The 237,260-nt window shown below is 36.0% G+C and overlaps 8 protein-coding genes across 9 annotated transcripts; 3 read left to right on the top strand and 5 right to left on the bottom strand.

The window, feature by feature from the left end:
* Positions 1-11,306: 11,306 nt before the first annotated feature.
* Positions 11,307-60,842, bottom strand: LOC128991885 (GRB10-interacting GYF protein 2). Its single transcript, XM_054415142.1, has 26 exons — positions 60,751-60,842; positions 53,711-53,759; positions 42,207-42,417; positions 41,390-41,614; positions 40,418-40,574; positions 39,382-39,596; positions 39,020-39,155; positions 38,773-38,913; positions 38,015-38,149; positions 37,501-37,725; positions 36,532-36,704; positions 36,271-36,386; positions 36,046-36,121; positions 35,607-35,786; positions 34,257-34,496; positions 31,614-31,751; positions 28,712-28,755; positions 27,952-28,099; positions 27,346-27,503; positions 26,513-26,765; positions 24,432-24,638; positions 17,451-17,598; positions 16,414-16,647; positions 15,679-15,899; positions 12,795-12,950; positions 11,307-11,571 (listed from the first exon to the last, which is right to left on the bottom strand). Exons 2-25 carry the CDS (start codon positions 53,743-53,745, stop codon positions 12,825-12,827), a joined length of 3,942 nt encoding a protein of 1,313 aa, XP_054271117.1. The 5' UTR covers positions 53,746-53,759; positions 60,751-60,842; the 3' UTR covers positions 11,307-11,571; positions 12,795-12,824.
* Positions 60,843-65,574: 4,732 nt separating this feature from the next.
* On the bottom strand, positions 65,575-85,871 carry LOC128992267 (transcription initiation factor TFIID subunit 10-like). Of its 2 annotated transcripts, none has more exons than XM_054415753.1 (4): positions 85,807-85,871; positions 77,419-77,558; positions 76,402-76,466; positions 65,575-65,857 (listed from the first exon to the last, which is right to left on the bottom strand). In XM_054415753.1, exons 2-4 carry the CDS (start codon positions 77,554-77,556, stop codon positions 65,656-65,658), a joined length of 405 nt encoding a protein of 134 aa, XP_054271728.1. In that variant the 5' UTR covers positions 77,557-77,558; positions 85,807-85,871; the 3' UTR covers positions 65,575-65,655. The 2 variants fall into 2 exon arrangements, with proteins under 2 accessions (XP_054271728.1, XP_054271727.1); XM_054415752.1 differs by lacking the exon at positions 85,807-85,871 and adding an exon at positions 85,681-85,800.
* Positions 79,188-85,590, bottom strand: LOC128992266 (chloride intracellular channel exl-1-like). The gene is made up of 3 exons (XM_054415751.1): positions 84,807-85,590; positions 82,768-82,988; positions 79,188-81,348 (listed from the first exon to the last, which is right to left on the bottom strand). Exons 1-3 carry the CDS (start codon positions 85,178-85,180, stop codon positions 81,104-81,106), a joined length of 840 nt encoding a protein of 279 aa, XP_054271726.1. The 5' UTR covers positions 85,181-85,590; the 3' UTR covers positions 79,188-81,103.
* Positions 85,872-91,642: 5,771 nt separating the features above from the next.
* On the bottom strand, positions 91,643-132,671 carry LOC128991520 (sorting nexin-13). Its single transcript, XM_054414470.1, has 20 exons — positions 132,546-132,671; positions 130,738-130,850; positions 129,599-129,692; positions 128,712-128,839; positions 127,785-127,868; positions 126,875-127,140; positions 121,290-121,462; positions 120,207-120,320; positions 119,833-119,930; positions 114,985-115,181; positions 108,147-108,331; positions 106,921-107,043; positions 106,258-106,450; positions 104,994-105,137; positions 104,019-104,161; positions 103,132-103,353; positions 101,519-101,716; positions 100,499-100,713; positions 99,804-99,916; positions 91,643-97,670 (listed from the first exon to the last, which is right to left on the bottom strand). Exons 2-20 carry the CDS (start codon positions 130,848-130,850, stop codon positions 97,438-97,440), a joined length of 3,036 nt encoding a protein of 1,011 aa, XP_054270445.1. The 5' UTR covers positions 132,546-132,671; the 3' UTR covers positions 91,643-97,437.
* Positions 132,672-135,222: 2,551 nt separating this feature from the next.
* LOC128991491 (BTB/POZ domain-containing protein 7) lies at positions 135,223-159,501 on the top strand. The gene is made up of 15 exons (XM_054414413.1): positions 135,223-135,548; positions 137,850-138,041; positions 138,756-138,888; positions 141,424-141,659; positions 142,452-142,694; positions 143,365-143,547; positions 144,163-144,298; positions 145,568-145,765; positions 146,117-146,300; positions 146,766-147,082; positions 147,981-148,128; positions 149,372-149,550; positions 152,137-152,325; positions 152,996-153,239; positions 154,249-159,501. The coding sequence occupies exons 2-14, from the start codon at positions 137,869-137,871 to the stop codon at positions 153,206-153,208; spliced, it is 2,532 nt and encodes an 843-aa protein (XP_054270388.1). The 5' UTR covers positions 135,223-135,548; positions 137,850-137,868; the 3' UTR covers positions 153,209-153,239; positions 154,249-159,501.
* Positions 159,502-163,693: 4,192 nt separating this feature from the next.
* On the top strand, positions 163,694-201,153 carry LOC128993349 (glutamate receptor ionotropic, kainate 2-like). The gene is made up of 17 exons (XM_054417193.1): positions 163,694-164,052; positions 166,676-166,831; positions 174,379-174,563; positions 175,127-175,284; positions 175,851-175,992; positions 176,463-176,639; positions 178,677-178,829; positions 180,634-180,861; positions 182,749-182,955; positions 183,431-183,515; positions 183,934-184,072; positions 184,977-185,114; positions 192,004-192,208; positions 194,408-194,636; positions 194,933-195,048; positions 199,333-199,476; positions 199,975-201,153. Exons 1-17 carry the CDS (start codon positions 163,974-163,976, stop codon positions 200,143-200,145), a joined length of 2,712 nt encoding a protein of 903 aa, XP_054273168.1. The 5' UTR covers positions 163,694-163,973; the 3' UTR covers positions 200,146-201,153.
* Positions 198,800-206,039, bottom strand: LOC128993351 (cAMP-dependent protein kinase catalytic subunit gamma-like). The gene is made up of 2 exons (XM_054417195.1): positions 204,870-206,039; positions 198,800-198,965 (listed from the first exon to the last, which is right to left on the bottom strand). The coding sequence occupies exons 1-2, from the start codon at positions 205,966-205,968 to the stop codon at positions 198,961-198,963; spliced, it is 1,104 nt and encodes a 367-aa protein (XP_054273170.1). The 5' UTR covers positions 205,969-206,039; the 3' UTR covers positions 198,800-198,960.
* A 204-nt stretch (positions 206,040-206,243) lies between these two features.
* LOC128993350 (cAMP-dependent protein kinase catalytic subunit alpha-like) lies at positions 206,244-208,281 on the top strand. Its single transcript, XM_054417194.1, has one exon. The coding sequence runs from the start codon at positions 206,373-206,375 to the stop codon at positions 208,233-208,235; it is 1,863 nt and encodes a 620-aa protein (XP_054273169.1). The 5' UTR covers positions 206,244-206,372; the 3' UTR covers positions 208,236-208,281.
* The last annotated feature ends 28,979 nt before the right edge of the window (positions 208,282-237,260 follow it).

Here is a 237,260-nt window from a genome sequence, read left to right as displayed (position 1 = left end):
ATCAATTACTCCTTATAAAGTTAGTATTGATTTATTTTCAGAGTTTCTTATTCATCACTGGGTTGAAAACCACCCCGTTGAAATAGTAATTAGTTTAAGCTCTTCTAAATGGTTTGGAGAGAAATTGGGAAATTTTGTGTTTTGAGAGTCAAAAATGAGAAAAACAATTCTTACACCATAAACCCCCCGTAAAACCCCGGTCCCATGGTCCGATCATGATGGTTCGCGAACTCATTCAAGTTTATCCTTTTATACCTTCAAACCAAATTTAATCAAAATCGGAAAAATTTACTCAATTTACCGCGTTCACGGAGACACACATAAAATATAATAACACATAAAATAGGTACTGTATATATATACCATTTTGAACGGATGGTATTTTTGGCCTCTGGGAACATCAAAATGAAAAAGTAAATCGGTCCTGGGCCTAGGTCTTACCGCACCACCTACGGTAATAACTACTTCCCAATAGGGAAATTCGCTAATACAGGGTGACACAAAGGAACCGGACGTTTTTCAAACAGCTGTTCCATTGTTGTTGCACGTGGTAGGAAGATTGAAGTTATGTCATTACCTTCAGTGAGGCTTGCCATTTTTGTTGAAATGGCTCAGTGGACCCTAGACCTTCGCGTTTTCGTATACAATACTTTGGTACGAAATGGCGAATCCGTCGTCAAATCCAGTGGGAATTCAGTCGACATTTTAATATTGAACGCCATGAAACGGTTCCATGCCGAAATACGCTATTAAGATGGGTTTCAGGGTTCCGAACAACTGGGAATATAACAAGAAAGCAACCACTAGGCCTTGTTAGAACTTCAAAAACACCCGAAAACATCGCCAGAGTGAGAGCAGTATTGAATGAATGTTTCCTAACAAGGTGATTTCTCGCTTTGGTGACATGCCGTGGCCGCCAAGATCATCTGGCTTGTCCACTAGTGATTATATCATTTGGGGTTTCTTAAGGAGCGTGTTCATGCTCACAAACCACGCACTCTAGAGGATTTGAAGTTTGCAATCACAGAAGATATCAATGTCATTGAACCTCCTGACTCAAGTTTCAGAGGATTTTCAGACCAGAATGAACATTTGTAGATAAGTACATGGCCACCGTATGCATGACGTCATTTTAAAAAAATGACGGTTTTGTAACTAATGGCAAATGTTTACCTCATTATGTACAGTATTAAAACCAGTTTATTCCTTTTAACTACTGTGTACTACTTATTTAAAAAACGTCCGGTTCCTTTGTGTCACCCTGTATATAGACGAATAATTTAGGCATACACAAAATCAAATATTATATGAAAGAGGTACGTCTCTGAACTACCAGTGTTGAAAAGCCTCTTATGCTTGAAGTACAGAACCTTACTTCTATTGTTTTTTTTCTTCAATATTCTACGAAAGTACTACAATACGCCTACCTATCAGTGTCCTTATCTTTGTAGGAGGCCTATGTTTTTACGCTGCTGTTACCCTATGATTATTGTTAACAAGGAAGTGGCAAAGAAGTTCTTTGTTACTAGTTTCCCGTTACTTTTATTGTTACTTCAAACAAAGTCAACACAACAGTTGTATTACTGTACTACTGTAACTAACGCGAATTCGTCATAAACACAACCATAACAATATTGCCTAGTGAAGAGAATCATATAGGTCCACACTGCCACTGTATTAGTGGTTGGATTTCATGATAAACGTCCTTCCTATTAATAAACTTCAAAATACATTACTTAAAATACATACTGTAATATTGTACTGCTTAGGAAGGGGTGCCAAAGAACAGGTTTTATTGGGATTTAAAGCTTGCACAACATGTCAAGTAAAGAGTCTTTGAAAGTTAAAACTGACCAAAGTAAAGCAAATCTGCAAGCTTTATATTTGAGGAGTTGTAAAAGCTAAATCTTCTCTTTGGATAGAAAAAGTTGCTAGAGCTTACTGTATTGTGTAACTTTTAAGTGGGGTAAAACATACATAACTAGCGAGGTAATTATTGTTCACCTGCGAAATGAACTGAATTCAAGTGAAAGTAATTTCCTTTGGTACCTAAGAAGCTGGTTACAAAACTAATTACTTCTGAAAGTTGGAAGTCAAATCTTGAAATTTCGCTGGTCTACAAACTTTCCTTCCGTTTTAGAGAATTCAAATTTGTGTGTGGAAAATATGTTATAACAAATTGAAACTGTGGAGAGGTTTGCAGTTTTATGATAAATATTAAGCTAACTAAACTAAGTTAAATGTTAGTGAAGTTATATGTTAACTAGTGGCAAGTGATGATTAATGATAATGATGAGTTATTACTCTGTATAAGTAAAAAAGCTTCATATAATATCAATATAATTGAAAAATGCATTTGTGTACCTATCTTTTATTTGTGAACCAAAATAAGCAGCACGTCTCTGTTTTATCACGGATTTCCAGGAAAATGCACGTAAGAAAATAAAACCATTTTGTTGATAATATAAAATCGCTTCCACTCTAGTCAAAGATTTTTATTAGATTTACTCCACAGATACAGAGATTTCCGCAGCTAAAGAATTCTTTTCAAAACTATATGTTAATCCACACGACAGGAGCAGACTCAAGAAACATATCCCACACGGGAACCGGAGTTTTGCCAACGGGTGTCAGGTAGATGGGGCGGATGCCTTCGGCCACCTCTTGGTGCGGAGATTTGCCAACGGTGGTGGTGGGAGAAAGAGTGTGACGGAGGGAAGGAGAGCGATTGTCAGGGTTGTCTACGCTTGGCAGTTATGCGCTTGTCGCAGTGGGTTAGGTTAGGTTAGGTTAGGTTAGGTTAGGTTAGATTAGGTTAGGTTAGATTAAAAATTCAATACATATCCTTTCACAGTCAGAAGTGCATAACTCCATTACTTTGAACACAGTCAGCATCCTGCCTGGTTTGTCCACCCTTAGCGGAAGCCACCCTCACGGTCACGTGTAATCTCTCTCTCTCCCCGTCAACCTCTCGCGCAACCCACAACCGTTGGCAAAACTCCGCAGTATGTGGAATTCATGGATGGGAATTAAGGCTTTCTACCTGATACCCGTTGGCAAAACTCCTACACTCATCCCACACCGTTCTAATAATCCCTGACCAGTGGTTGTCAGTAGACCGAAGGTGTAAGGTTACCGGAGTCCAAAGGGTCCACGAACGGAAGGAAGTCCAGCTGATCGGGCAAGTCCTGAGCAGGACTTCATCCTACACCTGGACATTTGGGAGCAGGGCTTCGCCCCGACAAATACTGCACAAAGACCCCATAACTATCAAGGAGATCGAACCTGTGGTTGCGTTTGCGATCACTACCATAAAATGTGTGTTGATATTTTTACAGGAGAGAATGATGCGATATTGGTTTGTAATATAGATTTAAGTTCGTGGTTTTTCTGAATTTGTCATAATATTTATTCGTAAAATGACTATAGGAATATATAATTTTAAAAATCTTCATAACCACGATACATTGTACACAACAGCATTCACGACGTAATGTCTGTATTTTATAACGGTTTGCAAATACTACGCCAAACAAGGTTAAACGGAGGTGAAAGTGTAAATTGGCATAATTGGCATATCCCGTCACCCGGACTCTGACAAGGGGGGTGAGGGGGGTGAGGGGGGTCTTCCGTGTGGCAGATCCGCGATGACGAGGAAGTGGCAATTGTGGCAAATACCGTTAGTTTAGACAAAACACTGTAAACCTGTGCTGTAGAGTTGATAGTGCACAGCATGAGCATGGTCCAGCGCTACGATACCTTGGATCTAGGCTTCCTGTACTGCGAGTTTAAGTATAATGATACGCCGCACTACATACTATATACTTCCTTGTCAGTCCCTACCGCGGGCATTTTAACTGTTAACTCAACCATAAGTATTTAGCGTTTGAGGCAATTTTAAAGACATGCCTTTAACTAAGGATAAGTCAAGTTCAAGTAAGCATTCAATTCCCTGATTAAAGTAGAGTTGTAAGCAGAAAAAACTCATATTAAAACAACGTCGAGAATGATGGTGTAAAATTCGGTTTACTTTTTAGCAACAACTTGTTAACTATGTTAAGGAAAAAGGGTAGGTAAGGGTTTTCTGCAAATAATATGCCTATTTTACAGCATATATTGCCATAATATATTTAATTCAACCAATAGCATTACCAAAAAGCCTCCTTATCCTGTACAGGTATTCAAGCAACTTATAGCATTCGCTAATCAAGTGTCCACCCATCTTGGAAATGCTATCTTGAAAGTTAAAAGAGAAATCAGAACATTAGTCTATAGGAGCATTGATGAGTGTATAAATAGTGGACGATATGAGGTACATTAACTGCGCCAACTGACTTAGTCAGGTAGTCGGGTATTCCTGGGTTGCGCCTACTACTCCCGGGAGCCTCCCGATACGTTCCTTGACTGCACCAAGGGGCGGCCCTCTATGACTGTATAATTTAGTTGTTGACGAGTAACTAGAACAATCCTTCTGCCGGCAACTCACCTCTACCTGGCTGGGGCTGGGGCGCAACTAAGGAACATTTTTGGGGACCCTTTGAGGGCTTGACGCAATTAAGGAACTCTTTGGCGCAATTAATGCACGACCATGAGGTTGATTCACGAGGTCTGAGTTGTATTATTTTTTGTAAAGCAGGTAAAGCAGAACCACATGCCCTAATGAATGTTTTAGCACAAATCTGCTGTTTGTACTGTTGCATTGTTGTAGAACAGTAGTTTTGCTATACAGTGGTAGCATTGTGTTAGTTAACATCTCACCTATATGGACCATTGTACCAAACGCAATCTGTGATATAACTACACAGATTAACTCTTTCAGCAAGGATAACCCAAGTAAACACCTGCGGTCCCCAATATACGTCCCACGTTTGCGCCTACACTACAAGTCAAAAACACCTCAAGGTCAAACTCAAACAACAAGTGGTCCAAACAAGGAACATTGAGAAACTACTTTTTGTTACTCTAATGGCATCTCTCGCAATTCAGGCTTGATTGGGGTTTTTACAATCCACTTTTTACGACGCTAATTCGCGTCTGGTGCGAAAGTTGTATTGCGCAGATGAGAGGTTAAGCTTAATGGGGTCGGTAATCTCAAATCTGTAGAAAGTTTGTTAGGCTCCCACTATAAATCAAGTATTTTTATGATTTTAATGAAATTCGGCTTAAAGGTGTAGGGCGAAATAACATTGAATGGAATGAGTTCGCAAACCAGCATGATCGGACCATGGGAACGGGGTTTTATGGGATAAATATTGGGTTTTCTAATTTTTGACTCTCAAAAAACACAAAATGCCCCAATTTCCTTTTAGACCACTTTGAAGAGCTCAAACAAATATAATTTAGTATGTTAAAGTTTATTTTTGTACGCTTATTGGTTACGGAGAAAATTCAAAAAATTGTAAATTGTTAAATTCCCATGTTATTCTGGAGAATATTGTTTACTGTTTGCTTGTTGTGTTTGTTAGTTTGCTTGTTTATGGATATATTTTGATCAAACTTGGTAAATTAAATGTATTTATTTTATACTAAGCTATTAATAATCTACAAAAACCCCCACTTTATTACCCTCATGTAGCAGTAAACCTACTCCTAAAACCTAATGTTATTTTTAAATATAATTAATTTAAAATCAAATCAGGCAAATGGCAATTCGTTTAGTCTGCAGGTTTGCTGCGGTGCTGGTATTTAGTTACAGAATAATAGTTTTCATAAGTTTACATTTAATATATATAATTAAGTTCAAGCACATAATTCAAAGCTAATCTTCTTCTGTTTTTATATCGAAGGGTTGGAAAAGCGTCAACTACTAACCAAATCACTTTATAAATCTGAAGCCATAGATTTGATCTTACACAACTGTAAGCTCTTGTTTTCGCGTAGGAATCGTCCATACCCCTATAACAGTTTGTTTATGTAGGAAAATAACAGATTATAAAAATATCTGGGATTCCAACTAAAGCTGGATGTTTTTACGACATAATCTACTGCTATTGCTGGGGAATTACCTAACGCTGTGCAAGTATTTTACGAGCAAATATCAACAATCTGTCAACAATGAAGGAAACAGCTGATTTCACAAATGTAACGTCTACTGGAATAAGCTTTGTCTATATTAGGCACTGAGTTTGTAGATAATGGTTATCTTTATCTACAAAATAACACATAAAAATGGAAGTGGTGTACAAAAAATACCCAGCACTGCCATAGATACAATCTAGTACATAAAACCAATTGTATACACTGAGCCTGCAAATGGAAATTGGATTTACGAAAATGTACATATTGTCGTATTAAAAAATCAATAATAATGGGTTACCATAATATAGTAGTTATAAGCATACACGAAGCAAAGAGAACTCTAAAAATACAAGTTCAATAGTTTACAAAGAGGGTTTATTATTCTGAAATCGTTTGCTATCGTTCGTAAATAACGGTTTCGGTTGTGGGAACAATATCTCTAAATATTTTAAAACATTAATATTCACGTCCTTTCGGTATTAACCCAAAGGATTTCTAAACAAAATTGTAAATCTTAATTACTTGACCAACGACTATAACACAAAACGTTCATCAATTAATTTCTCCTTGCAGATTAGCCACATCGACGGGCATGTTCTAATCATGGAAGCAACTTCGTCAATTTGTTAATCATCAGTTTAATTTACTACATCCAGTAATTAAGAGGTCTTGCACAGCATCACCGGGGGGTCAGGGGAGTACGGAATACCCCCCAGTGAAAGGGGGGTCCGGGATATGTATTTGAGCTCTAAAATATGCTCATAAAATATTTCGGGAGGGGGAGTATATTCCTCCCACCCCCCTTGTATAATGAGTTAATTTTTACGATGAAAATACAAATTTAATTTTGAATGTCTCCTATTTCATGCCCAGGGTGTCAGAATAAGCACAATGCTCCAGACAATAAACTGAAGTAAGCATCTATAAAATGAAAACAATGTAACAGCTGATCTACAGGTTCATGTAGAACAATAGGTTCGAGGACTTTGCTTGAATTACACAGCGAATATAATTTAAAATAATTTAGTCTAAAAACAATTTAGTTTAAAGTAGGCCAACTGATCACTGAAGTTAAAATACAACACAAATTATTCCAGTTTAGACTGGAAATTATGATGTATAGTAGATTTTGATGATTTCCTTAGATTGTAAGCCTACAATAGATTTTAATATTTAATTCTTATTTCCTTTACTCCACTAATCTAGGCTATGGGAGATTATACTGTCTGTCGATTGAAACCACATAATAATTATGTAATACGCGTAATTAATAGACTTAAATAGGTAAAAAAAATCATCCTTTGGAAATCTACGAACCACTTGGAACAAGCAATTAAAATGATTCCCCATTATATATGTTATTTTGATTACGTATATGCTACTTTAACTATGTAGGCTAAATAAGCTAGTATACAATCGTAAAACATTTTTTTTATGGTTTTATTTATTTCTAAACGAGGAATGAAAATTTGCATAATAAAGTTGTATAATTTTTCCAAACCATACAAGATCAAATTTAAATCACTTAGCCAGCAAATGAAGATTGTCCTAAAACCGAAATTAATTTTCGTTACCCTTGGCCTACGTAACAATTTGCCCGAACATAAACGTTTTAAAACCGTCTTGAACTACCAGTTCAGCGAATTGTGTCACCCAGGCACAGACAGACCGCACTATCACGGTAATTGTTGGCAAAACTGTGGTGTGAGTGAAATTGGGACATCTTGCACTAATCATAGAGCAGACAGTCCCTCGCTGAATGAAACACTCATTTGTTCAATTAAAGGCTTTGCCACAATTATTTTATTTCAACCCCCCAAGATTTGAATCGATATTTTGAACGATGTGTGGCGTCAAAACTTATTTTATCATGTGCTGGAGCTAGAAAAAAATAAAAGAATACTTAAAACTAAGTGACTTTGTATTAGAGTTTCTTTAAAGGAGTATTTGTTATTAATGGATCCACTGTTTTCAAAGGATTTCGGCAATCAAAGAAAAAAGACTTGTGAAAGGGTAATGTTTAGTTTTTCTCTTTAGGCAGATTTTTTGTGTGTGATAGGTATATAGGTGGACAACTGCGGGTGTTTCAAGCTAAGTAAACTAGCGGGAGTTAAAAATCAAATCAAACTCCTGTATTCGTGTTATACAATTTAAGTAACTTTGTACAGTACTAGTACTGTAGTGCAGGTACAACATGGAAATTCTGTCAATAGAGTACACACGATTTCATTCATGCGATAGGGTGGTGACTTTAACGGTCGTGTAACTGGAAAAAATATTTGCTATTCCAGTTTCATGAACTTTAATCATATTACATTTGCTTATTTGTTGTTGTTGCTACTAAAAAACTCACTCAGTCAAATTTAAAAAAAAATTACCACAAGCCATAATTACATAGAATGGATACTTATGTATTTTAATAGGTACCACATATGGGCACGAACATTCAATTGTCAAGACTGAAATAATTTTATAAAGAGATTGTTCACATTTTTCTTATATTAACTAACCAAATAAACCCATTAAAATAATAACTTGGCAATGATTATCAATGTCTTCTCTACTTGTTGACAGTGCAATTCATCAACCGTAGTCTAAACAAAAGTAAAATTAACTGTTTCAACACACACACAAAAATTATAATAATTTTAAATCATCGCCATGATAACTAGTAAAGTACGAAATAAATAAATGACTATAAACTCACCGAAAATGTATCCTTAAATAGCGACGTCATCCTTTAAATTTTAACGGGAACGCGCACATAACATGTTGCACTACACACACTACCGGCGCAACTGAACCGAACACCTGATCAACAATAAAAACACCTGTTTGGAGGTCGCGGGAATGTCACCAGCTGATAGTGGCTAACATAACATAACCTCACTTTTAGCGATAACGCGAACACTGGAGCAGTACGGACGGCGCGAACGGTGGGTATTTGGGAAGTGGCGCATTCGAAACTGGTCATGTATGAAAGTAGGCTGCGCCTAGTGGGGGGAGACCGGTTAACTACGAAAAACTGATGATGCCTGTTTTTGCCACATCATTTTAATGAATGAGTCAATGCTAACATACTGATAACTATGGAATGTCTTTAGTAAACAGACTAGGGAAATATTTAATATGCTACCAGGTCTGTTTACTGTACTGAAACCATTCCAAACATGGCAACTTATATGTTAGAGTTAATTCATGTATTAAAATTGTGGCACATATTTGATTAACTTACTTAAATTTCATGTACCTACCCATACATTTTTGTCAACACATTTAAGTGGGAATAGGTTTAAACTTTAAACATTAAATTGAGTTGTATTACATGGTTCTGATCTTAAATAAGCAACCCTATTTGTGCAACCAATTGGTTTACTGATTGTTTGCGACTGATTACTTTTTAAATGCAAGATAACAGTCATCTGAACATTGACTGACCTGGGTTGGGTCATCAGTTTTTATTGTTTCAAATTAAACATTCGTTATCGTAAAATAACAGTAAGGTGTTATTCAATAGCAAAACTTAGTGTACCGGTAGGGACTTCTAACATCAATAACTTTGAGAAAACTCTTAAACAAAACTACTTAACTTTGATTTTGTAGACAACAATTTTTGTGCTGTCTTGCATTTGGCAACTTACCTGTGCAGTCATTATTAGAGGTGATCAATGCTTAATATACTTTATCAACACCCCAATAAGGAAGGTAGCTATTTTCGATAACAGCTTATATCAAAGAAATAAATTGCTTCCCAAGCTCTAATTCAAAGCAAGGGAATCTCGATCAGCTGATTATACACAACTAATTTCTATTATTGAAATCAGCTGTTTTTACTGTTTAACAATACAAATTAGAACATAAATATGTATGTTAGTTGTTTTTGCTGTGTTTTAAGCTTGTATATTTATTTGCAAAATTATGTAACGGTGCAAGTTGCAGTAATCACGGCAGACAAAAACCTGCGTCACAGAGACTGCAAGACATTTTCACAGCTTTTGCCGTGATTGCGGGAGAAGATGACCAGTGTCGCCAAGACCAATCCTCCCGATATCCGACCTTTTGACCATGTCTCGTCATAGTTGGAGGGATTCTACTGTACCTATTTTTGCGTCTAGATATACCAAAAGTGAATTTCTGGCACTTGCTCAAATTATTACCAGCTTCGGCTTCGCCTCGAACATGGAAATACTCTCACATGCTCGGCTTTGCCTCATTTAGGTGTTCCTGTTTGCACATGAAATTTGAGTGTGCACCAGAAAATGCCACGTTTAGTACTCGTAATGATATATAGTATTTTATTTTTCCTTTATTATTTTTGTTTTAGTATTTTTTGTTTTATTTTATTAATCTAAATAGAAACAGGATTCATTCCAAGACTTTCCTGATTACATAAGAGTACTGCATGTAAAGCTAGAAGTGGTCCGAGATTTAACTGCTTAAAAATGCTCAATAACTATTTTTTTTCATTTACATACTTTTTTAGGAACACAATTTTTTTCGGTCCTACACTATCAGAAATACAAGTTTGTCTGCCGTTAAACGGTTACCTAAGTTAATGTTCACGAAAGCTCCAAATGTAGTTTAAATTAATTCGTTTTTTTTTCAAACAAAAAAACTTCATACTATAATGGTTACCTAGACAGATTTTAGTGGTTGCAAATGACATTATTTAAAGTGCTAACCCTACACCTGACCCGTGAGGTTCTATCCCTTTCTTTTCAAAAAATCAGAATTTATAATAGTATCTTAAACGGTTAACGTATGTTAAAATTAAATAGTTAACTTATTGTCTTAATCTTTAATTTTAATCCTACTTATCATCCAAGACATTAACAATTGCAACTTTAATTGAACTGATTTATAAAAAATTGAACTTGACCTTGTAGCACATGGTGAGTTCTAACATAGTCAATTGAGAAGCGTCACAAATACAATTTCAAGCATGATTCAACAACAGATTTAGGTTTAATAATTAGAAGAAAAAGTATGAGAATCAAAAGTAGATAAAATGGGAGAGTAGGATTGGAGTGGAATAAACTGTATAATTTTAAACAACAGGAATATTAGGTGAAACAAATATGAGGACAGGAGGAACAGCAAAATTATGGTGATGACCAATAGGACGACTGGAAGACAAGATAGATGATAGATCAAAGGAACAATATTATGCATGATAGGGTGGCACTGGCAAATAGTTATTTTTGACAACACAGTAGAGGAGAGGGTGATTAAAACAACAGGACTGGTTGTGGCAACAAGAGGATAGGAACTAAAGTAGAAAATATGAATTATGTATGAATAATTTATTTTCCAACAGGCACGCGTGTACAACAGCCGCCATCATGCACAATGGCGACTACAAACACTCGTTCTTTTTATACTATATATAAAACAAAACAAAGAGTCAACAAATATATCTTATCTTTACTTGTTTTTAGTTACAAAATATTTGTTAAAAAAACAAATATATGCCTTTCTTCAGGAAGATTGGTTTATTTTGTTTGTATCAGTTGTTTCTTCAACTTCATTCCTGTATTTGTATTTTTCTTCCATCTGAAAAAGAAGTATTGTCTCATAATTTATTTATTCCTGTTATAAAAAAAAACCACCAAATTTCTGTCAAGGAGGGGGTTGCTTTCTCTCTGTTTGACAGGGCTAAGAGCATTTGCTCCAATCAGGATGAGTTAGAGGATGAAATAAAGAAAGTAGAACAGGATTTGGCTAGTAACGGATACCCTCGATCCATTATAAACAAATGCAAGAAAGATAGGGCTACGCGTGAACCTTCACAAAATCGCAAGGAAAAGCTCGTCCACATGTCAATCCCGTGTGTGTCAGGGCTGTCGGAAAAATTCAGAAGGGTTGCTAGGAAACAGCGTTTAGGACACAAAACACACTTAGGCAGAGTCTCGTCAAAACAAAACCCAAAAATGACACTCAGGATACTAAAAACTGTGTTTACATAATAAATTGTAATGATTGTTCCAGGCCTTACTATGGCGAGACAAAAAGACCGTTGAACATTAGAATCAAAGAACACAGAGAAAACACCAAAAAAGGTTTAGTGGAAAAATCTAAGATCGCGCATCATTGCTGGTCTGGAAATCATCATACGAATTTTGAAGAGGCAAAAATTGCCCATAAGGAACCTCATTTTTTCAAGCGTAACCTCATTGAAGCCTCATACATTAAATTAGCAGACCAACCAATCAGTCAGTCTTCGGTTGAAATCAGGCCAATTGGCTACCCATTTTGAACAAGGAACTAAAGGATAGGGAACTTAATTGTTCAATAGAGAAATAACGAGTTCGCCTAAAAATTTGCACGTTTTGTTAACTCGTAGTAAAACTCGAGATAGGAACAAACAAAATTAACACCCATCTTGGGGCATTGTACATCACCTTATGGACCAGCCTTATGCATCAGCTGAGGACAATTTTATTGTTAGTTCCCTCCAGTGCCACTGTAGATGTAGTGTTTAGTTTAAAATTTGTTTCTTGTTATTTCATTCTTTAAAAACATTGTTTAACCAAATAAAACTATCTAATCATAAACAATAACTCATCCTCTAGTTATATAACTTAAACAGTAAAGCACAAATCATTAAATTAATCCTTAAGTAATAAAAACAAAATATCGTCGACAGCGATCAGAGTCACAGGACATGAAGTAGGCACAAAAAGTGAGCTCTAAAATTTACAATAGTCTACTTGTGTTGGTTAGTTTATGATATTGGTATTACTGAATAAAAACATTTTAAATTTAACTAAACGCACCATTAGTCTGAATATTCTCTCGTCCTCTCACTAAATATTCTCTCCGTAGTCACGGTCGCCGACGTTGATGCGATCGGGGGCGGCCGTGACGTTGAACCCGAGAATGCGACTGTCAACCTTGGTCATCTTGGTCTTCTTCACCTTCTTGTTTTTGCCCTGTAAAAAACTTAAATTAGTCAAAAAACTCTCCATGAAGCATATAAAAATTGAATAGGAAATTGTGCACAGGTATAATTTACTTCTAGCAGATATGTTATGGAAAGGTTAAGTATTAAGTGTTGTGGTCTGTGTGTTAGGTCTACGAGTTTTGTTTTCATCAGATCCCCCTTCCTTAAATGGTTGACAAGTCTATAAATAGTTGATTATTATAAGGTCAATCACACCTGGAAACATAATTTCAAACCGTTCTTGGGATAAAACCAATGATTTACTCTTCATATTCTTCTACAATACATTGCAAAAACACTATGTGTATTTACAGAACCCTAAACATCATAGAAGACTAGGCAACAATGCATCTGATCTACAATGAAGTAAGGAAAACAGAGATAACACTATGTGATCTTCTGAAGGGAACTTGTAATTTGGGTTGTTTTATAAAAAAATTCAACCGCTGCAGCAAACCTGCAGACTAAGCGAATTTATATTTGTCTGGTTGGATTTCCACTGAAATATTTCCTTTAAATTGTCACATTTGTTTCCAATATAAATAACATTAATTAAGAATATCATGGGAGTTTTAAATTTACCATTTTTTTAAATTTTCTTCGTAACTATTAGGCACATAACAACGCTTCAATATACTAAAATATTTGTTTTTCAAGCTCTACTAAATAGTTTGGAAATAAATTGCAAAAAATTATGTTTTTAGGGTAAAAATGGGAAAACCAAATTTTTACCCCACAAACTCCCGTTCCCATAGTTGGATCATGATGGTTCGCAAACTGGTTCGAAGAGATGTAGGTTTACACGTTTTGTACCGATTCGTCGTATAAAACAACAAATTAACGTGTAGCAGACGCAACAAATAGTCAGCTGATCAGATACCCACAATTCTATCTAACCACACAAGTGGAAGGGGTAAGAACCCAGCCGCCAGCAACGAGTCTGTCTGTCTATCCCGTGCCTCCCTTGTAGCGTAGCTAGTCAGTAAAGTTTCGGATCGTGCAAATTAAATTCATTTTGCGGTGTTGGTCGGACAATCTTTATTTTCTTAAAATCGTTTAGCCTATATATTGAAGGGATATAATTGCAACGCGAGTGGAAAATAGAATCAGTTTTTTTGCAAAACATGTGTTAAAAGTTCGTTTTTACCGATCAACACAATCCGCCATTTGAAAATTTCACGTTCGTCACACGAGTTCAAATCGATCGTGTTTTTATCGGAAAACCGTCTAGTTACAATTCCCCATCCCTATCCCTGTATTTGTGTCAGTGTTTTTGTGGACGTCCAAAATTGAAAGTAATTTGTGTTATTTATTGTTATATATTAGAATTCAGTGAGTCGCACATGTGGTAAATTTTTCCTGTTATATTTTGTTAGTTCATGTTATATAAGCACATGTTTCCAGGATCGAGCTCAATTTGGTGATTTTTATATCCATTTATAGCGTAACAATCTGTATTATTTATTAAGCTGTGATAATCTAATAGTATTAAAGATGAATAGATGAAAATGTTTTTGTAGGGTAATTCAGAGTTACTTTATAAGATTTTTATAGTATTGGAATTTATTACAGAGTCGTTATTGGATTTCATTATTGAGTATTAAGGGATAATACATTTAAGAGTGCCACAGTCAGTATTTTATTTGGGGGAAATTAAGTAATATCAAAGGTGGGAGCAGGTAGCTGGTTCGACTAGATACGGAGGTGTTATCGGAGGTTGTGACAGTTTATAAATAGATGAACCGCCAAAGTACCAAATTAGCCATAAAATAATATGCAACATTCAAATATATACTACTACGATTAAGCACAATATTGTTTAATCAGTTGGACTGCGAGACTCGACCTTCGTTTTTAATTCGTTGGCCAACGAACAGGATTTGCTTGGTACTGGTCATCTCAAACATTAAATTAAATATCACTCTTCCATTGACACGTTCGCGATCAGTGTGTAACCGCACCGCATCTTCCCTTTTGATAAATCCATTTGACATTCTCAAACAAAAGACTTCAAATTGATTGTAGCACTCAAGGTCATTCAGTATTACATAAACATAACAAGCAATTGTCAGGTAAAATCGATTGTATAATTCATTAATACTGTACAATAAATCAAATTGTTACTCACTTTTTAGTTCTCAATAACCTTGGTAATTCATTATTAGCAATATTATTTACCTAGTGAAATAATAGTATTTGTTACCGTAAGTTTCTCACAAGAAGTCCCATACCAGTAGTAGACCTACATGTTGTTTTGTTACCGTAAGTTTCTCACAAGAAGTCCCATACCAGTACTAGACCTAAATGTAGTTTTGTTACCCTAAGTTTCTCACATCTCTTTGCAAATTGAAAAAAAGAAACAACCACAGGGGCTGTTAAGGTTTATTGTAAGGTCTATTAATATTTTCAATTTACCAACAGCTTAGAAAACTGGAATAATCTTAGTGGAGTTTTTGGGGTGATTTATGTTTTTACTTTTTAGACGGCAACAAAATTTTCATAGATTGAAATTCCCTCGTTCATATCAGCTTTAACTACTTCACAAGATGGACCATTGGGCGATGCAAGAATGAACACACATTAAGGCATTGTACTAAGAAACTGAGTGATGGATCTAAAACCATGGACACAAACCGATTTGTGATATTATGGTGTCTGTTAGTTAACAAATCACAAGAATTCGTTTCAAATAAATATATATTTACAAAACTGCAAACCTTGACTTCTTGGAAGTTATTATTGGAAGGCTGCGCCGAGGAGGGAGCGGTCTCCTGGCGCATCTCAGACTGAGAGCTGTTGTTGAGCAGCCGTCTGCGCCGGTTCATGTACTTGGAAGCAAATTGCAACGCCATGCTCGCTTCCTTCAAATAAACCTGGCAGAACTCCACGATGTCATCTTGTGACTCCAATGTCCACAAGAAGTCTATTATAGTGGGAACTGCGGGAAAATGTCTTTGTTAAAGAAATCATGGATTTTCTTTTTATAGCTTTACCGTAATCAAAAGTCCTTCAAGGCTCATAAAACATAACACTTTTTCAAACCTAATACTGTTTAAAAGTTGATTCTCTAAAGCAAAAATTAAATTACATCTTAATGTGATATCGCTGAGGCTCAGAACAAATCCCATCCCCAGGAAAGGCTGAATTAATTGTAATCTTGTTCTGAAGCTTGAGAATGTATTTTTATCTAAAATTCCGAGATCAGTCAACCCCTACTAAAAAGGTAGTTGAATCAAAGTGCATTTCATTTTTCCCTAAAAATTCTGCTTATCCCTGTGAATCAAGAAATCTTTCAGAGGCTTGGAAAAAATTAAATAGCAATAGACATTAATTATTAAGAGCTTATTTATTACTATACATTTATATATCAAATTTATATATCATCGTACTGACGGATATATGGTATTCCAACAAATAGTGGGTGATGATGACATGTTGACTTTTCAACTTACCATCACACTCCCCTTTAAGCACTTCATGTAGAGCTTGGTTGCACCACTTGTTAAACTCTTCGGCCTTGGCATCCTTAGGGATGTGTTTCTCAAACAGTTGTTTGACCACAGCCTCCTCTTTCTTGGCCTTGGTCTTGGTCTGTGGTTTGGCTTGAGGCTTGGTCTGTGGCTGGGGCTTGGCCGCAGCTTTGTTGCGATCATCGTCGAAAAACCGGGCACCAGCACCGCTCGCAGCTGAACAACAATTTGTTAGTTTTGTTCAAGAAAAGGTTCTAAGGAAGGATTTTAAATCGTAGAATAAAAGGATAGCAGCTAGCTTACCTAAGAAGAAATACAGGTAGGCTATAGAACACACAGAACACAAAGAAGACACAAAAACACACAACATTTCGTCCCCGTAGAGAAAGAGAGTTCACAAAATGGCTGTTGCCACTTCTCACTAGTTTACTCACAAAAACGATGTACAAAACATAAGCTAGCTGCTATCCCCCAATTAATTCTACAATTCTATATTATTTGTTAGCTATTCAAAACATTCTGTTAAGTTAACAAAATCAAAATAAGCACAATAAAAAAAATAAAACAAAAGGAATTACTGATAGGGATGACTGTGAACAGCTCATTCCTTAGTAAAGTCTTAAGTCTAATCTTAGCAATTTAAAATAATTTGTATAATTTCACCATAAACTCATTCACACTAGATAGAACAGAACCCTGAGAAGTTCCACAGTCGAACCCGATAAGATGAAGCTCTTTCACAACAATTCACAAGTACTGATATAACCAATTTAAGCGCTGTATGTCTGTGCAGTGAGTTGTCATTGTTGGATAAATAGTTTAACAATGTATTTATATGTATAACAAAACAATTATTTATAGGATTCAATTTCCCTTTTAATTTTCTACTCTTTCTCCAGCTAACATGTATTTTTGTTATCTCAGATTGGCCACAGTTCTGGAAGTGCCAACTTTATTAGGTTGTACTGTATGTATTGTAGGAAACCTCTACAAGTATACTGTGTTGTCAGACTACTTACAGTTGTTAGGCATCGGTCCCCCCCACACGGACGAGGTCGGCTCTGACCAAGACAGACTCTGACTGGCAGTTTGCCAGATGGAGTTAGCCTGAGGAATTGTAACCTCCTTGCTGGCGGCCATCCTTTCTGCCTTCTCCCTCTCTGATTGCTGTTGAACCAAGGATATGACATAAGACACTAGGACTAGAGATTAAGATTGTTATTAGGATAACAGGCTTTCCCATGGTTTAAGGTTCACCATGGCACAAGATATTCATTTTACAATATACTCAAAAGATTAAAATATTTTAGTCACTGACTGCATTTAAACCCAGTGTTTGGGAGAAGATAGCCCAGGGACTTCTAATGACATTCTCTGCCTAACTCAGACCATTCCTGGTTACAATGCTTTTGATGACAATGAAATATTCTAATTAGTATTTTTATGTATAGTGTAAGGGATTAGTGTTACTTATTCCAGGGTGGACTCTTCCCCATTTAGGTAAGCCTGCTATCCTCTTAAGTCATATATACAGGGTGGAAGAAAAGTCTCTTTACACAATAATGCAGTATGTAGGACACTGTTGTTATAAACTTGACTGATCAGCAAATATTAGTACATGAGTGGTGAGGGAACAGTAGGGGGAGAGAATGAAGCCTTATTCTCCCTTCCCCTACCACCGCTTCGGCCCTAGAACACTAATTAAATTATCTTTTTTGTAAAGGGACTTTTCAGCCACCCTGTACTAGATGGAGTTGCTCAGGAGGACACAATGGCTTCCTTGCTGGTGGCTATCCCATCTAAATTATGTTTGAAGTTTCTAACGATGAAAACAAAATTACTTAAAATGCCCTTTTTGTTCTGAGTTTGTACTTGGTCTGTGTAAATGATTCCACTTTATCAGACTGATTACATAACAGGACTCGCCTTTGGCTCGCTGGGGGCTCCGCCCCCAGGCCCCCTAGCTGTTAGTCGTCATTAGTATACAGCTAATCCAGCTAGCTGTTAGTCGTCGTTAGTAGATTAGAGTTAAGTTGTAACAAAGCAAGAAGTGAAACCGTCAATATTAAGTTATATAAGTTAACTTCGAGCTCGACCTTAAGGAACACCTCACAAAAAAATCATTTTTAAAGTTGCGGTAAGAGAGTATGTTAGTTAAGTATTTAAACAACTGAGTTGTTGGTCGAGCGAAGTACAAATATAAGAAGAGTAGGGTTCGTTATAGTGAAAATCGACATTAAAGTAATAACGATTTCATGAATATATAAGAGGAGATTGATAAGTTAATAAGTTGATAATAGTTAAGTATTATATGAAGTAAATAGATTGTAGTAGATCGGAGGCCAGGAAACGTCGGAACCCTATTTGCAATTATTTAAAAATGTACAAGTTAGTAAACTTCTGTATAAGATAAGTACATTGATGTTGATTGATAAGTTAATAAGTTGATAATAGTAAAGTGTTATATGAAGTAAATAGACTGTAGTAGATATTCATGTATATATTTATGAAAATAGATTAAGTAATGTTTGTTTCCCTGTCGGTTAGCCATAAACTTTTTGGCATATCCAGTTCCGCCACGAGGAGGCCAGGAAACGTCGGAACCATATTTGCAATTATTTAAAAAATATACAAGTTAGTAAACTTTTGTTTAAGATAAGTAGATTGATGTAGATTGAAAAGTTAATAAGTTGATAATAGTAAAGTATTATATGAAGTAAATAGATTATAGTAGATATTCATGTATATATTTATTAAAATAGATGTATATATTTATTAAAATAGATGAAGTAGTGTTTGTTTCCCTGTCGGTTAGCCATCAACTTTATGGCATATCCAGTTCCGCCACGAGGAGGCCAGGAAACGTCGGAACCATATTTACAAATATTTACAAATGGAAAAGTTAGTAAACTTTACTAACTACTCAAAGGAAATATATACAAAAACTAAACTAACTACTAAAAAAAGAAAAAATATACAACAACGGGGACTTTTGACAAGTCAGGCCCGCTATCGTATTGTCAAACTAGAATACTAAACACACAAAACAACGACTTATTTCTAAAAAAAAAATAACTAAAAGGAAATATGTACAACAACGGGGACTTTTGGTAAGGCAGGCCCCCTATGTACAACTGCCGGTGTTGTCAAGTCACGACGGGGAGTTTTGATGAAGCAGATCCCCTAGCCTACTGCTGGTGTCAAGTCCGGTTTAGAGAAGGAGATCGCCATACACGATGTTCTTTGCGTATGCGATTCCATCTCGGACACGTTCGGGATGGACGAGAACGACAATATGGTCGGGATGTCTGACCCTACTGAGCAAGACGTACAGTTGCCCGTGCGTGAAGCAATCGGTCCGTAAATCAACACCGACTGAATCTATTGTCTGACCTTGGCTTTTGTGTCCGGTCATGCAATAGGCCAACATCAGTGGGAACTGACGTCGACGAACACGTAACGGCGAACCCTCGACAAACGCGAACGTAAACGTAATTTGGGGAATTCCGATAGGTTGCGTCTGTCCGGGAAGTCTCACTGTAATCAGCCGGTTGGTGATGCCGATTACGATGACTTTAGTGCCGTTGACGAGTCCTTCAGCGATGTTGAGATTCCTCATAATAAGGCAAACAGAGCCGATCTTCAGCCGCAGAACATGGTCTGGTACGCCCTTGCCAGTAGCCGTGTTCAGGAGTTGTACGTCGACATCCAGGCCATCGTCGTTTTCTCTGTCCACTGTGTCGGCGCTCCTCAGCTCGTACAGATGACCGTCAAGGGAGTTCAAGATGTGGTCGTTGATCTCCTTGACGTTCACTATCAGAGTCGAGAGGATTGCGCGTCGCGAACACAGATCAGAGTCGAGTAGGACGTTCGCAGGAAAGACGGAATCGACCAAATCAGTCAAAGACGTCACTTGTCTAATTCCGAGCAACGGAATTAGACTTTGTTCGTTCCGTCCCTCCAAGAAAGTTGTCGAACTAACAGTACCGTTGCCTACCCCGAGAAGGAAATCTGAATAGGCCGTGGAACTACTAGTTCGGTGAGCTGTGGTCAGGGCAAAGATTTTGAAGTGCTGCCAGAGATGGGAGGCCCGAAGTGAAACGCAAACAATATCAGATGGCGTTCGAGCGTTCACGACGACGGGTGCGATCTGGCGGAAGTCACCACAGCAGAGGAAGATTTTACCACCGAATAGCTCACTGGAACGCATGAGGTCTCGCAGGGATCTGTCGAGAACCTCGAAAACGAACCGATGTGCCATCGGTGCCTCATCGAAGACAATAAGCCTTGCGGCTCTGATGAGCTCTGCTCGCTGGGAGCCGTTGGTAATGTTCCAAAAGTCGGTGCCGTCACCGAAGTCGAGCGGCAACCGGAACATGCTGTGAGCTGTAGTCCCACCAGGCATGTTACCCGCGGCGATTCCAGAGCTGGCGACTGCCAGTGCAACCTGACGACAACCTCTCACGTATGCGAGAATGACACGAATAAGAGTGGTCTTTCCGTAGCCACCCGGACCGTCAAGGAAAATGATTTTCGACGACGTTCCGCTGGCTGGGGCATTGAGAACGGAGGTAACGTACTCAAATACACGGTGTTGGTCTTCAGAGAGCTTTGGCACCCACTCCTCCACAAACGCTCTCTGTTGATTTTCGCCGTGTAAGAGCAGTTCTCTGCCCAACTCCGTCGTGTCATCGTGTACATCGGGGAGGCCGTGATCTGCGACGCAAGAGCCCTGCCGACGGAGACTACGATCAATCTCGATGAGACTTAGCTTGTAGACCAGTTCAACATCGAGAGGATTACGCTCTATGTGGTCCTCGCAGATAGAATCACGGAAAGCATCCCACAGGAGAGCTGCAGGAGCCCCCATGTTGCAGAGGATCACAAAGAAAGAACGAAGTCTCGGGCCAGTCATGAAAGTGGCGGCCTCGCGCAGTGCGTAGTGGTACTCCTGTTCGTCTTGCACCAAGCCAAGATGCCGCGCGACCCCTTGAAAAGTGCGGCAGTTGGGTCCACCGCGGGACAGGAGGTCGGCATAACCACGGCAAGATACAGTCATAAGCAGGATACGCAGGTAGTACTGTTCTGTCCTGCTCGGAGAGACCCAAAACAGTCTGCACACCTTCTCCCCACGCTGTCGGGCAGTGATATAATGGACGCCGTCTGGGTGCTCGTATATCTCCGCAGTTTTTGGGCGCTTGACATGAACCACAAACTTTTCATAGAAACCCTGATATGTCACGTCGTCAAACAGTGAAATACGAGGCCGGTCAAAGTAGATGGTGAGTTTGGAGCTGTTCCTAGCGGCTGCCTCTGCCAGTTGGCCAGGTCTAAACAGGACGGACTGCTTGCCTTCCAGATGGACGGGAAGACATTCAACAGCCGGCTCAGATTCTGATACTGGAAAGTTTAATAAGCGCCAGCACGCGTCACTGGCACCCACCATTCTCTTCGTCACGTAATGCTGCACCTCATCATCTTGCTTACTGAAGGGAGTAACTGTGACGTTCTGGAGAGATCCTCCCTTCATAAGATATTTGAAGAGGTACTTAATCACGCGGCGAGTAGACGCCAGCTCCAAATTGATGTGGGCCTCGTATTTCAACATCAGTGCGGGATTATAAGGCACAACCCAACCGTCATGTACGATAATGTTCTTATTGCGTGATACAATTGTCCCCTGATTGGTGTAATCACGTCGGTACTGGACGAATCCCCTCTCGTCGACGTGGGTGGTTTCACAGCAGGGCTTGGGGAAGAATTTGGTGCAGTAACCCTTTGCAGAGTCCCAACAGAGGAAGTCAGTCCTGTGATCATTACCACATGGACCGTGAATCATGTGTTTTAGGACCAACTTCCTCAGTCGGCCTCCGGCCTCTTCTTCCGAGGGAATATCCGCGCGGATGATGGAGTCAATTTCGGACGCCTGAACTGGTCCGTCGCCGTCAATCTTGAAAACAATGTGGGCGTGAGGAAGACCCCTCATTTGCATCTCGATGACGTAGACGATGTAGACAGACCGTCCGAACATTGATCCGCTGCGTAGGTCTCGGAGAAGTTCCAGGAGTTTAAGTCTGAAAACTCTGCAAGCAGTGCTAGGGTCACTGCGACTTCCTCCACGAGGGCAAGCTTTCTTGTTCTCTTCCCAAGTGGCGTTATACGTGAACGTCAAAAAGAAAGTGGGGGAACCTAGTCGCGATACGATTGCCATGGCGTCCTCATATTTGACCTTCATGTACCTGGGCCCCCCGGTGAACGAACTTGGGAGGTAGACTTTTCCTGCCTGCACCCCACCCTCGCCTTGGACGGTTTCATCACGAGCGATGTCGTTCAAGACCTGCTGTGCATTCCGAATCTCGTCAACCGGCCCCACCCGCAAGGCACTATCGGTGTTTTTCAGCTGCGTGAACTTAATATAACGCAGTTTCTCCTCCTCGTACCTCGCGAACATCTCAACCTGCCAAGCTTGTGAGAGACGGCCTAGGTGAGAGAAGCGAGGTTCCGAAAGTAGGAGGCACCGCGAGTACTTAAATTGAGTCAGCTTAGCACCCTTGTTGTCAAGACGACCAACGTGCCATCCCACAGTGCCTTGCGGGTAGAGTAGGGGATATTGGAAAGGTTCCATCAGGGGGTGTAAAAGATCTATAAATGTAGGTCTGTCAGAACCGGATTTCCATATTGTCAGTCTCCGGGGCTCAGTGTCGTTCTCGTCATTGCTGAGCACGGCGTGCACTTCAACGCCTGTCTGCCGATCGCCGAGAACAGGGCCATCGGTAGACCTGCTTGTTATCTCAAATGCCAAGTGAGCATTTACAGAAGGCTCGTTGCTCAATCGACGGTAATGCTCAATGTAAGGATTTTCCCTTGACAGGAAATCGGCAATACCATCGATGATCTCGGCATCAAGCGATCTACCCATCGCAATGTTACGGCGCTCTTCGCCATCGTCAATATACAGGCGGGACCGATTCACAAACTGAACGTTCCCAGAACGAGTGGTGAACTTTTGTCCTGGGGCGTCCAGATTTTAGACCTGGTGGTACATTCTTCCCTCGATCTTGAAAAAAGAAAGACCACTGGGATGACGATACCCGCCTGACACTTCGAGCGCGCAGAAAGCAAACATATCGTTGTATGCACGGGCTCTTTCCAGGAAGAGACGGTCAGAATAAAAGCGTAATTCCTGTTCCTGGATATACTTTCAAATCTTTGCTAGCTCTTACCGTTTTCGAGCTACATCCGGTTGAAAAAAAAGTGTTTTTTCGTTTTCAGAGGTCCGCCATTTTGGATTTTGGGGGGGGGGTTAAAATTTGAAAATGGGACTTTTGCAAATTCCACCGGTATTGTAAGACCTCACACTACAATACTACGCAAATTTGAAGTCTCTACCACGTTTCTAAGTGGTTCAGATGAGCTTGCCAAAGTCGGCAATTTTCAATGCTATTTCCCATAAGAATAACATGGGGGGGAAACCCTTAATTTCGGGGGGGTTAAAATTTAAAAATGGCACTTTTTGGAATTTTCCCGGGGGTTTGGGCACTAGACCTACAAAACACCGAAAATTTCAAGTCTCTAGCTCATCTAGAAGTGGTCTAGAATTTGTATCCCCCAGTGAGTTACATATGCGGCTGTATATAATTTAGATTCTTGATTCCTTTAGAGGGCAAATTGAAAAAACAGATTGATATCTGATCTGTTTACAAAAAGTACGTCATTATTTTGAGGGGGTTGTCTATCTTTAATGGGGGGTCTTCTTACAAAAGTATAAGTTATATTTCTAAGCTTAAAGTTCTATTTTATTAAAAATTCTTGATAACCTGTTTAAATTTCATTATAAGTGTTTGTAAAACGTTGTTTAAGGACATTAGTTTTTAATAGAAAATTTCTGCAATAATCTCTTAACCAAAATGATGGTTCAGTGAGGCTCAGGAGGATGTCCTACAACAGCCCCAGTAGGCTCATCACCCAATGAAATGTCACGATCATGTCCCGTCACATACCTTGGCCAATCTCTCCTGCTCCTCTGCCTGTATCTCCGCCAGACTCTTGACCCGTGGCGGGGCAGAGTTGGGGACGTCCGCCCACTTGAGGCTGCCCAGCAGTCCGGAGGCGCTCTTGGAGTTCTTCAGCTGCTGTTGTTGCAAAGCTTGTTGTTGTTTCTCCAAAGCTCTCTTCTCCTTCTCCTGTTGTTCCTTCAGCTGTTGTTGCTGTAACCAAAGCTACTCGTTGAGCCGTCTGAACTCGACTAAACTATTTGTGTGTTGTAAACTTTGAACAAGGGAAATAGTTTTAGTTGTGCAACTAGTAAGCAAAGTGTCACTTTCTTTAATCAAGAGAAAAATATTGACACACGGCTTGGTCGTGTATAAATTTTATCGAGTTTAAAAAAGGGCACTTTGAACGTGAGTTGGACATATTTTATCTACATAATTTTGGTATGTCGCAACTAAAAAATAATTATAGACTCAAACAAATGTACTTACAACATTGAGGTTAGAACTTTTGTAGCTGGGCTGCAATATTGTAGCAATGGGATTAACAATATATTTGGTAACATTCAGCAAATGAAAAATACTCTTCATTTACAAACTGTTAACAATCTCATTAATTAATAATTGCTTTATATTTAATGCCATTTTAAATGTAATAAATTAATATAACTGCATACTGCCCTTTTTCTTTATTATTTTGTTATTATTAAATAAAAAAAACTGAACCAAAATTCTAATTTTGTTCAGTTGTCAATGGAGTGAACAAAGATAGTGAGCAAGTAAAATTGTTAACTTTACTCGTTCCTACTCCGATTGACAACTGGACAAAATCAAATTGCCAGAAAAGAGAACATATAAAAAAAAGGTAACAATCTTGAGAAATCGGCTATTTTATTTTTCAAACTTAAGTTGTAAAATGTCACTTTCTATGACAACTGTAAACAAATCATACATTTCATACAGTATACAGGGTGTCATAGACCACCCGGCCGGCTTCTATAGCTCCAATATGAAAGCAAATAGAAACCTAACTACAACTGGAACACCCTATTTTGACCCCAAGGAATTCAGCTAAATTATTTTTAAATACACCTTGTATACTCAATTTCACATTCATTGAGCAGGATGGGAGAGGAAGATAGATGTGAATATTAACGATGCTGGAAACATTATGTTCATTGTCATGTAGGTTGACTATCCTCAGACCCTCATGATGAGGATAAAGTAATGTTTACTTACGAGACATGTTTGTTTTTTAAGTAAGTACCGTTTTTAAACTTCTCCGTTCCAGCGCTGCGATTGGCATTTTGGACATTTGCACTGTATATATGCATCTATTGGCAAGCCCTAGCCGGAAATTCGACAACAATCGGCCGTGTTTACATCCGGTATCGAGCATTCAAAATGGTGCCGCCAATTAAGACTGCCGCCGACTGTGAAGTGGGCGCTTTAATTAGATTTTTAAGTGCTAAAGGTGTGAAAGCCATTGAAATTTATCGACAGATTAGTGAGGTGTATGGCGAGAACATTTATGAGTGACGGAATGGTACGCAAGTGGGTAAGGGCATCTAAAGACGGCCCCACCAACGTCCATTATGAGCAACGCACTGGGTACTGGGGACAGTGACGCACTGCAACGGAGAAATTTAAAAACGGTACTTACTTAAAAAACATGCCTCGTATTTTGTTGATTTTACATTATGAGTACTTTTGAGATACATTTTGATTTAGATTTTATAATTTATATTTTCATTTTATGTAGCCACAATTTTATCCTGATTGTAACATTTGTATATGTACATTTACATTTATATAGTCCCAAAAACGACCAAACGAAGTAGTGTGTCATTGGTCCTGATTTTTCTAGGACGCTGAAGCTGAAGCTTTGGTATCGCTGAAGCTGCGGTTATTTTACTCATTAACGTATCAATATACATTTGCTGTTCATTGTTCAGTAAAGTTTAATCTATACAATGAAATAGTTTCTATATGTCTCTAGTTGGTTCGTTCGTATATGACTGCTTAATCAACTAAAACAACAACAAACCACAACTAACCTATCCAATCTAATCAAATCAGATGAATCTTACCAATCGGAAGGAATTTTCTTGGAGGATAAGTTTTTCAAGGAGGGAGTTGGGAGGGATGCGGAGAACACAACCGTTAGACAGTAGTACCTGTTTGCGCTCCGTCTTTTGTATATCCACGAGACTAGGCCCTGTGGCGTCTGGAGGGGTCCAAGGTGCAGGGGTGGGTGTTACCTTGGCAGCCCTAACTTGTGCCTGCTGTTGCTCCTGCATCCGCTTCAACGCTTCATTCTGTCGCTTGGCCATTTGCTCCTGTCTGCAAGATACAATTTTTATTACCTAATGCTTAATTTAATGTAATCCCTAGGGATGTACAGCTGGATCGAAATGCGTAGTAATGTTGGGTTTGAAGATCGGCTATGGCACAACTATAACGTGGATTGGAAGGCTCCGCAGATTTTTTGTAGCTAGGCTAGTAAAAGTGAATAGTTAAGCTCTTTTAAGAGCAAGGAAAAAACAACCCATTGGCCATTGACAGTGCAGATATTCTATGACTAGGCTTATATTGCCTGGTTAGCCATATGATAATAGGACTCACCTTCAAATATGAAAGTTACTGGTTCAAACCCGCATCTGTCATTGGACTACTAATTACGATACTTTCTAACAAACGGTTGTCATTAGACAATGTAAGACCAGGGTTTGGACCATCCACATAGTAAAAACATAAAAAAAGAAATGTTAGAGAAAAACTGCAAAATGAAATAAATAACAAAGATTCTCCCTTGGATTGGAAACAAACTAACTACCATAACGAAGGTAATCATTTCTTCTCATAGCTTAAATCTAAAATTTGCCATCACATTCTGAAGTCACTAAGAAAAATTAAAACCTACTTCTTTTTCTCCTCTTCTTGTCTCTTGCGCTCTTCTTCTGCCTTTCTCTTCTCTTCTTCCTGCTTTCTCTTTTCTTCTTCTTTTCTACGCTTTTCTTCTTCTTTCCTCTTCTTTTCTTCTTCTTTTTTTAACCTATCTTGTTCTTTCTTAGCTGCCGCCTGAAAAACATAAACCAAATTTGAAAAAGTGGGTTTATATAACTGCCACATAGCTATGTAAATAATGATTAGAATAGCAGCTTCCACCCTGTTGGACGTTGCTCTGCCCATGCTTTGCAGTGGGGAGACAACACAGAGAAGATGGTGTGGTACTTGATTGCTTTGTGTCCATGTCATAAGAAATGATTCTCTACAAATGAGTTTTTCACAAATGGATTTTTAGTTGGAACACATAAGGCTCCCCACTCCATCCAAACTAAATGGTTGTTGTGTCACTTAATCATTCAAAACATTTGTGTCAAGATTGAAAATCAGACACAAATCATCCTACATACATACACAGGGTAGTTACCCAAAATGTCGTGATGATCAGATAAACGGTTTGGTAGCGCATAAAGGACAGACAGACATGGAATTATATATATATGTATGTGTGAAGCCTCATTACCTCTTTTTTCATTTTCTCTTCTGCTTCCAGTGCCCTCTTTCTTTCTCTCTCCTCCTCTTCTTGTCGCTGCCTTTCCATTTCTTCTTCTTCTTTAATCCTCCTCAGTCGCTCACGCTCTTCCTCCTTTAACCGGAGCTCTTCTTGTTTCCTAAAATAGGATAGTATTATTTCTGCAGTTTTGATTGTTGTTACAAGTGACAAAAAACTTTGAGTCCCAGCATCACGTAAAGAAAAGGCTAAGTAAATAAAGATGATATGGTTATTTATACATAATAACCTAACAACCTAAGAAAGTGTATAGGAAACTTATCAATATTTATGTCTGTCTGTGTGTATATTAGTGACACCCAAGATGGCAGTAACTCTAAGAAAACTAATGTAGCCTAAAGTATTTGCGTTCCAAAATCTTTCTCTCTAGACAAACCTTTTATGTTCCTATCAATTGGTTTCTTTATAGCTTTTACTTTTGCTACAGCACAAATATCTATTGAGGGCAGAGAATAAAAAGGACGATATAGGATGGAAGTGTACTTAAAATTATAGACATCAAGCACAATACATTTAATTTTGCAGTTGAATTGACACATTTTTTGGACACATTTTTCGAATCAAGGCTCCATCAAAATAACAAAGAACTCAAAAAAAATAAATAAACCCTAAAAATATAGTAATTTAAACAATATTTCACAAGCTAATAATATTAATGAGTAGGAGATAAGAAAATAGGATAGTCACTTGCCACAACAAACAATAAACTAACCTCAATTCCTCTTTTTTCTTTTCTTCCACTCTCCGTTGTTCTTCCTACAACAGAAAAAAGCAGTGGTTAATTTTCAGCAATACCATTTTAGCAAATTCCCCATACAGGGAATAAGCTATTACCGTTGGTCTAATGGTAAGACCTAGACCTAGGACCGATTTACTTTTTCGTTTTGAGGTTTCCAGAGGTCAAAAACAACCTCCGTTCAGATTCATATATATACAGGGTGAGTTTCTACTAAGCGTGTTAATTTTTACCAGTTATTCTACTCACTAAAAGGAACAAAAAATGACAAACAAAAATTTTCCAATCCCACTCGTTAGGCTGCAATGGCCGATTATGTGAATTTTTAAAATTACCTGTAGTAGCTTCACTAAAAGAGCATAGAAATTAAGCCAATACACGTACAGCATAATAACTTATACTAATGTAAAGAGCATTAAATTTCCTACAAAACCATTGCAACATCCTTGACATACAACCATATTTTCACCGTTGTATGTCTCACATAACATAAATAAAGAAATTTTTAAATTATTTCTTTACAACTTCAAAGTGTTACAACTATTTACACTAATGTGATATTTTTGTCAAATTACGTAAAAAACTTTCGCATTTCATGCCCTTTAAAATGATGTAACCCATAAGGTTATTGCTGTATTAAAAGTTCGAATAAATAGGTCAATACTGCGTCAAGGTCTGAGTTTTTGGAATCAAAACATTGAACCAAATGTAAAACAGTATCTGTTAATTTCTTAGCTATCTTTAACTCAGCTTAAATCTGATCAGCTGTTAAACTTTGTTTACAGAACCAGCTGATTTTAATTGTTGGCTTGTTAACACTCAAATTATTAACTTCCCAAAAACTCTGACCTTGACGCAGTTTTGACCTAATTTTTCGGACTTTTAATACAGCAATAACCTTATGCGTTACATAATTTTAAAGGGCATGAAATACAAAAGTTTTTTTACGTAATTTGACAAAACATCACATTAGTGTTATTAGTTGTAACACCACTTTGAAGTTGTAAAGAAGTAATTTACAAACTTCTTCATTTATGATATGTGAGACATACAATGGTGAAAATATGGTTGTATGTCAAGGATGTTGCAATGGTTTTGTAGGAAATTTAACGCTCTTTTCATTAGTATATGTTATTATGCTGTACGTGTATTGGCTTAATTTATATGCTCTTTTAGTGAAGCTACTACAGGAAATTTTAAAAATTCACATAATCGGCCATTGCAGCCTAACGGGTGGGGTTGGAAAATTTTTGTTTGGCATTTTTTGTTCCTTTTTAGTGAGTAGAATATCTGGTAAAAATTAACACGCTTAGTAGAAACTCATCCTGTATATGTATATACAAACGTTAGCGTGATAATTAAAGCAAAAATGATCCTATTTTGATGAAATTTGGTACAAACGTGTAAACCTACGTTTATTCGAACGAGTTCACCAAATAGAATGATCGAACTAAGGCATCCGGGGTTTATGGGGGTTTTATGAAGTATAAATTAATTTTCCCATTTTTGACACTAAAAACACTAAAGTTTCACAATTTCTTTCCAAACCATTATATAAAGCTAAAAAAATAAATCATTTTGTATATTGAAGCCTAATGTATGCCTAAAGGTTACGGAGATAATTCAGAAAAATTTTAAATTAAAAATTCCCATGTTGAATAAAAAAACTGTTATAGTTTGTTTGTTTATGGATATATTTTAAACTAATTTGGCAATTTTTTTTATTTCATTCTAAGCTATCAACATTTTAATAAAAAACACTTCAATACCTTCCCTGTAGCAGCAAACCTAAGTACTCACTAAAATTAATGTAATTTAAATAGAAAATAAATCTGACAACTTAAAGGGAATATTTCAGTAGAAATCCAGCCCGGTAAATGGAAATTCGCTTAGTCAACAGGTTTGCTGCGGTGGGGGTATTCATTTTCAATACCGTTAATTTGAGGAGGACAATTACCACTTGGGGTATCAGTGGCTACAGCATTTTTAAAATTTTAAAAGCGATTCCAAAAACAATAAATTGATAGGGCAAATTAAGATACAAAAATGTATAGGATCAACAATCATGTACCTTAATTTGTAACATGTTCACCTCTTTATTAGGGGTTATTCTTTACTCCCCCCAGACCCCTCGGTCACCCCTAATGAAAAAGTTGGATGGGCTTAAAGATTCAACAAACTAATGCCCCAAGCCATGCTTGGGCTTGGGTTTTAAAGTTTACTAGAGGTCTTCCAGTGGTCGAAAACTCAACCAAAAATATGTAATGTAGAGACTACTCTATTTCCACCCCAAGCTGTAAATGAAACATGTGATTGGAATTTCTTCCATTTGTTTTGATTTTCTGTTTATATTTCGTTGTTATTTCGTCACTAGCATAGCAATCCTATTGGGCCCATGTTAATTTGTTCAAATTTTTAATTCATTTTTTGTGCTTATTTTTGAGCCTATTTTAATTTAGGAAAGGGATTCTGCATTTCTGCAGGAAAACATCTTATCTCTCTTTCAGTATGCTTAGTCCCTGTGATGCACAAGAGCTGAGAAAAAAGGTTTTAAAGAAACACGCTTGCCTATTAATATATAGATAACAACCGTAAAGCTATCACAAAATTTACATTTGTACTCAAAAGTGAATATGGGAGTTTAAAAGGAAAATCCATATTGAATGGGCTAATAATCATAAAAACATTATACAATTTTTGGGAGATAAATTTAAATGGTATCAATCATAGTTTAAAAAAATTTCAGTCAATATCTGGACAATTTGAAAATTTAGTTATCCGAGCAAACTAAATCCGTAATTGTTTTTGGTAATTGACTCTGTATCGTAAATCATATTAATATTCTTTTACAAATAACAATGCTTTTATATCCACTTACTAAGATATCTTTCTCAGTTTTTATTCCTTTGGAGATAGGGTCAGCCCACAGACTCTGCGGAGGGTTGGCAGTGGCGGGGGCATGACCAGGAGGCACGGACCAGCTAGGGAATGCGGGGGCACCCCACACTGACTCCATCTACGGAACACACTGAGATCACCACTAGCAGACGACGTAACATAACAAACAGTTGATCAGTTAATATGTGTATATACAAAATAACTAAGTATGCTAAATTAGTATTAATAAGTTTGATCTTGTTTTGGGTAAGAGTCGGCTTACCTGGTTTGTGTGTGTGTGTTTATTCATGTGTTACATTTGACAAGTTCCCCCAATGTTAAGGTTAGCCTGCTCTTAATTTTCTAAACAAAGTCAAAGCTATTATGGCCTAGAGCTTTCTAACAAGCTATTAAGATGGTAAGTTAGTTTTGTTAGCATTAATAGTTACAATCACTTTTAAGGCGTTTATGTTTACCTGGACTCTTCAAAAACTCTATTTATAAATTAATAATAATTCTTACATAATTCCCAGGTACTAGTTAATACAAAATTTTAAAAATAGTCCCACAATGTCCAATAAATTTTCACTGTTTTTCATTCAATTATTTTATTTATGAAATTAACAGAGATAGGCTAAGTAAAAACGGTAAAAGCATTTTGAAGTTGCATAACAATGGTGCAAGAAGAACACAATCAAAATTAAGTATCTGTCTTATCAAATAGTCAAAGTAGAAAAAAGATAGAATACAATCATTACGAAAAACTAGGAGTCTGCGGCTCACTTCCCCGAGAAGTCACTTCGGGCCTAGCTGAGCTTTTAACTTTGTGATTGCAGATATCATCTATAAGGATGTAGGGTCAAAAATTGAAGATTTTGTCGCAATTGCTGGTGATGTTCAGTTATGTCCCAACCAGAGAACCAATGATATCACAGAAGACGTTCATGATTTCACAGTGTCTGTAAAATATGTTCTTGATTTTGTTGTCACTGCGGAAGATGTTTATGATTTCACACAATATGGGGGAGATCAAGAACAATATGGCCTAATGTAAAACCTTATTGCAGTATTACAATTTCAAAAGCAACCCACTTTGGCACAACCCAGCCAGGGCTTGAGTAATTCACCAGACTCACATTTTTTACCCGTAAAAAACTCAGGCCCGCACCCCGCAGACCCCTACTACAACAGCCCTTTACATATATTTTAGTAATTAAGAAACTCATCTTTTATATTTTTTTTATATTTTATTTGTAGCCTGGTATTCCTAAACTATGCATTGCCAGCTTCAAAAATTGCTAAAAATTATAATAACCAAACCTTACCAGCCAACTTTGGCCATAATGCAACAGTGCTGAGCTATTGGTCCTAGTGCGAGACATTTGATTTTGAGAATTGTGACAAAGCTTGTATTTCAAAAGTTTAAATGACCATGTTCATAAGGTCCCTTGTAAACTTGTATTAGCTTATTGTTAGATTTTTTGCAGATGAGATATTATCTTTATATTATTAAGACAGTTGAACTAAAAAGAGTTAATGAATCAACTGGTAAAAACGTTAAGATGTTTTTGTTGTACATCAAACTTAAACTTGCTCAAACTTGTCCATGTATTCTACAGTATAGTAATATTTTTGTTTGATTTTGAATGCTAATGAAATGATGCTGGAATAATTCACACTTAGGCCTGTGGTCAACTAGAGCCAACATTTCACAAGCTAATATCACTAATACTACTGAAATTAAATCAGGAAAAAGTGAAACTAGAAGAATTATAGGATTTGTCAAATTCAAATTGTGAATCAGGCAAAATCGGAAGTACAGAAAATGGTACGGAAAGTAAAATGGTAGTAAAAGAAAATGGTAAAGGATTAAATTTGCTACACATTCTAAAACAAGGGAAATTTCCTTTTATTTAAGACCTTTTCACTTTCATTAATAAAACACTTTACATTTTATCACTTTATTATTTATTAGCATATATTCACAGTACAAATTGAACTATCAGGAATGTCAAAGGTTCATTGTGGAGGACCCCTCACAAACTAGGCACAATGATTTAAAATGAGTTTTAAAAATGTCATATTCTATTAGAGATGAAACTTTTGTTCTATTTGCGTCAAATGAGCCTCGCTCTTAACGTCATTAGTTCAAGTGTGCATCATATGAGAATTGTTCTTCATGTCTTCAATTCAACTTAAACTATACCATATTAACAACACTCTCAATAAAAGCATGCTAAATGACACGTTAAAATTACAAAACATTCGTAGAATCTAACGTTTTACAACTTCACTTTGACCCGCAATTACATCACTTAAACGGCTGAGCCTGCCCTTGGATTTCCAGTAAGAGATTTTTAATGGGACAAAAATTAGCTTAAGAAAATAAAATAAAATAGTACTTTAGAGGGTTTTAACATTCACGCTAGGTTATATTTTAGCTTGTAAGGTACGTTTTTCACTTATAAAAATATAAGGTACGTTTTCACTTATAAAAATATAGTTATTAAAATTTAAACATTTAAAGTTGTCAAACCATGAAAATTGTTGAGGTTGGTAGGGATTAGGTCTCACTACGATTACTGTTAGGCCCCTCAACTCAGTCTAATTGTACTATTCTGCATGCATTACTCCTGGCTCGTACCACGGGCGGTGCTTGTGGCTGGGTGGGGGGTGGGGGCACTGCTGCGGCTTGTCTCTGACGGAAGGAGTTGAGGAACTCGTGGAAGCTTTGTTGATTATCTGGTGTCGTCTGCGGTGTGGCAGGGGGAGCAGCAGTCCTGGTGGGGCCATGCAGTCCTATCTGAGACATGATCTGCTGTAGCGGGTCCAGTGTTGGCTCAGCTGGGGTAGACAAGACCGGCACCGCTCCTGCTCCCAACCTCTGCAACAAAACCACTTTGTCAGAGGATTTGTTTTACTTACTCTCAATTTTTTAAAATTTATTTCCAAATGATACAAATTAACAAAAGTCATACAATTTAGCTACAAAAGCCATTTATGGCACTGACTGGGTGTTGTTGCATGTGTGGCAGCATCATGCCTCCTTGTAGCGGCTCCAGATCAATTACTATAATTTTTTTATTATTATAATTATAAATGTATCTTGAAATGTTCTTTACAGAAATCTATCTAATCTAATCTAGCTGGCAGTACATTAAATCCTTTGCCATTTTAAATTTTAACGAATGTCGTTCAATGAATAATATTTTATTTACTATTAAAGACAGCCTACAACAAAAAACACATAGCAGTTTTAGTGGAATAGAGAACATGTTAAACAATTTAGGTGGGATTCCTTAAGCAGTTAATTAAGAATAAAACAATTTAATTGCCCCCAAATTCTTATCCATAAAGAAATATAGTTCCAAGTTTCACCTCAAGTACAAAACTCCATTAGAGTAAAACCACTTTCAACTGAGCTCTGTTAAACTAAAACCCAGGTTAACTGAAACCACGATGAAAAATACAAATTGATTGGAAAATTAGTTAGGTAATGGTCATTGTCTGTCGTGACTCAGACAGTTAGCCTGGTTTGGCCAACAGAAAGTATGGAGCGGAAGACGGCAGTCGTCTCTCTAAGCGGTATAGAGACAAATTCAGAAAGCAAATAACAATTATTTTAAGATGTAGACACTGTCAACAATTGTCCAATGTTAAGATGAATTTAATTAAAACAACGTAAAAACTACTATAGAAGATCTTTTTGAACCAAAAGAACCTTCAAAATCACACCATTGATGAGATGCACAGTAAGCTTTGGTTGATGTGTACGGACTCTCAAGTTAACCCCTCACAGCCGGGACACTTGAGTTAGCCCCTCACTCAATACATCTACAAAATGCACTCTTTAACTCCGTTACTCAGAGTTTTACTGCACATACAAATCAAACCCACAACAAAATTCTATCATTAACAGAGTTAATGTCTCTAGACGATTAAATCTGCAAACTTATATCTATCGTGGACCCATTTCATTGAGACAGTGACTGACCTGCTGCTGCAGTTGTTGCTGTTGCTGTTGTTGCTGAGCAGCCAACACTTGCAGCATGGCAATCACGTTGCTGTTGGTCGTCGGGTTAGCAGCACTGACTGGGTGTTGTTGCATGTGTGGCAGCATCATGCCTCCTTGTAGCGGCTCCAGACCTGCCAGACTCGTCTGCTGTGCCAACACCTATCAACAACCACTCTGTGTAACAGCTGATTTATCTGTGTTGAAACAACAGCTGATTCAAAGTTTAATTTATGTACAGGCTATACAAATTTTATATTAGCAGTATAGCATTGTAAAAATTTATTACTATTATAACTTACACAATATTGTGTCTACCATTCTTAAAACATTTTATCTGCACCTTAAAAAGAGCTTTTTGGTTCCTGCTTCCACCATGGAATTTTCATATCCTTAAATAGTAAATTTCTCATTTTCTCACCTGACGCTGCTCCAGATCACTTAGTTTGTTGAACTGTTCCGACTGCCTTAGTCTGGCAAAGATAGCGGCTTGTTGTCTGCAACAAAAGAAGAATTGTTATATTCCAATGGGCAAATAAAGCCGAGTTGTGACTTTGAATACATTTTAAGATATAAAGAGATGTTTAGAACAGCAACATCAGTATAATGTTGTATAATATTACTTCAGTAAGTCATTTAATGTTACCTTTGGTGCAGCATTTGCTGATGTATCTGGTACTGCAGCAGCATCGCATCGTCCAGAGCCGGGGCGGGAGGAGCGGCAGGCAGTGTCTGAGGTATCAATGGGTGTGGTTGGTTCTTCTGCAAAAATTAAAAAAAAATTAATCTTTTCAAAAGTTTATCTTAAATAATTCCAAGTGGTGATAAAATTTGTTAACATTCAAGGTGTGTGCCAGAGTAAAAGCACACAAAAAGAGCGCTCCAACAGTATTCCCGTGATTCTTACCTTGATGGGAGGTAATGTGTGATAGTCTACTTCAAAAGGTTTGTCTGGCTTCCAGAACTTCTTCATCTCACTGATCGGCAAGAATATTTCATCGCAAGTTCTTCGGACAAGTAAACTAGACGAGAAATACCCCAGGACATACCAATCAGCCATCTCAGTAGGGAGGAAATTCCCTAGAACATTAAAAATATGAGGTTAGAAACTGCTAGGATTAGAAGTTTAGCTCAAACATATATAAGAACTTGTAAATAAATCCATACAAAATAAATATCTCAAAAGTAATACTGTGCTAGGCAGTCGGAAGCACTAGGATTCTAGCAACTAATAGAAAGTAGTATTTTACTTCTTCATCTTGACCGGATTCTTACAATATCCAAATGATTTTCAAAATAAAATATTCAAAAGGTAATGCATTGAAACAGAAATAACTATGCAACACCTTCACATAGATTAAGATTTTTGAAAAAAAAAACCAATGTATATGGGTATAAAATGTTACAATGCTCTTCCAACAAAACTAAAGGACTATACAAGGACTACAAAATTTAAAAATAATCTAAAAATGTACTTTTTAACCAATCCCCTGTACTCAAAGAATGAATACTTCCTCCTACATAATATATTAGAATAAGAACTTTTTCAATAGTGATTATATCTTGTACTTTTTAAGGATTAAGCGTTATGATTTTGATCCAATGTAATGACGCCATTCGTGCACATGTTTACAAAGTATGAATAAAGTTGATTTCATTTCATTTCAATGTAAGAATATTTTATATCAATAATTTTGATTAACATTAATATTTCAATAGTTTTACTCTAGAAGACCTACATATTATTAGATACAACAAGAAGATATTAGCATATCCAGTGTGATCAGCCCCCCTTCCACCTCGATCTCTAAGGGGCACAACACTTTTTGAAGTAGCCACTTTGGTCTGTCTCATGGGGATTTTTTGGACAAGTTACCTTGTATCTCGCCTTGAGGGTCCTGATACACCCAGCTGATGTCTTTGTTGGAGTTGGGTAGTGGCGACTGTGTGCTGGCGTGATGGTGGGAGGGTGATGTGTTGGAGGGGGAGGGGATAGCCTCTCCATCCTCCTCCATCAGTCGAGAGACAAACACGTCCGCATCGTTCAGTAACCTCTGCTCCATCTCGTCTTCGTGATTTGGTTTCTGAGGTGGTTTCGGTTCTGAAAGCAAACATTAGTGTAATTATGCGACAGTGGGATAGTTGGAATTAGCCGGATCACTAAAATGAGAGAGTTTATGGATGCTGAACTTACTACACCATAGCTCTTTCAACTGTCAAGAACCACAAATTTGAACCATTAAGCACTAAAACAAATCCTGTGCTCGTAATGCAAACATGCAATGCATGAGACTTTAATTTTAAAGTAATGTAATGCTCTGCAGTTATTATAGTGCAGGTTTTCATTACAAGTCTAGAAATTTACTGTACAATAACTACAAAATATTTACCTTCAACCGGTTTGGGAGGTACATAGTTTGTGAAGGCCGAGTGTTGCTCCAGAGGCGATGTGGCAGGTTTTCTCACGGGTTGCTCTCTCTGTGGTTTGCTTTCACCGGAAGAGAGGGAAGGATGGCTATTTACACCTGAAAAAAGCTCAACTATCAAAACTCACCCAAACTACCTTGAAATTTACTTATGAAAAGAGCAAAACAACCAAGATACATCAAAATTAATAAAAGGTTAAATACCTGTAGTACTTGTCCGTGATCCTGTGTTTTAGGTCAGCGACCCAGGTTTCGAACCTAAAGGTTCATTTTCAAGCTGATACCACATGGTTAAACTCCTTCTAAACACATAAATCCTCTTCATAACTGTGAAGAGTCGTTGAAGACACGAACACGAACACGAAAACACAAACATTTAACAAAATTGGCCAACTGGTACGGTAGCGCGCGTGGTGTACACCACACAGTATTATTTTAATTGGCCAATTTTGTTAAATGTTTGTGTTTTCGTGTTCGTGTTCGTGTCTTCAACGACTCTTCACAGTTATGAAGAGGATTTATGTGTTTAGAAGGAGTTTAACCATGGTATCAGCTTGAAAATGAACCTTTAGGTTCGAAACCTGGGTCGCTGACCTAAAACACAGGATCACGGACAAGTACTACAGGTATTTAACCTTTTATTAGTAAATTACGTGATTCAGAGGCTTAACATGTTAAACATCCAAATTACTTTTGAAACAAGAATATTTGTTTATACTCACCAGAAAAGGAAGCAGAGGTACTAAGTGGGTGAGGCAGTGGATTCACTGCCTGAACAGGAGGTCGTCGCTCACTGTTCAGATTGGTGGCACTTTGGGAGAGTCTTAGAGGAGCTGCTTTAGTACTAACAGTGTCAGCAGCACCTGTACATAACACAACATTACATAATGTAACTGTCATGAAAATATTGTAAAATAATCTCATACCCATCCTAAAATAAGAGAAAAACTACTGCTAAAAGTTGAATACCTTGGTCTTGTGAAGGGGATGTTCCATTTGTGATGTTGGGGGGTTCTTTCTTTGTCTGCGATGTTGGCCTGGGTTGGGAAGTGTTGGTCTTGCTTTGCTCTGATTTTGTCCTTCCTCTTTGCTGGTTAGTGGCCCCCTGAAATACATGTGAACCATTAAATAGTGAAATACAACTTGATATGTTCCAATGACCAATACTGAGAGATTTATCCAAAAAAATTATTTTACTTTTACCATTTGGAGGATTAAAGATGGCGCTTCTAAAACTGGAAAGTTTGCATAATCCTCAAAACGTGCACATAACTTGCAATCAGCAGTTCATCAACAAAACCAGACAAGTCAATAAAATTTACTCTACTTACTTCTTCCTCGTCCGAACAAACTGGTCCACCATGAAACGCTCCGGAGGCATCAAAACTGCCCCCACTTTCACTTGGATTTTCCATCGCCCACTCGGGCAGGTTGGACTCCTCTTCCCAGTGTTTGCGAGGTGGAGGGTGTGAGTTGTTTGTCTCCTCCCAAGGGCGTGATCTGTCCCAGCCTTCACCCTCTCTCCAGCTGTTACTGTTACCTCTCCCTACAACCAACGTAATGCAAAACTATTTACAACTTGCCAATGGCATAATGAGAATACTTTCAACCAAATAACTCACAATTCATGTTATTGTACAAAGTTACCCTGTGAATTATAAGATCTGGGAAACCATAAAAAATACAATTTTTTTTAAATACCTACTTAGACCAAAGTCTAGCTAATCTGAATTGTGATCGGACTTGGTTTGGATTCACAAATTGTTTGAACTAGCCGGTAATTCTGTAAAATTGCATAAAAAATCAAGGCAATGTATTTTTATGACTGTAAATGGCCATATATATATTGTTTCTGCATTTACAAACAACACCGTTTTGGCCTCCCAAAATATTGTGATTGTCAGTCATGAACACGACCAACATCATGATATTTCTCAACATCACAGAAATATCCCTGATTTACTGTGATTGTGATAACACCCATGTTATTATCTCCTGCCATCCCTAACTTCTTGCTACACGTAGAACTTAATATAGAACCAAAAGAACAAAGTTAATGAATGAACCAGCCTTTTGGGCTATTGGTGAAATTTCTAATTTCTAGTTCAAAAATTCATACACAAATTATGGACTTTTTCCCGATCATTGAAATTTAAAAGTTTTTCAAGTAGTTTACAATTTTAAGTTTTCTTAGGCAAGGACACACCTGCTGGGACAATCTACTTAAGATAAAGAATGTTCAGTGACTTGCAGTTGGTTGGTATTTGTACATTATTTAAAAAAGCAGATTTGATAAGTGGTTCTGTAAAAGCTAAATGCATAGAAAAAACTTTTTTTAGGAGTTCCTCCTGCTTGGTGACCACTTACCCCACTTGTCCGAGGGCCTAGACGCCCGCCAGCCATCATCCTCCTCCCCTCCACCACTCAACCGATGTCTCCTCCAGTTGGTGTCGCGAGACCCAAAATCTTTCCGAGGACTGTCGCCTGTATCCCCTCCATTCCTCTCTCCCCATCCCCCACCACTCTATGGAAAAGAAGAAACACTTACGTTTACCAAATGCAGGTTATAAAGATACCTATAAAACCTATTGGTTAGTTTTCTATAGAAACTAGGCCAAGTCGACCCAAGCTTTGAAGCTTTTATTACCGATAACATGTCTACAAGATTATTTTTGCCACAATTGCAGAGGACTAGGACAATGATGAATTTGTCGCGAGAGACGTTCAAGGTTTTGCCACAATAAAAGATGATGTTTCCGTGATTGCCAGAGACAGTGGTGATGTCCACAACCCCGCGGGATATGTTCAGGATTTTGCTGCAACTAGTAGATAATGATGATGTCTCTGTGAGTGTGGGAGACAATGATGATGACAACACAAGCACATATAGGATTTTAGGATATTTAGGATTTTGGCAGGAGCTTGGCTTCTACCTTCTTTTATAACCTGTTTAGTAACTTCTTACTACTGCAGTTTTAACTTTTTAAAGTTCTTCCAGAAAACGATTAAAATGGTTGAAGATCTACTGTATTATACATGCTAAATTAATTAAATTTTAAAATTCATAGGTTCACAAAAGAATCACCTATAGAAGACCAAATATATGGATTTTTTAAGTTTTGTTTGACAAATATTGCATTAAAATTAATTTGAAAAGATGTTTGTGTTAATTTATCCAATATCTAAGAAGTCCTGTAAATTTTGTTAAAAGCTTGTTATTATATTCAATTTGTTCAGTTGAGTTTTTAAAACTTTACCTACATTTCTAAACAGTAGTTCCAAAAGCATTTCAAAGCAAATTGAAGGGTTTGTGATTTATGGTTATGTTTTATTTCTCACCTGAGATCTGTCGTAGTTGTTTCTCCCACGAGGATATCCGTTGGTGTTCTCTGACTCGTCGTAGCTCAGTCCCCGACTATAGTGATAGGAGCCGCGCCCCCGCCCTCTTCCCCTGTCCACCGAGCCCCCCCGACCCCCCATCGCACCTCTCGGCCCCCCCGGCCCCATGCCAGGCTTGGACAGTCGCAGGGCTCCTTCACTATTGATGCCCCGGTTCCACTGAGTCTACAAACATAGTGTTGTTTTACCACCAAAAACATTCTAAAACTTTTTCAGCAACAAATCTCAAAAAGAGAACATTTTAAGTTTAGTCTAGAGCTAGTAAAATAGTTAATGACAAATAAATAAAAAGTTTAAGTACCTTTTGTACTATAGATTTGGTTTTCCTCATTCGACAAAATTTGAACGATAACACTCACCATGCTTAAAAATCAATCTTTAGGTTTGAAAACTTTGTTGTCTTACAAAAACCGGATCATAGACTTTGTTGTCTTACAAAAACCGGATCATAGCAGTAAAACAGATATTCAACCATCTTACTTGTATAAACGTGATCCGGAGGCTAATAATGTTTGTAGCTTAGTTTTACTTTCATGAAGGCTTTAAATGGTGATTTTTTTACCAATTGTTATACTAAGATTCAAAAACCAATTGAAAATGGCACCTCTTTTATCTTTTTACCTTGATTCTGAAATATACATCAACCAAGTGATAAATATTGCCAAACATTTCTTAAGAACCTTACTGTGGTATAACTTTTATGGTATAAGTTACATAGAATTAGCTACTCCTATTTAAATGTATTGTGTAAGCTCACAATTTCCTCCTGAGTCTGAGGTATAAGAGCGAGCGGGAGCTGCATTTCCTTGACGTACAGCCCCTGCAGCTGCTTGATATCGTCAGGTGGTTGGACGTTGCGATTAAACAACGCCAGCATCTCCTCCCGACCGTAGCGGTGGTCTGCCATTCTGATAGGTGCTGTCTGAGCTGCACCTCCACTGGAATCCCCGCTCTTCATGTTGCGTAACCTGACAAACAAGAAATGACAACATCAGCCAAAGTTCCGTCAGGTAGAATAGTCTACCATCTGTTGTGACGACCACATCATGGGCAAGCGTGTATACAAGTCACCTAAGGAGGTTGTCAAGAGCTCCGAGACGATCACCGATTTATATTGTGAGGTCCTAGGATATAGGCAAAATAAATTTAGTCAGTCAATAATTTAAAGGGAAAGGGTGATGGAGTAGGAAGGGCTATTTTTGCTGATTTATAAATGTTAGTTAGAAATAGTTTGAAAACTGATGTATTTTTACTGTAATGATTTACACTATGTATATGTACTAATATGCAAATAAAGAACTATTGATTTGATTTATCAAAATGACTGTGATGGCTCTCAAAATACAGCTTTCAACCAATAAACCTCTTTATGATAGTCAACTTTAATTTCCTAGTGAGGTAAAAAGGTAAAACAAATAACTGATTTCCCCGTCTCCTTTCATTTTATTGCAAATACAGTATACTCCCTTTTATCCGGACTCCTCGGACAGTCCGGATAACGGTTTTTCCGGTTAAACTGACGTTCCCAAAAACTTGTTAAAACTGACCGTTTATATGCATACTGTATACAGTATTTGACTTAAATTTAGGAGAGCATTGTATTTAGACACGTGATCACTGGTCTCAAATATTTCCCACAAGAACAGTCGTTTCAGTACCACCCAATTCCTGCCAATCTAGTACGGTTAAACCGATGTGCTGATAAAAATATTCCGGTTAAAGAGATGTCATTTCAGCCAAGTGTAGTCCGGTTAAAAGGTGTTCGGATAAGAGGGAGTCTACTGTACTAGGTTTCTGTAAAACTAGATGGAAATGGTATCAATTGATTTAAGATCAAGACATACCAACACACACTAATACAAGTCCAGCTATGACTGAGGATGATGCTGAATCAATTGTCAGCAGTCAGAAGGTTGCCATATTTTTAGGCCTAGTCCTAGCTGAGCAACAAAACAAGCACAACCGACACTGCCTATGTGACACTAGCGACAGAAAAAATTACAAATTAATACATGTAGTGACATGAGCTATGAGCCGCCGCAGTGCCGTGCAACCGAAATTGTCTTTGGTCGCGAGATAGGTAACTTTTTTGAAGTCACTTGAGAGCAATCCTAGAATGTGAACAAACGTATCTATTGACATTCTTGTATAATTTTGGACAGTTTTTTTTCGTTATTTTTCATATAGGTAATGAAATTTGCCATTCCAAACTCATGCCTTTCTAAAGGATATCAGGTGCCCAGGTATCTACGTGCATAGATTTTCTTTATAAATACTTACTGTAAGTGATAGTAGAGATACCGAGCAACAACAACTTGCGCTTTTCCCTATAAAAACAGGTTGACTAATGCACAGTTCACTGCTGACTGACGTCTGCCTATCATCGCTGCTGTCGCGTAATCAATATGGAAATTCGACCATCACTGGAAAGACAGACGACCATGTCGGCCGCACTTTATCCAGCCACTCAACAAGGACTAGGCCATTGTTTTCATAGGCTATATATTTTTTTTATATGCAGGCTAGTTTTATGATATTTTTGCACTTTATTCAAAAGAAATTTGAAGTACCAACAAAAATGTTTTAACAGCTATCAAAGTAAAATACTTGAATTGAAATAAGCAATTAAAAAAAAATTGTCTGCAAAATAATCTGAATTAAAGTTTTAAAAATACAAAGTCCTTGTTAAAACTATGTACAGTCCTCACCAACTCGACAGCCTGTGTATATTGATAGTCCGCAACAGCAAACAGGGTGCACGCAAAAAGAGATTTTTTTCAGAACATTCAGTTTCATAATTATTGAATATTCAATATATTTTTTAACGTTCTTTACTTAACGTGTCAAAATTTAGGTCCTATGTAAAAATTAGTAGGTTGTGTATTCATTTATTGAAACCCATTAGAAATGTCAATACAGGATAACTTAACAATCCCCAAACTAGACAACTCTGGATACAGAAAATCTTGAGTTAGTGAGGTTTTACTGAACTGTAAATAATAGTAATATAAACACTGGTTTCTCTACTGTACCACATTTTTACCAATCATAATATTTTTAAAATAAAAATGTAAGTTACTTCAAACAGGTTAAATACAGACTACATTTAAATTACTCTCCAGTGAATAGAGGGTGTTCTTTCAATTTACAATGTAAAGGTCAGGTGATGCTGCATTCATTGTATGAGAGGGTTTAAAAAATGAATTTCTTATGAAAAAGTGATATGACCACCACTTTGACTTCAACCCTAAAGATGTGTGTTTACATGAGGCCAGTAGACAGGCAATTTCTACTAAAATAAAATAAAAAAGATTCTTTATTTTTTTGTTAATTTTTAATTTATATTTTTTTCTATTAACAGTTGGGCAAAACATCTATAATCTGATAGATTTAATTTCTGAACTTAATATTCCATTTACCTGGCTGTATTTCTTCTAAAATATTCCTTTAAAATTGTCAAATTTTTATTTCCTATTTATATAACATTAATTTTAGTGAGTACCTACTAAGGTTTCCTGCTACAGGGAAGGTGTGTTTTTTTTTATTATTGAAATGTTGATAGCTTAGTATGAAATGAAATGAACAAAATTGCCAAATTTGAATAAAATATATTCATTAACTAGCTAACTACAACAGTTTATTTATTTTATTCTCTATAAGAATAACATGGAAATTTTAACGCTTGGATATACAAAATTATATCTTTTTTAAGCTCTATAAAGTTGTTTGGAAAGGAATATAATGAAATTCTGTTTTAGGGTTTTACCACATAAAACCACCAATAAACCCCCATTTTTCCCATAGTCCAATTAGGTATGCTGAATCGCGAACTCTTTTGAATAAAATTATGTTCACACAATTGTACCAAGTTTCATCAAAATCCGATCATTTTTGCACGAGTTATTGCGCTAATGAAAAAATATATATACAGTGTATGAATTTGAACGGTGGGTATTTTTGGGCTCTGGGGGCCTCAAAATATAAAAGGAAATCGGTCTCGGGTCTAGGTCTTACCGTGAGTCCTATGGTAATAGCTTATTCCCTACACGGGAAATTCATTAAAAAGACAATATGAATATAGCATAAGAGATATTGAACAAAACAGAAAACACACAGTTAATTATAACATTTGCTAACTGGTATGCTTGTAAACAGTTTTCGTAGGGGTATCTTAATTCAGTAAACATTTTTAGGCAGGCCTATGGTTTAAGTTAATTTTATTTTGTTAATTTACAATCTTAAAACAAAAATTTACTTCCCAACCCCACCCAATTTTCAAGATTCCTAATATTTTAATGTTTTCTACTCGAGCTTGTGATTTTTAAACTGCCTATTGTTGTGTAGACAAAACAAAAAGTAGGTTAACGCCGGGGTCATTTGTTCATTATTACCGTGGGTCTATTTTTGAGCCTAACTGCATCTCGCAACATTAATTGTTTGGCCTGCTAATTTTTTGTTAGTTAATGTCCCCCCTTGCATTGGTTGGGGGACAAACATTATGTTATTATTAACTCGTTAACATATGCTCTAGCCTTTGCCGGCTTCAAACTCTTAAAAAACTAAAACTTGATTTTTAGACAAATATTTGGCGACATCTTTTAACAGAACCCCCACCCCCCCCTGATTTTGGTAAAAACTCACCTAAGCATCTCATTGTTCGGACAAAAAGGAGATTTTAAGATATATATTTTTTATATTATTTACAGCAATAGCTGATTATTATTTACAAAACAATTTTTAATACATCTACTCCTAAATATATATGAATATTATTCAAAGAATAGGCTATATACTTTTGACAATCCTCCCTGCAAAAGTGTATCAAAATTTATAAAAACTTATATATTTATTGTTTTGTCAAACGAGTAGAGGCCTATATGAACACATCCCTATAAAAAGACTAATGGCATTTCAATAAATGAAACTGTACTTTTAATAAAAGACCTAGGGTAAAACGATATGATAAAACCTACAGCTGGTTTGAAGTAAACAATAACATGTGCTCCTCGCAAACGGCACTTAACAGTCTGATGTCAGAGCCTTACGTGGCCGAGCTGGTTTAGTCAATGATAAACTGCATGTGAAACGACACTCACACACCAGCTGCACCCATCTGATCCCTCAGGAATGCAACAATTTTGGGCTCAAAAATATTCTCATCAAACACATACTTTGTCTCTTTTGTGTGTGCTTTAAAAAAAAACAGTGGAATTAACCAGGGAATCAAAACTATTATTAAAGTTAATATGATTGTTTTCTTACTCAGTATTACAGTAAAACCTACTTGACAATTTGTGGAACCTGAGTTTGTAGAGTTTGGGGGTTGCCAAGTTATCCAGAACATTGAAATTTTTAATGGATAAAAAAAAAATGAATAAATAATTTTTACATACATTTCTTACTTAGCCTACATAAGTATTTCTGCATATTGAGAAAATAATCTTTAAAGAAATTTTGAATATTCAACAATTAAAACTAGAAAAATTAACACAATAGCAAGAAAAAGCCAGCTAGATGTGCTGTAAAAAAGCAGCTAGGCTGCTGATGACTGTCCAGTTTCAAGGACTGTCGAGTTACTGGGTGTTGAGTTTGATTTTACTGTTATACAATAATGTTTAACAGACAGTTATGACCCAGATTAAACATAGCTTATATAGGAAATTCGCTAATACTCTCTTGGCAATCATTCTTATGGCCCAGCTGAAGAAATTTATTGTTAAACAAATAAAAAGTGTCCAATATAAAATGCATTCTGAAATAGAATTGAAATTAATTCAGGATTCAAATGTCATTAGCATGAGGAGTCTATTTGCAGTGCCTTTTTGAGTTGATAGTTATATTAAATTCTAATAAATTTGTAATCCTCACTTTTATAGGTGTAAAGGTAGGCCTATTGAGATTTTCTTTGTAATAAAAATTTTACAAGTACTAGATCTTACTGAAGCCTAAGAATTTTTAGGGCAACTTATAATTATAGGTCAATAATTACTTGATAATCCCGCCGCCGCAGCAAACCTACTGTCTAAGCGAATTTCCATTTGTCTGAATCGATTTTCAATTAAATCTATTTAAATAACATTAGGTTTAATGAGTACCTAGGTTTGCTGCTACAGGGGAAACAAATAATATGTGTGTTTTTTTAGTAAAATATAAATAATAATTAAATTGCTTAGTATAAATAATAAATAAATAATAGCTAAGTACAAAATAAATAAATTTGTCAAGTTTGATCAAAATATATCCATAAACAAGCAAACTACAACATTTTATAACATTCTCCATAAGCATAACATGAAATTTTTAATTTAATTTTCTAGACTAACTGTACAAAAACACTTTGATATAGGTACTGAATTATTTGTTTCTTAAGCTCTTTAAAAAGGTCTAGAAAGAATTTTTGGGAAGTTTTGTGTTTTGAGGGTCTAAAATGAGAAAACCCAATTTTATCCCATAAAACACCCCGTAAACCCCCGTTCCCATGGTCCGATCATGCTGATTCACAAACCCATCCAAGTTTATCCCGCCTTCCACGTTCAAACCAAATTTCATTAAAAACGGGCAAAAATTACTCAAGTTATGGCGTTCAGGGACACATACAGGGTGAGTTTTAAATGAGTTCCCCCCCTACTTTTCTCTACATTTCTTAAGATATCAACTCCGGACCACGTCAGATCATTGTAGAGTAGTAAGTACTTCATTTTAACTGGGTATAAATTTTTGCCCGCCATCTTGGATACAAAGTTTTTTTTAATATAAAGGTAGGGTTGTGACCCATCGTTTTAAACTACTTTTTTATGCTGAATACAATGCTGCAATCCGTTTTAAAAAATCTTGACCCATTCTAAAGTTATGATAACTTTTTATAACATTATTTTTAGCCCATTTTAACATTGTGCATTTAGAAACTAAGAACATAATCGCAAAATAGTGCTAGATAAAGATTTATGTATATTATGTGGTGTATAATTATCTTTATCTAGCACTATTTTGTGATTATGTTCTTAGTTTCTAAATGCACAATGTTAAAATGGGCTAAAAATAATGTTATAAAAAGTTCTCATAACTTTAGAATGGATCAAGATTTTTAAAAACGAATTGCAGCATCGTATTCAGCATAAAAAAGTAGTTTAAAACAATGGGTCACAACCCTACCTTTACATTTGAAAAAAAGCTTTGTATCCAATATGGCGGATCCAAGATGGCGGCCAAAAATTTATACCCAGTCAAAATGAAGTACTTACTACTCTACAATGATCTGACGTGGTCCGTAGTTGATATCTTAAGAAATGTAGAAAAAAGTAGGTAGGGGGGGAACTCATATAAAACTCACCCTGTAGGTATATAACTATATAGGCTATATATATTTATCTATATATCTATTATCTATATAGATATATTTGAACGAATGGTGTTTTTGGCCTCTTGGGACATCAAAATGAAAAAGTAAATTGGTCCCGTGCCTAGGTCTTAACGTGCCACCTGCGGTAATAGCTACTTCCCTATATGGAAATTCGCCAAAAGCAGAATAAAAACATACACCTTAATAATCATTTTTAACTGATTTTAGAATCCGCAGATAATAGAGATTAAAATAGGCCTACTGTAATACCAAACTTAAAAAACTGTATCAACAAAAATGATACTAGTAAAAATAATAATAAACACATTATAAATATTGCAAAATCATGTTTTTCAGAACGTAGGCCTATGTTGTTTCAGATATTTGTAATCCAATCCAAACAGACAAAAAATGAATAATAACGATGAGTCCTCTACAACGATCAAAAATTTTTTTGATGTAAACAAATTGTATGATAAAATTTGAAAGAGTGGACATCAGTGAAGTAGGCCAGTAAAGCAGGTTAAAATCATTACAGCATTAACACTATCAACAAACTTTCAACGATTATCAATAGGTTTGTAGTTTTAAAATAGCCAATTAGTAGTTCAAATATTGGAAATATCCATCGATAATTGCAGTGAAATTAGATAGAAAAAGATATAAAACTGTTCAAGGTCATCGACCTGCAGGGTCAAGCCTCCCAGCATCTCCCCTCTCTTTCTAGCCACTGTCCAGCTGTTGTGAAGCGTTCCTTGTCTCAGTAATAAACATGCAGCCAAACATCATCTTTGTTTACAAATGACTAGGCCTACGCAAAGTGGACTCTGACTAAATATTCTAAATAAATCTTACCATATTCTCTATTGGTTTTTTATTGGCACTAAATAATGATTAGATTCTTCAATGAAATAAAAGTACCACAATCATTAAACGTATTACACTTAATAATTCTGTTACAATAGTGAATTTACGAATCAACATTGAAACATTGAAATCAATATTTTTGCTGGTGTTTGATTGTTATACCAATGTAATCTGTAAACTAATTTAAAAGCATTTGTGTTGTGTGTAGGTCTATAGTTAGTGCCTAGATAAACCAAAATGGCTGTATAAAGGGGAAACTGTAACTTAAATAATATATGTAAGACTAAATACATAATTTTACAAACTATAGTCTTCATAAAAAAAACTACATGAAAAATATTTTTCAGAGCTGAGAAGAATGGTTATTTGTCAAATCACTTCATAAAAAAATAAATATATAAAATTAGGATGGATTGTTATACACTGTTTCTCAAAAGTTAAAAACTGTTAGAAACTTAACATGTAAGAAACGGTTAGTAAATATGTATAGAACAAAATTAATCGTAGATATTTAATAATTCGTAAGAATAACTCTGAAATGAGGAACCCAGTTTGATCCCATAATAATATTAAAATGATTTGCCCATAAAGAAATAGTTATTTAGGAATCAAACCATATTTTAATCATCAAAGATTATCACATCATACTATTATTATGTTTTAGAGCTTTCCTAAAGTGGAATAATACAACCAACACATCATTGAGACGGAAAATCTACTTTGAAATTATAGTTGAAAAAGGTTGCATTCATGAGATTCATTTCTAGATTCTTTTGTTATCAGTCTGAACCGATTAGAAAGTTAACTATTGCTTATCTCTCAAAAGGATCAGAGATTATTATATTTGGATATGAATTTGTTAGAAGGCCAGAGGATAACAGGCGAAGCAGTTGTTTTAGCACAGAACTGCAAGTGTTCTGTATTTGTGCCAATTTGGACAGGGTGGGTAAGTGCAACAATTTCCTTTTTAAAATATAATATACTTACTGACCACATCATGAGTTGGCAAGAAAATGGTGTTGAAAAATGTTCATATCTTGCACGAATATCATCATTCCACAACTTGAATATACAGGGTGATTGATATAAGTGTGCCAGCCGTTTTATTCGAAAACTATAAGAGATATCAAAAAAAGTTAAACGGTAAGTGCCTTGGATTTTTTATTTAAAAAATTATAGTCTAGTCAAAAAAATTATTTTAGCCGCCATTTTTCCAATATGGCCGCCAACTTTGATTTTTCTTAAGGAACACCCTGTATTTTATGATGTATTCTGGTAGAAAAAGTAATTTTAAGACAATTTTATTCTTGTAATTTTTTTCATAAACCTAACCGTTTCAAAGATAATAATGGTTTAAGTTGTGAAATTTTGAATGGTTTTCGAACCAAACAGCTGGCATGCTTGCTTAGGCCTTTATCGAAACTCTTTCTCATGCAGAAATTTCAAAACTTTAACCATTATTATCTTTGAAACGGTTAGGTTTATGAAAAAAATCATAAGAATAAAATCGTCTTAAAATTACTTTTTCTACCAGAATGCATCATAAAATACAGGGTGTTCCATAAGAAAAATCAAAGTTGGCGGCCATATTGGAAAAATGGCGGCTAAAATAATTTTTTGGACTTGACCACAATTTTTTAAATAAAAAATCCAAGGCACTTACCATTTAACTTTTTTTGATATCTATTATAGTTTTCGAATAAAACGGCTGGCACACTTATATCAATCACCCTGTATAGGCCCCCCATAATGAGACATTGTCAAAAGTTAGTAGTAAACCGGTAATCTACATTTAAGAACAAATACAATACTGGATAGGGCCTACCAGTCAGTACAAAATGAAGTCAAGGCTTTTACATTACAGCATGTTGTATTGTGTTATTATCATGATCATTTTATGTACACCATTGATTAAACCTACTAATTTCCCTAAGCTTAATTGACTTTAAAAATAATGCTAACATTTTCAGTTGAGAAGACTAATGAAGATGTTTGTAATGTAACTAGTACTAAACAAAAGTTTTGAGACTAAAACTAGTACAAATCATTGTAGCAGCACAAAGCTACGACCTTGAAACTGTGTTCGACCAGGCATATCCTACACTTGACTGACATATATAACCTATATTGCAGTGAAGGAAAACTAACCTTACTCAAGCTCATAGTCTCACACTGAGGAAAAACCAGAAGTAAATGCATATCCTCCAAGTGTGAGATATTGTTAATCAAATTCTAATTAAGTTAATATAACTTAGAGTTGAAAACCAGTCAACAATGGATAGTTTTATCAAAACGTGTTCAGGAAATTATTACAAAATAAACTACGTTTTTAATATGATTGGGAGTTTTAAAAATAATTCTTCTGACAAAAAAAGTTAACTCTAATAATAAAAATGATAATGTTTTACATATAAAGGTATAGTTTTGAGTAATTTGTCACTCTTTAGAGTACGTTGGTTGCTAGCGAATTTAGGATTGGATTTTTACTTAACCGGAAAACCCTAAGATTACCAAATAAGACATACTACAAATATCAATAAAAACAAAGATATTTCTTTGATTGCTATTAACCAGTAATGTAATATTTATTTTATTTTTAATTACTAGCCTATATAGGCAACAAAGAAAATAAAGAAGTCTACTCATTGATATTTATTTTATTTTACAACATAGCATACTCTATGGTTCATCATGGTCAGCCACTCGATTGCCTTGCCGCAGTAACGATTCTTTTTTAGCTAGTCATATTTTATTTCCAGCCAAGGCTTTTTATGCCCAAAAAGAAAATACCTGAATGGTAGGAGTCTTGATAAGATGAACATCAACAATTTTTTTTAGTACAGAGGAGACGACCGCTGTTTGGAACGGATGTCACACTCTATATTTTCTTGAAAAACATAAAAAGTTCAGCAAGAGCGTTTATCAACCGGAAATAATGAAGAATATTTATTAAACGTGTGAAAAAAACTGCTTTTGAAGGTTTTACTTAGAGTAATAGATGAACTCCAATACTTTTACTTCACCTACCGGTACGCTTATCAAACGCATTATTAAAGTGATACAATCAAATTTTATGTAAACGGTTAAGGCCATTTACCAAATAAAAATATAGGCATATGGCATACCAAAATGAAGCTTAAGAGTGTGTAGATTTGCTGAAAATTATTGATATGGACGAACTCCCTAAGGGCTCTGCCCCACAGGCTGATTTCCAAAGGGCTACGCCTTGCATGTTTTGGAGTTAACGCTATTTGAATAATTTAGTGAACAACAGCTGGCCAATGCAATTGACAATATAGTTTGTTTATTTACATTTTTGTTTACTTATTTTATTATTTACTTTTATGTCCTTAAAAGAGGTGCGGTGAATTAACAGTGAAGCTATTTCTAACGGTTTGATACAAGTGAGTGATTAAAGGTTTTCGAAACACGGTGAATATGAGACTAACAAACCATGTATGTTGTTCGTTCCAAGAGGTTGTCACCGATCTTTAACAGGTCGCCATTTCATTGAAAAGTATTAAAGACATCGTGAAAGAGAGCGGCGAGTTCAGGTACAACCGTACCCACCTCGGCCACCTTAGGATGTAAGGTATAAAGGTTTCACTGCTTTTAACATCCTTTCAGATGAGAATTCCTCGAACTTGGGCCCTTTAAATGAAATATAAAGTCAAAGTTGATTAAAATAATTTAATGGTGGCTTCTGTACGCCCGTGAATTTGCGGGTAGAACCTCTTGTGTCATATTAAAACAAGTAGAATAAATAGCTCATCTTTTTCACATGAGTATGTAATTTACACTGTTTAGGAAGGCATGAGCACTGTAGGGTTAAACGTAGCCTATAGGTTACGCTTTTAAAGCTTAAGTAAAAGAACTGCAGACGCCTACTCAAGCCACAGTAATCGCTCTACCAAATAACACCAGGCGACTTGCACAGTCGCGGGCGCAAGCCATAAGAGCAGCCAAACATGATGCCCTAGGATTATATAGAAACTCTATGTAAACTTCACAATCTAACATCTAATTTTGTTAAGAGAATTAAGAATGTAACCTACCACTCTGGGCCAAATTTCATGGAATCCATCGCCATTTTCTTCAGAAATCCTGCAACATAGGTTCCACAGTTAGAACTTAATTTTGAAACTTTTTTAAGTATAGCCTAATTTAAAGACTTATTTTTTTAAAGAGCAAAAACTTATACACCTATATAGGCCCTAATCCTAACAAGAGATCTTTTGTCAAAGAGAAGTTTTCTCTTAATACCAAAGTTAGTGTGTGTCTGAACACGTCATTGTATTTGGAATCACCAGCTGGTAGATCAAAGAGAGTCTTTCCGGAAAGACTACCCAATGATATCCCCCGGATTACTTAAATGTTCGCGTTAGCCAAGGGTTCTTTGTCAAGTGTCCCCTGACATCAGTTTTCCTTCATGTTGGTCTATTGTTTGCCCTAAAATCAGAGCCAAGGTCAGACAATATAGGCCTACTCAGTCGATGTTAATTTAAAGAAAGATTTCTCTACCCACAAACTACAGTAGAACCCCTCATATCCGGCCACCACGGGACCAAGCCCCTGGCCGGATAACGATTTGGCCGGATAAACCAACCTACTATGAAAATGACAATTCATACCTAATAATAATAGGTAATCAATATATGCAATCAAAAGTATCATTTAATTGTGTTCTGGGATCATTTTTAGAAAAACAAACATGTCTGTAAAAAGGAAAAAAAATATTTGTAGGTTAAAGTCATTACTGTAAGTAATGAATGTACAAATATTATGATTCCAGGTAACAAAACATATTAAATGGAGGTTAAAATGACAATAAATTGTACTTAAAGATCATTAGGACTTAAATGGTACTTGCATTTCTACTCAACATTCTTAACCATTTTGTGAAATACAAAAATTAATGTACTCGTACTGTACTGTACTAAATCCACTTTGGAAATAATCAGCCAACTGATCAGAGGTTAGGCCTACTAGCTCAACTCAGCAAATAAATGTATAAACAAACAGATAAATAATGAGAACAATTTATTTTATGACTTGAGCAGTCACAAAGACTAGTGCTTGTATCTAAACGTCTGTAAGGTGTGAGAAAAAAATTTTGATATTGGCTTCCTGGAAGGGGCCGGATAAACAGAGGACCGGTAAAACCAAGGCCGGATATGAGGGGTTCTACTGTATTGCACAACCTGCTCAGTAGTATTAGACATCCAGACCATAACTTATAGTGGAATAGATTACAGAATAGGACTGGCCTTTGAAGAGGTAGGGGATGCGACGTTGCCACTTCGTTCTTGGCCGGTGAGCTGACTTTCACCTAGAGCCCGGCACCCCCCTCTATCGTCCCACTTGTAGGGTAGTTCAGTTCAACATTACAAATTAATAATTTATTTGATCTTGGTTGTATTGGTTAGTATTGTTATATTTTTATATCGTATGGAACACAAAATTCATCCCATACATTATTATGGTTTGATTATTTTCTACACAATTGTCTTTAAAATGACTCAAACAGCTACCAGATGCAGTTTTTGAAAAATATATAAACATAAAATTAATAAATTTGACAGTAAATTTATATGACCAAACAATTTGAATAGCAGTTCTAAACATCTTCTAAGATATTGCTCAGCTTATTGTTTGATACATGAAACAAAATCAACATGGAAATGAAGAGGATACAATCTACCATATTAATTATTCATTTGAGTTGGGGACGCCACCTATGGGCGTATTTTAACCTAAATATGAGTGTAGAATGGAGTGAGATGCCTTTTGTAGCTTTGTTACTGGCCTGTTTCGAATTATTAACACACTTTAAGGCAATTTCTTGACCAAACAAGAGGATATGCTCGAAACGCACAGGTCGGCTGTCGGGCAAAGACTAAGTGTGTGGCACAACTTGGCAACAGTGGACAGTTTTCTGAAAGCTTATTGGATACCGCTTACCCTCACCCCACCCGACTCGAACTGGTTCCGGTCCTATTCTGTAATCTATTCCTCTATAGTTGTTCTAGTTCAAACTGGGTCATATGACTTTAGGGAAGTCCCGCTATGTTGTCAGTTTTTCTGCCACATGTCCATTGTCCAATAGGCCTACAATTAATTACAGCAGCAATGCAAGTTTTTTGCAATTGGAGTTTCAAAATAGTGTGAATTGTCCATATTTGAATTCAACTGGCCAATGAGTGGATTTCCTATTATTTCAGTAGGCTATATTGCATTTCCATTAATTATGGTCTTTAGTATTTTTTATAGATAAAACAGTTAGTTTATCTTATGTTTCTAAGAAATGTAGTTTGATTAAAAAAATGCCCATTTTCCAATTTGTAACAGCAAAATTGCCCAGTCATTACTGGACTAGCTAATTGAGTACAACCTAACATTGAGCTCTTTAATCCCCTCATGCTAGGAACGTAGCAGTAGAGGCTAGTTCACACATGGCCATTTCACTCGCTGCGACTAGAGTGGCGGCTACTAATTGCTATGTGAGAACAGGAAGTAGCGGTGACTAGCAACAGATGCAGTGTAAAAACTCATTCAAGCAGAAATTCGGACATGTTCAACATATGTGGCGAGTAGTCACTAGTAGCCATTCTTGAGAGTCATGTGATTCTTGCAGAAATTATATTACCCTATGTAGCCCTCTTAAGGTAGGCCTACAGTATTAGAGTGATTTTAGGGAGTCTCTACTCGCCATACCGGTACCTCAAAGTTATTTCAAGTTTGGTCCGGCATGGAATTACCTAGCCTTCGGTGTGTATTTTTCTTTCTTTTTTAATGGTGATATAGTTTATAATATCCTAACTCCTCAAACTTTGGAAATGTTAATCTCATAATGATTTTCTCTATCCACTCCTGAATCCACTGATGATTTTTATTCCTTAACTTATCTCTTAATTTCTCACAAAGTACCGTACCTAGATACACTAAACACATCTCAAAGTCTCTCACCTTATTCCTAGACGAAATTTTTTACAGCACAAATATTAATTAAGTTAAAACACAAACGAATTGTCAAACTCTTAAGTTACTAGCCACTACCAATCACCATGTTGTCAGATACAAATTTCAGATTTAATTTTGCTGGCGAGTAGTATATGCGACTGATAATAGCTTAGATAATGAACCAGCCTTAGGCCGGCCGCACACTGATGTGACAAAACGTCTTTCGACAGAACGTTTTGTTGAAAGACGTCGGAAGGGAGTGGCCTACCATGCAGTTAAATGGAGGCATCGCACACTGATGCGACAGAGGCTTCAGACGCGTTGTTTTGTCTGAAGACGTTTTTGGGTGTTTTTGTGATCGCCTCCAATATTTTGTCTGAAGCCAAAACGCCATCAGACAAACAGTTCTGCGCAAGCGCGGAGGGCGGATACAGTACAACTTATCTATATATTGTGGTAATTTTTCTTACAGTTAGTAGATGTTCATTTTCAATTTATGCAGAAAATAATAAAAAAAATGTTATTTAAATTTCAAATGTTTCAGCTAATTCCTTATTTTTTAATAATTTTCCTTACAGTTAGTAGTCGTTCATTTTAGATTTATGCAGAAAATACATAAAATTTATGCTCCCTTCCTTCGTTTAGTTTTGCAAGTTGTATAAAGTTCCACAACATAATTGCTACGTCCACTTCCTCATCCATTTTATTAACACCACACAATATCTGGCTTTACACAACACTGGTCTACTGCTGAATGAATTTAGTTTTCCCTCCTGTTTTTGTCTTTTCTCTGAGACAACCGCACACCAATGCGACATTTTTGTTTTCCGACAAGACGTCTACCGACAAAACGTTTTGACAAAAGACGTTTTGTCTGATCAGTGTGCGGCCGGCCTTAAGAAACAAGTGCTGTTTGAACCAGTCACACAAATGCTATGCACAGCATTTTTAAAAGTGTAGTAACTTAAGTTTCTTTCGAGTTTCACTCTGATCATCTTATGGCAATCTTTAAAGTAAAACGTTCGCTAATTTACCAATCTCCACATGTTTGCAACGCTGCGGTCATTGCCACGGCCCAAGGTGTACATTTTAATATTATACATAGACCGGGTGTCACTTAAAGATTAACAGGGTACTCGCAGACCTCGGCAGGGTTGCCACCCGTCCCTATTTTAGGTTCCTTATTTAAGCCTATGTTAATCCAATGCGGAGGGGGCCATGTCCCGATTTTTCCCTAACCTTGATGCAGCCAAGTAAAAATCAGTTTTGCCAATTGACGTCACTAATCATCATATACACATACCAAGTGACAAACTTGTTCAACATACATGCCTGTAGATCACTGCAGAGAATTTAGGGCCTTCAAATAACTTAGACCATTACGAAGATATTTAAGCTTTTTAATAACATTGGACACCAACACAAATATGCGACGTCAGGCATTTAAATGTGAACAGATGTCGCATATATGCGACGGTAGTCCATGGGTAGAAACCGGCCGTTGTATATGTGCTGCGCTGGTCCATATGAATGAAAAATTTAGTACTATTGTGGTTAGTTGGTTAATTAAGTTAAATTCTTAGATCAAACCCTCTTTACGTTATCCTATAAGTTATTAATCTTTTACCTACCTTGACCTAAATTACTAAAGGGTCATTCAATGTCAAAGAGACTGTTTGACAACAAAAGTTAAATTGAAACTATAAACAAGATAAACAATTGTATATTGTTTAAGTTATCTTGCTTATTTATCAACTTATTCTGCAAAAAGTTGGTAACGGTATCTTTATATCGTTGTAGTCTATTGATATTTGCACAAAACCATTTTTTTTGCCGATAGTTCCAGTAGCAGCAAACCTGCATGCTCAGACCCCATGTTATTCTTAAGTTATGAAGAATAAGAAAAGTGTTATCTCCCTTAGCCTAATTATGAACATAAATTATCATAACTTTGGTATGTAGCTTTACCTAGATGAGTTAAGTTATATTGATTGTTTTCTGTAAAATTAATTATCAACGAGTTTTTATACAGATAACACAGTTTTGATTCAACGATGTAACCAGGGTTGCCATCTTAGGTTAGGGAAAAATTGGGACATGGCCCCCCTCCCCACGGATTAACATAGGCTTAAATACGGGCATTAGGAACAGAAATCGGGACTGACCCGGCAAAATCGGGGACGGGTGGCAACCCTGGATGTAACACCCATAACATTTAGTGTAGGCCTAATACGTTTGTAAAAGCCTACAGGAAAACTGTAATTATATTCCATTACTAAAGATAAGCCTAGAAAATTACAATGGACATATTTAAAGTATAACTTGGAGTATTGTTACTCCACAACATTTTTTATACAATAATAAATTAGTTTTATCCTGGTATTCACCGACATCATGGATTTCTCAGCCATATATCAATGGTCCAGTTTAGGTAAGTTAACACCAGTAACGCTACATGTACCTACTTTTAAAATTAATATCCCGAAAAATATCAAATAAACACAAGTTTAAGCATACTCAGCATAATGTAGGCTATTATGCAAGACCTATCTTAACAATTTTGAATGTGTGAATGTAACACCCGTATCCATGGAATCATCCTAAACTATAAAATACCCCTGCAAATACGAGTGTGCATGGACCTTAAATTTAGAAAGGTTGACGGAGCCCTACCGGTAGTAAATTAATAATTTAGGACACTCACTTAACTTAAAGTTTTATTATTCTTTTTTTCATGTAAAAATGGTGCAACCGTTAACAAATAAATAAATAAATAAAAGTTATCATTCCAAGAAAAACTTGGTGAGTAACTTAGCCTAGGCCTAACTTACTTATGTATCTTTTTAATCAAAGGACACATATATCATGACATACGGTACTTAAAATAAAGTATTTTTCTTGGGTAACTTAAAGTAGGCTAAATAGGCCTAGCCTATAAGTTATGTTTTAGGCTATTGTAAATTTCTTTGATGCCATCAATCTATGGCAGTGTCGGTCAAAGATGAAGACTCCAAGTAGGCCTAGGGCTAACTTATTAACTTACAAGTAAGCTACCTAACTAAAAAGAAAACAAGCAACTAAGTCAGGCCTAGGCCGGCTGCACTTTACTTTAGGTCCTACACAAACAACCGGATGAAAATAATCGATATATCGAATGATAGTTTCATTCGAATGAGTGTAGGGCCTAAAGTAAAATGCAGACCCTAGGCCTAGCTAGCCTTCGAATTTCATTTAAAAAAACCCTCATAACTTATGTGCATTTAAGTTAATAATATGTCATAGCTTAGGCTAGACCTATAGGATACACATAGAGTAGTAAGCTTAGGGCCTATTCCTCACAACTCATCTAGGCTAGATTTCTCATTTCATATTTCTCTGTCAACAACTGGGCATAGGTAAGTTTTAGGCCTAACTTAAGTTAGGTAAGTTTTGTCTTAAACATTGTTTAACTTTTAATTGAGATAAGTTAAGTTATACAAATAAACATAGACTAAGCTGTATAACTTAGGCCTAGAATAGGATAGGAAAGTACGCTTTTTTTAGGTAGAGCCAAATGACTTACTGTAAGTTTAATGTTTTTTACAGCGGTCAGCTTCAATACATAGCCCTAGGCTAACTTAAGCTTGGACTGAAGCACAAGATGTGGCATTGTAAACATTTAAACAAATATGGTTTCACAATTATTCAAAATCACAAATTTAGCCTCTGGAGGATATGTTTCTATTTAATGGATTTATTTTCTTTTTGGCTCAATTGACCTATAAGTTAGGCCCTACTCATTGTTCCAGGAGCCCTGTCCTGGAATCCAAGTTGTAAACAAAGAAGAGGACATTCTTTCTTGGCGACAATGTATCAAAGACTTCATTTTTGACACTAAGTTAATACAAGTTGATATTTGAGAAGAACCATTCGTTTGATAATTTAGGACACGTTTTAATTTGGTAATGAACTCTTTAAATCGTGAATGTAGGCACTAAACTGGACAGCCGAGGTGGCAAGGGCCATTTAGGAAGTTGAATACTAAGTAGATATCTTCACTGAACGTATAAGTTAGTGTTTTGAGTTTTATTACGTTGGTCCATTCATATCAATAGGTATTATATTATAATTAATGTCAGTGAAACCTATTACTTACTGAAATAGGTAAGTTAGTCAAATCTTCTTCACTGTTGGATACAATATGGATGACGACGGTGTTAGTGTTGCCAACGCTTGCGCGAAAGGTCACGTGATCAACCAAAGAAGAAACTAAACTATGGCATGCGCACTTGTTTGCTAAAATCAGCTGGCCGATCAAATAACTGTTGCAACCACCCATATATGTTTATCAATGATTATACATGTTATCCTGGTGAGCTATAGTCAACTGTCTACGAAATTATATTTAAAATTTAAGTTACATATATTATTTATTTAACAAGGAGTCAACAAATCACATGAGATGCAAATTAACAGGGCGTAGTGGGGTGACCATCCCGGGCACCACGAGCCACGAGGGTGTCTCGGAAGCGGTGGCTTTCAGAATCAGAATCAATATTTTATTCCATTAGACATGTACATGCATTATGATACGTCAAAAAAGTTGAATACATGCTGCAAAAACACAAGTCAAAGATAAATTACAGTACATAACAAATAAGGCATAAACAAAAAAATCAAATGGGGGGGGCACAGGTGCCTTGGCAAAAGTAGTACAACCACTGAGCTAAAATTATAACTGGAGGTAGCACTGCCATGGCAGAAGTCTGTCAAAAGCGAGTCGCTGATTTTGTTAGGTTGGTATAGCAGTAAGTTTTCTTACCATAGCAATAACATGGCTTCTTATAACTTGGTTGTATAGCAGTGAGTTTTTTTGTCATAGCAATAACATGGCTTCTTATGGACACCCACCTCACGCAAACATGGCGGCTGGCGACACGCATCTTTGACATTCAGTGCTACCTCCAGTTAGAATTATAGCTCAGTGAGTACAACACAGAAGAACAATGAAAGAAACTATGTTAAATCACAGATAATAAACCCCTACTAGGTTTATTATACCCCTAGTAGGGGTTATATTATCTGTGGTTAGATGTACGTAACCATAGATAAAACAACGTGATTGAGCCATGCGAACGAGATCATCTTGAAAATTAAGAAGTTAAACGGGGCAAAGCCCGCGGGATACAGCTAGTAATTTCTAAACAGCTACGGTACAAAAATGCAGTGAGGAAAACGACACTGAGTTGGTTAAAACAAATTCATGATTTTGAAGGTAAAATACGAAATGTGGAAAAGGAAAAAAATCAAGGTACTCTCGAATTGAAACTCTGTTGTCCCAATGAAGAAAGAAGATGACGGAAATGATGGTGTCACTGTTTTAGAGAACAAACTTCTGTACTGATTTCGAATTAAATTAACTTAGAAATAAGTGCCTACAACTAGAGAATGCTATATATTACTTACTACTCCAGGGCGTGTTAATAAATTAAAGAGTGGGCCCAAAGAAAGTTTCTCTGCTAAGACTCAAATACCCCCGTCGCAGCAGACCTGCATACTAAGCGAATTTCCATTTACCCGGCTTGATTTCTACTAAAATATTCCCTATAAATTTTCAGATTTATTTCCTATAACATTAATTTTAGTGAGTAGTTAGGTTTGCTGCTACGGGGAAGATGTTGAGGTGTGTTTTTTCAATTGAAATATTGATAGCTTAGTATGAAATAAACCAAATTGCCAAATTTGATTAAAATATATCCATTAACAAGCAAACTAGAACAGTTTATTTATTCTCCTTAAGAATAACATGGGAATTTTAAATTTACAATTTTTTAAATTTTCTCTGTAGTCAATGAACATTCAAAACACTTCAATATACTAAATTATTTGTTTTTTTAAGCTCTTCAAAATGGTCTAGAGAGAAATTTAGAAATTTAAAGTTTTTAGGGTCAAAAATGAGAAAAACCCATTTTTACCCCATAAAACCCCCCATAAACCCCTGATCCCATGGTCCGATTATGCTGGTTCGCGAACTCGTTCGAATAAATGTAGGTTTACACGTTTGTACCAAATTTCATCAAAATCGGATCAATTTTGCTCGAGTTATCGCGCTAACGGACACATATATAAATCTTACTAATATTATAAATGTGAAAGTTTGTGTGTTTGTTTGTTTGTTTGAAGTTCAATCACGCATAAACCACTGGACGGATTGGGCTGAAATTTGGCATGATGATAGCTTACATTCCCGATTAACATATAGACATATTCTTATCTCAAAAATCCTTTCGGGCTCCGCCCCAGTGGCTCTGTAATTCCCCATGTTAACCTTATGAATATTCATATTTAAAGTGAATTAAAGAATTAAGTCAGCTGTTTCAAATAAAAAGTTGGTTCTATGATATGGAAAAGCATTAAAAAGTTATAAGATTTACCAACAGGGTGCAGCACTATATATTTTTTTGCATTTATGAAAACAGCTAATTTGAACTAAGCAGCAAAAAAAAAAACTGATTCGCAAAGGGAACTGTCAAAGTAGGATTGTTTGTTGTAGGATTGTGACCTCAAAACGAAAAAGTAAATCGGTCCCGGGTCTAGGTCTTACCATGAGACCTACGGTAATAGCTTATTCCCTATATGGGAAATTCGCTAAAAGAAAGCCAACTCCACTTGCTAGTGGTTTAATGCAGCTGAGTTGAACCATTTGTCTATGGTTGAACCCTAAACCTCAACACACGTCTACAACAGTAAATTTTAACAAATCCCCTCCAATATTTACTGCTGTGAGAGGGAAGGAAGAAAGCTTGGAAGGTTTTTTTAACAACCACTATTCCTATTAAGATTTCTATTTCCTATTAAGACAGGACATAGGATCTAGGCTTACACCCAGAATGTGCTAACTCGGATAACACAGACACATTCACGACAGAGAGCCAATATTCTCATCAGCCTCTCGGAAACTTGGAGGAAATTGCTCCTTAGAGAGCTTCGTATTCGATTTCATCTGGGGGATGTTTTTTAGACCGAGGTCAGAGCGGGAAAAGTCGATGGAAGTTTAAAGAACGGTAACTCCACATCAAAACTCGATAACCAACAAGGATAGAAAACTTAAGGTTTTTCATCAAAACGTAGATAGAATCTCCAACTTGAAAGGCTTAATCATCTGCTCCATACTTACTCGCCAGATTTGGTTGTCTTAACTGAACACGGGAAGAACCGGGATGAGATCCTCAACACCAGGCTTATGGGCTACTGCTTAGTATCAGCTTTTGCACACCAAAATCTTCCAAAAGGAGGGGTAACTATTTACAGAAAAAAACTCTAACAGATGTGATGTTTCCTCGAACTCAGTCAAACTGCAAACCGAAGTAGAGGACCCTGTTGAAGTTGCCAATTTGTTTAATCACTACTTCGCAACTCTGGCTGAAGAAACAATAAGGAACAACCAAAATCAGGAAACTGAAAAGCAAAATTGATCGTTCAGAGTTTCTAACACTGACAAACTCAATGTAGCGTTTCCAATGCACAACCTCAAGCCTAAATCATCAACAGGGATAGATGGAGATGCCCTTCTTGAGAGTATTCTCTGCTATGGCATTGTGGTGTGGGGTGGATCACCGGCACAGAACCTTAACAGAGTTCTAATCATGCCAAAAGAGGGCTGTTCGAACCCTGACTGGCATTAAGACAACAGATGATAGTTGCAGACCAGAGTTTAGGAAGTTAAAAATCCTGATGTAGGTAGTCAACCTCTTCATAATACGGACTCTCACCATTGTCGACTCTTCCCGGGCCTGTCGTCACCAGGAAGTGCACTCATACAACACAAGGCGAAGAAATTATTACAACCTTCCTGCTCACAACACAAGGCTCTGTGAAGAGAAACCCTCATACATGCGTGCCAAGTTTTTTAACGCCCTTCCCGTCCACTTGAAGCCTCTTCAGCCCAGAAAACTGAAGAAAGAACTAAAGTGCTGGCTGTTATAGACCATTTTATAGTCTGGATGAATATTTGTCTTGGCAAGAACTTGAATAAATCATGTCTTCACTCTGCAAGGACCCTAATCAGGTTTTTTTTTTTTTAATAACAACTTGTATGCATTACAACTACACAACTTGTATTGACGCCCTTTCAATCTTTAAGATTGCAAATAAAGTATTCGTGTATTGTATTCTTATTTACCATGCTCAGTAGGCTTTATTGGTATAGGCTCTAGCGAAGACAAATAGTTAATCAGAAGCCTTAATTGAAATGATAGCTTATTTTACACCTTGTCATAGTTTATGCCACATCAACTATAACAGGGAAACAAAAATGGTACAAGTATGATAACTATATTGTTATTTGGCATTATCTCATGACCAAATGAATAAAAATAAATAAATGGAATTTAATTTCAGACAGTGACAGTGGCAAAATATGTGAGTGGCTTATTCAACATGACATGTTGTTCTATTTAAATTGAAAATTGGGCAGTTGCCCCAAATACAGAAGATGAAATTCCTACTTTGATAACCAACTAGTCTTTGGCTATTCAAATTGTCAACACTTTTGTGAACACTCACTCAACTTTTGTGTATCTCAACTGCCAAACAGCACAGAATACTAATGGCTCATTTGGGGGCCATTTTAGAAATTTATATAAACTAATTAATAATTCTGGAAAAAAACATTGGCTTTGACCATTGATGCAACTAGACAAAAAGACATCCATGTAGGTCTCAAGCGGTTCCATTGAGATTCTTTACATAATAGAGTATATACAGTTCACATTAATGCTTGTAATGTGTTCATAGTATATTGCTTGTTGTTTAAATGATCAAATTGAATAAAAATTGATGGGGTAGGTATTACCTCGTGCAAGCTCTAACGTTAGAGATAGACAAGAGCACTAGAGTTAAATGTATTACAAGTTATAGGAACAGATTATGAATCTGAAAATACCTTTAGAAATGAAGGTGGAAATCAGGAACTTGCAAATATGACAATTAAATAATTTATTCACAACTTAAAATCAAAGAAATAGATTTTTTACACCTGTATGATAGACATATACACTAGTTAGGGGAAATAATGAGGTTTACGGACGGTGATGCCGTACTCGGCCAGTGCGGGAGTGAGGTCCTCCATGGTCAGGTTGTACCTACGGTCCTTGCCCTTGGTCTTGGAGGCTTGGTTGGAACTACGCACCTTGCAGTGCTGGAGGGCATCATTGGCAATGTCGGATATGAACTTCTGAGCTGCCAGGGAAATTAGACGAACCCTACAAAAAAGAAGCGTAACTAGATAACATGTTTCATAGAAATGAAACTATCATTGGTTAGAAACAGCCTATACGATATTTAGCAGTAAGCTTACAACAATGAGCAAATCTCCAATACATCAAGCACATAGATTATTGTGTTCGGTTTCAACCTGTTTCCAAAACTCATTACCCAAAGTGCTTTTGACTTGCCAAGGCCTATTAACAACAAATGAACAAACTGACGTTTTTATCTGATTCTTAGGGTAAAATTGCTATAAAGATGGGTTTTTGTAAATTTATAACTAACCATCAATCCATAATGAAAAACAGACAGTGTACGTGTTACTAGAACCTTTGACTATTGACAGTGGCGTACTGTCACAGTTGGGGGCCTGGGACGGCTTAGATGAGAGGGCCTTTTTTACATACATATATATACAAGTGAAATAATAAATACCATAGTAGGCCTACCCTGTTTAAAATGATTTTAAACAGGGTACGTTTATTGAAATAGTAACCCTAAACAGTGATTAGAACTAAAAAGAAATATACGCTTTTAATGTATTTTCCTACAGTTACCTAACAATGTAGGCTGACAATGTTAACATTGTCTCACTCTAACTACTTTGTCTCACTCCAGATTTGCAACGTGAAGGCACGAAATAGTGAGCGCGTAGCATGCAGACAAGGTCGTATGCGCGCAAAATACGTTGGCAGCACTGGCTGTAAATCAGCTGGTCAGCTGTTTTACTGTTGTATCATTAAATGTCATATTAAAAGTTCACTTCTGAGTAAAAATATGTTACGTTTCTTTACCAATTTATTTGTTTTATGGTAACTGTAGGGAAAATATAATGTGCAACTCGAGTGCAAAGTGCGATTGCCTCACTCGAGAAACAACATTGTAAGTATTTTTCACTTTGCTCACTAGTTACACAAATAACCAATAAATAATAATAATAAATAATATAAATAAATAATATAAATAAATAATATAATAATATAATAAACTAGCTGTGTGTCCGTTCTACGCACGGGGATCTTATAGTAGTCAGTTGAAACCTTCTTATATTAAGATTAAGAGCAGCAATTAGTTTGCATATTTGCAGATATGCTGGCAAAACTATTATATATAAACCTTCACAAATACAGTATCTGACAGTTCAAGCCAAAATAAATGCTTCGCAATTAAATGTCGCCCGGATCGTGTTGGTCCATATGTCCAATGATTAAACTTAAAAATGTTTTATAGATCCATGAAGCGTAGCCCTAAAGTAGGCCTATAATTGAAAGTTACTTTCCACATCGGTTAACTTAAACGTATTTAAAGTACTACCTCAACCTCACCATTTAACACTTTATTCCGGTTGACATTTTCAGTATCAAAGGTGCTCTTGTCCATTCCGTGAAACACTGAGAAATAAGGACATTAATGCGTTACCAACATACAACAAAACAACACAATACAACAATCCAACAAAGGCCACGAACTATTGATACATAAACAATATAAAGGCGTAAACAATTCATGATGGTTTGCCCAACAAATGTTGAATGAATGAATGAATGAATGAATGAATGAATGAATGAATGAATGAATGTTTTTTATTTCTGAAAAATTACAGTTACAACAATACATAGCACAGTTCTCAGTACACTATCATCAACGTAAAGTATAATATATTACGCTATTATAAGTAATCTTACAAAGGTTTTTACATTAATAACTTGTTAGTAATAATAGCTGAATATACAGGTTATGAAAATCACTATTAAATAAACTTAGAATACAAACCATAATTTAAACTATAAGCCTCAATGTAAAAAAAAGGATCCTGTTCAAAAGTTGAAAGTGATACTTTACTCTAATAACACAAATAAACTAAAAAATTTTACTGTACACACATGTTAAGCAATATTTCAGAAATATCTAGGGCCTCCAAGGCAAAGCCTGTGTGGAGGTTCCATCAATATCAATAAATCTATTTAATGCGCAAATGAGTATCATTCTAAAATAAGTCTTGACTTAAAAAAACGTTGGTCTCCCTTATACCTAATAAATACAAACTAAATCAAAATATTTAAATAAAACATATAGTGTTCTAAACCAAAACAATGTAGAATGAACAATTATTTCTCTATATTTAAAATTGAGTTAATATTTTCATGGCCAAGTAACCAAGCTTTTGTTTTCTTTAAAAATATACACAAGTTTTTAGAATTTGCTATGGCTTCTGGAAGCTTAGTGAAGATTTTTGGACCTAGAAAACAATAACTTTTGACAAAAAATGATAAATTAGGTTTTGGAACGGCTAGCGATTCTTGCTTCCTCAATTTAACTTTATACGGATTCTGTAATTTAGGTATGTTACCACTCATAACATAGAAAATCTTTAAAACTTTAAAAACAAACATGTGTTTCAATGGAAGAATACCTAGATCTAAAAATACAGGCCATGAGGGTTCCATTCGATTTTTACGTTTAATAATCCTTACAAATTTCTTTTGCAAAATATAAATTGGTTTTAAAGTTCTGTCAAAAGCTCCTCCCCAGCAGAATAATCCATAATTTAGCCTACTACTAATCAGTGAAAAATACAAGACTCGTAAAATCTTTTGAGAACACAAATAACGTAAAAAATAAAAATATCGTAATGAATTATTCAATGTTTTCTTCAACAAAAGAATGTGCTTTTTCCAACTAACCTCCTGATCTAGAGTTATACCTAAGTATTTTATACTGTCTGTCTGACGAACAACAGCACAACTTACAGAACACTGAGTTCTATTACATAAACAGTCAATACATGTATAAATGATATTGTCACTAAATTTTATTTCATTTCTTAGGCTAAAATTTATGAACTTAGTTTTTTCAGGACTAAGTAACATGTTGTTATTTGAAAACCACCATTGAAGGGCTTTTAAATCCATCGACATTGCTTGCTCTATATCTATCCAACTATCTTTGACATAACAAAGAGCTGTATCGTCTGCGAATGATGTTATCTCACCAATTAAGTTAGCATTGCATAGGTCATTTATATACACTAAAAATAATATTGCTCCCAAGACAGAGCCCTGCGGTACTCCACTTGTGATTAGACCGAGATTACTATAAGTATTTTTAACTTTAACACATTGCTTTCTATTTTCCAAGTAAGATTTAAACCAAGAATGTACTTTACCCCTAATCCCACAGTTAAAGAGTTTGCTTAAAAGAATTTGGTGATCAACTGTGTCGAATGCTTTTTTGATGTCCAAGAAGATCCCACTTACTTTTTTCCCACAGTTTAATCCAGTGTATATTTTATCCATAAAATTTTTCAGAGCTGTTTCAGTGTTCAACCCCTCTCTAAAGCCAAACTGCCTTTCACTAAAAAACTTTGATTGGTCTAGGAATTTAACAAGTTTCTTTTTCATTAATTTTTCAAATAATTTAGCTAGAGTTGGTAGGAGTGAAATTGGTCTAAAATTATTACAATCATTTACTGCTCCACTCTTATGTAAAGGTATCACTACAGCTATTTTTAAGGCATCAGGAAACACACCTTCTTGAAAACTTAAATTAACTAAATACAATAACACACTAGATATATTAGGAAACATTCTTTTAAATAATGATGAACTTATATTATCAATACCTGGAGAAGTTCCAGGTTTTAATGACTTTACAACATTACTCAAATCCTCTGGCGTTACGTAATCAATAAACATAGAATTACACGTGTTTTTTATTTCAAAGCAATTCTTAAAGTATAATTCACTGAACTCATTTGGCTTAACTTTTTGAATATTCAGTTTATGTACAACAGATAGGAAAAAATCATTAAACTCATTACAAATTGTCTTAGTATCGTTAACTATACAACCATTGATATTCAAACTGCTAATCACAGTACTCTTGCTATTTTGTCCTGTAACATCATTTACTACCTTCCACATTTTTTTGGAGTCGCCATTACATTGATTAAATAGTTTTTCATAATACCCATTTTTCAAATTTCTTATTTCAGCTTGTAATTTGTTTCTAAATTTTTTAAAATGTGATCTTAGTTTATTATTGGTAGGATGAATTTTGATTTTATCGTATAATTTATTTTTCAATTTAATCTTCAAACAAATGTAATCATTCATCCAGGGTTTAATCTTATTTGCCTTCAGATTACTTGTTGTTTCAATTTGGTATTTACTGTCTTGAATAACTAATTGAAGCTTATCATAAAATATGTCAAATGCTTTAGAAGGATTTTGCTCGGAATAAACATTGACCCAGTCTATGTTATCAAGCATAGTAGAAAGTTTTGTGTAATCTACACGATAAGCGGGCAGGGCAGGACAGACGGCAGGTAGAACTGTCCGTCTGTCTGTTCCACCAGCACTCGTGTGCACTTTAACTAATATCATGGAATGATCCGTGATATGGGCATGAATCACCTCTACATTAACTTGAGTCAATTGTTTGCTCGCTAACTTTGCAAATAAATGATCAATACAAGTACTTGAGTCGTCTGTAATTCTTGTTGGCTCACTTAATAAACATTCAAACCCATTTAAAGACAAAATTGAGTTATAAGTATCAACAATTTGATTGCTTTCTAGAATGTTGTAGTTTAAATCCCCTGCGAAAAATATATTTTTCATTGATCTAAAATAATTACGATAATTTTCAAAATAATCACTTATTTCATCCAAAAATAACTCTTTGTGATAACTATGCAATCTATATACAGCTAAAATACAAAAAATGTCCGAGTTGAATTTAAATTCAACTTTCAATATATCAGCTGATTTAATATTTACAGGATTACAAGAAATTAATTCTATGTATGATTTTATATAAACTATTGTACCTCCAGCTCTATTATCGTTATTTGGTTTTATGACACTAATGTAATCAGGAATGCTATATAAATCCAATTCATTTTCGTCTACCCACACTTCAGTTAAAATTATAAATTCAGAAAACAACTGTCTGCCACTTAATTCAGATAATAGGAAATCAAAGTTTTTTCTTATACTGCGTATATTCTGGTGCAATATAGAAAACTGTTCAATATTTCTCTCACTTATATCGATCGCTTCGAAAATGTTTAAAACAATAAAAACATCACTTCTTAACTACAAATTTAACGGAAAAAGCTACTATGTCAACTGAAAGTTACTTGCTTACAACTTATTTTAAGTCATTTTGAGAAGTTATTACCTTGACAGTTTCATTTTCTGATTTCCTTAAGAAGATCTTTCCATTTCGCACCCACAAAAATTGAAAGTTTTTTTCTTTCCTGTAAGTTCTTGCCATTGCGTAGAGCTTCCTCCTAATGTTTTACTCAAATAGGTTGTCATTTTCTTAGCATACCGGGTAAGCTAAGATTTGGAATCCAGGCAGAAAAAGCAAAACTTATACAGAGTTAAGACATCACTTAAATTGAATACGGACGGCTCTAATAAATAAGGTGCAACACCAACGATATCAAATTTGTAAACTACCGGTTCTAAGGAAAAGAACCAGTATCTACGTAAGAACCTACCTAAGAATTACAGTAAATCGGACCAATTAAATACATTAATATCTAGCTTCGAGGTTATTGATCTCTTGCTTTTGGATTTTCTCGTAAAAAGTTATAGCGTAAACTTATCGGTGTCAGTTTGAAAAAAAAGCAACCTTACCCAAACAACTTTTTGTTATTTAATAGATTACGCATTCTCTAAACAATGATTAGTATATCTATTAACATTAGAAGGAAATGTGACGAAAATCACACAATGTTGGGGTTTTGGTCATTTGTAATTTTATTTTTTAAGTAGGTAGGCCATGTATTCTATGGAAAAGTACCGGTATCAAGGATCGTCGTCAAAAAGGTTGTTATGAATAAATATGTAGGCTTACGTACCCAAGATATGAGCTATGGGCCTATTGGCTGTATGGTCCAGCGATTGCATCACACGGTGAGTAGAAACAGAAAGTGACACATTGGAAAAGCGAGTTTAGCACTTCCTCTGTTAAACCTCTGTTACAATCACCCACTGCAGTTGTGATTTTTTACTTTACACTTTACACAATCGCCATTGAAGCGCCGTCAATGAGTGGAAACCTTTTTTGTAAGCTATTGGCGACGATCATTTCAGTGTCACAGCCCTATACAACACTGATTCAAGGTCTTCTTCTTTCTGGTTGTCAAAACTCAAAACTAAAGAAACATTTTATACTCAAAGAATTTCTGGTTCCGATTTGGACGATGTCTAGTTATTTAATTTTATTTACGGTTACACTATTAGACTATATTATTGCACTTGCGATTAATTAAATCCGTTATGTAAGAAAAACGTTTTTAATCTCACTTGGTTGGGATTTGCTTTCAAAACGTGATTCGAAATAGTTGCGGTATTTGTAAACAGCATTTGTAAACATGTCATTGACAGCTAGAAAAAATAATCTTGATCCGAACAGCTGTTCGTTATTTCATAGACGATTCTGTGATAAAAATTGAACGAAAATGTGACAAAAATCGCACAAAACTGCATTTTTGAACGTCCATAATTTTATTTACAAAGTAGTGAGGCTATATTTAAATCACTAAAGACACTCTCGCCAATCCAGTGAATACATTAAAATGGCTTGGATCTTGATATGTACTCTGGTTTTCACGGAGAAGATTGCGTAAAATGCCATCTTGAGTGTTACAGACAAAGGGACAGACAGACAGACAGAAATTGAGATAAGACTCGTTTCTGCTTCTTTAATGTATAAAACGTAAAAATAACCTAAAAGTATATAACTCTGAGCAATGTGCAGACAAAACTCTAATTTTATTTATATAGATAATATAATAATAATAAATAATAATAAATATCCTACTAATATTATTAATGAGAAAGTTTGGATGTATGGATGGATGTATGGATGTATGTTTGTGACAAGTGAACGCGAAAAATACTGGTCGGATTGGGCTGAAATTTGGCATGATGATAGCTCACATTCCCGATTAACATATAGGCGTATTATTATTTCAAAAATCCTTTTGGGCTCCGCCCCAGTGGCTCTGGAGTTTCCCATGTTAACCTTATGAGAAATGGAATTATTGAATCTTAACAGCTGTTTCAATTAAACAAGTTGGTTCTGTTCTATGATGTTCAATAGCATTAAAGTTACAAGGATTACCAACAGGATGCAGCACTATTATTTCTTTTACATTTATGACAACAGCTAATTTGCAACCAAAAGGTGAGTGAGCGTAGCGAACGAGCTCCAACCTAAAGGTGAGTGAGCGTAGCGAACAAACTTCAACCAGGACGTGATTGAGCCATGCGAACGAGATAATCTTGAAAATTAAGAAGTTAAACGGGGCAAAGCCCGCGGGTTACAGCTAGTGTGTTATATTTATGACAGGTTAAGTGTAAGAAAGGGCCATGTGGCCCTAACTTTTGCCTGTATCTTACTAATATTATAAATGTGAAAGTTTGTGTGTTTGTTTGTTTGTTTATTTATTTGTTTGTTTGAAGTTCAATCACGCATAAACTTCTGGACGGATTGGGCTGAAATTTGGCATGATGATAGCTCACATTTCTGATTAACATATAGGCATATTCTTATCTCAAAAATCCTTTTGGGCTCCTCCCCAGTGGCTCTGTAGTTCCCCATGTTAACCTTATGAGTATTCATAATTACAGAGGATTAAAGAATTTAGTCAGCTGTTTTAACTAAAAAAGTTGGTTCTATGATATGCAAAAACATTAAAAAATATAAGATTTACCAACAGGGTGCAGCACTAGGCTATAATTCATTTTGCTTAATATGAAAAAAGCTAATTTGAACCATTGGCTTTTTGAACCAAACATCAAGAAAAAACTGTGATATGCAATGAGAACTGTCAAAGTGGGACTGTTTACAGTTATATTTATGTTTATGTTTTTAATTTCATGAATATTTTGTGATATTTTGCAAATTGTTAATAATTTATCTGTCTTTGTTGTTTAGTTGAAGTGGTAGAACATTATGGCCATGGTAGGTGTGTAATACTATAGAATACCGTAAATTTTATTATAGTAAACAATTGTCTTCAAATGTGTCCTGTCCCATTGCAAATGCAAAGCTTGAGTATAACTGCAATAAGCATTTTATACTTATATGCCAACCCCGTACGAAGGACGGGTACTCTGCTAGTAAATAATAATATTTCATTTCATTTCATTTCAAATAACTATTTCATCACTGATCTGACACTTATTTAAATTTTGTTTATTTAGGAGATAGGCCTACTATTTTTGTATAAAATACATTATATAATTATATTAGCCTATCTTTATATTATACATTATATTTTACTATAATTGGTCCAAACGACTTCTGTGATCAGGGCAAAAAAGAATAATATTGTCCTCGGCGAAGACAAAATCGTGAGCGTCCGTGTTTGTGGGGTAATCTCCGTCTCCCGCGGTCGCGCGGGTTATCTCCGAGACCGCGGAGCAATCGTAAACATGTCCTATGTTTACGGTGGAATAGTGAACATCTTTTGCGGACGCAGGGATATATTCTACATGCCGAAATCGTTAACATTCAATTGTCAACATTATCGTCCCCCCGCAATCGCGGCGAAATCGTGAACACGGAACATATTTGCGGTTGGAAGACCTTATTATCGCCACCCGCGATCGCTGGGAGTCGTTATTTTCGATCGCACAATCTTTGCGGACGCTTCCGGTGATTGTGAGAACAGATTATTATATTCAACATCAAAATTTATTTTCCAATTTTTGAGACCCAAGTAAGGCCCCTTCCTAGGCCAAGAGGCCCTCGGCAATGGCCGTGTTCGAAGTTAGGGGAATACGGCCCTGATTTGGAGGCCTATGTTGGTGTGGGGCCTGGGGCAGACCGCCCCCGCCGCCCCCCCGTCGGTACGCCACTGACTATTGATACAACTAAACATTCCATCCCCATGTAAAAGTTGTCACCATGTAAATCAAAATTATTTAATTGATGCGAGCCACTGACAGGATGTGCTAATCTAAATTAATTATTTCTGTTGGATAAAAAACATATTTACCAAGTCAAACTAATGGAATGGCTTATTGTGAGCTATAGCAACTGTAAGCCCACCTAATGAACATAGTCAGCAATAAAAATAAGGTAGATAAGATAATATAATTTTGGACACTAGCACACTGTGACTTGCTCACACAACTTTGATCTTTTGTCATAAAAAAAAAAAACAAGTGACAGCTGGTCCCATAGATGATCTGTCCACTTTAGTATCCAATAGTCAATGCTAGAACTGTTCGTAAATTACAGTCTACATCAAACTCCTGTTAAGGCCCACTGAACCAGTCCAAATCTAATAATAGTGTGTTTTCTATTTCATACACTGCTATTTCCACCTCCATGCGACAATTGGTCTCGTATGCCTATTAGCATTGACTATTGGATACTTAAGTAGACATTCCATCTATAAGGACCAGATGTCACCTATTTTTTATTTAAAAAAGAACATAGTTGTTTCAGCCAGACATAGAATGTGCTAGTGTCTAAAATTCAATTTTCTACTTTATATTTTGTTGCTGACATGATTGATGGGCCCAGTTCATATAACTCACAAAAAGTTTGACATGGTACAATAGTTCTTGTATTCAACAGAAATTAGTAATTTAGATCAGCACAATCTGTCGGTGGCTCACATCAACTACGATTTTGATAAAAACAATCAACAACTTTAACATGGGGATAGAATGTCTTGTTGTATCAATAGTCAAAGCTATTAGTCAAAAACAATGTGAGAAAAAATCAATGTTCAGCCAAGTATGAATAGTAATTTGTGATTAAGTTTCTGCAGAAAGAGGTCAACCTCATTTTGAAATTCGTTAACAGTTTTATCTGATGGTATGCAGAAAAATGAACATAAGTGGCTTAGGAAGTTTGCAGAAGCCCATTCATATTAGCATGAAGCCAGTGAAGAAAGTTTAGTTTATTTTGAGACAGTGACTGAGAAGAATTAGTAACTTGGTTTGCTGGTTGGGGTAATTAAGATAACCAGGGCTTGATGCTGTCCTTAGTAGTCTTATAGAGACAGTCCAAATTAGTTCATCAATCTCTCACTCAGTCATTCTGCCATCGTTTTATGAAAAAAATACACTAACTTTGCTGGCTGCCTCTAACTATACTGAACTGATGAATGACAGCATCCGGCCTTCACCAGACTAAACATTTTAAGCATCTTACAAATATTTACTACCTTCACTACTTAAACCCACTTTCTACCTACAAATACTTTATTATTCCACCCATGTCAGTCAACTGACAATAGACTTTGATAACGGTTGACTCCTTAGACCACATCTAATATAAGAATATGATTAATACTTGGTGTGAGCGTTGATTTTCCTACATATCATTTTTGGCTACTATGGCAGTAATCGTCATATAGAATTGGCAACTAGCTAGGATAGTAATGAAATAACATGAAAATTAATTATTGCAACAGGCAAAGTAACCGTCAATAGATAGTAGTGGATGACAGCACTGGTAACGAGTTTTGGTGTGTTCAACCAAGTAGTAGACCTTGACTTACACTCGAGGATCTGACCCTTCAAAGCCAGAAGAGTTGAGAAATGAAGCTGTGACAGCATCTGGCACCTGAAATCATCATTAACTACATGAGAAAAAATTTTAAGCTAGGACAAAAAGTTAAAGTAATATCTAACAGGAAAAGGACACATCCTCAAGACATGAGTTTAAAGTGAAATAACTGAATTGAAAAATTGTTGTCACATAAAAATGTGTATTATTTCATTATTTGTTTGTTTTATCTTAAAGCTGAAAATTCTATTCTGTGTTTTGACACATTATCTCCAGGCCCGTATTCAGACCGGTTTTCTGGACAATTTTACCGGGGCCTGGGACCCCTCACCAAACACATACTTCTAGGAGAGGGGCCCGACCTAATATCTTTACCGGGGCCTGCCAAAGCTGGGTACGACCCTGATTATCCGACCAATTACTGTGGATGTGTAAACTGTGTAGCTCACTGGAAACAAAGGACTCAATACAGTATCACTTCATTTAAAAGCCACAAAAGATCTGCACATTTAATTGGGAGTTTAGCTTTTGGTGTGGGCGTGCTAAAGATCTTTTGTATTTTGTGTACTAGATGGGGACCAGAAGAGTCTCTTCGTATAAGGTACTCTCGATTCTGATCGAACTATGAGGTAAATAAATGGAGCTTATTGTCTTTAACATATAGACAATTCAATTTTAAAACCAGGATACAATGGCCAATACTGTCAAAGGCCTTAGACATAACATAGAACTCATCGTGGTCTTCTATGCTCCAACTTAGGCCTATTTTGGATAGGATAAATACTGTTTAATTCAATAGATAGATTTGTGTATTGTGTCGTCTTAGGTTTTGAATCACCACACATTAACTGTTGAGGCAAATTAATTAATCAGCCTATATAATCAGAAAGATCAATTCTGGCACTGTAATGGATTTATAAACTTTATATGTCTATAATCCAAGTACCATCATTGAACTAGTCGTATTTTATCGTGCTGTTACATTGCCATTATTCTGCTTGATACTCACTGTAGGTACGTAATCCTCCAGTTGCTGCAGGAAGTCAGACAGATTTAGCGGAGTAGAGCTGCCATCACTGTCCGAAGGAGACTGATACCCAGCAATGTTGGGCTTGATATCGGCATTAGAATTCATATTGGGATTCATATCTGAAAAAGTCAGATCCATTGACATTACTAATACACTTTTTAGGTTAAACTGACGTACCACACAAAGAACAGGGCTGGATACATATAAGATGGCGGAATTAATCGTAAGGCTCACTGATGCAGCATTTCACCTGAAGCAAGTATTGCAAGGCAAAATGTTTTTTTGGGTATGAGCACTGTGCATGTATTTCAATGGGAGCCCCAACACTCGTCACGCAAACGTTGGGAGGCACCTCACAACGCCTTGAAACATTTGAGCAGCCGCTAGACGAATGGTTCCGATACAGCGCGATGCTTGATGTTTCAAGGAGAAAAATGGTCTGTGCATGTGCCAAATTCCTTCTAATTAATCACAGCTTAATAATTCAAATAATATGATGTTCTGTTGTTTGAAAAAATGCTACGTCATACTTGAACCTTCCCCACACTGGAGGAGCAAAGAAGCAAAACGCTTGAAGCAATGTTGTACAATATTTTGCTTAAGGGGGAAATGCCGGATCAGTGTACGCCCATCCTAAGGTTTTAAAAATTAATTAGACTTAGTTATTTACTTTATACACAGATGTGTATATTGAGTCTGTAACCTAGTTGTCCCACAACACCGATGACACATACGCTGTCTTAACGGCGAGGACTCTAAGAGTTGGCCCAAATGTGCTTCGATCAAGTGATGACCAGGGCCAATTGAGGGATGACAAGCTGACTTGAACTGGTGGTCTTCAAAATCTACTAGGTCATTATTCTCACTCAAAACAGTCAAAACGTCTCCACATTGATCCTTATGGAATGTCGGGGAAGTCGAGGTTTGGACAAAGGCAGCAGCAAGGGGCTTTACGCTCTAATGTCAATCAGCTATTGGAAGCATATCCAGGCGGTATACAAGGCCTTGAAGGTGGTCAGTCCTCTCAGCAATGCAAAGTTTGTGTAATTTGAAACTTAGGTGGCCCTAGATTGAACAATACATGCTTCAGCATGTCCACTGTAAACTCCATCCTTCTGTACAGCTCAGAAGTCTGAGCAGGTACTATGAGGCGAAATGATACGACAAGCGCAGTCTTGCCATTCAGTGAACCCCCACTTTAAGGTTTGCCTGCACTTGCCAAACTGTGTCCGTTTAGCAGTGTGTAGTGGCTGGGGTAATTCCTCTGAACGTGTTCTCCGTGCTTGATCACCTTATTGTAATCTGGCTTCTTGGATCAAAAACACTCACAGGACAGTCAACATTCCACAGCTGTGTTCTGCAGCTACCACATTAGTTGGACCAGCTGAGATCGCAGCAAATACGACATAGCTTCTTACACGCCGGCGAGTAGCGTGTAAACTCGCCCCGTGTGAACGAGGCTTATCATAATTTAGTGGTGTGTAAAGAAGATTCTAGTATTGAATGTTAATGAGAAAATTTATTGATACGGTAACAGCTTAAAATAGAATAATTATACTAACTTTAAGTCATTCAATTGGTTTATAGCTTTGGTTTCTACCATTTTCTACTAATTTTATACATGATAGGCTAGCCTACATGAATTAAATAGGTATGTGAAAATCTTCTGAAAATTGACTGTAAAAAACTACAGAAACAAATACAGTAATCATAACAGGAAACAAGGGAATATCAAGTAAAAACACATATTTCAAACAACACAATTTATTAAGTTGAATCCAAAACTAAAATACAGGATTATGAAATCACTCAAACATAAATAACACTTTTATAATGTTAGAAAGAGTAGCTTTTATTTTTACTTCCATTCTTTGGCTGTAAAATAATCACTTCCTGTAATGAATTAACTAGTTCTGCTCATTGTCTTCGAAAAATAAAAACTACATTTAAGGAAAGAAGATGGAAGATTCTTTTAAAATACCTAGTACCTGTATTGCAATTTGAATGTATGCTAGTAGCTATGCCTAACTTCTCTATTCATGATGTAGTTACGTAAATCTAAACCAGTCTTTCTACCAACTAAATTAGGTACTACTTTTTCTAAGTTTCTGCTATCATAATACTGACAAAATATCAAAGGATAATGTGACTAGAATTGAATTACAAAAATGTGTACATTTACAATATGTGCTCTCTACACAGCAGTCTTACATTGTCAAAGCCATAACTTTTGTTTCAAACTACTTTAAATTTATTCAGTACGCCAAATAAAATTTATCTGGTTTGCAGACAATTTATTGACCTGCATCAAAAAAAAGAATTTGGACATTTACTAGGCAAATACCAAATTCAATTTGTGCAAAAGGACTTGGTTATTGGAAAAATCTACATTCTGAACAACATCCAACAATATTTGGCATTCCGAGTAAACTAATGTACATACAAACATGAAATGTTATTAGCCTACTTGAAACACAAGTATGTCTACTCACTCTTAGTTCTTAATATATCATTAATGAAAAACAACAAAAATTATATATTCAAATAATATATCCATAACAAGAATATACCTCTACTACAATTAATTAACAATTAAATTGAGTTAATTGACTTGTTTTCACAAACAAAGGGTATTATGTGCTTACATCAAACAACATGGAAATATAACACGTAAAACAAAATTATATTTAACAAACATGAAGAGTGGTTTGTAGTCAAGTAAATCTTTGCTAAGGCCAAAATAAAACGAAAATGCTTCACAAGTGCTACCGGTACATGCAAGTATCAGCACAAAAATCGTTCAAACGATGCTGATTTAAAATGCTAGATTAAAGAGCTATCTGCAATCTTACTAGGCTTTATAGACAAGTTTTTAGCTGCGAAAATATCATCTCCTGATGCAAATAAATTAAATTAGTATGTTGAATTTGCTCCCCTTAAGAGTAAGTTATGGACTTATTCGTCTAGCCCTAGACAATTGAAATGCCGTGCTAACCTGAGATTGTATATAACATATAGCTGTATGTTGTAGATGGATGGGGATGTACAATGTAGTCAAATCGATTAAATTTGTATGATTCATTTAACACATACCATACCGTACCGGAATAATGAATTTTGCCCTTCTTATCAGGCTAAACAAGTTTGTAGACTGTACAAAAAAGTATAGTAATTTAACACTCATAAAACTGGCACAAAGTTTTTTGACTAAGCTCTGAAGACAATAATGCATAACTAAAACTTGTTTGTACCTTTGTTAACATAAATATTATTGTATGCAAGAGAATTGTAGGCCTAATTTTTCTGAGATTACAGCTGCCATTTTATTTGGCTGTCTATCTCTAAATATCCATTTTATTTAGAATTGTACTCAAATGGCACACTAGCACTGGACGCTAAATATAGTTTAAAGTGAACAGGCAGTATAGGTAAACTACAATTTTCAATATATCTCAGATCACTAAGGGAGTCTTTGTTGTAATTGATCAAGAATATAAAAACTCGCTGACACTTTACTATTACACCATAACCAATTGAACTGGTTGATCAAGTTAATTTATAGCAAACATTTTGTTATAATGGATTGTTTTTTAACAAACATAATCTATGGCTCCAATTTACAAAACAACGACTTGAACAACCTAAACCTCATTACACTTCCGTCCTACTCTAGCAATACTTTGGTAGCAGTTGCAGGTACAGAGAAGGAATACTTGGGAGGTTTTCCGCTGGATTCCTTCAACAACTGTTGTTGTCTGGGGGACAGCTTCAGAGTGCCTGGGTGGTCAGTGTCGAGCCAGTGAAGGAGAATCTCTGTGTCCGACGGACAACTAGACACAAACGAAGGCTCGTTGTAAGCGGAGTGTAAGTACCTCCAGAGGTGGGTCAAACTGCGAGGAATCTCATAGCCTGGGGACAACATAATATTATTACAATATAGTACAACATAGTATTATTACAATGTATACCTTGTAAAAAAATTGACTTTCCGTCAATAAATAAATAAATAAACAACAGACAACACATGTTACTGATGAAAAAAATCCTTAGGTAAGTCAAAATATCCAAAAATCTCCAATAAGCCTAGCTATATAGTTTTCTTTATGATAATCATTTAATATTGTGCAAGCGGAACTTGAATTATTTAGTTAAAATCCATGTTTTAGCCCCTGAGCTGTATAATAACTAAGAATAGGCTTTACCTTCGTCAGTGCAGCTCAAATTCTTGTGGTGTAACTACGTTACGGCCGTTTCGGCATTACAATGCCATCGTCAGACTACAAAAACAAAAACTCGGCTGAAGTAGCATCGTTGAAGTTTAAACACGTAACACATACAAACAATACGATACATTTAAAATATTTACAAAAACCGAACAGGCCTGTCGTACTAACAGGTGACATGTTCCCGTTCCGAGCAAAAACCGACTGGAAGATTTTTATGTCGAGCCAGGTGTGGTGGCGTTATCAGTTGAACTTTTTACTCCTGGCTTCTTGTTCCTTTTCTGATTTAAAATGCTTTTGAATATGAAGTGTGACTTGTACTGTAGTTTGTCGTTTAAAATTATAACCCGTTAGTACAACAGGCCTGTTCGGTTTTTGTAAATATTTTAAATGTATCGTATTGTTCGTATGTGTTACGTGTTTAAACTTCAACGACGCTACTTCAGCCGAGTTTTTGTTTTTGTAGTCTGATGGCATTGTAATGCCGAAACGACCGTAACGTAGTTACACCACAAGTATTTGAGCTGCAGTGACGAAGGTAAAGCCTATTTTTACTTGGATTATTATTTGAATTTTAATGCTAAATGTATTTTTATGACATTGTAGTTCAAATGTTTCAATAAGAAAAAATATAAAAAAAAACCCTTGTGTTACTGATTAACAAGAAACTTTATTAAGAAAAGTGAAATTAGCTTTACACATCTAAGTTATTTTAGAAAAGGTTTAAAAGAACAATAGAAAAGATTGAAATGTGAATTAATAACCTAGGCCTAGATATTAGGTGTGCCAAGCTACATAAAACTAATCCCTTCCCCGTCTCATATTACCAAAGTTATATCTTGGTTTTAGTTCCATCTGAATTAATAACAGCTATGAGGTGTGCCAAGTTACACAAACCTAATGCTTTCCGGTCTCATATTACCATTTCTTTTCTTTAGTACCCCTAATTCACTAACGGTTATGTTAGGTCAGGTCTGGTCTTAGGTTAAGCTAAATGGGATACAAAATTGCAAAATTTAAAATAGTGGTGAATAACAGAGTTAAAAAAAGAATATGTGTGTTTTAACAGAAAAGAATCAATAGACATGTAGGTATCAAATGTTACCTTTGACACCCTCAGCTGCTACCCGCACCTGATGTAGCTTGGGCAAAACCTCACAGTCAAGGAGCGCCGGGCGATCTCCGCAAAGAAACAACCATTCAGCCTCAGGACACAGCTCATTGATCGAGCCTAGGTGTGCATCCACCAGCTTCAGCTCTGTCTCTAGCTGACAAGTGTCCTTGGCAACCCCTCGCATCCAGTAGCAGAACTTGGAGAAAAAGTTCCTACAATTTAAACGGCATTTATAAGTGCCTCCAAACTAATTTTTAATTTTGATATCTTACTTTATAGTTTTTACCTCCTGAATCCAAACATAGGTACCATTATTTTTCACCGCTGATGAATATTCCTCAAGATATCGCCGTAAAAATATACAACACTACAATAAACAAGGTAGGACGTGTGACATTTACAAGTGGAATGAACTGTGGGTTAACTAAGCCTACAGCTGATTGTTTTCAACCACACGACAAACAACTGGAAGTAACAACTTTTAAACTTTCTTAACTCACTCTGGCCATAGGCCTAGTGAAGTCACTTTACTTCACTTCAACTAGAACACAAAACAAGAATACTCATACTGTGCTGCCTAGTCCTAGTCTGCTACGCCGTCACAAGCTAAGTGAAGAGAGTAACATGGTTGATGAGAAGAATAACATCTTTGATGAAACAGCATCATTTAATATAGAAACATTTCAAATGATTCCGTAGTCAATAATGTTTTCTATAAAAGGAATTTTGTCACATTATGGAGATATAGATGGGTTGGTGGACTAATTACATGTAGTTCTTATTAAGAGTTAGGCATGTCAGGGTGGTAAACTTAGGTCGTGCTTTATGTGAATTCGTGACTGCATTAAGTGTTTTTAAGTTAGGTTAGATTAGGAAGGTAAAGTTTAGGTTAGGCGAGAGGAGGTTTAGGTTAGGAGGTAGAGGATGAATCGAGATGTAAGTTGATGTCACCTGCAGACTGGTTTTGTAAAATTAAAATCCTGAGAAAAACACTTCAAATTACTATTTCAAAAATGCTTGCTTGAGAAATATTCATCAGCGGTAAAAAATAATAGTATATTTGGATTCAGGAGGTAAAAAAATATAAAGTTAGACATCAAAATTAAAAATTCGTTTGGAGGCACCTATACTAAAAAATTACAAACAAAAAATAATATAAGAACTGAACGGAATCTACTTTTTAAAATGTAAAGCCTCAAACCAATATTTTCTATTAGCCTAGTATGACTTTTTTATAGGCTAAGCTTAGGTTAATTTAGGCCTTTGAATCCAATTTCCTAGCTTGAGTTTATGTACTGTAAATAAATGGTACAGTACCTATCAGAAACCTGACATATATACTTTATCCTATTAGCTTGCCAACAACTATTATCATGGGTGGGAGTAACTTTGACATTTTATAGGGAAAATCACAAAAGTTGCAATAACTATCGAAGCCTAATTTTTACATCAATGGGGGTTGCACAATTTTGTTCACAATTTGAAGGACTATAACATAAACTAAATTGTTATTAAAAATTGTTCGTGCTCGATATATCAATATTTTTGTTTTCCTTTACGATCCATATTCCTTCAGTTTTAATATCTTCAAACGCATTTAAATTAAAAATTTACAACTGATCTTGTTTAGGCTAAAGTATATAAGTACCGGTATATGAAAGTGAAACTGTCCTAACTTAAGCCAACCTAACGTAACTAACCAAACTTGCTGTACCATTTCAAAATTCCGTTTGATTACAGAAAAAATAAAAGTGAAGATTATCAAACAGAATTTTTAAATGTTACAGCAAGTTTGGTTAGTTATGTTAGGTTGGTTTAGAACAGTTTCATTTCAATATAATTTGTTAAAATTACTGTTTGTTGATACTTAACATTAGCCTATATATAGATCGTAGTTGTCAGCTGAGTTTCAATTCGTTAATATCGATATATCGATAATAATGAATGTTCCCTTTAACATGAAAGTACCGAGATAAATAGCTAAAGCTATTATAGGTAGGCCTAAGCTACATGACATATTTTTAACTTACCTTGTGGCATTCTCGGCTTCTGTGTCTAATTCATTCTTGAGTATTCCTCCTTGATATCGTGAGTCGAGTTCAACTATTATGTCATCAGCAATGTCTATAGCATCAAAGTCTTGACCACGGATGTCAAGATATAAGGCTGGCACTCGTAAATGTAAACCAAGTTCTTTGAAAGCTTTTGGGGGCTTAGAAATATTAACTGGTGTTTTTTCAAACAGAGGCATTACTCCCGCTTTAGCCTTTAACTCAGCAAACATCAAAACGCGCTGACTTTGATAGCAAGCCCCCAAACATTCATTGTCATAGCCCGCTTTAAAAAATATTTTTATGGATTTTGTGTCCTTGTCAGTCATCATTGTTGGTTGTAGGCCTATCATTACATTATAGGTTACCTATGTCAAGCTCAAATTAGGTACTTTATAGTTGTTTAAGTAGGCCTACATAAACTTAAATAATGTGAATCCAACAAAACGTTTTACACTTGGATCTCCAACAAACTCATTCTATGTTTATATATTCATGAAAATCTAAGGACGTTTCACTATTGAAAATGTTAAAAATGTAAACCAAGATTTTGAATAAAATTCAGATGGCTAAATTTCAAGTTTGTAAGGCCAAGGTGTTCACTGTGAAAAACTCTTGAAGAGAGGCTGCTCGCAAAGGCAAAATAATATAACTAGTTAGGCTAGGCCTACATATTTTCAGACGATAGGATTCAATTCTATTTTTAAATCAAAACAGACAATCTAAATATAGTTTTTTAAGTTGCAAGAAAAGTGAGGTTAAGTATTCATTCACACAATTTCTCTAAAATTAGGAGGACATTCATTAAAAACATAGTATTCTAATGTAAGGTTTAAGAATAGGAATAGCTTACCTCGGTAAAAATGATACCTTAAACACAGATTACTAGAGCGTGAAACACACAAAACAAACACATACACAACTCAACTCGTCAACTGACACTTTCTAGAACAAGAAGAACTAGAACGCTAGAACTGACCTGTCAGCTGTCTCTGTCACGCTACACACACACACCAGCCAGGGCTAAGAAATAAAGACTGAGACTTCAGAGCAATGGATAGGATAGTAAACAAAAGAAACAGGAAGGGGGGAATAGAAGAATGAAGATAATAAGAGAGTTGGCAGAGTCGCCACAGTCATATACACTTGGAAGATAACAACAAGAACAAAATGAAGATCATAAAGTTTCAGGAAGTTATTTGGTAGCTTTTTTTATCAGTTTTTCAATCAACATGTTGAATGATGTATTTGAGATGACTGAATTATGACCAATTTTAAAATATCCATCCAATTGATTCGTTGTCAAATTTTTCTTTTACCAGGAATGTACAAAGCAATATTTAAGTTAGGGTAGTTAAAATAAAATAAAATAATTAGCTATTATATAATTATCATCATGATTAAAGCCACTCAGATTACTTGGTAACTTCCATTGAATAAAATATCAACCATATATGCTGTAGAACTACACATTCACTTCACCTATCCATCAATTTCTATTCAATATCTAACTATATAAATATTTTTTTCTTTTCTATAAGAAGATATGTTACATATAAACTTATTAATTTATTTATCACTAAAGCACCATCATTGTGGGACACATGTAAAAACAATAATACACTGAAACCATACATGCATTTGCAGCACAATAAAAATGGCAATTAACATTAAAATAAACAACCTTGGTAGTTGGCAGTTGGCACTGTGCTCACTCATCCTTGGCCTTAATGGCATGGGAGGAGAATTAAAGCATACAAAAGTCCCCTTTACTTTCCCATAGTTCAATAAGTTATTTTTTCATTATGTTTATTTTATTCAAGATCGGCCACTCATCCTATACCAGTAGCCTACTCATCTCCATTCTACCATTCATACTTGGCTTTAAATACCTGTTCGTATGGTCGCCATTTCAATGAAAAGTGAAAAGTATTAACCCAAGTAGCACACATATTGTTGGTGCAATGTTGGGAAATAGTCTACACGGTTGGGAAATGGTTGGCAAAAATTTTAACGCCTTGCTAACGATGGCCCAACAGAAACTTGTATTCCTTGGCCCTACAAAATGAAAGAATCATTGGGCCTTTGTTGGATTTATTTAAGTATAAAACATTCTAAAAAAATAATATATTTATAAGAACATAGCTATGACATCAGGATATAAGATGATTTGGAGAAAAATAGATCTATAATAAATGTAGCCAGATGATGTTGTAATTGTTGTGATACTAAAATACCCCCGCTGCAGCAAACCTGCCGACTAAGCAAATTTCCATTTGCCTGGATTGATTTTCAATCAATCTATTAAATTAACATTTTATGTTTAGTACCTAGGTTAGCTGCTACATGGAAACTAATGAAGTATGTTTTTTTTATTAAAATATCAATAGCATAGTATGAAATAAACAAATCTGCCAAGTTTGATCAAAATATATCTATAAACAAGCCAACTACAACATTTTACAATATACTCCATAAGAATAACATGGGAATTTTAAATTAAATTTTTTTTTAATTTTCTCTGTAACCAATCACAGAACAAAAACACTTTGATAATATACTAAATTATTTGTTTTTTAAAGCTCTTTAAAAAGGTCTGGAGAATAATTGATAAATTTTGTGTTTTAAGGATAAATAATGAGGAAAACACATTTTTACCCCATAACCCATTAATCGGTCACAGGCCTAGGTCTTACCATGAGACCTACGGTAATAGCTACTTCCCTATAGGGAAATTCGCTAAAATAATCCGATTTCGATGAAATTTTGTACAAATGTGTAAACCTGCCTTTATTCGATCGAGTTTGCAAACCAGCATGATCAGACCATGGTTTTAACAGGGTTTTACGTTGGGTTTTATGGAGTAAAATTAGACTTTTCTCATTTTTGACATTCAAAACATAAAATTCATCATTTTAAAGATCTTAAAACACAAATAATTTAGAATATTGAAGTGTTTTTGTATGTTTATTGGTTACAGAGAAAATTAAGAAAATTGTAAATTTAAAATTCCCATGTTATTCTTAAGGAGAATAAGTAAACTGTTGTATTTTGCTTGTTTATGGATATTATTTTGATTTAACTTGGAAAATCTATTTATTTTACACTCAGCTATTAATGTTTTGCTAAAAACACACTTTATAACCCTCCCTGAAGCAGCAAACCTAGGTACTCGGTACTCGTTAAACCTTTTGAAATAGATTTAATTGAAATTCAAATCAGGCATATGGGAATTCGCTTAATCCGCGGGCGGGGTATTTTGGACAACTTATGGTGAAATCAAAAAAACCAGCCTGTTTTTGGAGTTTACAAAAGCTGTGTTATCAACAAACAATTTTTGGAACTCCAGTGTAAACTCTGATTAGTTATCTAGTGGATATTTAAAATGGCAGCAAACCTGCAGACTAAACAAATTTCCATTTTTTGCCTTATTATGCCTTCAATAATATATCTCCTTAAAAATGTCATATTCAATCCGTATTTAAACTAGGTGGCGTTCGCAGAGGCATCCACAAAATTGAGCGGAGTCATCAAGGGTTCATATTATATTGTTTTTGTCATACTGCAGTAAAAACAGTCGTCATTGGTGCATGCTTTGCGGGTCTAAAGTAGCATTTTTACTCTTTAGGGAATAAAATTCGTTTTTAGCCTCTATGGAGTAAAACTCAGCTGTTGTCAACTCAGTTGTAAATTTCTATTGTAAACTATTGAATACGTATCGAAATATGTAACGATTCGTGCTTCATAATCATTTTAACCTACAGTCTACAGTCTCATCCCATAGCATTTTAGCATTGCAGATACATTAATCCATTCCCACACTCAACACTGCCCACCTGTGGACCTGTTTCCCTCTCTTCCCATAGCATTTTAGGATTGCAGATACATTAATGTAATTGCTAAATACACTTCCCACACTCTGCACTGCAAGCCTTACTACTTCCTTCACCATTTCCTACGTCATAGACCTGTTTCCATCCCTTCTCATAGCATTTAAGTATTAGATACATTTATCTAACTGCCCAAACGGTTCCCTCACTCTGCACTGCCAGCTTTTACTACTTCCTTCACTACTTCCTACGTCGTGGGGCCTGTTTCCTTCCCTTCTCATAGCATTTTAGGATTGAAGATACATTAGTCTAACTGCCACAGACGGTTCTCACAATATGTTCATACTTTACTACTTCCTAAGCCACTTCCTACATCGTGGACCTGTTTTCATCACTTTCCATAGCATTTTAGTATTTTAGATACGTTAATCTAATTGCCACAAACATTGCCCACATTCCGCACTGCTAGCCTTTACTACTTCTTTCACCATTTTCTATGTCGTGGCCATGCTTCCATCCCTTCTCATAGCATTTCAGCATTGCAGATACATTAATCTAACTGCTACAAACGGTTTCCAGTTCCCAAACTCCGAACTGCTCACGCTCACCTTACTACTTCCTTCACCTCTTCTTACGCCGCAGACCTGTTTCCCTCTCTTCCCATAGAATTTTAAGATTGTAGATACCAAGATACCTTAATCTAATCGTCATAAACAGTTCCCACACTCAGAAAAACTCGCCTTTACTGATTCCTTCATCACTTCCTACGCCACGGACCTGTTTACCTTCCTTCCCTTAGCATTATTAGAATGCAAATACCTTAATCTATTGGTCATAAAGAGATCCCACACTCCGGACACCTCGCCTTGACTACTTCCTTCACCACTTCGTACATCGCGGACCTGTTTTCTCCCGTCCCAAAGCATTTTAGGAATTTTGATACCATAATCTAATAGTCATAAACAGTTTCCACACTCCAGACCTGCCTTGACTATTTCCTTCACCACTTCCTACATCGCTGACCTGTTTTCCTCCCTTCCCATAGCATTTTAGGATTGCAAATACCTTAATCTAATGGTCATAAACAGATCCCATACCCCGAACAGCTCGCCTTTACTACTTCCTTCACCACTTCCTACGTCGTGGACCTGTTTCCTTCCCTTCCAATAGCATTTTAGGATTGCAGATACCTCAATCTAATTGTCATAAACAGTTCCCACACTCCGGACAGCTCGCCTTGACTACTTCCTTCACCACTTCGTACATCGCGGACCTGTTTTCTTCCCGTCCCATAGCATTTTAGGATTGTAGATACCATAATCTAATGGTCATAAACAGTTTCCACACTCCAGACAGCTCGCATTGACTATTTCCTTCACCACTTCCTACGTCGCGGACCTGTTTTCCTCCCTTCCCATAGCATTTTAGGATTGCAAAACCCTTAATCTAATGGTCATAAACAGATCCCATACCCCGAACAGCTCGCCTTTACTACTTCCTTCGCCACTTCCTACGTCGCGGACCTGTTTCCTTCCCTTCCAATAGCATTTTAGGATGCAGATACCTTAATCTAATTGTCATAAACAGTTCCCACACTCCGGACAGCTCGCCTTGACTACTTCCTTCACCACTTCGTACATCGCGGACCTGTTTTCCTCCCGTCCCATAGCATTTTAGGATTGTAGATACCATAATCTAATGGTCATAAACAGTTTCCACACTCCAGACAGCTCGCATTGACTATTTCCTTCACCACTTCCTACGTCGCGGACCTGTTTTCCTCCCTTCCCATAGCATTTTAGGATTGCAAAACCCTTAATCTAATGGTCATAAACAGATCCCATACCCCGAACAGCTCGCCTTTACTACTTCCTTCGCCACTTCCTACGTCGCGGACCTGTTTCCTTCCCTTCCAATAGCATTTTAGGATGCAGATACCTTAATCTAATTGTCATAAATAGTTCCCACACTCCGGACAGCTCGCCTTGACTACTTCCTTCACCACTTCCTATGTCGCGGACCTGTTTCCTCCCTTCCCATAGAATTTTAGGAATGCAGATACCTACCTAAATCTCATCGTCTTAAACAGTTTCCACACTCCAGACTGCTCACCTTTACTACTTCCTTCACCACTTCCTACGTCACGGACCTCAAGCTCGTGTCGTCATTTGATTATATTTATGATCCATACCACCGTTTATGTTCTAATACCTGTGGAATAATGGTAACAGCTATTTATTTATCTACTGCATTCAAAAGTCAACAGCTGATCATATGTCTTTGTTTATGTGTCAAATACTGCTTCCATAAGGATTACATTGAAACTTTTAGACCCAGTGGGGCGGATTCCTGAGAGACTTTTTTAACGCCATATAGATGTTGGCACTCACCGATATGGTCTTTATCACCATGCAAAATTTGAAAACGAATGATTCAGCCGTCTAGGAGGAGTTTGCGTATTACGAAATGCATAAAAGTCGACGTATAAGAGCTTCGCTCGCTCCGCTCAATAATGTTAGTTTAACCCGTACCTAGGTTTGCTGCTACAGGGAAGGTAATGAATTGTTTTTTATAGTGTAGTTAATGCTAATAGTATAGTATGAAATAAATAGATTTTCTAAATTTGATCAAAATATATTTATAAAAAAGAAAACTACAGTTTACTAAATCTCAATAACAATAACAAGGGAAACATAAATTAACAGTGTTTTGGAATTTTCTTCTTAACGACTAAGCGTATGACAAAATTCTTCAATATACAAAATTATTAGTTTTTTTAAGCCCTACAGAATGGTTTGAAAATAAATCGAAAATTTTTTTCGATTCCCCTCCCCCACCATTTCCATGGTCTCATCATGCTGGTTCACACAAAGAGAATGTTGTTGCAATTTCAACAACATAGAGCACATGTCTATTGCAATGGCAAACAATAGTTTAAGGAGATAAATATAAAATAAAATTTGTAAACAAGTTTTAATTAAATAATATTTATTGCTAACCGTAATGAATTTTTACATTTTCACAATGCGTACAATGTACCTTTATAAAGTACAACAGTTAACAACAAGGAAAGCAATATTGACACTTACGATGCGGAAATGTTGGAAAAGAAGAAGACAAACAAGAGTAAAATATACAATTAATACTCGACAATAAAGAATGTACAATTAAAACTATAAAATATCACAATCTGACTATACCGCTTACTGGTATGATTAACAATAATACACAATATTATGATCATTAAATGAAATTCAAAAACCACAAATAAAAAACAATTGAAACTATAGTTATTATATAAAAAAATTCCCAAGATAAAAATATGTGTAAAGCCTCAAAACATTTTTTCGGATTTGGATGTTAATTAATTGTCATCTAAATGTGTTAAGTACCAGCAAGCTTACTGATAAACTAGAGTTATTTTTTACACTGTTATAAACTAATTTAAAAGGTCCATAAACTTAACATAATTAAAGCGTCAGAGTATAAAATACAAATTTATAAAAATAAATATTTGATTGATAATTACCTACAAATAGAGTTGATTAATTTTAAGAAATGTTGGCATAATGTTTTTTTAGATAGTTGAATAAAATTCATTACGAGAATGTAGCTCTTAAAGTTCAATATCTTTTTACAAACAATATATATTACAAATAATAAGTATATGAATTTGCAATGAACTGTTAACTCGTATCACAGACAAAAAAAAATAAATATAGACTGTCATCAGTGCTGCAGTTTGCTTATGTTACGGCACCCACCGCTAGGAGTGCCGTGTAGTTGCTGTGTAGTTACGGTACACACTGCTGCAGCGTCTGCTGGTATAGGTCGACCGCTTAGAAAAGAACCTGCGCGCTAATGCTAATCGACCTATAGCATACGGCTCCTGCGCTCCTTGCCTGCAGCGGTGTGCGCCGTAACCTCACGGGACTTCTAACGGCAAATCGAGGAGCCTTCCTTTGACAGTCTATATTTATTCTATTTTTCTATGCTCGTATAGTTGTGACATTAAACGTTGAATTAAAAATATATGGGAATAATACTTCATTAGCTGTCTTTGAGATGAAAAATTAACAATAACATCACATCAAATACTTCACTTTTCCCTTCCGACAGTAAAAATATAAGTAGAAAGCTAGACTTAATAAACCAAACAAGCACTTTTGATATTAATATTGTAAATGTGGAGCAATGTTAAAATTTAGGTTTCATTAATAGTTTTATATATTAGATGTGGAATGTGTTTACTATTATGTTTTAAACTTCAATTGAGATAAAACTACAAAGAGTATAATCAGAATGCTTTCACAAATTTTCTATTCACTAATTACTATACTGATATAATATGATTTGCATAAAGACCATAAAGAACAAATTTATATTTAATGTTTATTGAATTGAGAAAATAGTAATTCGTGTTTGGTTCATTGCTGAAAATCAAAATACAATTTAGTTACTTTAATTTGCCCATCCAAATGGCCTTAGGCCTGATGGCAAGATACACCGAACCAAGAAACAAGTAAACAAGTCAGTACTGGACTAAAGTTAGGTGTGTTGCTAGCCTAATAGGCTACTTATTGTCTCAGACTTCGGTATGGGAGAGACAGGTCCAATTCTGGAAAATCTATGGCGTAAACACATGCAAAAAAAGTATAGGGTGCTGTTTAGTGATGAATACTAAACATATAAAATAGAATTCAGACTTTTACATTTACAATGCCTCGTTCCAATATAAGTCTTACGTATGGTAATAAATTGTTGATAGAATAGGCTTTACACAATTTGGCATAATCTAGATTGTCATTTATTAAACTACAAGCATCAAGATTGCCTTCACAAAGCTCAATGAATAGTAACCAATGCAGAAAACTTTAATCAACGCCCAAGTTAATCATTTTAACGGAAAAACTCAATAAACTGAAAAATTAAAACAAAATAGGTTTTATAAACTGCCGAATTAAAATAAACTACACAACAAGCACACCATCAGAAATTGATTTTCTTTTTCTAGGTATTAAATACACTGGTACACTACACGGGGACATTAATTTCTTACATTTGTACACTAGAATACACAATATGAACACATACCAGTTACAGTATACCGCATAGTATATACAGAGTAGACGCTTGTTGGCGATTGTATGAACGTTAAACGCTAACCCATTCAGTCTGTGATTGGTCTCGAGATAGGTCCTGTGGACTGTGAAAGAAGGATTGCTTTAAAACTTATTGCTAACTTAATATGCTGGGCTTGTAAAAAACTTAACTGACTACAAACTATAACGGCCTAATAAAATACTTATGTATCAAGAAAAACAAAAATGTACAATAACTAACAAGGACGGAATTTTTTTAATATCAAAAGTATCTGTTTGATAGAACCAGTGATGTTGGATGATTGTTAGCATTCAGCGAGAGTATCTGTATAATGATGTAGCAAACTAGGGGCAAAAATAAGAAAGAAGTTATCTATAACTAAACAAAATAATCTTATCTGTATCTAAATGATTTAAATATTAAAATTAAATCAAAATATTTTCTGTCTATTTATATTACAACAATAATAGTAGTATAATGGAATACACCAACCAAAAAATATAATTATCACAATACAAAGAAACTTTTGACAGTTTTGTGTGTTTTTTTTTTTACAGTTAATCTAATAAATATTGATAAATAAGAACAGAAAATAAATCTAAGAATATATTTAAGTATGAAAATTATTTAAATCCACAAAACTGAAAAATCCAATCCTCTTATCAAAATAAATTAAACATAGAGGGTCATATAAATTTATTGTTGTATCTCTGTCCACAGCTAGGAGGCCTACCATTCATTACTTAATGTGTTCCACACTTTAAGCTAATGCTATTCTGATGTGACAATTTGATTGTAGAAACCTGACTATTGTCTATCACTTGAGTATGGGATGGGGCCATACACATTTTTCTACAAAAGTAAAAAATGTATGATGTAATTTCTTTTATTTTGATTGTGTCACTAAGCAAATAATGTTATCATGACAGAACTGGGCCATGGTCAGATGGCCAAAAGGGCGGATATCAGGAGGAGAAAAAACCTTTGGAGGATATAAGTAAGAAAAAAACCAAGAATTTGGCATAGTGAAATTAACTGGTAAAACCAGTTTTGGTGCCATTAATGTTGTTTGGATTAAGGACAAAAGGGTTTCACAGACAGCCAAGTACTGAATTTAATTGCTCAAACACTCAGAAATCTCCGTTAGCGCATGAAGATACCGACTGTTAAAGCATTGTCTGCGATCGTGAACGATCTCCTACGGCAATTTCAAAATCGAGAACATTTTTTGTGACCACGCCAAATTTGTGAGCATCTTCCATGGCCACAGCAACATCATCGTCAACCTCGATTGCGGCATAACATAAAAATCCCCAACAATCTAAAAAAAATATAAATTTTCAGCATCACAGCAATTAATTTCTGCAATCGATGAAATTAACACTCGGCTTGACTCCTACTAATCATTATTTTTCCGCCCAAATAGATTCTTCGGTACATCTGTTGGCCCGATCCGACCAAAAAATACCAGGGGACTCGCGGAGCATTAGTAAAAGGTACACGTGGTGACCACAAAATCCAGGTTTTGCTGCCGGAAAAATTGTGTGACCACCTTGCGAAGTAGACGGCTGGACACTAGGTCGGATATACTGAGGAGTCAGTTATGCCCAGGTCGGATATGAGGGTTTCTATAGTATTATGAATTTGCTAGAAAATAAATCTTCGACTACAGAGATTTGTTTAAAACCGACAAAAGAAAGTTTTTGTGAGAAAATTAGAAAATAATCAGACAATAAGCAACCAGAACAGAGATCTGAACGAGTCAATGCAGGTTTTTATGATATAGCTTTACTTTGAAGTTTCAAACATTTTATGTGCTACAAACTAGATTCTATGATGATTTTGGACTTCAAGTTAACCATGCCAGTAGCTCACTAAAAAACTTTAAGAATTGAAGAATGTCTATATTCATATATTCAGTACATTGAATTTGAGATGTATTGGTTTTATTTTCTTTAAAATATGATCACAGACATTTTTATGACCTCTGAAAAAAGGGATAAAAAGGAGCAAGAGGTTAGATTCATGACTAATTTTCCCAAATCAATCAATATTCAACAAAATCCTAAGATGGAATGTGACAATAGTAATATTGAATGTTTGATTTATTATAATCGAGAGGGCATACAAAAGCGTTGCAATGTTTATGCATAGAAGTGAAATTAAAATAATGTTTTGTGTATGACCTCAAGAGACAAAAACCAATTGTTAACCTAGCCTAACCCTATCAATACATAGGAAGTCCTTACAAACAAATGACAATAGAACAGTCACAGCACATAGTCTTCGTTGTTTTACTGTTTTGCCAACCAAACTCGTGTTTACAAAACAACATAACCGTAGAAATCATACTTTTTTGAAACTGAAGAATTCTTTAGAGTAAACAAACGTGCATTTAGTTAACTGTAAGCAATATTATTCTATTGCAAATGCAATAAATGTGATATATTTCAACAAAACCTTTTTTTTTATTTTTTTAGGATTTAAAGGCAAATAAGACAAAATAAGTCTAAAACATTATTTAGTAGATTAAATAATTTTCTCATGAAACCGACCCTGACATCAACTGCTATTTGTTCTGCAAAAAATATTAATGTAAAATATATTTGCTCACAAAACATAAAAAATAAAGCTCTGATATTTTGCATTAATATTTTATAATATCTCTTGAGACTGAAATATACTTTACCTAAAGAACGCAATTAATTATAACATAACTAAGATGTTTTGCAGGGTTACATGGTAAAAGTTATTGAAGACAATATTGTAAATTAAATAGAATATATCTGAACTTGTGCTTCATACCAGATCTGAGGAATCTTATTAAGAGGGTAAAGCACTTGTAAATATACCCGAATGTTTGTGATGATTTATGTTGTGGTACAAACAAAAATAAATGAATGAGATTGATTAGGTAAATAAACATTTACATTTTGGTCGAATTACAAAAATATTTGCTGTTCACAAAAGCTGTATGGCGTATGTTGATATAAAAATAAGAATACATTGCAATATTGGTAAAAAATTAACATTACCATTACTGATATGAACATGGCTTGCATATTTGAATGGCGTTTAGTTTGGACTTAGCCTGTTTTAAAATAAAAACAATACAATTCAGGTACCATATGGTAACTCTTAACACATTCACCATGTTTCTTGGAATGTTTAAGTAAAATGCTCAAACTATTAGTGACTATTCACTTTTGAAATACTTCAATTGAATGAAAAAGTAGACCTGTAAATTTTTGAACAAAACAACACTATTCCTAACAAGTTTTTAAACTATTCAAATGCTCCTTAACGAAATCATTATTGTTCAGTTCCCCAAGTACACTTAAAAAAATGTTGACTAATAAAACAACTTATTATAATTAAATAGAAGTAGTTTCTCTTCCAGTTAATTCATAACGATATTTGGTCGTGAATTAATTAAATTTTTAACCACCCCATGAAACTAACACACAGAAGAAGCTTAACGAGTTTTTGTTATCTCCCCTGATAATATCCTAAAACAAGCATATGAGTGGTTTTGCATATGCATTCAAAAAGGTATTTCAATAGTGAATAGCCACCACATACAAATTACTCGCCGAGATATTTTTCACACCTGAAAAATACATAAAAAATATATATGTAGACTATGAAACATGTCCAGCCTAGAGTAGGAACGGTGATCACCGGCGCGCGCCAGCTCGAGCGAGGTTATTCTTGACGACGCGTGGCGACCGGGAGTGGAGCCGTGTGAAGATGGCTTCTAGTGGGTGGTCGTGGGAGAACAGTGTCGTCAGCACACCCTCCAGCAACACATAGAGCAGACGACGGTTGAGCACTCGATGCTGGAACAGCTGGAATACTGAGAGCAGTCCGCGGCGAGACGTCTCACTGCCCAGTATGTGCTTCAGCTCGTCTGGAACAAAAGAACAGCTACATACTTGGATGGGCTGGTATAAATAACTATATTCATATTCTCTACTCAGGCAAGCTGATTCTTGAACTAGGATATAATTATTGAATTAGATTAGATTTACTATCATCCCAACACATCGGAACGCATTGTTTGGGCCAAATAATGAAATGAGATGCCACGTATAGCTTTTTTGCGAATTTCCCATATAGGGATTAAGCTATTACCGTTGGATAGACCCGGGACCAATTTACTTTTTAGTTTTGAGTTCCCCAGAGGCCAAAAACATCCTCCGTTCAAATTCATATATATATATATGTGTCCATTGTCGCGATAAATCGAGCAAAAATGATCTGATTTCGATGAAATTTGGTACAAACGTGTAAACTTACCTTTTTTCGAAAGAGTTCGTGAACCAGCATGATTGGACAATGGTAACAGGGTTTAAGGGGGTTAAAGCCTCGTTCACACGGGGCGAGTTTACAAGCTACTCGCCAGCGTGTAAGGAGCCGGCAAGTTGGAGAGTGCGCTTGTAGTCGTTCAATCGATGCTTTTTCCACTCGCTTAGTAGCTGGCTTGAACTACCATATATTCCATATAATATTCCTCCGAAATATTTGAATAATGCGCACAAGCACAAGCAACTGTGTTCACACTGGGCTACTTTACACGCCTACTCGCTCAAAAGCTGGCGAGTTGGCGTGTAAAGTAGCGGCAGCTTCAACTTTTTCCAGAGCTTTTTTACAAGCAGCTTTTGAGCGAGTACGTCGTTCACACTGAGCTATTTTACTAGCTGCATGTAAAAAATCCGGCTTGTAGCTTGTAAACTCGCCCCGTGTGAGAGGGGCTTAAAATTAGTTTTTCCTATTTTTTACCCTAAAAACACATTATTTCACAATTTCCTTTCAAACTATATTGTAGAGCTTAAAAAAAGAAATAATTTTGAATATTGGAGCGTTGTTGTATGTCTAACAGTTACGGAGATAATTCAAATACCCCCGCCGCAGAAATCCTGCAGACTAAGCGAATTTCCATTTGCCTGAACTGATTTTAAATTAAATCTATTTAAATAACATACCTAAGTACCTAGGTGATGATGCTACAGGGAGGCTAATGTATGTTTTTAATCAAATATTAGTATAAAATAAATACAAACAAAACGAAAGGAGATTAATCTTCTTTGAGAACAAGATATTAAGAAAGACTTTTGGCCCTATAAAAGAAAATGAAATATGGCGGATAAGGAAAAACAGAGAACTACGAGAACTTTACAAAGACCCAGATATAGTAGCTATTGTTAAGAGCCGAAGATTGAGGTGGGCAGGACACATAGCGAGAAGAGAAGAAAACAGTCTCCTGAAGATAGCTACAAATGGACGACAACGAGGGACCCGACCACTAGGAAGACCCAAACTACGATGGGGAGACCAGGTGCGGAAAGACCTTCAGCGCATGGGGACATCAATTGACCAAGCAGCAGACAGAAAACACTGGAGGCAACTTGTTGGCGACATCAAAAACCAACTTAGGTTTGAATGGCCAAGGAGGTAAGGTAAGTATAAAATAAATAAATTTGCCAAGTTTGATTAAAATATTTCCATAAACAAGCAAACTACAACATTTTACATTATTCTCAATAAGAATAAGAATAACATGGGAATTTTAAATTTGCAATTATTTAAATTTTTTCCACAACCAATAATTGTACAAAAAGACTTTGGTATACTAAATTATTTGTTTAAGCTCTTTAAAATAGTCTAGAGATAAATTTGGAAATTTTGCGTTTTGAGGGTCAAAAATTATAAAAACCAATTTTTAACACATAAAAACCCCCTGTAAAACCCTTTTCCCACGGTCCCATCATGTTGGTTTGCAAACTCATACAAGTTTAACTCGCCTTACACCTTCAAACCAAATTTCATCAACATCGGACAAAAATTCTTCAAGTTATTGCTTTCACAAACGTATATAAATCTATATATACAAATTTGAACAAATGGTGTTTTTGGCCTCTAGGGACATCAAAATGAAAAAGTATATCTATTATATAAATATATAGCCCTAATCTTATATATTTTAAAAAAAGGCAAGTGGCCGAATGGGAATGATTTAATTGCAAGTTTTGACTGGACGTACCAGAAAGGCTGGAGAGTAGAGCTATCTTGGCAGCAACTCTCGTCCTAGCTCTGGTCATCTCATCTCTCGGTAGCTTCGGCTCAGCCTTGAGACCATGTGGCCAATAGGAATGTCTGCAACATAACACATTGGGTTGTGCTAGTTAAGTTAAGTATCTACAACAAAGTCAGTATCTAGATTCAAAATCCACTAGAACATTCAAATTTTTTAATGAAAAATATTGTTTAAAAATTGTTTGACTGTGCTTGTAAAAATGTATTGTAGCCCAGGTTCACGTGCTACCAAAGAATTTTATCTAACACACTGTTCACATGAGGGCGTTAGACCAGCCAAACGCGCGTTAGTCAAGTACCCAGGAACAAATGAACAAACCTTGCCAAAATGTGACATTTGTAGTTTTCACTTCAAACGCTACGTTTGCAGTTGCACTGGAGTAGTGACTGGTTCAACTAACGCCGCGTCTACCACTGTCATGTGTATGGTTTCACATTTTGCTAACGTCCGCTCAACGCGGCGTCTAACGTCCTCATAGGAACAAGCTGTAATAGATAGTGCTGTGACCTGTTAGTTCAGAGCTCACTTTACGCTGTAGGTCTACCTATCAATAAAAAAAGAAAAAAAGGCAGGTCTCAAAATGAGAAGAACTGTCTCTTAATTGGAAAACTTCATCCTTAAAAAGCCATTCCACAACTCACTTGAAAGAGCGCAGGTAGTCAGCAACTTGATGAGGACTGGTGAGAGCGAACACGTAGTCCACGATACGTCTGTTGACTATGTCGCCAAACATGGTTCTCACGATCTGCCGCAACAATGTGACAATGCGACGACGCAGCCACTGGTTACGACTCTTCAACTCAAACACTTCCGTCATCATCAGCAACATGATGCGGAGGGGAATGTTGTCGTCAGTCTGGAAAATAACATATTCTATAAAATCTTACGTGTTCCGCTGATTGTTTTTACAATCGGTTTGCTTACTGAAGCAAATTATAACAAAGGGATCAGGTATATTTATTTATTTACTATGCTCAGTGCCTCTATTTAACATATAAGTATTTGACCTATACTAGAACTTATACATTTTAATGATTACAAAATAGTAAGAAATGGATAATTTAATCCTATTAATCAACATTTCTCTTGATGGAATGGCCTTGAGATCGTCTAAATGAAACTAATATAAGTTTATATTACTTGGTTGCTGCCAAAACGATCCTTGGTATTACAAGGCCACAGCTGTTTCATGCTGTCAAAAATGGAGCACAACTTCAGGTCAAGAATGTCTTGCTAATGATCCGTCATATGGAGTTCTATTTGAACTAAACAGAAAATACATTAAGCGATCAAAACACTCAAGACAATACATTTAATGTATTTTCTGTTTGATTAAAATTTTTTGAAGAACTGCACACAAGGGATCATCAGAAAGACATTCGTAGTCTCAAGATGTGCTCCAATTTTTGACAGTACGAAACAGCTGTACTCGATGCACTTCCAGGGATCGTTTTGACAGCAACCAGGTAATCTAAACCTATATTAGTTCAACTTAAGAACAAAATAGAAATAAAGATACTCTAATGAAAATGATAACCCTACGTAACCGGAAATAATCTTAACATTGGACGATGATATTTTTCAAACCATTTAAAAATCCAAAGTGTAAAGGTCAAAATATAAAGGCGACACTGGTTGAAAATGATTTAAAAATCCTCTACCTCAATGTCTAAAGAAGCGCCCACTTTGCAGGACTCTGCGTCAATGCTGTCGTCCCTGGAAGGCTTGACTCCGCTGTACTGCAGCACCTTGCTGAGGCCATCCATCACTCCATCCACAGTGCTGAGGAGATTATCAGGTAGAGTGCGGACAGTCTGGCCAACCACAGCCTTCAATGGGTTCACTAGCAGGTTGTCCAACTGTGCAACAATGTAATAATATCAACTGTAGGGATCTGCGGGTACTCAATATTTTTGGGTAGGGCCAGCAGTGGGGAGACGATGATGGTGATTCTACGACACGACCGCAGAAGCTCTTTTACGTTTCTACCAAGACCCAGTCATTTAACCCTCATTTTAAGTGTTTAGTTTATGTTGGTGACATTAAGCGCTAGTGTCGACAAAACCTTTTTTCTATTATTTAAGGATTAATTTCATGATTTACTTTTTGGTTAAATAACTAGGGAACAAATTATTGCTTATGATTTGATCGTATATTTGGCTAAACAAGGTTCTAATAACTGAAATAACAAGAAAAAAATTGTAAACAAAAACAAGGTCCTAGCAGCACCTTACTAGCTAACAATAAAATTGTCTTTAGCTGATAGTTTTTCAAGATAGTTTTTGTGCCGTGAGATTACAATGAGAGGCTATAAATAATCATCCTGTCTTGTAACAAAATGGTTGCTAGTATCTTTAATTTTGACAAAAAGTTTTGTACTGTATTGCAATAGATTTGGAAAGCACCAACTAATATTACAGTACTAAAGTTATTAAAATAAGAATTTTTATTGACTCTTGCCAACAACTATACCATCCCATGGAAAGTATTTGACTTAATCAAAATTCATGTTTTCGGCCCCTGGACTATATTGTTAAGGTAGTTGATAGGTTTTTTACATACCTCAGTCAAATAGTCCAAAAATGGTATTGCTCAACAGCTTACATGTTTCGTTGCGAAGACAACATTATCAAAGCTTGCAACTCGTCAAAAACACATTTAAAACACGAACACGAACACAGAAGACATTAATACGGTACGAATACACAATTGACATTTAGATAGCGCCTGACCAAATCAGTATTATGATAGCGCTATCTAAATGTCAATTGTGTATTCGTACCGTATTAATGTCTTCTGTGTTCGTGTTTGTGTTTTAAATGTGTTTTTGACGAGTTGCAAGCTTTGATAATGTTGTCTTCGCAACGAAACATGTAAGCTGTTGAGCAATACCATTTTTGGACTATTTGACTGAGGTATGTAAAAAACCTATTATTGTATTTGACTTAACAGTGTTTTGTGTATACTTGTGAACTTTCTACGAATACGAAAAAAGGAGATAAGTGTAGTTATTTTAAAAATAATGCAAGTACGACTTCAAAATAATGATTATATTATTTTAAATTAATAGAAGTTCATTTTGTTGCATTTTTAGGGATTGCCCATTTTAACCAACCTTTTGAGCTATCCGACCTAGGTCCGGTCCCATCAGGGTCGGTTAAGAGGGGGTCTACTGTACTTTTGTTCATAACAAAACCATTCATTCTGTGATCAGTAACTGGGTTTTAAACGCATAAACTACCACTGTGAGACACAACAGTTCGACATAACTTACCGTCTTGACAATCTGGCCGCCTGAGACTCCCTTGTCGTAGTCGCCGGGCTCAAGGAACGTCAACAGCAACGCACGCAGACTCGGGTGCGAGGCTAGAACACTGGAGTGCAGCAGTGTCTGCAAATAGTCATTGAGCATCTTCATCCGGCGTTCCAGCACTCGACGATCCATATTGTGAAATGTCTTTTTGCCAGGGAACTGGAGCTTTCCCAGATCTGCGTACTGCGGGAAACAATATGGGACTGTTACAAAAGAGGTGTATGGATATGTATGGAGCTACACATAAAAAATTAATAGAGGATATTTAATAAATAAAATGAGATAAACATGTTTGTTTTTTACTAATCAATACAAGAAAGTTTGAGGAGTACCCCCCGAGAGAAGAGCCTGGAGCAATAAATCAAGGAAAGAAGCCTTATAACAGTTTGAAAGACTGAATTCATGAAGACCCAAGTTGAAGAGGTAAAGTAAGGTACCACATTTTTCATCTAATGCCATTAAGTATCACTAGTAGGTAGGGAAGTAAGTAACACTATGATTTAACATTTTAAAATTTGTGATGGGATTTAAAAGTAAAGCAGTAATATTACATAATACTTATTCAGTACTTAGATAACATTAATAAAAAAAATTCAACTGTCTATCACACTGTCTTTGCATGCAAAATTAAGAAATGAAAATACCCAATTCAAGATGGTGAATTTTGAGGTGTGAAACATAAATATTTCCTATCCAAAACTAATACCTTTGTTGAAAAATCTAGGATCAATCTGTGACCGGCTAATATTATTTCCTAGCTATTTTGATAAATCCGTTCCGGTAAATGAGAAGTATTTGAATGTTAAGTTTGAGGTAATTTAATTTTCAAGTTAGTTTATCAAACCAACCTTATCTCTGACTTTCTGATGGAGTTCATAGAAGTCTGAGTAGCGTCTGTATATGTGCCAGGTTTCCTTGCTGCCAGAGTCGTATTTCTTGGTGACAGACATCGCATAGATCCCAAACGTCTTCCCCTTTTCATTGACTACCCCTAAAAAAGATTCAAACTTAAATGACCTTAATTGGATTAAATGAAGTTTAAGAGTCAAATGTAAGTAGCCTTAAATAAATCTAACCATGTAAATGTTCCAGCCAATGTGGTTTTTAATAATCAATAAATCTCCTCTAATTTTAAAAACTGTTTATAACCTTTAAAGCAAGACTTAATTCTGGCATTCCTAGTGTACATATTTTCCTGCAGTTTCAGAATCATCAGATCTGGCTAGATGAGTTTCCTGGACCAGATCAAATTTCTTTTCTTACCTAAGAGTCTAAACCAATTTTCGTCAACAATACTGACTAGTTTTTTTGCAAGTGGAACAATTTTAAAGCTAGAAACATGTAAAAGATCAAAACTCTTACACGAAAAAATAAAACAAACATTGATGTCATACTAAATAGTCTTGAGGACAGCTAACCAATTTACCGAAAGTGAAGGTAACAGACTAGAGGCCAGGCTAATAAAATAACTCCATGTCCAGTGAACTGCCACCATTACGATCAGGATCAGATTATTTATTTTGACGTTTTGAATTGTAGCAAGCTTTGATAATGTTGCATTTCCAGTAAAACTATTCGCCATTATTTTTAAAAAGATAGGAACACAGTAGGAAGAAAAAAGCATATTTTGTCATTAGAGGACGCACCCTAGACAATCTGTAAAATGTGATTCTTCACTTTGTTCAACTATACACACTTACAAATCCACCAATTGTACAAGTTGTCTCTAGCCAGTTGTTTGTTCATATCATCAACACAAGCTGCTATTATATCTATCCAGATTCTGTATCTCAAGAAACTGAGTTATATGTGGTGAGACATACCAGTTTCAATAATCTCCGCAGACAGCATGTAAGGACCCTTACAGTCAGTGTTCTGTGTAGTCAGTGCACTGTGGGTGGGACTGGCTGGAGTAACATTGACCACAGCTTGTAGATGGTTGCTGCCTTCAACACTGTCTCCAGAACCTGTCATCACGAGAAAAACCTAATGCTGCTGCAAATTACTCAAAACCCACATTATGCCTGGCAAAAAACATGACTCTCAAATCTTGAAACCTTTAAAATTAATTGTTGATGTGTTAACAAAACAGTTCCGACTTGTACTTACAAACAAAAACTTCTCAGAATGCAAGTTGAAAATCCATCAATCAAGAAGCTTACACTCCAAAGAAATTAGAATTTTGTGGCATCACTCCATATTACTATTGCATTCAATGATAATGATGAAACAATTAGTTGTATCATTGAAAAATAGTAGTAATAGAAGATAAAAAACATGAAACAAATCAAAAGCAAGTAAATGAATCATAAAATTGATAGGGCAATCTATCTACTGGGACGGGTGGCGTCGTCCTGTAATCCAACTACTAGGAGGTCACGAATTGTGGATATTTATAGGGATGCACTGTGGATGAGATACTCCCTGGTGTGGATTAACGTCCGCACTAGTGAGTACTACGACTATCCGCAGTACTATCCTAATAATTAGACCAATTCGTTAATTACAAGGAAAAAATGTGGATCGGATTCCACAATAAACTGTAGGTCCGTTAGTTGCCATTAGCTGTATGGGCTATTAATTAACAGCTGTGTCTAAGGAACATGTTGGCCTTAGTCACTAACAAGACTACAAGATCGCGCCACTCATCCTACACTCATCCTTCACTCATATTTGGGTTAAAATACGCACATAGTGGCGTCCCCATCTTAAATCATTGATAATTGAATTGAATATCACAAGTGCCTAACAGTTATAGTTTCACTGCTCTAACAATTACTACACATCCACGCACCAAACCCAGTACAGCTTAAGATAATTAATGTCATATTAATGTTGTTTTAATTTAGATAAGGTGAGAAATCTCATACTGTAGCTTCATGTGGCAGAGGACCACAATCACAGACAGAGCTCTCCTAACCTAAAAGACCTTTCTTTTTTTCTAGAAAGATGTTTCTACAATGGATTCTGAACCAATCTGGGTTACGGAATTACGACAAAACATATTGTCAAATATCATTGGTGGGATTTTAAAGTCATTTTGGTTTCCAGGACAGCCCCCTTCAACAGATACAAGAAAAGTGGTACCTTCTCTGTGGTCCAAGGTCAGAGTCAGTGAAGACAGACTGGCTGTCTCAGATGTAGAGCCTAGACTGAGCTCGTCTACACTCCCCGTATCCTCATCGTCACTCTTCAGCGGCTCCTTTAGTAGCTCAAGCTCGGCCAATAGCTTCACATACGCTACGTTGTTGCGGAACCCATTCAGAAATTTCTCTTCAGTCTGAGGCACAGAAATAAATACCTTACAAACTGTATGCAAGTATAACATTAATGATTAAAGTTAATTAAACCAATCTCATGTTAAATAATGATTTAATTTGGTAAGTAAAACACAAATGACAATACCCAAACTCATTTAGTACAAGGAGACGTTCTAACATGCTTGAATGGCTCCACCATATGACATTTTAACTGACAGTTTTCTTAAATCAAAGTTTGTGTAGAATAACTTTCTTATTACGCATGGTATATTTTGTTTTGTAAAAGAGTTACGATGGCAGCACTAAATGATGATAAGATGGTCCAAGCGATGTTAAAGTTCCTTGGTTGGCTTCCTGAAACACATCATTGTGGGCAGTTTGCCATTCAATTGTAGAAAATTTGCAGAAAATACAGAAATTTTTATTTTAAAACTTTAATTTTTTCTATAAATTATTTTTTAATTCTTTATCTTAAATGCGCACCACTGACCTGTAATTTCTCGTAAACCGCCGCTTGAACTTCGTCAAACCACGTCTCTACTGGAGTCTCTGTTCTTATCCTTAGCAGTAACCTCTTGACTAGAGACTCTTCTATCCTAAGTCTAGGTGAGGCCTAGGGAGTAAAAAAAAACAAACATAACAACTCGAGGGAAAGAAAAAAATAATATGTTTAAAAAAATATTTGGAAATGTTTTTGTAAAAACTAAAAATATAAGATTTTTAGTAAAACAACATAAAGGTCACACAGCTCACCAACCTTAACTTAGTTCAATTTTGCCAAGATAAAATAAACGACTACATTTTATGAATAATGCACTTTTAAACTGATGATGAGACCAATAAATTTAAATTTAAACATGCCATCACCTAGTTAATGTGACGGAATTACTTTCCTGGCCCACAATTATTCTTCTTTGTCTCATTGAGAAAAGAACCTGATAGTTCTTGTTAAAAAAATAATAAAAGTCGATTCAGACACACCACTTCCGGCACATCACAGTTCAGTCACTTCAGTCAAAAAATGTATTCATTAATGTATTTTCTTTTACCCTTTCTACACTCATCCGACACAGGTCCGTCAGTCGCTCTGCCATCGTCCATTAGTCGATTTCAGATTTCTTCCCACTGATATTTTGGGATTGTTCAGACGCCTTGTTTGTTCACGGTCATGCGATGTATGTGTTAGACATTAAAAATAGTGTTTTTGTTTAAAAAAAAATGTGTTCATATTTCAAGTACTATTTGTAACAATCATCAAGAAGGATGATGAAATATTGTTAGAATATGGAGTTTATAAAAAAATTCTTGACTGTAACATCACTGTAGACGTGACAGAAGGCCGACTAAAAAACAACGGACGGACATTTGACTGAGGAACTGCGGACACAATTGTTACAATTGATTGATTGTTATTATATTTACAGATTTTATTTTTGATCATTGACATGTAAATTGTTAATTTATTTATTTTAGAGTTAATTATGTTAACTGTTGTATTTTAAAGAGTGATTGCTACTCACTTGGTGCATTCTTGCTATTAGGCCTACTCTAACAGGAAATTAACTGTATGTAGTATTAAAAAAAAAAAATTGACGATGTCTATTGTAATACTTGTATTGCTTAGTGACGAATAAAGATCTTGAATCTTGAATCTTGAATACTGAACTGTGACTGGACTGATGTGTGTAAATTGACCTTAATACTAGTGAATTGTACCTTCTCAGACAGATACTGTTCAAAGATGCTGTAAGCTGCCTCTCGTATCCTGTCCAGGACCTGTTGTGGTGTTGATGTGTGCTCCAGGGCGGCCAACACGTCTACACCAACGTCCTGCTCTGACGGAGACCTGAGCTTCTGCAGCGCCAGGTCTGACATCTGCTGTTCCACTGATACTCGCCATCCTGCGTACATGGCAACTCATAGACAGGACAGAACTAGACAGACCATTCCCATGTTAAAGCTGTAGCTAGTTTTAAAATGAAAATGAACATAGTTTAATTGATCTACCGACAAAGTGGTGATTTCAATCACTGATTTATCAAAAACAAAAACGTTTTATTTTAACCAAACCAAATTGAAAGGATAACCTGTTGTAATCTAGAGCATCTATTATGCCACATCAATTGTAAAAGAATACAAATAAACGGTATTAATAGGCTAATATGACGCATACTTTCTCCCATTGGCTTGTATGGGTAAGCGGTAGGAGTAACTATTATAGGGAAAATGTCAACAGTTGCAATATTTTGAATCGTAATTGTTTAGCAATGGGGGTGGCTGCATTATTATGTTTAGAATTATAAGGACCATAACAGACAAATTTTAATCAGATTCAAGTTTTTTCAAAAAATGAATTTTTCCATTTTTTTATTGGTTTTTGCAGGAAAATAACATAAGTTGCAATAACTTTTGAACCGTAATTTTTACAGCAATGCGAGGTTGCACTATTTTGTTAATAATTAAGGGACCATAACTGTACCATATTCTGATAATTTGTACCATAATGTTACAATAGTTTGACACTCATACCATCATGTAACCACAATTTCTGTTTAGGTTGGCAATATGCAAAATCAGGCGATATTTCTAATAAAACAGCTCATGGCTATTTCCCGTGACGTCATATCACGCCACCATCACACCACCTTTCCGAACAAGCCTAAATCCCCTCTCCTCACGTCAGTCCACACCATGTATTAGTCCCGTCAACACCGTATACCCTTTGCGGCCCTCTGAGCCCTTTTAAAATGTAACAAGTTTATTTATTACAACACCCCATCCCTGATCCCAAACGTACAGTACGATGCCGACGTACCGTACAACTGGCGACGAGGAACACGGAATATTATCGCGTTTTAAAACTTAAATTCGCGAACAAAGTGACAGTGCAAGTGAACAAAGTGACAGTGCAAGTGAACAAAGTGACAAGTGAACGTGAAGAAACGGTCGACGAACGTCAAACAACCGCGAATATTGACTCAGACTCATATTCTTGGCGGAAACGTTTTCGTGAGTGTAGAAAGGTACACCTAACATAACGTTATTCTTTGTTTTATGGACGTAATATTAAAGTTAATTAAGTGTAAAAAAGGCACTTATGCCGTTGACTGAAAGTTATTTCGAGCAATTCGGACAGTTAGCGGAAACGTATTTTTCCACCAACATGGCAACAATTGGTAATATCGGTCCTTTTGACAGCGCCGAAGAAACTTGGCAATCGTATACAGAGCGATTTGAACTTTTTGTAGACTGCAACGGGATTAATGCCACAAAGAAAGCGAGCACACTACTAACGGTAATGGGAGTCAGGACGTATAAATTGTTAAAGGACTTAATCACACCTGATAAACCTTCGTCCAAGACGTACGAGGAAATTGTAGACACGGTCGGTAAACATTTACACCCGAAACCGTCGTTTATTACAGAACGTTTTAAATTCAGCCGCAGACATCAGTTAGAACACGAAACAGTGAGTGATTATATCGTACAACTTAAGCAGCTATCGCAACATTGTGAGTTTGGGGACAAGCTTCCAGACCATCTACGCGACAGACTGGTATCAGGCCTCAAGAACCACCACATCCAGAGACGACTGCTGGGGGAGGATAACCTGACCTACGACAAGGCAGTACAGCTGGCAACGTCAATGGAGTTCGCCGAGAAAGGAGCAGCCCAGATGACGCTTAATCCAGGAGGACGACTTCAGCGCCTCAGCCAGACGACAAGGACAGCACCGAGCGGAAGCGGGGGAAAATTCGCAGCCAACAGAGGTTCGGCAACGTCACAGCCCCGGGAGTGCAACTGCTGTGGAAAGAACAATCACAATACTCTGCAATGTCGGTATCGTGAGTACAATTGCAATTTCTGTAAGAAGAAAGGACATCTTGAAAAAGCTTGTAGATCTAAGAGTAGAAGTGCAAATAGGCCCCATTTTAGTAAACAGTATAATGATGTATCTAAGACTAATGGACAGTCTAGGGGAGGAAATAAGTCGTATTTTAATTCAAAGTACAGTAATGCTAATGCTAGGCAACATTATGTAACAGAAAATGTCCCTGAACAAAGTGTAGACGAAGACACGGTATATGACATATCTAACTTATTTCAGGTACAGGGAGTAGAAGTTAGGAAAAAAGTAGAACCAATTAGAGTGCAATTAGAGGTAGAGAGCAAAAAGATCCTATTTGAAATTGATACCGGAGCTTGTGTGTCAGTTATATCTGAAAAAGATTACAAAGTAAAGTTAAGTCACGTAAAGTTACTACCAACAAGCTTAGTTCTTAGTTCGTACACACACGAAAAGATCGTACCTATCGGTAAACTATGTGTAAATGTAAAACATGAAGGTATTTGTAAACAATTAGAGCTGTATGTTGTCCCTAACGGTGCAAACCCATTGTTAGGTAGGGATTGGATGAAAGCACTGCAGCTAGTTGTTAGTATCAAAAACAGTAGTAAAGTAAACAATGTTCAATCATCTGTGGATGACAGCTCAGTTGGTACACCTGTCAGCTGTTCTGCTAGCAGAATGGTCGACACTAGCGCGCCGACTGAGGTGGCCGACACCGCAGTTACCAATGTAAACAAACAAACAAATGTCACAGTACATCAGCAGGGCAAGCAGCTAGTTAAACAGTTGTATGAGGAATTCCCTGATGTTTTCACAGACAAGCTAGGTTGTTTTAAGGGAGAACCAGTCAAACTTAAACTAAAACCTAATGCAACCCCTAAATATCATAAGCCAAGGACCTTACCTTTCACACTTAAAAATAAAGTAGAAGCAGAACTAGCACGTTTAGAAGCTGAGAGTATTATTTCACCAGTAAATTCAAGCCAATGGGCTACCCCTGTAGTACCAGTTTTGAAAACAAATGGTCAGTTAAGATTGTGTGGAGACTATAAAGTAACGCTAAATCCTTTCTTAGAGATAGACAGACACCCTTTACCTAAGATTGAAGAATTGTTCTCCAGTTTGTAAAATGGAGACAGGTTCTCTAAAATAGATTTGTCACAAGCATATCAACAACTAAGACTAGATGATGAAAGTAAAAAGTTATGTACAATTAGCACCCATAAGGGCTTGTTTGAGTACAATAGATTATGTTATGGCATATCATCTGCTCCTGGTATTTTTCAGCGCACAATGGAGCAAACCTTACAAGGAATACCAGGTGTAGCGGTATTTCTAGATGACATTCTTGTAACAGGACAAAATGACTCTGAACATATTAGTAAATTAAAGTTAGTTTGTAAACGACTACAAGACAATGGTTTCACAGTCAGTAAAAGTAAATGTAAATTTTTCTGTGAAAGTTTAGAGTATCTAGGGTTTGTCATAAGCAAACGAGGGTTGGAAACTTCACAAGACAAGGTCAAAGCCATTGTAAACGCCCCAGAACCAAAAGATGTCACCCAATTAAAAGCATTTTTAGGCTTAGTTAACTACTACGCTCGTTTCATACCTAGAATCTCAACCATACTTACCCCTATGTATATGTTATTGAGGAAAGACACTGAATTTGTATGGAATTTAGCGTGTAAGAAAGCTTTTGAAGAAGTTAAGCAAAAACTAGTATCAGCCCAAGTACTAGCTCATTTTGACCCTAAGTTAAAGTTAACGTTAGCATGTGACGCTAGTGCCTATGGTATAGGTGCAGTTCTAAGTCAAATTCAAACAGATGGTACTGAAAGACCTATTGCATTTACAAGTAGAGTGTTAAATGATACTGAAAAGCAGTATTCACAGATTGACAAAGAAGCTCTTAGTATAGTGTATGGAGTAAAGAAATTCAACCAGTACTTGTATGGTAACCATTTTTTGTTAAAAACAGACCACAAACCGCTTGTAGCTATTTTTGGACCTAAACAAGGTTTACCTGCATTTGCAGCTAGTAGGCTCCAACGCTACGCATTGTTTCTATCAGGTTATCAGTACGACATTTCTTATGTTAAATCCGAATGTAACGGAAATGCTGATGGTCTATCACGTTTACCAGTAAGTAATCCTGTGAACGATGAAATCAATGACAATGACTTAAATGTAAATATTGTAGGTACCTATTTATAGTGTTTAATTGAGAGTGAACTTCCTCTAAGTTATGTAGAAGTAAAACGAGAGTCAGCACTAGATCCTATACTAAGTAGAGTGATAGGTTATGTTAGATTTGGATGGCCAAATGACGTAAATGAGAGGGATCCTATGTTAAATCCATTTTTTGTGCGACAGTCACAATTAACTTTTGAACAAGGACTCCTAATGTGGGGTTACAGGATCGTCATCCCAAGCAAGTTTAGAACACATATTTTACAAGAATTACACAATGGCCATGTAGGGATAGTAAGAATGAAGGCGTTGGCAAGATCCTATGTTTGGTGGCCAAATATCGATTTAGATATTGAACAAATTGCTGGTAATTGTACATCATGCTTGAAGGAACGTGTAACTCCGCCCAAGTCGATTTTGCACACTTGGAATGTACCAGATAAGGCGTGGTCCCGGATTCATATTGATTTTTTCGGACCTTTTCAATCAAAGTTATTTTTAGTAATTAAAGATGCTTATTCAAAGTGGCCGGAAGTGTTACCCGTTCCATCAACGCAAGCGAAACACACAATATCTCATCTTAGAGAATTGTTTGCTAGATTTGGCTTAGTAGATCACATTGTCAGTGACAATGGACCACCTTTCACAAGTACAGAATTCCAAACATTTTTGCAAAAAAATGGAATCAAACACACATTTTCTCCACCATACAACCCAAAGACTAATGGCTTAGCCGAGAATGCTGTAAGAACAGTAAAACACAAACTTAGAATAGCACTACAAGACACTTCTGATTTGAACTTAGCATTATCAAATTTTTTGTTTACATACAGAAATACAGTACATTCCACAACCAATCAAACACCAGCAGAGTTAATGTTAGGTAGATCTCTGAAATCAAGGTTAGACTTAATTAGACCTAATGTGAAGGATGTCATTAGTAGTAATCAAAACAGACAAGTTTCAGCTTATGGTGGTGTCACAACTCGTAGATTATTTGTTAATCAACCTGTGTTAGCTAAAGATTACAGGGGAAGGGAGAGATGGATAGAGGCTACAGTTATTGAAAAACTGGGTCCTGTAACTTATTTAGTTGAACTAGAATCAGGCGTTCAGTGGAAGCGTCACATAGACCAGTTGATAGCTTTACAGTCTAAGCTAGGGCAGCAGTCAGATTTAGTAGTAGAATTTCCCAAAAACGATCTGACAACGTCGCTTCCAGACAGACAATCGGCAACATTGCAAAATTCGCCAGACCACACACTGACAGGGAACAGTAGCGAAGGTATGCGAGCTCTTCCGGGCACAGTCGGGCAGAAAACTCCGATATTGACTAGGTCACCTGGCGCAAACCAAAACATTGAGGGAGCGGGGTCATTGGCTTCGCCTCCAAATGTAAACAAATCGCCAAATGTAAACAGACAGACGCCTACTAGACGCTTTCCTGTACGGGAGCGCAAACCTGTAATAAGATTAGACCTTTAATTGAATACCCGGACATGACTTGTATATAGATTTATTTATTATATATCCTTATCAATGATTTTCAAATGTGTTTTTATTGAATTGTGTGTACCATTATGTGTGTTATCAATATTTAATATCATCAAGGTTCAATGTTTAATGCTATTAATGTTTATGATTTTAAGTGTGTATTTCATTTACTTGTGTTTTTAATGTGTGATATTATCTCAATATTTTGACCATATATACATATATATATTTAGAACTGATGATTGATTGATTCTCATTCTCATTTTAATAATAAATTAATAAGATATTCTGATATTGTTATTTGTGATTGTAAGTTTTCAAGATTATAGTAACCGATAGCATCACAAAACTTAAGAGGGGAGGATTGTACCATATTCTGATAATTTGTACCATAATGTTACAATAGTTTGACACTCATACCATCATGTAACCACAATTTCTGTTTAGGTTGGCAATATGCAAAATCAGGCGATATTTCTAATAAAACAGCTCATGGCTATTTCCCGTGACGTCATATCACGCCACCATCACACCACCTTTCCGAACAAGCCTAAATCCCCTCTCCTCACGTCAGTCCACACCATGTATTAGTCCCGTCAACACCGTATACCCTTTGCGGCCCTCTGAGCCCTTTTAAAATGTAACAAGTTTATTTATTACAACACCCCATCCCTGATCCCAAACGTACAGTACGATGCCGACGTACCGTACAATAACATACTAATTTTAACCAAAACTGGGGTTTTTTTCAAAAATCTGTTTTTCTCATAATTTATGGATTTTTTTTGTGGGAAAATAACAAAAGTTTCAACAACTTTTGAACTATAATTTCTACAGGAATGGGAGTTCTTAAAAGTTTAAAAGTAACGTGCAACCTTATGTGTGATACAACGACATAAAACACGACCAAAAATTTTGAAATCAAATTCAAATTCATAAACATAAATTTCAGGGTTGCAATTATGGACGAATTACCTCAATAATTAAATATGGTAAACTGTTAAAAAATTAATTTACCTTCAACATTGAGGTAGAAAAATAGGTAAGCTTGGGCTCCGACTGAGGACATGTAATCAATGAAGTACGAGAGAGCCACGTTGTTCTTGAGGATCACGTCCAACGGCAACATGAAGAGCTTGTGTCCAGCAGAGAGCAGTTTTGAGTAGTCTGTCGTGGGGAGATCAGCAGAATCTGTGTCCGCCCCTTCCTCTAATCTGTCAATCATATGATTGTTTGGAAGATAGACATAAAACTACATAGAATAAGTGATAGGTAACAACGTTAATTAATTTATGTAGATCATTAATTTTACTATCATGTTTTTAGTGGAAAGAGATCTCCAATAAATAGAAGGTAGTCCTCGCCTGAGAGATCCGTTCTTGTTATCTAGGTTGGTGAGGTAAACCTTCGGCTTCAGGTAAACATCAAATTTCCATGTCATGGCATTCTCACATAGATTGGTGATTAGAGAGGTTTGAACCCACACTATCTAGCAAAAATTTATGAGTGATTTCTGCTGTAGTTTTTTTCAAAATACACAAATTTGACCAACCTCAAATTTGTGTCCTCATGTATGTGTAAGAGGGTGCAGTGCAGAGACACCCTGGACTCAAACTAAAAACTTTGAAGAGAGAGTTCAAGAGTACGTGAAACCGTTCAGGGATAAACGGAAAAGACCTTAAATTAATAGCCCAGCCATAACCCGTTAGTCGGGATGGGTAGCAGAAAAATATTTCAGTTCTGGCAGGGATCATGCAACTTGGGGTGGTAAAAATATATAAGACCGAGAATGTAAAACCGCCCAAACACCAATTTTTAAGGACCTCGGTCGTCCCTGAAATTGTCATCAAGATGGAGGCTGTAAGATGATGCTGGACGCCATGATTTGGTTATAACACCCAGGGGCATAAACCGATTTTAATGAAATTTGGTATACAACTGCTTGAATACATTATTTCGGTCTAGGCTGTCAATGGTTGAACACAAAACACTGAAACATTTTTATTATTTTAATTACTAAATTTATTTTGAAACAACTTGATCAAACTCTGTCATTGACAACCTGGGCCGAGATAATGTATCCAAGTACTTGTATGCCAAATTTCATTAACATTGGTTCAGGAATTTGGGTGTTAAAAACCATTCCATGGCAACCCAGCATCCTTTTACAGCCGCCATATTGATGACGTCATTACGGATGACCCCTTAAAAATTGAGGAAACGCAGAGTATTAAAAACATATTGATTTTTCCCACAAAAACTGCCGCCATTTTGAAACCAAATAAGATAATTAATTTCTGTTTCCGCCAAAAATTTTTTCTAACAAATACCTTTAAAATGATTTATAACATGACATACGTTTATATTCGAAAATTCTGAGATTCGAACTAGCGACCCTCAGTTTTTGGCACACCCTGTATCGGGAAAAAGTTAAAAATATTTTACGTCATTCCTTGGGGTCAATTTAGTGGAAAATAATTTTATTTCATCCTTGTACGTTAAGCCGTTTTTCCGTAATCAATTTGAGACACCTTACGTGGGACACCCTGTATAGTTGTGGGATTTTTATTTCAAATTTCTCTTCAAATAAATTTATAGTGAGGAAAGGCCGTTATAACAGAGTATGATTAATCTCTTTGTTCGTTATTTAACACTTTGTGAGGCAGCTTTACAGCACTTAAGGAGGAATATTTTGGTTTTGTAACAGAAAAAGCTTAAGTGGAACAAATAGCTTAACAGTGGAAGAAAATATTTTAAAGGAAGTAATGTTTGCTAAAAGACCTAATAAAACTAATATAAAACAGTGAACAAGACGAACAAGACATCTGAACTCTCAATTACTTGTAATTTAGCTTGATAAGTGCCAAACTTGTATTTGCAACACCTGTTAAAAGTCATTCAACATCTTTAAACCACTGTAAGATCATGTGGTCTTTAAGAGTAGTAACCAAAAAAACATTGTATATTATTATATATATATAGTAATTTGTGTAACTAGAGTGCGGAGTGGCACTTTGCTGCACATGAGAGAAATGTTTGCGCACGAGCCGCAGGCAAGTGTGGAAAGTTTCTCGAGTGCAGCAAAGACACTTTGCGCTCGTGTTACACATTATATTTTTCATTCAGTTACTTTAAAGCATGAGGCAAAAGTAAGTAAATGCAGCAATTAGCTACTTTGCGTGCTATAATGAGTGCAAGGAAACCCACTTTGTCAGGTAACTGTAGGAAAAAGACTTATCACATCGGGATACATTTAGAATATATTAGGACAAAAACAAATAACAGTTGGCGATGCAACAAATTTTGGAACCTTGGCATATGTCCTTGTTTAGAATCCACAAATTGTCCATTGTTAGGAAGTACAGTCCACTCTTGCTAATTCAAACACTTGATAAATCGAAACTTTTGATAATTCGAAACGAAGGCTCAGTCCCTAGAGAATCTCTCAATATTTCGAATTTTTACCATGCATTTTGATACACTCGGTATTTCAAAGTCCAAAAAGAGGGCAGGTCAATTTTGAACACGCAGTAATTCAAAGTTTCGTCGGAAAAACACTCTATAATTCGAAGTAACTCAGTAATTCGAAGTTTCGTCGGAAAACACTCTATAATTCGAAGTCACGCTGTAATTCGAAGTTTCGTCAAAAAAACACTCTATAAATCGAGGTCACGCAGTAATTCGAAGTTTAGTCGGCAAAACACTCTATAATTCGAAGTGATCTCTTCCTGTCATAACAGGAAACTACACAGTACAGTACATCCTGTTCTCACGGTAGTTTTGGACGTTTTGATGTTTGTTTAGTTAGAGCAGTAGTCTGGTTGACTGTGTTTGCTTTTAAACCTGCTATACTTTTGTAGTTTTTTAAGTGTAGTCTTGTGCGTGTGCGGCGTTGTGCATCATGGAACCTAGGAATAAGTACAAATCTCTTTCGATCGAGGAAAAAAAAGAAGTTATCGCGGCAGTAGAAAGTGGTGAAGTGAAGTCCGAAGTTGCCAAAAAGTTTAAAATCCCTCCAAGTACATTGTCTACCATTTTAAAAAATAAGGACAAACTTTGTGGAGTTAATGCGGTTGCGGGGAGGAAAAGAACGACAAGAGGTGAATATCCTAGGCTAGAAGAGTGTTTAGTGACTTGGTTGAGAGAGTGCAGAAATCAAAATGTACCTGTAGGAGGTTTGATTTTGAAAGAAAAGGCCAAAGCGTATGCAAAGGAACTTAACATTCCCAGCTTTGCGGCCAGTGAAGGGTGGTTGACAAATTTTAAAAAAAGGAATGGAATCTTTTTTAAAAAAGTTTGTGGTGAAAGCGCAAGCGTAAATGACAATGTGTGTGCTGATTGGCGAGCTGAGTTGTCTAAACTAACTGAGGGTTATGAGCCTCATGACATTTTTAATACTGATGAAACAGGCCTTTTTTCAAATGCTTGCCTGACAAAACATTCACGTTCAAAGACGAAAAATGTCATGGTGGGGAACATAGCAAAGACAGATTGACGCTTTTGTTAACAGTAAATATGGATGGCTCTGAAAAGTTAAAACCTCTACTCATCGGAAAAGCTGCAAAGCCTAGGTGTTTTAAAGGTATCCAGTCGTTCCCTGTAACCTATCGTTCGAACAAAAAGGCTTGGATGACGACTGAATTGTTTAATGAGTGGTTATCATCATTGAACAATGATATGAAACGCCAAAACCGAAAGATAATCTTGTTTCTTGACAACTGTTCAGTCCATAATAATCCTCCTAAATTGTCCAACGTGAAGCTCCAATTTTTTCCACCCAACACAACATCAAAGCTGCAGCCACTGGACCAAGGCATTATACAAAACTTCAAGACATTTTACCGCCATGAAGTAGTAAAGATTGTTTTAGATGGCATTGAAAACGACGTAAACCCTAACATCTCTATCTTAACTGCTATGTTGATGGTTGAAAAGGCTTGGAAAAGTGTAGTGCCATCTACAGTATCCAACTGCTTTCGGAAATCTGGATTTTCTATCAACACACAAGTGAATGATGAACTTCAACCTGTGCCACCTACACCTTGGGAAAATCATCCAGTGATAGGGGAGGTTCCATTTGAGGAATTCGTCCTAGTCGATGATGAAGTTGCTGTGTTTGGAGCCCTAACTGATTCTGACATCTTGAATTTACAAGAACCTGAAAATCCAACTGACGATGACGACGATCAGGAGTGCGAACCAGTTACGTTGAAGGAAGCCTGTACGGCTCTAGAGAAACTCCGCCATTTTTCGCTCCAGGTACGTACAGTATGTAAGTGTTATACAGTAGGCCTACTGTACATTGTACTGTTTAACTAGAATGGCATTTTACAATAGATTTCTTTCTTTACAGAATCAAGTTGGTCCAGAAGTCTTCGAGTCACTATTCGTCCTTGGGAATGTTATTGACGAAGCAAAAATTAATAGTAAAAAACAAAAAAAAATTACAGATTTCTTTGAAACTACAAATATTGTAACTGAAAAATAAGCCGTAAATAAATATTGTAACGTGCTACTGTACTGTATAACTTTGTGTAATAAACAAATGAACTCTCTGTAATTCGAATGGTCTATTTTTCTCCCGATAAATCGAACTCTTGATAATTCAAAACTCTTGATAATTCAAATTTATATGCTTGGCCCGCCAATTTCAAATTATCAAGAGTCTACTGTATTAGCTCTCCTTTTTGCTTCATTATTCCACCTAAAGGTATGTGCAGTGGCAAATACAAAATGAGAAGAAGCCACAAGGATTTAAAAACTAAACTTGCATGATTGGCATTTCTGAGATGAAAGAGTAATAAAGTAGGATAAGGGAGGTTAGCCTACCGATAAGATATAGTCTAGAGCAAGTGATAATCTGACCTTGCCAGTCGAGACTCTATTATCCGCTGCACGTAGGCGAGGCTACTCAGCTGCTGTTTGACCCAAGTGTCATCATCTCCGCCTGAATCTCGGGACCTCTGTAAAAAAAATTGCTGTCATCGGTAATATACAAATTATCACCTTCTATTCTGACAGTGACAAATAATGCATCTAAAAAATCTTCATTTTCTTTTTGTTTCAAGTGTTTTTAAGAATATATAGCTTTTATTTGTTCAAGTAAAATTCTCTAGGTCTTAAAAGATATTTTAAATTCTATCGTAACAAAATTACTGACAAATGCTAAATGTGATCATCGGATCGCCTGACACTACCGTTCATGTTTATCAGTCAAATCTCTTTGATATTGCACTTACCAGAGTAGACATCTCTTTGACAAGCAGTTCCCTGGTAGCTGACAACTCTTCCATGTTATCTGTCACTCGGAGTGTTGTAAGGAACACCTCACTGGTGACAGGTATGTCCTTGCACTGTAAACAAACACAGACAAATCATGAGTTTATAAGATATATTGAAAAAGAAAATTGATTAGGTGTTTGTTTGCCCTAGTGTAAGTCATAATAGATAATAGCTATATATGTTACATGTAGGTAGGGTGGAGTTCAGGATAAGGATGTTGAAGACTGTTTAACAGGAAGAGCATTCAGAGCCCAGACTAAAATGATAAGGACAAATGGGAAATTAGTATTCCTAGGATGTTAATGATGGTAGAGAGAAGAAGACCTATAGGACGATTTTGAAGATGGAAGTAAAGAGAAATGTTGAGAAGATGAACTGTGGATGTACGGGAGAAAATGGAGGGGCTAAATTGTGTACGTTTGACAAAAGTAAAAGCAAAATACAACTGTAAAGTACTATTTTTTTTTAAAGGGGGATAAAAGTTTTGTATTAAGGAAACTGTTTGATGAAAGTTTTCTAAGGCTGTAACCATAGCCTCCTCTAATCTAATATAAGGCTGCAACGAGAAAAAAGTGGCAACGCCATAGTTCTCCATTCATAAATTAGTGAAACAGCTGTTGCAATAATCTATAATGGAGCGTATGAGCAATGTTTAATGCAAGTTTGTTATTCCTGTTATTATCATGACAATAGCCATCGAGGTACGATACGACTTTGTCACACACCACCTGCGGCCTTTTATTAGAGGAGGCTATGCTGTAACTCAACAAATTATAATTCTGTTGCAGGTCAATTTCTGACTGCAAGACTTAATGGTTGTTTTGAAAAATCCAATATAATGTTTTTTTTTAATCTGCTCCTCTTTTGCTATTAAGGATCTGATTAATAAGGCTCTACTCCATAAATATGATAAATAATAATGCTGGTAACATAATTGTCTTACCATTAGCTTTTAAAATGTACGGCAAAACAAAAAATAAAGTACTTGGATTTGATGTATTTGTTTGCAAGGTAAAGGAACTAACTATTGCATTACTCACCAGCCAGATGATGATCTGGTTGATGTAGTCTGGGTCGGAGACCAGGTCCATGATAGGCACCAGAACCTGGTTGACACATATCTCTCTCACCAGACAGCACAGAGCTCCACAGTGGAAGTCCTCCTCTGTAGTCAGCAGGTAGAGGATCACTTGAGTTAACTCTCGCAGGAAACCTTTCAAAACATAGCAAGATCAAAAGTTTGATTACAATTTGAAACAGAGTGAGAAATCCCAAGTTTTACAATTCTACACATAAACTACTGATAGTAGGTCACTAGTAGGTTCACATCCTGTTTGATAAACCATGCATACCCGTACTAAATTATCATTGGTCTATTAATAAACGGTCCTGGCTAAGTAAACAGCTTGTCTTAGTCAGTAAAAAACTACACAAGAAATCTCCTTCTACATTCATACTTCACTCCACTTTGGGTATAAATACACACAGCTGTGCCACCATCTCAAATGGTTATCCAATATCGTTTGATTTTTTTTGTATGGTGGGTTTACATTGACTAACAGATTATTGTGGATATTTTCTATCAGGATTAGTAAAAACAATATTTTCACAATGTTTCAAAGATCTCGAATCTGACCTTGTCCTTAGGTGCGAAAGTATTAAAAACAATACAAGAATTTTAATTCGACACAGCCCGAGCCGAAACTGGAAAACACAATAACAACCACCCACAGCACAGTATAGCCTAAGCCTAGTAATCTACCTAACACAGATACAATAAAAATAAAAACAAAAAGTCTTTATTAAAACAGAAAAATTGTCTTACTGTCATATTGTTTTATATAAACAGTCATGAGTCAGCGCTCAGAGGGTCAACATCGTTATCAGTCGGTGCGGGCTCCCATTGATAATCAGGTCTTAGCTGGTACTATAATAGTGTTCTTATGAATTAATTGCAGTTAAAACGCGTTTCTTATAGTTAATTATGGCCAATTGTCGTATATGTGTTAAAAATGTAACATCCAAGCAGCTTAAACTAAAGTGCAATGATTGTGAAGGTATTTTCCATGCAGCGTGTTTAAACTTTAGTAAAGCAGACGTCGAGTGTGTAACAACAGATAACCTTGTGTGGCGATGTAACGACTGTTCAGCTACTAGGAGGAAGAGTTTGCGGTTTGAGTCTGAAGCAAGTGGAGGTAAACTATCAATGGAAGATCTAATGAAAGTTGTTATGGAGATAAGGGATAGCCAGAAGGACCAAGAGAAAAGTTTCAACACTGCGTATGAAGCTATGAATTTGCAGCTTGAAGATAATAATAAAGCTCTCAAAGCCCAAAATGAGCAAAATGAAAAACTCTTAAAACTGATTGAAAGCATCACAGCTGAAAATGTAGAGTTGAAGAATAGGGTTAAGTTTTTAGAAGAGCGAGTTGACAATTTAGAACAGCATTCTCGAGTCAATTGTCTAGAGATACAAGGAATTCCTCAAACTCCAACAGAGGATGTGCTGTCCATTGTAAAGGAAATCGGTAAAGCTATTGACATGAAAATAGATGATACCATGGTGGACACTTGTCACAGATTGGGTTCGAGACAGAACGAAAGAAACTCACCCCCGGGAATAATAGTAAAATTTGTGCGCAGGATGGACAAAGAGGAATTTATGAGGAAAAAACGTGTTAAGCGAACCTTGTCAACCAGACACATCGGCAGACCGGATGACCACGCAATCTACATCAATGAGTCATTGTCACCCGCACGGAGGAAGCTCTACGCAATGGCAAGAACTTACAGGAAAGAAAAAAACTTTCAATTTTTGTGGGTGCGAAATGGAAAGATCTTCTTAAGGAAATCAGAAAATGAAACTGTCAAGGTAATAACTTCTCAAAATGACTTAAAATAAGTTGTAAGCAAGTAACTTTCAGTTGACATAGTAGCTTTTTCCGTTAAATTTGTAGTTAAGAAGTGATGTTTTTATTGTTTTAAACATTTTCGAAGCGATCGATATAAATGAGAGAAATATTGAACAGTTTTCTATATTGCACCAGAATATACGCAGTATAAGGAAAAACTTTGATTTCCTATTATCTGAATTAAGTGGCAGACAGTTGTTTTCTGAATTTATAATTTTAACTGAAGTGTGGGTAGACGAAAATGAATTGGATTTATATAGCATTCCTGATTACATTAGTGTCATAAAACCAAATAACGATAATAGAGCTGGAGGTACAATAGTTTATATAAAATCATACATAGAATTAATTTCTTGTAATCCTGTAAATATTAAATCAGCTGATATATTGAAAGTTGAATTTAAATTCAACTCGGACATTTTTTGTATTTTAGCTGTATATAGATTGCATAGTTATCACAAAGAGTTATTTTTGGATGAAATAAGTGATTATTTTGAAAATTATCGTAATTATTTTAGATCAATGAAAAATATATTTTTCGCAGGGGATTTAAACTACAACATTCTAGAAAGCAATCAAATTGTTGATACTTATAACTCAATTTTGTCTTTAAATGGGTTTGAATGTTTATTAAGTGAGCCAACAAGAATTACAGACGACTCAAGTACTTGTATTGATCATTTATTTGCAAAGTTAGCGAGCAAACAATTGACTCAAGTTAATGTAGAGGTGATTCATGCCCATATCACGGATCATTCCATGATATTAGTTAAAGTGCATACGATCGCTGGTGGAACAGACAGACGGACAGTTCTACCTGCCGTCTGTCCTGCCCTGCCCGCTTATCGTGTAGATTACACAAAACTTTCTACTATGCTTGATAACATAGACTGGGTCAATGTTTATTCCGAGCAAAATCCTTCTAAAGCATTTGACATATTTTATGATAAGCTTCAATTAGTTATTCAAGACTGTAAATACCAAATTGAAACAAAAAGTAATCTGAAGGCAAATAAGATTAAACCCTGGATGAATGATTACATTTGTTTGAAGATTAAATTGAAAAATAAATTATACGATAAAATCAAAATTCATCCTACCAATAATAAACTAAGATCACATTTTAAAAAATTTAGAAACAAATTACAAGCTGAAATAAGAAATTTGAAAAATGGGTATTATGAAAAACTATTTAATCAATGTAATGGCGACTCCAAAAAAATATGGAAGGTAGTAAATGATGTTACAGGACAAAATAGCAAGAGTACTGTGATTAGCAGTTTGAATATCAATGGTTGTATAGTTAACGATACTAAGACAATTTGTAATGAGTTTAATGATTTTTTCCTATCTGTTGTACATAAACTGAATATTCAAAAAGTTAAGCCAAATGAGTTCAGTGAATTATACTTTAAGAATTGCTTTGAAATAAAAAACACGTGTAATTCTATGTTTATTGATTACGTAACGCCAGAGGATTTGAGTAATGTTGTAAAGTCATTAAAACCTGGAACTTCTCCTGGTATTGATAATATAAGTTCATCATTATTTAAAAGAATTTTTCCTAATATATCTAGTGTGTTATTGTATTTAGTTAATTTAAGTTTTCATAGCTGTAGTGATACCTTTACATAAGAGTGGAGCAGTAAATGATTGTAATAATTTTAGACCAATTTCACTCCTACCAACTCTAGCTAAATTATTTGAAAAATTAATGAAAAAGAAACTTGTTAAATTCCTAGACCAATCAAAGTTTTTTAGTGAAAGGCAGTTTGGCTTTAGAGAGGGGTTGAACACTGAAACAGCTCTGAAAAATTTTATGGATAAAATATACACTGGATTAAACTGTGGGAAAAAAGTAAGTGGGATCTTCTTGGACATCAAAAAAGCATTCGACACAGTTGATCACCAAATTCTTTTAAGCAAACTCTTTAACTGTGGGATTAGGGGTAAAGTACATTCTTGGTTTAAATCTTACTTGGAAAATAGAAAGCAATGTGTTAAAGTTAAAAATACTTATAGTAATCTCGGTCTAATCACAAGTGGAGTACCGCAGGGCTCTGTCTTGGGAGCAATATTATTTTTAGTGTATATAAATGACCTATGCAATGCTAACTTAATTGGTGAGATAACATCATTCGCAGACGATACAGCTCTTTGTTATGTCAAAGATAGTTGGATAGATATAGAGCAAGCAATGTCGATGGATTTAAAAGCCCTTCAATGGTGGTTTTCAAATAACAACATGTTACTTAGTCCTGAAAAAACTAAGTTCATAAATTTTAGCCTAAGAAATGAAATAAAATTTAGTGACAATATCATTTATACATGTATTGACTGTTTATGTAATAGAACTCAGTGTTCTGTAAGTTGTGCTGTTGTTCGTCAGACAGACAGTATAAAATACTTAGGTATAACTCTAGATCAGGAGGTTAGTTGGAAAAAGCACATTCTTTTGTTGAAGAAAACATTGAATAATTCATTACGATATTTTTATTTTTTACGTTATTTGTGTTCTCAAAAGATTTTACGAGTCTTGTATTTTTCACTGATTAGTAGTAGGCTAAATTATGGATTATTCTGCTGGGGAGGAGCTTTTGACAGAACTTTAAAACCAATTTATATTTTGCAAAAGAAATTTGTAAGGATTATTAAACGTAAAAATCGAATGGAACCCTCATGGCCTGTATTTTTAGATCTAGGTATTCTTCCATTGAAACACATGTTTGTTTTTAAAGTTTTAAAGATTTTCTATGTTATGAGTGGTAACATACCTAAATTACAGAATCCGTATAAAGTTAAATTGAGGAAGCAAGAATCGCTAGCCGTTCCAAAACCTAATTTATCATTTTTTGTCAAAAGTTATTGTTTTCTAGGTCCAAAAATCTTCACTAAGCTTCCAGAAGCCATAGCAAATTCTAAAAACTTGTGTATATTTTTAAAGAAAACAAAAGCTTGGTTACTTGGCCATGAAAATATTAACTCAATTTTAAATATAGAGAAATAATTGTTCATTCTACATTGTTTTGGTTTAGAACACTATATGTTTTATTTAAATATTTTGATTTAGTTTGTATTTATTAGGTATAAGGGAGACCAACGTTTTTTTAAGTCAAGACTTATTTTAGAATGATACTCTTTTGCGCATTGATTAGATTTATTGATATTGATGGAACCTCCACACAGGCTTTGCCTTGGAGGCCCTAGATATTTCTGAAATATTGCTTAACATGTGTGTACAGTAAAAATTTTTAGTTTATTTGTGTTATTAGAGTAAAGTATCACTTTCAACTTTTGAACAGGATCCTTTTTTTTACATTGAGGCTTATAGTTTAAATTATGGTTTGTATTCTAAGTTTATTTAATAGTGATTTTCATAACCTGTATATTCAGCTATTATTACTAACAAGTTATTAATGTAAAAACCTTTGTAAGATTACTTATAATAGCGTAATATATTATACTTTACGTTGATGATAGTGTACTGAGAACTGTGCTATGTATTGTTGTAACTGTAATTTTTCAGAAATAAAAAACATTCATTCATTCATTCATATACAAGGGTTTTTAATTAAGGGCTTTTATGTTGTTTTTACGCTATAATTACTGTCAACTTATTACGGTAAGGTTAAACAAAATAAACTGTGATAGCAAAATAAAAATACTATAGTAACCTTAAGAAGTAAACCGAATCCTAAGATAACAAGACTCACTTTTCTCATTTTCACTGTCCAAGCAGATGTGATCTCTGCAGACGTTGTTTTCTTCCATCGTCAGTTCAAGGTCGAAGAACACAGATTCCAGCGTAGGAGGGGTGATTCCCCCACCACTGGGCATGCGGCCGTGTCCACCTCCCCCCGTACTACTGCTACCCCCTCCCTTCATCTTGGCGCGTGCCTGTCTGAACAGACGCAGATGTGATGCGGCGTCGTCCACGAGCCGCGTTGTCAGGTACGGAATCCAGTCTATTTCCTTCATCCTACAAAAAAACCCACAAGAGCTATGACGTTCATGGTTTGAAGTTCTGGTGAAGGTGTATTTATTTTTTTAAAGAGATTATTGCGGACATTTTCCACAGTGAGTAATAAACATGGTTTTCACAATGTTTTGGGCTTGAAAAATCACCAAAAAAACCCATCTTTGTCTAGACTTATTTAGATTTATGCATTAATCGGTTAGGTTTTAGGTACTATCGCACCAGAGAATAGAGTGGAATTCCATATGCCAAAAGATAGTAAAAATATTGATTTTAATAACCGTGAAGGAAAATGTCCACAAAAGTCCCCTCAATAATATAAATGACTATAACATGTCACATTTTACAGGAAGAAAACTGGGTCTAGTGGTCATTGATGAATGAAATGATATTAGCCTAGGCTATTCATTCTGATAGCACCTGGACTGTGTATAAATAACTTTATAGGCTTACCTCCGTCAGTAGTCCAAAATTGTGTCTAACTTCAAATAATGTACTTCAGTTAGTAGTTCAATTATTGCTTCAGGTAGTAAGTTTGAATGTTGATTTAGGTTGTCACGAGATTCAAAGTTCCTGGATTCAACCATCACTAAAGAGTTATGATGGAGTACACTTCCCATATGAAAGCTATTTTAACATTTACTAACCTGGAGGCGAAGGAAACAATAATCCTCTGAGCTAAGATGCGGATTTGATGTGGGGCTTCTTCATCAGCACTCAGCGGATCATACCTGGGGAAGAAAACAAATTAAATAACTATTCAATTATATGTTATCATTTAATTTTTTGCTACTTTGGCATTATACGGAGGCCACATATTTTACAGCCTACTGCGGCGGTTATGTTAGGTTGGGTTATGATAAATATGTTTGTAGGACATTCCTAGTTTCGTTATGAATCGAACGATACCAGATGAGTCATAGACTCTATTTATGATAACCCAACCAAACACAACTGCTACAGCTCGCTGTATAAAGGTGGCCTCCAAATAGTACCAAAGTACCAATTGTTTTAGTCCCTCCGTACACACTAATTCTGTATGATATAAAAGAATGTAAAGAATCAAAATAAACTAGTTTTAGAGCCGAAAGATCACAGACAAAGGACATCCTTCCAAGAGCATACAAGCCTGATTAAATTTAGCCTGAACAAGAGTCCCAACTTAAATTATTATCAATAATGATTCGTTAACATTTTTAATAATTTACTTTATTAATTTTAGAATTAATTTTCATTAGTTTAGTTTTTATTCTTAAAAAAAAAGAAATGTAAATGCTTTTATTTTCATTCAAAAGTAAATGTTTGTGGTTAAACAAATGTTTAGGTTTAATTTTGTAATGGAGAGACAATTTAACAATTTATTTATTTACCCTGGCCTGGTTTGGACCACCAGACCAGAGAGAGAGTAAGAATTTTGTACACCTTAGAGAGCTTACCTGTCACTAAAAGACATGTATCGTATGCATATAGGCAAACTTTGCAATCTGTTTCTGAAATTCAACTAGTTAGACCCTTTGTACACTAGAAAAATAGAAGAGGTGCTAGGATAGATCCTTGGGGTACTCCGTATTTACCATGGGTAAACGTAGTCTCTGATCAGGTAGGTTAGAATCTCTTGCAGCTGATCATCAATTATCTGTGACCCTGTGAGACGACGATCCGCCTTCAGCTCTCTCGGAGGCTCCTTCATTGCTGAGACAATCTGCAGCAAAAGTAATGATTAAGAAATCGATATGGATACCTTTCTTCAAGGTTTAAAGCTGGGTTCACAGTTTATGTATTTACAATTGAAATTTTTGCTACCCTAGTAAGATTTGTTTTTTTATTATCAATCAAGTGAAATTTAGTCCAGGTAGATCTCCAGATCACCTGACTTATGAAACTCATCTTTTTTGTTTTGTTTTCTGAACGGATAGATCAACATCAGGAAAGTGAATCAACCTATCAGACCACAACATTTGATGGTAAATAGCAATCAGAGATGCGAGATAAAAACTATTCCTTTCCAAGAAAACAAAAGAGAAAAGACCTTAAAAAATAACATAGCATTAAATAGGATGAGATGCTAGACTAATGGTTAGCGTCTCAAACTTTGATGCGAGATAGACGAGTTCGATACCTGCCGTTTCCGACGTATTGAGGGGTTTTCACCATATCCCTTAAGATTTCTTCCATTCAAAATAATGCAAATGGCGTAGACAGTGAAAAACCTTGATTTGTATATTTCTTTGGATCACTTATCCTGTCTACTACAGCAGTTTGATTCTAAACGCAAACTTAGTTCATGTGTTTCAATAAGGTGAAAAAACTAAAACTATATACTTCATTTTAAAGAACCTTAACATAATGTAATCTCAACACTGTAATTATTTCCTTTCATGGTTAGGCCTATTTTCAGATAGCCTTTAAAAATAAGCATTTGTTTATTTCGTAGCACTAGATCAATTTACAATTAACTTACCTTGTATAAGCCAGGGATATCGACTGGGGCTCTCCCATCTCTATACTTGTCCGTCACTGTTTTATCTTGCCGTACAAAAAGTAGAGCTAAACCACTGCAACAAAAAAAAATACTTTAAGCTCGTACTATGTTTTTTATCAATGTTTATTAAATAGGTTTTCTATTACTGACATACATTGTACTAGGTGATTCTATTGATTCTTAGGTGTACTTACCACTGAGATTTTTCTCACCAGGGTATTTTTATTACCGGTAGCCTATTTTATAGTTTTACACAGTTAAATACAGATGGTTCAGTTTTAGCAAATTTTTTAATAGGGAAGTAACTTTTGTCGTGCCCTTCATTGCCAGATACCACAGTACTTCTTTGGCTTGAGGCCCCCAGAAGCCAAAAACCTGTTCATTCTAATTGTTTTATATAGACTACACATTTGTGAATAGGCATACCGGTAGTAATTCTCATACAAATTATCCAATTTTGTTAAAACTTTGATAAAACATGTAAACCAAATTGTATTTGATAAAGTTCGTGAATCAGCCTAGTCTGATCATGGGAAGGGTGGTTTGTACCTATTCCAAAAATCTCTGTTATTGAAGTAATAAATTCAATACGCTCAATTATGTTTTATTAGATGATCTTTTACATGCGAATGACAAAGCCATATCGCGGTAGCTAATTTTTGGAAAAGCGAAGTCTGATTTCCGGACACGGAAAGTAAGTAAAGTAAGTAAGTAAGTATGTTTTATTATCAAATCAAAACAACAATAATGTAAATATTTTGTGATTGAAATGACTTAATCAATAATCATCCACAGGAAGAGTTAGATAACACAAGATTATGAAAAAACCAAAGATTAGATAACCGTGACTCTGTTGAGCTATGTTAAACTAGCTCGAATTACTCATGTTTAAACATGATTGGTTTATAGTTATTTATAATATGTATTTTATAGTTATAATGATTTTTTTTTAATTTGACTTGGTTAATGCATAAGTTTTGTTAATCCAGCCCAATAACTGACTTACCTATATATAATTATTTACTACGGTCACCACCAATCTAACCCAGCACATTGGGATGTAAATTTATAGCATTAACATATAATGTACTTAGTCAAACTTTGTAAAAGAAACTTACCCTATTAAAATAAATATTACAATCAAGGTAGCGGTGAGGCAAAATATAAAACCAAATGTTGTAATGAACAGGACAAGGGTGAGCCCCATCCAGCCCCATAATGTGATGTTCATCTGAAATCAACAGTATTTGGTTAGTAATTATACAACTATTCATACTCTGAAGGAGGCTATGACTAGCAATTGAGCCCTCGATCTTGGCAATCATGGTTGAAGGGAACATGAATTATGGTCACAGAAATATTAAAAATCATTTGCCTTAGAAATATTTCAACCTTTCAACTAAATGCTTTAAGCACCAATTAGGCCTACGGTGGGCTTGTATAAATTCTGGTTATGAAAATCATAGATTATACGATTACATTAGAAAGACATTTGATAGGCCTAACAAAAAATATAGCCTTCACCAAACGAATGGAATTTGCACATGAATAGGCTTAACACTAAATTATGGCATTTTATAAATAAAAAAACTACAGTATAGAGTCAATGTTTTCAAGAGCCAGGTCAAAATGTAATTATCAGGCCACTTTTAGATTAGGTAGTTAAAAAACATATAGGCCTATTGTCACAACAAATTGAATATAATAATGACCTAAACTTAGGCTACCTGGAGGTTTACTCACAGATACTTTGAGTATCATAAACTCAGGAATTAAAATTAGGCCTAAACTCAACACTTGTAACCTACAACACGACTTGTGTACGTATCAACTTAACAATAAAAAGTATAATAAAACCAATCATTGAGTATTCTGGAGCAATGCTAACAATTAAGTGTCAAATTATGAACCCCAATTGTGAAAAAGACTCTAAATTCCCAATTTTAAAACAGCTAACTTAAAGGCTACAATTTTTACTCTTTTTTCAAACTACACTTTTATTGCAACGAGATCTTCTCCTCTCCAACTCAGCACACAACAGCTACACAAAACTGACCATCAGATTCAGTACACCGACCTACATGATGTAGGTACCAGCTTTCTGTAGGTCAGCACAACAAGTTATTGTTTTACAACAAATCCAGCCTACTCACACAACATTGTCAAACACTTCCTGTTTACTATTTGGATCCCTCCTACTATAGTTAAACAAGAAGGTTTCAAGTTGGTAGAACCTGGTCTTTGGGTGACGGCCGACATTTGTGACGCTATTCAGCAGTCCATTCTCAAGGCACTAACACTCATTCACTTTTTAGTAAAAACAGGTTTCAAGCATTAGGTACATTACAGTACACCAATCTGTTTAAATTTCACGTCCAAAACATAAGCAACATCACTGAAGTCCAGGATCTACTAAACTTTAATGAAATCGACCGTGGAAGCCTATCACAAACGAAGAATGTTATATATTTTACTTCTTACTTTTAGAGGCTGGTTTATTAAGTCCAGCCCCAGATAATATCATATCTTGATTCTTTAACTTCAAAAGTATTAAATAGTGTTGAAGGGTATGTTCTTTACAATTTCAATATAGCATAGGTTGAATCAACGTAAAAAGGTTAGTCACTTTATTGGACTAACAAAGAAAACAACCTTGCCCATTAAATGGTAATTTGATTAACCTATTAAATGCACGCTTACTTAAGGCCATGAGACATTCATTATAATGAAAATACATTACCGTACCTTTAATGACAAATATCGTATAGCCTAAAAAAAAACTTGTGAAAGAAGAATTAATTATTAACAGATGAACAGGTTTTTGGTCCAACTTACAAGTTTGACTAGGGCCTGTTTAAAATATGGTACATTTAAAAGTACAAGTAAGGATAGGCTATACAAAAAAAATGTTTAATTCTAAACTTACATTGACCACTACAGCGAGAACACAATGTAATTCATGATTGTGATTATTAAGTTAGATACGAAAACTCTCTTCCATTAAAACCTGGCTATTGAAGTGCCATTTTTCAACATCTCATTGTTTTGCTGTTCACTCAACACTGACTTGACTAGTGACTGACACTGACAGAGACAGACTGACAGACATTAAATTTAGCATACACTAACACTATTTTACATTATCAGCTGAATAGCAGAATGAATATTACAACTCAAAAAGTTGACTATAGTGTCACAGAGTATTTTCTAAAAGATTGACGTTTCAACCATTGATTATAGAGACATTTAATTTCATTTCAAACACAACATTCATTCTTTTTAAAGTGTATACGCCAGTTGCTTTGCTTGTCTTATGAAGGATAAAACACGGATGTTTTCAAGGGGAAGCCAATCAAACACATCGATTTTTTTTATTGATATGACGCCATCAAATCTGTTCCTCTCCATCCAGTCACAGCGAAGTACTGGCTAGTTAGACAACAAAGGCACGCCAATAGTTATTTTGTTTTGTCGAATTACGCACATACCGTTTTTGGATTGACGGTAGAAGAAACATTTTGCGATATTTTACAACAATCTACGTGTGTGCGGCGGACTTGCCGACAGCATTAACCTCAGTATGACTATACCATACCTCCGTAAGGCCAGGCGCACACAGGCGATTTTGAGTTGCGCAACAGTTGCCCGACTAATCGGGGGACTGCTGCGCAACTCTCTCGGAGACTCTGGAGTCTAGCGACAGTTATAGTCCTTGCCTCCCTAAGTTGAGGCAGTCAAAGGCCGCACTAGATATACGCCGTGCGGCCTTGAGCTGCCTCAACTTAGGGTGGCGAGGACTATAGTTGAGCTGGAGTGCGCACACAGGCAACTTTTTAGTCGCGGATCTAGTCTTGAGACGTGTTGGAAATACATTCGTAACAGCGTTCCGAATGGATTTCAATGATACAGCCGTAGTACTGTATGTGCTTTGTTGCTGAAGTTTCGCGCGCGAAAGAAAAAGAGAAGATACTGGGTTAATCCCATATTATCACATATAGTGAGCAACTTGTGAAAGGACAGTTTCAATGACTTTAAATATAGTCGGCCTCTTCTCAAACATCATCATCACGCACACTCATACTTGTAATTTTCTAAAATCTTCACACAACAAGAGAGCAAACACTAGTGACAGTTCTGGCCCCGAGTAGTTGAACTCCTGGGGTGAGACTGAGCGACACAGCGACTATTTAGTTGCATGTGTGCGCATCTACACTAGTTTCAACGGATACCAAACCTGGAGCGACAGTCCCGCAACAATTCAGTCGCAGAGCAGTCGCTGGCAAATTGGGTCCGGGAACATCGGTTGCAACAGTTGCACGACTGTCCCCAGACTGTTTCCTTCGTGTGCGCACTCCAATTTAAAACAATGTTGAACATTTTAGTCGGGCAACTGTTGCGCGACTCAAAATCGCCTGTGTGCGCCTGGCCTAAGAACCGCATCACTGGGTTGGAGCAGAATCAACGCGGTGGCAATATAGTGCTCGTATTGAGAGTGATGGCCTTTCCCTTTCCTTACCGGCCGGTACTTGCTCATGTGCAATGCTCAATGCGCTGTCTAGATGTTGACAAAATATAACTGTTGTGGTGTTGGTGTTAGATGTAATGCCATTTTGGACTTTTCCCGACTCAACCATTTGCTGCCTTCTTTGAAGATAGTTCAGGAACCACCTCAATGCTGGAATCTCTGAAACCCAGCAGACTAATCTTTTCTAGTAGGTCATGACCAAGGCAGTCAAAGACCTTTGGTCATGTCCATAAAGATGCCAGTCGTTGTATCACCTTCATCAATTCGGTCAATATGGTGTATTCAACTACTTCCAACAACACTGATGTCAAGGTGGACTGTATGCTCAAGAGGGAGTGTTGCACGACGTCCAATGATATAAGTCAGTGTCATGACGTCCAAAATATAATTTTTGAGCTGTCTCACGACGTCCGATATAAACTATTCGACTGTTGCACAACAACCAAATCTCATAATGTAATGTCCAAAAAGTACAGTAACTGCAACTGCAAGAAACATAGTCATTCTACAAGCTTTGGACGTCATGGGGTGGGATGTCGTGCAACAGCGCACTTTATACTCTTAAAATCGTAACAGTAGCACCACATCCAAAATCCGCTGGCAGTTGTTTCTTAATCATGGTGGGATTTGGAAGTCTTGCAACAGTAAACTATTTTATATTGGACGTCGTGAAACAGCTCAAAAATTATATTTTAGACGTCGTGACACTGGCATAATTAAACGTCGTGCAATGCATCCGCTCAAAAACCCGTGCTTTTACTGGCAAATAATGTTAATAACCACTCTCCTACTCACATATGCAATCAATCAATCATTGAGATGGGGACGCCACCTAGGTGCGTTTAATATGTCAATCATCACTTGAAATATCAACACAATCCTTATTTTCACAGTTATTAAGTGTAATAGTTCAGATCCTTTTTAAATGAACTAATTCTATGGCTTCATTATATCTGTAAAATTATTTATAAAATCAAGGGAAATTTAGATAGTACCTAGTGCCTGTTTAGCAAGAGAACATTATATTACAAGTTTGGCACTACTGTGAGGAGTAGCTTTCAGGTTCGTTCAGGGCAGATCTCTTGTAACTAACTAGCACTAGCAGAACTTATGTCAGTGAAAATGATTGATTAAGTGCTAATTGTGCGTTGGTATAAAGGATACTGATTCTTTCGTTTTTGTTAGCAAGTCTAGTGTTATTTAACACACCTAGTGTCCATTGAATTATTGAGCAAAATTGAATTTGTCGCTATGTTGGTGCGTTCTACAAAGATCAATTGTATCTAGGAGTAAACATGGCGGTCAACACTAATGGGTGTTTACATGGCTGGTGCGTTTTTCGTAAATTAGAATAGAAAGGCCGATTAGTTGAGTGGATTAGTTAATCGAAAATGGGCCCACCAGGTAAGCAAAACTGTTTATTGTTAGTTAAATTTATATTGTCTTGCTCATAGCGTACGATATCTTCCAAAGAAATTTCAGTAGAACGAAGAAAATTGGCTCCACCAACAGATCTCGTTGCTGCTGATGAATTAATCATTTACAGATTAAAAAGTCTTAAACTAATAGTTTGAGTTAAAGTTTTAAATTTAATTTGGTGGTTACTAATTATAATTTTGAGCATTTTCTTGAACACATTTCCAAGAAGTTTTAACAAAAGTGATCACTTAACTTAGTGTAAACTTAATTTCATAAATAAAAATTTGTTGAGAAGAAGAGTTTTGTGTTCACTTAAGTTATTATTCACTTAGATCTACAATACCCTATTTTAGTTTTAATATACTAGCCTATTGTATAACTGTTCTAGCCTTTGAACTGCTCTTGTAACTTATGTGCTGTGTGGTTTAGTAGGCCTATGACCTATATTTTACTATATACCTATGCAGTGCTCGATTTGTTTAAAATGAGGTGCCGGAACTGTAAGCTCATCTTTATGAATGTGATTTGTACCTATTGTGGCAAATATTTTTATCTTTGCAACAGAGAGGTAGGCCTAGGCTACCAGAACTCTGTTCTGCTGCGTTCCCCACAAATCGAGCACTGGGCGAAGGCTATGTAAGAAAATTAGTCCGACTGGCCATCTATACTATAACTCTATAATGTGTCAAAATCCCCTTTAAATATAAAACATTGTCTACAGAATCACTTGAAATATTTCTTTACGAGTTGTTACCTACTTCCAGTTGCTTGATGAAAACAATCAGCTGTTGGCCTACTTCACCCACCCCACAGTTCATTCCACTTGTAGGTAGCCTATAACTTATATCATTCGTCCCTGAAAAAGAGGTTGCATCTGTCGCGGGTATGACATCACCCGCCGACCCGGTCGGTGCTGCGTTTAATTCACACAGCTGCATCTGTCAAATTCTTTGTTATTGTTGTTTGTTTTTGTGTTAGTTCTGTGTAAATAAATTAATGAAAAACAAACAACAATAACAAAGAATTTGACAGGTGGCAGCTGTGTGATTAAAAAACAGCACCAACTGGCTCGACGGGTGACGTCATATGAGCGACTGAGGCAACCTCTTTTTCAGTAGGCCTACCATAGCCTTGCATCTGTCCTTCTATGTTTATTCAAATGTTGTACATTTGTATTGCAATATTTTGAGTAATTATCAGCAGCGGTGAAAAATTATGGTAGGCCTATATTTGGATTCAGGAGTAAAAAAAAATGTAAGGTAGGCCTACGGTATCTAATTAAAAATTAGTTTGGCGGCACCTATATCAAACAAATAGCCTAACTTACCTTAAGCTCCTCAAAACTAGGTTTGAATATTTTTTTATTTTCCCTGGGCCATTTTAAGATAATTTGTCTAAAGGTAGCCTATTTGAATTATTATAACCTTAATAACTTATAGGTTAATAAGGTTTTAACCGTAAAATTAGGCTATAACGTACCGTTTTGATTTAGTTAAGCAGTCTAACAAAGTCTTTTTACCATCATTTGAACAAAACTTAATATCCTATCTAAAACCTGATTAATGGTGCAGTCCTAATGAAATTTGCTCTTCCTATTAATAATTTTAAAAAAACTGTTAAACAATTTAGGTCCTTAGAGCTAGCAATCATTTGAATGTACCATCTATAAATACCTAAATAATTTATACTTTTTAGTCTTTAATGTGTATAAATATGTTAAAATCTATTTTATGGCTTATTTACACAACCAAACCTTCTGTAATCACATGTTGTTGCTACTATTCTCATAATCATAAAGCTTAAGAATCTCTCGAGAGCAGAACCTGTACCTCTTAAGACTGTACCCTGCAGACTAAGCAAAATTCCATTTAGGTACCTGACAAGATTTTCATTAAAATATTCCAGTAATAATATTGAAATACTCATTTCTGAGGTGACAGGTATCAGAGATTGATGGCTAAAGGAGTGATGTATATCTTTTGCCTTCTTACCCCTTTGCAAAGCATGCATAAATTAAAAAAAATATGTTGTAATGGAATATTGATAGGCTAGGTCTACTGGCCTACAGCAGGTTTTGATCCCCCTGTAGCTACAAGCCAACAGTTTTTGCAATAGTTTAGTGGTAACTATTTAGGGCTTTCTGAGGAGGATGTTGAAGACTGAACCTACAAGGGGCTGAGTTGATGGGCCAAGTACTGACTGGAGTTACTATTATAATTTAATAATAGTGGATAATTTTTATAATAGTGGTTACTTGATTATGTGAGAACATTTGGTATGTTTCAGCGATGCTGGTGAAGTGGTGATGAACATCCTGGGAGCTCTGATTCCGTGCGGACTAGAGCGAGGTTGCTGGTCCAGTGATGAGCGCATGACTGGGAGAATGGGAGCAGCGACTTCCACACCTCCAGGGGACACCCCTGCGCACCCTCCCCTCCACCCCTCCTCCACCTCCGACCAGCTGGCAGTAGTAGTCAGGTGTGTGGTCAAGTAGTACCTTCTGTGATTGGTTCATTCAACGTGGTATTTTTAATAAACAATTGGCTACAGTTGGTAAATAAAAATGGGATCTTTATTTCTGCGTCAAAAAGTCAGTGTTAATGTATATTCTTGTAGATTTACAGGATGTACAAAAAGAATATATTCAACAAAGGCTTAAATATCAAGGGTTAAAAACATGCCTTTTTGTAAATTACCACAAAACCCAACTTAAAAGATTCACTCATGATAGACAACAAATTAAATTATACATCAACTCTTAGGTTACAGTATTGATGATATAACACAACCAAATGTTTAGGTACATTCAAGTTCAAAATATTTTTGAAGTCAGCTGAATATAGGTAGGCCTACTGCAATTTTATGCAAGAAATTAAATATAGGCCTACCTACAATTTCTAGAAATTTTATGAAATTTCTTTATTAGGCGTTATCTTACAAAATGTTACAAACCTAAAAACACTTTGTTTGTCTCTAATATGCAATCTTGCACCAGTGGAGGAAAAAAGAGGAAATAGCTGTCTGCTAGGTAAACTTATTACCGGTCTCACAGACCAAACCATTTCCTGCACTAGTCCTGTACCGGTGCACTGGTTAGTGTTCCCAGGACACGCTCATTAACTTGACTTGACTTTTTTAAAACTTAAAAGCATTTAACATGGTATGATTTGGATAATTTTATTCATTTTCCAGGGACAGAAAAAGGATTAAAGTTGCTGGATTTGCCACTCTCAGAAAAAAGTTTATCAGAAAAAGGCGTTGCTCTAAAGCAATGGACCATGGTCGTGTCATCAGAGAAGTGGTATCAGACTGGAGTCCGCTGCAAGTGAGTTGATCTGAAAACCTTTTGCTACTTATAATGCTATATGTTCAGGATATTTTTACTAGTTACAGTACAATTTCACATTTCAAACTGAATTCATAGGTACATAGTCTTGAATGTCATAAAAATACAGATTTCTCCTCATATTGTTTCATTAAGTTAAAGTATGTAAGCTACATTAATTTTGCAAGCAAGACAAAATAATTTATAACTGAAAGCAATGGTTTAAAACTTTTTTAAATTTCTAATCAGGTATATATATATACAGTAGAACCTCGGTTAACCGAGGTAATTGGGACCGAGGGTACCTCGGATACGGCGAACCTCGGATAACACGGAACGTAACCTAAAAATCGTTACCGGGGCTAAAAATAGCTCAAGATATACTAAAACATGAACAAAAGTTATTAACTGAACTGTTGTTTAGTTTATTAGTACAAGAAATGTTATTAGTACGCAATAAAACGTGAGAGGAAACGGTAACACTCACAATACTAAACACTGTTTTAATATAACACTCAATTTATTGCACAACTGAATACGTATGATATAGGCTACACAATGTACAGAAGTTTAGTTACAGTACAGTATTCCTGTTTACAAAATTAAATCAAAGAAATGAAAATTAATTTACTGTACATTGTACAAAAATAAACAAAGTAAGCTAATCTTTTTTCCCAAAGAAATCAGTTATTGTTTTTTGACTTAGATTAGAGGATCTTAGGCTAGCCGCCCTGTTGCGCCAGCGTCGCAGCCAAACTAAATCGTTTGTTGTTGCGGTTTCTTGTTGTTCAATGTATGCCAGTCACTGAGCTAAAATTATAACTGGAGGTAGCACTGCCATTGCAGAAGTCTGTCAAAAGCGTGTCGCTGATTTTGTTAGGTTGGTATAGCAGCAGGTTTTTTCATCCAATAACATGGCTTCTATAACTAGGTTTGCATAGCAGTGAGTTTTTTCATCCAATAACATGGCTTCATTTTAACTCACACCTCACGCAAACATGGCGGCTGGCGACACGCATCTTTGACATTCAGTGCTACCTCCAGTTAGAATTATAGCTCAGTGATGCCAGTGCTCCCTCGATCATTCTTAGACCTTCTGTATGTGACATTTTCTCAGTCGCCCCATCAGATTCATCGCTGTAAAAAAAACTTTTGTCGAATCGGGGTGGTGGGGAGAGCGAGTGGCTCAGTCGCGTCTCGGCATTGAAACAGTTCGCATTGGTCTGGCGGCGAGCGGTGTCGGGTTACAACACCTGCAGCTGCTCTGGCGAGCGGTGTCGGGTGACAGTGCCGTATGCATTCGGCAAAGATAAGCGCTAAGCTACGCAAATATTTGGCCGAGGAAACACAACAGTTGCCAACATTTTACTGTACAGTAGTTTTAACGCATTGCAGGCTAGCGTGCGTATTGCGATAAAAGGAGCACCCAAACGCTCATTACTGTACGTAGTTTGTGCGTGTTTCTTTTGCTTTTTAAATAAAAAAAATCGTTCGAGGACGGCCTCGGTTAACCCGGAGTCTCGGTTAAGCGAGGCTCGGTTAACCGAGGTTCTACTGTATATATTTATACTTTCCTATATATTTATACTTTCCACCTCTGTACATAGTATATGCAGAAAGTATTGTTTTTTTTTTCGTCAAAATTGGTTAGCGTAGTTGAGTTTTTGGTGAAAATATAGGTCAGTTCAATTCAATTTGTTTATTAACGGCATAAACCAGTTAACAATATAGACTTAAAATAGTACCCACAAGCATTTTACAATTGCCAAGATAACAGTTACCTATACATTTAGCAGCAAGCAGGTCACATTAAAAACAAACAACTCTGACAATTATTGCAGTATTTACAATCTAGAATAAATCTGAGCAACATAGGAAGAGTAATATGAAGGGAGAAAAGAACAAAACTGCCTAAAGTAGTGAGCCAATCTATTCTTGACTAACAATGAAACAAAACAAAAAATCTGTTGGAATTAATAAGACAAGATAATGTGACTAGCAATGACAACACTGAAACAGTGGTGACATATTAAATATTCTCTCTGGACACCAAAATTAGTTTCTGTCTACTTGTCTAGAGCTACCGACTACACCTGGGGTACCATTTTTATGAAATTTGGTATCTGGGAACTAATTTTTTATGATATTTCCAAGCCTTTTCTAGTTTGTTTGGATATTTTTATTTTTAATAATGTTTGGACACATAAAAACTCATTAAATATCAGAAAAATTTGATTTTTACAAAAACGGCTTAAACCTTTATGGAAAAAAATTAGTAGGTAATCTTCTGGCTAACCGCGCTCCCTGAGAAAACAGGGTATAGACAAGTTTTGGACAAACTCTTGTTTGTTTACACTTCACAAAGTCCTCCAGGGGAAAAAATGTTGTGTGTTTTCTAAGTGTACCATGGCCTAACTGAACTTTCTACTGAACTGGTTTTTCTAAGGTAAGGTATTTTCCATCCATCTATTTTTTTAAATCCGAGCCTAGAGCATTTGATTGAAAAAAAAACTAAGAAATGTCCTGTCTGCACAGGTGGCAGCACTGTTGGAGGAGTACGAGGCGTTAGCGAGCCTAAAAGACTTGTCAATGCAGGCAGAGCTAGCACGACCTCCTGCTGCAACCTTCAAGCAAGACCTGTCAACTCTGTTTGACTTCAAGTATTGCACAGACGTGGATCTCATCTTCAGAGGGGCCTGTTTCCCCGTCCATCGCGCAATACTTTCTGCCCGGTGTCCGTACTTCAGGGACCTGTTGGCCGGCTGTCCTGGGTAAATCTTCTAAACTTAACTTGGATAATAACTAGTGATATTGGTTACAAAGTTTTGAGCGAAGTGGTTAGATTCCTTGTATCCTATATGAATGGTACATTAATTGTACCTTTTTCAAGTATTTGTTTATTTTACTTACTTCTGTTAATTACACATCAAATAATGACATTCAATCATTTAATTTAGTTATAGTTATACTGTGTTTAACATAAATCTATCAGAATATTTAATCTACAAATGTCTCGATATGTGTTTTCAGTGATCAAAATATTTTCTATCATTGGTTCAGCTAAAAGCTTCATTTTGGGATTTTTTTTTAAATGATCAAGTTAAGTTAGCTTACCTGAAAAAAAAAAACAAAATAGAGCAAGGGTCATCAACCTATGGCTTGTGACTTGCAAAGAGATCTTGTCCTACCCGCAAAGGGCCTACTGAGAAATATTATTTTATATTTTATAGCGTATAAATTGAAAATCAGCTCCCGCAATCGTGAAACCACTTGTAAACCGATACTGCAATTTGACGATCAATGCATCTGTCACTCACGATCGAGGTTTCGACTTTCACTTCCTCTCAAAATTACCTTTCTTTCGACAGAAAAATCACGAAAATTCATACTGTGGTTGATTTAGAATCTACAAACACAAAAACCTTCCCACCTCTTAATATATAAGATGTGCTTATGCCAAACTGTATTTTAGCCATGGAAAATAAAAAAAGCTTAGCAGTGTAACGATACATCTAACTTTTCCTGCACTTGTATTCCCCCTCTATAACATTGCTGTTGTACAGGTACGGAGCCAGGATATGCCTGGAGCTGCGCACACCAGGAGTGGACGTGGAGATGTTCTCAGCTCTGTTGAGATACCTGTACACGGGGGACATCAGTCCGCGGGATGGCAACATAGATCTGGCACTGCTGCGGAGGCTGGGAGAGGAGTTTGGTACACCCAACCCTCTAGAGGCCGACCTGCGCTACCTGCTGGAGACTGGCGACTACGCGGACGCGGCTCTGGTGTTCACCTCGGACCACGGGTCAGTAATACCGATCAGTCCATCAGCAAGACACTCATTACGCTTATTTCTTTGGTGTTCTAAAGTCTCATTTCCTTTCCTATAATTTCACTGATCCCTGGGCTTGAGCTGGACAGTCCACAAGTGTTGGGAAAATTCTATCTCTGTTGAAGAGAATATGCATAGGTCTGTTTAACTACGTCCTATGGTGCTGCCTTGTAATTTTTCCAGTTTTTTTGCTCCTATATGCTTAGTTTATACTTAATCCATGAGTCTTAAGGTAAAACTGAATATAACTTAACTTGAGTGAGAAAATGTTCCAGTTATAGAAGAAATTCACGCTTTTTAAAGCAAACTTATCTTAATCATCTCAATGCTCTATCTCCTATCTTGACTAGAGATAAGAACATACATTATTAATACATACATTATTATATACATTATTTTAGAATTATAATAGGAACTAGGTATTATTTCTTACTAGGGAATATCTAATTCCTTCGTTCATTAATTTTAATTTCATCACAGTATTTTATTATCATAGTGCATATTTGTAAATTTGGAGAGATGTTCAGTTCTCGTTATAAAATTTTTCATCAGCTTCTGATAAAAAAATAATATATATATTTAAGTAAGGTGAATAAAATTGACATTATTGCAAAATCTTAACATAACCAACCTATCTCAACAGGGGTCACTCAGACTACCACCGGCCAGACTCGGCTAGTTCAGAGTATGGGTTCAGACCCAAGCTAGAGTTACCGTGCCATAAAGCCATTCTGAGTGCCAGGTCTCCGTTCTTCCGCAACCTCATACAGCGACGCACGCGATCTGGCGAGGATCACACTGAACGAGCACTGCACATACCTACCAGGTCAGTGTCATGGTCTAACATTTCACTCTTAAATCTCATAACTTGCTTTACTAATGAGAAAGTGGATTTATCCTGTTAAGTATTTTTGCTGAAATGTTGTTTATGTTAAAAGAAAATATTCTAGGTCAAATAAATGGTTTTTTTTTCTTAGGGAAAACCATTGAAACCATTGGGGGTTGATTGTCTTTGAGAAATATTTATTAAATAATTATTAGTTGTGGTCTACAATTGTTTTATACATGAAATTCTACACGTATGTACCAAGTTTTGTGGCAATCGGTCCAATGGTGTCCGAGTTCATTATGTTCAAACATACAAACTTCCTCTTTTATAAATATAGATTGTACATGTTCCCCCCATAACACAGTGAAATCGTGAACGTCTTCGGCAGTCACGGCAACATCGTGAACACTTTCCGAAGTCTTGTCGAAACAATGAACAGCTTCTGTGGTCACAGCGAAATCGACAATATGTCCTGTGATTGCGGTGAATTGTCAATTTTTGATTGGGCATCTTTGCAGATACTTCTAGTGTGTGTGTGTTTGGCTTGGCCTTGACCCGACCAACAACTATTGTTTGGACAAGTGTAACTCAGCTAGTGTTTTGTGTTGGTAGGATTGTGCTGGATGAGAGTGTGATCCCCAAGAGATACGCCAGAGTGTTGCTACACGCTGTGTACCTGGACACTGTGGACCTGTCACTCATATTGAGAGGCAGCGGATGTGGAACCAGCGCTGGCAGTCTAGGAGAGGTGAGTAGTGGCTGGGCAAACATTGTACTAAAATTGAAACTGTTCGGTTTTTTTATATTTACCAGGGGACCATAGCAGTGATTGCTGCTTTTCAGTTAGGTATACAAATTGAAATTAAATACACACGTTTTTACACATCTAGTCGCGGTCTTTCCCTAACACGATACATGTCAACACTGCATTACCATTCTAACCTAAAAACAGAAAACTAAAATCAATAAACATACAAATACACAATGTTTACATTAGCTGGTATATTTGAAACAGCTTATAGAAACACTGTAGCAGTACTTCCATTAGAAAATTAATAGATCTTTGACGGCCTGTGGGGCAAAGCAGGGGCAATTTTTGACCCTTCTGATATTTTTCCCACCGTCCTTGAACCTTAAACTTTAAAATGAATCCTCAACAGCCATGCTACCTTTTTCCTAGCTTGAGATATTTCTGGGGGACCGATTCGCTTACGGAATTAAATATATAGATTGTGAGAATGGATGAAATTGTATTTAAGTTCAGGAAGAGATTTTTCCCTTCCTGATTTTTGGGACAGTACTATTCTCTGCCATTTACAAAATAGAAAACTTTTGTAAATGGCAATAATGACCAACAGTTTTCAGGCTTTATTACATTGTTCTGTGTCATGACTGTAATCCATTACTGTGGCAGTTATATTATATTTTCCTGCAATCACAGCAACATCATAGAGACAAAATCAGAGAATATCTCCTGCGATCAGAGAGACATAATTTTTGTTAACCACCACAGCAACGAAATCCTGTAATTCTTTCAAGATCAAGAAGACATAATCATTGTCATCCTCAAAACCAAAAAATCTTCAACATTTACATGATCTTGTAGACATTGTGATCATCTGCAATAGGTGTGAAATTGTAATAATTTCTTGTGATAGCAGAGACACCATAATCTTTACAATACTGATGAAACCGCTGACAATTTGGAGAAATTCCATGTCCATAAAATTCCAAATTATATATATGTAACACCACCTGAAGATCGGAAAAATATATTTCTCCTGAATATGTCCTGAAATGTTAGGACCCGCCCATTCCTTATTTATTGAGCTGCTAACACAAATCTTAACCAGAAGACACAGTGGGGTAAGCGTGAAGCCTGGTAATGCATTTTATTTTGAGTAAGGATTGTCATAAAGTTAGAAATCTATGGTATCTCCAAACCGCCGATTGACGATAGAAAGTAATAAGACTAGGTTTTGGACCGTTTATAATCCGCTCATGTATTGTATTCCAGGTGGAAGCACTAACACATACACGGCCCAGTCCCCTGGAGGAGGCCATGGAGCTGTACCAGATAGGCAGGTTTCTGGAGTTGGACATCGTGTCCCAAGGCTGTGAGGACGTCATACTGGAGTGGCTTACTATAGAGTCTCTGCCTGGAGTGTTGAGGTGGGGCTCACAACCACACGGGTCGGCCTGGGTACACCGGCAGGTCAGTCTCTAGCTGTTGTGCTTAGTCCTTTCAAAGAATTAAAAGTACTATTGAGGTGGTGTAGCAATGTAAGTTCAGTAGAATGTCAATAGTTCTACACTGCAACGGGGCGACATATATGAGGCAGGACTTCATTGGTCTAGCATTGTAATTCAGCTTTGTGAACAATTTATCTTTACAATTATTTTTTACTTTTCATTATTTTATTTTTTTATTTACCAATTGTACATACTTTTGCCAACAATTTTTTTGCCGTTGAGCATTCTATTATAAAAAATTGTTAGCAAACAATAGTCTTTGGTCTGGAAGGGTCCTGGTGGTTCAAGATTTATAATAAAGTTTCTGTTTTAGGCCAAGCACTTCCTGAGAGAGGAGTTTACCGCCATCACCCAGTCCCCTGTGCTACACCAGTTGGACAAGGCACATCTCATAGAGGCTCTCAACTCTCACTTCCTACAGGCCAGTGAGCTCGAGGTGCTGCAAGCTGTGCTCAAGTGGGGGGAGCAGGAGTTGGTGAGGCGGATGGAGGATAGAGGTACAAACAATGAGTAATCTTACATGTAATAAAAGATTAATGAATGGAGAATTTCAAACAACAACAAATCTTGACATAAGACACAGAACTGATAAAATTACTACGTTCTTTGTCAATAGAGAACTTTCTAGAGAAAAAATTGACTTGCGAGTAGTTTAAATCAAGGCTGTTGATTGATAACTTGTAAAAATAAAAGAAACATTCTTCAGTAGTAAATCCACACCTCAACTGTATGAATTTAATCTCCACAACAGTGTTATTAACTAGTCTGGCTATGTTGCTTTAATTTCTAATTCAAAGTAAATTTTAGATAAAACAAATCTAGGACCTAGCTTCATATCTTTTCAAAACACATTTAGTTACCGACAATTTTATATATAGATTTTGTTGTACGGTCTTAAATGTGGTTTAGGTCATCATGTTCTTCTCACAATGGTTTAATTTGCATCAATTGAATGTTCTCAGAGCCCAACCTGGTAAGTCACACGGCTCACTCAGTGACCAGGAAGGGAGTGAAGAAACGTGACTTGAGTGATGTGGAGTTGAGAGAGATACTGTCGGAGCTGCTGCCACTGGTGAGGATGGACCATGTAGCTCCTGCCAGCTCAGACTCTCTAGCCCAGGCCATCAGGCGAGGGCTAGTGTCCACACCTCCCACTCACATGATCGGCTCAGACACCAGGGACAGTCTCCGACTCAACGCCTGGGTACGCACCAGCCCCAACAGCAACGGACTGTTTGTGCGGCCACGACTCTTCATGCCTTACTACGAGGAGATCAAGGTAACTAGATTAGTTGTCGGATTAAAAAATGTATACCAAAGTTTGCATAGATTATTGAAAGACTAAATCAGATGTTTTTTAACAGGATTATTCTGAAAGAGTGATCTGAAAACTGGTATATGCCTAACACCTATCACAGGGCTTCAACATTGTTGTACACTTGTTTCAAAGTATTGTATATTACGTTACTAGTCTGGAAAATAGATGTTTACCAGTGCGGTAAACACATTTTGGACGAGTGATGTACATTATTTTTTGCCATACTACTCTTAGCTTACCTAACATTAAAAATTGTAAGAGAGGTTATGATTTTGTTTATAACCTCATTCTCATTGACACTCATTGTGATCCAACGACTTATTGTACCAACCACTCATTGCCCCACTCATTATATAATCAACTGGTAAAAATTTACAGTACATTAGTCCATAATGAAATCCCATTTGATTAAGCAAGCGGCAAACAGCTGTTTTCCGAATAAAATCCTTGCTTCGATAGTCCAATAAAACAGTTCAGTGTGGCAAAAAAGTGTTTATTTTTAACATTCTTGCAAACAATACTGTAATGAGAAATTTGATTACATAAAAAGGTCAACGAACCTTGTCCGTCTTCAGTCAGTTGTGTTGCATCGTATATGTATGACCTGCGTAGCCTGCTTCAAATTTTAAGTGTGGTCACACGTGTGATTTTAATATTTATCATTCGAGTTTTGTGTCGATATATGTGTAATAACAAAGATGTTTGTTGGATATTCATTCTCTTCAAGTAAATGTCGGATTTGATAATGGGTCTTTGACCCGAAACTTGTAATCCACTGACTCCTCGTAAGACTAAAGACAGGCAATGTACGTTAACCTTTTCATGTTTGACTGTTATGACTTAGAACGTGTTTATTTAGGCACTTGTGGAGGACCAGCTGGTACAAGAGGTGGAGCTGTTGAGACTGAGACGGGTCAGGTACATACCAGACATCCCAGACACCCTGTACATGGTGCAGGACAAGCCTAGACCTCTGGGAGTAGACGTGCTGGCAGCGTCTATACCTGGTGAGTGAGGCTATGTCAAGTATGGCTTGGTATCAGTGTTTGCGCAGGATTTTTACCCTGAAAACAGGGTTTTTAGATCATGTACAGGATTACAACAGGATGTAAAATACGATTATAGTGTCTGACACCAGATGGTTTTAATTTTACTCCTTTCAATCAATGTATTGAAAATATTAATATCTAATATATAAAATTCTCGTGTCACAGTGTTTGTCTGCAAACTCCTCCGGAACGACTTCACCGATCGTTATGAAATTTGGTGTGTAAATTCTGTAGGTATGCGAATAGGAAGTAAACTATTTCCCGTTTCGAAATTCTTAAAAGGGCTCCGCCCCAGTGGCTCTGTAGTTTCCCATGTTAACCTTATGAGAAATGGAATTAATGAATCTTAACAGCTGTTTCAATTAAACAAGTTGGTTCTGTTCTATGATGTTAAATAGCATTAAAGTTACAAGGATTACCAACAGGGTGCAGCACTATTATTTCTTTTACATTTATGACAACAGCTAATTTGCAACCAAAAGGTGAGTGAGCGTAGCGAACGAACTTCAACCTGGAGGCGAGTTAGCGTAGCGAACGAGCTAACCTGAAGGCAAGTGAGCGCAGCGAACGAGCTCCAACCCAAAGGTGAGTGAGCGTAGCGAACGAGCTCCAACCCAAAGGTGAGTGAGCGTAGCGAACGAACTTCAACCAGGACGTGATTGAGCGATGCGAACGAGATCATCTTGAAAATTAAACGTAACGGTACTTTCTTTCCATCGGTCTGTCTTAGGGGAAACCTATAACTTAGGCGATACGAAGTTCGCCGGGTCAGCTAGTTGAACTATAAAACGCTATTGAAGCTGTTAGTATTTTAAGGGGAAAATGCAACTTGGCTTTAGAATTTGATAAGGAGAAAGGAAGGATACACAAGAGGTTAATAGAAGACATAAAAGTAACACATTAAACGGATATTTTGCCCCTTTCAGGGGTTAAAGTCCAGGCCATACATCTTTATTTGTCTAAACCTTGTAGTTATAAGGGCAGGGGGTAAAAATCCTGCTTTTATTGCTAATCTGATTTATCATCCTCTGTCTATTTTCAATAAACTCCCAAATCCGTCGGCGTAAAATTCTGCCCACAAAAAAAAAGAGAGTGATCAGATGACTACGTCATAGTGACGTCCGCTCTGCTCAGGGGGTAAAATGCCAGGGGGAAAAAATGTTGTATTGCAGCAAAGCTAACCAGTTTATTTCACTTGCAGTGCCTGACTCAGCCACTATGACTGCCATGCTGAAGAGAGAGCAGAAGTTGCGACAGTCACCGAGCTGTCAGAGAGCTCTTGCCTTGCCGTTGTCTTCCAGACATGAGGTGTTACGTCAGATCAGACTGCGTGTTGTGCGAGAGTTCAACTTGCCCGACCCAGTTGCCGATCTGTTAGAGGCAAGTGACTATCTTGTTAGCTCTTAAACTGCAAGTTTTGGAGGTGAAAACAAGGGGGTTTTTAATTATTGCTGTTGTGAAAATTTTGAATGTAACCTATGATATTTTTTTAATTCCTAATAAATTTGTCAATCATTAAATTGTATTGTAGGCATACAGGTACCTTGCTTATCTTGTAAATTTTATAGTTTGGCAGACTATTTTAACTTTGCATTTTTCACCCGCCTACCCCTTGGGCCCATTTGTGCAACTTATCACGTAATGCAAGGGACAGTTTTTGTGTATGGACTGGACTCAAATCCATGACATTGCTAACCAAGGATTTCAGTACAAACTCACATAAATCTGTCAGCAAAGAACACTCAGTTATATTTACCAAACTTGCAGTTTTTTTATTGTAGAACGTTTTGAGATGAAGACCGTTGAATTTATAAAAAGTTTCTTTCCAACACTTTCCTTGCTTTCCTCAAGAACTGAAATAGTGAATCTTGGTTGTTTGTGTTTCTATATAGTCCCGTTTTTTCAAGCTTAGCCAATTGTAATATCTATATTAGTGATGGTCAAATCCGGATATTTCGAATCTCGAATCCGAATCTTAAAAAAATCGAACCTCGAATCTCAAATCTTTTAGATTTTTTCAAAAATCAAATCTTTTTGTGCACGATTAAGAAAATTATTACAGTTAGGCTACGTTCACTCAATGAAATGTCAAGTATACCAATCTAAATAATAATACCAATAAATAATAAATAATAATACTTAAATAATACCAATCTTGCCAATTCAAATTATGTAAATAATCAAGGTGTAGAAAATTAAACAATGCCAAAAACATAATTTTTAAAAATTGAAATTTAATAGCTGGGTTTACAAGCTGGGGAGACAAATTAAAATTAACAAATGAAAACTTAAACAAAACACAAAATTAACAAATCCTAAGTCCTTAATGAATTCTTTATTTAATTTGTTCAAGGGATAGTTATCTAATTAAGGAAAAATATTCAGCAATTAATAATCAATAACAACTCAACTAAACAAACAAAAGTAGGAACAATACACAATGAAGGAACTTAAACCGTTCAAAACATCCTCTTTGGTCAAGAGTCTAATGTAAAAACTGTAGGCCTATTACTTTTCATGGCATGACACTCAAAAGTTTACAATACTTAAAACATTAACAACATTAAAAAATTCCTTTTAAAATGGATCAATGAACATTAAATTAAAGTACCAGAAATATTGATGAACTTAACAATTTGAGAAAATTATCATAATCTGCGGTAATACCAGCGACCAAAGAATATAATAGACTGGCATCACGTTTAAGTCATCAAAGTAAATAAAAGAGGGTAGTAGGATGTAAACAAACCAAAAACCATTGTTAATGTTTAAAGAAAAAGGCAGAATAATAATACTGGAAAAGCAAAACAATAGAAGGGTGGGAGGGGTTGGACAATGACCTCGAAACGAGCGGCCACAGCGAATTGTGATGGCGTGGGGGGGGGGGAGGGTGCAACCTTGAAGCTATATTTAGACTAGAGGGCTGGCTTGGGGGATTCTAATTAGCAGGACAATGATATGATAAAAGTTTATAAAAGTCTTTTATCATGTAGAAACTTTGAATCATCAAACATATAATTTGAATTAACTACAAATATATTCAAATTAATGCCATGATTTGCATTTATAACATCAAAATACAACATTGCACAATCATGATATTTAGGTTAATGGCCTAAATTTATATTAATTCTTTTGTATGATTTTTTATTGTGATTGTTTTTATTTAGTAAATTGTAATGTTGTTAACAGGTGTAATATATTCAATTGTGTTTTTATTATTATATATTACAAGACAAAATCTGAGACTTAAATTTTATTATTAGATCTTATTTTGAGTTTTAACATTGAAAGGACTTATAAAATCTTATGTTTACGTTCACCACAAATAGTTGGCTGTTTCAAAATATTACGCAATTGCACGGGCAGACGACTGTGTCTCGAACTGACCTTGAACAGTCGTCCCGCCGCGTCGTCGCATCGGCGAATCCGAATATTTCCTAAAGATTCGATGGATTCGAGATTCGGATTCGACACATCACTAATCTATATATTAATAGGCAAGCATGTTTCTTTAAAACCTTTTTTCTCAAATACTGTTAGAAAGATATTTTCCTGTAGATGTGCAGAATCCTTTATAAATTTAAATAGGCAAAAAAAAAACACAAAAATGAATTTAAAAAAAAATCAACATGAGCCTTATGGGTTGCCATGCTGGTGACGAAATAACAACGAAAAATAACAGAATTTTATAAACAGAAAATCAAAACAAATGGAGAAGTTCCAATCAAATGTTTTAATTACAGCATGGGGTGAAAATTTTAAAGTCTGTAGCCTACATTAAATATTTTTAGTCGAGCTTTCAACCATTGGATGACCATAGTTTCTAGTTTGTAAAACCATACCAACTCTTATTTGGTGTTTAAAAAAAGAATATTATAAGTTTGAAATACAATTTAATATCACATCCTACTTGAAGATGATTATACAGTGAGTTCTAACAAAGTATTTGTGTGATTGTTGTAGAACGCCGCGTGTTACTGTACAGAAGAGGAAGAGGAGGAAGCTGTTGGCGGAGGAAATAGTGTAGGTTTAGAGAGGTACGGAGGGGCCAGTCGGGCAATCTCATACGCGAGAGTGGCGGCACCGCCAGGCCCCGGACCCCCACATAGGCCTGACCTGGGTGATCTCTACAGGAACCATCCACCTACACAGGTAAATTGTATAATGAGGAAGGTGTGCCCAATCTAAACAACCATTTCTATTCCATTTAGTGTTAGAAGGAAAGATCACTTGGATAAGGAATGCATGAAGGAAGACAGAACGTATACCCAAGAAAAGAGTTCCATACAGTTGACAGCACTAAATGTTCGTGAAAAAATGTGTTCTTCAACCCCAGCAAAAATTCAGAAGGAAGTAGTAGAAAGAGCTAGAATGTTCTACAACTTCCTTATGAAGATCCCCTCGAACAAGCAAGATGGTTTTCTTTAGCTCTGTTTCTGTTATGAAGGTTCATACAGGGTCTATCTTGAATAATATGTGCTGTCAACTGCCTGGAACTCTTTTTGGGTAAGTTACTTAGTTTTGTATCCATTCCTTCGTCCTTGATTGAACTTAACAGTGAGGCATTGCCAATGTATGTGGAACCAGCTGCAAGTTTTAGATCTTAATTGGGATTTTGTTGAATGAAATGTTTTTTTTATTTGTTATGAAATTATCTTTGAACTACTTCAAATGTAATTTAAATTTAATGTAATTTGAAACTATAATGCTTTTGATATTTTGTAAATTGTTCCTAACCTTTAGTAACACTTTTATTGATACATTACAAATTGTTCATGATTAGTGTTGTTTATTTAGTTGACATGTCATGTTGTGTTGGTAGTGCTGTGATAATGACGGACACCTGTCGGACATCATGCCTGACGTCGCCATGGCAACAGCCTCCCTTAGTCAGCTGACACTACAAGAGGTGGAGTTGGAGCTGGACCTGGGTGACGGGGCTACACACGCCCACCTTCCCCCACCACCACTGAGACGGTACCAGCCTCCGCCGTATCTACGGCCACATCCCCCGCCACCGCACAGGTTCATATAGCAGTGGCACAGCTGCTGACTGCCTCAACAAGGTAAACTCTATATTCATCTATTAGTCAGTGTATGTTGGGGGTTCGCAAGAATCGCAAAAGTGGGGAGGGCAAAAAAGCCATCCTTGCCCTAATTTCAAGTCAAAAGTTGAGGTCGGTAAATTACAAGACGAGACAATATTTTACTGTCCAAGCAAGGTGTCCAAAATTTGGCTGCAGGAGTAGTGTGACACTCTAATATGATGTCTTCGTGAAGATGTTTACGATTTTCAATGTTTACCGATGTAACATTTCCAACCCATCCTATTAAAAAAAATTAAGGAACAAAAAAACTTATTTCCTTTTCTGTCTAATCAAAAGTTAGAATTTCTGTCCCGCAAATCTCTGGCACACACAGTTTGTAAGTAGGCCTAATGTATTTATCTTGAGTTTTTAGTTATTAAATTAAATAAACAAAAACCCGGTACCGAGAAACACGTTACGCACGGAGGGCAGGTCTAGACTCAACTAGAACTAGACAGATAATTAAAATAATCGTTAATGTGTATTTTAGTGAAAATCTTTTTGTTTTATATTTTAACAGTATTTTACTAAGGGCTAAACCAGCACATGTAGATTGTACATTTTTAGGTTTAACTAAGCTTAAACAGTCAATAGGGTAATGCTGATTGGCTGAAATCATAATAATGCTAAATTTTTCAGTAGTGTAAGGGTGTTATCAACTGTTGATGTGTAGCCTCCAAAGCTGGTTTGAGAATTGTGATTAGTTTCCAGTTTTCACAATATCCATGAAAGCTTTTCTAGTTTCAGAAAGTTTTTGTATCGTTGTGGAAGGTTCTACTACATTAACTGCTGTAGCTCTGATGTATTTGTATTTGTGTATTTGTGAAAAGCTGAAAACTGAGATTTTGTAACGTATTGTCAATCGTCATAAACCTTTGAAACGGGCAGAGCTGGAATAACAGTAATCTAGTAGGCATTGATGAAAAACAAAACTTGATTTACTTCAGGTTTTGGTTACCACACTTAAAATGATAACTTTTGATTCCAGGTGAAAGAGCTCCATCAACTGCCAAGGGATGTAGCGCGCTAGTCTTTCAAGTATTGTGCGCGCTAACGTAACGCTCTGCTCTGTACATATATTTATAAATTGTTCTATCGTATATATATGTTGTATAGATCAGATAATATATGCAAGAATGTTACAAGTTGAGACCTTCGTTTCTGTTAAATTCACGATTGATTTTAATTTGTACTCAATTAAATGATTTTTTGGATGATTTTTAATCGAGGTCATCTCTGATCACCAGGTTCACTATCTGTGAATTTGTCCATGGTTGTTAATTTTACAGTTATTGTGTATAGGTCTGGTTCCTCACTCCGACACTCGCCCAACAACTGTACTGCACCAGGCCTGTGGCCTCAGTTACTGTGCTATGATTTGCGTATTGTAGAAAGTATTGTGTATGACCAACATTTCCAAAACCCCTGACACCTGGTATTGGACTTAGTTCTGAGGTCACATTAAATTTGATAAAGGAAGAAAAAAAAATAAATAAATAGCCTAGTTACAAAGATTGTTTTTTAAAATTAAATATTGGCAAAGCTTTGGTAATATAAAGAAATATGATATTTCAGACTGAGAAGTAAAGCAGCTTAAACCTTTGCTAAACTAAGCAGGGTTTCTCAAGGCAGCTATGTAGAGATTGTTCTACACACCTATATCATAGACTAACCGACTCAGACTTCTCATCCCAATGTAAATTTTGAAGCTAGTTTTTTGTGTCTAGTTCATGTTAGTAACACTGATCGCTAGTGTCGACAATTTTTTTTCTATTTTAGGGTTAATATTAAGATTTGTGCTTTACGGTTTGGTCATATAACTAGAGGATGAGTTATTGTTTATTATTAAATGGTTTTATTTGGTTAAACAAGATTTTAAATGACTGAAATAACAAGACACAAATTGTAAACAAAACATGATCCCTACAGTGCACCAGACGGAACTAACAATAAAATTGTCTTCAGCTGATCCATAAGGATGAGAAATCTATTAAGGGAGGATGTTTTTACTATGCCTGTTTGCAGATGATTTTTATTTTTTCAAATTTTACAACGATAATTCTCTATTAGTTTTAGAGATTTTTTGCCATAATTGATCTCCCAAAAACCTTTGCTTGGATTTGCCTGTAATTTCAACCAACTTGATTTTAACCTATTCTCTTGAACAACTTTATTTAGAAAACACCTGAAGGTGTTGAGGGTAACATTGGTTGCTAATAGAAGTTTGCTAACCACATTCATGTTAATAAATGATAAGAATATAGATCGGTTACTATCTCATTTAAGCTCAGTATAACATTCAACTTAATAAATTTTAGTATTAGTATAGTTTATCCCACTATCAAACCGAACATTTTAGCCAATCACCAATGTGACAATGTTGTGACCTGGTTAGTCTGACCCTACCTTACCTATCTAAAATTAAAAAATTATATGCGCTCAATTGAAGGAACTTATCATTTGGAGAACTATTCAAATAAACCATTTAATAATTATTACTGTAGTATTTGGCACCAATTTAATACATACCATAGGCTTCAAGAAATGAACACAAAGGAATTCTAATATGTAATGATGTATTAATGCTAAAATGATATACAACTTGAAAAAATATAAATCTTGTAGTGTCGTATAAAAGTGTAATATTTTTATATAGATTGAAGACTTTCCTATTGTAAAAAAAGTAAACATTTATTTAAACATCTTGTGGGATTACTGTGCATAAACATAATGTAGCTTGGTTTCTTGAATAGCAATTACAAGTCTTTGTGCAATAAATATTTGTATTGTTAACAACTGAAAAACATCTCTATGATCATAATTATTTTCTGCTTCAGATTTACCAGCGTTTTTTTCTGTTTTAATAATTATTATACTAATCAGTTGACTGTCTTTAGTTGAGAAGGTTTGATTCAGAGATTTTGTGCAAGTATTTACTGCTCAAACTGATTTAGTTTCTTCTTTGATAGCCACTTCAACCAAGAGCTCAAGTCAAATGTTCTGTTCCGTCGCAACACTCGTTCTGTAGAAGGTCTCTGTGTGTCGTAGTGATGTGTTGACTTGTACCATGGGACCCAAACTTTGTATTGTAGTTCTTTCTGTATCTATTGTAATTATATTGTACCATATTATGCGTCATATAAATAATGTATCGGTTTCGTGTCATTGGCGTTATAAGCCAAAGTGTTCATCGTTGTTAGCGTTCACTTATATCAATTAAGTTCTATTGAAATGGTTCGGCAAAGTGTTTTTGTTGCTGTTGATCATCGCTGCGATTCTGATCTGAAAAAGTTTAATTGTTTATGATAGTTGTCAGCTTTACTTTCATCTGGTTGAATTTTAATGTTGTGTTTGAAATTTTGTCCTTGATTTGCAAAACTTTTGAAACCTACAAAAGCACTTTGCCATCTGATTATTATTTGTTGTTGAAATATCAAACAGTGTACAGCTTTTTGTGATTAGTGATAGGACTGCAGAGAAGATTAGCATCGGTTGTGATAAAATAGTCTATTAGATTTAAGAGTACATCTCACCTACACTAGTGTGTGTGAAGACCGGTGTTAATCTTTCCTGGAGTCTTCATTTGTTTGAAACAAAGTGTACAAATTGTTGATTTCCTCTCGACGTGCTTAGACACCGTTATGGTAGATCCAATAGGGACAGGCGGTTGAATATTGTTGCTTATTTAGTTGTTACGTTTTGTACTTTGTTATTTTTTTATTTCGGTTTTTCATATTCTTAGACTTTGTAAGAGATAGGAAAGTAACAGATACTAATGTTGAATATATGAATCTTTATTGTAAAAATCGCTTTTAACGTTCTTTCATTAGGTTTCACTACTATTGGCAGTTGAGTACTAATCATTAAGGTTTTATCATGTTCCATTTGAAATAATGACTGATGTTAGTTTTTTTTTATTATTTCATAAGTTTTTTCCTAGTTTACAATTACAGTTAGTATTTAATTTAAACTTCCTAACATTGAAGAGTTTGTGGTACTTGTACTGATGTGAAATGTTTTGTTAGACTATATATTTGTTTTAAATTGTTTCTTACCAAAACATTGTTTCAAATCCACACTAGTTCTGCAATCAATCATAAAAAGTAGTTTGCTGACAGGTGTTTTTAAGATTACAAAATTTTAAGATGACAGAATTTTTAAAAAAATGTGTGTGATTTTTTTTATATAAAATGCAATAGGCCTTGGGTACTAGTATTTCATTTTGACTTGTTGAGTTACCAAAACATTGTTTCAAATCCACACTAGCTCTGCAATCAATCATAAAAAAGTAGTTTGCTGATAGGTGTTTTAAAGATTACAAAATTTTTTAAAATATGTGTGTGATTTTTTTATATAAAATGCAGTAGGCCTTGAGTACTAGCATTTCATTTTGACTTGTTGAGTTTCAATGGATTTTAAACTATAAACTATTAAATAAACATACAACAAGGTAATTTTGGGGTTGGAATTATACTTTGAATTCTTATAAAATAATGAGGTGTATAACTGGCTGGATAGCTGAGTGGTAATAGTGCTCACATAACAAACAAAGGCTCGCCAAATCCATCTTGACAAAAGTCAGTAGCTTTTTGATTGTTTGAAACTGAACCCATCTGTTCCTGATAATTGGGTTTTAACAGCTGATCTTAGTTACAAAGCTGCACAGATCATCTCACACCATTCTACACTCGTCCTTCACTCATATTTGGGTTAAATTACGCTCATAGCTTGTGTCTCCATCTCAATAATTGATAACGATTATGGGATGGTTGATAAAATCAGTGCTTTGCAGGAAGGAATCAAATGTGACATTCCCTCTTCCCTGCCAATGTCTGTGAATGAATTTATTTTATTTCTTTATCTTAGATTCCCAGAGGTTGTTTTAACATCCCTTGCCCAGTTTTGTATCCACTAGCCTGGACCTACTGCATGTTTTCTGTAAAAATTAACTCTGCTGTACAGTAGACTCCCTCTTATCCAGACTCCACGGGACCGAGGCCAGCCCGGATGACAGTTTTTCCGGTTAAACCGACATCCACGAAAACACGTTAAAACGAACCGTTTAAATGCACACTGTATACAGTATTTGACTTAAATTTAGGAGAGCATTGTATTTAGACACATAATCACTGGTCGCAAATCTTTCCCACGAGAACAGTCGTTTCAGTACCGCTCTCTTCCTGCCAATCTAGTCCGGTTAAACCGATGTGCTGATAAACATTGTCCGGATAAGAGGGAGTCTACTGTAGTTTAAGTGAAATTCAATATCTGTAGATAATTTTTTATTTCATATAACTAAACTTTTTAACAAGTACAGTAGGTGTTACAAGCTTTCTAATCTACTTATAACTGATTCCAACTGTGGCTTCTTAAAACTTAAATAAAGATAGACAAAAAAATCACGATAACAAACTGAAAAATAAGTTAATAATTTTATCACCATACTGTTTTGAAACAAAGTGGAATATAACATCATTGAACTTATAGCATGCTGTCACAAATGGGTTTACAGTATTACGTTTAACTTTGATGGTATGAAATATTAAAATTTTAATTTTTGTCTAAATCCATTTTATGAATTGTGAATGAAAATGTATTTTCTTATAATGAATGATCATTGATCTGCTAATGTAGTATTTTTTTATCATTGTTTGTTTTTATGAAACTCATATTTTACCAATATGAATGAGCTATGTATTTTATGAGTAAAATTTGTTTAAAAGTAAATCATACAAGCTTTTACATTTTTATTTTATTCAATTTTCCCTACAATGGCTAAATCAATAATTTTTCACATACTTCTCAACAACCTCACACTCTTACTGTTGCCATACTCTATGAGATTTTTGTTTGTTTTACTAAATGTATTACTTTGTTTGTATAATTAATGTAACATAAAGTTATTTATTTTTTTAGACAGGTTCGTAGATCTCGAGATAATGTCGCTTTTGCTTGTAAACTGTATCGCAATCATTTACCGTATATAGAGTATTTCATACTATGCTTATATAATATTGTACTTTTTGATGAATTTCAAAGACTTAGGAGGAGAACAAATAATGTAAAAAGCATATTATCAGGCTGTGGTGGATGTTGTTAACTTTTGTATATTTAATTCTATACTGTGTTGGTCTTGGTTCGTCAAAGTACTTAAGTTGATTCTTGTTTAGTACTTCGCATTCAGTTGTTTTCGTCAGCTAAATATCAAATGTGTATAATAAAGTTATACTTTTTTGTAAAACCAGTTTTTATTTTCACCCTCGTGTATTTGTTTATTGCTTCTAGAACTCCTTAGATTTTTATCCTCTTTAACTTTGTGATATGAAAGATACTCTCTACTAGTTACATTTTGCTAGAATAAACAATATATTTTTGTGGTTCTCATTAAAATTTTTATTTTCATACAGCTGCAATGCTAAGAAAAATGTAATGTCTATTTGTAGTTTTCTAAACTGTTTTCCTTACTTTTTAGCAAATTTCCCATGTAGGGAATAAGCTATTATTGTAGTACTCATGGCAAGACCTGGACCCGGTGCTAATTTACTTTTTCGTTTTGAGGTCCCTATAGGCTGGAAACACCATCCGTTCGAATTCATATATATGTGTGTGCGTATGTGTCCGTTAGTACGATAACTCAAACAAAAATTATCTGATTTTTATGAAATTTAGTATAAACATGTCAACCTACATTTATTCGAATGAGTTCGCGAACCAGCATGATCGAACTATGGGAATGGGGTTAAAAATGGGGTTTTTTAACTCAAACAAAAATGATCTGATTTTGATTAAATTTGGTAGAAACGTGTAAACCTACATTTATTTGAACGAGTTCGCGAACTAGCATGATCAAACTATGGGAACGGGGTTATATGGGGTAAAAATGGGTTTTTCCCATTTTTTACCTTTAAAACATAAAATTTTGCAATTTCTTTTCAAACTATTTTATAGAGCTTAAAAACAAATAATTTAGTATATTGAAGCGTTGTTATTCGCCTAATGGTTACAGAGAAAATTCCAAGAAATAATAAATTTAAAATTCCTATGTTATTCTTATGAAGAATAAGTAAACTGATGTAGTTTGCTCGTTTATGAACATATTTTGACCAAATTTCTAACATGTATTTATTTCTTACTAAACTATTAAAATTTCACAAACAAAAAAACCCTTTTACCCTCCCTTTTGCAGCAAACCTACTACTAGTTGTTAAACTATTTCGACATTTTTGTGTAAATCCTATCAGGCAATTGGAAATTCGCTTAGTCTGCAGGTTTGCTGTGGCGGGGGTATTTTACATTTCAAAGCTCAACTATTATGTTTCTAAAAAGTTTTTTTAAGTTTATAATTCTATTTTTTCCCTAGTTTATCTGTCACTTGAAATAATGATAAACGCCTCTGACTGGCTGACTACATTGAAAAACAATACTTGGAACGTAACATGTTTAATGGAGAAGTTTGTAAGTTGTATATTCCCTCCAATGTGCTCTGTGACTCAGAATTAATATGAAATGTGGGTTTATTTTATCATTACAAATATAGTGCACTAGCTGTACCTGCGGAACTTCATAAGTATCGCATGGCTCAATCATGTCCTGGTTGAAGTACAAAGTTCTAAAGTTAAATTAGGGTTAGTTTTTCTGATCAAACAGACATGGGCCACAATGCCCTGTTACATTGCCCTAAAGTGTGATAGAAGCCCCAATTTTGAAGGGTTGTTTACTTTTCCGAATGTTTCTGACATCCTGATGGTTGAACTGAGTGACATAGGCCTAATAAATATGTTATTGCCAGTTCCTTCTGAGACTGGATCAATAAAGAGACTGTAGTCAATTTTAAAGTACAAAGTGAATTTTGATTTGCTTATTGTAAACTAATTACGAGTAGAACCAATTGAAACTGTTAGTTTTTACATGTATACCACTTGAGGTTAATAAACAAGATTTTTGTTCTTTATTTTTGCTTTTAATTCATTGTGCCAGAACACCTACATAGGTTTTGTAAAACATTTGATAAAAATCAGTTTTCATTTCATTATCAATTTAAATATATATATAGGCCTAACGTATGCGGGAAAGGTTGTTCTCTAAGTACATCTTCTGAAGCTGTAAAGCAAACATGTAAAAAAAAACAAAAATTGTTTTGCAATTTTTGTTCCATTGTGGCCCACCCTCTCCTACCGTACATTTTGTACCTAGGGCGGAAAATTAGGTTTTGCCGGCGCGAGATAGTTTTTAGACGAGGTCTACAACTTAAAACGATCGAGAGCTGCAAAACCATTTCGGTCCGTGGTACGAACCCTATTTTTCACCACACAATACCCTATTACCAAATACCACTATTCACCACAATAATAATGCACGCTAACAGTCAAAACAACAATACCTGAAATGTTATGTGAAGACTGAAGAAATAATTTGAGAAGTCAGCAAAAATAAACATAAATAGCCTAGTTGCTAGGCAGCGGTGACATAAAACAATTAATTAGTCTATTGCAATGCTATGGATACTGATTGTGTATTTAATATGCGTAAATGTTTTAAGTAAGCAAGCGAACAGCTGATTTTCGGCCCTAGGGATGTAAAAACCCGCTTGGTCCCAAAATAAAGATGACAGCTGGCAATACGTAGCTTTCGGCTTCCAATAAACATTTGTAAAGCGGCTAAAAATATCGTAGTGTGGCGTAAATTATTATTTTACGGTAAGATTCAATTCAATTAATTTATTTACGGCATAAACCAGTTTACATAACTTTATTTATAACATGCATTTTTGTAATTAACAAGATGACAGGTAACATTACTAGCTAAAATCAGGTATAGTACAGGGTGGCGCAAAAAGGATGGTCGGTTTTAAAATAAAATAATGTAAGCAAATGATTTTACTCACTTACGTTTCTGGACACTTTCGAATACCCCTTTACAAAAAATAATCTTGTAAGATACAAAGTTGCCAATAGATTATATAAAATGTCAATCAAACGATAAAAATGCATGTACGGAAAATAACTTCCGGAAGATGGCACCCTTCCTTGTACATACACTCGTGAAGTCTTTCCTCAAAATTCTTTATCACTTTTGCCACTGTTTCTTCACCAATGGCCATAATTTCCGCACAGATTGTCTTTTTCTGATTTTAAATGACAAAATCACGAGGGATCTCGGAAGAAGATGACTATGTTCCCTTTACATACGTTAATTGGTGGCTGAAAGTTGAGTTTTGCTGGCCATGCCAGCTGTCATCGTCATTTGGGGACCGAAGACCGAGCAGGTTTTTACATCTCTAGGGCCGCAAAATCAGCTGCCCGCTTAATTTCTAAATTTAAGGGTTAAAACATGAACGCAAATTAAATGAACAATCAGTTGCAATTTAATTGTTTCATTGTCACCTCTGTCTAGTAACTATTTATTATTATTTGTTCTGATTCCTCAAATTATTTTTTAATAGCCTCAAAGTTGTAGTTTTGTTGACTATCAGTGTGCATCAGTATTGTGGTGAATAGTGGTAATAGGGTATAGTGTGGTGAAAAAATTGCGTTCGTACCACGGACCGAAATAGTTTTCGGTCCTAGGTACGAAATTTACTATTTCCGTGACCCTAGGATTCGTCCACGATCGCGGAAGACTATGATATTGTTCCCGGTTCCCGTGACCGTGGGAGACGTTCAATAGTGTGCCAAGATCGCGTAGAATGATGACGAATATTTCCTTGATCCCGGAAAACAATGATGATGTTTCCGTTATCGTGGTAGAAAAACAAGATTTTTGCCGTGATTTTGCAGGAGACGGTAATAATCTCAACACGACCGTGACAAATAGTCACGATATTACCGCGATAAAATAGCCACGTAGCGGGGTTCTACCTATATAAAAGTCTGTCATATTCAATAAATATTGTTTATAAATAATATTTTTCACAATGTTTCCAAGAAATGTATTGCTTGGGAAGGCTTACTTTTGGACATAAATATTTCAAAATTGTTCAAAATTTCGATTTAGACATTATAACAGTTAACTTTATACAGTAGGACTTGGACACTATGGACGCATATTTGCGGTTTTAACATATTGTTTGCCCAATTAATTTAAAGCTTTACTTTTTAGCATTGCCATTGAATTTCGGGTCAGTCTGATGAATGTTTGAAGCTTTTTGATCTTGACCACCTCTAGGGATTTATAAATATTTACATCACACAAGTGCATTCCTTTAACCAGTAACAAATTGCCCGGCGTCTCCTCAGTCTGTGCTGGCGACGACACAGTATCAGTCAAACCCCAGTGTAGCGTATCTCAGATCCATCAGGTTTTATAAGATGCCAGAAATACCTCAGATAGGCAGCGGCGGCGCACTCTCTGGCCTAGAGCCAACTGGAGATATGGTTCTGACGGACCTTTCCGGGCCATTGACGACTATTTCTGGCCGTTTTAGTTGGTTTTGGCCACCGTCGACGAAGGTACGCTCATTGTCTAGAAGGTGTAAGGTGAAATTGTTGAATGAAAAGACAAATTCGACCCGCAAACTGTACCCCCTCCACTGCGTGTCGAACTAAAATAGGCGCGTCGTCACCGCGGACTAACCGTTTGTTTATGCGGGATTTACTGCGAGTTTGTTTACTGGAAAGTGGAAACTGGAGTTTGGTTATTTCTCTGTGAAAATAGTTGTTCATTAGTGTGTACATTGTGGATGTTTATAGGTTATGTTTGTTATGCGTGTCTACAATGTTGTTAATACTGTTGCTGGTGGGCTCGTCTTCCGCTTATCTTCAATCTTACAGACCAAAGCAGCCAATACGATTAGGTAAGATTTTGTGCTCAAAGGTAAGAAACGTGCACTTCGAATGTTTTTTAACATTATTTTGAGATTTTTTTAATGCACTTATTCAAGATACATTTATTAAGTGTACGGCATAAATGTATACAATATCAAAATATTAAAATCCGAAATGAAACACATAATTTGTGTTTGATAATTATTAAACATAATGAAATAGGTAAATTTTAATGTGGTATCAGTAGTAAACTTATTTTGGTGAGTTATTTTTTAATTTTCCATACCCTCTACTGTAGTTTTTATACAGTTAAAATGATAGTTTTTTTATTTATTTAAAATTTATTCAAGATTATGAGCAGAAAAATAGTAGGTAGGCCTACTTAACACTCTGAATTGAACTGAACAAAAAAGGAACCTTTCCAGGCTTTGCCATTTTTGGCTTAATGCTTGTGACTCGTGATGCAACTTTTCTGAATAGCTCATTCACTTCACAAATATAACTGAAGGCTATTGTTCACAGAGAAATTGCATGCAAATTATGAATTTCTTTTATAAATTAATTGCTACACTTTTCCAAAAAGTTTTGCCAAAATTTTTTTTGTTTTGTATGAAAAACTTAAATTTTAACAAATCTATATTTTTATTCATGGACACATTATAAAATATTACATTATTTATCTAATGTTTAAATTATTAATGTAAAGACTTCTATGGCAGATGTAAAAACTGTGTAAAACCACCCTACCCTCTATTAGTTAATTTAATTTATTTGATAGAATCATAATTAAAACTAAAACATGCATATAACTGGCCTGTAATAGGAAAATAGGAAGTATAATATACACTTCAGTAGATTTTTGTACTAGAGATCGTAAAAGAATAGTAGTTATAATCATTTTATTATATTGTATAGATTATTTGAAACGTTTGGTTACAAAAAGACTTATATGAGTGAAAATTTAAAAACGTACGTTTTCATGTCCCTGGCATTTTACTTCGTAGCTACTGGATTTGTAGTTTATTATTATGTGTTTTAATATTTTTTGGGATGGGGGCAACATGTTACACACATTTATTTGGTTTTAAATAGGTTCTAGGTATTTTTTTCGTATTTTTAAAGTCTCGAAATTCACGACCATGACGTGTCCGTAGGGTACATTTTCCAACTTTCACGCTGTTTTTAGACTAATTATTCATGCAGCAATATATAAAGCCATATTTTTATGTCATCAATGGTTATTAAACTTACAAAAAAGGAGCATATTATAATTTTATTGTCATTGCAAACTGACTACCATGACATAATAAGTCTGTCCCTCGATTTGGCGTCACGACCATTTGGGAAAATATTTCAACTTTGGAGCACGACAGTGGCAAGCCTCGCGTTGATGGAGTCAGTTGGTTTTAGAGGCTAGTTCGGGGTGTACGTCAGGATTGTAGTGCCGGTCGTTTCGAGTTGAAAGGAGGAATTACAAGATTAATAAAGGAAAGATTGTGTTTTTTGTAATTTTGGTGTGTCCATGACCGTACGTAGTCATTCGATGAAGTAGACATGGTGTTAATTTTTGTTTATAAGTTATTTCAATTGCTAGATTAACCTAGAAGTCCACTTTGTATCCTCGAACATGAGGTGCAGGGCTACCACCAGAACAGAGCCAAATAACACGTAATTTCACGACCAAAGTTTCACGACCATCGCGGGTTTTTTCACGACCAATCCAGCCTTATGGATTATAGTGTGTTTGGTCGTGACAAGAACTTTAATATAATTGTAAATTGAACAGTTTAGTGCAATTGAAACACATATTTTTATTATAACTAACAGGATAATTGAAGGATTGTTTAGAAAGATTTAGATTGTTTTATAAAATTCACGACCGTACCGCTTGTCCCTGACCATCACGTTTATGATTTCTGTCATAAAAATTTCAAAAATTAAAATATCGTCATATTTCAATGTTTTATACACAAAAGAAGCACGCCTCTATGCAAACATAACGATTTTTCGGGTCTCAGGTAAGTTTTTTCGGAGTTATACAAACTTAAAAAAGAGATTATTGGCTTTTTTTCAATTTTTTTGAGTTTTTTATTTTTTTCTAGAAAGACCAAATATACTAAAAGCTCAGTGACCTTTTTAATGTATAATGGTCATAAAAGTAAATTAGTTTATAGCAAAACATAGTTATAAAAATAATATTAACTATTTTTAATATTCATTTAAACGTCTGTTATGGTCGTGACCGGATTTTGTGTTTTTCCACTAAAGATGCTCTTTTAAAAAAAAACTACCAAAGATATTGCGTTACCATGGACATTTTATGAAACTTCAAATGTTAATGAAATCAAAAAAATAATAAAAGTTTTGAAAAAAGGGGAAAAAAATTTGCAAAGTGTGTTTCCTGAAAACGTACGTTTTTAAATTTTCACTCATATACCCGACATTCATTTTGAAATCTTGAAATTAAAAAGTGTGAAAAAATTTGTGATATTATTGATTGAGTATTTCAGCATTTGACTGATTTTCCATTCAAGAGGTCTGCCACGTGAAAGTATAAAATTGTATGTATAGAATTGCCTTTTCATACATATATTTTTTGTATCAGAATATAATAATGTACACACGTGTCAAATTGTCTGTTTATTGTTACAGGAGGGTTGTTTGAGTCTTCAGAGATAGAGAAAGAGAGAGTGTTTACTTACGCGATTGACAAACTGAATGAAAACATTTGGCTGGCAAAGAACTTCACCTTTCTTTCTTCAGTCAGAAAAGTAGAACAATATGACAGCTTTAAGGTGTCAAAGGCCGGTAAGAGACTTTTTGTGTAAAAAGATTAGTTTTTGAAGGAAAGAGCCCTTGGCTTATAGGAATAACCTTGGCTTAGTGGATGTAAGAACGAATACATAACTAACATACCCAATAAAAGAGTTCCAGTCAGTTGACAGTGCAATCAAAAGGTTCACAAGCCAATTAACTTATTTCACCCATACAAGGAGTTCTTCAAAGGAGGTGGTTGAATCCTTGAATGTAATTTGTGAGAATTGTAGGTCTACTAGTTCTATTCTTCTACCTCCTTCTGAAGAAACCTCCTTTTAAGATATCCATTCCTCCTTCCTTTATCATGTATTTATAAATCTTAATCTTTATGTATGTATAAAAACATACTTCTTTGTAAAGTTGATTGCAGAAAATCTTTTAAGGGGTGAATTAGTATATTGCTGAAGGGTTTGAGAAAAAGACCCTCCTCCATTAACTACTTTAAAGTAAAACATTTTAAATCATTATTTTGGGCAGTCTAAAACCTGGAATCTATAATATTAAAAGAATTTGTTGGATTTTTGTGTGCAGCAAATCGAGCCCTAAATATTTATTTTTATAGGCATTGTGTACCAATTTAAAGCTATTATCCTCTAGATGTGCCTTTTGAGGGTTTGGATGATATCTCGTGAAAGCCCTTTGTCCTACAAGCTTTTAAATTTCAGTTGATCATCTGAACTGTTTCAAGTTTACATTTGTTTACATCAAAACAGATGGCCATAATACAATTTTGTTTACATTTACATGAAAATGGGGTTATCTGTAGTTGGTGATGTTTCAGTGAATTAATTCAAGTAAAATATTGTAATGCTATTTGTGTAAAATGTAAAGAAAAAGTTACTTGAACATTGGATTTTGTGGTGTGATAGGTTTTTGTGTTTTCATAATATGTTTTGTTCATGTTTTAGGGAATTTAGTAAAATTTGTAATGTTATTTGTTTGAAATTTTAAGAAGAGATTTTGTGTTTTCATATTAAGTTTCATTAGCATTTGTAATTTTACAAAGATGCCTAGAAAAGATCACGCACACAATGAAAATAATATGGTACGCAATGCATATAATAGGGATATGATGAGAAATAACCGTTTTCACCCTTATCAACTATACTGTAAACTTACCTCATATATATATCACAGATTTTGAAGTCACAAAGTAACAGAAGCTGCTAGTTCTTGTTAAAAAAACATTTACTATAGGCAGCACATTTGTTTCAAATATATTTTTAAATGATTTTTAGCTAATCAAAAGAATGTAAAAATTGGTACAGGGTGAAAATTAAAAGTAACAAATTTTTAATAGCAGGTAAATAGGAATATGTAGGTACTAAAATGTACTAGGTGAACCCGTGCGAATTCGCACGAATAATAAATTATGATATTATAGCAACATCGTTAGAAGTTGTGTCGTATCGACGTTGGTCTTGAGCTCGATTGTTGGCTATTCATTCTAAGTTCTTTTTGCTCTTCAGTAGGAGTATTTTAAAGAACGGAGCTCATCATGCTGAAAACTTGCACGTATGGATTAATATCAACCAAATGTTGAGTCAAAATGTGCATGAGTTCAGTGCTGCAAGAGCCATTAGCTTTGTTTAGCATTCTTTCTTGAACAGCGGTTTCGACGTCGTAGATATAAATTTGGGCATATGTGGGATGCTCCCCTTCTGACGGTTGTAAGGTGCCAATTGAGTGATAAATTGTGCGTGCACCTTAAACCATGAAAGGCCCTCCGCTGTTATGTTCTTCAATTTTAGCTCGAGTGCTGATCATTGCGAGCGCAGAGTTGTACGATCTAATGTTCTCTTTGTAGTTTCTGCTCAAATGATTTCCTCCATTTAGTAGGCTCTGGATATAATAGCTCTCTCGTTATGGTGATAGATTCACTTTTCCTTTATGGCAGCAGGATGAAAATCTTTCGCCTCGTCCTCTTTGTTATTCTTTAAAATGTCGCACACCACATTAAATTTTAATGCCATCTCGCCAAGTGAATGCTGCTGAGTTATTGTATTTGTCAGTGTAATTTTTTTAGTACACGTTGCCACTAACTGTTCCAACTCCTCGTCTGGGTTCCTTACGTTTTGCATTGCTTGCCGTATGTTGACTCGCCGTGTCCGACCGGCAATATTTCTTTGTCGTTTTCCCGTCGTGTCCTATAGGTAACATTTCTTTCCCGGGTTTCTAATTATTTTTAAAAACATGCAAACTGTTTACATTTCAAAATCAAACAAAACATCTGGGATTTAATTTTTTTTAACTAATGTATTGACATATGTTTCAGAACATAATAACATTCAAATCAATCACAATGTTATCCTTATGGAAGGAACTTTGAGGGCAGCCCACGCCCTTAAAAAGATATATTTCGAAAATCTAAAGCCAGTTTGCACATCTACACACCTAGACGAACATTTTGGTATATAATATGTGGGGTTAAATCTTAAAATAAAAAAGCCTTATTGTTCACAAAGTTTCATGTCGCGTATTAAATATATAGATAGATGTTTTCCTTTTAAAATATTATTGTTAACAACTGTTTACTTATCTATTTCATATGCAATCCTGTTTTTCTATGAGCTCTTCCCTTTATTGTTCAACTGTGTTTCTATGCACTGACAATGGCTCAGTATGGAACACTTTTAATTCTATTTTCTATTCGTGATCTAATGTGAGTTGTGTTTCTATTTGTGGCAATAGGCACAGGCCACTACATGCGAATGTTATTCACCTTTTTAAAAGACAATACTTCCAACTGAACTTTTATTAAGATTTTTGTTCTTTAACTTTTTTGTTTATGTATTTTGTGTAGGCTAATTTAATTATGATTGTCCATAAATTATACAGATTTATTTTGAATGTATTAAGCTGCACCAAATTTTTAAATGCTGTGGCTGTATTTTTTATTTAGGACCCATACCGTACCCACTGAATGTTTGTGAATTAACTGCTTCTTAGAATTAACCATACCAAATGTTAATTTGATACAACGTGGTTAAAATCTGACACTATAGGTGTTTTTCTAAAAAATCCTAGTAATAAAAATATTAATTTACTAAACCACTCTCTAGAGATCCTTCTTCCTAGTTTTTTTATAGTTTTAACCAGTTTTAACTATCCTTAAAACTAATCTCCGCTAAAGACTTAGTAAACACATTCAAACATTCATGTTTTTCAGTCTTTTAAATCTGTAGCCTAGTCAAATTCTTTCAATCCATTTGACCCTGTGGCTTCTTTACAAATTGTAAACTTCTTTTTAAATTTACCAAAACCAAGCCTCTAACTCTGTGTAGAACTAGACATTCCAATACATTCCCACGTTAAAGTGAATGTACAGGTCACAGAGGTCATTAACACCCTGAAAATGCAGATGAACAAAGAGATTTCTAATACCATTTCTCCGACAACTCATACAAATCCTTCCATTCCAACACCAAGTTCATTAAAAAATAAAAGGGCTCAAAGAAATCATAACAGAACTAACATATTCAGCGTATCCCTGCAAAATGCTAAATACCTAGAACAAACAAATCACAAACTTGCTACTGACTGCCGAGAAATAACCAGCAAAACCTTCAAAAACACAACGTGGAGAGCCAGACAAACTCCAACGAAAAAACTGCAAACTGAAACAACAACCGGGAGAGTCAGACAAACTCCTACTAAAAAACTGCCAACCGAGACTACAACAGGGAGAGTCAGACAAACTCCTACTAAAAAACTGCCAACCGAGACTACAACAGGGAGAGTCAGACAAACTCCTACTAAAAAACTGCCAACAGAAACTGCAACAGGGAGAGTCAGACAAACTCCTACGAAAAAACTGTCATCTGAGACCTCAACGGAACAAGTATCAACAGGGGGAACCAGCCACACCCCGCCACAAAAACTGTCACAAGTGTCACAAACAGTAAAAGCTCAAGAAAGCCTGAAAGAGACTAAAAATAAAAATAAACTTCCACCCCTAAATGCTAAGCCAAAGAGCAAAGACGAGGATTACAATGATTTCTTTGTAAAAAATATAGGATTTTATTCAGAACATATGAAGAAGCATTATGGATATTTAGTAAAAAGGGAGGCTGCATCGCTACAGGATAATAACTTTGTTTTTTCCTCACCTTCTCAGATTATTCCAACGCAGCCTGATTTTACTTTAAGAAAACTGCAAAAATCAGCAGAGACAAGAGAAACGCAACCTGACTGTTTTTTAGACAATCGAGTCAGGATGTAAACTCCAAACTCATCCTGCTGCACCAAAATACACAGGAAGTCTCAAATAAAATAAATAGACTACAGCACCTTTTAGAAGAAACCAAACCTGACATAGTAATTCTGACAGAACATGGACTGAAACCTGAGACCATAAGTAGCACCGTCATAGCTACTGGATTCTGCCTCAAGGCTCACTATAGTAGAATAGAACACAGAAAAGGAGGTGTTTGCATTCTTGTAAAAGAAAGCCTTGAGAGCAGCACAGTAGCCATAGATGTTTCCAAGTACTGTAAAGAACTGTTATTTGAAGCAGCTCTTATAAAAATAAAATTCAAGAACTCAAATCTGTTTGTACTGGGAACCTACAGACCCCCAAACGGAGACCTTGAGGAATCATTAAACACCTTTACAGAACTAATTGAGGAAACAAAAATTGAAAATTCCCCTCTTATCATCATGGGAGATATTAACGTTGATTTGTGTAACCCAAACAGGAAACACATTATCTTAAATGAAACTCTTGCTATGCACAACATCCAGAGACTACAGCTTCCACCTACGAGAATAACAAATCTAACACAAACCTCCATTGACTGGATATGTACAAATATGGACACAAACCAACTCACTCCAGAAATCATCAATGCAGGACTTTCGGATCATACTGCTCAACTCTGTACTGTAAACTTCAAATCACAGATCAACTCAAGTTATCCTGCCCAAATTGGACGCTGCCTAAAAAATAAAAACCTGCAAGACCTCAAGTATCTTCTCAGTCAAGAAAACTGGCTTAGTGTTACCTCAATAAACAATGCCGAAGAAGCTTTTAAAACTTTTAGTAACATAGTGAGAGTAGCTATGGATGCAGCCTGCCCCCAAAAGAAGATAAAAATACAAAGAAAACATAAACTAAAATTCTCCATGGACCCAGAAGCAGTGAGACTTAAAGCCAAATTTCTTAAAGCTCTAAGAAAGTTTGAGGTGACGGGAAATCCAGATGACAGAAGGGTTTCTATTGAAAATAAAAAGAACTATGACCTGTACTTGAAAACGATGCGGAAAAAGGTTAACTCTGACCAGTTGATGAAAGCTGAAAATAAATCTAAAGCTATCTGGGAAACAATAAACACAGTGTGGTCCAAAAAGGAAACATCCCTAAATGAAATAACCCTTCAAGTAGATGGCCAACTCATAAGTAATGTGACCCATGTTGCAGAGCATTTGAATACATTTTTTACACAAGTAGGAGAAAAAACAGTAGAGAAACAAAAACACCTAAAGACCACAGCTCAAACTCCTGACGTAACTCAAACAGGTCCACTGTTTTCCTCCTTTCAAAGCACAGACGAGAAGGAAGTTAAAATGATTATAAACAAACTTAAAGCAAAAAACTCGTCTGGAATCGATGAAATCTCGTCAAAAATACTTAAGCATTGCTGCAATGAACTAGCACTACCATTGGCTGATTTGATAAATAAGTCCCTAACAAGGCATCTTTCCTTCACTACTTAAAATAACTAAAGTATACCCGAAATTTAAAAAAGGTAGCACATTAGAAGCAAGCAACTACAGACCAATTTCCCTCGTTTCCACCTTCTCCAAAATATACGAAAAAGTTGTTTTAAAAAGACTTTTAGACCACTGCACAAATCACAACCTACTAAACAACCTTCAACATGGATTTACAAAAGGGAAATCCACAACAACAGCAATAATTCAGATGGTTGAGTCCCTGATTGACAGCCTAGATGAAGGAAATCTAACAACAGGAATCTTTCTTGATTTCAGTAAGGCATTTGACTGCCTTGACCACCAGCTAATCATTAAAAAGCTGGATTCCCTGGGGGTATCAGGGATAGTAAGAGAATGGTTTCAAAGCTACCTTACAGACAGGAGTCAGTTTGTAGAACTAAGGCACAGAGATAACAGCCTAATAAGAAAAACAAGATCAAATTTTCAACCAATAAATCGAGGAGTTCCCCAAGGTTCAGTTATGGGTCCGGTACTGTTTATTCTTTTTACCAACGATTTGCCGCAACAAATAGGAGACGCCTGCCTTACTCTTATGTATGCTGATGACACAACCTTAGTGTTTAATGAACCACTAGCTGAAAATCTAGAAGTAAAATCCTATGTGTCACTCAGTATGGCATACCAATACTGCTATAACAATGATCTCGCAGTAAACACGTCTAAAACAACTCAAATAGCTTTTGGCCGTAAATCTCAAGAAGTGCCACGACTCCCAGATGTAGAAGTGGAAGATGAAGCTAAGTTTTTGGGCATCACACTCGACAAGAATTTAACCTGGACCCCTCATGTGGACAATATATGTAAAAAATTAAGTTCAACCATCTATGCTCTTAAACATATAAAAAATGCAACAGATGACATGACAACAAAAGTAGCATACTTTGCACTTTTCGAGTCGCATATGAGATATGGACTTGTAGCATGGGGTGGAACCTCTGCCACTAACATGCAAAGAGTTCTCAGAAAACAAAAAAAGGCAGTCAGAATAACTGCAGGACTCCACAGACTCGACAGCTGCAGGGAAGCATTCAGGTCACTCAAAGTACTTACCCTTGTAGCACTCTACATCCAGGAAGTTGTGTTATTTGCAGTAAGAAATAACCCTACAAGGCGTGGCGAAATGCACCAACACAACCTGAGAAACACCATGCAGTACAACCTTCCACAACATCGCACGGCACAGTTTGAAAAGAAACCTTCATACGCAGGAATGAAAATCTACAACAGGCTACCTCCAGATCTAAGAAGCAAGTCAGAAGATGACCTCAAACCAGCTTTGCATCAATGGCTCATTAATCGACCTTTCTATTCCTTAGAAGAATACCGTCAACAGGTCTTTGACTAAACAACACCTCAACCAAACATTTAGAAAAAATTGTAAATTGACGCTACTACTATTCTTAATGAATGTGTAAATAAAGATTATTTGTCTATTGTCTATTGTCTATTGTCTATTGTCTATTGACAGTTTAGGAATAAAAATAAATGTACTCTTGGATTAAGCCAGTGACAAAGTGGGTACCAACTTTTTAACCAAGCCAAACTGAATGAAAAAACTATTGTTAACCGAAGCATCTGTTATATGTCACATCAACATCATGTTATATGTCATAGTATCAAAAACTAAGGGTAAAAATTAATAGTAGCACACTTTCTGCTCATTCGACTAAGTTCTTAACAAAAAATCTCACAACTGTTCGACATGGGTGGGATGTCTACTTCCTAGTATCCAAAGTTAATGACAAACCCCACTATATGTATAAACAAACATTCTGTGAATCTAACCTAAGACCCTGTTGCAGTGTGTGAGTTGTTGGCGGAGGGTGTCGTTGGGGTGTTTGGTCCCCAATCTGTTGACACAACAGATCACGTACAGTCTACCTGCGACACCAAGGAGATACCTCACGTAGAGCAGCGCTGGGACATCAGACAACGTCGCGGCTCTTGTCTTGTCAACCTCTACCCCCACCCCTCCTCCATAGCTCAGGTGAGATAGGCGAACTAAATAAGAGGTCCATTGTTGCTAGCTCCACTATTATTCCAGTCGGTTCTGGATGTACAGCTTATTTTAATCTGGACTGTATGAAATGTTGTAAGGTAAAGTAAAAAAATTATTGTAAAGTAAGGAAAGGTTTTGTAAGGTAAAGTAAGGTGAGGTGGAAAATTACTGGAGTGACAGGACTAAAGAAGATTATCATTGTGAATTAATCTAATGATATAACTTCCATGGTTTATCTGTAGTATTGTCTGGTCTGTTATTAGTCAAAAGAACCTTCGATCAGTTAGATTTTATTATGAGGAGATTCTACTCACAATGTTTAGATTAGCTCAATTTAACTTACAATGGTTTTAATTTAATTTTGACAAAGATAAACACAATCTTCGCGTGAGTCGGATTCGGCTCTTTAATGTTTCCAGCTTTGGTACATACAAAATTGTACTTTTGCTTGGCCATGATAAATATGTTAGCTGATTTTTGTCTTCCAACGATTTTATAACTTTTTACTTTTGTATATCTTATTTTTGTTATCCTGTACATTGTTTTTGTAGGCACTGGCAGACCTGGTGAAGGCCTTCAAGTGGAACAGCTTTACCATCGTGTTTGACCAGAGTGAAGATCTGATCAAGATGAAAGACTTGTTGAGCTACTACGACCACCGAGGATTCCCAGTCACCGTCAGACAGCTGGATGAAGGCAGCAACTACAGGTCGGCTTCTTTGTAGAGAAATGTGTGCCAAGCTACTGATCAAGCTAATATTCTTTTCTTGCCTTACGATGACTTGTCGATTTGAAGAATTCCGTCAACAAGTACATCGGTTGTTTCATTAATTAATATTGCGCACTTCTTCTGAGTTTTTTTAACATACTCCTAATGTTGGTCTTGTTAATTGGTTGTAATATTCGTCTTATAAAAATGAAGACAGTAATGCACTTTTACTTTATTTTAAATTTTATGAATAAATATTTCCAAAAATATAAATACAAAGAGATTATAGAATCAAACATTATACCTGATAACCTTATTAGCTCTAAACCTGTCTAGCTTTTTGTTACTAACAGATTTCACATTGTATATTTCTGTATTCTGTAAAGCCCCTATAACCAAGTAGGGCTATGTCCAATTTGGAACCATCTGACCTTCTTAGGATCAAACTGACGAGTGGCGACTGTGATTTAATAGTAATTTATAAGTAATTCTGTGATTCAAAATGTCTTTGATTCTGACTACACAAAATGTACTTAACTGTTTTGTCTGTATCTGTAAACCTTTAGACCGACTCTAAGAAGAATCAAGAACACAGAAGGTAAAAACATCGTCTTGGACTGTGCGACAGAGAAGCTTCCTGAGGTGCTGTTACAGGCTATGCAAGTCGGACTGATGGGATCAGAGTACAGCTATATAATCACAACATTGGTAAGAGAGTGATGCACTGCAAATACTGTTCACTTCTCCATAAAAACTTAAACTTACTTTCAATGTTTTTTTCCTCTAACCATTTCATTTTTTCAGATTAATTTTCACAGTGTGTGCTTAATTAATTGGCTGGTAAGTTATCGAAGGATATAAGTAGTTGGTATTGTTCTAATAATACATAGTAATTTTAAAGTTAACAAGTTCTATGAATATTGATTAAAGACAAAACACCATCGTAGTTCATTCAGCCTGGTCAAGTCTGGTGTGCATGACCAGTTTACTTGTAAAATAGCTAGGCGGAATAGAGACCTACCTCAAATAAAAGGTAGACGGGATGCATGATTCGTTAACCTCACAAAACAGCAGTAAAGGGAAACATACAAAATAGTAAAAAGTATACCATTGAAAAACCTCTTAATTGTTTCTGGGTTTTCTGTAATTTTTCATAACTAATGTATAAATTCTTCCAGGACATGCAATCAGTGGACTTAGAGCCCTTTGTGTACGGTGGTACCAACATTACTGGCTTCCGAATGATCGATCCAGAAGACTCTATGGTGAGGGATGCTATAGAATATTTCAAAAACAGAGAGATATCAAGATTTGGAGATTTGTCAGTCATCAACTTCAACAAAACCTTCCTTAAGGTAAGGCATTAAAAGTGTGCTGAATACCTGGAATAATGTGGACTGGAATAGTTCAAGCTTAGTTAAGTTTATCCCAAAGACCGCATTTTCAATTCACACTGGAGTCCAGTAAATCTGAATAATTGGAATCAGAGCCTGTTCAAGTTAAGTTTGGAGCAAAAAAGGCAGTACAATTATTTTTAAAAGCGTACTTTTATGACTTTAAATGGTCATTTATTGCTCCAGCAATCATGGCAGCATCCTCTTGCGCAATCGTAGAAATAAATAACCAGCATGATTATGGACCATGATTGGGGCAAAACCCTGATAACAGAGTCGCTCTTATAAATGATCCACTTTCTATATGTAGAACTTAATAACTTAATATTGGTTGATGTTGTATCTCCAAAATTGTTCATTGATTTAGTTCCTAATATACGACCCATTACCACTAAGACTCGATGAGTTTCAGAACAAGACAAACAAATTCATTATCTGAGAGATACAAAACATGCTTTCTGAAGGCATTATTGAAGAGACCAACTCCTCCTGGCGAGCCACTAATCTGCCTGAATGAAAACCATCGTGCCTAGTTATTGAGTATTCACAAACAATAAATAAATATACTTTACTTGATGCCTACCCACTCCCCGGGATTGACGACATTGTCAGCAAAGTGGCTAGGTATGCCATTTTCAGTACTATTGACTTGAAACAAGCATATCATCAATCCATATTTCCGTAGAAGAAAGACCTTACATAGCATTTGAAGCTGATGGCTTAAGCTATGCCACTTCACAAGAATCCCCTTTGGTGTCACTAATGGTGTAGCTTGCTTTCAAAAAGTGATAGATTCTATAATATCAAAATAAGAAGCCTTATTTAGATGATATAACCATCTGTGGTAGCTCTACTAAAAGGCCACAATCAGTCAAGCAAGTACGACGAGAAGTGGATGAAGTAGAGATTATCGAAGCCAACCATCAGTATGCTCGTGTTCAGATTCAAAATGGACCAGAATCAAACGTGTCCCTAAAGAATTTGGCTCCTGGAGGGGATGTGAGACTTCTCAGAGAATAAACTGACACAGTTATGGCCCAGACATAGAATTCTCAAGAAGAACAAGATTATGTACAAAATGATATACAAATAAATGAAAATCCATCTGATTATTTGGAAACTAGTGAAAGTGTATCAAATTTCAATTTCCCATCAAAGACCAATCAAGTAGACAAGACTTCCAAAATACCTATGCACACAATTTTAACCATGGGAGTAGGTGATGATTTCTACTATCCTTGATTTTATACTCTGATCAGCTGTCTTGGTTTTTATGCAATTTAACTTATTTACCAGTTGTTCTGAAACTATAATAATGTTGGTTTTTACTAAAATAAAGCCTTATAGATTTTAAAATGTCTTACATTCATTATTACAACAGCAAGGAAGAGAAAAATTCACCAACAAGGTAGGTGGAGAGGGGCGCATTTACCTTCCGGGCCCATAGCACATGCAAACCGTGGGTCTGCCTGATAATCTATGATTGTGTTCTTCTTACTACATGACAACCTTGTAAGAAAACCAGCAGAAAACCATTGTAGTACTCAGCCTTCCAATTAACCTTTTTCCTCAATAGGTGGTTTGGATTAGCCAGACTTTCAGATTATTGGCATTACTCTGCGGGACTCTAATTATTAGCAATAGGTTGAACTCAAAATATTTAAATATGATGGTGCAAGGATGTCCACAGATAGAAACAAAGGTATAAATGCATTTGCCATCAGTTTCAACAACTTATTTCTTTATAACACATAAGATTGACTAAGAGCAGTAAAAGAAAGGAGGCTTGTGGATCTTGATTTGATCTTGTTTGAAACAGAATGAAAGCCATTTCAATGAGTTATTTATATAATAAATGGGGAAAAAACCTTAAGGTCTTTAACATATCTGGGTATGTATCTGTAATATAGTTTAAACATATTTTCTAAGTATTTATATCACATTGAGTTGTAGTGAGTTACCTTTTTTCAATGGCTATGACAGATTTGTATTTCACAGCTGGAGTCCGCCCTGATCGTGGACTCTGTCTTGTTGTTTGCCCGAGGTCTCAATCAGCTAAGCCTCAGTAAAGAGATAACAACACAGCCTCTCAACTGTGTGGACACCACCAACTGGGAACACGGCTACAGCCTCATCAACTACATGAAGATTGTAAGTACAGTATTGTCTATCTTGACTGTTGAACCACACGAGTGGCTCAAAATTGAGAGGTAAGTTTGTGAAACATTTAAATTAAAGAAATAACTTTTTCCTATACAGTTACCTGACAAAGTGGGCTTCCTTGGACTGATTAAAGCACGCAAAGTAGCTAATTGCAGAATTTACTTACTTTTGCCACACTCATTTTCTTTTGCCGCACTCCAGTATTTTAAACCAAACAACACAAAAAAGTGTGCTTTTATTGGGCACAAAACAGTGTGCTTTTATTAGGCATAAAACAGTGTGCTTTTATTAGGCACATAATATGTGTGTGCTTGAAAAAAATTTGACAACACTTAAAAATACTAGGACTACAATCAGCTAATGCGGTGTTTCCCATTTTGTTCAACTCTTGGATTTAACCTAAACCTAAAAACGTGTAGTACATATAGTATTTGAAAGACTAATTATTTATATGACTTATGTAACTGTGTACCGGTAACACGAGTGCAAAGTGCCTTTGCTGCACTCTAGAAACTTTCCAAACTCGCCTGCGGCTCGTGCGTTAGCATTTCTGTCATGTGCAGCAAAGTGCCACTTCACACACTAGTTACACAGATAACTATTATAGTAATCAGAATCAGAATCAGAAGAGCTTCCTGAAGAGCTTTGCCATTACTGTTACCTGACCTGTTTAAATAGTTAAATAGTTGATTAAGTAAGGCTGTTATTTACCTTTTATTGAACGAATATTGAAGAATTGTTTTTAATGAGCCTTGCATGTTTTTTTTACTTCAAGAACAACAAAAAAATTCAGAAAAAATATTATGATGTATAACATCTGTTAGTACACTTTTGGTTTTGACAAATATATTTTAAAGGCAAACTATATAATACTAGCTGTAACCCGCGGGCTTTGCCCCGTTTAACTTCTTAATTTTCAAGATGATCTCGTTCGCAAGGCTCAATCACGTCCTAGTTGAAGTTCGTTCGCTACACTCACTCACCTTTAGGTTGGAGCTCGTTCGCTACGCTCACTCACCTTTGCGTTGGAGCTCGTTCGCTGCGCTCACTTGCCTTCAGGTTAGCTCGTTCGCTACGCTCACTTGCCTTCAGGTTAGGTCGTTCACTACGCTAACTCGCCTCCAGGTTGAAGTTCGTTCGCTATGCTCACTCACCTTTTGGTTGCAAATTAGCTGTTGTCATAAATGTAAAAGAAATAATAGTGCTGCACCCTGTTGGTAATCCTTGTAACTTTAATGCTATTGAACATCATAGAACAGAACCAACTTGTTTAATTGAAACAGCTGTTAACATTCATTAATTCCATTTCTCATAAGGTTAACATGGGAAACTCCAGAGCCACTGGGGCGGAGCCGATTGGACGGATAACGAAATTGATGGTGTATAAACCTATTCCATGAAATTCTACACGTATGTACCAAGTTTCGTGGCAATCGGTTCAGTGGTGTCCGAGTTTATCACTGCCAAATATATATATATATATACAAACATCCTCTTTTATACTTATAGATCATACCTCAAACTCATTGGGTTATTATTATTCTCATCGGGTTGTTGGGTCATTGAAAGGTCCGGACCATCGGATTCCGGATTAGTGGGGTTACTTTACCCTGCTCAAAACACACCTAGCTCCGTCAACATTTCAGCCAAGTCCTATTAGTTAATGTAACAAATAGTAATATGTTACTCAAGAACCCCAGGCACATGAGTAAATCATTTTATTTTTAACATTAACAAATATTCAAGACAATTATGCAATCATTTTTGTAAATCCTATATATCCTATTTCTAGAGTGAATTCCATGGAGTAACTGGTCTGGTGAAGTTTGACCATGAAGGTTTCCGCACCGACTTCAAACTAGACATCCTGGACTTAACTACCGAGGGGTTTCGGAAGATCGGGACATGGAACATCACTGAAGGAGTGAACTTTACACAAGTCGCTAGTGAGTACGAGGATCCCAACGAATTCCAGCGACAGGATCTCAGGAACATGTCCTTTGTGGTCATGATATCACTGGTGAGTTGGGGCTGGATGGACAGGAAGAAATTTTAAAGATTCTGTTGGGATCCTTAAAAATGATGAATTTTAAAAATAATTACCGGGATTTATTTTTTTCCTGTATATAATGTGGTTAAGTTTACACTTTCTATGTAAAAGAAAAGTATCACATATTTACAGAACTCTCTGTAATGCTTTAAGTTACGAATTAGAAAAGACTTTTTCATTGGCATAAAGTCAAAACTTATTTTTAATTTTAGTTAATTTATTAGCCAATTTATAAGTTCCTTTATTAATAAATAAGGTTTAATTGTGCCCTGTGCGGTACCAGGTTAGAATAATACCGCAGCTTTCTCGGGCTTGTCGTAAGAGGCGACTAAAAGGGTGATGACGCTCTCACTGGGAGTCCCTGGGAGTGCCCCTATTGTGTGCGCATCATAGAGGAGTATCTCCGGATCCGCCTCCTCATGTATGACACTATGGAGTCTCACTTCCGGTGCTGCCCAAGGTTCCGTACTCGGCTGAGACCTCTGGAATGTCTCTTATGACAGCCTTCTGAGGTCTGAAATGCCTGAGGAAACTGTTTTGGTTGGGTAGGCAGACACCATTCCAGCTTTATGACACCGTTAAGCTGGCTCAATGCCAAACGCATGGATGGCAGACCACGGTCTCTCGCTTGCTTTGAGCAAAACAGAGATAGTGATATTGATAAAAAATGGATTGACACCATCATGGTTGGGGGTGGGGGCCATCGAAGTCCCGTGGGGGCAGTACTGCCAAGTATCTTGGGGTTATGGTGGACAGAAAGTTTAGCTGGTGGGAATAGATCTTCCGTACGGCGGACAAGGCCGTTAGGGTGGTTTCTTCTCTTAGCCGGTTGATGATCAATGTTGGAGGGCCTCGGTCCAGTCGTAGAAGGTTGTTAATGTCTTCGGTCCAGTCCGTACGTGTGGGCAGACGCTCTCAATAAGGAGGTATATAGGATGCGGCTCACCCGAGCGCAGTGTCAGGCAGAACTAAGGGTAGCATCTGCCTACCGAAAAGTGTCGGAACCCGCCGACCTGGTGGTTGCCGGAGCCATCCCCGTCAAACTTTTGATGGCGGAGAGAAAGGCAATTTATCAGCACCATGAGGAGGACCAAGCACGAACAGAGGAACGCACCCGCCCTTTCAGCTGTGGCAGGAGACCTGGGAACAGGAGACACAGGGACGCTGGACCAGACGACTGATACAGCAAGTCCAACCTTGGGTTAACGGCGGTAAGGAGAGGTGGACTTCTACCTCACCCTATTTCTTCCTCAGCAATTTCATCCGGGTAACGGCTTTTTCCGGTCGTACCTTTTCAGGATGGGCAAAGCCGTGTCACCCGATTGCATATACTCCCCAGGCATTCTCGATGATGTGGAACATACCTTTTTCCACTGCCAACGTTTGGAAAGGCCCTGCCTGGAGGCTCAACAGTTAGTAGGACTGATGTCGGTGGACACGGTCATACCAATGATGGGGTGAGATGAGGACCTGTGTGTCACATTACATCCAGGGTACCGGTATTCTCCGCGCCAAGAAGCTCGACCTTGACCGGGATGCGGTGTGGGTCATAAAGAATATAAGTGCCAGAAATTGTGAGAGCCCTGAGGGCTTAGGTCACATGTTGGCCTGACTTGAAGTAATGTGACAAATAATTCCAGGTCTGTGTCCAAAAGAGTAGAGAGGTTTTTTAGTGAGTAGTCTGATAAATTCAGGAGTCTCACATTACAGGCTGGCTACCTGTGTGCGTAAAAGCATTTTCTCTTCTCTCCCTAAAAAAAAGGTTTAATTGTTTTACTTAACTCTCTTCCTCACCTAAACACGTCATTATAAGAAAATCCTCTGAACGCTGATAACACCAATGATCGACTATTGCAGACCCATCCCTATGGCATGCTGAAAGAGACTGCTTCCAAACTCTCGGGAAATGACAGATACGAAGGAATGGGTATCGACATCATACAGGAGCTGTCTCTCCTGCATGGCTTCAACTACACGTTCAGATTGCAGCCGGACAGTAGCAGTGGGAATCCTGACCCTAATACTGGCAAGTGGAATGGGATGATCGGAGAAGTCCTCTCTGGGGTCAGTATAATTTTATTCATAGAATCTTAGTTTATCCAACTAACTATTTATAATCACGAGAACAAAGCCTTACAATCTTTCTTGATCACCATAATCTTTCTAATGTCCAAATTCACTTTAAGACACTCCTATGTTCTTCTAGCCTTAAGATAGTTTTGATTTACAACTTAAATGAATTATTTATTAATCCTTGTTTTATTATATTTTTAATTCAGCTAGATCCCCTGTTAAGATCAATCTAGTTTTAATCAAGATTAAAGGTTTTATACTGTAATACAAAATGCATAGCTTGCAAGACGAAGGGACTTAGCTACATAGGGATTATCATACAGGTTCATATAGGCCCTTCTTGCAAGCGTTGGATTGTACTAGAACCATTGAAGTGGGTTAAAAATGTATAATGCATACAGACTCAACAAATTTTTAATATTATTTGTCATTGTTGTTACTGATCATCTAAAATTCTGTGATTCAGAGGGCTGACCTAGCCATAGCTGATATAACCATAACAAGGGAGCGAGAGAGAGATGCTGATTTTACATTACCATTCTTAGATTTGGGTAAGTGCAAGTTTTGTAAGCTGAAATCGGATTGTGGACAGTGTATGCTGAATTAAGTCAACCATTAGTTTTATAATTGACAGTCAAACACTTTATCATCAAGTTAAATATGAAATCAAATTTTCTGTGTGGATTGGATATATTTTCCAAGTGGTAGCAAACATGACGGACAGTTGGTTTTTGCTCACTGTCCACTGTGAGTTTTTGACGTGGCATGATTGACTTGAATTAGATCACCCTTAAGGTGGCAAGCTAACGCTGTTACAATTCATAATTATTTTGTTCATTATCAAAGCTTTCAGCTAAACAAAGTCCGATTAAGTGGAGATCTACTGTGCATTTTAAGGATTTTAAAGTGTTATGAGAAATCTATTGTATAATTTTCATCAGTTCAGTGCACCACCTTGTTTGTTCACAGGCATCAGCATACTGTACAAGAAACCAACAAAGATGGCTCCGAACCTGTTTTCATTCCTGCTTCCATTCAGTTCTCAAGTTTGGTATTGCACCATTGCGGCTTACTTGGGTGTTTCCTTACTTCTTTTTGTAATGGCAAGGTAACAAGTTAGATGTTTTTTTCATTTTACTCTTTATGATCGACTTGTAGTCCTGGATATGCTTTGTTAGGGATGAGTGGGATTGGAGCTTTAGTTTGGGAAGGGACAGGATTTTTATTTTCTTCCTGATTTTCCGATTGGATTTTTCTTCCTGTTCAACAAGAGAAACTTTGTTTGTTGAGTAAACATTCTTGCCAGGAATAACAAAAAAATCAATTTGCAATCATCATTCATCACCAATACTCAATAATAGCCAAATCATGATCATCTCCTGTGATTAGGAGAGATTATCATCGTCAATCACGACAAAAATGCTGTGTCAGTTACAAAAACGTCTGTCCTAATACAACCCCAAATTAAATATGTCCCACTTCAAGATTTGAAATACATTTTGTTAGACCAATTCATCCCAAATTTTTGTGGTATAAATTTAAAAAAAGTTTAATTGAACTTATATTAGGTTTATCCATCTACCTGTCCCATAAGGTTCAAATGATCGCCACATGATTTATCCAAGCATATTCAAACAAAAATATTTACATAAGAAATTTTCCTTGATAAAAAAATTAGTTTTATATTAAGTATTTCACTATCCAGATTGTATTGTAAAGGAAGTTGGTCATATTATATGCTATCTTACCCATAAAATTGAGCAAGAATTTCCTCCTTCCAAAGTTAGAGGCAAAGTCCTAGAGTGTTTTTATGTAAATTAATACCAGCACCTGGACTCAACTTTTTTGGGTAACTTAACCAATTTCTATCTTACCATTCCATATTCTTGTACTGTTTTTAAAGATGTTTTTCAATCTGTTTAGTATGGTGTTTCAATCTGTTTAGTTCAATCAATTTGTTTAGTACATCGACTGTAAGAAACTGGTATTCTAACAGCTATATCTCTTGGCAGGATCAGTCCGAGGGAATGGACCAATCCGTATCCTTGCATAGAGGAACCCAAAATGCTTGAGAACCAGTTTAGTCTCAACAACTCTCTGTGGTTCACTCTGGGCTCCATCATGCAACAAGGATCGGAAATCGCACCCGTGTAAGAGCAACCACAGTCTAAGATGTGGCTTATACATGAAAACGGTTTGCTAGTGGACACACAGGATCTTGTAAAATTTATGTAGAATAGCTGCTACTAAAAACTGTTACAACTCTTAACTCTTGCAATCTGTTCAACTGTACACGGTTCTATTACTCTAAACGTAGAAGTAGATATCTAAGTAGAGCCCATCTGTCAAAGTGAACATAGTTGGTTAAGCCTCTGAAAGAATGTGTGCTGCTCTCAATATACCATTTTTTAGCGAATTTCCCTATAGGGAAGTAGCTATTACCGTAGGTCTCATGGTAAGACCTAAGCCCGGGACCGATTTACTTTTTCATTTTGATGTCCCCAGAGGCCAAAAACACCATTTGTTCAAATTTTTATATATCTATATATATATATATATATGTGTCCATCCGCACGATAACTTGAGTAATTTTTGTCCGATTTTGATAAAATTTGGTTTGAAGGTGTAAGGCAGGATAAACTCGAACGAGTTCGCGAACCAGCATGATCGGACTATGGGAACGGGGGTTTACGGGGGGTTTTATGGGGTAAAAATAGGTTTTTCCCATTTTTGACCCTAAAAACACAAAATTTCACAATTTCTTTTTAAACCATTTTGTAGAGCTTAAAAAAACAAATAATTTAGTATATTGAAGCGTTATTATGCGCCTAATTGTTACGGAGAAAATTCAAAAAAATTGTAATTTTAAAATTCCCATGTTATTCTTATGGAGAATAAGTCAACTGTTGTAGTTTGCTTGTTTACTAGGTGGCGTTCGCAGAGGCATCCACAAAATTGAGCGGAGTCATCAAGGGTTCATATTATATTGTTTTTGTCTTACTGCAGTAAAAACAGTATTTTTTCATGCATGCGCTGCGGGTCTAAAGTAGCATTTTTAATACAGAGTGTCCGGTCATAAGTGTTAAATAAAATTTTGCATCAAACTACATGGTAATGGTGACATAATGACGCACATTTGAGGTTCCCAACCTCAACCGTTAGGGAATAACAAATAAATTAAGATTTTTCAAAAATTATTGTAGTTGTTATGAAAAAGGTTATATTACTCTGTTAAAAATGCAATAAATGTTAATTTAAATGTCATTTTCAGAATCCTCACAAGATTTTAAATAGATATAACACATAATCGCTGGGGTACGGAAAAATATTCTATTTAAATTTCTTCGTTAAAAAATTATTTTCAATATAGACGAAAATTTAAATAACATTCAGCAATTTATTTCTCGGGTACCGAGTTCCACTGAGTTAAACAAATATTACTAAAAACTTCCTTATTTAAAGGGCTTTACAATGATGTATAACTACAATTATCTACTGTCAAATCTATGGTGAATTTTACGTACTATTGTGAAAAATCACGGTTAAACCCAAACAGATATTGTAAAAAATAATGAATTTTACTTACTATTTCTTGAGCTGACCACTGATGATGTGGGTTTGTGTAATTTATGATTGACCAGACTACACTTTCATCAAACTAAAGAGTTTTTGTTTAGACTTTGGAAAATTTGTTATTAAAAAAACACAATACATTAGTAAAAAAATACAATACAAATCAAATCTATGACATACTTCGTCCAAAGCACAACTTTTATTAAGGTGGAATCACTGTTTGGGTGTAAAGTGCCCTCCGTTTTCCCGCAAGCAGGCCCTAGCTCGCTTGTGAATCGCGCCAACTGTGACCTCATACGTAAATTTTTCCCTTACTTTCCCAGCACCCTCAAAGATTCTCTACCGTAACTCAACTTCAGAGTTTACAACAGTCGAGTAAACTAGACTTTACATGTAACCCCAAACAAAAAAATCTAACGGGCTCAAGTCTGGAGATCGAGGAGGCCATGTCACACTTCCTCCACGCCCAATCCATGTCGGGTAGTTTTGGTATAGCCACAACCGAACTTCCGCGAGTTAATTGAAATCTTATCTGAAATATGAAAAATATACGATAACGGTAACTTTATCACAAACCCATTTTGCTACTATATGTTTCTTTTCTTAGCTTAATAGTTATAAAAAAAAGAGTTGCATGCGAGAAAAAAATACAAATTATTCGTTGCCTGCAGTTAAATGTATTATTCTTCACAATAGCTTTTCTTTGCCCTACCATGTTTTTTCACAACAATGATTTAATTACATTAGGAAATTTTAAAGTTAGTAACAACTAATATACACCATTGTAAAGCCCTTTAAATAAAGAAGTTTTTAGTGATATTTGTTAAACTCAGCGGATCTCGGTAACCGAGAAATAAATCGCTGAATGTTATTTAAATTTTCGTCGGTATTAAAAATAATTTTTTAACGAAGAAATTTAAGTAGAATATTTTTCCGTACCCCAACGATTATGTGTTATATATTTTTAAAATTCTGTGAGGATTCTGAAAATGACATTTAAATTAACAATTAGTGCATTTTTAACAGAGTAATATAACCTTTTCCATAAAAACTACAATAATTTTTGGAAAACCTTAATTTATTTGTTATTATCTAACGGTTGAGGTTGGGAACCTCAAATGTGCGTCATTATGTCGCCATTACCATGTAGTTTGATGCAAAATTTTATTTAACACTTATGATCGGACACCCTGTATTTAGGTAGTAAAAATCGTGTTTAGCCTCTATGGAGTAAAAATCAGCTGTTGTCAACTCAGTTGTAAATGTCGATTGTAAACGATTGCATGTATCGAAAATATGTATCGATTTGTGCTTCGTAATCATTTTAACATATTACAGTCTACAGTCTCTTCCCGTAGCATTTTAGCATTGCAGATACATTAATCCATTCCCAAACTCAACACTGCTCACCTTTACTACTTCCTTCACCACACCCTACGTCGTGGACCTGTTTCCCTCTCTTCCCATAGCATTTTAGGATTGCAGATACATTAATGTAATTGTCAAAGACAGTTCCCACACTCTGCGCTGTTAGCCTTACTACTTCCTTCACCATTTACTACGTCATTGGCCTGTTTCCTTCCTTTCTCATAGCATTTAAGTATTACAAATTCATTTATCCATCTGCTCAAACGGTTCCCCCACTCTGCACTGCCAGCCTTTACTACTTTCTTCACCACTTACGTCGTGGACCTGTATTCATCGCTTTCCATAGCATTTTAGTATTTTAGATACGTTAATCTAATTGCAACAAACATCCCCACTGTCCGTACTGCTAGACTTTACTACTTCTTTCACAATTTCCTATGTCTTGGGCATGCTTCCATCCCTTCTCATAGCATTTCAGCATTGCAGATACATTAAAACTGCTACAAACGGTTTCCAGTTCCCACACTCCACACTGCTCACCTTACTACTTCTTTCACCTGTTCCTACGTCGCGGACCTGTTTCCCTCTCTTCCCATAGCATTTTAAGATTGCAGATACCTGAATCTAATCGTCATAAACAGATCCCACACTCCGAACAGCTCGCCTTTACTACTTCCTTCGCCACTTCCCACATCGCGGACCTGTTTCCCTCCCTTTCCGTAGCATTTTAGGAATATAGAGACCTTAATCTAATCGTCATAAACAGTTTCCATACTCCAGACTGTTCACCTTTACTACTTCCTTAACCTCTTCATACGTCACGAACCTCAAGCTAGTGTCGTCATTTGATTATAGTACCTGGGGACCGAGCTTTGCTCGGGGAAAATCATTAGTTCACTCTGAAAGCACCGTAGTATTGGAGATACATAAATCCACACATCTACATCCTACACAATTTCCTACGTCATGGATCTGTTTCCCTCCATTCCATTGCATTTAAAGATTGCAGATACCAGATACCTTAATCTAATCGTCATAAACAGTTCCCACACTCCGGACTACTCGCCTTGACTACTTCCTTCACCACTTCCTACGTCGCGGACCTGTTTCCCTCCCTTCCCATAGCATTTTAGGATTGCAAATACCTTAATCTAATCGTCATAAACAGTTCCCACACTCCGGACAGCTCACCTTGACTACTTCCTTCATCACTACGTTACGGACCTGTTTTCCTCCCTTCCCGTAGCATTTTAGGTTTGCTGATACCATAATCTAATTGTCATAAACATTTCAAACAATCCGGACAACTCGCCTAGACTACTTCCTTCACCACTTCCTACGTCGCGGACCTATTTTGCTCCCTTTCCATAGCATTTTAGAATTGCAAATACCTTAATCTAATCGTCATAAACAGTCCCCACACTCCGGACAGCTCACCTTGACTACTTCCTTCATCACTTCCTACGTCGCGGACCTGTTTTCCTCCCTTCCCGTAGCATTTTAGGTTTGCTGATACCTTAATCTAATTGTCATAAACATTTCCAACACTCCGGACAACTCGCCTAGACTACTTCCTTCACCACTTCCTACGTCGCGGACCTATTTTCCTCCCTTTCCATAGCATTTTAGGATTGCAAATACCTTAATCTAATCATCATAAACAGTTCCCACGCTCCAGACAGCTCGCCTTGACTACTTCCTTCACCACTTCTTACGTCACGGACCTGTTTCCCTCCCTTCCCATAGCATTTTAGGATTGCCCATACCCTTACCTAATCGCCATAAACAGTTCCCTCACTCCTGACAGCTCGCCTTGACTACTTCCTTCACCACTTCCTACGTCGCGGACCTCTTTCCGTCCCTTCCCATAGCATTTTGGGATTGCCCATACCCTTATCTTATCGTCATAAACAGTTCCAACACTCCGGACAGCTCGCTTTGACTACTTCCTTCACCACTTCCTACGTCACGGGCCTGTTTCCCTCCCTTTCCCATAGCATTTTTGATTGCCCATACCCTTACCTAATCGCCATAAACAGTTCCCTCACTCCTGACAGCTCGCCTTGACTACTTCCTTCACCACTTCCTACGTCGCGGACCTCTTTCCGTCCCTTCCCATAGCATTTTAGGATTGCCCATACCCTTATCTAATCGTCATAATAGTTCCAACACTCCGGACAGCTCGCCTTGACTACTTCCTTCACCACTTCCTACGTCGCGGACCTCTTTCCGTCCCTTCCCATAGCATTTTAGGATTGCCCATACCCTTATCTAATCGTCATAATAGTTCCAACACTCCGGACAGCTCGCCTTGACTACTTCCTTCACCACTTCCTACGTCGCGGACCTGTTTCCCTCCCTTCCTATTGCACTTAAAGATTGCAGATACCTTATTCTAATCGTCATAAAAAGTTCCCGCACTCCGGACTACTCGCCTTGACTACTTCCTTCACCACTTCCTACGTCGCGGATCTCTTTCCGTCCCTTCCCATAGCATTTTAGGATTGCCCATACCCTTATCTAATCGTCATAATAGTTCCAACACTCCGGACAGCTCGCCTTGAGTACTTCCTTCACCACTTCCTACGTCGCGGACCTCTTTTCGTCCCTTCCCATAGCATTTTAGGATTGCCCATACCCTTATCTAATCGTCATAAAAAGTTCCCGCACTCCGGACTACTCGCCTTGACTACTTCCTTCACCACTTCCTACGTTGCGGACCTGTTTTCCTCCCTTCCCATAGCATTTTAGGATTGCAGATACCCTAATCTTATAGTCATAAACAGTCCCCACACTCCGGACTGCTCGCATTTACTACTTCCTTCATCACTTCCTACGTCACGGACCTGTTTCCCTCTATTCCCATAGCATTTTATGATTGCCTATACTACTTCCTACGTCACGGACCTGTTTCCTTCCCTTCCCATAGCATTTTAGGATAGCAGATACCTTAATGTATTCGTCATAAACAGATCCTAGACTTCTCACTGCTACCCTTGACTACAATGTATCGAGTAATCTTAAGTATAATCTTTGCTCAATATTAACAAGTGATGTTTTTCCTTTTGTACTGTACAGTATTTGTAATTTCCTAGTATACTGTGGGTAGTTGGCTTATTATGAGCACATGCTAAAACATCAAATCTTTTGTTTACTTTTTACTTGTTATTTAATTCAGCCAACATGGTTACCTAGCAACCCATAAGACTAATGTTAAAAAATGTGATTTTCAGTTTCATTTTTCTACGGATTCCTGAAAGACTTTTTTAACGCCATATAGATGTTGGCACTCACCGATATGGTCTTTATCACCACGCAAAATTTGAAAACGATTGATTCAGCCGTCTAGGAGGAGTTTGCGTATTACGAAATGCATAAAAGTCGACGTATAAGAGCTTCGCTCGCTTCGCTCGCTCCGCTCAATGAACATATTTTGATAAAATTTGGAAAATACATTAATTTCTTACAAAACCACAGTACCTTTTAATATTTAATATTAAAAAACTTGTTTACCCTCCCTGTTGCAGCAAACCTAAGTACTCATTAAACTAATTCTTTTTAAATTGGGAATAAATGTGATATTTTTAAGGAGACATTTTAGTTTAAATCGAATCAGGCAAATGGAAATTCGCTAAGTCTGCAGGTTTGCTGCGGCGGGGGTATTTTATTTAATCACTCATAACAATTAAGAAAGGATTTTAATGAATGATAACTCATTAGACATTGAATAAGTCATGTTAGTTAATTCATTCAACATTAATGGGATGATGTAAATCCACAATGTAACCATAGACAAAACTATTAAAACCGCCTTAAGTTCCATAATTAAGGTTGAAAACATAGTTGAGAGAAAGCATATAAAGCAAACTCGATTATAATAATGTAAATGTATTGCATAGTGAATTTGTTGGTTCACAACATTTATAATTTGCAAACTACCAGAGGCTTAGCTCTTCTTTGTGCCAATATGTGCCCATATTTCCCAAAGGGAACACTTTTTGTGAGTTAACAACCTCCCCCCCACCCCTAGCACACACACAAGAAATGAAGACGTGATATTTTTGATTAACTAATAATTTACATTCAACCTGGTTACAGAGCGATGTCCACCCGTATGGTGGCTGGCATCTGGTGGTTCTTCACACTAATCATGGTGTCGTCCTATACTGCAAATCTAGCAGCCTTCCTTACCATAGAGAGTACACAGCCAAAGTTCCGTACTGTCGAGGACCTTGCCAATCAGAAACCGGTTGTCATCAAATACGGGGCCAAAGCTGGAGGTGCCACTGCCAACTTCTTCAGAGTGAGTTAGACTAAATATTTCAAAATGTAGTTAGATTTTATAAAATAGCAAACTAAAAGACAACTGTACTGAATTTATCATGTTATTCATATTTTCCAAAATTATATAAATAATGGGAACAAAAGTAAGTTATATGGTTTTAAGGACTATCTTTATCTATCAATAGTAGGCCTATTACTTTTAGTAATTTGTATTACGTTTTTGTTAGGTGGGATTAGGTTGGGTCAGTTAAGTTTCCATAATGAAAGAAACTAAGAGTTTTGAATTATTAAAAAGATAGCCATTCAATATTCAAATGGCCTCCATTACGACGAGGTAGGTGCACAACCTTACAACACAGTCTACCAAGCGTTATCTATGCGTTCAGGAGTTTTGGACAATACAACACTCTGAGTACAAACAATATGGAGAGTGAACCAAATACTGATCTTTAATTTTATTCTGTTTAATTTGGTCCAAAATGGTAGACATGCAGAAAAATATGTTTTTGATACTGGCTTTACTTTTGGACCAAAGTGGCTTTGGGCGATTTGTAACTGCAACACTGTTTTACTATTAACATTAACATTATATGGTACTGCTATTTATTCTTTGGGCATGTTGATACTTTCTACTAAATATTCAACAAGATGGACCACTGGAAAATTTGTATAAAAAATATCTTTGAATATATTGTTGTCTTACGTTGTAATGGATGGTATTTGTTAACACATTTGCAACTTTTTGTAGCCAATGGTTGAGGATGGGCACAATGTTGACCTTGAAAAACTAGGTTAAAATCACCTTTTCTACCTTACAGTAAGTAAGTGTGACCCCAGTGATATGGAAATGTCTTTTTCCTTTTCCTGAGATTTATCTTCATCATATTTATAGGGTGTTTCAAAGGTTTGGTTTTTGTGATTTAGACAAGGTTCAGTTTATGGCTTTCAAATTGTCTTTGTACATTGAAATTTTTGCCTCCTCCGCATGAAATGTGAGTGACCCATTCCCTGATTATGTTTTTTGTCTTCAAATTATTTTGAGTGAAAACCCATTTTTTCTGTGAAAGGCAACTTTTTACGTCTGTCTTGTATATTTGACCATTAAAAGTCAGATAAATTGTACTTTTTGTTTATTCAAAATTATTCAGTTTACACTAAAGGCATAGTAAATATTGTACCTACAATAAATCTATCAATGAAAGCTCAATGGAGGCGCATTCACTTTTAGTCAAAGAATGAAAACTTAAGTTGACTTTTTTAGTTATTTTATTTTAGAATGTTGAGCATTTCTGTAAAACAAAACAGAAAGTTATATAATCAGTGAGTCAGTGGCTCAGTCGGTAGTGCCATAGACTTCAGGCCCAAGGCAGCAATGTCATGGGTTCAATGGGTACCTGCCGCTTCTATTTATAGTACAGTTCCCCCTTTTAACTGTACTGGCCCCCTGGATATGTTCCACACATAGACCTCTGTGACCTTTTTAGTGTTTTGATGGAACATTTACCATCATAAAATATTGTGAGAGGTCAAAGTATAACTTACAATCTGCACAGTTTGGCCCCAGAGCTGTAGTTAATGTACAATACACTCACCTACCATCAACATTATGAAGTAAAAATGGTTCATGTGGAGGTTAATACATGTTTCCGCACATTGAATTATTCGCTGACGATGGAAATTCAAACTGACTAGCTGATGAAGCCACCATAGAGGTAAAACATGAACTAACTTTGAAACTTTGGTGAGTCAGTGGCTCAGTTGGTAGCGTCACGGACTTCGGGCCCTAGGCAGCGATGCCGTGGGTTCGGATCCTGGTCACTGCCACTAAAATTTATCAGTACAGTTCACCTTCGTACTATACAGGCTCATCCCTTGCTTTGCTGGATACGTTCCACGCACAGATCTGTAGTCTATGTGGACGGGCAAATGCAAGGTTAAAAAAGGCCGCCACCTCTTTAAAAAAATAAAAATAAAAAATTGCGCCTAAACCATTTGAACTAATTGACAGTTGTGTAAAATGTATTACAATCTGGATACTTAATAAAAATATAGTTGTTTAAAGGTTTTAAGTTTGATTTTTAAATATGTAAACCAGTTGATTAAATAAATATAATGTGACATGTTAAACAGAAGGTTTAAGGTCTAAACAGGTGTTTCCACGATTTCATTGGAAATATCAAAACTACTATTAACACTAAACTACACTGAGTTGTGCCAGGACTCGAACCACTCGACGTACGCCAAGATGTGGCAGTTCATGCAGGAGAACCCTACCATGATGGTGGCTAGTAATGAGGAGGGGGTGGCAAGAGTGATGAGTCATGACGAGGACTACGCCTTCCTCATGGAGTCTACGAGTATCAGTTACGAGGCACAACGCAAGTGTGAGCTATCCCAGGTGGGCGGTCTGCTCGACAGCAAGGGCTACGGCATTGCCATGCGCAAGAGTGAGTTCCTCAAACTTTGTAGTTGAGCTGTTTCTGATTAGCCAGAATGTTAGATGGATTAGATAGATCTAAAAATATTAGCCGATCTGATAAATTGTCCAACTCTTTGGCAACAAAAATAGAAGAAACATTTGAAACTACTTGGTTACTATGCTGTTTTAACTATACCAGCAATTTTTCATCTGCAACATATAGTTGTCCTAGTTTATCTATGTTGTACATAGACAGTTGATCCTGAGTGTTTCTTGGTATCATGACTCTTTTAACTCATGTGAATTATTTTATGATTCTTTCAGACTCCTGGTATCGAGGCATACTTAGCACCAGTATAGTTCAACTACAGGAGAAGGGGAAGTTGCGTCTCCTTTACGACAAGTGGTGGAAAGAGAAGAGGGGGGGAGGGGCTTGTCATGTAAGTAAACTAACAATGTGTAAAAAATTCAGGGAAACAAATTAGAGAAACATTTCCTCCTCTAAATTGGGTGCTTAAACTTTAAAATACCATCAAGCGCTCAAGGAGGGTTCCTCCAGTTGAAAGGAAACATGATTAGCTTTAAGGTAATAATTTGTAAATCTAAAAGTTTTTGTATCTAGTTCTTAGAAAGTTCCATGGAAGGTCGACGTCTACCCTTTGATGGCAGGAAAAGGTTTTTATGTTCAACTAAATGCAAAGATGTTGTTCAAAGGTTTATTGCGGACATTTTCCATCACGAATGTAAAAAACAATACACAACGTTTCTGGATCTGGAATCTGATCCCGTCTTCAGGTGAAAAAACTTAACTAACACATTACAACTAACAATACACAAACGCCCAACCTAAGTTGGAATACACTACTGAGGGTAGTAGTCAAAAAATATGCACTGTATAGCAGTCAAGTCATGATACAACATGCAATTAATAACAAATCACAAAACACTATAATCTATAAAAGGTTTACGTACAAAAAACTCACACAATGGAACACTAACAACACCGTACGCTATGACTCCACCAATGAGACTGAACCAACATGGCTGGCCAATCGGAAACACAAGCAGAGATTGGTCAGCCATGTTGGTTCAGTCTCATTGGTGGAGTCATAGCGTACGGTGTTGTTAGTGTTCCATTGTGTGAGTTTTTTGTACATAAACCTTTTATAGATTATAGTGTTTTGTGATTTGTTATTAATTGCATGTTGTATCATGATTTGGCTGCTATACAGTGCATATTTTTTGACTACTACCCTCGGTAGTGTATTCCAACTTAGGTTGGGCGTTTGTGTATTGTTAGTTGTAATGTGTTAGTTAAGTTTTTTCACCTGAAGACGGGATCAGATTCCAGATCCCGAAACGTTGTGTATTGTTTTTTACATTCGTGATGGAAAATGTCCGCAATAAACCTTTGAACAACATTAACTCACCATCACCAACAATGAACTTCAAACAAAGAAATGCAAAGATATTACTTTTTTCTACAGTTACCTGACGAATCGGGCTTTCTTGTACTGATTATAGCACGCAAAAGTTGCGCTAATTGCTGCATTTACTAACTTTTGCTGAACTCCAGTATTCCAACCAAACAACACTTAAAAGTGTGTTTTTATTACGTAATACGTGTACGCTTGATAATAAGTTGGCAACACTTAAAGATACTACAACTACGATCAGCTGGTGCAGCGTTTCCCATTTCGGTCAATGCTTGGATTCAACCTATCCTAAAAACGTGCTATATAGTGTTTAAAAGAATAATTATTATTTCTATGCTTTATAGTAACTGTAGGCAGGGCCGCAGCTACACATTTTTCTAGGGGGGGGGGGGGGGGCAAGTTCTAAATTTGTCACGTAAAATTACGTACAATTTATATAAGAACAAATAAAACAAATTCTTTATTATTTGGTTATTAAATTACTGGAAACATACAGCTCTCAATACATAAAGTTCCTAATTAGACCTATGTTTAAAAAATTAATCAAATTAGATTTTTAGCAGAAAGCAAAAGATTTGATTATGTCAGAAAATGGAACTTTTACGATCTTACATGTTTAATTGAGATTGGTACTTGCTGAGTCTTTGATTGTCTAATGTTCAGTGGCGGATCCAGCCAGGAGTCGCAGGGGGAAAAGAAATGCAAAAGAAGTGCCTGCGACCGCGGCAGAATGGTGAACACCTCCTGCTATTACGGGGACATCGTTATTGCCACCCGCGATTGCGGCTGAATCGTGATTCATGAACATCTCCCGCTATCATGGGGATATGATAAACGCCACCCTCGATCGCGGCAAAATCGTCAACGTCCTTTGCCATCACAGAGACATCGTTACCCCACCCTCGATCGCGGAAAAATCGTTAACGACTTTCGCCAACACGGGGATATTGTTATCATAAACCGGAAATAACATTAACATCTTCCGCTATCACGGTGACATCGTTATAGTTACTTGCTAAATGAATCATTCATTTAGAAAACAATTTGTTGTTTAGAAAATGCGTTTGTAAACAAAACGCTGTGGCCCTAGGTGTGGCCTAGTGGTAAGTCTGCGGATATTGCCGCTAACAACAAAACTCGTTGTCGTCACCCGCAACCACGGCATAGTTATTGCATGTTAACCAATAAACAAAACCGACATTTTTTACAAATCCTTAATCTTGGTTTTTTTCAACAAATAAAACAGTTAACCGACCCCAACCTAAAATAGGGTTAATTTTTGAACCCTTGATTACTATTTTGTCAATATATGGAAAAAAGTAAACAAGTAAGAGCGATGGACCCCTTTCTCAACAAATTCTTGGATTCGCCTCTGCTAAATGATCGTTTGGAAACCACAACGATTTCAGATAGAAATAAAAGCAATTTAAGAAAAATATATCTTATAAAAAATAAAGGTGTCAACAAGGAGCAGAGAGGGGATCAGGGCAGTGCCAGATTCAGGAAACTTGCGTCCCTTGGCCAAATTACTCGATTGGACCCCACCCCTGTGGTAGAAATTCCCTGCTATTGCAGTAAAAAAACGAGGACTTCTCCCGTGGGCTGCAATCACAGAGATATCAACATTGACACCCATGACCACGGCAAAATGGAGGAAATCTCCTGTGGGCCTTTATCATGAGGACATCATTATCAACACCCGCGACCGCGTCAAAATCGTAAAACTTTTCCCGTGGGCCATGATCACGAGGACATCATCTTCGTGATCGTCTTCCGAGAGCTGAAATCATGGGGACATTGGACATCATCATCGACAGCCGTGACCGCGGCAAAATTGTGAACATCTTCCGTGAGCCGAAATCATGGTAACATCATCGACACTCGCCACCGCAGCAATTTTGTGAACACCACTCCCATGAGCCGAAATCAGAGGGATATTATCATCGACACCCACAACCGCGGCAAAATTGTTAACATGTCCCGTGAGTCCAAATCGCGGGGTCATTATAATCGGCACCCACGACCGGGGCAAAATCGTGAACACCTCCCGTGGGCCGTGATCACGGGGACATCAACATCGTCACCCACAGTGATTTTAAAATTTTAATTTTTAAATTTATAGTAAATAAAATTATACTTGTTCTAAAAAACATGTTTACTGTGCGGCCCCCTTTAGCTTGCAACCCTAGGCCGTGGCCTAATTGGCCTAGTGGTAAATCTGGCACTGGATCAGGGGAAGAATGGCGCGGGCGGCGAACTCCATTCTACACACGTCTGTAAATACATACAAGAAACGACTTTGACCTTGAGCAGTCATGTCTGTCGTTCCCATCCCTAAACCTCACTGCCGTGTTCATATAAATATTTCCTTAAAAGCCCTTTTCATTGGATTGGCTAGACCACTTTAGTATGCAAGATAAACATTTTTGTATTGTAAGGTTTAAAACAAATTACATTGCATCTTAAATTTTGCCGCCCCCAAAAACTTTCTGCCCGGGACAAACGACCCTGCCTGCCACCCCCTAGCTGCTGCCCTGGTAAAATATAATGTGTAACATGAGCGCCATGTACCTTTGCTGCACTCGAGAAACTTTCCGCATTTGCCTGCGGCTTGTGCATAAACATTACTCTCATGTACAGCAAAGGGCCACACTTTGCACACTAGTTTACACAAATAACTATTCTTTAAGGTCATTAATATTTGAACTTTCCAATACAAAGTTTTAATATTATCTAGATATTCAAAGTAGTAAAATCCTAAAACATTGCATTTGGTTTCCAATTAATGCAGTTGCAAACATAATGTATTGCCAACATAAAGTTTTGAATAAAATTGACACTTTACTCATCTGCAGAGTCCCAAAGAAAAGGAAGACTTATATCCTCAAACTTGATTTGCCAGCCAATTATCTGTCATCAACCTGCAATCAATAATAATATGTTGTAAAAAATTTTTTAATAAATTAACGCAGCAGTAGTGGGAATAAATTAAGTTCCAACTTTTTGACCTGGTACCTATATTAATATCCTTGTCACATTATGCATTGATTAAAACCAATTATAGTTCGGCCGCTTAGAAAACGACCTCTTCCAGCATAGGTTTAGCATTAGCGCGCAGGTCGTTTTCTAAGCGGCCGAACTATAGTGCCTTTTGCAAAAATCTCCAAAATCAGCTTATTTGGCTGGATTTAAATTATTAGGTGTAGAGGGGAGAGTTATTCCTTGTTTTTCTTGGTACATTAACACTAGCTATACAAATCGCTAAAGTAGTGTCATGTCCTCTCACAGGATGATGACGGTGGAGGGGAAGCGGCAGAGTTAGACCTGGATAACGTAGGAGGAGTGTTTGTAGTTCTGCTCATCGGAGCTTCCTTTGCATGCTTCATAGCTCTCTTTGAGCTCATTTGGGAAATATACAAGAAGGAGGATAAGGTGGGTAATCGTTAATCATAAAAGTAGAATATTAACCTGAAATATTATCCAGTAGGAAAATAGTTTATCATAGTTGGTGATTTATTACATTTTTATAGGAAATTTGCATCTTGTTTACTTTAGAATGATCTGTCATTGACAAAATTTTTTGCATCGATTTGTTTAGTGTTTTTTGATTTGTTGTTATATAAAAAACAACCGACTTGGTTTTTTCCTACTGGCTTGACTTTCAGACAAAAAGTCTATATGGACTTTATTTAACAGCAAAAAATATATTTTGGATTGTTTAGCATTGCTATTTTTTTGTTAAACACAATGATACTTTGATCTATTGCAACATATATAGTAGGAATTTGTGTGTTTCCTTGTATTTAATTATATTTAATGAGTAGTTGTTTTATTTTTTGTACTTTGTTTTAAAACTACTTAAACTAAACTACTAATAAACTACAGAGCACTCTTAAAACAAAGTTTTCACCAAAGTTTATTTCTTTGCAGGTTTCGTTCTGGCATGAACTAATCGAGGAAATCAAATTCATAATGAGCTGTCAAGGTTCTGTGAAACCACTAAAGAAAGGAAACAGAACGGAGGAAACGATGTCAACTGACGACCCGGACACTTTCTGTAATCCTTTCAACCACAATGAGACAAAACATCCGCTGGATTGAAGAGAAACTGTAGAATATGCTGATAAGCTTTTCTAACCTCCACCAGATGTTCTCTGCTGGTGGCAACATTGTCCAGTTGTAGTTGAAAGTGTAATGGTTGATTTGGTGTTTGAGGACACTACACTATAGGTCGGCTGCTTCGAAAGCGACCTCCTCTTACATGCCCAATAAATACTTGCGCAGGTCGCTATCTGTCCGGCCGACCTATATACAGCATTCCACGTTTAACTTACAGTACAACGGGTCTAATGGGGTCGTGCCCAAGCTATTAAAACTAACTAGAAACATCATGCTTATTGTCATGCAGTTTACGCCATCTGCCCTCGCTACCCTTGTAGGCGGTAACATACATTTGACTCTTGTAACTTTGTGCTATTTATAAATTGGTATTTCTATTTAATGATTTGGATTTTGCCTTTATGGTTATAATTATGTAACTAGGTATACTAGTAAGGGACCGTGAGGAAAAAGTTAAAGTTTTAAGGAGACTTTTGTGGGTCCTGATGTTTTTAGGATGGTTTGCTTCACCAAAACTAAAATTTGGAATACATGGCTTTAATGACGCTGAGAACATGCATTGTAAACGTGGAATGAAGTATTGAGAATGTAACTTGTCTAGCAAACTTGACTTAAAAATACTGGTTTGGTTGTCAAATAACAGAAACAAGTTACATAGGAAACTATGGTCAGGGAAATTACTAAAAAATTATTAAAGTCATTTGAAAAATTATGAACTATACATAACATTTTATTTATATGTAACACATTCTGATCAAAAGTTAAAGACTATATAACTAAGTTTAGTGTTAAGACAAGTATTGCTTGTATGAAATTTCCAAAGTTTATCTAGTCTAGTATGTTAATACCAGTACTCCTGTTTTAGTTCACATACAAAATGTTCAAATGTTAAATTTTTTTAGAGCATGGTGTATTTTTTTGTAATAAACTTCATCATAAGGTTTTTATACATAATGAAGGAATTTTTTTAACTAGATAAAATATTTTGTATCCTATACTCTAAAACTGTCTGTCTGTCTATAGTATAATATAATGTAATATAATATGTCTGTAATATATATCTAGAAATCCAGCAGAAGGATTTTGACTAAATTTTGGAATTAAAATTTAACATCGGTCTTATGGGTTAACCAACATTGGCAATTGCCAAGTAACTATGTTGGTTGAACAAAATAACAAAGAAAAAGTCAACAAAAGATTTGTCTCATGTGATTATAACAAGCCATCCACAGTATACTTTTCTTTTTTTGTCTAGGTATGCTAGGCACAAGCCCGGAATTGTTTTTCAAATTACTTCAGGCTAGATAGACGTAGGGATTGCAGCATTATCACATGGATTGGTGATTTGGTAGGATTTCAACCCAGCATTCCAAGTAAACTAATTACATCTGGGGGTTTTAATTAGCATAAAACTATTACTGTATGCTAAATCCCAATGAAAAAAAAAAGACAGAATCAAATTTTAATTTAGCTAAAAAGCAAAAAATCTTTCTCATAAGCCATTTTAAAGCTAATATGATTTTGTCTATATTATATTTTAGCTGCTGTTATTGGTGAGCGTAAAAGTCAAACCACAGGTTTCAATGACTAGAGGCATTGGGTATACTCGTTATGTATACTCAATGCTAGAGGGTAGACAAATTCTGTGCAATTAGCCCTTAAAAACTTTAGCAAGATCATTAAAGTCTTATCTTATTTTTGTTTGATGCATACTTTTAAATTACTTAGTTGTTATTCATGACTGTATAATGTTGAATAATTATGACAGTTATTCGTTTTGAAATAACACCTGTAATACTTTGCAATTGCTCGAATTCGAGCAACAGGTGCACTAGTTTTAGCTATTGTTTGTAGTAAAAATGTTTTTCGTCAATTATAAAATGTCTGTTGCACTGTGGGTGCGATACTCCCTGATGTGGATTAACGTCCGCACTAGTGAGTACTACGACTATCCACAGTACTATCCTGATATTTAAACCTATTTGTTAATTTCAAGGCAAAAATGTGGTTCAGATTCCACTATAAACTGTAGATCCCTTAGTTGCCATTCATGGGCTATTAATTAACCGCTGTGTCTAAGAAATATGTCGTCCTTAGTCAATAACAAGACTACAAGATCGCGCCACTCATCCTACACTCATCTCCATTCTTACTTGGCTTAAAATACCTACCTTTTGTATGGTCGCGATTTCAATGTAAAGTATCAAATATTTTTTACAATTAAACCCAATTAAACAAAACCTAGCAAGGCTCGTTCCCCTGGTACCGGGTTAAAATAGCAAAGTTTTTTTTTTGGCAGATGTCAGAAACTTTCAGTAAACTTTGAGGGTTATGACATTTTACTATAGCTATTTTAAGAATTCCTAATAAATATTTACAATAATTACTTTGTGACTAGATTTTTCCTTGACCTCAGAACTGAGAATTGGTAGTAATTGTACGCAATGCGATCTGCATTGGTTTGTTTGTAAATTTCACCCAGCGCTCATGAAACGTCTTTAATTGATAGAGATATGTGTGGATGTATGTGTTGATGTATGCTTGTTGATGAAGACGTTTCTCAGATTTTATGGACTTAATTTGATGTTGGATTTGGTAATGAGTCATACAACCCAAAGCTTATTATTATCTGACTACTGTATAAGACTGGCGTTTGACAATATACATTAATTTTTTATACATATTTCAATTTTTCATTCTTGGTGGCAAGAATGTTTTAATCTTTGATCCCACTTAATATGGGAATATCTGTCAAATTATTATTGATTTATAAAGAAATAGCACTATGAAGTTATGTTAATAGACAAAAGTAAGGGTGCAAGACGACACGGGTTAAGACGGGACTGAGCGTAATGTTTCATTTAGCACCAGCCCTCTGCCACAGTGTCAGGCCTCGGGTACGATACTAGCAGCGAGCGGCACCGCTCTGACATCAGGTCTCATTTAGTTGCATGTAAATTTGTTAATGATTAACAATTGACTACGATACGTCTGATTGGTATGCGACCTATAAGCTGCGCCACCAAGCTCCCCTCATGGTTTCAAGTCCTGACCAAATTTCACCAAACGCCCCTCAGTTGAGTTATGCTTCAGTTTTGTTCTAAACCATGTGCTGTTGTAAATGTGCCCTTTTTAATATTCCATCTCAATCTGCTTAGAATGTAGTCAAAAGTAGGGATGGACATTTTCGTGTAAGTATTCAAAGAACCTATTGCCGTCTTCCCTAAAACTACAGATTTAGATGGTATTATCATAGATAAAACATACGGAGTATTATTCTTTAAACACTCTTCTCCTTTTGAAAATCGGCTGTAGCCCCATTGTGTCCTGAGCTTATTTATAAAAACTAAGTTTCCTTGGACAGACAATTAATTGTCAGATAATAAAGATAGATGCAACACGTCCTGCTGGTCCGCACAGCTAGCCATCTTGAACTACACTGTCACCTAGAATGGGGGGAAATTCGATGAGCGATTGGTGCTGACTTACGAGTGCTACTCGTGTCACCGCTACACAGCGCCACTAGTTATTAAATAATTAATTATTATTATTTCCCCCCCCCTTTTTGTTTCTTCTTACTTTTATTATGTTTATAAATATCTTGCTTCATGATTTGTGTATTTACTCATTTATTTTTGCGAATAACAAACTATGTTGTGTTGCCATGGAGACCAGGTATCACAAAACATCAGCTGCAGTAAAATAAACAAACAAACTTTTTTCTATGTTATTACTTTCAACCCTTTCAATGCCTTTTTGTATTTTCCAAAAAATGCTAGATTTATTTGCTTATTTCGTCCGAAAAGTGCTAGGCTTGCCACCGGGGCTAGGTCTAGTGTGCGAGAAAAAATTCGGTAAAAATAAAATTTGTCATCTGAAAAGTGCTAAGGAACAATATATCGGGCCTCAATCATATTAGGAATCAAAAGAAACCATCGCTGTTTCGAAACTACAACCGAGTCAACCGATATGCTCATTTAAACTCACATGATCGAAAGTCCCCCCGGCACGATATATCGTCGCTTAGCACTTTTTGGATGCAACGCAAACAACGATATATCGTTCCATAGCACTTTTAGGAAAAAGACTCACAACAATATATCGTTGCATAGCACTGAAAGGGTTAAATAGAAGTACATAAGCCTAACTTGTGATTTTTCTACATAGGGAATCAATTGAACTTTATAATAGTAGTGTAATTTGGTGTTTGGATTAATCTTGGAATTTTTAAATCAAGTTTACTTTCAAAAATTTTTTTTTAAATGTTTATTTTTTTAATCTTTATAATTTTTTTGGTTTTACTATCGAATTACCACTTTTTTGCAGACAATTTTACTGTGATCAAAATGGCAAAAGAATTATTAATTTATTACCTATGGTTTTCTTTCTATAGAAATTTGAGTAAAAGTCTACAAATTCTGTAAAATTAATTGCCCACAGAGGGTGCTGCAGGCAGAACAATAATTCCATCCCCAATGGGTTAAGAAAATTGCCGCTTGTAGCCACCACCACCGCTTATGTGTCAGGATGCTTCTTGCCGCCCGAAGCTCGTATCGTACCCTAGACCTTATTATCAATTTGACTGCAACAATATCCCATTTATACCTCTGGGCTCAACACATCTTCATGAGGGATCACCTTTAATTACAACAGAAAACCAACTATACAAATTTTTCTTTCAACTTGTGATTTATAATCCAACTAACCTTTTTTGGTTTTCTGTAAACTTGGAACGTAAGGGGCAGGCAACGTACGGTTCAGAACTGCATGCCAATCGGTTCCCTTGAACCAGTTGTGAGCCTTCACCTCTCTGGCTCCCTTGGAGTAGTTGCCCAATCTCTTTTCAGGAGAACTTGTGATCAGTAGCTTGACCAGACTCGTGAGAGGTTTGGAGAAAGTCGGGGGGAGATCAAATTTCATTTCAAGGATCATCTTGTAAAGTTTGTCGGTGTTGGAGTGTTTGAACGGGCGGCGGCCAGCGCATATCTCGTAGAGTGTCACCCCAAGAGCCCACCAATCCACTGCGCAGTCGTAGCCTTGCCGGTTGATTATCTCTGGAGCCATATACTCCGGTGTCCCTGTCAGAGTCCAAGCTCTGTCTCTCCCATCCACACGAAGACACTGACCAAAATCTGCTAACTTGATGTAACCAAACGCATCCATCATAATGTTCTCAGGCTTCAAGTCTCTATGGATGAGTTCCAAGTAATGCAGATATTCAAGAGCCAGAACAAGTTGAGTTACATAAAATTTTGCGTGGTCCTCTTTCAAAGGTTTGAACTCAGCGAGGTAGTCGAAAAAATCACCTCCAGGTACAAAAGGCATGACAAAATATAAATAGTTGTAGTCTACAAAGAAGTACCGTAAGTAAATACAAAATGGGAAATTAATACTTTGAAGAATCCTTTTTTCATTGTTGACGTACCGGAAATGCCTTCCCTTTATGACAGCTTTTTTATCGATGACCTTAATAGCATACAACTGATCATCTTTCTTCAATTCGGCTAAAACAACTTTTCCAAAAGCCCCTGAACCCAATTTACGAACTATTTTGAAGTTGTCTACCTTCAAATCAGATATTGTTCTGTCGTTGTAAAGGTGCTTAAAATCGACTTTTGATTTTTCCAGGAATTCCTGCAAGTTTGGTATGTTTAGTGGGCCAATACTTTGAAGTTTGTCTAATACTTTGTTATATTTGCTAATGAGGCTTTTCTCTTCAGGTTTTATTTGAGAAGGTGATTTAAATAAATAATCTCCACTATCTTTATTTGCACCAGCCAAGAGAGCTTCTTTAGCTAAATTCATTTAATATTATTAAAGTTTGATCGGAACAAAGAATTTACAGCCAAGACTAACTTTGCAGGTTAGAGGATTAAAATTTGTTTATTTTATGTTTCAAGTTGTGGTAATTTTCAAAGATAGCTAATAGACAAGTAACAGCTGATCTTTGCTGAAAGCTAGAAAAACAATGTTCTGATAGCACTTCTAACTACTTTGCTGAAATTCAGTGTGTTATTACAAAAATATCAAAATAGCAATAACAAATCAGCTGAACCAAAACCACAACATTGTGAATTTAGAATCAAAATTTTTGTTTACTAATTTTGAAGATTGTAATTCTTAATACTAAACGTGTAATGGTTTGTGTGTCAATGGCTTAGTGTTTCTAACTTTAAGAACAATAATTTCTTTCAACAACTCATGATCAAATGCATCCAAACCAAATAACAACTACCAAATCAAACATAAACAGCTCAAAACATAGACTATCTGTAAATGAACACAATGCAAGTAGTGATGAGGAAACTATAAACAAGGTAGTGGAATTAGGAGAAAATGAAACATTGGTCCTAAAAGCTGGTGATACTAATTTAACATCTGTTGTTTTAGAGGAGAATCAAACATTGAATGGATTAAAAGAACAAGTTACTGCTCTTAGGGATGCCCACACCCTACAAGTGCCTCTACAAAGACCTTTAGATGCATCCAAACGTCAAAGTTTATTAAGTTTAAAGAATCAAGTTGCGGGTCAAAAAACAGCTGGAAACATTGTTAAATCAACAGACGTAAACAAAAACAATAAAACTATTGAAGCCAAACCACAAAATGAGCACGAAGCATCAGTTTCTACCAAAGAAAACATAGAACCAAAATATGGAGGATACCAGAATGGAATTCACCAACTATCTAAAACAAATCTACAAACTATGCTTCAGTTTCAATCAGATTTATCAAACAGTATGAAACTTTCAAATGAAAATGAGATGACAGAATCTAGTAGGAAAGTTTCCAGTCAGTTTTTTAGAACATCTGATAAATCTAGGCCAAGTTATGTTCCCCGTCAAGGTCCAGCTCCACAGATCAAAATAATTGATTCTGCTTACCGAGCGTCAACGTCCACACAGTCACGCAAACCAATCAATGCAAAGTTCTCTAAGACATTGGCCTTGGCAGAGTCCACTGCTACATTAACTCGTCCAGTATCTGCTTTGGATAAGCTCAAAGCAACAGAAAGAACATCAATACCAAAAGCTGTGGAAGAATTCCATGAAGAATTCGGTGAACATACATATGTGAGAGCAGCAAAAAAACTGTCCAGTTGTGGGCCACTAAAAATCTGTGATTTGGATGATTTCTTAAAAAAATCCAAGACAGATTTTGAACACTTGTACACCAAAAAACCTATCAGTAGCCTCCAAATAACAGATTTTAGTTTGACAAAAACGTTAGGTGTGGGAGCATTTGGAAAAGTGGTGCTTGCAGAGTTGAAAAAGAATAACACTTTGTATGCTGTGAAAATCATTGAAAAAGTGGGAGTAGTAAAGCGAAATCATGTCCGATATGTAAGCAATGAGAAAAGAATTCTACAAGCTCTGAACTTCCCGTTTGTCATAAGCCTCAAATACTTTTTCACTGATTTATATTATTTGTATTTCGTAATGCCTTACGTACCTGGTGGTAGCTTCCACAAACACCTCAAAGTTTGTCGGCAGATGAAAGAATCAGATGCAAAGTTTTACATCGGACAGATGGTCCTGGCTCTGGAGTATTTGCACCATCTAGAACTGATTCACAGAGATGTAAAAACAGATAACATCATGATCGACGCTTTTGGCTATTTAAAACTGGTTGATTTTGGTCAATGTGTTCGGTGTAGTGGAACCGAGAAAACCTGGACTTTCACTGGAACCCCAGAGTACATGGCACCAGAGATCATTGTCGGTAAAGGCTACGATTGCGCCGTCGACTGGTGGGCTCTTGGCATCATCATCTACGAACTCTGCGCTGGATATCGTCCTTTCAAACACGAAAATCCTCGTAAACTACAGTTGCTAATTCTTTGTAAACAGTTTTCTTTACCAAATTGTTTTAGTCGGTCTTTAAAAAAGTTGATTGAGAGTTTACTAATGCTCGAGCCTAAAAAGCGCATTGCAAACCGAATTAAGAAAGCTTCAGTGATTAAGAAACATGTTTGGTTTGCGAATTTGGATTGGTTGGCTTTACTCAACCGTACTGTTGCGGCTCCTTACTTACCTAATTTAAATAGATCATCTCCACACCAACAAAGTTAACAACAGGATTAAGAAGAATAAAATAGATCACTGCATTGAGAACAAATCAGTGGTTGTTTCTTATTAGCATTAAACCTGCCTTAGCATGATTCACACATTTCTTAAGAAAACAGAAAATACCAAATTTAAGTCATATGGTATTAACAGAGGGGGTTCTACGACCTTGTCGAGGGGTTCCTTATAAGGAACATTAATCAACGACTTAAACATATCCTAAAAAACTATACAATAAAAATACCCCGCTGCAGTAAACATGCAGAATAAGGGAATTTTCATTCACCAGATTTGATTTTCACTTAAATCTACCTATTTTAATAACACGAGGTTTAAAAAGTACCTAGGTTTGCTGCTACAAGGAGGGTAATGTAGTGTTTTGAGTAAAATAATAATAGCTTGGTATAAAATAAACAAATTTCCCAAGTTTGATCAAAATATAATAAACAAGCAAACTATTCTATTGTATGAGTTGTTAACTTATCCTCCATAATTTTTTCAGAATATCCTCCGTAACCAATAAATGTGCAAAAACACCCCATTGTACTAAATTATTTTTTTTAAGCTCTACAAAATGGTTTGGAAAGAAACTGCAAAATGTTATGTTTTTAGGGTAAAAATGGGAATAATTAATTTTTACCCTATAAATCCCAGTTCACATAGTCGGATCATGCTGGTTCCCGAAACTTAGGTTTACACGTTTGGACCAAATTTAATCAAAATCAAAAGATTTTTGCTCCACCTACTGTGCTAGCGAACTCACAATACAAATGTATAGGTATTATAATAAAATATAATAGTTATATAATAATTTTTAAAATATATATAAATGATATATTATGTAAAAGATGAATTTGAACGGATGGTGTTTTTGGCCTCTGGGGGACAACCAAATGAAAAAGTAAATCAGTCCCGGGTCCAGGTCTTACCATGAGACCTACGGTAATAGATTATTCCCTGTATTGGATAATTACAAACAAACAAAATTAAATTAGTGCTTTTTAAGTTGAGAAGAAAATAAAACAAACCCCTTCTAAACAACATTAGGTATATTAAATTCTATAGTATTTAAAAAAATAACACTGTTCAATAACGCAATTACCTGTATGAGCATGATTAATTGCCAGTGACAAATAGTAACATAAAATTATCTGTTGGCAATATATTTTAATGTTAAGACACTGACATTTAAGCTCATACAGGCAATTTACAATATTAAAAATATCCACAACCAAAAGCTAGTCACAAATAAAGTAAATAATAAAGTTTTTGATTTAACAACACAACAATCACAAATAAAGTAAATAATAAAGTTTTTCATTTAAAACACAACAATAAAGTCTAGTTACATTTTGTTAACAGATTTATACATTTTTAATAAGGTAAAACATGAATATATTATCTAAATTTTCCTAATCGGCTATTAATAATACTCAGACTTAAGTTTTATTACAGGTCCATCACATCAACATGTGGTATTATCACATTAAGTCAAGCTGAAGGCTCTTCTCTTCAAAGGGCATTGATTATCAGTAGCAGTGTGCAGGGTCTCCGATTCCTTGTAGCCCATGTCTGTACAGTTGACACATCTCCAGCTGTCCGAGCTGCAACTGCTGTCTTGGTGGAAGCCCGCGCAAAGTCTACAGCGAATCGCCCTCTCACATTGGCCAGAAAAATGTCCAAACCTCCAACACTTAAAACACTGAACCATGTCTTCGCCTTCTTTGGCCTTAATCGTCATTTCCATCACAACCACACACTCAGCATTTACAATCTTTTTTCCTACAAACCAGGGAAGCCGTACCAGCCAGTTGTTTTTACCCCTGTCCTTACAGTAAGAGTTAGGACACTTAAATTTAAAAAAAGCTTTACTCAGCTCCTCAAATGTAAGTTGGCCACAGTCCACATTACGGTAGATTTCTTTAACTAAAATCGTAGACTCCAGTTTCTTGGGTAAACCGAAGAGTAAAACCAACATATATGGTTGTGGTGATGAGTTAACAGACGCACAAAAGCCGTTTATTTGCTTCTCTTCTTTATCATTCTCTTCCTCACTTTCAAAATCCTTATAGGTATGGATCCAGCGCATCAAAGCTTCCCAGGCTTTTTCTATCCTCCACAAGCGCCTTTTGAGTTTCCTTGTTTCTTTTGTGTTGTTCTGCTCTAACACTATTTCGACTAGATCTTTAGCTTCTGTCATAGTTGACTCAAAGTCTTGTTCACTTAGGACGTTTGCCTCACCCATTTTTTTTTACCAGATAGACTCACATAAGATATGCCTAGTCATTGAAAATAAAATATCAGCTAGGTCTTCTCTATTTTATTAATCTGTTGCATTTAGAACCTGTAACACAAAACAGATAGGACTTAAGTGACCTAAATGTAGGATTTCATTACAATAACAATGTTGACATACTTGGGATCGTGTACAAACTATTTGACAAGTAAACAAAATCCTACACTCTGATACAAGCTATGTCTGCTTGTCTGTCTGTCTGTCTGTCTGTAGTATATAGGTATATATATAACGTCAGATTTAATTTTAAAAATTTACATCTTACTACATGTTATAGTCTGCTGTAGAACAAAGAATAATATAACATAACGATTTTACAAGTTTGTCCCAACCTAACTGTGATGATTATTATCTATCTATCTATACTATTATAAAGAAGAGGTGGTGTCTGTGTGTGTGTTTGTATGAGCTAATCTCAAAAACTACTGGTCGGATCGGGCTGAAATTTGGCATGATGATAGCTCTTATTCCCGATTAACATATAGGCATATTTTTATCCCAAAAATCCTTCGGGGCTCCGCCCCAGTGGCTCTGGAGTTTCCCATGTTAACCTTATGAGAAATGGAATTAATGAATCTTAACAGCTGTTTCAATTAAACAAGTTGGTTCTGTTCTATGATGTTCAATAGCATTAAAAGTTACAAGGATTACCAACAGGGTGCAGCACTAGCACTATTATTTCTTTTACATTTATGACAACAGCAAAAGGTGAGTGAGCGTAGCGAACGAACTTCAACCTGGAGGCGAGTGAGCGTAGCGAACGAGCTAACCTGAAGGCAAGTGAGCGTAGCGAACGAGCTAACCTGAAGGAAAGTGAGCGCAGCGAACGAGCTCCAACCTAAAGGTGAGTGAGCGTAGCGAACGAACTTCAAAAAGAACCGAAATTTCTTAAACCATGTCCTCACTCATAACTGCTATAAGCATTTGATACTTATATGCCAACCCCGTACGAAGGACGGGTACTCTGCTAGTCTATATATAAAGCCAAAAGTACCCATGAACTTTTGAGAAAACTACAAGTCACACCCCCATAAACCATATACTTAAAATGTTCGTCATGACGAGAAACCTTGCGCAAAATTATCCATTATTTCATAAATTGCCCTATAAGGTCGTAATTGCTTTCCAAAGGGAACTTTCCATTTACCTAATGTTAAAAATACCTCAGCTGTTATTATTTGTTTGCATTACCATTACTGTATTCTGTTTTGTTTATTTCATCTTAACTTAACCAATCAATAGTTTTATTAATACTAATGTAGTAAAACGGGGTGGAGCCCGTGGGTAACAACTAGTTATTATAAAGGTGGTTTCTTATAATGAGCATTTTATGGCTGTCAAAAATATTAAATATAACACTTCATTTTCCAAATTGAATTTCTTCCCAAATGATTGGCCTTGTTTAGGAATTGTTTCTGTTGAACCAATAAGTAGTCCATAAACTTCAAATTTTCATACTTTATATTTTTACAAATAATAGGGGATTGTTTTCTTAAATATCTTCACTTTTTCTTCGGGAACTTCCATTGGCTGGCTTTTGTTTGTCTCGTGACAAATTGTTGGGTCCATCGATAATGAGACCGTACGTACTCTTCCCTTGTCAATAGCCAATGATATCACCCCGCCTCATAGAGTCATCTTCTTCTAAAGCTGTGACTTCTCATCAATGGTTCATTGAAAAGGTGTCATAGAAAAAATAAGTTACTAAAAGCCTCACTAAACATTCAACATCCTTATCTCTTTACACACAACAATGGACTATCAATCCTATACTTTACTTGATAGATTTCACGTCTAGCCACTGAGAGGTATGGTACATAAAAACTGCTCTGTAGCTCAGCAGTTAATTTAATGGCTATAATAATGGAATTGAAACTGTAGCCCCAATGAAAATTTTAAAAAAAATAGGCTATTTAAAATAAGCATTATTTACAAAACACGACAAGATGCACAATGTCTTACTTATTGACTGGTAATTTCAAAACACGAGGAGACGCACACGGTGTAATTGACCAGAACATGACAAAATGCTGTCGCAAGACTAGAAAGGGTTTAAGGATGGCAAAAAAACGGGTCACAGTATTCCTGGAATATGGAGTGTTATGCACTGTAGCCTAAAGGCTGACAATACCAAAAACCAATAAATATACTTTTTACACAAAAAAGTACAAACCTGGTCATTTAGACAGCTATGTGACCTGGACCTCTCCCGGGTTAAAAAACTGAATTCCCAACATGAACATTATCATAGACTAACCAAAACTGAGGGAACATTAAGTTATGGCATTATCTAACAAATTTACAAAATGCCACCAAGTTGGTAATTATATCAATCACGGACATCTCGCTAAAATTATATGTTTTTCACTAGGCCCTATTCTTTTGCTAAATAACGTTTTGAATTCAAAATGGGTTGTCATTTTCCCCGGAACACCGTTTCCCCGAAAAAGCGGAAAACAACATTTTTGCGGAAATGGTAACCGGTAGAGTGAGCTGAACAAGAATGTGCAAGAATTTTCAAGATTTGATAGATATTAACGGAGACACGGTCGGAAAAGTGCCGTTTCCCCGGAAAAACGGAAAAAACAACATTTTTGCGGAAATGGGTCATGAGGTCTTACTCAAATTAACCGGTAGAGTGAGCTAAATGTGCAAGAATTTTCAAGATCCGATAGATATTAACGAAGATATGGTCGGAAAAGCGTCGATAAATTGAGTTAGCTCCAAAATGACCAAAAATAGGTAAGGTTAGGTTGGGTTAGGTTAGATGATATTAGGTTAGGTTGGGTTACATTATATTAGGTTAAGTTAGGTTAGGTTAGATTATATTAGGTAAGGGTGGGTTAGGTTATCTTATATTACAATACCCAATTTATTGATAACCTAACCTAACTCAACCCAACCCAACCTAACCTAACTTAACCCAACCTTAACTAACCTAACATAATCCAGCCTAATCTAACCTAACCTAGATGCGTTTAAGCATAGACAAAAAGAATTAAATATAGACCGTCAGCTGTGCTGCGGTTACCATAGGTTCTGGCGCACACCGCTTGGAGCGCCATTGTAGTTACGGCGTACGTGCTACGTAAACTACAGCGGTGTGCGCCGGAACCTATGGTAACCATGGTAACCGCAGCACGGCTGACAGTCTATATTTAATTCTGTTTGTCTATGGTTTAAGGATATAATAGGGGTACACTTTGAATAATCAATATTACTCATTTGGTTGTTTGTGCGAACAGATATGGAAGTGTACCCCCGACCGTATCTCTGTTAATAAGTTACCTATCGGATCTTGAATTTTCTTGCATATTATTGTTCAGCTCACTCTACCGGTTAATGAGAGTACCCTCATGACCCATTTCCGCAAAAATGATGTTTTCCAGGGAAACGGCACTTTTCCTACCTTATCTCCGTTAAGTTAATATATACGTCCCCGGATCTTGAAAATGCTTGCATCACTGAGCTTAAAAATGTTGTTTTTCCGCTTTCCGGGGAAAATGACAAATCATTTTTCAATTCAGGACGTTATTTAGCATAAGAATAGTGAGAAAATATAATTTTTGCGAGACGTCCGTGTGTAAACTTAGCTTAAAGCTTGTAACTCACTGAATAACTTGATTTTAAAATGTATGGCTGAACATCTGTCGTCTATTAAATAAATTCTCAACACTTCAATTTCGATCCAAGATGAAATCCGTTCAATGGACAATGGTGTTAATGTAACTAGGCCTACCAAAACCAGGCTGAACCTGACCTGTTTTGCTTGCATAAACTTGTACATTGTTTGTCCATCACTCAATGTAAAATCTTTACCGCTTAGGCATAAGTTACGGAAGATTGACATCACAGTTTTGTTTTGAGGTTGGGGTGGGGATAGGATTTTTCTTTTGGAGTTTTGGTACTGCCCAAAAAGATTTTCTTCGAGGTAAAACCTACAACTTTGCACTTTAAACCTAGATGGAAAAGGACCTACACCGCACATTTAAGAGCCCTTAATGTTAAACAATTTAAACAGACTTGTCCGTCCGCGTGTAATCGACAATCGTGATGTAAACAAAAAACAAACAAATAATTCAAATAAACATAAACAATAACATTTGGACATTTCTTCTTTTCTAGTTTCTCTTTTTCTTTCTGCTTCAACAGCTGCGCCAGCCCTTCAAAGAGCTTAGAAAGAAACCAAGGAACCGAGACCACTGAGTTAACTGAGCTGTAAGTAGTGGTGACCTGGTGGAAACGCGCGTAACAGCTGTCGGGCAGATGTTAGCAGATGTTACAAAGTTAATTAGTTTAAAGGGCATAAGGCGGAAATGACGTAAAAATCCGGAAATGGCGTTCGATTTGAGCTGACGTCACGATGGATGATCATATGATGTTCAAGGTCATTTGTTTGTGTTTTAAAAAAGGAAGCTACCCTACAACACTTATAGTGTAGGATAGCTTCCTTGTTTTGTTTATTGTTTATTTGTATAAAACATGAGGAATGACAATAACTTACATACTATTACAATTAATAAGGAAAACATGTGCGAACGTACGTATCTAGAGTGAGCGTCTGCTAAAGTGTAAAACGAATGAGTTTATTGGTGGCCTTTATAAAGGCCGTTTTGTGTAGCTCGGCGACGCTTGTGTATTTGGATGTTTACTTCTTCAACTCCTCTATTGTATTATGGAGCTCTTTCCATCTTGCCATGTCTGCATTGTGCTCGGCCCATTCGATGTCGTCTCGAGGCTGAGCGCACCAAACACGATCAAATTTGCGTCGAATCTCTTTCTCCTCCTCTAGCAGTTGAAGTAGTTTTTCTTCCTTTCGTTTTCGCTCCTGCTCTTCTGCCTCGATGCATGCTTGGTGTAGGTCAGAGTCTTCAATATCGCTTTTCCACTGTTGTTGTTGTCGTTGTTGTTGGTTGGCCATCTTGTGCAAAGTAAACGAGAGAGGTTGAGTTGACTGGTGAAGAGCTGGATGCGAAGTGACTGTTGCGAGTAAAGAAGTGCAGGTCCCTGACGAAGTGGGCGGAGCTAAAGCAGTAGGGGTGGGGGAAAGTAGTAGAGGTGGGGGAGAGCAACATGAGGGCATCATTCCATCCGTTTTAAAAGTATTTTGATTCTACGTCCCTTGTCTTGTGAGTGATGTTTCAGTTTTTCTTGATACGTTTTACAATTACATTGACAATAGGAGAAAGATTCACATTTTTTACAAGCCATTCCATCTACTTGACATTCAGGTGTTTTGAAACACTTAAGATTACAACAATAGTATTTTAAATCGTATTCCGATTTGTGATCAAAAGATGAATTGGAATTACACTGTGACATGTTGCTCGACTGAATTCTAAAACAAGAATGAGAAGCAATGTGTTGTGAGCTTCTATTTATAGTGCAAGAGTCAGCAGCTCTCACAAGTTAGTCTACATTTTTCCATAGTAGGTTAACCATTTGTGTTAGATCGTGTATGTAATTTTGATGCTTGTCTTGATATGTTTTACACCTACATTTGCAATAGCCAACAGACTCACATTTTTTACAAGCTTTTCCATCAACTTTACTTTCAGGCTTTCTAAAACATTTTAAATTACAACAATAGTTATCCAAATCGTATTTGGATTTGTAAACAAAAGGTAAATTGTATTTACGCTGTGACATGATGCTCGGTGAATTGTTAAAACAAGACTGAGAGCAACTGCGTGTAAGACCTGTTATTTATAGTAAAAAAGTTCAAGGTCATTTGTTTGAATTTTAAAAAAAGAAACAACATATCAGCATATAGAATTAATTATATGCTGATATGTTGTTTCCTCTTTTAATTTTTTTATTTATTTTTTTTAATGACAAAAACATTTAACAAACATATGTACATAGATGGTTATTTACAGAAAAAAACTTAAAACTAACATTGATGGGTGATGTGTAGAGATAGTTCAGTGGAATTGTTTCCGCAAACTCCGTGTGATACCAAATAGAGGGATCCTGGTTGAATACCTCGCAGGTCTTCGTTTTGTAGTTGCTGTACAAATCGTCTTGGAAGATAAACTTGAAATTTCGGTTCATCACCTGGTGAAAACGGTGCCTCGCTCAGTGATGCTAAAATTGCGTCTCCATGTGAAGTTTCTGTCTTCTTCAGCTCGTGAACGATGTAGTGTTTGTGTTCCTTCAATTCGTGACATTTCTTAGTACTTAGAATGCTGGATTTGGACTGGGTGTTGAACTGATCCACCAAAGACTGGAGAAACTGTTGTGAAGCCATTTTCTTGATTAGGACTACCCTGTGAGATGTTGCCTCTGCGATGTCTGGAGTAATACTGATGAGGATCCTGAGACTGTCCACTGTATTTATAGCACACGTTCCCCCCTCCACTGCTATTTCCTTCGTAATACTTCCACTGTTGCTGTTTGAATTTATTTTTGTCCCAATAGTGAAGAACTAGAAAATTAGCTAATCGGTATGCGTTTTGTAGTGCACATTGTGTTACTGTGCGATAAGAGTGATCTGTTAAAGTACAAATAGGTCCATAATTAATTTGATGATCCTTGTCCATTCTTATGTCGAAAACATCGTGATATGTATATTGTTGTATCCATTGTCTTTTTTCCGATCCTCTTGTATAAATATGGGAAAACTTGTTAGAAAAATGATACATGATATTGTTCAAGTGCTTATAGCTTATCAATCCTTCGTTCCACTGAATATGGTGAAAATGTTTGGTTATCCATTTGTTTGTTCTTCTTGCTTTGTCATTCAATTGGTTTACTGAAAATGGAGCTTCAAATATAAACGGGTATACGACATGTGTAATCAAATCTAAAATCACTAATTCTTTTATCACAAATTCATCTTTGTTATCACGAAATGCTTGAAATTCTATTACACAGGGTTTTATATCCATAATGTTTAACCCTATCTACACACCACCACGTATAGTGTTCAACTGAATTCACACCGCGCCTTGGTCACTCTTTTATACTGTTTTTCTTTAATTACACTTCTTGGGTTGCTGGTTCTTCTTGGTTTATAGTTTCATATTCTTCAACAGCTTCTATCGCTTCTATCGCTTCTTCATCAATTGATTCGAAGTTCCTTAACTGTCTCCACATACCAACTTCATGAGGCAATCTATTAAAAATAGATGTATCCACGTGTCCGTATAATATGGTGCTTTCCGGTTGTTTTTCCAGTGTATCAATTAAATACTCTTTGATGATTGAACTTGAGAATACAAGTTGTTTCATATATCTAGAGATAGGAGACGTTGCATGCATTAAAATGTAGAATTCTTCACGTGAGAGTAAAATTTTACTTTCATGTTGAGTTAAATCTCTAAATCGTACTTGTAGTGTTCCACGATTCTTTACTATGTCAATTTCATTGTCAGAATCCAAAAGTCGAATATTAGTTTTCCTTCCGCAAACATTAGTATTTAAGTAACATTCAATTAGATTTAAATGTTTTAGAAAAGATTCCCATGCCGTTTCAGAAAATATAACCATTTTTGTACCATGCTGCAAGATTACCGTAGGTGTATATTCCGAAGATTTCATTAGTCCAGCTGTTACACTTTTACCCAAACATAGTGAGATAGGATAGTAAATGCGTAGGAAAACTTCTTTCAAAATATTAATTGGGATTGTATCTTCATCTTTCCGCTTCCTTTTAGTGCCATTTTTTTTAGTTTTTTCTTCTTTTTCTTCCTTGTCCTCCTTGTCTTCTTGTTTTCGAAACTTTAAAAACTCTTCTATTTCATTGACGATTTCTTGATGGTTTTCTTGATCCAATAATGCTGTTTCCTCTGCATCCTTTTGTACGACTGATGGAGAACTCATTTTACTCATGATGTAGTGTAGGATGTTACCCATTCAACGAACGAGCAAAGACTGATTGGTGGTGTGCGAAGCTCCTCCTTTTATAGCCGACTGGTGGTTGTGGTGAAACTCATTTACAACACTGTTTTGACTAATCCCGTCAATGGTGTGTACGTTACAATTTTATCATGCAAAATTAAACAATATGCAGATGTTGCATCAGGAACGTTCTCTTCAAACTCCATTTCTATTTTTATATCCACACTTGATGACTTTACAGATTCGTTTTGTTTTGAACAATCTATTACAATTATTGGAGCTTTTGATTCGTACTGCTCGGGAGACAGTATCGGGGTGTTTGTTTTCCCGTAGTATGAACTTTGGAATCTAGCGTACATATCATACAAAACAGTGTACCTCTTCTTAGTGAAAGAAATATTAAAGTTGTCGTAAGGGAAAAATTGTGAATTAAGAAACACTTTACAATTTGTTAGTTTGCAATGATCGAAATGACCGGCATTAGCTAGTATATTATTCCTTTTTTTTGTTTGTAGTGCAAATATTACATATCTTGCTTTTTCCAAATGAGTAGATGTTTTTACAGTCCATGTATGTCTTTGTGTTTTAGGTAAAACTGGATATTCATGAAATTCCCAACTTCTGAATGGTATTACAATATCTCTATCTGATTTCAGTTGTCTCAACAGTGTTATTCTATGTTCGTCATTTAATCGCACATGTGGTACTCTCCAAACGATTTTGTCCAAAGTTAAATTCCAGTCTAAATTTGCATCAGTGGTTCCAGTTGCTGCGCAAATAGTATCCTTATCATTTGATGATCTTAATAACACTAATTCCTGTTTCACATTTATTATTACTCTTCTGTAATCTTCAGCAAAGCCTAGAAATAATTTCAATGGTATGTAGAAATCAAAGTTCCCTGCAGAATCAGGGGTGATTGTGTCGTTATCGGGTGCAACCCATCCTCCAATTCTTAACAAATTCTTCTCGTTTTGTGTCAAAGATGCTAATCCTTTTAATGTGCTTGTTAAACCTACTTTCTTTGTAGAATCCACAGTTACTCCAGATATTTCATATCTAATTTCATCAAATAAAAATGCCATTGGATTATTGATAAAAGGAACGGTGGTTCCAGCTGTTCCATCTTTTTTTGTTACTCTTCCTTCAATATATAGATAACTTTCGCACGGAAGAGTGTAAATATCCTGTTGTTGTATAGGAATTCTAATTTCATCATTATTATTCAATTTTGACGAAGCGTAGGGGTTGTGCGTGTGATACTCCTTTTCCCATAAAGTCTCGTCGAATGTCGGTCCTTGTGCTATATCCAGTATTTCCATTTTCAATGAGTTTTAATCCAATATCCTGTAAAAACCGAATGTTTTCAGTAGTTAATCCTTTTGCAGATGATGAGCTAGTTAGGTGTTTACCCGACAACTCTCTCTTCTTGAATGACAATCCCATGGTTTAGGTTGATGCTTTTATGTGAATCCTGATCGTAATACGTTCTTCTCTGAAGTCTATGAGGTTTCCGTCTTGATCTAGTATGTTCAACACGATGTCTGAAACCACACTGGTGTTTAAGGGAAGGTACACCAAGTTTTGTGGCTTTTCCACAATCTTAAAACCTGGGGCGACTGTCGGATAGAATGTGTGCAATATATGACTATTCTCTCCATCTCTGTATGATCCTTGTATAATGTTACATGTAATGTCTATCGTATTAACTTTCAGTATTGTTACAGTTTTATCACCAGAATAGGTCTTTTTAGGTTCTAGTATTGGAGTTGTTTCAGAAAATCCCAATAATCCTCCAATTGAATGTTTTTGAGTAAAATCAATATAATAGGAAGAAGTTATTTCAGCTTTCATGGTATTGTTATTTCCTCTTATTGTTATATATTCTTTTTCTGATTCCTTTTGAACAAGTTCGTTAAGTTCTTCGTTTTTCATTTGTTTTTGTATAAATTCGTTAATATGGTCTATTTCGTAAGATCCTGTCGGTAAACTAATTTCTTTCATTGGTGTTAATTCTCCCAAATTATTTTTGCTTTTGTAATAGTGTAATTTGTTATTGACTCCTTCAGAAATATTTGGAATAGAATTGTATGTTGTTAAATCCAATAATGCAGCTTCCCATAATCTTCCTTTTTGCAATCGTAGAGCTGGAAATAGAATACTGCGCAGAGTTGATGAAGTGCCGGTCAATGAGACCGTATAGGAAGACATCTTAAAGTTGACTAACGCTTCTAGCTAAAAAATCTAAACATAAGTGTCCGCAAATTGTTGTATCGTCAGGTTGTTCTCTGTTATAGTTGTAAAATACTTCTTTTGCTGTGCGAAAGTAACGTTGAAGCTCTTTAGGTGGTGGCATATTACCGTAACTATCGAAATAATAAATAATTTGATCAAGTTTTTTATAACATATCCAATGAGTGCCAGGACCTTCACTGTTTTCTAAATTAACTATTCCAGTCTCATTTTTCCATATTTTACCGGGCAATGCATCTTTCATAAACACTCCTCTAAAAAATGGTATTTTCATACAAGAAGCGTATATAATTAATTCTTTATTTGTCAACTCTTTGTTTGGAATTAGTATTTGTTTTTTCTTGTTTAATACACACGGTATGGTCTTAAGTATAATCCTCCTCCTTTTTTTATCATTGACCATATTGTTGGTTTCTTGTTTTTTTTATTTTGATTATTCCTTCTTTTCTTTTTAATACTACCTCCTTGCTTTTTAACCGTTCGTTTTCGGCCTTTCCTCCTCTTTCCTCCTCCAAACGTAGTTTTTGTCTTCATTGCTGCTGTTACTGCCAAAGCTGCTGCTTTTTCACCAAAACTTGCGTCACTAGATTTTACTCTTTGCCAAGCCTTTTCAGCAAGCGCTCTATCCGCTATGGATCTATTTTTTGTATCTGCAAACTTTGAATATGCTATATCGTGCTGTTTGCAAGCTTGATCTAGTTTATTTATTCCAGAATCTCCTCTTTCCAGACGTTTTTTCAATTTTGTTCCAGGTCCACAGTATTGATATCCTCCAGGCAAATGCAGTTCTACTGGTAGTAAATCTATTGTTTTGTTAACAATTGCTCCAATTGGTTTAGATAATAGAGAAACTGCTGATGATGTCAATCCTCTTCCTCTCTTCAAGCTCTCTATATCACGACTGATGTGCTTAACCTTTGACATCTCTATTTATAGGGGAATGTACCCACATCGGCTTCACTCCTCAAGTGTTTGACAATGAATGTTTCATTTACGAATTGATTTCTTATTATGTACCTTTATCCATCCATATTATATTTTTTGTATTTTCATCTTCTTTGTTATATTTTGAATATGTTGTATCATTACATGTGTGTACTTCTTCATTTTGTTCATCTTTTATTAACACTTGCTTTTTTATATTATCTTTCATCTAATCCAAAGTCACCGCTTCGTGAGGTAAAACTGCATTGTAAACATTTTTCTAATGGTGAAATCTTTCTACAGGTTTAGTTCTAAGCATCTTTGTTTTGCTAGACATAAAATATTGCTTCATAATGACCCTATCAATCCATTGATCTCTATTATCTGGATGCACTTTGTTATGTCCTGGATGTGCTGGTATCATATTGTGAAAATCAAACATTACAGTACCCAAAAGTCTAGCAAGATAGTTTACATTGACAGCATTATCCATTTGTTGCGGATCTTCAAGATTTGTAATTCTTTTATTATTACATGTGTATATTTCTTCATTTTGTTCATCTTTTATTATACACTGGCTTTTTATATGATCTTTCATCTGATCCAAAGTTACCGCTTCGTGAGGTAAAACTGCATTATGAACATTTGCTAATGGTAAGTTTTTACAATCAAAAGTGGTAGTCTTTATATTATTATGTTTATATTCATCGGTTATTACAGGAACTTGTTTAAAAACTACCACATCTTCAGGATTTACTCCACCTTTTACATTAGTTATCTTTTTGTTCTCAGCATGCCAATTTCCATTCTTTTGTAACATGATTTGACTTACAGTGGCAGCATCTGTTGGTTTTAATCCTTCTTTAACCTTATGTAATATTTTACCTTTGCAATCAATTTGTTCATTATCGTGAATAATACAATTATCTTTAACATATTTGAGGTTAACTGCATCCGAATCTTCTTTAGGGTATCCTATATCATTTATAACAAAGTTATAAAAAGAGAATCTATCTTCTTTTCTTTCAGGGATTATAGAATGTAAATATCCTTTATTGACTGAATCTTGACTATCGACAGGATCAGCTAAGTTTGTAACTCTTCTGTTTTTAACATCGTAAACTTCATTATTAACTTGTAAAGTATTTGACAGTTTTGAAAGTAAATAATCTTTGGTGACGGAATCGGTGTTTTCTATTGGTTCACCAACATTTGTTATTCTATGAGACTTAGCATCATAAGAGTCGTTTTGAAGTTGTAGGTTCAACAATTTTTCACTTTTTAAAGTTTTCAAATTTATTGCATCATTATCATCTTCTGGATCTTTTACAAACTTCAATCGTTTGCTGCTTATGTTATAATCTCCTTCAGCTGTTAATGGTAAACTATATCTTTTACCATTGGATTTTGGTTTTTCTCCAAAATTGGAATACCTTCCAAACTTGTCCACGCTCATGATTCAACTGAGTTCCCTCGATTCTTGTCCTCCTTTTATATGCGATGATTAAGCAATAATCCTTCGATTTCGTAGTTCATCGATTAAAGCTACCCATTCATTGTCCAATCCGGTATGACCGGCTTCCATGGCTTCATGTAATAATCTCATTCGATCAACCAGCTTATTGACATCATTATAATATATTATGTTGGTATTGTATAGACTTTTTAATAATCCTTTCCCTGAAGATGTAGGTTCGTTGGTTCTTGGTCTTTTGTGTAACACATTTAATTCAGCTGTAGATATAGCTCTTCTTTTAAGTTGAGATTTTTTCACTTGTGTTGGAAAAAGATCAGCTATGACACTTGTGTATTTTATTGATCGATTTCGATAAATGGGCAAATCTTTGGAATACTGCTTTTTATGTGCATTTGTATCATTTAGTATATTTTTAAACACTGATAGGTCTTTTTTGGTATATTTACCAGGTTTGTTTTTAAAAATAAGTTCAAACAGTCCTGTTGTACCTTTATATTTTTGGTTACCAATAAGGATGTTATCGTTTTCATCAATATCCAAATTACTGTCTCCAATCATAATACCATTGTCTTCTAGTCTAGCTCCATAAATGTGATATCTTCGATTAGCCTGTGTTGAATGTAACATGTTTAATAAATATTTTCTGCCCAAATTCCCTTTGAATGCTATGTTTGTGCTTAATGTACTTAAATTTGTAGGATTAGTAGATCCTTCTTCTTGACCTGCGGAAAATCCTTCCTTTTCTCTTGAATCTTCAGTTTCTTCTGTTTCTCCTGTTTCTTCTGTTTCTTCACTTTCTTCGCTTTCACCACTTTCTTCAGTTGATTGAAATTGTTTGTATTGTTCATAATCTCTTGATTCTTTTTCATACTTAGAAATCGGTAGAATAGCATCTCCTTCGAAAGGTTTTTCAATATTCTTAACTAATCTGTTTAAAGGATCAGTAACGGGTTTAAACGTTGATTCTATAAACTTTTCTCTTTCGCTTATACCTAACTTCAGAGCTCTGTTTTTATGTCTAATAGAATCACTAAGTGATTTTATTTCTTTTAAGAGCTTTTCTTGACTTGCCATGTTTACAGTACGAAGTGTTGATTTGAAATAGTGATATTTAGTGAAGCAGAACGTATTTATCAAACCCTATTCTATATCGTCCGTCTTTTATGGCTTGTTCTTTCATAATGACCAAAAATCCATACTTTTCTGCCCATGCTTTTCCACAAATTTGTTTAAACTTATCAAATGACATATCAGCATTTACATGATCGTTATATACGTGTTTCAGGTTGGTTTCATCTTGTTTGAACAAAATTATAACATTTGCATTATCTCTGATAAGCTGCTTTGGAATTTTACTGTATGTTTGTCCTATATATATGCTGTCGATATTATTATGTCTTCCCATGGCGAAATAGTTCCTAATAGTATCATGATTTTCACATGAAACGTCATCAAATAGAAATACTGAATATGGTTTAGCTTGGTTTGATTGCAAAACTTTATCACTGGCGTTAAATTTATAAAAGTTAACACCTGACACCTTCGATATGATTTTCTCCAACAATTGATACTTTGGCTGATGTAGTGACTTTGAAAATATGTATAAGTTATTAAACCTCAATCCTTTAGGATTTGTAATCAAATTAAATACGACATTAGTTTTTCCACAGTTTGAAGGACCACTTATAATACATCTGACTGTGTTTGGAAGTAAACTACCATGTTTGCCAGTGTTGATTGTGTCGTTATCAACAGTGTAATCATCAATATTACTAATGTTGAATTGATCTTTATGATGAACAATCTCCATCTTATTCGAAATCCAATGGTACAATGAGCTGTTCCCGTTAAATTAGGTCTTTTATAGGTATCCAAGAATCTTCTGTTTTGTTAAAACCTAGCCATCGTACTTTAACTTGGTCTTTTTTCCTTTGTAACACTTTTTCAACAAGATATACATCACCTACTGTAGATTTCAATAATTCATGTCCGTAGAACGCACCTTGTAACAAATTGCCTTTATTATCCTTTAATATGTATGTTTCTGGTATAGTTGGTTGCACTTTGTATATGGTAAATACTTCATTTGTCCAATTAGGTAGATATTTTTTAGTAAATATCGTTTTATACTTACTTATTCGAACTTTATCATTTACATTGAATTTTCTAGGCTTCTTTATTTCAACTTTAGGTTTTGTATTGTGCTTTATTCTTTTTAATACAAGTTTAGCATTTTTCTTGTTTACTTCATTTGGCGTCATCCCAATAGTTCTGTGAAACCTGTTGTTGTAATCACTTATTAACATTGGTAAAATATCAATCCATAAGTAGGTTCCTCTGTTTGAAAACATTTTATACATCGCTCCTTTTAACGTTCTATTAAATCTTTCAATTATAGCCGCTTTTTTTTCAGATTTGGTTGAGTAGTGGTTTATGTTGTATTTTTCCATTAACTCTGAAAAACTTTTATTAAAGTATTCTTTGCCATCATCAGTTTGTAAATGTTTCATTTTGTTTTTATCTCTCTTTATAGCGATTTCCATGGCTTGTGTTACGCTTTTACCAGTTTTATCCTTTAATGGTAATGCATCTGCAACTTTGGTAAAACAGTTAATCACTGTAAGTATATAATTATGTCCTTTATTTATTTTACTATATGGCCGCATTTCAATCAAATCTGCTTGATACAAATCATTTATTCCTTTTACAGTTGTATTTCTTCTTGGAAAGTTTACTCTTGCAGGTTTGTGTAGCTCATTTACAACGTTTTCTTTAAAAGCCATTATGTTGTTTTCACTGTCAATGTTGGCAAAGTAATGATTTTCATTTTTTCTTGCATCTCCTTATATAGGTCAAGGTCATTCAAACCTTGTGTAAAAAAGGGGGAACACAGCGGACAATGCTGTGTTCCCCCAATTTTACGGAAAGGAGAAAGGATAAGTGGTGTAGGACGATGAAAAGGTAATTAGTCGATAGGGTTAAGGGAATAGTGACCAAATGGAAGTGTGTGGATCCGGTCTGGTAGGATGTGTCGTTTGTCATCGTTGCAGGAGAGCGCCTTCTTAACTTCTGTCACGCTGTACAGTTGATGATTATAACTCCTGATTGTGTTGAAGTGTGCAGTTATAACTTTATCTTCATACAACACTTGCTTGTAGTCTTCAAAAAGTACATTTTTCTTCAAATACAAATTCTTTACACCTTTTGCCTTTTTTATAATGTTGTCATCATGTAGTTTCACAGCATACAATTTTGATATAAGTGCTACGATTTCTTCAAGTAACACTCCGTTAGCCTCATCTTTAAATTTCCCTAATACTTTCTTGTTTCTGTCTTGATCGTAGTTCGGATGATCTTTAGGATAGTCAGAAAAATCAAATTCATCTTTATATACAAATGTGCGAAGATCTTTATACATATCTTGAGTAATTATCTTGTAAATAAATGCATCTGTATCCATGTAAGTTATAACTATGTTCTCTCTTCCATAATGTGCAACCATCTTGTTGTAGTGAAAATCATACATGTGCGTTTTCGATATATCTAATATTGACATTCCTATATACAAAGGTCGATCCATTTTTATACTGGTTTTCTTCATTGATACGGCAACAAGGTTTTCATTAATGATTACTGATGATCCAAAGTTAGGTGTCTGTACAAGTTTCTCCAATTTCCTAGCATCTGTTACAAGTTTTACATTTTTGTGTTTCCTTTTATTTTCCAGAGTTTTACCGAATATCGCATTGTTCATTAATTTAAAAAAGTCCTTCTGGAAGGCTGTCGTTGCTGCTGCTCTTCTTGTAGTGTTGGAATCGATGTAGGGTTTCAGCCAGCAAGATTGAGAAAATTCCAAAACTCTGTGTACTTTGGTTAGACGAAGTCCTAATTCAAGTGCTTGTTGTACAGTCCAAAAGTGCGCTACATATCTTTGCTTGTTATTTAAATTCATCATTAATTTAGGATGTTTTCCAGTTGGTGAAATTTCTGTTTTTGGTAAAAGAGGAAGATCGTAGTGAAGGTCGTGTAGATGTTCTGGGTATTCGAAATCGCAGTCTAATATATATCCTGTGTCACCATGTTTTGGAATTTGAACTATATCTCCAATTGACTCTGGGTCGATCCATTTAAAGTTATCGTATGGAAGGGGGTTGGACATTGCCCATCCATACAAATTGTTTGCATCAAAATACCCAAGATAAACTGATGGCTCTTGCTGGTTGTAGTTTGGCAGATCTTTATTGTTGGCTTTAACATGTCTTACAACGCTTTGAGTCAATCCTCCTCTGACACCGGACTCAACCATCAGCACCATATCAATATCTGTTAAAAGTTGAAGTTTGCAATTGGTTTCTTTTAACATCGCCTGCCAAGCTAATCCTGGAGAGGTGTAAGAATGAAGAGGGTCTAATCCGTATGCTCCCAAACAGGTGTTTCTGAATTCTTCCATCACATCACCAAGCAGAGTTACATCGAGTTTAACATAAAAATCTGAATAATCCCCTAATGTTTCCATATCAAGTTCGTTCCAAACTCTGCATGCATGTTGGTAATCTTCTGGTGATATTTCTGAATTGTTCAGCTTGTTGGTAAAGGCTTCTGGTGGAGGAAGTGATGTCTCGTCAAATCTGTGCAATCCATCGATGTAATCATAGGGGAAGACTCCTTTTCGAAGAACTAAATCCAATTTGTTGTTGTCTACTATTTTACTTGTTTCTATTAAATTTTCTCTTGTCAAATTTTCTGATAGTTTCATAAGACTAGAAGGCATAAATCTGTAGGAGTCAAGAAATCTGAGTTTCATTTTACCAACCTTTTTTGAAAAACTAATAAACCTTTCCATCGTTACGGCTAATACATCAATTTTACCATTGTCCCTTCCTAATTCAGGTATTATAAAATGTCCATCATAGCCGCTTAAGTTGTGCATTACAATTGGAATATAGTTAGGAATTTTATAGTTTAAGTTGCAAGCGTTACACGCAGCACCTCTGTAGCTTCCAGTCAGATGGTCGTGGTCATGCACTTTATGATTATCTTCTGTAAATGTTTTCTTGCACAAATAACATGATGTTGATAAATCGTATTCTTGAACTTCATCGGGTGACATAGGTGTCATAGGTTTTACCTGTGTATAAATTGCCTCTACTTTTTCAGCTATATTGTACAGCTCGTCGACAAAGTGTTTAGCTGCATCTTCACCACGATACACTTTTGGTTCAGCTGTCAGTCCATAATCTTGTAAATATTCTTTGGAAAGTGTTGACTTGATGAGTAGACAAAAACTGTTGGGTGAATGTAGTTGGTACTTGTTTCTTCTTGATGTGTCCTCCTCTTGATGTTCTAATGGTAGTAGAGTAGATTCAAAATCAGCATACACGACAATAGGAATTCTATATTGATGAACTACATTATTAAACTGTACAAATGCTCTATCAGCTGGTGGTAGGTTAATCTTAACTTCTTCATTTCCATTGCATAACCTTTTATGTTCTAACAACCATTCAGACCCTCCATTTCTCATAGATTTGTTCACATGACAGAAACATCTTTTACAAATTGTTTTACATCCCCCATGCTTTGAAATCTGGGAAGTAACGAGTTTGTTAAAGTTCTTAATATATACATAGTGCGATATTTCACCTTTCGTAATTAATAACAAGTCAGTGTGATTATTTAGTTCGTGTGCACTTATACGTAGAGGATATACATTGTTTGATGAATCTAAACCATATATATTTACAGAAGCAGTTGGGTTCTGTTTTTCAAACTTGGTGATGTCTTTGATTTTTACAGGGTAGCTCATTCCTTGAAAATTATAATTGTGCTGCACTTCTTTATATTCTCTTCCTACCTTTTCCGGGTGATTGTTTTTGATATGTTTTACTAACATTGAATATTTAAAACATTCTGTATCATCATTTTGTACATTTATGCAAGATAGAGTATTAGCAATTTTCTTGGGTAGAGGAATATAGCTACTTCCTCTCATTCCATATCCATGTTTATGCACTCTTATATCCAAACCTGATATGCTCAATACAGTCCATCCTGATCCCCTGCCTTCATGTTCTTGCAATTTTGTCAAAAGTTCTTCAAAACATTCATCTACAATTAATTCAATATCTGAGCCAAACATGATAGTTCTGTTTTTTGTTAAAAACCCTCTAGGCGATGTTTCATTTTGCATGTTGGTAAACATAGTGTCCAGCAATAGTCCAAACTTTATAAAATTTAATCTTTGTAATTCATTTTGTAGCGTTTCAATTACTAGTCCTTTTGCACTAAACATAAATTCTTCCAGTTTTAATGTAGCATTGTCAATTTTAAAATGTGTTACCACTTTACCCGGTAGAGCATGAGCGTGTAGTTCCACGTTTGTTGGAGATGCATCAGTTGAAGGTGAAGTTGGGCGTTTGGGTGCATAATGAATAACACTTGGTCTTGAAGTTGATGGTTTGGGTTCTTCCTCTTCTCCTTGTCCTATTTGATTTAATTCTTCAATCAAGTCTTGATATCCTTCCAATTCCTCTTCATTTGTAGGATGATCGACTATTTCATGAAGTAGAAGATCTATTTCATCCTCGAATGTGGCTTGACAAATGGCGCAGCGTAGCATGGAAGTAGATGGTTTTGGTTCTTCTTCTCCTCGATCTCTTGAAGTAGATGGTTTGGGTTCTTCTTCTTCTTTTTGTCCTATTTTATACAATTCTTGAATCAAGTCTTGATATCCTTCCAATTCCTCTGCATTTGTAGGATGATCGACTATTTCATGTAGTACAAGATCTATTTCATCCTCGAATTCGGCTTGACAAATGGCGCAGCGTAGCATGTTGTAGATGTTCTCTATTCAAGAAGCAGCAACATACTGATGAAAGGTGTGAACATCCACCCCTATTTATACCATTCCCTCCCCTCTCTCCCCTCTACTACTACTATTAAATTAATGACATCACCCCATTTCCCAATTGCTTTATAATCTAACGTAAATACAGGCTATTCTTCAACTTTCAAACATATTTATAGAAAAACAAGGTATTTTATTTTTTACTAACTATTCTGGTTTAGTAGGTCAAGGTCATTGCAGGATAATAAAAAAATGTGTGAACAATTCGTTTAGTTCTGAAACACGTTTTTACACATGTTATACCAGAACTAAATAAATTGGTCAGACATTTTTTTATTCAAAATTTGGAAAAAAGTTATTTACTGTTCAAAACTTGGAAAAGCCCCAATTTACTGTGTTATAGTCTTGGAAATTGAAGATTTCCAAGACAAACCCAACCTACCCACGTCCCATTTTTTTATTTGTTAGTACTCTTCATCAATTTCACTATCCAATAAATCCATCATTTCCGACAGAATTCGCTCTTCCATTTCACCATTCATTAATTGTATCATGTCCGACAGCATTTTTTCATCATCATCTTCTTTTAATTTTTCAACGTGGTTATCAATTATAGCACTAGCTTCTTTCATTTCTCCCACAGTCCTCATTCTTGCTTCTTCAACTTCCTTTTCTAAAAACCTTATTCTTTCAATTGATAAATTTATAATTTGGAGTTTAGACGTTCCTTTTTTAGCTTTGAGTATGGTTCTCAATACCTCAAATGTTTCATTTAGCTTCATCACCCTCCTTCTTTCTCTTTCATTATGTCTAATCTTTTTTTTATCCATCTTGACTAAACTTGCGTTTGCGAGTTCCAGAAATAAGAATGTTTAATGCAGGATGTCAAATCTCTTTTATACCTCCATATAGTGGTGGGGGTAGACCACTCCCCACTTTACTTTATAGTAGTAGGGGAAATGGGTAACATTTTTCCTTATTGTTGAACCATGGAATTTATTTAAATCCTTTAAGTAGGTCAAGGTCATTGTAAAATAATAAAAAAATGTGTGAACAATTTATTTAACCCAGCAACATGTTTTCTTAAACATGATATACCAGAATTAAACAAATTGCTCAGACATTTTTTTCAAAATTTTGAAAAAGCCGATTTACTGTGTATTTTATGATTTTATGATTATCAGGATTTAAAATAAATTAAATATTTCAGAGATTAAAAATTTAGAAATAGAAAATTTACTGTTATTGTTGTGGAAATTTATGATTTGCAAAACAAACCCCCATCCCACCCATTTTTCCCACTCATTTTATTTTTTGTACATTAATCACTATCGGAGTCAGAGTCAGAGTCAAACAATCGTCTTCTACTTCTAAACATTGCACTAAACATTATATGACTTGTTGTAGGTGTTTCCCTTAGCTCAACAAGTTTCTCCGAGCATACCATCTCTTCAGTAGATGATGAATCTTCAACAAGTAGAAAACTTCTATCTTCTTCATCTAACTCTTCATCAGTCAATACTTCCAAATTTTCGTCACCATCCGATTCCAACTCTTCTTCGGATAAAGATTCTTCCTCCAAGTCTATGTCTTCTTCCTCTGAACCAGCTTCAAAAACAATGTTTTCCAATAAGGTTTTTAAAAAAGAAGTTGTCGGGAAAATATTGTCCACAGGAGACATAATGTACAAGAGTGGTAAATCTGAAGTAACTGATTGTACCTCAGCAAACATGTTATATAGACAAACCCCCACCATTTACCTTTACCCCCACCCTTAACCTTTACTCCATTTTGTTTTTAGTTATTGCGGTCTGGTTTTATGTAGAATGTGGCAGTCACAATATACCCTTTTTCTAACATTTCCACTAGCCTTCGAATTATTTTATTAAATCGTACATCAGTTAATTCTAGTTTCAACCCGTTTGCTTCTGAGTTCCAGATGTTTCTCTCTTCCTTCCACAAAGTAAAATGACATGTCACACTATGATTTAAATATTTTTCTAAACTTCCCCTGAATGCAAATGCTTCTTGAAGGTTTTTTAAGTTTCTTTTAATTATTATTGTAGCTGGGGAATTCATAGTTAAACTTGCCTCTGCTAGCTCCAATCTAAGAATGAATCATGTGCAATATCAAGCGTCTTTTATACCTTTATGTACTGGTGGGGGTAAAGGGGGTGGAATTAAACAAACCACCTTAATTTTAGTAGTGGTAGAAATTGATATTATCATTATTTTAAAATTTTGCAGAAATTTATAAGTTTAAGAAGTGGGTCAAGGTCATTGCAAGATAATAAAAAAAATGTGTGAACAATTCATTTAATTCTTCAGCATGTTTTTACACATGATGTATCAGAATTAAACAAATTGCTCACACATTTTTTTTTTAAGAATTTGGAAAAATTGAATTTACTGTGTTATCTTTGGTAATGTAAAATGTTAAAAGAAAAAAAATTACCGTGTCTTCTTGATCTTGGAAATTGAAGATTTCCAAGACAATCTTCCTTTAGCATCCCGGATAAGGTAGTCAGTTCTTTTCGGATGTTCAGGGTTTACAACATCTCTTGGTAATCTAATTGAAAAATGCTCTCCTGTATCGTTACGTTTTATAATGATGTTATTAAACCATACACATCTGACAAAGAAATATTTCGTACACCTTTTCATCCTTCTTACCCGGATTGCTTTGGGAAGTTCTTTAATTTTATTGGAAGACTCTGTGGTTTTATTGTGTTTTGAATGAATGGAGCACATATCACTATTCAAAACACAAACCTTTTCACAGTGTTCCCCCTTACTAGCACCCTTTTAAAAACATATCGACACTTAGAGAGGGTGTGTGCAAATTTTCTTCTCCTGTCAGCAATTAATTGTTTACACTTATCTGAAGGAGAAGTGTGAAGGTGGTCAAAGGATTTGGAAGTGGCTGGTAGGGAGTCTTTTAGAGGAGATATGATGGGTGGTGGAATAGTGAATTGTAAAGGTGGAGTTGTCGAGGGAGAAATACATGGTGTAGAAGTTGGAGGTGGAGATGCAGTTCTAGTAGCAGTAGGTGTTGATAGAATATCAGCAACAGTGCAGTCAGAGGACGAGGAAGAGCTTGTAGACGAATCAGATGAGGTTAACTCCGAAGAAGATGAACAAGACGAACTTGATTGTGAAGATGAAGATGAAGACAATATTTCAATCAGTGGAGGAGATTGATCACCAATGGCTCGGAAGGTGTATTGTTCTTCTGCTCCAGGACTTGCACCTTCTGACTGCAGTATTTCTCGAAGAACCGATTTTGGATCTGACGCATGTGATGAAATTAAAATAGATCGAGGAAGAGACTTTGAAGATGAAGAAACTACTTTCGAGGGTCTAGTGGGAATTCTAAGGTAAGCCATGATAGCAAATGAAACAGTGAATAGTAACTGGAGCTGACTCAGCTAGCTAGGACTACTTCAGACCATTGAATGATGATTGCCTGCGAAGCAAACCTCCTTTTATAGCAAAACTCAAGTGGAGGGGGGAAGCTTGTGGGTGGAGGGGGAAGCTTGTGGTTGGAGGGGAAATGTTGTGTCCGTTGGTGTTAACTTAAAAGAACTGTTCTCGGTTCCCAATAATGTACTGTAAGGAAGCTTTCTAAGTCCTGTAAGTAGGTCAAGGTCATTTAAAAATATTGCCAAAAGGAGAGATGGAGCAAAAATTGGCTCCATCTCTCCTTTTGTTGTAATAGGGGAACTTAGTGTTTGTTATGTATTTTAAGGGAAGCTTTCTAAGTCCTGTAAGTAGGTCAAGGTCATTTCAAAATAATGCCAAAAGGAGAGATGGAGCAAAAATAAGCTCCATCTCTCCTTTTGTTGTAGTGGGGGAACTTAGTGTTTGTTTTATTTTCGTGTTTGTGTGTAAGTCTGAATTGGCTAAAGACCAATGTATCAGTCTTTTTGATCAGAGGCAGCGCAGCCAAAGGACTGTCCTCATGGTATTGATCAAAGACTCATTAGCAATAGCCGGAGCAGCGCAGTCAACGAACTGTCCCCATAAAAATGTGTGAATGTCATCTATCTCATTTTGTTGTAGTGGGGGAACTTAGTGTTTGTTTTATTTTCATGTTTGTGTGTAAGTCTGAATTGGCTAAAGACCAATGTATCAGTCTTTTTGATCAGAGGCAGCGCAGCCAAAGGACTGTCCTCATGGTATTGATCAAAGACTCATTAGCAATAGCCGGAGCAGCGCAGTCAACGAACTGTCCCCATAAAAATGTGTGTATGTCAAAGAGAACTCTATGTCATGAATTTACTATTGGTTTCATGTTTTTGTTTTGTGTGAACGTTTTCAACTTACTAATGTCACTTAGAACTTTGTAACATACAATGATCAACTCAAATTGAAAATAAAATTACTAATAGGGACTTTATTATTTTGATACCTGAAATAGAACAACACATAATTAAGAAATACAACACCCTTACCAAAGATACAAATACGCAAAACACCCTCTAACTACAAGCCAACAAATACTACAATCAACATGCTTCTAATATAACTACTAAGTGACAAGAACCTTAGGTTAGAGTGGTACCAACTCTAAACTAAGGGTCTCGTCTTTAGCCAGTTTGCCCATCCGGTCAGCTTCACCGGTTGTGCAAGACTGACAATCATCCGTCTGCTCGCAGCCCTTTTATACGCTCGGGTTGAGTGGTGGGGGTAGAACAACGCTGCACCTGCTTATGTAAATTAACTAGCGATAGTAGGTCCCTAGCTAGAATATGTGCCCGGTCGGATTCAAACATATACAAGGCTTCATTCAAAGATCCATTACTACCGTTTTTATATTTTTTCCAAGATATTTTCAAAGTCCTGTAAGTAGGTCAAGGTCATTTAAAATAATACCAAAAGAAGAGATGGAGCAAACATGCTCTATCTCTCCTTCTGTTGTAGTGAGGAAAGAGTCTGTGTTTAGGTATAACAACAAAAGCTTAAAATTTAATTTAACCAAATGCAGAATAGTATGCAGGCCATTGGACCTCTCAACTAATTACAAAATGGTCAACTTAAATTTTAAAATATAGAATATTTACAGTCACAAGAAAGTGTTCATTGTTAGCTGACATAAGTTAACTACCAATGACAACGAAAAGTTTAAAATTTAATTTAACCAAATGCAGAATAGTATACAGGCCGTTGGACCTCTCAACTAATTACAAAGTGGTCAACTTAAATTTTAAATATAGAATATTTACTGTCACAAGAAAGTTTTCATTGTTAGCTGACATAAGTAAACTACCAATGACAACGAAAAGTTTAAAATTTAATTTAACCAAATGCAGAATAGTATGCAGGCCGTTGGACCTCTCAACTAATTACAAAGTGGTCAACTTAAATTTTAAATATAGAATATTTACTGTCACAAGAAAGTTTTCATTGTTAGCTGACATAAGTAAACTACCAATGACAACGAAAAGTTTAAAATTTAATTTAACCAAATGCAGAATAGTATGCAGGCCGTTGGACCTCTCAACTAATTACAAAATGGTCAACATAAATTTTAAAATATAGAATATTTACAGTCACAAGAAAGTGTTCATTGTTAGCTGACATAAGTAAACTACCAATGACAACGAAAAGTTTAAAATTTAATTTAACCAAATGCAGAATAGTATGCAGGCCGTTGGACCTCTCAACTAATTACAAAATGGTCAACTTAAATTTTAAAATATAGAATATTTACAGTCACAAGAAAGTGTCCATTGTTAGCTGACATAAGTAAACTACCAATGACAACAAAGGTTTAAAATTTAATTTAACCAAATGCAGAATAGTATGCAGGCCGTTGGACCTCTCAACTAATTACAAAATGGTCAACTTAAATTTTAAAATATAGAATATTTACAGTCACAAGAAAGTGTTCATTGTTAGCTGACATAAGTAAACTACCAATGACAACGAAAAGTTTAAAATTTAATTTAACCAAATGCAGAATAGTATGCAGGCCGTTGGACCTCTCAACTAATTACAAAATGGTCAACTTAAATTTTAAAATATAGAATATTTACAGTCACAAGAAAGTGTTCATTGTTAGCTGACATAAGTAAACTACCAATGACAACGAAAAGTTTAAAATTTAATTTAACCAAATGCAGAATAGTATGCAGGCCGTTGGACCTCTCAACTAATTACAATATGGTCAACTTAAATTTTAAAATATAGAATATTTACAGTCACAAGAAAGTGTTCATTGTTAGCTGACATAAGTAAACTACCAATGACAACAAAAGTTTAAAATTTAATTTAACCAAATGCAGAATAGTATGCAGGCCGTTGGACCTCTCAACTAATTACAAAATGGTCAACTTAAATTTTAAATATAGAATATTTACAGTCACAAAAGATTGTTCATTTTAATGGGGACTTCTTTATCCTTTGTTAGCCGAAATATCACATGATTAGAAAAATACAACACTCTGCGCAATTCAAGTACTAAAGACACGATGCACTCCATAAAGTAAAACCATCTAAGATACAAGCTAAAAAACAACATGCAGCACATGCTATTGACTAAAACATTAAGTTAGATTGGCCAAATCTAACGAAAGGTTTTAATCAAAAGTCAGTCAGTCTACACTCAACCAGTCAGCTGTGCCAGTTGGGTGAGACTGACTACAGTCCGTTCGCTGCCGCTACTTTTATCCGCGAGCCAGTTGGGAGGGGGTCGGTTGGGAGGTTTACCCTGCTTCGCGGGTAAATTTCCCTACTGTCGGGTAATTCTACCTACTAAGTAAGGAAGTCTCCAACATCACATCATTCAGTGTTGAACCTTCAACGGAGACTGTTCACATATGCTAGCTCTGTTCTGATGTTAACTATGGATAAGCCAAGTACAATCACACAAGATAAACTAAAGAGAATAAAAGAAGATTTAAAGAAATCTACTACTACTAAAACTAGCAATTTTCGCAAGTCAATGTCACTACGTCTAAAGTTTCAGAAGCAAATTAAATTACCACTACATTGGAATGCATCAGGATCAAATTATTCTAATCAATTATCACCTGAAGCCATATGTCAAGAAATGAAGCTTCCTCAACTAGTAAGTCCAATAGAAACAGAAAAAGTAACATTTAAATATCTGTTACAAAACAAACATTATCAATTAGTAGAACAAAGACAAAATGAAAATGGTAAAACATTTATTTTCTTTTATGACAACAAGTTTTTAGAGGTTTGCTTTCCGACACGATTAAATGTGCCAAAGCCTCCTGACGTTGAAGATGGCAAACTAATTTATTTGATTCACACAAGTCAGGACACATGGAATTGGGTATAATTCACTTAAAAAAATCAGTCTTTCTAAAGACTCCATTATATAAACATATTTGAACCACAAAGTCTAATCTGTCAAACTATTTA

This window comes from Macrosteles quadrilineatus, unplaced genomic scaffold, assembly GCF_028750875.1.
Source record: "Macrosteles quadrilineatus isolate MER2022 unplaced genomic scaffold, UCM_ALF_1.0 Scaffold_4__1_contigs__length_99947679, whole genome shotgun sequence".
NCBI lineage: Eukaryota > Metazoa > Arthropoda > Insecta > Hemiptera > Cicadellidae > Macrosteles > Macrosteles quadrilineatus.
This window is presented reverse-complemented; position numbering and strand designations above follow the sequence as displayed.

What these genes read in the sequence shown, in the direction of transcription:
- LOC128992267 (XM_054415753.1), bottom strand. Translation starts at nt 77,556, where the DNA reads ATGAATCCCAATATGAATTCTAATGCCGATATCAAGCCCAACATTGCT. An exon ending in TGGAGGATTACGTACCTACA is followed by an intron (nt 76,467 to 77,418) that starts GTGAGTATCAAG and finishes TGATGATTTCAG; the next exon opens with GTGCCAGATGCTGTCACAGC. An exon ending in GAAGGGTCAGATCCTCGAGT is followed by an intron (nt 65,858 to 76,401) that starts GTAAGTCAAGGT and finishes TCTTTTTTGTAG; the next exon opens with GGTTCGTCTAATTTCCCTGG.
- LOC128991885 (XM_054415142.1), bottom strand. Translation starts at nt 53,745, where the DNA reads ATGGCGATGGATTCCATGAAATTTGGCCCAGAGTG. An exon ending in TAGGCCCTCGGACAAGTGGG is followed by an intron (nt 39,597 to 40,417) that starts GTAAGTGGTCAC and finishes CGTTGGTTGTAG; the next exon opens with GGAGAGGTAACAGTAACAGC. An exon ending in AAGAAAAAAGAGGAATTGAG is followed by an intron (nt 28,100 to 28,711) that starts GTTAGTTTATTG and finishes ATCCTATTTTAG; the next exon opens with GAAACAAGAAGAGCTCCGGT.
- LOC128992266 (XM_054415751.1), bottom strand. Translation starts at nt 85,180, where the DNA reads ATGATAGGCCTACAACCAACAATGATGACTGACAAGGACACAAAATCC. An exon ending in GAAGCCGAGAATGCCACAAG is followed by an intron (nt 82,989 to 84,806) that starts GTAAGTTAAAAA and finishes TTTAAATTGTAG; the next exon opens with GAACTTTTTCTCCAAGTTCT. An exon ending in AGCAGCTGAGGGTGTCAAAG is followed by an intron (nt 81,349 to 82,767) that starts GTAACATTTGAT and finishes TGTTGTCCCCAG; the next exon opens with GCTATGAGATTCCTCGCAGT.
- LOC128991491 (XM_054414413.1), top strand. Translation starts at nt 137,869, where the DNA reads ATGAACATCCTGGGAGCTCTGATTCCGTGCGGACTAGAGCGAGGTTGC. An exon ending in GCTGGCAGCGTCTATACCTG is followed by an intron (nt 148,129 to 149,371) that starts GTGAGTGAGGCT and finishes TTTCACTTGCAG; the next exon opens with TGCCTGACTCAGCCACTATG. An exon ending in CAGTTGCCGATCTGTTAGAG is followed by an intron (nt 149,551 to 152,136) that starts GCAAGTGACTAT and finishes TGATTGTTGTAG; the next exon opens with AACGCCGCGTGTTACTGTAC.
- LOC128993351 (XM_054417195.1), bottom strand. Translation starts at nt 205,968, where the DNA reads ATGAATTTAGCTAAAGAAGCTCTCTTGGCTGGTGCAAATAAAGATAGT.
- LOC128993349 (XM_054417193.1), top strand. Translation starts at nt 163,974, where the DNA reads ATGTTGTTAATACTGTTGCTGGTGGGCTCGTCTTCCGCTTATCTTCAA. An exon ending in TTGTGGTCATGATATCACTG is followed by an intron (nt 180,862 to 182,748) that starts GTGAGTTGGGGC and finishes CGACTATTGCAG; the next exon opens with ACCCATCCCTATGGCATGCT. An exon ending in TATACAAGAAGGAGGATAAG is followed by an intron (nt 199,477 to 199,974) that starts GTGGGTAATCGT and finishes ATTTCTTTGCAG; the next exon opens with GTTTCGTTCTGGCATGAACT.
- LOC128991520 (XM_054414470.1), bottom strand. Translation starts at nt 130,850, where the DNA reads ATGAACATCACATTATGGGGCTGGATGGGGCTCACCCTTGTCCTGTTC. An exon ending in AGAGACTACGTTTACCCATG is followed by an intron (nt 127,869 to 128,711) that starts GTAAATACGGAG and finishes TTTCTTCCCCAG; the next exon opens with GTATGATCCGCTGAGTGCTG. An exon ending in ATCAGAAAGTCAGAGATAAG is followed by an intron (nt 103,354 to 104,018) that starts GTTGGTTTGATA and finishes TGTTTCCCGCAG; the next exon opens with TACGCAGATCTGGGAAAGCT.
- LOC128993350 (XM_054417194.1), top strand. Translation starts at nt 206,373, where the DNA reads ATGCATCCAAACCAAATAACAACTACCAAATCAAACATAAACAGCTCA.